At 38.9% G+C, this 261831-nt stretch overlaps 1 protein-coding gene across 10 annotated transcripts; it reads left to right on the top strand.

The window, feature by feature from the left end:
* Positions 1–73090: 73090 nt before the first annotated feature.
* Positions 73091–227975, top strand: LOC149219310 (glycosylinositol phosphorylceramide mannosyl transferase 1-like). Of its 10 annotated transcripts, none has more exons than XM_089384320.1 (6): positions 73091–73428; positions 90589–90985; positions 170334–170497; positions 170647–170730; positions 171116–171207; positions 227576–227809. In XM_089384320.1, the coding sequence occupies exons 1-5, from the start codon at positions 73238–73240 to the stop codon at positions 171204–171206; spliced, it is 927 nt and encodes a 308-aa protein (XP_089240446.1). In that variant the 5' UTR covers positions 73091–73237; the 3' UTR covers position 171207; positions 227576–227809. The 10 variants fall into 10 exon arrangements, 8 of the variants coding, with proteins under 8 accessions (XP_089240446.1, XP_089240447.1, XP_089240448.1 ...); XR_016249225.1 differs by having other exon boundaries at positions 73092–73428; positions 170334–170483; positions 170647–170717; positions 227576–227652; XR_016249226.1 differs by having other exon boundaries at positions 73092–73428; positions 170334–170483; positions 227576–227652.
* The last annotated feature ends 33856 nt before the right edge of the window (positions 227976–261831 follow it).

Raw genomic sequence — 261831 nt, 5'->3', positions numbered from 1 at the left:
TATAGACAACAAACAAAAGCCAATTCATGTCATTTGTTGTGTAAATTTTTGTTATAAATGATTTTAATACAAAATCGAAATTTTATTATTTTAACTAAGCACTTACTTAATCTTAACTTTGTGAATTCAACTATAAAAATCTCCCTACTTAAAAACTTTAACAATTTTATTTGGTTTAATATTTTTGTAATTTTGTTTTAATATTCTAAAGTAAAAATCTAAATTCAAAAGTTGAAGAAGATTTAAACTATTATAATGTCGCTTACAAAATGGAACCCTGCGAATCATAAGTTTTAATAATTAAAAAATTTCAAGATCTTTATGCATGGGCATGAGGGGAATTTTTATACTTGTGCTATCAATCACTTTTTGGTTTAATAAGTGTATAGCACAGGTACAAAGTAGCAACGCCACATATTAGACTTATTACATATTGATTTAAATCTATCTTACTCTTCGACTCATCAAGTTAGAAATTGATCCCCTCCAAGTTTCAAAAATCTAAAGCTAAAAGTTATCCGCACTAACTATATTTCACACGTTTGAATTGGTGTTTTGATTTGCATTATAAACACAACATATTTTAAGATCAAATTCATTTCAAAATTGTGTAAGGTATTTTAATAGTTGTTTTAGTGCATATATACGTACACATATATGAATTGACTTATCATACCATTTTATAGTCCCTGCGATAGGGAGGGACTATTGGAATCGATTTGTGTTGAAATTTGAGCCAATTGCAAGGACTAATAATGTCTTTAACCAAACTTTTAGTAATGCACCTTTCGTTGAGCCGTAATGCATTTTTTGCTGAGCCTACTGAACATTGAAAGTGTTCGTTGTTAACCAATCAAAGAATCAGAGGTCTTATTTGTATTTTTTTGAGGTCGAGAGGTACATAAGTTAGGTTTAAAAGGCATATGAACAAAGAATTCTTGTCATTCTTGCTAAAATTAAATGCTTAACGTTGAGTGCTCTGGTGGAGGGCAATCCAGGTCACACACAACGTCACTGAGTCTAGCCATAATATTTTGAGCTTTGAGCTCTGAGTCTGGCCACAATCTTCTGAGCCCTAGTACACGCGGCTTCCTTCCTGTTGTACTGCTACATGGCTTTATGTTTTTCTTCAAAAGTTTGTTCCACTGCTTCAGAACCACTTCTTCTGCTTCCATTCATATCCCCTTCCAGCACAATACTACTTCTGCTTCCTGCAGATACAATTCCTGCATGTACAATTCATACTCTTGCAAATAATTGATACATATACAAATACATTAGAATTAAGACAAAGGCAGAGACGAATGAAAAGAGCTATGAAGAGGGACTTGTTTCAGAAAAACTATTGGCAAAATTATTGGTAAGTGAATTATATTGCTTGCATTTTTGTATTAATGCTAATTTAGTTGAATTATATCACTTGCATGTTTGCATCAAAACTAGTTGAGTTGAACTGTATATAACAGTTTAGTTGATATATATCAAATTTGATTGATTTACAAATAGCGATACCAAAAAATTTAACTTCTTCTTAGAAAGCATATGTTATTTCTATACTTCTAAATTATTGTGGAGTTATCCTTTATTTTTAAATTTCCATACAATTTCGGTTACACTGTTTATAATTGCCATGCAATTTTGGTTACATTGTTTATTTATAATCCAAACTAGTGATTTCCTTGAAAATAATCCAATCTTGTGATTTCCTTGAAAATAATCCAATCTTGTGATTTCCTTGGCTTGGGCGTTCAGATTTCTATCTTAGTATTAATATCCATTAACTGAGTGGAAATAATTAAAGGAAACTAAAATAATTAATGTACTTGTAGTCAATCACAATTTCAGTTGCATATAAGAGAGAAGCGATATGGCAAACATAATTAAAGGAAACTAAAATAATTAAAGTAAAATAAAGTTGCAGAATTATTTTGTTGTGGCAAACATAATTAAAGGAAACTAAAATAATTAAAGTACTAATAGTCAATCACAATTTCAGTTGCAGATAAGAGATAAGTGGACATACTGACAAAGGAATTACTACTACCACAGTTCCGCTCAACTGTTGCTAAGGAACTCCCAACTTGTAGTTAACCGAGTCAAACAGACTTATCACTAAAGAAGATAAGATTAAACCTTACAAGGCATTTTTGGATAGACTTAGACCAACCTTTGATGAATATTACATTGATTCTATCTAGTTTCTGACATGACGATGCCATGGCCTCGGTCGCTTCCCCCACCCCTATTGAGATCAATAATGAACAACATGCTTTAATCATTAGGCATGTGACTGAGCCAACGACAGTTGGATCTAGCATCAAGCCGTTACATGTCTTTACCATAGAAGAAATTCTTTCCTGTCCCTTACACCCAGAGACCCTAACAAGAAATGATATGCCCAAACTCTACCAATTGAAGGAAACAAACACTAGCACACCAGAAGCTGACACAAACACAACTTTCTGTAACTAAGAAAATTCTCAGAAGCAATTAGATTTTGATCCTCTGTTGAAACTTTAGAGGTTATCCCTGTAGTTGAGAGCAAATTTTGATCCTTTGTTGAAATGATGGAGGTTATCCTTATAACTGAGAGCAAAATCATGGAAGCGACTAGATTTTGATTTGTAGTTGAAAATTTGTAGGTTGTTCGTGAAAATCAGTGTGAATACACCACCCTGCCATCAAGCCTTTTTCCGGGAGAGGATTTGTCAAATGAATTAATGTGCTCATCTACGAGGTGACAACATGCAGATTACCATGCAAAACATAATGTGGATCTATTGTCGATTTCACCAGGAGACGACCTATCAAATTCATTAATGACCTCATCTATCAGTGAGAACATGTGGATTAGCACACAAAACACAACGTGGATCTATTTTCAGCTAAGGACACTTTTGATTCCACTCACTGATCAATATTACAGGAGATTAAAAAACAATTGCATACTTTCCATTTATATATAATTTTATTTATACCTTCTTTGGTATGGGAATGTAGGTAAGAGGTGTCCATTTATTTATACCTTCTGGTATCGGAATGTGTGAACAGGGTTTCAATGTGTTCCAACACTATGTCCCTACCTTTATCAAAATCACGGTTCACAATTTTCGAGGCGTAGGGGTCATTCAGGGGGTCCATCTGGGAAAGTTTTATGCACTATACTACACGTAGGAAGGTTTGTTTTAATGTCTGAATCTTGCACGTCTTTTGGGCTAAAGCATTTTTGAGAGATGGATTCCTTCATATATATTTTTTACTCATATTGTTAAGCCTGGAATATCAATGGTGAATTACACACATTGATGCGCTTCACCAAAAATGAATTCCAAAACGTAGTTCATTTTTTACTCATATTGTTAAGCCTGGGATATCAATGGTGAATTACACACATTGATGCGCTTCACCAAAAATGAATTCCAAAACGTAGTTCAAATTTATTGTATTTGAATTTGATTTGTGCTCAAAAATCATTTATTTTGCTAGCTAACTCAGTTTCATAAGTTTATGAGCCTAATTTGCAATAACCACCAGGCATCTTGTATGAGTTAAAACACAACTTTACATCTTTTAGAGTAATTGCTAATAATTAGCACTGCTTTTGATTTCTATTGTATATACATACGTAACTGGATACTTGCATAAGGAGTTAAAACACAACTTGACATATTTTAGAGTAATTTCTACTGCTTTTACTTTATATTGTATATAAATATGTAACTATCTGGATGGTACTGCAAAATAAACGAATATTGACTAAAAAGTGTGATAACAATTATGGGTAAATTAAGTATAACCAACTTTTATAATAATTTCCTATTATATAAGCTACATATCATTCCACACACGATAATGAGCAGATTAGTTGAGTGTGAAAGTAAATGGATTGGGTTGGCCACTACTTTTGTGTAAAATCCAATAAATGCAAGCTAGGTAATTGTGGTAATGCGATTTTCAGAGCAGCAACAACTAGGGTTTGATACAAATGGATTTTAGAGGGTGAGGGAGCGGGGCTCCCTCCTATCGAAATGTATTCATGGACAAAGGGAAGGGGATACAGATGGGATTCGGGGCACATGCATATGCAGATGGTATGTCAGAGAAGATCCATGGGTCAATAGAGGTAGGTGGTAAAGGATAGAGAACGAATGAAGACAAGGGCCCAATGTAAAGCAAATAGACCAACAACAACAAAAGTCAAAAGGTTCCATAGGGTCATGTAAGCCAAAAACGACAATAATCCCATCGACATTGATCATCGATCCCGAGACCCAAGCCTTCAGAGAACGAATGAGGTCATATGTTGTCATATGCAAATTCACGGGGCTTTGGCCCATAGAAAAAGATTTGTGTGATTGGATCAAACATCACTGGAAACCGAGGGGACAAATAGAACTACATCTAGGGTCAAAAGGCTTATTGACAGTGGTATTTGCCAATATGGAAGACAGAGACCGAATTTTTTACGGTGGTCCTTATTTTTTTGCATCAACTAGTTTGTACATGCGGCCATGGATGGAGAACTTCACCCAGGGGAATGAAACCTTTACATGTGTCCCGGTTTGGGTCAAGTTGTATTCCCTTCCCCTGGACTATTGGCTTCCTAAAACTTTAAAGCTGATAAGAGATTCTTTGGGTAAATTCATTAAAATCTCATAAGCAACATTAAAAGGCAGATATACAGCATATGCAAAAATCTGTGTAGAAGTGAATGTCTCCACAGCCCTACCTGAAGCCGTCAAGCTAGAGTTCAAGGACGAATTTTTTTTACAACCGGTGTACTGTGAACAAATCCCTTTTAGATGTTGGAGGTGCCATGAGCATGGCCACCTGATAAGGGAATTCCCCTTAAGAAAAGTGGAAGAACATAGCATAGAGACAGGCCAAAAGGATGTAGAGGGCTTTGTCAAACCTACTCTGAGGGGAAGACCTAATAGAAGACAACAACAACGAAATCAGGGAAAGAAAGCTCATAGAAATAGCTTTGAAGTTATAGTAAGGGAAAACATGCAGGAACAAGGGGTGGGAGAAGAGGACAGTGCTGATAAAGAAGAAGATAGAGAGGAAGAAATGAGACAGTCGATCGGGGACAATGAGCATCAAGGAGATATCCCAAATCTATCAAAAGATTTTGAGGGAGACGCAGAAATGACCCCAAGTGAAGTAGGAACAGAGGATCCGGAATTGCAGGAGAAAATTGAGAGAGAAGGAATTGACTTCTAGGATTTGATGGAACAAACGAAGAAACAAGGAATAAAATAAATCAACGCGGATCAAATGGATAGGATCCAATATTTATACTTGATGAGAGAAGAGACAACATTACGAGGGAAAAAAATACCACATCCAAAAAAAGCAGGGGGATATCCGAAGGGGTCTCAGCTAGGTGTGAAAGCAATGAAATCTCATATAGCGCTAGTACCTCAGCAAAGCCAACGAAAAAGATGGAGAAAGTCGAACAATGTCACCCTCAAGGAGCTGGGAGTTATGTTAATAAATTCAGGTAAGATGAGAGCTCTAGGCTCGCCCTCCTTAAACCATATCTAAATCATGAAAGTTTTATCATGGAATATCAAAGGCATTAGTATCCTTAGGAAACAAAGACTGTTAAAGAGAAAGATTCAAATGGAACAACCTAATATCTTTTTTCTATAAGAGTCAAAATGCTCACTAGGAAAAATAAATGAGTTAAGTAGGAAACTAGGAATAAGGTAAGAGGTGTCCATTTATTTATACCTTTTGGTATCGGAATGTGTGAACAGGGTTTCAATGTGTTCCAGCACTATGTCCCTACCTTTATCAAAATCACAGTTCACAATTTTCGAGGCGTAGGGGTCATCCAGGGGGTCCATCTGGGAAAGTTTTATGCACTATACTACACGTAGGAAGGTTTGTTTTAATGTCTGAATCTTGCACGTCTTTTGGGCTAAAGCATTTTTGAGAGATGGATTCCTTCATATATATTTTTTACTCATATTGTTAAGCCTGGAATATCAATGGTGAATTACACACATTGATGCGCTTCACCAAAAATGAATTCCAAAACGTAGTTCAAATTTATTGTATTTGAATTTGATTTGTGCTCAAAAATAATTTATTTTGCTAGCTAACTCAGTTTCATAAGTTTATGAGCCTAATTTGCAATAACCACCAGGCATCTTGTATGAGTTAAAACACAACTTTACATCTTTTAGAGTAATTGCTAATAATTAGCACCGCTTTTAATTTCTATTGTATATACATACGTAACTGGATACTTGCATAAGGAGTTAAAACACAACTTTACATATTTTAGAGTAATTTCTACTGCTTTTAATTTATATTGTATATAAATATGTAACTATCTGGATGGTACTGCAAAATAAACGAATATTGACTAAAAAGTGTGATAATAATTAATGGGTAAATTAAGCATAACCAACTTTTATAATAATCTCCTCTTATATAAGCTACATATCATTCCACACATGATAATGAGCAGATTAGTTGAGTGTGAAAGTAAATGGATTGGGTTGGCCACTACTTTTGTGTAAAATCCAATAAACGCGAGCTAGGTAATTGTGGTAATGCGATTTTCAGAGCAGCAACAACTAGGGTTTGATACAAATGGATTTTAGAGAGGAAGGGAGCGGGGCTCCCTCCTATCGAAATGTATTCATGGACAAAGGGAAGGGGATACAGATGGGCTTCGGGGCACATGCATATGCAGATGGTATGTCAGAGAAGATCCATGTGTCAATAGAGGTAGGTGGTATAGGACAGAGAACGAATGAAGACAAGGGCCCAATGGAAAGCAAATAGACCAACAACAACAAAAGTCAAAAGGTTCCATAGGGTCATGTAAGCCAAAAACGACAATAATCCCATCGACATTGATCATCGATCCCGAGACCCAAGCCTTCAGAGAACGAATGAGGTCATATGTTGTCATATGCAAATTCATGGGGCTTTGGCCCATAGAAAAAGATTTGTGTGATTGGATCAAACATCACTGGAAACCGAGGGGACAAATAGAACTACATCTAGGGTCAAAAGGCTTATTGACAGTGGTATTTGCCAATATGGAAGACAGAGACCGAATTTTTTACGGTGGTCCTTATTTTTTTGCATCAACTAGTTTGTACATGCGGCCATGGATGGAGAACTTCACCCAGGGGAATGAAACCTTTACATGTGTCCCGGTTTGGGTCAAGTTGTATTCCCTTCCCCTGGACTATTGGCTTCCTAAAACTTTAAAGCTGATAAGAGATTCTTTGGGTAAATTCATTAAAATCTCATAAGCAACATTAAAAGGCAGATATACAGCATATGCAAAAATCTGTGTAGAAATGAATGTCCCCACAGCCCTACCTGAAGCTGTCAAGCTAGATTTCAAGGACGAATTTTTGTTACAACCGGTGTACTGTGAACAAATCCCTTTTAGATGTTGGAGGTGCCATGAGCATGGCTACCTGATAAGGGAATTACCCTTAAGAAAAATGGAAGAACATAGCATAGAGACAAGCCAAAAGGATGTAGAGGGCTTTTTCAAACCTACTCTGAGGGGAAGACCTAATAGAAGACAACAACAACGAAATCAGGGAAAGAAAGCTCATAGAAATAGCTTTGAAGTTATATAAGGGAAAACATGCAGGAACAAGGGGTGGGAGAAGAGGACAGTGCTGATAAAGAAGAAGATAGAGAGGAAGAAATGAGACAGTCGATCGGGGACAATGAGCATCAAGGAGATATCCCAAATCTATCAAAAGATTTTGAGGGAGACGCAGAAATAACCCCAAGTGAAGGAGGAACAGAGGATCCGAAATTGCAGGAGAAAATTGAGAGAGAAGGAATTGACCTCTAGGATTTGATGGAACAGACGAAGAAAAAAGGAATAAAATAAATCAACGCATATCAAATGGACAGGATCCAATATTTATACTTGATGAGAGAAGAGACAATATTACGAGGGAAAAAAATACCACATCCAAAAAAAGCAGGGGGATATCCGAAGGGGTCTCAGCTAGGTGTGAAAGCAATGAAATCTCATATAGCGCTAGTACCTCAGCAAAGCCAACGAAAAAGAGGGAGAAAGTTGAACAATGTCACCCTCAAGGAGATGGGAGTTATGTTAATAAATTCAGGTAAGATGAGAGCTCTAGGCTCACCCCCCTTAAACCATATCTAAATCATGAAAGTTTTATCACGGAATATCAAAGGCATTAGTATCCTTGGGAAACAAAGACTGTTAAAGAGAAAGATTCAAATGGAACTACCTAATATCTTTTTTCTATAAGAGTCAAAATGCTCACTAGGAAAAATAAATGAGTTAAGTAGGAAACTAGGAAGAAGGTATGACTTAGTGTAGGTGGAAGCGTAGGGCTCGGCAGGGGGATTGGCCATCTGTTGGAACCCCAAATCATTGATCCTTTTGGATTATGAAGCCAATGAATCATACCTATATGTAGAAATGCAGGTTATAGGAACCCTTGACACAATGGTGTTTACTAATATGTATGGGCCTTAAAGACTCGAGGAGAAAACCAAGTTGCTACAAGATCTAAGGAGGATAAAGAACGGGAAAGGGAACCCACCCTGGGTGGTGGGGGGATATCTCAATATGATAACTTTTCTATCAGAGAAAAAAGGTGGCCAAAGAAGAGTGGACAAAGATTCTGAAGCATTTAAGGAATTCATTGAGGAGACCAAACTTATTGATATGGAAATTGTGAATGGATGCTTCACTTGGAGTAATAAGCAGGGAAGGAAACATCAAGTGGCATCCAATCTTGACAGGTTTTTAATATCAAAAGATTTACTGATGAGAGGGGTAGATGCGGCAATAAATATCCTTCCCTGTGGGGGATCTGACCATTGGTCAGTGCTACTAATGATGTAGTTGGCGAGAACTCCCAAAAATAGGCCCTTTAGATTTGAAGCATTTTGGTTAGAGCACCCTAACTTCATGGAGAATATCAAAATATGGTGGAAGAAAAGGATCCCAGACAGAGTCTCGAATATGTACACCCTACAAGCGAGGTTAAAACACATTAAGATAAAACCAAAGCAGTGGAACAAGATGGAATTTGAAAACATCCTTCAGGTGAAAAAGGAACAGGAACAGAAAATGGAAGCACTAAAACAAAGGTTGATCTATGATGGGTACTCAAAGGGGAGAAAAGAAGAGGAAATGGAATTACTAAAGAAGTGGGAGGAGAGATGTAAACAAGAGGAAATCCTATGGAGGCAGAAATCTAGAGTGCTATGGCTCAGGGAGGGGGAGAAAAACACAAAATTCTTTCACCGATCAACAATCGAGCACAGAAACTCCAACAGAATCCTTAGAATAAAGGATGAGAGAGGGAAAACCTTTGAGGCTCACCAAGACATTGAGGAGGTCTTAGTCCAACACTTTCAAAATATAGTTGAAGAGCCCGAGGTGGAGAGAGGGGAAGACATACAAAGGATTGTGAGGCATATCCCGAAGGTGCTTACTGAGGAACAAAACAAAAACCTAAAGAGGTTAGTCTCCATGGAGGAAGTGGCTTTGAAAGTGAATGAAATGGCAAATGGGAAAGCCCCTAGACCAAATTAATTTACTATAAACTTCTTAAAAGCTTTCTAGGAAGCTAGCAAAGATTATATATGAGGTGGTGCCTGACTCCCAAGAATTAGCAACAGTTCTTAAAGCTTTGAATTCAATGTTTATAGCCCTTATCCCCAAGAAAGAACAAGAAAGTACCCCTGAAAAGTTCAGGCCTATAACACTGTGCAATGTTGTTTATAAAATCATATCCAAAGTAGTAGTTAATCAGATGAAAACAATTCTTCCATATCTCATATCAGAGGAACAATCGGGTTATGTGGAGGGAAGGCAGATCCTGAACAATATAATCCTGGCGCACGAAGTGGCCCACTTGTTGAAGACCCAAAAAAAGGTTGGTATGTTAATGCATTTAGACTTATCTAAAGCTTATGATAAGATCAACTGGAAATACATGGCAACGATGTTACAAGCATTTTCTTTTGAGTAGTACTAGATCAATTGGATCATGGCAATGGTCTCATCACCCAGTTTTTCAATTCTTCTTAATGGAGTCCCATCAAAACCGTTCTTCCTGTCCAGCGGAATTCGACAAGGGGACCCATTATCTCCATTCATGTTTATCTTAATTATGGAAGGGTTTGGGAGAACAATTGGAGTAGTTAATAGAGAAGGGGACATTATAGGACTATAGCTGCATGAAAACAAGCAAGCAACCACTCATCAACAATTTGTAGACGACACCATGCTGCATGGTGTTCCTACGCTAAAGGAGGCCCGCAATTTCAAATCATTCTGGATACCTTCATGAAGGCGTCAGGTATGGAGTTAAACTTGTCAAAGTCTATGATTTTCTTTTCAACGCTCACATTGCTATCCAGAGAAATTTTTAAGCTATCTTGGGCTTCCAAAGGAAATCCCTCCCTTCTAGGTATCTAGGAGTGCCCTTAATGGCACATGTCGGGAAGAAGTCCAACTAGTAAAAGGTTATATCCAAGATGGAAGACAGGGTCAAAAGATGGAGGGTGAGAGCATTGAATTTGTCGGGGAGATTGGTGCTAGTAAAGGCGATGCTTCAGGCTATCCTGGGATACATGCTATTTGTTCTTCATGTGCCTAAAGGAGAGCTCCAAAAGATAAAGGAGGTCCAAAGAAACTTCCTGTGGCGAGGGGCAGAGGGAAAAAGAAAATGGGAACTGGTGGCATGGAACACGATCTGTAAATCTAAGCAGGCAGGTGGCCTTGGGCTACAAGACCCTGAGATAATTAACAGAGCAAATGGAGCTAAAATGTGGTGGAAATGGTTAACAAGAGGGGAGATGCCATGGGCCAAATTTTGGAAAGTGAAATACGCCCCTGATTCTCCACTAAAAGACTCTGGTTGCCTTCTTTCTTGACTAATCTTCTCACAGCTGGAGTTCGTGGTTCTTCATCTTCTGATTCCTCTTCTATTGTAGAGTCTGATTACTCCTCCTTTAGCTCAAAGTCTATCTTCTTGGGTTCTTTTGGTAGGACTTTATGTTTAAAAACATCTTTCACCTCTCTAAACCCCACATTGCGGCTATACACAACCTTCCTTGTTTATGGGTTCCAAAGCTTATAACCTTTTAAACCATCCTTATACCCAATAAAGATGCACCTTTCAAATTTACTATCAAACTTGGTTCTTTTCTCCTTTGGAACATGTACATATGCATCACATCCAAATACCCTCAGATGTGAAAGAGAGGGTTTCTTACCAGTCCATACCTCCTGTGGAGTCTTATCCTCCAACGCTAATGAAGGTGATCTGTTGACCAGGTAACATGCAATCTCCACCGCCTCTGCCCATAATTCATGTCCCAACCCGACACCACTAACCATGCTTCTAGCCTTTTCCATCAACATATTGTTCATTCTTTCAACAACTCCATTTTGCTGAGGTGTGTATGGAGTATTATTCTCCCATGATATACCACACTTATTACAAAACTCTTCAAATTCCTTCTTGCAAAACTCTCCACCGTTTTTTTTCCTCAACACCTTTATCTTCTTCTCTGTGCGGTTTTCCACCAGAGCCTTAAGTTCTTTAAACCTGTCAACGACTTTAGATTTCTTCGTGAGGAAATATATCCGTGTATTCCTTCAGAAGTCATCTATAAATGATACATAGTACATAGACTTACCTAGTGATGGAACCGACATAGGCCCAAACACATCATTGTGCACAAGCTCTAATATCAGTTTCGCCCTCTTAGCACCAGAGGGGAAACTCACCCGATTCTGCTTCCCATATACACAATTTTCACATAAATCAAAATCCAGAGAGAAATTAGACATACCTTCTACCATACCATTACCATGAAGTATTTGAAGGCTCTTCTCTCCAATATGTCCAAGCCTTTGATGCCATAGCATCATCTTTTCTCCAGAGACCACTAGATTTTTTGCTCCACTTTCAGGAACCACAAAATTGTTGCATCCATCAATAACAGTGCTACCTTGAAGCTTGTATAGAGTTCCAATCTGAACTCCCCACATCAATACTAGTGCTCCGCAAACCATCTTGCAGGTATCTTTCTCGAACACTATTTTTACACCTGCATCATCTAACTCGTTTACATAAATAAGATTTCTGGCCAATGCAGGAATATGCAAAACACCCAGAAGTGTTCTAATCCTTCCACCTTGCAACTTCAACTTGATTTTTCCGCAACCGACTATTCTAGCCTTCCTGTCATCCCCTAAGAAGACGTCGCCACCATAATATTTATCATACTCGCAGAACCACTCCTTGTGGGGAGTGAAATGAAAGGATGAACCTGAGTCAATCAACCATGCCTCATGATCTATATGTGTACATGAAGAAGAAGCCAAGTACACATCCCCACCTTCATTTGAGGTGGTTTTCACCTCTACATAAGCAACATCATCAGATCCCTTTCCTTTTGTTGTAGCGGCTACAACCACGCTCCAAAATTTTTCCTTAGCCTGTTTTGGAGCCTCCCTACCAACCTTACACATCACTTTGTATTGCTTTGTCGAGTATTCAAGCTTTAGTGTTTTCCTCGCACAAAGGCAGCCTGTCGATCACAGTTGATCCATTCCCCTCATAGGCTGCTCACCCAGACTCGGTCCAGTTGCAGGCTAAGCAACTTCCCCTTGAAAATTGCGATTTTTGGAGGGCAAACATCCTTCCGTCCAGGAATTGCACAATCCTCTCTGACACCTGTTGGGCTCCAGGATTGCACAATCTTGTCAGCCAACCCTCCCAGCAGGATTTGCGCAATTTTTCCCAGCATCAGGCTGTTCAGCCTAGGATTTGCGCAAATCTGGGCAGCAGTCAGCTACTCTGCCCAGAAATTGCGTAAATCTCCTGGGTAGTCATCCCATCTCCCAGCCAGAAATGCACATTTTTTCTCCAATAGTCGAGCAGTCTCTTGCATGTGCAATTGAGTTGATCGTTCCCTCTGAGACTGAGCACAATAGACTTGCATGCATGGGCTTCTTCTCCTAAGGCGGCATGCAAAGGCATCCCTTGTTCCACGGATTTATGTTTAGCAGTTGGAGGTTACATGCAAGGAAAAATTTCGAAACCTCCCACCAAGTGTCCCCTCCCCTAGATTTGTGGCATGTGCGTCACAACCTTAATGTTATCAAAACTCATCAATCGGACGCTGCAGAGCTCCTCACATCAACCTTGCATCTCTGACATCTCACATCACATCTAGGAGCAGTCGGCACATTTAGCTCAACTGTTTTGGGGTAAACCTGCTTCCCATGCCTTGTGCTGCATTTTTGTCGCTTTTGTGTTTTCACTTGTGGGAGTATTGTTTGCTTGATTTCTTTGAACGCTTGTTGTCATTTACATATATACTAGCTTGTCCTAGCTCTATTCCAATTTTCGTTGCTATCTCACTGTTGTCGCATGCATGAGACTGTTTTGCATAGACGTTCGCCCAACCGGCGAACTGCCTCACCCACATGCATGTTGATATGTTTGTTGAATCTTTCATTCATGTTTTTCATGCACTGTTAATCACTTCTGCTATCACTTTGTGTTGCCATGCATTCACTGACTTGCTTTCAGTTGCCCGTCGGCCAGTCGGGTCAACCTTGGCCCGGGCTTTGCCTTCACGAAGGTTGCACTGCGCAATTTGGGAAAGGAAGGCTCACCTTTCTCTCCAGAGTTGCGCATTCCTACCCAGCACTGGCCTCCAAGACTGTTTTGCACATTTCTGGAGGACAGTGGCTGCTTTGCCCAAGAAATTGAGCAAATTTGTCCTTTAGGCTAGCGGTCCTTCCCAACTAGAATTGCGCATTATGCAATCCCAGCAATCAGCAACCAAAATGGACTGTGCATTGCGTTGTTCCAACAATCAGCCAATCTCCCAACAACCCAGACTATGCCTTGAGCAGTCTTGAAAGTCGATCTCCCGACCTCCCGGTCGAAATTGCGCAACCTTCATGATCATTTACCCAAGTATGTTGCAAGTCAGCTCTCATGTTCATTTTGGTTTTCGACTGATAGATTGCTTGATATGAGTGTTTCCATGTCTCCAGGTATTGCAGGTGTTCATTTGCCTCTCAGCAGTACAGGTACAATGGTTTCCAGAAGAGCAGAGATGAAGACACCGTTCAGAGCACGCTTGGGGATGCAGTCGATAAAGTGTCTATGAGATTGCCTACTCATGAAGACATCAAGTTGTTCGTAGACAAGGACATCAAGCAACAGAATCACAACAAGCAGTATCATGAACAACAGCTGAAGGTAGCATACCGAATGCAATGAACGCAGCGAATGCAGTGAATGCAAGAGGAAGGTTGTTGACAACACAGAGGCAGAACAAAGTTGCAAGATCAAGCAGATCCACTGATAATGAAGGCAACTTTGGAGACTCATGCTATGAGGTGACGACATGACATGAAGATCGCGCGAAGGCAGAAGATAGAACAAAGAAGGAGTTGCATGTGCTGAAGCAACAACTCAGGAAGAACATGAAGTTGCACAGACATACGAATGAGTTACAACAGGAGTAGGAATAGCAGTGGGCACAACATGCACTCACGGATGAAACTGCACCCGTACAAGCTAAGGATCCATCCCAGCAGCTGACACAAAGCAGACATGGTGAGAAGTGTTGTTGATCGCATGCAAGGGATTCAACAGCAAGCATGTCATTGTTCACATGCATGCAACCCAACCCATTCAGCACACTCACCAAGGCGAAGACAAGAAGAAAGTACAAGTGGAGCTGAACATGTCCTTCGGAAAGTTGATGCGTATGACCACCAACACACACTTGAAGATCATCACGGACACTATGCATCAGTGTGTTGCCGGTTCAACCGTACCCAAGAAAACCATGCGCATGTTAGCAGACGAGTTGGATGAAGGGGCCAAACCAATGCATCAGTTGCAACGGAGGCAAGAGTTCGCTTTAGCAAGATGTCACCATGAGGTGCATGCATACCATCACAGACGACCAAGCTTGGCATCAGCTCACCACCTTCACCATCACAAGCATGACAAAGATTTGGTCTCATCACAGTGGACCGAGTGTCAGTGATGTCTTGCAAGGCTTGCTCAAGCCATGTTGTCTCACACGAGTACATGTGCATTGTAATGTTGAGTCATGTCAAGTGTAAGTCAAGTGTCAATGGTTTGATGTAACAGTCATAGAGTAGGTGAAGAGTCATGAGGGTAGTTGAACTGTCACAAAAGGGAATGTCAAGGGTCACCCCACCCTTTGCTATAAATAGTCCCTCATAACTCATTGTATAGGCTTTTGGTTAGCCAAGCTTCTACTAAGACGTTTGAAGAAGGCTTGGACAGTATTGTAACACGCCTTGGCTTCTCCACTGCACAGAGCTAGTACATCTCTTTGGAGGAGTAGGTGAATGTCACTGTAACGTTCCGCTGTTGGGGCTAGCAGGTTTACATGGATGTATTGTATGATTGTGACTTACACTTATTTATATAATAAGAGCCAACACATTTTCATGCATATGTTGTTATTGTAGTTGGACTGCTCCGGTTGCTTTAATGATATGTGTTGTTTAACTTATGTACTTGTGTATGAATTGATTCACATGCAATTATATGAATCTTGTTGTTAATGTGTTGCATATGTTGTTAATGTTGTCATCGTCCGTGTCAACTGCTCTGTTGGACATCAGACAGACCTTTCACATGAACCATGCTAAAGCAACCGTCACACTCGTCTCAGACTTATCCGTGATTGTTGTTCGTGTTATCTTACCTTGTATGATGTGACTGCCACATCCGAGTGGACTGCTCCACCAGATGTTGTGCATGTTCTCTGTGTGGTGTGTTCCTAGCCGAGTTTGGACTGATCCCTTTCAATGTGGAACTCACCTTCACCTTCCTCTCCCTTCGAAGTGTTGGAACCTCTCATACACCTTCCTTGACTCACTGCATCAGTCACACCCTTGCTACTGACATAGTTATCTTACTTGCCTCTGTGTGACATTGCGGTCAAGGCATTGCCTTACAACCCACTATTGGGACTCCTACACCAAATGGTCTGAGGTCTAATTGGGACTTCTTACCGGGGAGATCCCCTTGACATGTTGGCAGTCCAACATCGTCAACATTTCTAGCGCTAGAAGGAGTGCCTGATGGCAAGCTGTGTCCTCTCATCCAGTTTTGAACCTTTGCATATCTTTCATGGAGTCTTGCACTCTTCTTCCCCCAAGGTGTTTTTCAAATCATGAAGATGTCTCCATATCGGGGAAGCTTTTTCGATCTCTTGTCCACTCACACGTATGATGGTGAAGGCGAAGTGGCCTGGCCTGAGCACTTATATAACTTTATTTTCATGATTTATGAGGAAGATGAGTTTTCTGACGAACAGGCCGGTTTTCTGCTTGCATACACACTTCGTGAATCTCCATTTCATTGGGTGCTCAACCTACTCACTCACACCGTGCACTCATTTCAACACTTCTGTGATCTCATTGAAAACAAGTTCTATCATTTTGATCCAGACTATCTTGACTGGAAACTGTTATAGCAACGGAGGGCTCTGCATGAATCCGTTATTGATTTTTGGCAGCACTTTCGTGACTTGCAGTTTCAAGCTTCGAAGAGCCAGATGAAATTTTCTTATCTTTGGGACCGGTTCGAGTATTGCCTTAAGAAATCGGCTCGTCCCAAGAGGAAGCTTGATATCAAGCCTCGCTCAACATTCTTCATTGATGGAACTGCGTAATCTCATGTGGGAGCAATCACTGTCTCAACTGACTGTCCACCTCCCTCTCATTCAGCATCTCCACAACTGCCCAGTGATGTAAAGGATTATGCTCACACACCTGTTCATCCTTCACACTCTCCCAAGATCACTCCACTCGATTTTCATGCAGATTTGGTTATGAGTCCTTCGAGTTCTCATATGCATTCTTTTCTTCGACCCCCGTCTTCACACTTAAGTGTTCCTCCAAATGATGTTGTCTTGTGTTCGTCCATTTTAGACTCTTCACTTGTTGTGAATGAGGAACAACCCACTGACGGAGTTGGTGTTGCACAACCAACATGCGTTGTCATTCATGAAGAGTACGAGTGGGATCTTGAGCATCAACACTCGGCGAAGGATGACCCCCTTCTGTCTGAGCCCCCTCCGTTCTTTCCTAACATTGTTGGTGAACTTGTCATCCATGATTTCGAATGTGTGTCTTCATCCACGGATACACCTGTTATCACTCCAGGAAACTCTCCTAGGTTGCAGCTCGGAGATGCTTGGTAACATATAATCTTCGATATTGTTCTCTGAACTATTGGAATGAATGATGGTTTGGATCAAGCCAGATAACCATTTCAACTATGTTTTTACCCAAGATATGCATGAACACCCTGAGCTTTCTAAGGCTTTAGACCACTAATGTTCAATAGTTTTTAGATTCAATGGATAGATGGAGAATACCAACTGTACCAACAGACATATATAAAAACATATGAATGGCCAGCTACAGGAAGTAAAATAAGCTTGCAAATCTAATTTATCAACGCAGAGATAAGATGACAGTTATTTGGCATTAGACACAGAAGAAACATGAACAACCTATTCAATTGCAAATCCAATTTATCAACGCAGAGATAAGATGCCAGTTATCTAGCATTAGACACAGAATAAATCATGAATAGACTATCCAAGTGCAAGCTTAGAAGAAAAGAGAAATGGATATTGAACATGTAACAACAAAAGAAGCTTATATTTGTTAAAATGAAGATGAGAAGCTTGAGTAGCAAAGTCTCAATAGTCTCAAAAAGTTGAACCCTTATTACATTTAACTTTTAGCCATTTATAGGTCTTTTACAATGCTCCTGAGCTCTCAGAGGCTTAGAGTGTCTTAATCTATCCTTCCTGTCTTTTCAACAACCTGATGCCATGACTAGGCATGCATGGGTTCAAGGGTTTCTTCTTTTGACAGAAGAATAATCGCATTCTAATATTTTGGCTGTGTTAACAGGGAGCTCTCTCATGCCAAAGATACTCCATGATCATTCTGTTTGTTTGGATGAGCTGCATTGTCCGCTCCATGATCGCCTCTGTTTGTTTGGATGAGCTGTGTTGTGATGTGGCCCTTGTTTTTCCCTTTTCGGTCTCTGTTTCCCGGCAATCTGTCTCTTGGACTCTGCTATGTGGTGGAATGGGTCTTCGGGCCTCTATTTTCCCTTTAAATGTTTATAATGATTGTTTTCTGTTTAATACAAAAAACGCTGCCACACTATAAAAATCTCGCCCATCTCTTTATTTCGAACTTCAAAAGTCCTTAAACATGGCCTATTGCTCTATCGGGTCTGCCCTTAGGGTCGCTATCGCATGTTGCAGACGGCCTGTCCCTGTGTATTTTCTTTGTATTCTGAGATACGTAAAAAACACTGAAAATACATAAAAAATGGCTTTAGCGGACCTGAAAATATTATAAATTTTCATTCCCGAACCCTTTCGGGTCCGGGCTTTATCGCATTGGCGCCGCTCCTTGGTTTCCTTTGTATTTCGTTAAATAACGAAAATACGCAAAATACATATGAAAATGCATTTCGGCGGATTTGAAATTGTTATATACCTAGGGGGATAATATGGGGTACAAAGGGAGGTACCCAAGGGAATAATTTAATAATGGAATGGGCCATAGTAATAAATAAGTTGGTTAACCCGTATCATGTAAGGGACCACAAGTAGTTAGTAATAATGTAATGGGCCCATGGTATTAGATAGATGGTATTGAGGGGACCGTGGTAATGAACCATGGTATTGTATGTATGAGGCCTATATAGAGGCTAGAGACTCCAGATTGAGAGGTGTCAAGGATTGTTGTATGAACAGGCATATGGCTTGTGGAGTGTTCTCCTTCCTTAAGGAGTGAATGTATGGTGTTGCCCTATCCTAAGGGTTTGATATTAATAAAGTGAAGCATTTCTATATTCAGATCTTCTTGTTCTTGGGTTTATCTCTATTATCTCATATTTTTGGATCAGATCTATAACAACTAGTATCAATTTTATTTTTTTATTTTTTTTGCAGGAACTTTCTGGGGCAGCGAGTTTTTAGATCAGATCTGTACATTTTGGGGCAAAATCTAATTGTAGATCTGGATTTTTTGTGAAAAAATATCTGATTTCAAAAAAAAAATCGGTCGAATCGGAGTCTAGATGAAGGAGATATCACTGATCTAAAAATCAGTGGTGTTGCAAACAATTTTTCGAGGCAGCGAGTTTGCGGAGCAGATCTGGACATCCTAGTGCAAGATCTACAAAATATAATTGCAGATCTAGATTCTTTGTGAAAAAATACCCAATTTCAAAAAAAAAAATCAGTCGAATCGGAGTCCGAATGAGGGAGATATCGTTGATTTAAAATCAGCTCTTTTTTTTCAGAATTTTTGGTGACGGTGGGAGAGTTGCAGCGCAGATTTGAAATTCCAGTGCCTGGATCGAGATTTCTATCACATGGGCAGATGCAGAATGGTTGTTCCATTTCCGGAAATAGGTTATAATAGGGATTTTGAGCAATATTGACTAAACTATGACAATTTCAAATTTTCACCAAGTAAGTGAATTTTTTTCCAAACCTTCATGGCTTCTAGCAAGGAATTTTTTACAGGGAATGATAAGGGTCCTACTATTGAAGAATTTATAGAATATCACAAATTGCGACGCAAACAATTTTGGGTAAGTCACCTGCTATTTAATCTAAAAAATGAAGCTGCTAAATGGTGGGACTCAGTTGCCGATTCAGTGGCGCAACTTCCTCATGAAAAACTAGAAGAACTTCTTTTAGAAAAATGGTCCCAGGCTAGAAAACAAGATAAGGGGAAACATGTGGGGTTATTTCCTACTGGTATATCCTTATTGCAGGTTCATGGATTGATTCAGAAGGAGAAAATCATTGTGTCTATAAATCCGAGTTGCAAGCAAAATCTCATAAATGTCAACTTGGCAAAAAAATTACAAGTGCCAGCAAAACACATTGAAAACACACAGGATGTGCAAGTTTATAAAGATTTGAAGCTTTCAATGGATAAGTATGTGTTGCATGGTGATTTTTATACTTCAAATATGGATAACATGGATGTTGTTTTGGGATATCCTTGGATGGAATCCGTGGGTACTATCAATATTAATGTGCAGAAAAAAATTCCTGAAGCTTTGGTATAAAAAGAAGAAAATTACATTACAGGGTATTTCCATCAATAAACGGGTAGAGTACACAGAGGCTGAAGCAGAAGATGTTCCAGGGACTGACATATCAGATGATGAGCCAGTGATGATCGACAATCAAACACAAACAGAGGCTGAAGCAGAAAAGGTTACAGGTGTTGATACATCAGATGAGGGCTCAGTGGTTGAAGTAATATTGGAAGATAAGACACCACAGCAAGCACCACAACATGCACCAAATAACAGTCAGGCTCCAGTAAAGGGTGAATTAAAGAAAAAGACACCGTGGGTTAAAACTTCAACATATCATCACCCACATCACCCCGCAAGAAAACAACCAACAAGATGGCGACCAATTAGCCATAAGGACAGCAACCCCCGCATGACGGATAGCGAGGAGCGAAGATCCACCTACTACACCTCAACACAGAAAAGCTGCCACGGTCAACTTCCATCTCAAGGGAGCGAGGCACCAGCGAGATCGAGGGTTCACCTTTCTCTTGGATGGCTAGATGCATGTGCATGGTACCAGTGGACTACTCTTTTGAGTAGATCTTATTATTTGTGTTCTTCCCATGTTTTGGGGACGAAACATGCTAAGGGGGGTGGAATGTTATATACCTAGGGGGGATAATATGGGGCACAAAGGGAGGTACCCAAGGGAATAATGTAATAATGGGATGGGCCATAGTAATAAATAAGGTGGTTAACCCGTATCATGTAAGGGACCACAAGTAGTTAGTAATAATGTAATGGGCCCATGGTATTAGATAGATGGTATTGAGGGAACCATGGTAATGACCCATGGTATTGCATGTATGAGGCCTATATAGAGGCTAGAGACTCCACATTGAGAGATGTCAAGGATTGTTGTATGAACATGCATATGGCTTGTGGAGTGTTCTCCTTCCTTAAGGAGTGAATGTATGGTGTTGCCCTACTTTAAGGGTTTGATATTAATAAATTGAAGCATTTCTATATTTAGATCTTCTTATTCTTGGGTTTATCTCTATTATCTTATATTTTTGGGTCAGATCTATAACAGAAATCTTATGAAATATTATTTAGAACCCCATCGGGTCCAGTTCATCGGGTCGCATCCATATATATGTAAAGGCCCCGCCCACTGATTATCTCCGATAGTGATCCTACGACGCGATGTGGGCCGTCGATCTGCGCGCTTGATCGACGGTCCACATTGCATCGCTGATCGCAATCGCAATTTCCCCTCTGTCTGTGCCGATACCCATCAGTTTCCTCAGCCGATTGCGACCCGCCGATCAGATCTGGACCGTTGATCGGCCAGATCGGATGACTGATGTGCATTTCTCAGTTTAAGCCTCTGATACTTGGTTTTTCATGGTTTTCTATGTGTTTTAGCCTCCCGATAGTGTTTTTTCGCCCTTCCAAGGGCTCTCCTCTTGCGCTCGTTTTGATCTTTGAATGATCCTTAAGCAAATTTCGAAGCCTTCGGTAGTATTTTGGATCCATTTTTGGGCCAAATGCCAACAAGGCTAACATTGGCTCCTTCTGGGGATGAAAGCCTCCCTGTGAGGTTTCAAGAACTACAGAACAATGTTTTTCCTGTAAAAACAAAATCAAATTTTCCTCCTAGTGTTCCATTGGGCATGGAGTCTATTTTGCAATGAAATAAAAACTAGAAAAAACATATTTACAATACCAAGGCTTTAAAGCCTTAAATGAAATAAAGTTTCAAAAATTGCCCATTGACTGGGCCATCAAAAACACCTCCCCCCTCTAAATTGTGCAGAATGAAACTATTGCTCATCTGAACTTGAGCAATGACAAGCGGTCCTGTCCCTAAGGAATCAAATTTACCTTGGTTGCCCTTCTTTTCCTTCAACACATCCCATTTGATAACCCAGTCACCAAACTGAAAATTATCCCATTTTACCTTTCTATCAAAGGTTTCTTTCTCTTGGTCAATGTGCATTTCAGCAAATTCATCAAAGACTTGTAAAAGCCTATTAATTTGCTCATCCTCTTCAAAAGATTTCCAGTTTTTGACATTGTCAGGCAGAGATGGTCTATATTTCACCTCATCTCTGTATGATTTTAGCCTTGGATGTTTTGCTTGGAAGGTTTTGTTCACATGAAAAGTTAATATAAAAGATGAATCAGTGCATTCTTGTGTGGGGGACACAAGAACTACACTTGCTCCTGCAACTTCCTTATAGCAAGCTCCATCAAAGAACATGTCCCAAATCTGTGGGCCTTCTTCCTCTGTGATCTGGAAAACTGGTTTCTTAAGCTACGTGGAGGCCAACTGAGATTCTTCAATCTGAAGGAAACAAGCTCCAAAATCAATGTCAACAGCATAGATGGGATGATTAGTGGGATTCCTTTCATCACTGATGCTATAAGCCAACTGAGCCTCTCTGTACAATCTCCTATTTTCACCTCCAAAAACTGGGACAATAGCATAGGACAGATCATTTTTCAATGTTCCACCTAATCTCTTGATCCAGCCTCTGGAAAGCAACATGCCAAACTTGGGGTGTACATCTGCTACCACAATATCCATCATCATGCTTTTCATGGGCAGTTGAGACAAAGTGATGGCTAGATCCTTGATTAATCCCAAACATTTCACTTTTCTAGAGTCAAAAGAAAACAGGTCATGATAAGGCTCGGTAATGTCAAGACCCAATTTATTCATGACAGCCTTGGGCATTAGATTATGGCTGGCTCCAGTGTCTAGAAGGCAGTTGTGAAGGATTTTATCATGAATAGTCAGAGAGGCATAGAATGATGGGGAGTTGTCTTCACAATTTTCAATCATGAGGCTGAGAATAACAGCTGGTGGGTCATCTTGCAGATTTACATAGTCAGTGGAGGCTTGGATGGCTTTAGGCTCAAGGGCCTCGAGGATGGATCTTTTGAAGGACTCATTCTTCACTAGTTCAATCAGAGGCATAGGTATTCTTAGCTTCTGAATTTGTGATTGAAAACTGAAAGGAGAAGGAGACTTGACAAGGCCCCTTACCTCGTGAGTTGGAGCTTTGAGGATGATGGGATCAACTGCCGGTTGCTTCTACTTATTAGCTTGATGTACTGCAGGGACAACAACTCTTTGAATAGGGGTTTCCTTGGCATTATTCATCTTCGACCTCAGATTATATCTTTGCTGATCTTCAGTTTGTAGAACAGCTTCACTGTCCCACTCTTGGCTGATCTGGTCATTGAATAATGACTTTTCATAGGCAGCTTTGGTCAAAAAAGGGGCACTGCCTTTGTCTTCCATACAATGGATCTCATCATCTTCTTCAAACTGCTCTTCTTCCATGACTGCATTTTGAAAAGGGGTCTTCACCCTTTTGTCTTCATTAGCATCTTTGCTTCTTTGCAGAATCTGTAACAGCTCATTAGCTCTTGTATATGGATTTGGATTTCTAGGAGCAAAGGTATTAGGAACTCTTCCTTTCCTAGAGTGCTACTCAACCTTTAATTTGAAGATTTCAAAGGCTAATGACTCTATCATCTTGGTCATTTTATCTATCTTGGGATCTGAAGATGATGAAGACTCGCCCCTTTGTCTCCTTCTATCAGTATTTCCCTTGAGCTTCTCTGCAGCCATGATGTTTGATTCTACTTCCAAGGCTGCATCCTGCATATCAGTCAAAGTAGCACATCGCCTCTCCCTTAATAGTAGGCAGAAGTCAAAATCAAAAGCACTGGCATAGGTGAGTTTAGCAGAGGTAGTGGTGGGTTTTACTTCAGCTAGTATCTTGTTGTACATGCGGTTAAACCTCTTATTAAAATCAGACAACAACTCACCATTTTCCCTCTTTAAGTTCCCAAACTCAGTGTGGTAGTAGAGGAGATCCTTCTTATCCCCCCAATGCTTTAGGAATGCATCATCTAAAGCCTCAATATCTGCTATAGATCTTGGGGTCAGTTCTCTGAACCATTTTCTAGCCTCTCCATCTAGGCTTTGGACAAAGACTCTCATCCAGACATCATCTTCACTAATGTCCAAGTTATCAGCATAGCTATAGAATGATTCAAGATGTTCTTCAGCTATAACACCTTTAGTCCCAGTGAACTTAGGCCTATATTTATGATATTCTCCAATAGGCATGGCATTCAAAGGAGTGGGCAGTACTAGAGGTCCATACCTAGCAGCTATGATTCTTTCCATTTTGGTGGGTGCTTATGGACCTGCCATAGTTGTGGTGGCTATAAGGGTACTGGAAGTCTGAATGACAGAGCGTTGAGGAGTGATTGATAGGACTAAAGGAGTATGATGGATAGGAGGTGAGGTTTCCTTTGGGCTTGCAACAAAAGGAGAACCTAAAGAATAAGGAGTTTTATGAATTTCTGATATTTTTTCTTCGTTGCTAGTATTAGAAGCTATACTCTCAACATGTATTTGTTCTATTACAGGATTTTCTTGAAGAGATATAGGAGATTGTTTAGGTTTACCTGAACCTGATGCTCCTTTCTACAGTGCCTTTTTTCTTTGATGATTTTTACAGGGTCAGGTACTGGATCAGCTTGTGGCTTCTGAGGATTTCTTTGAGTATGCCTCACAAACTGAGCCAGAACTATGAAGTGGAGTCGCCAAGAGGTTCGGCCTCTAGTAGAGTCACCAAATAGATGATTACAACCAAAAAAGTGCCCAGACTTTGTCTATCATCAAATCTGGATCTGTGTCGACTCCGAGGGAAGCTGAGCTTCTGTTTCCTCTCCCCGACAACAACGCCAATTATGTTATCACTCTAGGAAACTCTCCTAGGTTGCAGCTCAGAGATGCCTGGTAACATATAATCTTCAATATTGTTTTCTGAACTATTGGAATAAATGATGGTTTGGACCAAGCCAGATAACCATTTCAACTATGCTTTTACTCAAGACATGCATGAACACCCTCAGCTTTCTAAGGCTTTAGACCACTAATGTTCAATAGTTTGTAGATTCAATGGATAGATGGAGAATACCGACTGTACCAGCAGATGCATATATAAAAACATATGAATGGCCAGCTACAGGAAGTAAAAGAAGCTTGCAAATCTAATTTATCAATGCAGAAATAAGATGATAGTTATCTAGCATTAGACACAGAAGAAATCATGAATAGACTATCCAAGTGCAAGCTTAGAACATAAGAGAAATGGATATTGAACATATAACAACAAAAGAAGCTTATATTTGCTAGAATGAAGATGAGAAGCTTGAGTAGCAAAGTCTCAATAGTCTCCAGAAGTTGAACCCTTATTACATCTAACTTTCAGCCATTTATAGGCCTTTTACAATGCTCCTGAGCTCTCAGAGGCTCGGAGTGTCTTAATCTATCCTTCCTGTCTTTTCAACAACCTAATGCCATGACTAGGCACGCATGGGCTCGGGGGTTTCTTCTTCTGACAGAAGAATAACCGCATTCTGATATTTTGGCTACGCTGGCAGGGAGCTCTCTCGTGCCAGAGATACTCCATGATCATTCTGTTTGTTTGGATGAGCTGCATTGTCTGCTCCATGATCGCTTCTGTTTGTTTGGATGAGATGTGTTGCGCTCTGGCCCTTGTTTTTCCCTTTCCGGTCTCTGTTTCCGGCAATCTGTCTCCTAGACTCTGCTATGTTGTGGAATGGTTCCTCGGGCCTCTGTTTTCCCTTTAAATGTTTATAATGACTGTTTTCTGTTTAATACAGAAAACGTTGCAACACTGTAAAAATCCCGCCCATCTCTTTATTTTGAACTTCAAAAGTCCTTAAACATGGCTTATTCCTTTATCGGGTCCGCTCTTAGGGTCACTATCGCATGTCGCAGACGGCCTGTCCCTGTGTATTTTCTTTGTATTTTGAAATACGTAAAAAAACACTGAAAGTACATGAAAAATGGCTTTGGCGGACTTGAAAATATTATAAATTTTCATTCCCGAACCCTTTCGGGTCCGAGATTTATCACATCGGCACCGCTCCTTGGTTCCCTTTGTATTTCGTTAAATAACGAAAATATGCAAAATACATATGAAAATGCCTTTTGGCAGATTTGAAATCTTATGAAATATTATTTAGAACCCCGTCGGGTCCAGCTCATCGAGTCGCACCCATATATATGTAAAGGCCCCGCCCATTGATTATCTCCGATAGCGATCCTGTGACACGATGTGGGCCATCAAGCTGCGCGCTTGATCGACGGTCCACGTTGCATCGCTGATCACAATCGCAAGTTCCCCTCTGTCTGCACTGATACCCGTCGATTTCCTCCGCCGATTGTGACCACCGATTGCGACCCGCTAATCAGATCTGGACCATTGATCGGCCAGATCAGACGGTTGCTGTGCATTTCTCAGTTTAAGCTTCCGATACTTGGTTTTTCATGGTTTTCTATTTGTTTTAGCCTCCCGATAGTGTTTTTCCGCCCTTCAAATGGCTCTCCTATTGTGCTGGTTTTGATCTTTGAATGATCCTTAAGCAAATTTTGAAGCCTTTGGTAGTGTTTTGGATCCATTTTTGGGCCAAATGCCAACAAGGCTAACAACACCCATTGTTGATCTTTCGCAGGATACACCGTATGTTAACCCATCATCCAACAACAAAGAGGAACAATCATTCACTGGAAATCCACTTGATCTTTCATATGCTTTTTCCAGAAACACAAAGGGTGAACATCCTTCCTCCTCATCTACCCCTCTGTGTGATTCATCAAACCATGAGGATGCCGACCAACATACTGAATTTTCTGATCTTGGTTGTCATGATCTCTTCACCTCATCATTCGATCATGATGTTGATTCACTCGTTGTTAATCCATCTAAGCCACTGGTCTACGAAGATCGATTTGTCAATGAAGTCGAAAGCCAATAGACCATCGAGGCACTTCAGCCCGAGATGATGGTTATGTCAGGCCCTCGTTGTCCTGAGGTTTGTTTCGCTTCCGATCAGGAAATTGTTAAAAATCTCATGGATCTTCATCAATCATCTGTACACACTCAAGATCAATCTAACACTCAGATTTTACTTCCTCCACTCGAACTACACGATCCCATTGCTCAGGCATTGGAGGAGTCTTACATTGCAAGCACTCATGTGCGATGCAAGTTATCTTTGTTTCTTTCGTTTGCTTGCATGTCACAGTCAAGAGAGTGCTTATGCTTCAAAGTTGCACGTAGTGTCACATAGCACAATGATAAGTCCACGGATTTCCCGTCATGCACATGCACTCATTTATGTCCTGTGGGCACTTTGAATCACGAAGTGTGGTTGTCTTCATTGTTATATCTTTCTTTCTTGCTGGTTCGCACAACTAGGTTGCTCGCGGACCAAGCCTTCACCAACATGGGTCTACTAATGCGTTGGTGGCTGCATTGGAAGTATCACTTCACGTGATCAGGCCTATGTACCATCAATGTAGGAGTAGGAGTAGTGTTTCCTTTCAGTTGTTTCCTTGCATGCTTGTTTGCTTACGTGCTTTGTTTGCTTATTTGTTTGTTTGTTTGCTTGTTTGTTTACTTGCTTCGCTTTCGTTTTTTCCTCTGCTCTTGCTTTGCTTTGTTAGTTCGTTCATTTGTTTCGTTCATAGGTTATTTTTGCATGAAACCATGTATGATTCTTGAAGCGAGATGGGTAAAGTACAAGAGGGCTTGTACAACCATCACTACTTGGTTATCTGTCATCTTGCCTCTGTATCATGATCTTGTTACTTTTAGTCCATGATACGTCGAAGGAAAATATGTATTGTTCGAAGTGAACCTTGGTGTAAACATAACACTTGCGTGCTAACTAGTGTCACCTTCTCTAGTAAATTGTTTTTGGGTTAACCCTTGTCAGCTCAGTCAAGTAGAGTAAAGTGAGAGTGAAAACCTTAACAGGCACATCAAAGATACAATAAACTACTTCTATGCTGGAACAACCTCTTCTACTCTCAATAAGTTGGGATCCCTCTTCTGCCTTTGAAATGAATAAGTGTTATGCACAGTGAAAATGAAAATGAAAAAAATAAAAGGTCAAAAAATTCAAAATGAAAAATAAATAAGGTGAAAGAAGAGAAAGGCTTCCCGCGCAGGGATGTGATGCAAGTAACTCCATCAGGGTATTGACCAGGCTCGCTGGTAGTGGAGCCATGCTTGTGTTCCTATGTGGCTTCGCCCGAGTACTGTCCAGGCCTACTAGCAGTGGAGTAACACCAGAGATGAAACTAAGACTCTGACGACTATACTGCTTGTGCACCTATATACCCCTCAACCCTAATCGAAACAACTGTGTTTCCTTGGCTTGGAATGTGTGTCAATCGACCAAGAGTCTGGCAGATGCTACACCTTACATCAAGCTAGTGTGAAGCCAGGATGAGTTGAGAACTGAACAATACTTTCGGAGGTGTTAGACTTGCTTTTCACAGACAAGGTCTATGCAAAGAGTTGGTGTTCTACCAGTGTGTCACCAAGTGTTGTAGCGGCTAAAACCACCCTCCAAAATTTTGCCTTAGCCTGTTTTGGAGCCTCCCTACCAACTTTACACAACACTTTGTCTTGCGTCATCAAGTACTCAAACTTCAATGTTTTCCGCACAAAAAGGCAGCCTGTCGATCACAGTTGATCCATTTCCCTCACAGGCTACTCACCCGAACTTAGTTCAGTTGCAGGCTTAGCAACTTCCCCTTGAAAATTGCACATTTCTAGAGGGAAACCAACCTTACCTCTAGGAATTGCGCAATCCTCTCTGATAGCCTGCTCGGATCCAGGATTGTGCAATCCTGCTAGCCAACCCTCCCATCAGGATTTGCGCAAATTTTCCCAGCAGCAAGCTGTTCAGCCCAGGATTTGCGCAAATCTGGGTAGCAGTCAGTTGCTCTGCCCAAAAATTGCACAAATCTCCTGGGCAATCAGCCCAGCTCCTAGCTAGAAATGCGCATTTTTTCTCCAGTAATCGAGCAGTCTCTTGCATGTGCAGCTGAGTTGAGCGGTTCCCTCCGGGATTAAGCAAAATAGACTTGCATGCATGGGCTGCTTCTCCCAAGGCACCATGCAAAGGCATCCCTTGTTCCAGGGATCTATGTTTAGCAGTTGGAGGTTACTGTTGGAAATACTGAGAGCGGGGGTGAATCAATATATATATTTTTTTAATTGTTCTAGTGATTACCAAAAGCATCTATATATATGTATATGTATACACAGAACACAGAAATCAACAGCTGGATTAAATGATTTTATTAAAACTCAAGACAGTGCAATGAAATAAATACAATATAAGTATATATCTGACTGTGAATGGTTGCCAAGCTCCAACTTGGACTTCAGTGAGGCTCCAACCTCCAGAGCACCAACTTTGTTTTGCAGTGGTTCTGCACTTAGGAGCACCTACCCCTAATGACTTTAATCATGTTCAGTTCTGAGGCTCCAACCCAACATTGGTATAAACTGGTATGCTGCTACACTCTGTTCAGCTGAGGTTCTCTCGCTCCTACTTTCCTACATCTGCTGCCTCTACAGCCTTCGCTGCTTCTGCAGCCTCTTTTGCCTTTGCTGCTTCTGCTGCCTCTACAGCCTCCGCTGCTTCTGCAGCCTCTTTTTCCTTTGCTACTTCTACTACCTCACACTCTGGTCCTTCACCACACCAACAACACCAACAGGTCTCTGTTTTTACTATTTTATACATTCCCATGCCTTTGTCCATTCGTTTCCGCTTTCTCGCTGGATCTTTGGCTTCCTCCTCGCCTGCTTCAGCTTCCTCACCACTGGCTTTTCTGTCGCTATAGCTTCCTCTGTCTCATTGTGCTCACAGGACACGTTAATTCATAAGAGAGTGCCAAATAATCCACGGAGAACACATCTCACTGGTTACGACTATAACAGTGCTCCTTTAACAATGATTACGGGCATACCTAGAGACAGCTTTGGTTAATGGACAACCACGTCCTAATCGCAATCACTATCGCCATGAATCAGCCTCTTGAACTATCGGGAGCATTCCGTATTGTATTTCTGCCTCTAAACACCGCGTAAGCCAAAAAATTCATTTACACAGGAAACACAAGCAAAATGGCTAAAGGGCAGACTTCAATATTAATTCACCTGCAACTATTCCTGTATCGGATCCGCAGCATATGTCGCAATCGGCACTCAAGGCTTCCAGGGGTCCTTTATACATCAACCTCATGATATCGCTGATGGCCGATGGGCCGATCCTCCTATGGACGCGATATAACAATAGGGTGCTATATAATAGGACCATCGGGTCCGCATACATTATCGCAATCGCCACTTTCAGAGGTTCTCCTATAAGTCGAGCCCATGACATTTCCGATGGCTGATGGCCGATTCACCACTGGACGCGATATTATATTAAGCCAAGTTGTGATGTCGCATCGGGTCCGCAACGTTCATCGCTATCGGCGATCGCAAAGGGGCCGCTTACCACTGTATGACTTCGCTCCGAATTCCCGATGCGATAATCGCTATCGGCGATCGCAACATATCGGTAGTCGCAGTCGCAGCATATCGGCAGTCACAGTTTCGGGTCCACTCTTGCAATCGCAATCGGAGGTTTCGGGTGTGACACTTAATAGAACCCGCCAATATAATATACTGCTCTGCCTCCGATAGTGTATTTGTAATATGTATGCTTTGGCCTCCGTTTGCACCTCTGATAGTGTTAAGTGCATGTATATATGGTTTTTGCCGCCAGTGGGTAAATACATGAGTTTGAGGCATATTGCTGCTCCCGATAGTGTAATGTGCCATAGATGCCCACCGATGGCTCCTGATGACTCCCGATAACTCTGTCTGCTTCCTCTGTGGCTTTGATGGCTCTATTTGCTGTTAGTTCCTTTGGTTGCTTTGTCTGCTCCTCTTGGCTCCATTCCGTCTGCTCCTATTGGCTCCGTCTGCTTCTCGAATATTGCCATATTGACATCAATGACAATCTGTGTCCAATAATCTCCCCCTTTGTTATTGATGGCAATATTCTTCTGCTCTCTCCCCCTTTGGCATCAATGGCAAAGGAATGCATACGACTCCCCCTGTCAAACTGCTCCCCTTGTCCTGCTACATCTTTATGAATGAACTTGAGTGATGATAAAGAAATAACCCCCATCTTTTGACGCAGATGTTCGAATGCTTCTCGAGGAAGAGGTTTTGTGAAAATATAGCTATCTTCTCCTTAGTACTGATATATTCCAGGACAATGTTTTGCTTAGCCACTTGCTCACGGAGGAAATGATACTTGATTGGTATGTGTTTGGTTCTTGAGTGCATCACTGGATTTTTGTTGAGACTGATAGCACTTGTGTTGTCACAATAGATGGTAATCGGTTGATCTGTACATATGTCGACATCTTTTAGAGCTTCCTTCATCCATAGTATCTGAGTACAACAGTCTGCTGCAGCAATATACTCGGCTTCAGCTGTGGATAATGATACGGATGACTATTTTTTTACTGAGCCAGGATACCAAACAGTCTCCTAGGAAGAATGCATTTCCACTAGTACTTTTATGATCATCTATACTTCCAGCCCAATCAACATCGGTGCATGCAGTTACAGTCAGTTTTGAGTCCTTTGGGTACCAAAGACCGAAATCAGAAGTTCCCTTCAGAAATCTAATAATTCTTTTTACAACTAATAAATGGGATTGTTTGGGAGCAGATTGAAATCTTCCCACCATTCCTACTGCTTGCATTATGTCTGGTCGTGTAGCTGTTAAGTATAGAAGGGCTCCAATCATTGACCTATAATGAGTTGCATCTACTAGAGGGGAGTCATCATCTTTGCTCAATTTGCAGTTTGTGGTCATAGGTGTGCTCACGGGTGCACAGTCCTCCATTCAATATTTCTTGAGCATGTCTTTTAGATATTTGGTTTGAGATATACACAATCCTGCTCTGGTTTGAGATACTTGAATTCCAAGGAAGTGGGACAGCTCTCCTATCATTGACATCTCAAACTCTTTTGACATGCTTTGAGAAAATTCATGGCTCATTTCATCATTATTACTAGCAAAAATCAGATCATCGACATAAACAAGAGCCACTAGTAACTTACCTTGATCTATCTTTATGTATAGATTGCTTCCAGCCACTCCCTTTTTGAAGCCTTGTTGTTGTAGATAGTGATCCAGTCTTGCATACCAAGCTCTAGGAGCTTGTTTCAACCCATATAACGCCTTTTTCAACTTACAGACTAAGTCATTTCCTGCTGTTAGATCAAAACCTTTGGCTGCTCCATGTAGACTTCCTCCTTGAGTTCCCCATTTAGAAATGATGATTTCACGTCCATTTGATAGATTTTGAATCCTTTTGAGCAAGCAAATGCCAAGAACATCATGATAGCTTCCATACGGGCCATTGGTGCAAATGTCTCTTCAAAGTCAATTCCTTCAATTTGTGAATAGCCTTTGCAGACAAGTCTTGCCTGGTTTCTGATAACATGTCCTTCCTCATTCATTTTATTTTTGAACACCCATTTGGTTCCTATTATGTTTTTGTCCTTTGGACGAGGTACCAGCTCCCATGTCTTGTTCTTCTCAATTTGGGACATTTCTTCTTCCATGGCTTTTACCCAATGAGGATCCTTGCTTCTGCAAATGTTTCTGGTTCTATCATAGATAGGAGTCCAATGACTTTTCTCTTGGGTGTGATTGTTATCCTTCTTCGGGTCTGCACACCTTCATCTTTATCTCCAATGATCTGCTCTTCTAGATGATGTCTTTGGACATACTTCATCTTTGAAGGGGTATTAGGTGGTTCTCTTTCCTCTTCTTCTTCTTCTTCTTCCTCATCTATTTCTTCTTCTTTAGGTTCTTCTTCTTCAATGAGAGAGTCATCTTCATGTTCTTCAATTTCCTTTTCTGGAAGATCTTCATCAACCTTTACATCAATGCTTTCCACTATTTTCTTCAGTCGATAATTGTAGCACTTGTAAGCCTTGCTCCGTGTAGAGTATCCAAGAAATATCCCTTCATCAACCCAAGAATCAAACTTTCCGAGTGAGCCATCATTTATTTTTATGAAGCACTTGCTTCCAAAGATCTTGAAGTACTTCACCGAAGCAGGTCTTCCTTTCCATAGCTCATAAGGAGTTTTTCCACAATTTGGTCTTAATTGAATTCGATTTAATGTATAGACAGTTGTCCCTACTGCTTCTTTCGAGAATCTAGGCTATAAGTTTGCTACTAATAACATTGTTCTTGCCATTTCTTGGACTGTTCGATTTCTTCTTTCAACTACCCCATTTTGCTGAGGTGTTATGGCAGCCGAGAATTCCCTTTTAATTCCATGAATATTACAAAACTCACTAAACTTGTTTGATGTGAATTCTCCTCCTCTGTCTGTTCTGAGACACTTAATTTTTGAATCTTTTTCATTTTCTACAAGGGCTTTTAGATTCTTAAAACACTCAAAATTTTCGGATTTATACTTTATGAAATATATCCACATCATTCTAGTATAATCATCAACAAATAACACAAAGTACCTTTCTCCTTGGAGTGCTTGATTTCTAGTTGGCCCACACACATCAGCATGGATGATCTCCAAGGGCTTCGATGTAGAGAGCTCCTTTGTCTTGTGGCTGATTCTGGTCTGCTTTCCATGTTGACATGGACCACATACTGCTTGATTTGGTTTGAACAGCCTTGGGATGTCTCGTACAGCTTTGATCTTGCTGATATTGATTAGATTTTTGAAGCTTGTATGTCCAAGTCGCTTGTGCCACAGCCAACTCTCATCTGTCTGACTCAAGTAGCATTTATTTTCTTGAATCTTGTTCAGAATGTAAATGTTGTCTGGTGTTCTCACCCCTTTTGCCACAAGTTTCCCTGAGGCAAAGTTCCTTATTTCACAGTCTTTGGTGCTGAAAACAACCTTATGTCCTTGATCACAGATTTGGCTGACACTCAGGAGGTTGTGTTTGAGTCCGTCAACCAGCAGAGCATCTTGAGATTTTCCTTTTCCATTGATCAGAGTAACTGTTCCTTTTCCTGCAATTCTGCCAGATCCGCTTCCAAAGGACACATTCCCTTCCTTTTTGCTCAGTGAGACAAACTTCCTTCTGTCTCCTGTCATGTGTCTGGAGCACCCACTATCTACAAACCAATGGTTTTCATTATTTTGAGCATACAGAGCCAGGTCGCATTTGTCCATGATGGAGTTCTTGCTACTCGTCTTTCTTCCTTTGAGTGGGCAGTCTTGTTCATAGTGTCCATTATTGTAGCAGAAAGAGCAAATCAGATCAAATTTGGTCAAGGGATCATATGAATTGAAGGTTTTGATTTGTCCCTGCGTTTTGGGGGCATATGAGTTGATTATTCGGTCCTTTAGATTTGTCTTTTCACTTCTGCAAGCCATACAATGTCTGGCTTGATGACCGAAGTTTTTATAGTGAAAGCAGTGTCCAAGAAAGATGGTTTTGTACTTGTTGAAGCAACCACGATTTGAGTCGATTTCCTTCCTGGGAATTACTCCTCCCTCGTTATTTGGATTTGCAGTGGGCCCTTGGTGGAGTACAGGTTTGTATTTGCTGTAGTGTCCATGATTCGACTCCACATTCTTCTTTGGAGTTATTCTCTCTTCATTCTTGGGATCTGGGATGCACTTTTGATAACATACTTTTTCATCTTTTGGATTGCAGGAAAGTGCATCGGCATAGCTTTTCGCACTATTCTTAGTGCTTGAAGATTCTCCTTTGAAACCTATTCCAGACTTGTCATGTTGAGGTTTTTGATTTTTCATAATAGTCTCAAGTATTTGAGAGCTTTTACAGCCCTTTTTAATTTGCTCCAACTCCTTTCTCAGAGACACTATTTCGGCCTCACGTTCTTCAGAAGTCTCTTCTTTTTCTTTAAGCTTTGCTTCCAAGAAATCTTGTCTCCTTCTTATTTCCTCGTTTTCCACTTTGAGAGAAATGAGTTTGTTCCGTAGTTTTTCATTTTCTTCAATGGCGCTAATTAACAGTTCATCTACATTTCCTTCCAGCCCTGAGTCATCATCATCTGTGAGTGCCATGAATAATGTTTCTTGGCTTTCATCATGATCACTTTCCTCATCTGATTTCTTTTTGATGACCATAAACTCATCCTCATCAGACTCATCTTGCTTGGAGAAGAAGTTTTTCTTATTGAACCCTTTCTTTTTGTGTGCCATTCTTTTAGAATTTCCTTCATCATCACTATCATGTTTATGAGGACATTTTGCTGCATAATGACCTATTTTACCACATTTAAAACAAATAAGAGGATACTTGCCTTTAAGCTTAGATCCTCTCTTCAGCTTTCGTACAAATTGAGCCAATTCGGATTCCACATCTAACTCATCACTATAGTCATTCCTTTCTTTCCCCTTCTTTGACTTTGAGGCCTTGAATGCTGCATCTTTGGAGCTTGGGCCACCTTTCCTCATTTCATAAGCAGTGAGAATTCCATGGAGTTCATCCATTTTGAGGGTATCTAGATCCTTTGCTTCTTCTATAGCGCTTATTTTGGAGTCAAATCTGTCTGGAAGAGACCTTAATACCTTTTGAACAATGGTACTTTCTTCAATTTTTTCGTCCAATCCTTTCAGGGAATTTACCACTTCAGCTACTCGGAGGAGGTATGCTGCAATATCTTCTTCATCTTCCATCCTCAAACTTTCAAATTGTCTTCTGTGAGTTTGAAGCTTTGCCTTTTTTACTTTTGAGTCTCCATTGTACAAGCCAACTAGCTTCTCCCACATTTCTTTGGCAGAGGTACAGTGCATGATTTTTGTAAACTCGGAATCAGTGATTCCACTAGTGATGGAGTTCATGGCCTTTGCATTTGCGATGTAGGCTTTCCTCTTGTCTGGGTCTATTGGAAGAGTGGAAGTCGTTTGGTATTCATTTTGAACAAAATGCCAAACTTCAGGTCCAAGGGACATTAAGTAGTAGGTCATTCTTTTCTTCCAGAAACCAAAGTTAGTGCCATCGAACAAATGAGGTCTTCCTAATGCTTCGTGATTTCTCATCATGGCTGCGGATCCTTCTTCAAGCTGTTAGGCTAGTATGAAGAAGCTTGCTCTGATACCAATTGTTGGAAATACTGAGAGGGGGGGTGAATTAGTATTTCTTATTATTTTTTTTAATTGTTCTAGTGATTGCCAAAAGCATCTATAGATATGTATATGTATACACAGAACACAAAAATCAACAGCTGGAATAAATGCTTTTATTAAAACTCAAGACAGTGCAATGAAATAAATACAATATAAGTATATATCTGACTGTGAATGGTTGCCAAGCTCCAACTTGGACTTCAGTGAGGCTCCAACCTCCAGAGCACCAACTCTGTTTTGCAGTGGTTCTGCACTTAGGAGCACGTACCCCTAATGACTTTAATCCTGTTCAGTTCTGATGCTCCAACCTCTTGGGCTCCAACCCAACCTTGGTATAAATTGGTATGATGCTACACTCTGTTCAGCTGAGGTTCTCTCACTCCTACTCTCTTGCCTCTGCTGCTTTTGCTGCCTCTACAGCCTCTGCTGCTTCTGCTGCCTCTACAGCCTCCGCTGCTTCTGCAACCTCTTTTTCCTTTGCTGCTTCTACTACCTCAAACTCTCGTCCTTCACCACACCAATAGCACCAACAGGTCTCTGTTTTTACTATTTTATACATTCCCATGCCTTTGTCCATTCGTTTCCACTTTCTCGCTGGCTCTTTGGCTTCCTCCTCGCCTGCTTCAGCTTCCTCACCACTGGCTTGTCTGTCGCTGTAGCTTCCTCTGTCTCATTGTGCTCACAGGACACGTTAATTCATAAGAGAGTGCCAAATAATCCACGGAGAACACATCTTACTGGTTACGACTGTAACAACGCTCCTTTAACAATGATTACGGGCATACCTAGAGACAGCTTTGTTTAACGGACAACCACGTCCCAATCGCAATCACTATCGCCATGAATCAGCCTCCTGAACTATCGGGAGCATTCCGTAGTGTATTTCTGCCTCTAAACGCCGCGTAAGCCAAAAAATTCATTTACACAGGAAACACAGGCAAAATGGCTAAAGGGCGGACTTCAATATTAATTCACCTGCAACTATTCCTGTATCGGATCCGCAGCGTATGTCGCAATCAGCACTCAAGGCTTCCAGGGGTCCTTTATACATCAACCTCATGATATCATCGATGGCCGATGGGCCGATCCTCCTATGGACGCGATATAACAATAGGGTTCTATATAATAAGACCATCGGTTCCGCATACATTATCGCAATCGCCACTTTCAGAGGTTCTCCTATAAGTCGAGCCCATGACATTGCCGATGGCCGATTCACCACTGGACGTGATATTATATTAAGCCAAGTTGTGATGTCGCATCGGGTCCGCAACGTTCATCGCTATCGGCGACCGCAAAGGGGATGATTACCACTGTATGACTTTGCTCCGAATTCCCGATGCGATAATCGCTATCGGCGGTCGCAACATATCGGTAGTCGCAGTTGCAGCATATCGGCGGTTGCAGTTTCGGGTCCACTCTTGCAATCGCAATCGGAGGTTTCGGGTGTGACACTTAATAGAACCCGCCGATATAATATACTGCTCCGCCTCCGATAGTGTATTTGTAATATGTATGCTTTGGCCTCCGTTTGCGCCTCTGATAGTGTTAAGTGCATGTATATATGGTTTTTGCTGCCAATGGGTAAATACATGAGTTTGAGGCATATCGCCGCTCCCGATAGTGTAATGTGCCATAGATGCCCACCAATGGCTCCCGATGACTCCCGATAACTCTGTCTGCTTCCTCTGTGGCTCTAATGGCTCTGTTTGTTGTTAGTTCCTTTGATTGCTTTGTCTGCTCCTCTTGGTTCCATCTACTCCTCGAATATTGCCATATTGACATCAATGAAAATCTATGTCCAACAGTTACATGCAAGGAGCAATTCTGAAATCACCCACCAAGTGTCCCTTCCCCTAGATTCGTGGCATGCGTGTCACAACCTCGATGTTATCAAAACTCATCAACCGGACGCTGCAAAGCTCATTCCTCACATCAACCTTGCAGCTCTAACATCCCACATCACATCTAGGAGCAGTTGGCACATTCAACTCAGTTGTTTTGGGGTAAGCCTGCTTCCCATGCCTTGTGCTGCATTTCTGTCGCTTTTGCATTTTCGCTTGTGGGAGCACTATTTGCTTGATTTCTTTTAACACTTGCTGTCATTTACATATATACTAGCATGTCCTAGCTCTGTTTCAGTTTTCGTTGCTATCTCATTGTTGTCGCATGCATGAAACTGTTTTGCATGGATGTTCGCCCAACCGGCGAATTGCCTCACCCACACGCGTGTTGAATCTTTCATTCATGTTTTGCATGCACTGTTAATCACTTCTGCTATCACTTAGTGTCGCCATGCATTCACTGACTTACTTGATTTTAGTTACCCATCGGCGAGTCGGGCCAACCTTGGCCCGGCTCTGTCTTCACCAAGGCTGCATTACACAATCAGGGAAATGAAGGCTCACCTTCCTCTCCATATTTGTGCATTCCTACCCAGCACTGGCCTCTAGGACTGTTTTGCGCATTTCTGGAGGACAGTGGCTGCTTGGCCCAAGAAATTGCGCAAATTTGTCCCCAGACCAGCAGTCCTTCCCAGCTGGAATTGCGCATTGCGCAATGCCAACAATCAGCAGCCAGAGTGGACTATGCATTGCGCAATTCCAACAGTCATCTAATCTCCTAGCAGCCCAGACTGTGCCTTGAGCATTCTTGGCATTCGGTCTCCCGATCTCCTGGCCAAAATTGCGCAACCTTCATGATCATTTACCCAGGTATGTTGCAAGTCAGTTCTCATGTTCATTTTGGTTTTCGACTGACAAATTACTTGCTATGAGTGTTTCCATGTCTCCAGGTATCGCAGATGTTCATTCGCCTCTCATTAGTACAGGGAAAATGGTTTCCAGGAGAGCAGAGACGAAAACACCGTTCATAGCACTCTTAGGGATGCAGTCAATCAAGTGTCTATGATATTCCCTACTCACAAAGACCTCAAGTTGTTCGTAGACAAGGACATCAAGCAGCATCATGAACAGTAGCTGAAGGCAGAATACCGAATGCAGTGAATGCAACGAATGCAAGAGGAAGGTTGTTGACAACACAGAGGCAGAACAAAGTTCCAAGATCAAACAAATCCATTGATAATGAAGGCAACTTTGGAGACTCAGGCTATGAGGTGATGGCGCAACATGAAGATCGTGCAAAGCCAGAAGATGGAAGAAAGAAGGAGTTGCATGTGCTGAAGTAGCAACTTAGGAAGAACATGAAGCTGCACAGACAGATGAATGAGTTACAAGAGGAGCAAGAATAGCAGTGGGCGCAACATGCACTCATGGATGAAACTATGCTTGTACAAGCTAAGGATCCATCCCAACAGTTGACACAGAGCAGACATGGTGAGCAGCGTTGTTGATCGCATGCAAGGGATTCAGCAGCATGCATGTCATTGTGCACACGAATGAAACCCAACCCATTCAGCACACTCACCAAGGCGAAGAGAAGAAGCAAGTCCAACTGGAGCTGAACATGTACTTTGGAAAGTTGATGTGCATTACCACCAGCACACACTTGAAGATCAGCATGGACAATATGCATCAGTGTGTTTTCAGTTCAACTGTACCCAAGAAGACCATGCGCATGTTAGTAGACGAGTTGGATGAAGGGGCCGAACCAATGCACCGGTTGCAACGAAGGCAAGAGTTCGCTTCAGCAAGATGTCACCATGAGGTGCATGCACACCATCACGGATGACCAAGCTTGGCATCAGCTCACCACCTTCACCATCACAAGCATGTCAAAGAGTTGGTCTCATCACAATGGACCGAGTGTCAGTGATGTCTTGCAAGGCTTGCTCAAGCCATGTTGTCTCACATGAGTACATGTGCATTATAATGTTGAGTCATGTCAAGTGTAAGTCAAGTGTCAATGGTTGGATGTAATAGTCATAGAGTAGGTGAAGAGTCATGAGGGTAGTTGAACTGTCACAAAGGGGAATGTCAAGGGTCACCCCACCCTTTGCTATAAATAGTCCCTCATAACTCATTGTATAGGCTTTTGGTCAGCCAAGCTTCTACTAAGACTATTTTGAAGAAGGCTTGGACAGTATTGTAACGCACCTTGGCTTCTCCACTGCACTGAGCCAGTACATCTCTTTGGAGGAGCAAGCAGATGTGGCTATAACATTCCATTGTTCGGGCTAGCAGGTTTACATGAATGTGCTGTATGATTGTTACTTACACTTCTTTATATAATAAGAGCCAACACATTTTCATGCATGTGTTTTTATTGTAGTTGGATTGCTCCGGTTGCTTTAATGACATGTGTTGTTTAACTTATGTACTTGTGTATGAATTGATTCACATGCAATTATATAAGAATCTTGTTGTTAATGTGTTGCATATGTTGTTAATGTTTTCATCGTCTGTGTCGACTGTTATGTCGGACATCAGACAGACCTTTCACATGAACCTTTCTATAACAACCGTCACACTTGTCTCAGACTGATCTGTGAGTGTTGTTCATGTTATCTTACCTTGTATAATGTGACTGCTGCATCTGAGTGCACTGCTCCGTCGAAAGTTGTGCATGTCCTTTCTGTGGTGTGTTCCTAGTCGAGTTGGGACTAATCCCTTTCAACCTAGAACTCACCTTCACCTTCCTCTCCCTTCGAAGTGTTGGAACCTCCCATACACCTTCCTTGACTCACTACATCAGTCACAACCTTGCTACTGATAAAGTTATCTTACTTGCCTCTGTGCGATATCGCAATCAGGGCATTACCTTACGACCCACTGCTGGAACTCCTACACCAAACGGTATGAGGTCTAATTGGGACTTCTTATCGGGGAGATCCCCTTGACATGTTGGCGGGTCCAGCACCGTCAAAACCTTTCTTAGGAGCTTTAGATCTACAATCCTTCTTGAAGTGCCCTTCCTTTCTGCATCTCTAGCACACCTTCACAGGTTTTCTTGGAGATTTAGATCTCCCTCTAGATTTAGATCTCCCACTTGAGGATTTATTTTTGTTTCTGTTTTGGGACCATCCTTGTACAGACAAGGCATCACCATGGCCCTTCGTATTTTTCTGTCTCATCTCCTCTGACAGCAAGGATGAGACTATTTCATCAAACTGCAACACAGTCGCATTGCTACCTATAGCAACAACTAGACTATCCCACGAATCTGGTAGAGAACACAACAAATTGATGCACTTATCTTCATCTAAATTTTTTATATCAACAGATAACAACTGGCTTACCACAATATTAAAGGTATGCATTTGCTCTGTCACCGAGTCTCCATCCTTCATCCTCAAGTTATACAACTTTTTCTGTAGGAATAGTTTATTCACCAGAGACTTAGATTAGTACAAAGTCCCTAACTTGTCCCACAAAGCCTTCGTCGAAGCTTCCCCTGATACATTCAACAATACTGAATCTGAGATACACAATATTATTGTGCTCTTTGCCTTTCGATCCAACTTCTTCCAGTCTTCATCGGACATTGTCGTTGGTTTAGTACCCGGATCTAGCGCGATCCACTAATATTTATCCACCAACAAATCCTCCATCTTGAGTTTCCACAACTCAAAACTCTGACCATTAAATTTCTCGATCTCTATCTTTCCACTGCTCGCCATCTTTTTTGACCACAAGAATCGATCTCGTAGATATCCCGCTGAACAGTGTCTACAACGGGCCCAAGCAAAACCCTCAGCAGCAAAGGTGTCCCCTTGAAGCCAAAACAACTCTGATACCAAATGTAGGTTTTAACCCCGTACAAAAATTACCTGCATATGAATTCTAAAAATAGAAAATAAACAATTACGAGAGCATAAAACATAAAACATAAAACAAATATACACAGAGATTTTCTCCTAGATCCCAAAATCGAGACTACCAGATTGATTTTTCATTATATTCCTTTCAATTTTATAATATATATATATATATATATATATATAACCCCAATCCATTAACCCTAGATTAAAACATAACCATAGTTCCCTTGATCAGATCTACAAAAATACCATGGACAGAAAACCATCATGACCAAAACCATGTGCGAAAACCATGCACAAAACCATAGGTAGGTTCACCCACCTAATATAGGGTCCAAAACAAATTTCTACAGGGCACTTCCTCGGACCCCGTATAGGGGGGCTACCGCCCCCCTCAAACCCCCCCAACAGGGAGGGTTTCGGCCCCCCTGCGATCGCGCTGCTACGCTTGGTGCAATGAACAAGAAGAGCTATCACCCCCCCTGTTGCGCCCTGCGCAACGAACAGGGAGGGATGTCGCCCCCTGCGCATGGGGCTAGTCATGGAAAGAATATAACACACACCCAACATTCTCCCACTTGTTGTTTTCTTTCCAGAGGGGGCCACATGAGAGCTCAGTTATTGGTCCATCCCTGCAACGCCCATTGTTTCTCTACACCAAGAGAACTTCTCAAGGCTCATAGACTTTGTCAATGCATCTTCAGTATTCTTCAAGGTTACCACCTTTTCCAGCAACACCTTTTTGTCCTAGTACAGGCCATTGCATACATCAGGCTACCAACTGCACTTGCGTATGGAACACGGGACATGTCCTCTTCCTCTTCTTGTGTCTTGGGACACTGTTCAGCAGATAACTTCACACCGACAAGAATAGGAACCTTCACTGGTTTACTATCATGGATATTAAACCTCTGCAATATTGTCTCGACATACTTCCTATGGTTTAACCAAAGCTTCCTTTTTGCCCAATCTCGTTTGATTTCCATGTCCAAAATATAGTTTACAGCACCAAGATCTTTCATGTCGAATTTGGAGGATAATTGGGTCTTCAATACTTGGATAATTTCTTTGTTATTTACAATCACCAACAATCATCCACTTATAAGACCAAATAAATAACACGGTCACCAATTAATTTAAAATACACACAATGACTTTCTTTGCTTTTGGTGAAGCCATGTCCCCGTATATATGTATCAAATTTCTGATACTTACTGTTTTAACCCATACACAGACTTTTTTAATATACATACCTGTTCTTTCTTACCCTTCATTGTAAAGGCTTCATGTTGCTTCATGTAGATCTCTTCTTCCAGATCCCTATGAAGAAATGTTGTCTTCACATCCATCTGTTTTACCTCAAAATCAAAAGCAGCAACAACAGATAAAATTAATCTAATAGAAGCTACCTTCGCAACATGAGAAAAAATGTCACCAAAATCAATTCCCGACACCTGGGAATAACCTTTTGCTACCAACTGAGCTTTGTATTTCTCCACCTTTCCTTCTCCATCCATCTTCTTCTTAAACACCCATTTGTTTCCAATGGGTTTCGTTCCAGCCGATAACTCCACCAATCCCAAGCCTCATTTTTGTGTAAAGATGTCATTTCATCAACCATGGCCTCTTTCCAGAGTTTTCCATCCTCTGAATCTACTACTTCCCTGACAGTTCTGGGATCATCATTAGTAATAGATAAAGAAAAATTTGAACATAAAGCAGCTGGACTATACCTTTCTGGCTACCTTATTTCTCAAATTAATCTTCTCACAGCTAGAGTTTGTGGCTCTTCATCTTCTGATTCCTCTTCTACTGTAAATTCTGATTCCTCCTCCTTTAGCTCAAACTCTATCTTTTCAGGTTCCTTTGGTAGGACTTCATGTTTAATAACATCTTTCATCTCTCTAAACACCACATCGCGACTGTATACAACCTTCCTTGTTTCTGGGTTCCAAATCTTATAACCTTTTAAACCATCTCTATACCCAATAAAGATGCACCTTTCAGATTTAATATCCAACTTGGTTCTTTTCTCCTTTGGAACATGTACATATGCGTCACATCCAAATACCCTCAAATGTGAAAGAGAGGGTTTCTTACCAGTCCATACGTCTTGTGGAGTCTTATCGTCCAACTTTGATGAAGGTGATTTGTTGACCAAGTAACATGCAGTCTCCACCGCCTCTGCCCAGAATTCTTGTCCTAACCTGGAACCACTGAGCATGCTTCTTACCTTTTCCATCAACTTCTTATTTATTCTTCTGCAACTCCATTTTTCTGAGGTGTGTATGGAGTAGTATTTTGTCGTGCTATACCACACTTCTTACAAAACTCTTCAAATTCCTTCTTGCAAAACTCTCCACCATTATTTTTCCTCAACACCTTTATATTTTTCTTTGTCTAGTTTTCCACCAGAGCCTTAAATTCTTTAAACCTGTCAAAGACTTCAGATTTCTTCTTGAGGAAATATATCCATGTATTCCTTGAGAAGTCATCTATAAATGACACATAGTACATAGACTAACCCAGTGATGGAATGGACACAGGTCCAAACACATCACTATGCACAAGCTCTAATATTTGTTTCGCCCTCTTGACACTAGAGGGGAAACTCACCCGATTCTGCTTCCCATATACACAATTTTTACATAAATCAAAATCCAGAGATCAATTAGACATACCTTCTACCATACCATTACCATGAAGTATTCGAAGGCTCTCCTCTCCAATATGTTCAAGGCTTTGATGCCATAGCATGGTATTTTCTCCATAGACCACTAGATTTTCTGCTCCACTTTCAGGAACCACATAATTGTTGCACCCATCAATAACAGTGCTACCCTGAAGCTTGTACAGAGTTCCACTCCGAACTCCCCTCATCAATACCAGTGCTCCCCGAACCATCTTATAGGCATATTTGTCGAACATTGTTTTTACACCTGCATCATCCAACTTGCTTACATAAATCAGATTTCTGGCCAATGCAGGAATATGTAGAACACCCGGAAGTGTTCTAATCCTTCCACCTTACAACTTCAACTTGACTTTTCCGCGACCGAAAATTCTAGCCTTCTTGTCATCCCCTAAGAAGACATCACCACCATCATATTTATCATACTCGCAAAACCACTCCCTTTGTGGAGTGAAGTGAAAGTATGCACCTGAGTCAATCAACCATGTCTCATTATCTACTTGTGTACTTGAAGAAGAAGCCAAGTACACATCCCCACCTTCATCTGAGGTGGTTTTCGCCTCTGCAGAAGGAGCATCATCAGATCCCTTTCCTTTCTCGGGATATTTAGATCTACAGTCCTTTTTGAAGTGCTTTTCCTTTCCGCATTTCCAGCACACCTTTACAAATTTTCCTGGAGATTTAGATCTCCCACTCAAGGTTTTTTTTTTTCGTTTCTATTCTAAGACCGTCCTCGTACATACAAGGCATCACCATTATGGCCCTCCATATTTTTCCATCTCATCTCCTCTGATAACAAGGATGTGATTATTTCATCAAACTACAAGGCAATCACATTGCTACCTATCACAACAACCAGACTTTCCCACGAATCAGGTAGAGAACACAAGAAACTGATGCACTTATCTTCATCTGAAATTTTTATATCAACATATAACAACTCGTTTACCACAATATTAAAGGCGTTCAGCTGCTCTGTCACGAGTCTCCATCCTTCATCCTTAGGTTATACAGCTTTTTCCGTAGGAACAATTTATTCACCAGAGACTTAGATTGGTACAAAGCCCTTAACTTGTCCCACAAATCTTTTGCCGAAGCTTCCCCTGATATATTCAACAATACTGAATTTGAGATACACAACTGTATTGTGCTCTTTACCTTCCGATCCAACTTCTTCCAGTCTTCATTAAACATTGTCGTTGGTATAGTACCCAGATCTACCGTGATCCACTAATCTTTATCCACCAACAGATCCTCCATCTTGAGTTTCCACAACTCAAAACTCTGACCATTAAATTTCTCGATCTCTGTCTTTCCACTGCTCGCCATCTTTTTTCACCACAAGAATCGATCCAGCAGATCTCCCACTGAGCAGGGTGTACCACAGGCCCAAGCAAAACCCCTTAGTAGCAAAGGCGTCCCCTTGAAGCCAAAACAACTCTGATACCAAATGTAGGTTTTAACCTCGTACAAAAATTACCTGCATAGGAATTCTAAAAACAAAAAATAAACAATGGCGAGAGCATAAGAGATTAAAAAAAATATGCACAGAGATTTTCCCTTGGATTCCAAAACTGGGACTACTAAATTGATTTTTCATTATATTATTTTCAATGTTACAATACATATATATATACATGTCGAAGCATCCATAAATCCCAATCCATTAACCATGGATTAGAACAAAACCATAGTTCCCTTGATCGGATCTACAAAAATACCATGGACAGAAAACTATCATGCCCAAAACCATGTGTGAAAACCATGCACAAAACCATAGGAGGGTTCACCCACCTAATATAGGGTCCAAAAAAAATTCCCTCGAGGCGTTGCCCCGGACCTCGTAGAGGGGGGATACTGACCCCCTCAAACCCATGGACAAGGGGGGCTGCCGTGCCCGCTACTACGCCCGACACAACGAACAGGGAGGGCTATCGCCCCCCCTGCTGCGCCCGACACAATGAATAGGAAGGGATATCGCAGAAAGAATATAACACGGACCCAACAAACCTAAGGAAGGTTGGCGCCGGAGCAATCAACAGGGACTGGACAAGTAAAATCCAAAGGTTATATTTCATTGATATGGGACGAGCCACAAATAATGCAGCGGAGTTCCAATCCCTGGATCAGGGATTGGAAACGTTGTGGTAGGAAATAAAGGTGCATGTAATAGTGGAGGGCGACTTAGCTTTAGCCATCCAAGTGGCACGTAGACTGCAATGTGGCACCCCGATGAATAAAGTCATGAAGAATTGACATCTCACCCAGATAATCCAAAGGATTAAGGATCACCTGGAGGAGCTGAAAATGGTAGAGTCTAACTTAGTCAGACGCTCGACCAACGCATTGGCAGACAAAGTGGCAAACGAAGGGGTCGAGAGTACTAGGGTGATCACATAAATGACCTGGGAGAAAATTGTGGAAGGACAAATAAACGAAGATTGTCGAGCACTGGTGGTGAGAGATCTATCAATGTCAGAGAGGCAACATGATGGACACGGGGTGGGCCAAGAGGAAGGCAGTAACCCACCTAGCGAAAGGAATGTTTAATAATCTTATATGAGAGGACAAGTAGCAGCAATCAGGGAAGATCGAGGAGGTACGTGTCGTCAAGATATGAAGGACATGATGGTAGTTGATGGGAAAGGATGGAACCCACGATCACATAATCGTTTGCGGGGAGGTGGCATTTATGGGAAATTATGGTTGAAGAAGTGGAGAAGGACAAAACACAATGTGAAACAGTACTGGAATAAAACTACGACTATAATGGGCCTGAACAAACCATATGCAAAGGCGAATGAGAAGGAAGATGATTCCGTTCTCGCACGAATGTACTGCAGCCGCATTAGTAAACGAAAGTTGTCAGAAATAAATAAGGAAGGTATCCAAAGGATGGGGTGGACTGCAATGTTATGGATTGTTCCTTTATATGCTAGGGAGGGGAACTGCATGGGATGCATAGTGATAAGTTTGAACAAAACTAAGGGGAAAAACAACGAGAGAAAGCTTGTTTATCAGAGAACCGCGACAGCCAAAACAATTATGGCGAGAAATGGGTTTGGTAGGTCTGGATTGGAAGCTCAAAGTTCCACGGCTGATAAGAGAACCAAAATGGAGGATGTAGCGAAGCATGCAACACTCAACTATCATGCAACTTCCCCAGAGTGAGGCAAAGAAGTTATTGAATTCTGGGAAAATGAAGTGAGGCATCTGCGAAGGACCATCCAAGATGATAAAATCGAAGAGCAGGTTGACTAGATAATAGACACAGGGAAATCAACGAGACAGATGGATTATCAGAGAACTTTAGAGACGACATGGCACGTTAAGACTTTAGTGGGCAAGTTGCAGGCGAAAGTGGCTGAAGAGAGGATCCAGTGTCAAATGGAATACCAACTACATCTAAATGCAATCGAGCAACGACTGTGGGGGGTCGAGGAGGCACTCCAAAGGGTGGTGAACATATAACGGCCGCAAGATGATCGAATTGGAGATATGAACAAAACATTTTCAATCTACCTAAAATATATCAATAACCTAGATATTAAACTGGATCAGGGACATGGAGATCCTACCAAATTAATGAAATACAAAGTCAAAGAGGTAAATGGAGCTAGCGGTAAGCAACCGGTAATGCCGAGAGCAGGGAAAATTGTTTCAACAACTCCAACGAATAAAACTACACCTGCTTCTAGATTAGGTGTGGCAGAGGCTCCATCATTGCCCTTGGATAAATGATCATGTTTCTATGTCTAATTTTGTTATATTTTGTCGATTGATTGTGTAGGCCAAATCATAGTAATAGGACAATAGGTAGATCTGTAGGTCTAGAACAGAAAGTTAGATATTCACACAGATCTCCAGCAAGTTGTAAATGGTTAAGTAGCAGTGGAAAAGTTAATTTTTTTTATATGCCTAGGAAATACCATAGACATAAGAACCTTTGGGCAAGTTTGGCTAAGTTTTGGAACAAGGCTATATTTTAATGCAACTGATCTGGTTTCCATTCTGGCAGACCAACAAACTATGATGTAAATTTATGTTCTATCGTAATATAAGGTTTTTACTCTGGCTTATATAAAAAAAAACATATCATTCCATACACACAATGCATATAACTAAATATTATAGAAATCAATGAATAATTTTAGAAGACTTATTACAATCTTTTCTATGCAAAAAAACAAATATAGTGGAAATCAATGTGAAATTCTAAAATACAAATTTGATTGCAGTCTACTCTTACATATACCACATTTTATTACACATAACCTACATAAAATATTATAATCTTTTACGATGCAACATAGCACTTATTGGAATGTGAGATCAAATTTATTGCTTCTAATTGCTAGTCCAAGGTATTCAAAATGATTGACATTCCTTGAAATAGTAAGGAAAGCAAATTAGAATATCTGAGTTATTATGGACCAATTACAACAACCATTAACGTAACACAATTTATTTATTTTTGCAGAATTTGCATACAAACTGAAGTCATTCGTAGAGACTTACTACTTAACAACTCCCCTTGTTAAATTTAAAATTTTCCATTATTTTATTTTGTTAATGTATCACCATTATGTTATTTTACATATCTATGTGAAAAATATCTCTCATCATAATAATGTGCATTTTTCAAATTAATTATTTTATTTTTATATTATGAGTTTTTTGTTTTTTGGCAAGAGAATAGGAAATATACATAATGTAATGCAATGTCAATGCAACACGGGTTGGTTAATATTCCAAAAAGAAAAGATAATTTAGTCAATGTAATATATGAATATTAAGATACATGTTTTCGCTCCAACAAAAAAAAAAAAATAATGAAGTCAATAGGATAGGTGGATACCTTTTTTTCGTTGAGAATTTTTTTTTGGTGGGATTTTCATATTTCATAAAGTATTTAGACGAAGGGAAATTCAAAGATAATTAAGTCAATGTAATATATGGATATTAAGATACATGTTTTTGTCCAAAAAAGAAAAATAGTGAATTCAATATAATAGGTGGATACTTTTTTTTTTGAGATTTTTTTTTGGGTTTTCATATTTCATAAAGTATTTAGATGAAGGGCAATTCAAATGTGAATATTGATGATAATGAATAAGTTTGAAGAACTTAAATATTTAATGTGTTTGTTTTTTTTAGTTTGTCATCATTGAAATCTGGCAAGACAATATTTGTTAAAATTGCAATCTTGTGAATATTGATGACAATAGGTAAGTTTGAAGAACTTAAATATTTAATGTGTTTGTTCATTTTTAGTTTGTCATCATTGAAATCTTGCAAGATAATATTTGTCAAAATTGCAATTTTGGAATGAAGAAATTGTTATTTTTAATGCATAAATGGATTCAATGCTTTTGGATACCTACAATATTTGTCAAAATTGCAATTTTGGAATGATGAGATTATTATTTCTAATGCATAAATGGACTCAACACTTTTGGTACATTTATTGCAACTAGATTGTGCAATGTTAACATCCATATTGTATTGCCATTAATTCAATTCCATTCTCATTATTTTGATCCACCATGAAAGACCAATTAATAACACCTCTCTCTCTCTCTCTCTCTCTCTCTCTCTCTCTATATATATATATATATATATAAACATCAAAATATAATTTCATGAACTTAATATGTATCATCTCAAACAATAATTTTTAATTGATAATTGTTAGTATTCTTATATTGTAAAATTTGACGTCTTAATGACTATGAGCATGACTTTGATCATAAACATTTAACCTTATCTCTAACTTTGTTATGCACAAAAGCCACATGCAAGAGACTTATGAGAATAAAAAACACCCGCCTTGTAATGAAAGTAAAATGTGTCTCTTCTTAAAGGATTTAAATAGGGATTTACGCCACTTAACTGATATGGATAACATCGAAAATCTCTATCGTAATTTTACTACAACTCTCTCCACTTCCATTAGCAAATTCTCTATTGAGGTGTCATATAAAAAGAAGAAGAGCCACATGGTGACAATGTCACTGCTCTTGCTTTTTTGGACATTGCCACCACAATGGTTTTTGTTTATTGTGCAAGAAGGACATGGGCTTATTGTGAAAAACATATTTTAAAGAAATTTTAAAAAGTTCAAAGGTATTCAAAAGAATTAATAATGTTTTTAATTTTTTAATATAAAATTGATATATAATATGTATATATTAAAAATAAATATAAATTTATGTAAATTTTGTATTTATTATAAATATTTGGAAATTATTTTTTTTAAAGAGAGAGTTGTATTGTTATACTAAGCTTAATAAAAATATAAAAATAATTAATATAATATGTTAGAAGAAAAGATACGAAGTAAGATTGTGATATAGGATGAAAGTAATTACACATCCATACGAAACATATTTACATTGCAATCACACAATGCAATTTCAATGTCTATAAAAGGCACATGAACTAACATATTAATACCATTTTATAAAATATAAGTAAGATTGTGATATAGGATGAAAGTAATTACACATCCATACGAAACATATTTACATTGCAATCACACAATGCAAATTCAATGTCTATAAAAGACACATGAACTAGCATACTAATACCATTTTATAAAAGTTTATTTTTTAACAAGATATATAAATATCATTTAATGGAATTTTTTAATTATATAAATAAAATGTTCATTTTACTTATATTAACAAATAATGTTAAATACCCCCGATCGAGATGTGAGCAGGGATATCTCTATCTAATCAACCTGTAATGGGAGGTGCACGGATCCCAAGGGGCCTCTACGCCACCCTCCACATACATGAAGCACATGGAGGGGTGGCAGATTGCATGCTAGCATTCAATGGAAGGTTGGAAGGTGTTGATAATAGGAAAATGCGGCAAGCTCTGAGCCTTCCCGTCACTGAAATTGGTAATTATTATGTCTATGTTGTGTTTTGGAATTCTAGTGGAGTTGAGTAGTTCGGCAAGCCACCGAGGAAATCTGTGGTGAGCGTTCAAAGGGCTCGGGTCCTCCTGCAGTGGGTTCAAGTCGTTGGTTTCGGGTATATCTTTCACCTTTTCATATATCTCTTTATCATGGCTCGTCTTTATTGTCTGCGGGGTTCATGGAAGAAGGGATGCGCAGTGAATGGAATGGTATGGCAGAGGTCTTCCCGAGAGGGTTATGTTGTTGCTGATTTGTTTGAAGGTTGTTTGGTTTTCTATATCCCTGTGTTGGTATTCTTTGGATTTTTGCTTGCTCACATGGGCATGTTAATGATAAGGCCCATAGGCCACCCCTGGTTTCTCTAGTTATGTCAGTGGAATCTCCTTTTATGTTTTTCTTTGGTTGTATGTGGTCATGTCCCTGAATTCTTATGAACTCGAGCCGGTAATGGCAAGATTCATCATACCCTCCATTGGTCTGTGTTCTTATGGACTTTTGGTTATGAACCTTGGGACTATTCCTGTTTCAGGGACCTGGGTTGCACTAAGAGATACCGTCAATTTTTGTATAGGTCGTGGTTTTTACACTTGTTCATCCTAACAGGTTCCCCAGCTAGGTGCAAACCTTGGAAGCTCTTGGCTCCTGGGTTTTGGCTCGCTCAAGGTTGGTTTTCTGTTCTCACTCCGGTTGGTTTATGTTTGTGGTGTCGGTCCCCTGTCACAAGCACTATGGCTCGTGCTGCATATGGGAGAGGGAAGACCAGCAGGGGCTCCCGTGGTCTTTGGAAGCAGGCCATATTAAACAATTATCCCAGTACTTCTAATGGCAAAACCCGCAGACGCAAGTCCACAACTAGGAATCATAGACGAAGTAACCATTGCATATCACGCGGGCTCAACCCCGGTTCGTCGGCTTATAGCCCAGTGGGAAGAAGATTTAAATAAGCAAGCCGAGTTTCAGGATATTGATGTGGAGGAATGGAAGACCCTAGTTCCTGATCCTGGGCACTCTCGAGGTCTCACCTCTTAGTACAAACATAAATTCACTTATATTGGTTAATGAAGAGCCTTTTAGGCAAAGCCTTGGAGCACATACCCTCAAGCTCGGCCACGACATCTCAGACTTTTCTGGATTTAGCCAGGAATTTCAACAAATCAAATTCCAGCTGCTGAAGAAAAATGGTCGTCTTAGTTGTATTGAACAACACATCCCTTGCATTGCTCACTCTGAACTTCTTGGGTCAACTGCAAAGGATCTGGCCCCAGTTGGCTCAGATGATGACAAGTAATCTTGCAAACCGCCTTGTTTTGACTTTTTAGTATATGCATAAGTTTCTATCTTTTCAGTACTTTCAGTATGTTTATAGATATTTAGATGTTAGTCAATATAAAGACAATCATCTAGCATGGTTGGATAAACTTAATCTATTTTGTTTTTGGATGGCTTATCATGCTGTTAGGTAGTCAACAAATCTGGTTTCCTTCAGGGCAGTTTGAGGCCGCCTAAACATTGAACATCTGGATTTAACCTGCTTATTGTTGAATGATAATGAAAAAGAAAGGTCCTACCAAGCTTACAAAAAAAAAAAAACATTGTAAATAAAATTAATAATATTATTTTAACAAATAAGTTATTTTCCCTCAGATCCCGGTGCCCATAGGTCCATAACCACTTTCCCTAGAGAGAAATGGCGACACCCTCCACTTGACGGTTGTCATCCTCCTCACATTATAGGTGGTTGCAATGACAATTAAATTCGTCTATCCCAAGACACGCCTTCGCATGCCCGAACCTTCCCCTCACTTGTTTGCTCCCGACATTTAATTCCTCACTCCATAAACTCTCTACGTTACATTCCCCTTGTCATCCTGCTCAAATCCTAGTTCGTCAGGCTTGTCAGCTCCTCCCCTGCGACCTTTGCTTCCTCTGAGCCTTATTCCCCATCTACAACATCCCTCTACTTCACCATGAGCCAAGAAAGAGGTAGGGGACGTCACGCGAGCCGAGAAAGAGGCAAGGGGCGTCGCGCAAGCCGAGGGAGGGGAAGAGGGAACCCCTTGACAACTTTTGATGAAGAGACTATTGTTTCCCTATTAGACAATGACATCCCTCCCCATATCAGATGTTAGGTGCTTGAGGATGAAGAGGATAAAACTCAACGTGGCTAACCCATGCTTTGGGCTCTCTGTAATCTTCTGGCACGTCAGCTCAAGGAGCAAGAGAAAGTGAAGCTGAGAGCCACTGGTTGGATCGTAGAGCTCTCGAATTACCACTATCATGCCTCCTCCTCCCTCAAAATATTGGCCTGTGACCTGGACATTGGCTTCCCTCCCAATGTCTAGTCCCCTTCCTCCCCTACTCCCTCGCCTTCCAATTCTCCGCCCTTGTGCTCATAATCCCCCCCAATTCTCATGGCCCTTGCACACCACCCTTCTCTTGTTCACAAAGATGTTGAGCCAACTCCATCTATGCCCTTTACGCACACCCCAGTCCCCTCGTCCTCTCCTCCCCGTCCTAATCCCTACAGTTGCTACATCTTTGAGGAGGTCACTGGTGAGGTGGGCATTGTTTTGGTCCAACTTCCAAAGGTTGACTCCATTATAGGATCACACTAATCTCTTAGGTTTCCTGGCTCACATTAGGTTTGTCCATCATGGCCTCTCAGCTCCTTTGTTTTGGCTTGATGACAGTTGGCCCAACGTCACTCAAGTTACAGTTTGGAATTTTGACATTTTGATGACATATCTCTATTTTGTAACTCAAATTTTCACCTCTGGTTTCCCCTCCCAAGGGCAGAGGTCATTTCATGCTCTGATCTCTGGTTTGCCCGCTCAGGGGCAGAGTTTGTCGATGGGTGAGAGGCTCAGTCCTCCCATGCTCTTAAGACTGTACATTTTAAATTTTCCACTTTTTTTATAATGTAATTATTTGTGCTTACAAAAAAAGACAAATAAGTTATTTTAAATAAAATAAATAATTTTAATTTAATAAAGATTAATTTAAAAGACAAAAACATCCCAATTACCAATTTTGTTTATAAAAAAAAGAAGAGGAAGATTAATATAATAACCAAATAATTTTGAAGTTATAAAATCCTCATCAAAAACCTTATCCTCATCTCCTTAGAAAGATAAGACAGGTGGAAATCAGTGGAAATCAATGGTTGGAATCAACCTTATGTTTGGGCCTTCAAATATGCTCAGAAAAATCGGCGAAATTAATTAGAGGCTCCTCTCAATAAATCCACAAAAACCCGAAAATGGATTGGGTTGAATCCAAGGTGCCTGAGTGACCCCAAGAAATGTGTGTGGCTCTAACTTGCTAGCTAGAAATGTTGTAGAGAAGAAATTGTTATAATATTCCCCAAACAACTGCTCGAAAATTGTCCTCCAAGTCCACTAGAAATAACCACTCTAAACCTTCTTATTTCTCCTCGTTCTACCCCCACTAGTTGTTGCTCTCTATAACTGCGCAGTAGGTGGCCAGTGACCCCTATGTAGGCTCTATAATAGACAAATTTGACCCTCCAATTAGCAACACTTTTAGTCCTACAAATCTCCATGGGAAAACTCGTCCTCCTTGAGGGAAAATCTCTGCAAAATCTCCAGCCAAAACTCCATTATTTGCTAGCCACTCTCAGCCCCACGAATTTTCTTCTATGCCTTATGGGAAGCTCGCATCAGCTGAAAGAATCCTATGAAATAACTCCTCAATTGCTCGGAATCAGCGCCCCAAATTCTCTCCTAGGGTGACACTCGAAGTTCAACAAAGAGATGGAATTTCCACTTGGAAATCCCTTGTGTTCAACAACACTGGTCGACTTGGCTAAACAACTCAAGCAACTCAAGTTTAAATGTCAAATTGCCAAAATATCCCCAAAATAAGGCTTCCCTCCTCTATTTATAATTCCTGCTCTCGTTTCTCCTTGTGGGCTCCACTAGTTTGAACTCCCTCTCTTACCTCCTACTCCCTTGGCTTAGTTTTCCTAAGGGGTTTGAATTCCCCTTTGTGGGTGGCCCCACATCCCACTATTAAATTATTTTTTCCTTTTCTCTAATGTTTTGTAGCTTCTCTTCTCTGAAAATTAAGTGGGGACTCCCTCATCCCACTTTTCCTATGTTTTACATGCCAAAAATGAAAAAAGGGGAGTTTACTTAGCAAAATTATTTATTGGGGACATGCCAATCATTTTATAGAACAATGACAATGTTAAAAATATTATTACTTCAAAATTTTAGGAGAAATGGTGGGGTGATAAAGAGTTAGATGGAAATAGGAAACAAAGATATTATAAGGAGATGATCAACCCCAATCATGAAAATAAAAAATATCTGTTTGTCTTGATTAATGTTAAAAAGAAAATGAACATCACTAAAATAAGAAAAATTCTCACGAGCTGCATAGTGAAATTGAGCATTGGTCAATTCTAAAAACACCATGGGATGAAAGAGTCTACCACCTTTGTGACACAAAGAGGGTTTAAGATGAAAATCACATTCTCTTGTATTGTCCATATTATACCCACATTCAATATATTTTTCAAAATATTTGTCACACTATCAACCTTATTGACCTTTTAAGTGAACAAAACTATGATGATAATGGAATGCTTTTCTTAATGCTTTTCGAGCATAGAAATAAAATTCTATATCAGTCTTAGTGGAAGTTAATCATCATCACTCTCATTATCGTCATAAAAATAATAATAATAAACAGTAGAATAAGAATTTTAAGGAGGTGTGTAGCTTACTTCTTTTTAAATTCAAACATGTTTTCTTACATATTAATAGCTAACATAGATTCATAAGAAAACACTTATTTGTACATATCATTAAACAATATAGATTCATTTTAAATCTCGATCTATCAAATATAAAGAGGGATCAAATTCCTTAAAATGAAAATTATTTTAAATGTATTCAAATTAGTTGTAATATTAGAGAGAGAGAGAGAGAGAGCTAAATGGACATATACTATTAATATAGTATAAAAAAGTGTGCAATTAACAACAATGCTTGTGGCTTGCCAATGAGGAAACTAGGACCATAAAGATGGTGGCAAAAATACATATGTATTAGTAGTCATGAAGCCAAGTTTTACTAGGAAAACTAAAGAAATTAATGTAGTTGTATAATAGGCCTAAGAGAAGGGTTAGTACCCTTTATTTGCAAAGAAAATGACTTACAAAATCAGGCTATGCCTCGAGGTCATTAGGTGATTGAGGGCTTGCATGCATTGAATTCTATTGCTCATAATATTCATTGATTTAGATATGATTGGAGGTAGAGGGTCCATGAAGATGACTTGGATCAACATGTTGTGCCTTAGTGATCTGAAATGAGGGTTTGAAAAAAATTTCATGCTTACAAGAACCTCCCACTCCAAAGCTTAAACAAACATGATCTAGCTTATGTTGACAATTGTGGAATTATGTACTTGAAACAGGTGTATGTGTTTGTTTGTTTTCATCTGTTTAAGTGCTTTAACTTGATTTGTTTCTTCTGATATTAAACACATATATCAGACATATAATGCAGCAAATAAACATCACACATAACAACAAATTTAATAAGGAGTTCACCCTGATCTCGTGGGCTACGTCTCCGTGAGCTCTTGTCAACTTGACTTGGCTCTTTGGGATTATGGCTTGAATTCTTTTACAAGTTCCACACTCAACTCCAGAGGTTACTAAACTGAACCAATGGGCTTAGAAAACCATCTACATCCCTGTCATGGCTGTCCTCATTGTGCAAGCAAATCTAGGCTCCCTTGGACTTGATTCCTTCAGCAGGTGCATTGAGCTTCCCTGAGCTTCTTAATGGCACAAACTCCTTCAGAATGCTTCAAATGTCTCTGAAACCTCTGCTACTGTCTCCAGAACATATCTGAAATCAACAAATGACTGTTCATTTGCTCAAAACGAGCATTGCATCCCTGATCTAGGCCTTCCTCCACGGTTGGCTCTAGGCTGCCTGAAACTTCCCTTCAGCATATTGACCTTTAGAAGTCTCCAAATGCTTCTGAAAACACCTTCATTGGATTCAAAAGGTTCATTACAGTCAGGAACGACTGTTTGTTTGCTGAGAATGGATACTAGTAGCTCCTGCAACAGCCTCCAACCCCTGGTGGCCCTGAGCTCCAAAATCTCCCTGGATGAAAATCTCCTTGAAGATGGCTTCTTCAGCTTCTCTGGACTGTTCCAATGGCTTCAGAAGGCCCAAATTAGCCTAGGTAGACTCTTGTTTCACTCTCTTAGGTCGAAAATTGCCTCTTGAGTTCATTTAATCAGTCTCTCCTAGAATTACTCCACCAAATCTAGCAAACTGCAGTTATCTGGAGCTAAATTTGGCAAACTGCACCAAATTTGGAAGTCCGCCAAGCGAAACCACCGGCTGATCATAACCGTCGGCTAAAACTGCGCATGTGATAGAACTACCGGGCGACGGTTAAGGTGACCGTTTAGTTAATGTAACTACTGGCGCGAACGGTGGCATGTGACCAGGGTTATCGGGACCACTGGCGGTCTAGCCCCAACTCGTAAACAGTTAACGTTTAAATATATACCGTGACCATGTAATGCTAAGTAACAACTTGTAGTGGAGTCGGTAAATCGTTTGGTTAGCCCGCTGGAGGTCATGGGTTCGATCCTGCTTGACCCAACATAATTTTGCCACTCCAATCCAAGGCCACGTGGCGGCCGCTGGGATTGCCATGTCTCGGCTCCTGATTGGTCCACCCAAAAGAAATATTCCAAAGAATATTTTGGAGAATATTCTAGAGAATATTCCAAGGAATATTCCTCGAAATATTCTTTTTTAAATATTTCCAAAAATCAAATTATTCTTGAAAATTGCAGTTTACTGAACTTTTTCAAAATGCGATAACTCCTCCATACGGTGTCAGTTTTTTGAACCGTTCACGGCGCCGAAATCAGGAAGACGAGATCTATCCGGTTGTTCAGGTTCAACACTCTTTCGAACACTTTGAAATTTGAGCTATCATTGAAGTCCTGGATCAATATCTGATCACTCCTCCCCATTGGGAATCTTTTGGACCCCAAAAGACTGATATATTGATCTGAATAGTAGATGAGAGTACAACACCCTCTTCTTTCAGCCTCCATACACTTGCCTTGCATGGCTAGTGCCTTTAAACAAAAACACGAAGGTAGTCGACACTTCCCTTCCTGGATGTGCTTGTCCTCCTGTTAAGAACTTTCTTCCTTGAACTCATTCAAAATTTACAGAAGGTAGCTGAACATTGCTTCCAAGCCACTTCCATGAAAAAGTCACAAATGTAACCATGGCGACTTTTGTTGTTGCAAATCTTCTTCTGTAGATGATGTCGAAAGAAGAAAAAAAAAACTTGATGAAATAAATTCTTGTTTCAACAAAAGAAACAACTTTCACATCATGTGAATCATCATGTCTTTACATCTCGTTTACAAATGATCGACTATATCAAAAGTCGACAAAAATCATGCCTTTCAAACATTTGACCCTTCAAGTCAAGCATGTACAAAAAGAATTTAAACGATGCTTTTACAAAGATGAAACACTTCATCATTATCTCCCTTTTACAATCTTGGAGATCAAATCAACTTTTCCCAGTCAATATTACATTACATGCATGTTTAAAACAAAGTAATCAACCCTTCAAGTTAATCACACATACATGTTCAAAATACTAGGAAATCATCATCCCTGTGCTCATGCATATCATTCTCATGCATGCATTTCATCCTTCAACTTTCTCTTAAGTACAATCATAAGTACAAGATCCTCGATCACATGTACATGTACTTTCAAAGCTGAAATGAATATAACTTTCACTGCAATAAAGCGAGTCTCATACTCAACTTTTCCATCCTGCAACTTGCATTCCCTTAGCAAAGAAATGCATTTAATCAAAAGACATGCAACTTTAATTGGATAAGAACTCTAACCATTTCTTACCAATCCACATCAAAGGCGCTTCCTTTAACTGCACATTAACATCAACATGTGGATCATCCTGACACATATCAATGATGGAAAATTCCTTTCCATTCTTGCCATACTCTTTCTCCACTTTCTTCAACTTTCATGGAAGCATTGTTGGATTCAGAGTCCAACACCTTTCAGCAGTATGTCCTTGCTTATGGCAATAACTACAACACATGTGCATCTTCTTGACAGCATGATTTGCATTGTTCAATGGACCTTTGGCTTCTTGCCTTCTTTCCTTCAAAAGTTTCCTGTATGTGGCCATTCTTTTCCAACATCTAGAAACACTATGGTTAAACAAACCACAAAAAGAACATGCAATTATTTTCCAATGCTTATGTGGAAATCCACCATGCTTTACATGATCAAAGGAAATATGATTAAAATCAGATTTATACCTTTCCCTTTCACCTTTATTACCTTCATGAGGAGGTGATTTGAATGAAGAAGAAGCTCCCTTTGGAACACCATCAATCCCTTCAATGGTTTTAGAGCTTTCAGAACTGTCTTGTTCAAGTGCATGCTTATGAACACCTTCTTCCTGCAAAGTATGTTTCAAACTATTGCATTCCCCAAGAATACAATCTTTACAACCTTGAGGTAGAGAACCTGAAATGAAACTTCTTCTAGGAACTGTTTCAATTGCCTTCATGGCTACTCTGGAACTTTCTCCATAAGATTTCCCATAGCCAAGACCCAAATACTTAGGCCTTTCCTCAACCATTATTGGCTCAACAATACCCTGTGCATGTTTGCCCAATCCTTTTCCTTCATATCCCATTTTGGACATCAACTTGGACCCTATGCCTCTTGTATGTTTTTCAAAAGAACCAACATAAACATTCTTATAAGAATTTGAAGACAAACTAGAATTGTTTACCTCTTCTTCAAGCTGATACTTGGCTAAGGCTTCTTTGGCAACAAGGAGTTGTGTCTCCAACTCATGCATCCTTTCCAGATTCATATTTGCAATATGAAGTTGGCTTTCCATTTCCTGCATTGGTCAGAAAGCAACTGCTTCTCTTCCTTCATGGATTCAACTGCTCTCGAAGTTTAGTTCTCTTGCTTTCATCCTCATACATTTCTCTCACCATATTGATCATGATGAAAAATTCTTGCTTCAAGCCTTCATCAAAGAATATATTTTGAGGACTCACTTGTGGAATTTGTCATTATAAAAATGAACAAAAGAACTTCAAGAAAATTCAGAATCTATTAACAAATTCCTGAATCAAATGACTGCATAGTCAAACTCTTATTCAAACAACCATTTTGCATCAAAACCTCTTGTGCTTCAAGGATTGCCTTCAGGTCCTTGGGGTAAAGAGAATGCCTTCAGCCCTTCTTCCTTCTTTTCCTCTCCTGGACTTAGCTATCAGTAGCTTTCTCTTCACCTTTGCAAACTCAAACAATAGTCAGTTTACAAATAATCAAATAGTGAAATCCTTTGTACTATTTAAACACCTTTCAAGTCAAACAAGCAAATGGATTACTCTATCAATCAAGCAACCTAGGCTCTGATACCATCTGATCTAAAATGAGGGTTTGAACAACTTGTCATGCTTACAAGAACCTCCCACTCCAAATCTTAAACAAACATGATCTAGCTTATGTTGACAATTGTCGAATTATGTACTTGAAACAGGTGTATGTGTTTGTTTGTTTTCATCTATTTAAGTGTTTTAACTTGATTTGTTTCTTCTGATATTAAACACATATATCATACATATAATGCAGCAAATAAACATCACACATAACAGCAAATTTAATAAGGAGTTCACCCCGATCTCGTGGGCTACGTCTCTGTGAGCTCTTGTAGACTTGACTTGGCTCTTTGGGATTATGGCTTGAATTCTTTTACAAGTTCCACACTCAAATCTAGAGGTTACTAAACTGAACCAATGGGCTTAGAAAACCATCTACATCCCTGTCATGGCTGTCCTCATTGTGCAAGCAGATCTAGGCTCCCTTGGACTTGATTCCTTCAGCAGGTGCATTGAGCTTCCCTGAGCTTCTTAATGGAAAAAACTCCTTCAGAATGCTTCAAATGTCTCTGAAACCTCTGTTACTGTCTCCAGCACATATCTAACATCAACAAATTACTGTTCATTTTCTCAAAACGAGCACTGCATCCCTGATCTAGGCCTTCCTCCCGGGTTGGCTCTAGGCTGCTTGAAACTTCCCTTCAGCATATCGGCCTTTAGAAGTCTCCAAATGATTTTGAAAACACCTTCATTGGATTCAAAAGGTTCATTATAGTCAGGATCGACTGTTTGTTTGCTGAGAATGGATACTGGTAGCTCTTGCAACAGCGTCCAACCCTGGTGGCCCTGAGCTCCAAAATTTCCTTGGACGAAAATATCCTTGAAGATGGCTTCTTCAGCTTCTCTGGACTATTCCAATGGCTTCATAAGGCCCAAATTAGCCTAGGTAGACTCTTGTTTCACTCTCTTAGGTCGAAAATTGCCTCTTGAGTTCATTTAATCAGTCTCTCCTAGAATTACTCCACCAAATTTGGCAAACTGCAGCTAACTGCAGTTATATGGAGCTAAATTTGGCAAATTACAGCTAACTGCAGTTATATGGAGCTAAATTTGGCAAACTGCGCCAAATTTGGAAGTCTGCCAAGCGAAACCACCGGCTAACCGTAACTGTCGGCTAAAACTACGCATGTGACAGAACTACCAGGCGACGGTTAAGGTGACCGTTTAGTTAACGTAACTGCTGGCGCGAACAGTGGCATGTGACCAGGGTTATCGGGACTGCTGGCGGTCTAGCCCCAATCCGTAAACAGTTAACGTTTAAATATATACCACGACTGTGTAATGCTAAGTAACAACTTGTAGTGGAGTTGGTAAATCGTTTGGTTAGCCCGCCGGAGGTCACGGGTTCGATCCCGCCTGACCCAACATAATTTTTCCACTCCAATCCAGGGCCACGTGGCGGTCGTTGGGCTTGCTACGTTTCGGCTCCTGATTGGTTCACCCAAAAGGAATATTCCAAAGAATATTCTAGAGAATATTCCTTGGAATATTTTTTTTAATAGTTCCAAGAATCAAATTATTCCTGAAAATTGCAGTTTACTGAACTTTTTCAGAATGCGATAACTCCTCCATACGGTGTCGGTTTTCCGAACCGATCGCGGTGCCAGAATCAAGAAGACGAGATCTATCCGGTCGTTCAGGTTCGACACTCTTTCGAACACTTTGAAGTTTGAGCTATCATTGAAGTCCTAGATCAATATCTGATCACTTAGTCTTCGAGTGGTACCCAGTGATAGCTTCAACAAATTCCATTTGTAAACCTTTTGTAGAAAAAAAATATTTATTTTCTCCAGAATTTGGAGCTTGTATTGGAGGGTTGAACAAGAGTCACCTTGCTCCTCTAAAATATGAGCAATGAAGAATTTGTCTTCTGGTAGAGTTCTATGAGCCTTGCAATCTAGTTTTCTTTCATGTGAAGAAGCTAGGGTCATACATCCATTTTACAAATTTCATTGCAATTTGTTCTTAGAATACTTGTTAATGTTTCTACTAAATCTTCTATTCGTTAACCTAAACTTCATGTTTGACATCCTCAAATATGTGAAGCTCATAAGTCGTGATCACACATATTGTCTTTTTGAGCCTGAGTAGCATTTGGGGGGAGGTGGTTACAAGAGGGGTGAGGGCCAAAGGGCATAAGGGAACCTTTTGGAAGCTCCCACAACTATTAGATGCATCAAGGGTGGAAAATAAGGGTTTCATGATATGAGGTTGAGCAATAGTCTAAAGGGAGGTAGAGTAGGAGTGCTTGCAAGGATAATTGAAGGCTTTGGCATGCATAAAACAATTAAAAATCGACTTCATGATTAAAAATATGTATGCATATTTTTGCCACCATTCCTATGGTCTTGGTTTCCTCATTGATAGGCCACAATGAATGTTGTTGATTGCACACTTTTTTATACTAAAATTAATATAAACTAAAGGTGTTGGCAGGGATAATTGAAGGCATTGGAAGGCTTAAAACAAATAGAGGGCACGAGATGCCTTGAACCCATGGTATAAGAAGGAGGGTGGAGGAGGGGGGATGTATTACAAGCACAACCAAACTTGATGGGAGCACCACCCAATAGAGATGGATTAGACAAGGGGAAATAAAATCCACTTAAAGATGATCCCCAAATGAACATAGGTGGGGTGCCACTTAGGAGACTAAGTAAGAGGGTTAGGCTAGAAGGGCTAGATGACCAAGCCGAGTGGAAATAAAAGGAAGAAAAAAAGACTAAGCGACATGAAAAACTAGACCCCAAAGCTTGATTATGCTAAAAACCAAAAATAGCTTACCATGAATGGAACCATCGATGAGAGCACTAAGATCAAAATTGTAGGAACACCCACCAAACTGCGAAAGCCCCTTGAATTTTAAAAGGGAAAGACCATTTTATGATAACAAACCTCATGATGGGGAAGAGTGTAAGTCATCATAACCAAGAACAACAAAATATCATAACTAAAACCTCCTAAGTGAAGAAATGAAATCTTCTATACTCATGCTCATTAGGAGAAGGAGAAAATAACATGAAGGCTAAATCTCAAGCCTTTATCAACACGTGACAAAAGCATTAAGTGCAACATCTAACACCTTTCATCCACCACGTGACAAAAGCATTAAATGCCACATCTACACCCAATTAGTGATTTTTTAAACGAGTCGTCTTTCTTTAAGTGAGATTTTTTGGAATTTTTTCCAGTTTATTTTCCGATCTATTTTTTCTAAAATCCAATAGGGATTCATTGAAATCACAAATTTGACAAGTGAACTCTTCACAATCAATGTGCCCCAGGGGTTTTTGAGGGTGCTAAATCCATATATGCAACCAAAATACCAATTTAAACAACACAAATAAGGATTTGGCTACAATTTTTTTTTCGCCGAATTCTAGCAAGAGATCCGTTGGAAACTCCAAAAAATCACATTTAAAAACTACTTTTTTAAACTTATATATAACAATATTGTTGGAAATACTGAGAGGGGGGGGTGAATCAATATTTCTTTTTCCCACTATTGTTTTACCAGTTAAAACATATATATTCAGAACACAATATGAACAGTGAGAATAAATGCTTTTATTAATATAACTGTGCAGTAAAATAAATACAATATATAGATGGTCACAATCGGTTGCCAAGCTCCAACTTGGACTTTGGTGAGGCTCCAACCTCCAGAGCACCAACTCTATTTTCCCAAGACACCAATCTTGGACTTAAGAGCACCAACTCCCAAGGACTTCAATCCTTCCTGCTTTTGAGGCACTAACCCCAAGGACTCCAATCCAATCTCACTTCTGAGGCACCAGCCTCAAGGACTCCCATCCTTCTCACTTTTAAGGCTCCAACCCCAAGGACTCCAATCCTTCTGCTCTCAGAACTCTTCTCTGCTGAGTTCTGTCTATTTACAGCTTCACTGTAGTCTCCAAACTACAGTATCAATGACAACCATGTCTTCTTATGAATGAGTCTTCACAGCTCTGCACACTGCCCACACATAGTCTCCAATAGCCTTTTCTGCTGCTGTTGCCTCTATAACCTCCGCTGCTTTTGCAGCCTCTACAGCCTCCGCTGCTTTTACTACCTCACACTCTGGTTCTTCACCCCCACAGCAGCTCCAACAGTGTTCAACAGCCGCAACAGTGTTCACTAGCAAATTCAAACAATGCTCCACCACCTCTGCTGCTTCTGCTACCTCATACTCTGGTTTGTTTGCAACAACCATCACCCCATGTAGTCCTCTGTTTACTGTTTTATGTATACCTGTCTTTGTCCATTCGTTTCCTCTTTCTTGCTGGCTCTTCAGCTTCCTTCTCGCCTACTTCAGCTTCCTCACTTGTTGGCTTGTTTGTCGCTGTAGCTTCCTCTGTCCATTCGTTTTCACAGGACACGTTGAATCAATGAGCAAGGATCGAGTCATCCGTAGAGAACACAAGTTCAAAAACTTCTAACAGCGTTGCTTTGCCAATGATTGTGGGCATACACAGGGATGGCATTTTTTAACGGACAGCCACGTCCTTATCATAATCATAATCGCCATGATTTGGTCTCCCGCACTATCGGGACTGTTCCTCACAGTATTTTCGCCTCCACAACTAAGAATCGGAGCCACCCTTTTATCACCGCTTTTATGTCTATCGAAAGCTTTCCTCAGGCTATGTGCCTTCTATAAACCTTGGACTTACTTAGAATCAGAGCCCTCCGACGCCCTTGCGGACCCGATATGCCAATTACATCCCTTCCTAAAATGACTTCGGGTCCGGGATGTCGGGGTTATCGCGGCCTCTTGCGATGCGATAGTTCTGCAGACCCGACGGCCCTCTATACTCTGCTTCTTAATGATTTCGGGTCCGGCTTTTCGGCAGGTTCGCATCGGCAGTTTTGTAATACAAAGGGTTTGCGGACCCAACGCACCTTTAGGCTCTGTTTTATAATATTTCGGCTCCAATTATCGGCGATGTCACATATCGCTTCCCCCGATCCTTCCGACGCGATCGCTCTGATATGCCGATTGCCCATTAGATCTCTGCCGTCCATTATTCCTTCAGATCGGACGGTCAACGCTAAGTCGCATATCGCGTCCACTGCACTGTTGCTCCGTTCTTCGACAAGGAACGCGGACCCGATATGCTTTCTATTTTGCTTGATAAGAGTTTCGGCTCCGGGTCCTTCGGCGATTTCGCTGATCGCTACCTCCGAAATGATACAAGTCCTTCACGGACCCGATATGCTTTCTATTTTGCTTGATAAGAGTTTCGGCTCCGGATTTCGCTGATGCGATAAGGATTCTCTGCTCCTCTGTGATTTCTTCTGGACCGTTGATCTAGCAGATCAAACGACTCCTATGTATTCTCCCGCTTTGATGAAAGTTTGGCTTTAAACACAACTATATATATATGAAGTATTGTCTTCGATATGGCTCCTCTGCTCTGACACTCCTTCGATATGGCATATATATATGCTCTGTTCCATTTGCTCTGTTTGCTCCTGTAGCTCTGCTAACTCTGTATGCTCCATTGCTCCTCTTCTTTGGCATATATGTATGGTCTATAAGTATGGCTCTGATAGCTCCTCCGATGGCTCCTCTTGCTCCTCTAGCTCCTCCGATGGCTTTGTGTGCACCTCCTCTTTGGCATATACCGATGGCTCTATATATATTTCTCCTCTTGGCTCCTCTTGCTCCATCTGCTCCTCTCGGTCCATTTGCTCCATTTGCTCCGATATGCCTGTTTTACAGGCAGTGTTCCTCTTGCTTTGACATGGCTCTTCGATGGCTTGGTGGCTCTGTCTGCTCCTCTCGTCTCCATCTACTCCTGTTGGCTTGGCAGTGTCTTTCAAAGACCACCTCCTTGCATATATGTCTGTTTCCGCATATATATATGATATATATATGGCTCGGCTATCCTGATGGCCTTTGCTCCTGTCTCTTCATGAATCTGCTCTGCATCCCCTTGGCTTCATGTCATCCTCTAGTATCCAGAATATTGCCATATTGACATCAATGACAACCTAGTTCAACAATCTCCCCCTTTGTTATTGATGGCAATATTCTTCTTCTCTCCCCCTTTGACATCAATGGCAAAGGAGTGCTCTGGGACTCCCCCTATCAAACTGCTTCTGTTCTTCATGAATGGTAGATCTTCATGGGTCTGTGACTCCCCCTGTCATAGTGCTCTTCTTCTTCAAGATAGAAGGATTGATGCTTTATCATCTTCATGTATCAGAACTGCTTTATCATGGCTTCAACAATGCTTCAGGATGCTCTACTTTAATGCTTTCATTCAGATTGCAAATGGCCATACACAGGTGTCCAAGTCCAGGCTTTCATGCTCAATCCATATTGATATCTCCATAGGCAGAATTGAGAGACCTTCATAGTTCGAATCAAGAGAGAAACTGCTACTGAGATTGTCTTTCTTCAGATCTGAGTTTATTTGTGTCTTTGTGCTTCCCCTGAAGTTACTACCATCTAGTATTCAATCATCATTGCATTTAGACAAAAATGTGAGGAGTTGTGCCTTGTTGTTGCTATATTCCTTAAGTGATCTGTATCAGTTTCAGTCATGCTTGACTACACAACATTCTCCTTCCTGTGAGCCATCTTTTCCTTGCGTTCTTGTACATATCTCTGCAGATTCAAATATCCAATCTGTGACTGCCTTTTAAATCCAATTGCTGATCTGCATCCTTTTACAATGCTTCAGTTTGTTATATGCTGCTAGCTGCTCTTACTTCAACCTCCATTCTAGATGTATCTGTTTGTTTGAAGACTGCCTCTATTAGTGTCCATAATTTATCTGTTCTCACATTAAATTCCTGAGTTAAGACATAAACCTCTGTGATAACAGCACCATGTATGTTTGCCCTATTTCTTTAACAACAGTCCAAAGAATGGTTACAGGATCATATGCTTCAATGGAGTGCTTCTGAAACATGATAGGCTCCCCCTAACTGTATGCATCATCTCCTCTTGGCAGAGTCTTCTTATAAAATGCTTAGATTGTCAGAATTTAGGCCAATGATACATGTTGTTGGCTGAAGAACTCAAGGGACTTTCGAATTGTATTTCCTTCCTTCTCCATACTTGTGTAACTTTCTTCTTTTGCATGGTTCTAGCTTGTGTAAGAACCCATGTTAAGTTACAATCTCGTGCCATATGACCAATGTTATGACACTTGAGGCATTCTACATTGTACATGAATAAGAATTCATGGTTTCTTCTTGCAAAATTGTTTCTTGGAGGTTGTCAGAGGCTATAACATCTATCTCTATGAGATGGTTGGGGACCACAACATCTATCTTTATGATATACTTTACAGTCTTTTGCCATATGACCAAAGTTTGAACAGGAATAACAATAACCAAAAAATGAACTTTGGTACCTGGGAGATGGAGGTTTCTTTGGTGTACTTCTGAATCCTTGCTGCCTTGAGATCCTTTGATGATAACCATTGCCTCTCGCATCTTTGTCATCATCTATATTTCTTCTTGGAGCGGGTTTTCTTCTTGGAGCAGGATTTCTTCTTGGAGCAGGATTTGTTCTATTGTAGCCTTGATTTTTCTCCTTGCCTTTGCTGGAACTGGGAGCATCACTATTTCTTTCTAGCTTCTTCACATCTCTTTTGTTTGAAGCATTTTCATTCTTGTTTGAGGATTCACCTACATATCCGAGACCTGATTTATCAGATGGACATCTGTGATAGCTGAGCATGTCATCCAAGGCCTGAGAGCTCTTCATGATTTTGTTCATCCCTTAAACCTTTTTCCTGAGGAGGACAATCTCTTCTTCCAATCTTTCACACTCATTATTCTTCTTTGCAAGTTGTTCCTCAGTTTCTTCCTTGCTACGGGTAGCTTCAGCTGCTAGTATTTTAAGGGAGATGATATCTGACTTCATTTTGAAGATTTCTTCATTTTTTGCTTGACTGCACTCCATTCTCTTCTCAGCTCCTTGTGCTTGTTTCCTGGCTTCTTGTAATTGAGACTTAAGGGAGGAGACCTCTACCTTGTACTGACCAATCTCTTCTTCAAGTTTGTTCACGCTCTTGTGCCTTAGTTCAAGTTGACTTGACAAGGTATCTTCCCGCTTCTTTGCTTTATGATATTCCTTCTTAAGCTTGGCAAGCTCTTCATCCCTTTCTTGTACTTGAAGCTTGATGAGATCAACTTTCTTCCTTGTTTGATCTTGGTCACCAACTGGAGCTATCTTCTTAAGTGCCTCATTTTCTTTTTTCAAATTATTATTCTCTTCCATGACAGTCATAAGTCGAGCAAGGAGTTCTTCTACGAAGTCTTTTTCATTCTCTTCATCTTTTTGGTCTGCTACAGTCTTGATGTCATCATTCTTATTTTCAGCTTCTATGATGGGTTCTGGATTTCCTTCTAGATTTCCATTATCTTCTTGATTGATGTTCATGGTCAATGCTCCTTTTGAGTGAAGGTCATGAAGTTTGTCCCATATACCCTTTGCTGATGAACATTTTCCTAGATTATTCTTTACAGAATCAGGTAGCCCATTCAAGATTGCCTTTACTGCTTTTGCATTGTACTCCTTGGATTTTTCATCCATACTGCTATCATCAATCACAGATTTCCAGATTTCAAAGCCTTGAGTCTGTAAGAAATTCCTCATTCTTACTTCCCATATATTAAAGTTCCCATTGAGCCTTGGAGCCTCCTCAAATTCATTGTCTTCTATTTTAGTAGTAGAGGGAGACACATCCTTTGGAGGATTGGATACTTTCTTCCTTGATCTCGCCATTTGTGTTCTAAGAGTCAACCTTCAAGCTGTTAAGCTTTGAATGAAGGAACCTGCTCTGATACCAATTGTTGGAAATACTGAGAGGGGGGGTGAATCAATATTTCTTTTTCCCACTATTGTTTTACCAGTTAAAACATATATATTCAGACACAATATGAACAGCAAGAATAAATGCTTTTATTAAGATAACTGTGCAGTAAAATAAATACAATATATAGATGGTCACAATCGGTTGCCAAGCTCCAACTTGGACTGTGGTGAGGCTCCAACCTCCAGAGCACCAACTCTATTTTCCCAAGACACCAATCTTGGACTTAAGAGCACCAACTCCCAAGGACTTCAATCCTTCCTGCTTTTGAGGCACTAACCCCAAGGACTCCAATCCAATCTCACTTCTGAGGCACCAGCCTCAAGGACTCCCATCCTTCTCACTTTTAAGGCTCCAACCCCAAGGACTCCAATCCTTCTGCTCTCAGAACTCTTCTCTGCTGAGTTCTGTCTCTTTACAGCTTCACTGTAGTCTCCAAACTACAGTATCAATGACAACAATGTCTTCTTATGGATGAGTCTTCACAGCTCTGCACACTGCCCACGCATAGTCTCCAATAGCCTTTTCTGCTGCTGCTGCCTCTATAACCTCCGCTGCTTCTGCAGCCTCTACAACCTCCGCTGCTTTTACTACCTCACACTCTGGTTCTTCACCCCCACAGCAGCTCCAACAGTGTTCAACAGCCGCAACAGTGTTCACTAGCAAATTCAAACAATGCTCCACCACCTCTGCTGCTTCTGCTACCTCATATTCTGGTTTGTTTGCAACAACCATCACCCCATGTAGTCCTCTGTTTACTGTTTTATGCATACCTGTCTTTGTCCATTCGTTTCCTCTTTCTTGCTGGCTCTTCGGCTTCCTTCTCGCCTACTTCAGCTTCCTCACTTGTTGGCTTGTTTGTCACTGTAGCTTCCTCTGTCCATTCGTTTTCACAGGACACGTTGAATCAATGAGCAAGGATCGAGTCATCCATAGAGAACACAAGTTCAAAAACTTGTAACAACGCTGCTTTGCCAATGATTGTGGGCATACACAGGGATGGCATTTTTTAACGGACAACCACGTCCTTATCATAATCATAATCGCCATGATTTGGTCTCCCGCACTATCGGGACTGTTCCTCACAGTATTTTCGCCTCCACACTTAAGAATCAGAGCCACCCTTTTATCACCGCTTTTATGTCTATCGAAAGCTTTCCTTAGGTTATGTGCCTTCTATAAACCTTGGACTTACTTAGAATCAGAGCCACCTTTTTATTGGTGCTTTTAATCACCCATCGGAAGCCACCGCCCAACCGCGTGTTAACTATCGGGCTAAGCTTTAAAGCCCCACGGAAATGCACATATACAAATATATGGCCAACACTATAAAACCTCGCGGTCACATATATTTTAATACACGGGAACCCATGTAATTCTGCTCAATATGAACATTCGCGGATTTCAAATCTTATCCGCCCGCCTTTATAATTATCGGCGGGTCCGGATTTCGGCGATCCCAATTAATCCCTTAACTCCGACCTCCGACGCCCTTGCGGACCCGATATGCCGATTACATCCCTTCCTAAAATGACTTCGGGTTCGGGATGTCGGGGTTATTGCGGCCTCTTGCGATGCGATAGTTCTGCAGACCCGACGGCCCTCTATACTCTGCTTCTTAATGATTTCGGGTCCGGCTTTTCGGTAGGTTCGCATCGACAGTTTTGTAATACAAAGGGTTTGTGGACCCGACGCACCTTTAGGCTCTGTTTTATAATATTTCGGCTCCAATTATCGGCGATGTCACATATCGCTTCCCCCGATCCTTCCGACGCGATCGCTCTGATATGCCGATTGCCGATTAGATCTCCGCTGTCCATTATTCCTTCAGATCGGACGGTCAGCGCTAAGTCGCATATCGCGTCCACTGCACTGTTGCTCCGTTCTCCGACAAGGAACGCGGACCCGATATGCTTTCTATTTTGCTTGATAAGAGTTTCGGCTCCGGGTCCTTCGGCGATTTCGCTGATCGCTACCTCCGAAATGATACAAGTCCTTCGCGGACCCGATATGCTTTCTATTTTGCTTGATAAGAGTTTCGGCTCCGGATTTCGCTGATGCGATAAGGATTCTCTGCTCCTCTGCGATTTCTTCTGGACCGTTGATCTGGCAGAGCAAACGGCTCCTATGTATTCTCCTGCTTTGATGAAAGTTTGGCTTTAAACACAACTATATATATATATATGAAGTATTGTCTTCGATATGGCTCCTCTGCTCTAACACTCCTTCGATATGGCATATATATATGCTCTGTTCCATTTGCTCTGTTTGCTCCTGTAGCTCCGCTAACTCTGTCTGCTCCATTGCTCCTCTTCTTTGGCATATATGTATGGTCTATAAGTATGGCTCCAATAGCTCCTCCAATGGCTCCTCTTGCTCCTGTAGCTCCTCCGATGGCTTTGTGTGCACCTCCTCTTTGGCATATACCGATGGCTCTATATATATTGCTCCTCTTGGCTCCTCTTGCTCCATCTGCTCCTCTCGGTCCATTTGTTCCATTTGCTCCGATATGCCTGTTTTACAGGCAACGTTCCTCTTGCTTTGACATGGCTCTTCGATGGCTTGGTGGCTCTGTCTGCTCCTCTCGTCTCCATCTACTCCTCTTGGCTTGGCAGTGTCTTTCAAAGACCACCTCCTTGCATATATGTCTGTTTCAGCATATATATATGATATATATATATATATATATGGCTCGGCTATCCTAATGGCCTTTGCTCCTGTCTCTTCATGAATCTGCTCTGCATCCCCTTGGCTTCATGTCATCCTCTAGTATCCAGAATATTGCCATATTGACATCAATGACAACCTAGTTCAACAAATATAAGCATTGTGAAAAATAGTGAGAATCTTTGAAGAATCGGAAGATACACCAGCACTATTACACCATATACAACTTTTCATAAATGCCATATACAACTTTTCATAAATGCCACCATGCCCCTAACAAACTAATTACAATTTCTGTAAAGACTTGAACCCACACAACTAGGTAAACAAATTATTCACCAACCCACTATTGCAAATTTTTAATATTTTTATTTTATATATTTCTGAAGTATAGTATCTTTATCCCCCTGTATACTTACATGTATACTTACATGTTCACATGTTCAGCATGGAAAAAATACTAATAAGATAATCTGTTTAAAACACTAAAAAATCATTGAAACGTGCTTTGAAACCTGCTTGGATTGAAAACCCGATAAAAAAACCCTGGGGCATTTTAGGAAACTACACCCGCTTACCGTTTCAACGGCCAACTATAATAACAATTTTACCAACTGCTAATTCTTCTGTTTTATCCGGATAACAAGGTGCTGTCATGCGAGTTCATCACAGGAATCGATCCCTCGTCAAATGGATTCGGCAGCTGCTAACCAACATTGTCTCCTTTCAGAGAAAATTGCTCTTATTCTTCTGTATATTATTTGCGCTCATTTTAATTGTGGGCCGTGCTGGTTCCTTCATGGGATGGCACCGCCATTTCACTGAACTCAAATCCCCTGCCTCCAGGTATTTATCTACTTCAATCTAATTTCTCCATTTCTTGTCCCGGTTCTCAAGATTTCGATGCGCACCATGCCAATTGTTTTCTTCACGGGTTGTATATATTGGAGTTTGTTGTCGTGACCACCAGCCCATGGAACCCTTATCGAACTGGACCAAAGCTATCTGAATTTGGCTACAAAAATGATTTGTGAAGGTTTTTTAAGAAATGCAATCTTCAATTCAGCTCAAAAATCGAAAATTTCCAGTGACTCTTTCATTTATAGCTTGTTGGGGTTGCATTGAGCTTGCAATATAGCATGAACACATTGTCACATTTGAAGAAGTTATGTTACTGAGAACCTGTTGAAGAAGTTATGTTACTGAGAACCTGACCAGGAGACTTTCTAAACTTCTAAAACGGTGCATATTCAATTCTCTAATTTCCGTGCTGCAAGTCATGACCAGCAAGTGGATACGCAAACTATAATTATGGGTTTCTTTTTAGGGAACCTATTAGGTTCAATCTTATCGTTGTTACTGATTTTAGGAATATTCTTATGTATATGAAGTCTATTACCTGTCGATAAATTTTTTACAGCCATTACATATGTAAATTGCTTTTTCTACCTCCTTTGACGAAGTACTTCCACTCATTTTCTAATCCATTTGCCGAATCTAATATAACTCTGGCTTATTGCACACCTTGTCCTGGAAAGGATGGTATTTATCTAAAGTGATTTTTATCTCCCCTTGCAAAAACCTTCTACACCTCTTTCTAAAACCAGTTTTTGGCCTGCACACTATATTTTGTTCTTTTTTGGGTAGAAAAAGCTTTGTATAATTTTTCAAAATTTAAATCATTAATACAATAGTAATACGAAAGTGCCCCTGCCACTAAACTGGGCAGACGACCTCCGCAAAGACTACTGGACATTGATTATGTGTCCCTTTTGATAACGATGTCCAGAGTTATGCAACAAGGAACGTTTTTATTATTATTATTTATTTTAATTTATTTTTTCAATCTTTCTAATTTAGAACTTTTACAGTGTTCTATGCCACAAGGCTATCAATACTATATTATCTATTGACATGAAACAACTAAAGGAGTTCCTATGAGCCGAATGGAGCCAAAAGCTACAATACTAGAGAGCCATTACAGGAAGTTGGAGGCTGACAATTTTCCTTGCTACAGGGTCTGAGTGTGCTGAATTAGTGTATTTAGTGCTACAATTTGCACTTACTTTTACCAAGCTCAGGCTGTGGGCATCATGTTCCAAAAGCTGTACCCTTTGCTGCGGCTGCTGGGAGTCTTCAATTGCCTCCAATGCGTAGCTTCTGAAGGGCAGTGCTGAGTTATGCAACAAGGAACGTTTTTATTATTATTATTTATTTTAATTTATTTTTTCAATCTTTCTAATTTAGAACTTTTACAGTGTTCTATGCCACAAGGCTATCAATACTATATTATCTATTGACATGAAACAACTAAAGGAGTTCCTATGAGCCGAATGGAGCCAAAAGCTACAATACAAGAGAGCCATTACAGGAAGTTGGAGGCTGACAATTTTCCTTGCTACAGGGTCTGAGTGTGCTGAATTAGTGTATTTAGTGCTACAATTTGCACTTACTTTTACCAAGCTCAGGCTGTGGGCATCATGTTCCAAAAGCTGTACCCTTTGCTGCGGCTGCTGGGAGTCTTCAATTGCCTCCAATGCGTAGCTTCTGAAGGGCAGTGCTGAGTTATGCAACAAGGAACGTTTTTATTATTATTATTTATTTTAATTTATTTTTTCAATCTTTCTAATTTAGAACTTTTACAGTGTTCTATGCCACAAGGCTATCAATACTATATTATCTATTGACATGAAACAACTAAAGGAGTTCCTATGAGCCGAATGGAGCCAAAAGCTACAATACAAGAGAGCCATTACAGGAAGTTGGAGGCTGACAATTTTCCTTGCTACAGGGTCTGAGTGTGCTGAATTAGTGTATTTAGTGCTACAATTTGCACTTACTTTTACCAAGCTCAGGCTGTGGGCATCATGTTCCAAAAGCTGTACCCTTTGCTGCGGCTGCTGGGAGTCTTCAATTGCCTCCAATGCGTAGCTTCTGAAGGGCAGTGCTGATGATCCTGAGGAGAGTGCATTAAGATAACCTCCAAAACCAGAAAGCAGTTTCTTTACCTCTAGGGAAAGGGTGACTGACAAGTAGAACTTGGAAGGTTGTTGTGGGGTTGATTTGGCCCATCTATAGGGCTTCTGCTTTCGTTTCATCAGGGCTAGTGACACCTAATCTTTGAGATTATGTAAATCTTTGTAAAATATTGTAAATAGAAAATAAGGAGAATTGGAATATGAAAAGACACTGGGAGATGAAGCCCAAGAGTCTCTCCCTCCATGTATATATCTACGATCAGTATGAATGCAAAAACACAATTTGCTTTGAGGAGTTACTTCCTAGCCTGACATGTATCAGAGCACAGGTCCCATTTTAGACTAGAAACCCCTGTGTTCTGCCAATTTTCTGCTCCTATTTAGAGTTTGCTGCCTAGAGGAGCTGTGGTGTGGTGAGAATAGTCAAACAAAGGAGCATTAAAGCCGGAGGCGACCTCTCCTGCGCGAATGGTATTCCGATTTTTTCAATGACTGTGTCTGCATTCTAAATAGTGTTTTATAACTTAGCATTTAATGATATCGACCACCGGTTGGTGTGACTGTGTTGGTTGTATTTCGTTGAAGAAATGTGGTATTGATATGATTGCTCGAGGTTGCGTTGAATGTTATTGATGGTATTACTGTGTTATCGTGACTGTGTTTGATATGGCATGACTGTAACCCCGACTCCTCTCCATACATCGCATATAGTACATGGCATACCCCTCCCTCTGTGACTGTGTTGGCGTAGCTCTCTGTTGCAGCGTCACACTGCCTCCGATACCACCATACGTCGTTGCTCTGGTATATCTCCCTCCCGGTTATATATCATACCACCCATCGTGGTATTACTGTGCTGCGGTATTATTGAGTTGCGACATTGCTCCTCCCTCATCAATACTGCCGCTGCTCAAATACCATCACCTCTCCTCCGGTTGCTGCGTCCCGCATACCACCTATCGTAACACACCGGTCCATATATAGCACCGCTCCCATACCATTTCTTAACAATACTGCTCCATCGCACGGTCCATATATAACACACGGTCAAATAATACCTCCCATGGTTCATATCTCCCTCCACATACCTCAACCACTCTCCCAACTCCCAGTTATAATATATAACTCCATACCACAGGCCCTAACCTGCCTCCTACCAAATTGTCATACCACTGGTCCGCCCTCCTTGTGGCCCGGACTTGCCTACTACCAAACTCCCATTTCTTAACAATTAACGCCCGGTCAATACATTGACCCCACACAGTTATCACCTCCCCCACAATTAATACCTCCCCCATATACCACCTCTCCCATTTACCCCCTCCCCCATACACTACCTTCCCCATATAACAACTCTATCATATACTAGAAGTACATTTTTTTTTACACAATTTACCACCAGAAGGGCAATTTTTTTTACAGTATATTGCCAACAGGGTACATTTTTTACACAGTACACAAATTTTAAAATGCATTCATTGATATCTATTGTTGGAGTAGTTCTCTCTGGAAAAGAAAACTATCCTGAATGGTCAAGGAAGATAAAACACACTCATTTTCAATGAATTGTGGAAAGGAGTTTGTGTAGGAGAAGGAGATAATGAACTTGCAAAGCCCAATTTAGATAAGGAGATTGCCATTTGAGAAAATAAGAACAACAAGGACTATGCCTTGATTGCAACATCTATAAATGAAGAGTTGAGTCGCCATATTTCACCATTCTTAAATGCTTTTGAAGCCTTACAGAAGTTGAAGGAACTGTATGACTCACACTCTAAACTTGAAGTTGTCCAATTGATGATTAAATTGTTCAGTCTTGAATTGAAAAATGATGACCCTCTTGCTTTAGCATCATAAGTAAGATCCATTATGCATGATATAAAAACCACTGGTGTTGAAATAGACATTCCTCTCATAGCTTATGTCAAGGCACTATATCCCACTTATTCAAATTATCTTGAGTCATTGCAAGCAAGTGGAAACCTCAAGGAAATTACCTTTGACTCCCTTGAGAAGAAGTTTGTTGAGAGAGAGAAGGCTTTTGGGAAGAAGACAACTCCTCAGTCTTTTGAAGAAGCTGTGTGTCTTGCACATAGAGAGAAGAATCATGCACAAGATTCTTCTAGAGGAAGAGGTGGCCGAAGAGGAAGAGGAAGAAGGAATTTTAGAGGTGGGGGGGCAGACAGTTCCAAGGAGAAAAGTCTGATCTTCATTGCATACGATGCAATAGAGATGGACATGATGCATCCACATGTAAGTTGCCTTGGGACAGAATTGAGCAGGAAAGAAATGAAGGGAAAGGTAAAACCAATGACAAAGGGAAAGGTAAAGCACCCAAATCCGCTCACTATGTTGTGGCACATTGCAACATTGGAGTAACTGAAGACTTATTTAATGCTTCACTTGCTTCTTGGAAAAATGATTGGTTGCTTGATTCAGGAGCAACTTGCCACATGACTTTTAGAAGAGTTTTTTTTGAAGAATTTACTGATAATGTTGATGGAGCAGTGTACTTTGCAGACAAGTCAAAACTCAAGCCATCAGGGATTGGCACAATTAGGCTCAAACTGCCTGGTCTTCCAGACTTTTTTCTGCATGATGTTGTATATCTCCCGGAGCTGAGGAGAAATTTGTTGTCTTTGGTCCACATCCGTCAGCAAGGACACTCCATTCATATGTTTGATGGCAACGTTGAGGTAAAAAAAGCATCAGATTGCTCACTTGTCATGACGGGGATAGAAGAAGAAAGACTTTTGAAGCTGCAAGGAACCTCTGCTCATGCACAAAATTTCTCATACAGTTCTTGTTAATTTTAGGTATGTTCTATGCTTAGAGAAAATTTACTTCAATTTTCCATATTAGCTCAACATCAATTCCATATTAGCAATTACATTTAGCATGATAGTAAAATGTAGATAGAACATAAACATAAACATCAGAAGACAAGCCAAGACAAGAGGACACAAGATGTGGCGCCAGCCAGGGACAAACCCCAATGTGGGGAAACCCTTGATCAATTCTTCTTATATGTTCTTCAATAGTTCAGCAGAAAGAGAGAGAGAGCATATACATCAGAAGTCAACATTTTGACTTGTCATAATAAGAGCAGAGATCATCTCTAAGAAGATGATACATGAGGTAGCTGGACTCAGTTGAAGACATGCTGCTTCAACTGATTCTCCAAGGTGACTCCATCACCATGTTGTGCCTATCACTGTGCTGCACCATGCTGCACCATCATACCATGTCCAACATCACTAAGCTACACCATGCTGCACCATCACTATGTTCAACATCACTGAGCTACACCATGCTGCACCATCACTGAGCTACACCATGCTGCACCATCACTATGCCTAGCATCACTGAGCTACACCATGCTGCACCATACATCCTGTACCCATCGCTGCTATTGTGTGCACTATGTTGCACTATGCATCCTGTACCCATCGCTGCTACTGTGTGCACTATGCATCCTGTACCCATCGCTGCTACTGTGTGCACTATGCATCCTGTACCCATCGCTGCTACTGTGTGCACTATGCATCCTGCTGTCATATACTATGCTGTCTATAATGTTACAACATTCATCATAAGACCAAGGTGGCTAGCTATAGTGCTATGGCCTGCGGCCTAGCACATAGCAATGCCAATGTCTTCTCCTCTATGACAGCGTTAGAGTGACAACAATAGGCTTCCGTTAAGACAGCGATTGGATCTATCATTCATGATTGTGTTTCAATCAAAACAGCAGTTAGAGCATCCTTATTTAGAACAACGTTAAGGATAGCTGAAGGTGTGGCTTCTTTATCTCAGCGTTTAAGTGTGAGAGCATTCCTTCCATGACAGCGAGGGTATACCTTTCATGACTGCGTGTAGGATGAGGGTTTTTCCTTCCATGACAGCGAGGGCATTCCATGTGTAGAACACTCTTCTAAGACAACGTTTAGGTGGCATCTCCATTAGGCAACGTAGCAACTAAGTTTAGGGCATCTCCTCTCCCTTAGTCCTGCGGCTAGGGTTCCTGCCTTCATTTCCATGGTTGCGTATTTAGGGCATCTCCATAACTGCGGTTAGGGTCACCCTTGGGACAACGTATTAGACAAGGGCTGTCTTCCTTGACAGCGTAGAGGATTAGGACATATCTTCTTCACAACATGACTGCGTCCTAGATCTAGGTCATGCGTAGGGCTATCATGAGCTAGGGCATCATCTTCTAGGACTGCGTTTCTACTTAGGGATTCTTCTCTCCACTAAAACCCAAAACGAGTGGAGAAGAAGAGATCTCAAGTGAGTTGTGTCTTTGCAAGGCACTTGTATTTATACTAAAACGTGGAGCACAAGTGGGGGTAGTTTGGTTGCTGGCCGACCTTGACGAATTGTCCCATAACACAAATAAATTCATATCTCCATGAATACTTATCGGAATCGGATGATCTTTAGATCAATCCTACACCTCTCGATGAGAGGAATCCAAGAAAAATATCAGCTGCCATAAATAAGATGACCCACATGGAGTTTGGCCCTAGTTGCCAATTTTAACACTCCCTCTCAACTAGGGAGAACTCCATCTGCTGATCCATTTGCCAGACTATACTATCTCTACCATCAGTGCCCTGCACTGCTTTGCTCTGCTCTGCTCTGCTGAACCATGAAGAAGAAGAATTGATCGAGAATGTCTCGTACCATTCTCTACTGAACCGAAGTCAGTCCTATATGAAGAGAGTGTGTATGACGCAACTTTGTTTGTCAAGAAAGTTGGCAAAACAGTTGTATATCTTGTGGTGTATGTAGATGATCTTTTGATGACAGGGAACAATGAGAGCTACATTGCATCCATAAAGAAGGAATTGAGGAAAGGTTTTGAAATGACTGACTTGGGCTATGTTCACTACTATCTTGGTATTGAAGTAACTCAACATCCGAAGTTTATATTCCGCTCTCAGAAGAAGTACATTGGGGATTTGTTGAACATGTTTGGCATGGCTGAGTGTAATCCTTTGACTACTCCAATGGAACAGAACTTAAAACTCACATCCATTGAAGGAAAAGAATTTGAGGATGCAACAAAGTATAGATGGCTTGTATGAAGTCTCAAGTTTCAACTACCTTACTACTACCAGACCCGACATTTCATTTGCTATTGGTATCCTCTCCAGGTTTATGCAAAATCCTTGTGAGGGACATTGGTCTATTGCGAAAAGAGTTCTAAAGTATTTGAAGGGAACTCAAGACTTTGGACTTAAGTATACACAGGTGGGCGACTTTAGCTTGATTGGATACTCTGATTCAGACTTCGATGGAGATAAAGAAACTGGGGCATCTACTTCAGGTTATGCCATGAGTTTTGGATTAGAAGCTGTCTCCTGGAGGTCACACAAACAATCAGTTCTAGCAGATTCCACAACTGAGGCAGAATATGTGGCAACAGCTGAAGCAACAAAGGAAATTGTGTGGCTTAGGAAAATTCTAGAAGATTTGTAGGAGAAACAAGTGCATTCAACTCCTCTCATGATTGACAACACTTCTGCAATAAAATTGGCCAAGAACCCAAAGTTCCATGATCGAACAAAGCATATCAATACAAAATACCATTTGATTTGACATCATGTTGAGGCCAAGACAATTCACCTACGCCATTGTTCCACAAATGAGCAGATTGCAGACATCTTCACCAAAGCACTTGGAAGAGAAAAGTTCGAAAGATTCAGAACGATGCTTGGACTCACCAACATCCCTCCAAATTAAGGGGGGAGGGAATGTTGGCATCTAATCTTTAGGATTAGGTAAATCCTTGTAAAATATTGTAAATAGAAAATAAGGAGAATTGGAATATGAAGAGACACTGGGAGATGAAGCCCAAGAGTCTCTCCCTCCATTTATATATCTATGATCAGTATGAATGCAAAAATACAATTTGCTTTGAGGAGTTACCTCCTGACCTGGCAAGGGCCCTCAACTACCAGATTGCATTTCATGGCCTTTAACATCCACTTGTAGCCAATGCTCAAGGTCCCTTTGGTGTCCATGGAGAATCTCATTACTCTTTAAAATCATAAAGATATACACTTGTCTTTATGCCATAGGGAGTAAGCATCTTCTTTTCCTGGATAGGATGTTAGCTGTGGGTGTTTTGAGGGGATTAGCAAGCCTTGAATCTATGGGGCATAGATAAATAACGTGGGAAGGGAAGAGAAGCACTCAAATCAATAATATACATGAGTAAAAAAGAATAGTTGAATGCAATTGTAGAGGTAGGAGCCTTGGTGGAAAAAACGATGGCAAGGGTTGGGTATTATAAAGCATGGTGGTAGGGATTGAGAGTCAGGTAGAATCAGGATGCACGTCTTGTGAGAAGATTGCGGAGGCAAGTGAGGTCTAATCTCATAAGCAAACATGTGTGAGGTGTTAAGACTATGAGTTGATCGAATTTACTTGGCTTGAGTTACAAAAGGCTTTGGTAGGTTTGGCATTAAATACAGATGGGGGTGAGCATGTGCAATTATTATCAGACAATGACTAAGGCAAGGGGGCACAATTATTACCAGATAAGGACGAAAGGTGAGGTAGGTTGTCACTGTTGATGAGCCTTACTAGTTTCAAGTTGAGCTTTTTGTGTAGGGAGGGATTGTTGGGGGACACGAGGATTAGGTAGAGAAAGTGTGTCAAGTGCATGATAATTGCCATATTGGCCATTTGGTTTGCCACCTTATTGACCTTACATCACACATCTGTAAAGAAGAGAGAAGAAAAGTATTGGGATTGCATGCAAATGAGATCGAGGGAAGCTTTGATGGCCTCGTTGAGGCTATTGGTTCCAAGTTCCAACTTCCGTGGTTAGCACTAGGTGCTTCTATCAAATGGAGCGAGTCACCTTCTACCTCTAACCTTCTTATTTCCTAAGTTGCACTGAAACGGATACGGATACGGGGTTTGAAATGGATACGACAAATTTTCAAAAAATCAAGATACGATACGGCAAGGAAATGACATGCATATATATATATATATATATATATATTACCATTCATCTTTTAGAATCTAGAATCCATATCTAAAAATACATAATCATCATCATGAATTCAACATAAACAAATCATCATCATCAATTCAGCATAGACATTGTCATCATCATTAGTGATTATTATAACATTCAACATATTATCATCATCATTAGTAATGTAATAAAAAATGCTACAATCTTTGTGCCTTCAGGTCCAACTCCTTCAAAGAACATGTCATGCATGGCAGATGATATCTATCTTCCTTGCATGGAAATTAAAAGGCCCATGGGATCATTGGGATATTCTGTCAAGACCTATTTGAATATTTCAATCTTCTCAACATCAGCTTGGTCTCTTGACTATATGCAAGCAAAAGATTGGCTAGAGAAGATTTGTTATATTGGAGGGATTTATGAAATCAAGAGCAAAATCAATGACAATTAACAAAACCTTAACCAAACTGAAAATTAATCGCTCAAATAAATCTCTTTACAAAGACACTCATCAAACCTTTTGTTTGCATTTTTGAACATCTATCTTTTTCTTAGTAAGAATCCTTGATAAATATATGCAGTTCTATTGTTTCTAAAGATTTAGAAGAGACATTATGAGACTGCGTTTATAGTGAGTTTATTTGCAAATCTGATTTCTTCATTTTTATTATTTATTTATGGCTATACAAATTTTCACACTTTTTAACATTTTAAGGGTGGATTCCGATCATGATTTTCGTGGAAACGGATCCAAAAAAAATTAAATCCCTTGGAAACGTATCCAATTCCAAATCTGAAGTTTCCGAATTTTTGAAACGGCACAAAAACGTTTTTACAATGTTTCAGAAAAGAATCGTATCCGTTTCCGTATCGGAAATGGGGATCCGCATTTCCGACAAATTCTTCAGGCGTTTCCTGTAACTTAGCTTATGTCCCATGTTGTTGCTGATTTAGGTCCTGGAGGAGTCCTACCGCTTGGGCACTTTTATTCACTGCTCTTCCATATAGTGTGAGAAAGCAATGATCATCTCTTTGTCTTCATTTTTGATAACCCACCACAACCTGCAACTCCTGGCTTGTGCTTGGCAGTGTCATCAAAGTCGAGTCCGAAACACCGTGGCTTGGAATAGATTCATAAACCGGGAACTTGTGTAGGTTGCCTGTCACATCCGCCATTAGCAGTGATCACTGTTGCTTGCATTTGAAGGAGGTACCATTTTGCTAAGCTGAAGTTTCATACCTGGGAACTATTGAAGAATGTGTAACTAGGTTCGGTCTTCATAATGACATGATCTTTGTAAACAATGAAATGAAAGAAATAAAATTATTTTTGTATGCCTTGCTACATGGGTTTCATGAGCAAGAAGTTTATTTGTTAGTGGCTCCCATTGAGAGCCTTAGGATTTATTATTGAGTCAAATAGTCAATGTCATGTATGGAGAGCTCTTCTTGAGCATTTGTAAAATATATATGAGTCAACCTAGTGTCTAGAAAAGCCCTCCTAAAAGACAAGCACAATCCTCTTAATGTCGGCCTGCAAAAATAAATTAAATAGCTAAAGTAGTCATGTTGGCTTGCAAAAAGAGACACATCGGTTCACTCTATCAAGTCAGCTAAATATGGAGGGAAAACGACTATATATACCTAGCTAGGGTCTATGCAAAAGGAGAGGAATAGAACTTGGACATATCTAAAACTTTGGATAAGTACAAACCTCGGACATCACTGTAATTACAGTAAGAAAAATTACAGACTCATCCTCGTCGGTGGTGATAATCTCAGCATATATCTATGATAATGATTTCGATGCAAGGAAAACAGTCATTGTCTCGGTGTAACTATAATGATGAAGATATCAGGAATGATCACAGTCTCGGTCTACCAATACAGTGACCTCTGAAGCAGCCTTATAGTCTTGGCATACTTATGAAGAGAACGATTCTGAAGTGATACTCTCTGTCTCGACATGAATTCTGGAAGCAATCATGATCTCGCTCTCTAAATATTTCGGTATATAGATCTCGATGTCATGATGAAGATCTCAGTGAAGGAGCAACAATGGTGCAACAACAATGATTTAGTTGTTGTGATGAAGACCTCGGTGAAGGTGCAACAATGGTGTTGCAATAGCAATGAGGATTTCGGTGGTGCAGTAGTGATGGCCTCAATGATGCAACAATGATGATGATCTCAGCAGTGACAAAGAAGAGGATTGGTGTCTTGGTCTTGGAGTGGCCTAATAGGTCAAGGGTCATGGTCTTGGTATTCGTCAATTGGAATCTCTATAAGAAGAATTTTGTGCGGGTTTTCCTCTCAAAGAGTGAGAGGTTTTGGCCCTGGCAGAAAGCCAATATCTTGTGTTCTTGTCTCTTTTGATTTGGTAGCTATTTGATGAACTAAGAAGACACACTCTAATAATAACAAGTGAAGATTGTGCTAAGATGAAAAAGTTAAAAACACCTCACAAATAGTTATCATGACTAGAAGAATCTCATTAACTCTAATTGCCCTAGATTCTTCAACATGGTATCAGAGCTAAGGTGCTGAAGTCAAAGGAAGGGCAGCAAAGAGACATTCAAGGATCAAGCTTCAAGAAGGATATTGAAGAAAGTGATCAAGATCTACAAAAATCAGTCCATAATAGTAGTCCACAATAGCAATGGATTTTGTCTCCATAGTCATCATCAAAAGGCCATCAAAACCCTCATCAAGTTGTCTACAAAGCAAGGTAGCTCAAAGGACCTCAAAAACGAAGATCACATCATCTTGGAATAGGTTGAAACCCTAGAAGCAGTCTTGATCTACACTACAAAAGAAGGCAAAGCATATTGAAGGCAAGAAGGCATTGTCATCTTCAAGGTTCTAAAAACAAGCAAGGATCATCTCCTTGCCCTAGAAGAAGATCATTCGAGGAAGCAGCAAATCATCCTCATCAAAAGGAGCAACCTTTTCTATTGAGGAAAGGCTTTCTCATTTGAAAGAAGATCATTCAAGAGGAAGCTCTAATTCATCTGCTTCAACCACTTCCAACATGATCAAGGTGAAGATTTTATCTTCACATCTCAAGTAAGTATCTTTCATTTTATAATCAAGTTTGGTTAAATGACTTCGTGTTTGCAAGGAGATCTATAAATCGGTTGGGTCATCAAGATTCCTTGCATAAGAAAGGAGGATAGATATAGTCCCCGGAAGAGAAGTCATATGAAATTAGTCCTAGGTCCTCTCATCCCTATGTAGCAGGAGAGGTGACATAAAAGAGAGATATGAAATGCTAGAAGATATACTCTCTGAAATACAGTGAAGAAGGTCATATCACTTAGACCTGATTGAAGGTATCAAAGAATGAAGGAATATCTTCATAAGATCTCAATTGGGAGATGAAGATAATCATCATTGTTCTAACTGATAGGCAAGGTAACAAATGTCCATGAACAAGAAGGTTACCTCATTCAACAATTTGTGGTCTCTATGCTAGATAGAGAAAGACAAGTTGATGACAAAAGTATTGAAGGATAAAGGACTCAAACATGTGCAGAAAGGAAAGAAAAGTTTGGTCCTCAAACAAGACAGAATAGTATAGCTAAGATTATGGAAGCTCATATCACCGGATAGATGGAGGAAGCTGAAGAAAAGGCGGAGTAACATATCTCTACTATGATTGAAATGGTATCCCTCACAAAAGGGTCCTACCATAAGCTTCTGTTATAGATATGACCATGATAATTAGATGCATCGTGGCATCATGGAAACATTAGAAACAAGAGCTCGAAACATCACCATGGGAATCATGAAGGACAAAATCCATGGCAGTCAAACATGAAGGATATAGCTCTTGGGAACCTCATTGGATATTACAGGAAAGGAAGAAGTCATCCAGGACAAGGCTCATCATACAAAAGGGAGAACATCTACTAGATGGGGATATGAAAGATCCTCAAGATTCTCTGATGGAATCCTCATCGGAGGGTTCACTAATCTAGAGAAGAAGCAAGTGTTTCATCAAGAACTCCAACTTGGCAGTCAGACATGAAGGATATAGCTCTTGGGAACCTCATTGGATATTACAGGAAAGGAAGAAGTCATCTAGGACAAGGCTCATCATACAAAAAGGAGAACATCTGCCAGATGGGGATATGAAAGATCCTCAAGATTCTCTGATGGAATCCTCATCGGAGGGTTCACTAATCTAGAGAAGAAGCAAGTGTTTCATCAAGAACTCCAACTTATGGAATTCATGGGATGATGGTGTGATGACATGAGAAATGAAAGAGATCAAGGGATTGAAGATCTTTTCATCAAGGAAGCTGCTAGAAGAAGCCTAGATGACCTAAAGGTAAATGAGGTATGTATATTTGTATTTAATATTGTAATGTCATGTCGTATGGTTGTAGGTAACATGGATCATTACTTCTATCTTGAGAAGCATGATCAAGGGAAAAATGATCTTCTCCTCTAAAAGGATGCAGGGAGGCATAAAGTCACTCTAAGATGGAATCAACATAATATGTCCTCATATGAAGTATGAGGTGGTTGACTACAATTAAGAAACTCTGATTGAAAGCTCCTGGGAATGGAATGTGTGAGGAAGGAAGAGATTGTGAGATATGCAACCCTGATGAAGGCGATCAACATCCAAAAGACCAAGAAGACTTGACTAGGAAATCTCTCGGAAAGATATGAAGACTCTGATGGAAAAGATGAAGACCCTTGACAATGAATATCTTTGGGAGATGTGTCAACATGTATGCAGGATGTTGATACCTACAGGAAGATGTCATGATGAAAAGCCATCTCGTAAGGTATGATTTGATTTAATATTATGTTTTGATTTCTTGAATAATATCTGGATGAGTTCATGCAGGGCTACTCGAACAAGAGTTGTAAGTACAAGTACAACTAGCATTCATGTGGTGGATGGAAGAAGCATGATGAGAAAGAAGTAGTCATATGAAGAAGGTTCCAGATATGTACCAAGAAAGCCACTTTCCATGAAGAAAGGAATGACATGACGAACTAAGAAGGAAAGTGATCGATGGCTGATGCCCTACAAGGAAGAAGCTCAACTGAATTTCATGACATCAAGGAAAGAAGTTGATCAAGCAACTGAAGGACCCACGAAGAAGAAGCTGCTGATGAAAAAGGAGAGTCTCTTGTTAAGAGGGAGCTCTGACAGGTCCCTGATCAAGAGGGAGCTTGGATTGGGTCACCCCTGATTAAAAAGGAGTGACAATTGTGTTTTTCTATTTCATGTGTCATGCACTAGACCAGGACTAACAACTGTAAGTCTTAGTGAAGGCCATGAAGAGAAATGTAGAAACATGATGAATGTTTCTTCCCTAGTTGAGAGGGAGAGATAGACACAACATTCTTGTCTTCATTCGGGAAGAAAGAATGGAGGATTGGGTAATCATCTGGCATCCTATGCTCTTTGAGGATGTGTAGGGCATCCAAGATAAGAGTAGGCAAGAGGACCTATATTCTTTGAGGGCTAGGAACCCAAGATAATAATAGTCCTAGAAGGTCATACTCAATGAACACCCGGGTGGGTATGTACCTTGAGAGAAAATGACGAAGGTGTCTATAATCATTGGTCTCGCCAACATTGTAGCTCATGGTCTCGTGGAGAGATGGAGCTGTTAGTCAAGGCCTTGCACTGTGACAATGGTGGTTGATATGATGCTATACAGATGGGATTACCAATCTGATTCTTCTTATGAGAAATTCTTTAGATTGAGAATGACCAAGTACCATTATGAATACCTCCCTAGTTAAGAGGGAGTGTTGAAGAAAGTGTAACTAGGTTCGGTCTTCATAATGACATGATCTTTGTAAACAATGAAATGAAAGAAATAAAATTATTTTTGTATGCCTTGCTACATGGGTTTCATGAGCAAGAAGTTTATTTGTTAGTGGCTCCCATTGAGAGCCTTAGGATTTATTATTGAGTCAAAGAGTCAATGTCATGTATGGAGAGCTCTTCTTGAGCATTTGTAAAATATATATGAGTCAACCTAGTGTCTAGAAAAGCCCTCCTAAAAGACAAGCACAATCCTCTTAATGTCAGCCTGCAAAAATGAATTAAATAGCTAAAGAAGTCATGTCGGCTTGCAAAAAGAGACACATCGGTTCACTTTGTCAGGTCGGCTAAATATGGAGGGCAAACCACTATATATACCCAGCTAGGGTCTGCGCAAAAGGAGAGGAACAGAACTCAGACATATCTGAAACTTCAGATAAGTACAGACCTCGGACATCACTGTAACTTTCGGATGGGTTCAACAAGATACAATTTCGGATGCCTCTGCAATTTCGTGGATAATTACAGTGAGAAAAATTACAGACTCATCCTCCTCGGTGGTGACAATCTCAGCATATCTATGATGATGATTTCGGTGCAAGGAAAACAGTCACTGTCTTGGTGCAGCTGTAATGATGAAGATCTCAGTAATGATCACAGTCTCGGTCTACCAATACAGTGACCTCTGAAGCAGCCTTATAGTCTCGGCATACTTGTGAAGAGAAGGATTCTGAAGTGACACTCTCTGTCTCGACATGTATTCTGGAAGCAGTCATGATCTCGCTCTCTAAATATTTCAGTATATAGATCTCGATGTCATGATGAAGATCTCAGTGAAGGAGCAGCAATGGTGCAGCAACAATGATTTAGTTGTTATGATGAAGACCTCGGTGAAGGTGCAGCAATGGTGTTGCAGCAGTAATGAAGATTTCGGTGGTGCAGTAGTGATGGCCTCAATGGTGCAGCAATGATGATGATCTCAGCAGTGACAAAGAAGAGGATTGGTGTCTTGGTCTTGGAGTGGCTAAATAGGTCAAGGGTCATGGTCTTGGTATTTGTCAATTGGAATCTCTATAAGAAGAATTTTGTGCGGGTTTTCCTCTCAAAGAGTGAGAGGTTTTGGCCCTGGCAGAAAGCCAATATCTTGTGTTCTTGTCTCTTTTGATTTGGTAGCTATTTGATGAACTAAGAAGACACACTCTAATAATAACAAGTGAAGATTGTGCTAAGATGAAAAAGTTAAGAACACCTCACAACTAGTTATCATGACTAGAAGAATCTCATTAACTCTAATTGCCCTAGATCCTTCAACAGGAACTATATCTGGGCCATGGATTTTTGCTGTGTCTTTGGTTGCTTCACCTTAGGTTTTTTCCACACAGTATTTGCTTCTTGTGCCGTTCCCCTGAAAATTTGGTTATTTCTCTCCAGCCAGATCTTCCAGTAGGTAAATCACCACCTTGTTCTCCTTATGAGGTGGATGGTGTGGGAGATCATTGGTTAGTGAGGTTTTGTTAGAGCTGCTCAAAGCTAGAGGATTTGAGGCTGATGATGTGGAAGATCACTGGTTAGTGGGCTTTTGTTGGAAAATGCTACTTGAAGGTAGAGGTGGCGTCGGTCACTATGCCAAAGTTGTTCAAGAATAAGAGCCCAAGCTGGGTTGAAAAGAGGCACATGGACAACAGGTGGGATGCTGTTTCTTTTTCACTGTAGATAGCATACAATGGAGGGGCCTGCAAGTCCTACATACTATATTTTGTTGCTGACTCTTAAAGAAAATGATTTTCAAAGTAGTGGGTGGACAATTTTCATATCTTTTTTGCCAGTTGTTGTTAACTATCATCATAGATTTTTAAGTTACTGAATTCAATGAGTTTTGTCTTGTGGCACTTTAATCTTTCTTTATATTCCATCTGCATTCGAAGTATGTGTCCACTGTATTATATAAGCATTATAAATTTGCTTGGATGCTAATATCTGGAAGGCCAGGGGAAAGCATTTTAGGTTAATATCAATGCCTTCATCATGTATCCTTAATTTTATATTTTCAGTAATCCTGCCACATATTACAATATCCAGGTTAATATCACACGGTCAGTATGTATGTTTTCAATACTAGAGTTCTCGGTGTTGGGTTCTAGCTGCAGATAGTAAATCAATATATGGGTTTTTGATTAGATCATTCAAAAGGAAATAGTCACTTGTGACATCTGTCATTCTTGGCCTCCATGCAGGGGGGGGTATACAGTACTAATTAATACATGGAGGCGAAATTCAGTTCTCAAGCAATCGGTGGCACATTATGCATCTTGTAGCAGTGTTGATGCAGTACGTGTTGTGTGGAGTGATAACGATCCACCATCAGAATCTCTCAAGGCATATCTCAGGAAGACTGTGCGCTCGAAAGCAAAAAGTAATCACAAACCTGACTTTAGGTTTGACCTGAACGAGGAGGACAATCTCAACAACAGATTTAAACCAATCAAGGGCTTGAGAACAAATGCAATTTTTTCTATTGATGATGATGTTGTAGTTCCATGTTCCACCCTGGAGTTTGCATTTAGTGTGTGGCAAAGCGCTCCAGATAGCATGGTTGGGTTTGTTCCGCGCATGCATTGGGTTGATACAAAGGTATTGTATTCCCTATACTGCATTCCTTGATTAAGATGATTCCTTAGTCAGAATAGTCTTGTTATTAAAATCCAGTAAACAATAGCCATGTGTAAATTTTTTTGAGCATTAAGTTGATATTTAGTTTTTGTAAGTTGGATTCAACAGATCTATGTGATGCATAGATTGTGTAAAATTGTAAGTCTTGTCATTAATTTGCAGAATCTTCTGTGGGTCAACAATAAGCTTACTGTCTTTTTCCTCTGGGTTCAGCCATTTCTGTTGCTGCTTACTGTTTCTGTGAACTTTGTCTTCAACTTTTCTGTTTCTAGTAACAAAAGGAAGTTTGTAATCTCCTTGCATATTTATGGTTGGGGTTATCCCATCTTGATTTCTTGTTGCGTTACCCTGGATAATGATTGATTAGAATGATATTTTAATGACATTGAACAATATATGTAATACCAAATCTAACTAGAGTTCTTTAGAATGTACATTTACGCCTTTGTGTTGTAATGAGTGCAACATGGCTTTGTTCTGATAAATGCAGTCTTTGAAGCAGTTTAAGTGCTTTCAATTCACTAGGAAATTCTTTGTTTTGGTCTTTCTTTTTGAAAAAAGAGTCACATTATTTATGATCACAAATTTCAGCAGGGTATGTTAATCATGAGAACTGACTCTTCAGTCAATCTTTATAAGTTAAAGTCAAGATAAGATAATTTTATTAATGTCCATTGAATGGCCACAAAGTTGTAAAGGTACTAATAGGTACAATCTAGTGCGAATACCATGTGGGAGTCCAAGAGTGACTCCTAGATCAGTACTGAGAGTAAAAACAAAGCTGAGTATTTAGTGAGGAACTCGCTATTCGACAACAAACAATAAAGAGTATAGAGTATGGATACCATGATACAGTAAGAGGAACTGAGATTGGTGATCTCAAGGCTCGTATGAGGGCTAAAGAAAATGTTAGATCCTGCAAGTTTGGATGAACAAGGGCCTCAAAGGCTTGGGTGGTGGCGGGACCTTGGTCTGGGCTTGCTGTTATAGTCATCACTCATCGTGAAAGAGCTGATGTTGCGATGGATGATATAATGAGGGGACAGACCAAGGCTAAGGGGACTTAATTGTAGTATGCTCCTTGGGGGGGTGATCAAATGAGGAATCCTCACTCTTCTACCATCCAAGGTCGAGGGAAAGAAATTCTTGATAGAGGCTTGGGCACGTGATTGAAGCTAGGGGGTAGTCTGGTGATTGGGTATACTTCAACTCTAGGTCCGTTTTTGGGTTTCCTGATGTGTGATTTATAACATCAATTCTTGACACGCCTTGAAGATGTAGGCTGGTCACTTGGAGGGGGTAGTTATGAAGAAACTTAAAACTTAAAAGGACCTAAGGCGTCACTACTTTAGGATCTGAAATATCCTGGACATTTCCCTGTTGCTTGTTGTGTCAATTAGGTGGAGTAACCTAGAAGTAAGAAATGATCCTTCTAGAAGACTTAGGTTGAGGTGAGGTTTGCAAAGATTGAGATTTGTATACGGGAACTTCTCTCATGAAGAGATCAAGACACTTCCAAACTTCCGTTGGGGCATCTAAAGAAAGTGAAGGGGAGCCTCTTGATTCCCAATAAAGGCAATGGTAATGACCACAAACCTCATAATAGAAAGAGCATTTGAAAATTAGATGCATCTTTATGTTTGGCTTCTAGAGGTGGCAAAGCTAGCAAGTCCTATTATGGTACAATATGTGGTGGTTGGTGTCCATCCAAAGTTTGCCGTCCTAAGAGTGTGCATCCTATGTCTCCATGTGTATAGGGTGTGGGTGATGAGGCCATCCTACAACTCTAGGAAATGCTCCAAGTAACAAGGCATCTTCGGGCTAACGTTCTCTGGTGGTGTGATCTTGGTGACTTAGATGTACACCTTATATATATATCCTCACAGATGGCTTGATTTAGATCCTATTTAGATGGTAAGTGGCACCTTGGCTTGTTGAAAGAGTATTTGAAAGGGGGTAGAGGGTCTCCAGAGATGGCCACAAACTAAAGAAACTGTGACACCTCTACACACCACACCGAGCATGACCAAATGTGTAAGTGGAGGCGATGGCTTCAAAAGAGCAAAGTGTTGGTTAGGGATACCTATCTCTCTTGGATGTTGAGTTCTTGAAAATTTGAACTCTGTGTAGGGAAGAGACTAAACAAAAGATGATTTCAATGTGAAAAGGATGTGCCGTAAACTTTTGCTGAACAATGGGTTGGGGAAGCGTGCTCTTGCATTGGATGATGCACTTGAGAAGGGTCTAGGCTCTTCAGTCTTGATCTTGTTGGTTTGTAGAAAACTTGGACTTTAAATATTTTAGGGTTGTAAGCCTGATGATCGAATCTAGGGGGTGAAACTTGGATGAGATTTTCTGAAACTGGAGAGCAAGGCCTTAGGCAACCATACCCCTTGCTGAACCATGGCTACATGACCTTACACTTGCTGAACCAAGGCCCCACAAACTGAATCCTAAAAAAGATGTAAGTCATTGTAAATGTTGATCTCTTGCCCTTAGAGGTAGAACTGGAAGTGTTACCTTCTAGGTTCTCACTGTAGGTGCAAAAGTCCCTAATCAACATTGTGAAACCCTAAGGGCAACTTAGGCAAGCTATCCATTGTCACCTTATTAGCCTTTCCTTTCTCACTTTAGATTACGTGAATGCTAGCCTATTGGGGGTTTACCTATGGTTAATTAATGTCAATGTGTGTACTATGAAATGGGAGCAAGAAAGAGCTTGGCAACAAAAAACAAATGAGAGTATTTTTGGGATTTTGTATTTTGGGTTGGTGGATGAAAGGGAAGATCAATGACTTTATTTGCTTGGATTATGGGATCATGCATGTAACTTGAGAGGGTGGTTCTTATGAAAGATCAAGGGCTATAAATAGCCATGATGACGTGCCCTATAGCAACCCTAATTTGGTTGCTAGATTCATGAGTTTTATGGTGGAAAGGGTTTATCTAAGATCCACTACTCATGAAGGGTGGCTGCTACCAAAGATTATCTACAGATACAATGATTTAATTAGATCTCTGATCAAGTGCATAATGTTTTACTCTTGAAGGGAAATAAATTCTTGATAGAGGTTTGGGCACATGATTGAAGCTAGTGGCTAGTCTGGTGATTGGGTATACTTCAACTCTAGGTCCGTTTGTGGGTTTCCTGATGTGTGATTTATAACATTAATTCTTGACAGGCCTTGAAGATGTAGGCTGGTCACTTGGAGGGGGAGGTTGTGAAGAAACTTAAAAGGACCTAAGGCCTCACTACTTTAGGATTTGAAATATCCTGGACTTTTACCTGTTGCTTGTTGTGTCAATTAGGTGGAGTAACCTAGAAGTAAGAAATGATCCTTCTAGAAGACTTAGGTTGAGGTGAGGTTTGCAAAGATTGAGATTTGTAGACGAGAACTTCTCTCATGAAGAGATCAAGACACTTCCAAACTTCCATTGGGGCATATAAAGAAAGTGGAAGGGGAATGCCTCTTGGCAATGGTAATGACCACAAACCTCATCAGAGAAAGAGCATTTAAAAATGAGATGCATCTTTATGTTTGGCTTCTGGAGGTGGCAAAGCTAGCAAGTCATATTAGGGTACAATATGTGGTGGTTGGTTTCCATCCAAAGTTAGCCGTCCTAAGAGTGTGCATCCTATGTCTCCATGTGTATAGGGTGTGGGTGATGAGGCCATCCTACAACTCTAGGAAATACTCCAAGTAACAAGCCATCTTCAGGCTAACGTGCTCTGGTGGTGTGATCTTGGTGACTTAGACATACACCCTATATATATATATCCTCATAGATGGCCTGATCTAGATCCTATTTAGATGGTAAGTGGTGCCTTGGCTTGTTGAAAGAGTATTTGAAAGGGGGTAGAGGGTCTCCAGAGATGGCCACAAACTAAAGAAATTGCGACACCTCTACACACGACACCGAGCATGTCCAAATGTGTAAGTGGAGGCGATGGCTTCAAAAGAGCAAAGCACTGGTTAGGGATACCTATCTCTCTTGGATGTTGAGTTCTTGAAAATTTGAACTCTGTGTAGGGAAGAGACTAGACAAAAGATGATTTCAATATGAAAAGGATGTGCCCTAAACTTTCGCTGAACAATGGGTTGGGGAAGCGTGCTCTTGCATTGGATGATGCGGCCTAGGCTCTTTAGTCTTGATCTTGTTGGTTTGTAGAAAACTTGGACTTTAAATATTTAATACATATAGGGTTTTAAGCCTTATGATCGAATCTAGGGGGTGCAACTTGGATGAGATTTTCTAAAACTAGAGAACAAGGCAGCCATACCCCTTGCTGAACCATGGCTAGCGGACCTTACAATTGCTGAACCAAGGCCCCACAAACTGAATCCTGAAATAGATGTAAGTCATTGTAAATGTTGATCTCTTGCTCTCAAAGGTAGAATTGGAAGTGTTAACTTCTAGGTTCTCACTATAGGTGCAAAAGTCCCTAAGCAACATTGTGAAACCCTAAGGGCAACTTAGGCAAGCTATCCATTGTCACCTTAGTAGCCTTTCCTTTCTCACTTTAGATTACGTGAATGCTAGCCTATTGGGGGTTTACCTATGGTTAATTAATGTCAATGTGTGTACTATGAAATGGGAGCAAGAAAGAGCTTGGCAATAAAAAACAAATGAGAGTATTTTTGGGATTTTGTATTTTGGGTTGGTGGATGAAAGGGAAGATCAATGACTTTATTTGCTTGATTATGGGATCATGCATGTAACTTGAGAGGGTGGTTCTTATGAAAGATCAAGGGCTATAAATAGCCATGATGACGTGCCCTATAGCAACCCTAATTTGGTTGCTAGATTCATGAGTTTTATGGTGGAAAGTGTTTATCTAAGATCCACTACTCATGAAGGGTGGCTGCTACCAAAGATTATCTACAGATTCAATGATTTAATTAGATCTCTGATCAAGTGCATAATGTTTTACTCTTGAAGGGAAATAAATTCTTGATAGAGGCTTGGGCACATGATTGAAGCTAGGGGCTAGTCTGGTGATTGGGTATACTTCAACTCTAGGTCCGTTTGTGGGTTTCCTGATGTGTGATTTATAACATTAATTCTTGACAGGCCTTGAAGATGTAGGCTGGTCACTTGGAGGGGGAGGTTGTGAAGAAACTTAAAAGGACCTAAGGCCTCACTACTTTAGGATTTGAAATATCCTGGACTTTTACCTATTGCTTGTTGTGTCAATTAGGTGGAGTAACCTAGAAGTAAGAAATGATCCTTCTAGAAGACTTAGGTTGAGGTGAGGTTTGCAAAGATTGAGATTTGTAGACGAGAACTTCTCTCATGAAGAGATCAAGACACTTCCAAACTTCCATTGGGGCATATAAAGAAAGTGGAAGGGGAATGCCTCTTGGCAATGGTAATGACCACAAACCTCATCAGAGAAAGAGCATTTAAAAATGAGATGCATCTTTATGTTTGGCTTCTGGAGGTGGCAAAGCTAGCAAGTCATATTAGGGTACAATATGTGGTGGTTGGTTTCCATCCAAAGTTAGCTGTCCTAAGAGTGTGAATCCTATGTCTCCATGTGTATAGGGTGTGGGTGATGAGGCCATCCTACAACTCTAGGAAATACTCCAAGTAACAAGCCATCTTCAGGCTAACGTGCTCTGGTGGTGTGATCTTGGTGACTTAGACATACACCCTATATATATATCCTCATAGATGGCCTGATCTAGATCCTATTTAGATGGTAAGTGGTGCCCTGGCTTGTTGAAAGAGTATTTGAAAAGGGGTAGAGGGTCTCCAGAGATGGCCACAAACTAAAGAAATTGCGACACCTCTACACACGACACCGAGCATGTCCAAATGTGTAAGTGGAGGCGATGGCTTCAAAAGAGCAAAGCACTGGTTAGGGATACCTATCTCTCTTGGATGTTGAGTTCTTGAAAATTTGAACTCTGTGTAGGGAAGAGACTAGACAAAAGATGATTTCAATATGAAAAGGATGTGCCCTAAACTTTCGCTGAACAATGGGTTGGGGAAGCGTGCTCTTGCATTGGATGATGCGGCCTAGGCTCTTTAGTCTTGATCTTGTTGGTTTATAGAAAACTTGGACTTTAAATATTTAATACATATAGGGTTTTAAGCCTTATGATCAAATCTAGGGGTGCAACTTGGATGAGATTTTCTAAAACTGGAGAACAAGGCAACCATACCCCTTGCTGAACCATGGCTACCGGACCTTATAATTGCTGAACCAAGGCCCCACAAACTGAATCCTGAAATAGATGTAAGTCGTTGTAAATGTTGATCTCTTGCTCTCAAAGGTAGAATTGGAAGTGTTACCTTCTAGGTTCTCACTATAGGTGCAAAAGTCCCTAAGCAACATTGTGAAACCCCAAGGGCAACTTAGGGACCTTAGTAGACTTTCCTTTCTCACTTTAGATTACATAAATGCTAGCCTATTGGGGGCTTACCTATGGTTAATTAATCTCAATATGTGTACTATGAAATGGGAGCAAGAAAGAGCTTGGCAACAGAAAACAATGAGAGTATTGTTGAGATTTTGTATTTTGGGGTGGTGGATGGAAGGGAAGTGTTATCACCTGCCGCCTACTCCTACCTACAAGTTAATGAGAAAAGCCTTCAACCCCACAAGGTGTGGTTGGTGGCAGAGGAGAGAACTCAGAGAAGGGACTGTCAAACTAATCCTGACTCTATCCGTTTGAGCTATCTCCTAGGTTAGCTAAGGGGGGTGGTCCCTAATGAAAAGTTAAGTTAAAAGATGTGAGTTTCTAGGAGAGTGTTATAGTGAAAATGGATTACTTTTAAGGATTTATGAGCAAATATGATGTGAGCAACTTGAAATAACAATGCCAATCATTAACATGAGAAAAACCATAAAACCAGTGCCTTATAAGGAATTTGCTCAATAATTTAAAGATATATTTGCTCAAAGTAAAATGCAATGCTCTCAAAAGAGAAAGCAAAGTAACCCTTAAATGTAAACAAGAATTGTTAGCACAAGATATGTAAGATACAAAATGCTTTTGAGATAATCAACTTTATGAATCAAAACATGTGAAACATTTCTTGCCAAAACCCAAAAATTAGTTATTAACTTGGAAATGTAAAAGAAACCAAGTTATCAATATGCAATTAGACTTGAAGCATGAAAATAAAACACTTGTTTGAAAGGATTACAATACTTTCTTTTGGAATAGACTTTGCATATGAAAACTCAAATCATCAAGAGAAAAGTAAAGTAAATGTAATGGAAAGTGCCCTTGGTTAATTTTATCAATTATCTCTACAACAAGATTACAATTTAACTCTTCAAACCTCACCCTCGCCCAAAGACATGGATCTCACAGTGAGGAGTTAGTAGAGGAGTAGAGGGTCCCTAAGATGTCTATTTCAACCAACTTATCTTGGAGGTAAAATTTTAATGAGGCTTGGGGCCTTCTTATACTAAAATACATAGATGAGTGAAAATTGTGTTAATTCTCCAAATTAAACTAATGCTACATGCAAATGCTTCAAAGAGAAATAATTTGCAAAACTTGAGAGGCTATAATGAAAATAAGCTCATATGTGTTTGTACCATTGAATGGAAAATAAGCAAGTAAAATGGAATAGATTGCTTTGAGTTACAATTGTTTCAAATAAATGATAATGCTCCAATAGTTTTCATGACATATAACATAAATTGACCAAGTAGTGAAGCATATACTTGAAAATATTATGAAACAATTAAACTTGCCAAAGTATGAAGTGTTTACACATAAGATAAGATTTGCTCAAGTTTACAATTTAGAAGCTTATGCATGTGAAAATTTAAATACAAGATTAGGAAAAATTGCACATGGAGTGAAATATGTTGATTTTAAGTATGTACAAAATGAAATTAAGTGCTAGAAAGCTAAGAAAAACTAGAAGCAAAATTAGTCCACCCACAAGAATCCCTCCTCTAAATGAGGAAGGGGGATGCCATGGGAAAAATCCCAAGCTCTCTCCATATATATATATTTATTTATTTTATTTTTTATTTTTATGTTTTATTAACGCTTAAAGCGGGTAAAAATGCCTCTAAGAGGGCTGCCCACAATATGAGAGAGATCTTTACAAAGATAAGAATCTAACAAAGTTAGACTCTCTCCCAAAAATATAACAACAACAAACTTGAAGATGGAAAAAACTCTCCAAAAGAGATTCACAAGGCTCAAAAGTCCCACGACCTAGATGAGTTTGCAACTCTCTCCCAAGTGCTTACGACCTCCCTAAAAATAAGTTTTTGGATAGCGTGAGGGGGTCCTGCATCAACACGAGTGAGTAGTTTCCCAAAGCTTCTCCTCAAGCTTCTTGCTGCTTAATGCTCAAGCCTATGAGCTGCAAAATAAAAACTAATTGTCAGTATGAAATTAGGAAAAAGAAACCAAAACTAAACTACAATTTAATATACAAAATACTAGCTCAAGTAATGAGAGTGAATCCCCATACTTGCCTAGCTTTGGAAATGACTCTTGAATAGGAGATATAACTTTGAAAGAACTAGAATCAAAGAAGTATTTTAAATTTAAATAGATAATCAAGTAGCTATAGAGTAAGAAAACTCCATTTTGCTCTTCGTTGGATGGAAGGCTTGGAGCGAAAAAGTGGCTGAGTCTTGGATCGTTGTGACTTTAGGAGTGAGTTGATCTAATTGAGATTTCTCCCACTTTCACATGGATTCCTGCACACGATACAAAAGATCTTTTCCTGCACACGATACAAAAGATCTTTCCTACACACTTGAACACGTATTAGTTTGCACAATATTAGAGCAATATAATGAATAAAATAAACCAAACATTCATTCTAAAATGAATTGGCAAAGCTTATCCCTAGAATACTACTTTAAATCAATGATATGTGCAAGATAGCTTGCACACATCAATCCAAGCAAGATGACAAGTATAAACTAATATTAATTCAATATGCAAAAGAAATTAATCACAATAGCAATAGTATGAAATGACATCACCTCATAACACCAAGAGAACACCATCTAGATAGCCCCAAAATCTTGATTATATTAAGAAAGTATGCAAGTACAAAATGAGAGAGTTTCCTCAAGTCCAATAGCTCATAACATGATACAATATGAGAGCCCATAACCTCATTATATAGAAAGTTGGGCGCAAATTCCAAGGAAGAATCCATGTGAGAACTGAACTTGGAGCAAATCCCAAGGAAAGATAAGTCAAGTTCGATGTGGAGAAGATAGAGACATCAAAGCAAAATCGAATTCCATATGTGCACCTCAAGGGAAATCGAATTCCGTATATGGCATAGTAAACATATCCATGAGTGAACCAAAGTAATGAGATAACTCCAGTCAAACCAAATCAAACTTGAACCAAGTGCTGCCACTTTAGATGATGATCCCAAAGATGCTCTGCGCAGATCCCTAGGAATTGCGTGATTTCCTCAGGTGAAACTCGTAATCCTCCATGTGAAGTGCTAAGTATAGAAGCAACTCGAGCTAACAGTGAGAGAAGGCCCCATGGATTTTTTAGTCTAAATATTCCGTAGAATATTCCTTCAGTACATGAGTTCCTCTAATAAATTCGGTTTTCCACATGTGCAACTGCTGCTTTATTTCTGAGAAATTCGATTTTATGAAATAATGGTATATTTATGATGTAGTGTGCTCAGTCATCTTTCACATGTCCATTGACTCAACTCTTTGACTTAGGATAATTTCCAAGTCATTTCCACGTCATTCTGTCACATGGAATAATTTATTTATCTCTATTTTATTTAATTCTAGCCTAATTAAATGCCACAATTTCCATTAAATTTAGGAAATATGGGTTTTGAGGGTCCAAAACACGTTATTAACCCTCCTCAAAGTGTGTCATAGTAGAAAGTTGAGGGTGAGAGGTGTAATTTTTATTAGTCATACCCGATACAACTTCTCTAGACTATACTTATTACAATTTAAACACAATTTTATTTGCAATTTTTGACTTGTGGGAAATCTAAAAAAATAAAAAATGACTACCTAGACCGAAGCAAATTCCACGAAATTTTGTGTGTGATCTAGTATGGTTATAGACATTGACTCTAGACATTAAGATGTGTTAGGGGCTCAACCTTCAAACCGTCACCCCGACTTTGGGGTAAAAAGTGAGTGAAAAAACCCAAAAAATTATCCGCCTCTGAAAAAGAACTGATAATTAACCAAATAACAAAAACACTCCAAGGTGTACTCGTTTGCTGATCAAGTCCCAACATCTTAGGCCAGTTATAGACTCAAAACTCATCATTACTAATATCACTTATTACAATTCTTCGCAGGGTGTTGAATCTGGGTACAAGAAAGATGATGAGAAGATAGAAGTAGAGTTAAAATTTTTTATTCACTGATGATATCTGATGGTACAAATGTCTTCTGAATCATCGTTGGGCATGGAGTCTTTCATATAATCATCAAGTGTCATCCCAGTGGTCAACATTTAGCTCCATATGGGGATGCATGTTAGATATGAAGTGATAGTGTGCAAGAACCTGGAATCTACATCCACTGACAAAAGACATATATTAGTAGTATCCATTCAAAATATCATCAAATGAAATAAAGTACAGAAATGAATAAATGGAAATTTATTCTAAGAGCATAAATGACAATTTCTTCATGAAATTAAACAAAAATGACAAGGGATAAGGTTAGAAATATGATACAAAAAGATGCCCCATGGCATTAGATGTCTTCGATGAAATCCATCTTGAGAACCTGCCTACTCACAGGCAAGTCCATATGTTCTTTCTTTGATGTGCCTTGTCCAATTTTGACTATCTTGGGACTATGACTTGCCCCAATGTTAACCTATTTGTGGCCATCAGATATACCAAACCTCTTCCTTTTCCTTTTCCAACTATTGATGTGTTGAGGCTTGATCTTGCTCAAAACTGGTGGTTCATTTTTTATATCTTTTTTTTTTTCTTTTCTTCTTGGTTAGTTGCAATGGTGATGATGATGCAATTATTGTCAATCCTACTACTTTGTCTTGAAAATGCTCTGATGGAAGATTTGAAGTACCCAAGCTATTTGACCTATGCCTAATTCCTTCGTTTCGAATCTGTTCTGTTAGGGAGGGAAGAAAATTTGTCAACACTGCATCACTTCTTGTCTGATATGATCTATAGATAATCTCATTGTTGGGTTTCCTTGAATCCTCAACATGATATCTTTTCTCTAACTCCCGATCAAGTCTGACAAAGGTATTATCAGGCACGGGGATGGTGGCATATGATGAAGGCTACCACCTAGATCTGATGCCCATTTTCTTGATAGGAGCATTCCCCATGAATCAGGAACATCTATCACAACAATATCCATTGTCATTATTCTATCTGGGTATGCAGCTAGGAAAACCTGTAAATCTTTAATTATCCGACATACTTCAATTATTTTAGAATCCAATGAACATATGTTGTGATAGGGCCTAGATACCCTTAAATTCAGTTGCTCCATGACTTTCTTGGTCATGACATTTGATGAAGCCCCTGAATCAAGCATGCAATTGTGTAAAAGATGATCATTCACTATCAAAGAAACATAAAATGGTAGATGATCTTCATTCCCCACATAACAGTTCATACTTTTCAATACAATTTCCTCGCCTTCTGGTTCATCATTAGGCTTTTCTTCCCTTTGAGTAACTTCAATGGCACTTAGTAACTTGGTCCTTTGAGATGGTATCTTTAAAATTTTTGTCGCTGGAATAGAAACCTTTGCATGGTTATTTCTGTGATTATTCCGGTCTTGGATATCCCTTCTCTGATAAGTCATCTCTTTGTGTTTCTCCATAGCAAGAATTTGTTCGGATGTAGGTTTTTCCCAAAAAATCTTAGTGACTTCGTCAAAATTTGCAATCATATTGTCAACCCCAAGATTATTAGGCCTATGGTCAATCTCTTGATTTCTTTCAATGGTGTATATTTGATCTTCCATGGAGAACATATTGATTTGACCACTTGTTCCTACATGTTCATCTCCCAACATGCTACCTTCCATAATTCTCTTTACATATGGGCATGTGGCCTCTTCATGGAACTCATTACATGGCCTACAAAAAGGGGGAATCTAATCTACCATGTTGGTGGATTCCAATGGATTTGGAGGCCTATAATCTTGTTGAGGGCCTTTATTCTTTTTCCATCTATAATTTCCTCTATTTGGGAATCTCCCACCTTGATTTCTCTCCATGGCCACTAATCAATTTTGGATAGCATTCATTTGGCTAGTGTGATTTGCCTCCATACTCTTGATGAGTTGGGTTAACTCCCTAATAGGATCATGTGTAGTCCCTTCTTTGGCTTTGCCTTTAGAATCATTTGGTTTTGATGGCCCTCTAGTGAAACTAGGAAGTTCAGACTTTCCTGATTGCTTTCTAGCCTTTTCCATTTTTAAGGCTTCAGTTTGAGTTACACCTAAATTCACAGGCTCCTTCCTCCTCAACTCATAAGCAGTGTCAACACCAAAAGCATCCAGATATGAGCATAAAATAAAGTCATTAGAAATTTTAGCAGTAGCAGACATGCTTTTTACTAATCCATTGAATCTCTTGTTAAACTCCTCCATGGTTTCATTCTCATTTTTCTTCATATTGCTAATGGCTTTGATCAAATGCCTATTTTCCTTCTTCTCTCCAAACCTATCTAAAAATGTAGTTAGAATGGCTTGTAAAGAGTTATATGAGTTAGCAAGTTGCTCAGTGAGCCAATCAAGAGCATCCTCTTCTAAAGATAAGACAAAGAGTCTCATATTCACATCCTCATAATTAACAGTGTTACACCATTTAAAGATACAAAAATTAAAGTTTTTCACATGTGATGTAGCACTAATGGCATTGTTACCTTGAAAGGAAGACAACTTTTCAATAGCCTTGTCAGGGATATTGTGAGGATAGCCATTTATGTTAGTGAAGTCACAAGGAGAAAAAAGATCATTCATGATGTTATGCTCTACTTGTTCTTGAAAAAGCAAATGAATATCATAAATAGCCTCTTGCCCAAGACTAGCAAGAGCTCTAGTATGAGAAAGTCTATTCAACTTCTTTCTAAAAAGTTAAAACCCTTTCAGGATCAGGAGAGGGGCTAACTAGACCACTTGAATTTCTCCTAGTAGAGACTCTTGCGAAATTTGGATGGAGTGGAGTCGCCACTTGAGTAAGAATCTAGATATAAAGTTCAAAAATGATAAAACCAAAAGTTTAGTCGATTTCCCAGGTACAACAAAGCTTGTCCCCGACAACGGCGCCGAAAATGTTATCACCTGCCGCATACACCTACCTACAAGTTAATGAGAAAAACCTTCAACCCCACAAGCTTTGGTTGGTGGCAAGGAACTTAGAGAAAGCACTGTCAAACTACTCTTGACTCTCTCTGTTTGAGCTATCTCCCAGGTTAGATAAGGGGGGTGGTCCCTAATGAAAAGTTAAGTTAAAGGATATGAGTTTTTGGGAGAGTGTTATAGTGAAAATGAATTAATTTTAAGGATTTATGAGCAAATATGATGTGAGCAACTTGAAATAACAATGCCAATCATTAACATGTGAAAAACCATAAAACCAGTGTCTTATAAGGAATTTGCTCAACAATTTAAAGATATATTTGCTCAAAATAAAATGCAATGCTCTCAAAAGAGAAAGCAAAGTAACTCTAAAATGTAAACAAGAATTGTTAGCAAAATATATGTAAGATACAAAATGCTTGTGAGATAATCAACTTTATGAATCAAAACATGTAAAACGTATCTTGCCAAAACCCAAAAATTAGTAATTAACTTGGAAATGTAAAAGAAAGGAAGTGTTAAACCAAGGCATCAATATGCAATTAGACTTGAAGCATGAAAATAAAACACTTGTTTGAAAGAATTACAATGCTTGCTTTTGGAATAGACTTTGCATATGAAAACTCAAACCATCAAGAGATAAGTAAAGTAAATGTAATGGAAAGTGCTCTTGGTTAATTTGATCAATTATCTCTACAACAAGATTACAATTTAATTCTTCAATCCTCAGACCTCACCCTTGCCCAAAGATATGGATCTCACAATGAGGAGTCAGTAGAGGAGTAGAGAGTCGCTAAGATGTCTACTTCAAGCAACTTATTTTGGAGGTAAAATTTTAATGAGGCTTGGGGCCTTCCTATACTAAAATGCCTAGATGAAATGCAAATTGTGTTAATTCCCCAAATTAAGCTAATGCTACATGCAAATGTTTCAAAGAGAAATAGTTTGCAAAACTTGAGAAGCTAGAATGAAAATAAGCTCATATGTGTTTGCACCATTGAATGGAAAATAAGCAAGTAAAATGGAATAGATTGCTTTAAGCTACAATTGTTTCAAATAAATGATAGTGCTCCAATAGTTTTCATGACATGTAGCATAAATTGACCAAGTAGTGAAGAATATACTTGAAGAAATTATGAAACAATTAAACTTGTGAAAGTATGAAGTGTTTACACATAAGATAAGATTTGCTCAAGTTTACAATTTAGAAGCTTATGCATGTGAGAATTTAAATACAAGATTAGGAAAAATTGTATGTGGAGTGAAATGTGTTGATTTTAAGTATGCATAAAATGAAATTAAGTGCTAGAAAGCTAAGAAAAACTAGAAGCAAAATTAGTCTACCCAGAAGAATCCTTCCTCTAAATGAGGAAGGGGGATGCCATGGGAAAAATCCTAAGCTCCCTCCAATTTTTTTATTTTTATGTTTTATTAGCGCTTAAAGCAGGTAAAAATGCCTCTAAGAAGGCTGCCCACAATAAAGAGAGATCTTTACAAAGATAGGAATCTAACAAAGTTAGACTCTCTCCAAAAAATATAACAACAAAAAACTTGAAGATGGAAAAAACTCTCTAAAAGAGATTCACAAGGCTCAAAAGGTCCACGGCCTAGATGAGTTTGCAACTCTCTTCCGAGTGCTTACGGCCTCCCTAGAAATCAGTCTTTGGATAGCATGAGGGAGTCCTGCATAAACACGAGTGAGTAGTTTCCCAAAGCTTCTCCTCAATCTCCTTGCTGCCCACTGCTCAAGCCTATGGGCTGCAAAACACAAAACCAATTTTCAATGTGAAATTAGGAAAAAAAACCAAAACTAAACTATAATTTAATATACAAAATACTAGCTCAAGTAATGGGAGTGAACCCCCATACTTGCCTAGCTTTGGAAATGACTCTTGAATAGGAGATATAACTTTGAAAGAACTAGAATCAAAGAAGAATTTTAAATTTAAATAGATGATCAAGTAGCTATAGAGTAAGAAAACCCCATTTTGCTCTTTGTTGGATGGAAGATTTGGAGCAAAAAAATGGCTGAGTCTTTGATCGTTGTGACTCTAGGAGTGAGTTGATCTAATTGAGATTTCTCCCACTTCCAGATGGATTTCTGCACACAATACAAAAGATCTTTCTTACACACTTGAACACGTATTAGTTTGTACAAGATTAGAGCAATATAATGAATAAGATAAACCAAACATTCCTGTTTATGAGAGATTTTTCGGCGTAAATCACAAGAAATTTCATTTTTCGACGCGTTTCGAACCAATTAGTGTGGTTCATCGTCAGGACAAGTTGAAGAGTCAGATCTAGATTACAAGTTAAATAGTCAGAGCAGAACATCCAATGGTAACTAACGAACGACTATATTTGACTAGGAAACGACTACAATGACTAACTAACGACTATATTTGACTGGAAACGGCTAGTTGGACGGGATCCAAGAAAAAAGGGGGGGGATAACATATTTATTTATTATTATTATTATTATTTAATTTTTTAATTTTTTGGGAGTTAATATTAAGGATTTAAATAATTAATCAAATAATAGGGGTTAAAGTATTAATGAATTAAAAGACGATTTAACTATTAAATAATTATTATAAATATACATCTATATCTTATTATAAATTTACATATACTAATAAACTTCTAGAATTTCTAAATATTTAGATGTACTTATATGTTAAATTGTTCAATTATTTTAATTATAAATTAATTATAGATTAATAAAAAGTGGGGGGGGGGGGGGGGCTAAAAGACAAAAGGGAGGGGGGCGGAGGGGATAAAAGAAATATATATAAAGGAGTCAACTATTAAATAATTATTATAAATATACATATATATCTTATTATTGAAATAAATTTATGTACACGAATAAATATTTAGATATATTTATATGTTAAGTTGCTCGATTATTATAATTATAAATTTATCAAAGACATAAGATTGATTTTAATATTAAAGTCATTCTTATCCTATTATTGCTTAAGTCATAATTAATAATAGCATAACCAAATGTTACTATATGAACAAAGGCAAAGGAGAGAAGGTTACGGGATAATAAGGGGAAAGAAACAAAAAAGAAAACTAGAACCAGCTGTAAAAAGAGGGATGGGAGGAAGCAACTAGGAGGTGAGGGCTGGGACCCAACAACTACTGATCTTCCAGCCGTCCTCTCTATTGAGATTGCTCGGCCTTTTTTCAATCTCAAGGGCTTCCCTAAATTTACGGTGATGGAACTGCGACACTCTAGCGATAACATTGGCTTCCTCAATACAAACATGATGATTGGTTTTCTCCGCATGTTCTGCTAAAGCGGACGACTTGGTTCTCCTATGTTTAAGGTTAGCTGCATGCTCACTAATCCTTTGATTAATGGAGCGACCAATCTCACCAATGTAGGGGGTTCCACAGGAACAAAGAATAATATATACCCCCTTCATGTCCTTAGGGTCGATAGGATCCTTCAAAGATCTGAGGGACTTACAAATGGTGTTAAGAGGTCTAAAGGTTGAGGGGACATTATGTTTCATAAGAATCCTTGCAATCTTATTAGTGGTCCCTTGCACAAACGGAAGCTGGACACCAAGGACTCGCTCTTTTGGTTTTCTCTTGGTTAACGCATTCTTGGCAGCTTTGAGGAAAGCTCTCTGACCCATGTGTCTACTATAACCAAACATTTCTCTTAAAATGAGTTGGCAAGCTTTTCCCTAGAATACTACTCTAAATCAATGATATGTGCAAGATAGCATGCACACATCAATCCAAGCAAGATGGCAAGTATAAACTAATATTAATTCAATATGTAAAAGAAATTAAACACAATAGCAATAACATGAAAGGACATCACCTCATAACGCCAAAAGAACACCAGCGAGATAGCCCCAAAGTTTTGATTATATTAAGAAAGTATGCAAGTACAAAATCGCAGAGTTTCCTCAAGCCCAATAGATCATAACATGATAAATATGATATAACCTCATTATATAGAGAGTTGGGAGCCCAAGGAAGAATGCATGTGAGAACTGAACTTGGAGCAAATCCCAAGGAAAGATAAGTCAAGTTCGATGTGGAGAAGATAGAGACACCAAAGCAAAATCGAATTCCATATGTGCACCTCAAGGGAAATCGAATTCCATATATGGCATAATAAACATATCCATGAGTGAACTAAAGCAATGAGATAACTCCAGTCAAACCAAATCAAACTAAAACCAATTGCCGCCACTTCAAATGATGATCCCAAAGATGCTCGGCGCAGATCCCTAGGAACAACATGATTTCCTCAAGTGAAACTCGTAATCCTCCATGTGAAGTGCTAAGTGTAGAAGCAACTCGAGCTAATAGTGAGAGGAGGCCCCACGAAATCTTCTGTCTAAATATTTCGTAGAATATTCCTTCAGTACATGAGTTCCTCTAATAAATTCGATTTTCCAAATGTGCAACTGCTGCTTTATTTATGGGAAATTCGATTTTATGAAATAATGGTATATTTATGATGTAGTGCGCTCAGTCATTTTCCACATGTCCGTTGACTCAACTCTTTGACTTAGGATAATTTCCAAGTCATTTCCATGTCATTCTGTCACATGGAATAATTTATTTATCCCTAGTTTATTTAATTCTAGCCTAATTAAATGCCACAATTTCCACTAAATGTAGGAAATGTGGGTTTTGAAGGTCCAAAACACATTATTATGTTGAAGAATCTAGGGCATGGAGAATTAGTGAGATTCTTCTTGACATGATAACAATTTGTGAAGTGTTTTTACAATTTATCTTAGCTTGATCTTCTTTTCATTATTAGTGTGTGTTTACTTCATCAAACTGCTACCAAAAACAAGGAGACAAGAACATAAGATATTTGGCTTTCTGTCAGGGCCAAAGCTTCTCCCTCTTGGCGAGGAAAACCCGCACAAAATTCTTCTTATAGAGATTCCAATTGACGCATACCAAGACCATGACCCTTGACCTGCTATGCCACTCCAAGACCAAGACACCAATCCCTTTCTCTGTCACTGCTGAGATCATCATCATCATTGCTGTGTTAAGACTGCTCCTTCAGCTAGGTCACTGCTGCACCATGATTGCTCCATTGAGATCTTCATCACTGCTGCAACCTTCCTCGAGATTATAACCTTCAATAACGAGGTTATAACTGGGATAAGATCATGACTGTTCCTTAATGTAAGTCGATATAAGGTGTGTAACTATTGGATCCTTCTATTATCATTGTGTTGAGACCATGATGATCCTTGTCACTCCTCATTATGCTGAAACTGTAATCCTTGTCACTTCTCCTCATTATGCCGACATTGCTACAGAGATACTATTCAGATCCTCTTCCTCATTAGTACGCCGAGACTGTAGCAGTTCTTAGAGAGTATGCCGAGGTTGCTTAGAGATAGATCCGAACCCTTTTACTTGTTACAATCATGCCGAGACTGTATCACTATGACCCTTCTCCTCACAACCATGCCTGGACTATGACTGTGTTTGAGGTAGTGGCCATCAAGTATGTGACTGCGTATGGAATGAGTGCCAAGACTGTGATAGTCACAGTCATTACTGTTCCTTCTCATTATGCCGAGACTACAGAGATATATATGCGAGGGCTTCACTGTCATTATCACCAAGACTGCAGCTTACTGTGCCATCCGAAGTGCAGGGGTATGTCCTCCTGTAGTGTGGATCTCTGCTCCTATTACCCATCTGAAATTTTAGAGAGAAATGCGAGTTCTTTCTTTGCCTTTTTGCGGATACCTTTACGGGGTATTTATAGTGGTTTGTCTCCATATTTGAGTCGACTTCAACAAGTGAACTGATATGTCCTTTTATTGAGCCGACGTGATTGCCATTTAGCTATTTAATTCAATTTTTGAGGCCGACATGATGTTCTCCTTATTGTTTTACTTGCAAACTTCTTTGTGCTTGTAGCTAGAGGATTGTGCTTGGTCTTGGAGGGCTGCTCTAGGCTTGAATACATTTTACATAGTCTCATGAAGAACTTCTTCATACATGACATGACTCTTTGACATTATGACAAATCCTAAAGACATCAAGAAGAAGTCTTTGACCTATGACACTTCTTGCTCATGAAACCCATGCAGCAAGGCATACAAAAAATAAATTTATTCTCTTTTATTACATCATTTACATTAGTCATAATTACATGTCATTATGAAGACCGAACCTAGTTACACTTTTCTTCAACACTCCCTCTTAACTAGGGAGGTATTCATAATGGTACTTGGTCATTCTTAATCTGAAGAACTTCTCATAAGAAGAATCGGATTTGCAATCCATCTGTTATAGCATCATTTCAACCAACATTGTTTTCATTTAGCAAGGCCTTGACTAACAACTCTATCTCTCACTTAGATTAGAGCACAATGTTGGCGAGACCAATGACTGATAGACACACATCATCATTGTCTCTCTTACGGTCATACCCACCCATGTGTTCACTGAGTATGCCCTACTAGGACTATTCTCATCTTGGGTTCTCAGCTCTCAAGAATATCGATCCTCTTGCCCGCTCTTGTCTTGGATGCCCTACCACATCCTCAAAGAGTGTCGGATGCCAGATGATTACACAATCCTCCATTCTTTCTTCCAAACCGAAGACAAGAATCTCGTGTCTAACTCTCCCTCTTAACCAGGGATGAGTTCCAAGTTTCTCTTCACTCAGAAACTTACTTGAGTTCCTTTACTCATAGGAACCTCCCAGAGCTCCCTCTTAAACAGGGACTCTATCATCAATACTTTATAGGATCTTCTAGTTGACTGATGATCCAAGACCTCGATGTCATCAATTTCTTCATATGTAGGGTTCAACCATCGATCACTTTTCTTCATCATGTCATTCCTTCTTTCCCGGAAAGTATCCTCTTTGGCTTTACATCTGGGGCTTCCTTCATAGGGCCATCTATCTTCACTTTTCCTTCAACGGTGATTGCTCCAGATCACAAGGTACATAGTTGTGACATACTTCACAACTCTCCTTACCTTGGCCCTACACACATACCCAAACTTTCTCCAAGAGGTCATAAACCAAAAACAAATCACATATTACCTTTTTGGCGATGGCCTTTTCTAGTGACATGTTCTTTTTGGTATCAACACCCTCCATTCATGTTGACACATCTCCCTGTTGTCGCACAAAGTGTCTAGGCACCGCGACAACGCTCAGGGCAAGGGCTGTCACTCTAATCCCTGCCCACTCCGTTTTGGCTATCTCCTAGACAAGCTAAGGGGGGTAGTCCCTAAAGGGTGGATGATGAAGGGAAACTTGTTGGGAGCCAACAAGTTCTAGGAGATGCACTTAGGATTATCTTAGTAGCTTGACTTAAATTAGATGCAAGTGTGATTAATTGAGCAATGCTTAGGCTATTCAATCAGATTGGACTACTTAGATTTAATGTTATGAGACCAGTGCCTTCAATTCAATGCTTAAAGAAACTAACTTGCAAAATAAATGGTTTATCAAGTCAGAAGATAACAAGTGCTGCTTAATGAGAATGAGTTAGAGAATGCAAATGCAAGCTGAGTTAGGCTGAAGATGCAAAAGATAAGTTGCAGATGTAAGAGTGTCTTTATCAGTGAAATGCTGCAACTATACTCTTCATGAGATACTAGAGTTATAAAAATGCAATGGTGCAGGTTAAATGTGAGATTGTGTTCCAACACTAAACCACCTGTAAGCAATTAAAGAAGTATTTTACTTAATGAAACCAGTGATACTAAATCAGCCAACTGTGCCTATTAAGAATTATATGAGCGCAAGTTAAACTTTCAGTTATTGTAAGCACATTGACTGAAATTGCTAATAGTGGTTTGATGAGAAATGTAACAAGACCAAGATTTGAAATCTGATATAGACTTCAGAGATAGAAGAATCTGATCTTACAGTCACTATATATCAGCTCAAACTTCTGTAAACAATTATATCAGACCTCTGTTGATGAAGCTCAATCCACAAAGAGTGCTAAAAAGTGAGAACTGCTAGCTATTTTCTTCTATGGATATATTACCACTTCATGCCATTCTAGACCTCTGAAATCAATTATAGCAGACTTGGCTTCACTTAGAAAATTAACAAATCAGTCCTCAAAATTATGAGAAGTGCCAAAGGTCACAAAAAAGAAAAAAGGATGCAATTAATTTCCCAATATTCTGATCTTTGATGTATAATTTTCAAATGCTGCAAACATGATACAATGAGCTCCCAATGAGGATGCCCAGACCTTCAATATGCTACTGCCAACAATGAGACAAACTTGACGTAAGCAAGATCAGTGACCCAAAAGATAATACGAAAAGGGCAAGAATCAGATTATGGGATTCTAATAACTGCTATATGACAAATTTTTAGCGTTTATTTTGTGTTATTTATTTCTGATTGCTGCACTTCAGATCTGAGTGCTTATGACAGTTTGTAATAGACCACGGCGAGGAGGAATTTAATGTTGAACCATCAGCCAGAGGTACTCAAACTAGGGGAATGCGTATCACTACAAAAAAAAACAATGGAAACCTTGTAAGCCCGTAGATAATTTTGAATGGAGCTAGGATCTCTGAGGTTGGATATTCAGTGAAGCTATTACAACGAAGCAATCTTCAGGCTTTGAAGGATTCTTGCTCTAGGTGAAAAGACAGGCGTCTAGACCCACAGCTAGACATAAAATATCTCCAAAACAAGGTCTTTTCCGATCTTGCAACTACAACCAAATGCCAGATCTGTTTTAATTTAAAAGCAACAAATTTCAGACCTTAAACAATGATAAAAACCTTCTAAGATGATGGGCATAAGCCTGCAAACAAAAGCAAGGGTTAGCCTTTATACAAGTCCCAACCAAGTGATAAAAATCCTCAGGAATTTATAAATTGGGCTTGCCAAACAACAAGGGTAAGATGAAGGCTTCAAACCCATGTGACTCCAAAATTTGCCACGAAACTTTTATGCCCAGATAATTTCGAATTTGGAGAGAAAAACCTCCCTGAAACCCTAAAAAATTCATAGCTAAGCCTATGGCTGGGTTTCTTTGGGTCAGATGGATCCAAATAATCCTACAACCAGTTACCAAGAGCTTTTAAAAAAATGAAACCTGAGCCACAGATCTGTAAGTACGGCCTCTAGAACATGATTTTTCGTTAATGTACAGAGGCACAAGAGTGTAAAAGAAAATCCCCTCGGTCTCTTTCGAATGGCTGGACTACCTACTTGAAATTGATAAATGATACTTGCACTCCTGCCCAAAAACCCCCAAAAGAGATCCTTATGCTTTCAGTACCTGCGAGAAAAAATGAAAGGAGATAGATGATAGATGATACGTACAAATATGTGCACAAGGAAGGTTGAAGTTTAAAACATATATATACAAAATTTTAAATCTTTACAAATATCAAAATAAAATATTTACCAAAAAAAAAGAAAAAAAAAAAGAAAAGAACTATATACAAGAAGGAATAATGTAATGAGTTAGTGAAATAATGTAAAGTGAAAGGTTAGCATATACAGGTTCAAATTAGAAAATCTTTTTTGAAGTTTTGAATGTGGGACAAAAAAAAAGAACTTTAAAAAATTAAAAGTTAAATCTAACTAAAAGAAATTTAAATTATAAAATTAAATTTTAAACAATTTTGAAATCCTAAAGTTATTTAAAAAATAGATTAAAAAAAAATATTTACAAACTATTAGATCTATACAATAATAAAACTAAAACCCAGAGAAACCTAGATATACAAAAAATAAATAAAACCCCAAGAACCCAAGTCAAAAAAACCCAAAAAACTTTACAGATCTATACACAGGAATGGCAGATCTATTAGATCTAGGGAGTGTGAGTCCAACTCCGCTCCCAGATCTGATAATCTGAGGCTCTCAACAGCCAAATCTATCGATTTAGCACTGAAAAAATTAAATTTTTTGAATTTTAGAGGAGGTACTGAGCTCAAAACCCTTCATGCATCACCCATAAAAAATATCTTATGATAAGCCCAGGATCAAATTAAGCTGGGCTCTTCAGAAAACACGGATCGGGAGTTGGCTGGTTCAACCGAGAACTTCCCCGAACGCCCGATGATCTAAAAAATCAAGACTTTCCTGCAAAACTCAATTCAACCATCAACATAGAGCGAGAAAACGATAATAAAATTCAGATAAATAGAGATACTTGCTATTATATTCAAAACTTAAATTATCATTCAAACCCCAGCGACTGAGCAAGATACCTGTACTCAAATCACTCTTCAGAAAGCTATTATCAATGGCTAAAAAGAAATCTATGCATGAAAATGACACATCTTACAGTATTTCCACGAAGAGTAACACCAGCAGAAATTAACCCCAAGTCTTTCTTTATTGCTCATAAAAAGATTACAAGAGAGCTTTTCTCTTAGTACACGATCCAGAGATCGGATGATTTGACTGACAAATGACTTCCTATTTAAAGATAAATCCTCCAACGGCTAGTTCAAGCGATCCTCGTCAAAGCAATCTCGACCGTTGATGAGGATTAAAATTTCTTTTAATCTCATTCGTCGATAAAATAAGAAATTCGAATTTTTCAATTAAATGAATTTTAATTAATTCAAAAATTAAATTTTTGAATTAATTTCCTCAAAATTTTGACTTTGACTTAACCCCAGGGACCAAAGGCTTAAAATTTAGCAAAATAATTAATTTACCTTAGTCCCTGGACCTCTTAAAATTTAATTTTTAAGGACCGACGAATTTGCCTATGGAGAATTTAAATTTCCCTAGGACCTAGAATTAATCAAATTTCTGGCTTAGGATTTTAATTAATTTTGACCAGAAAATTTAATTAATCAACCTATGAGGGGATAAATTATTTTTCCAACCCTCGAGACATTTTACATCATGATTTCACATTTTTTACATTTCAAGGGAGAAAACCCATTTGCAAAAGACCCTCACAGACTACCCAATTTTGCGACACAAATATAATCCAACAGACCAAGCAATTTGTAATAAAATAACTTAACCAAATGGTTAGGATTATTCCCAAATCACTTTTACGTAGACTCAATCTAGAACACTAGGACTCCCTTAAGATCCCAGTGACAAAATCCATTCCGGATTTGGGGTAACACTGAAGGAAAACTCTGCCGACCATCCGAGAATGGATCGGTGAGACAAAAAACCTCCCGGAATGTATATCGTCACCAGAAAAGTAGATTTACCTAGGTAATTACATACACGACACAGATCTGCTGAGATTATTTACATTATACACATGCAGAATGGTTTTACATTATAACATGATCCTCAGGCTAATAATGATATCTGGATGGCAGGAACACATCGATCAGGCACTACCCCTTTTGCTAAAAAAGGGGGTGTACTGCTATGGGTCGTTGACATGTAGTGGTCAACATCTGGCTCTACCTGGGGACACGTTGCTGCACTGGAGGAATGTGAAAATCCAGAATCTGCATCCACGCAACACACAACAAAACATAAGTAGCGTCCATCCAAAAATCATCATATAACGTTAAGCACATGAAATATATAAGCTCTTCATTTATTAACTAGTCTAACAACATGAAAAACCAAATCTAACTACAAAACTGAAATAATAGGGCATAAGGTTAGAAATACAATACAAAGATGCCCCATGGCATCAGATGTGTTCAATATAGTGCATACTGAGCGTTTGCCTGCTTTCAGGAAAATCCGCCGGTTGTTTCTCAGATGTGCCATGTCCAATTCTGCATACGGTAGGACTTTTTACTATCCGAAAATCAGTTGCTCGTGGCCATCATATGCATCAAATCGCTTTCTCATTCTCTTTCTCTTGTGCTTTTTCTTTGTGGGTCTCCCAAAGGTATCTGTTGTCGAGGGTCTTGATCTTTTCAGACTTCCATCAGAGTTTTCATATCTTTCTGGGAGATTTCCTAGTCAAATCTTCTTGATCCTTTGGATGTTGATTGCCTTCATTATGGTTGCATATTTTACGATCTCTTCCATCCTCACACCTTCCATTCCTAGGAGCTTTCAATCAGAGTTTCTTTAATTGTAGTCAACCACCTCATAGGACATATTATGTTGATTTCATCTAGAGAGACTTATGTCTTCCTGCATCCTTTCAGAGGAGGAGATCCTTTTTCTCTTGATCATGCTTGATCCATGTTACCTGCAACCATATGACACGACATTACAATATTAAACACAAGCATACATACCTCATTTTTACCTTTAGATTATATAGGCTTCTTCCAGCAACTTCCTTGATTGAAAAGATCTTCAATCCCTTGATCTGCTTCATTTCTCACACCATCATCTCATGAATTCCATAAGTTGGATTTCTTGATGAACCACTTGCTACCTCTCTAGATTAGTGAATCCTCCGTTGAGGTTTCCATCAGAGAATCTTGGGGATCTTGCATATCCCCATCTGGCAAATGTTTCCCTTTTTACTTGATGTATGATGAGCCTTGTCCTGGATGACTTCTTCCTTTCCTTTAATAACCAATGATGTTCCCAAGAGCTATATCCTTCATGTTCGACTACCATGGATCTTGTCCTTCATGATTCCCATGGTGATATCATGAGCTCTTGATTCTAATGCTGCCATGATGCATCTTATTATCATGATCATATCTCCAAAAGATTTGGAGCTTATGATAGGACCCTTTTGTGAGGGACACCATCTCACTCATAGTAGAGGTCTGTTACTCCCTCTTTCCTTGGCCCTTTTCTTCAGCTTCCTCCATCCTTCCGACGATATGAGCTTCTTTCCATAATCTTCCCATAGCATTGAATCTTAGCTACACTATTCTGTCTTGTTTGAGGACCAAACTTCCCTTTCCTTTCTGCATATGTTTAAGTCCTTTAACCTTCAACACTTTTGTCCACAACTTGTCCTTTTTCCATCTTGCATAGATACCACAAGTTGTTAAATGAGGAAACTTCCTTGTCCCAAGGACACTTGCCATCTTGCTTATTAAGAACATAGATGATTATCTTCTTATCATCTTTCTCAGATCCCCAATTGAGATCTCATGAAGATATTTCTTCATTCTTTGATACCTTCTTCACTGCATTTCATGTATCTCTTTTATGTCTCCTTTCTTGCTACATAGGAAGGAGAGAACCTTAAGAGTTCTTATGAATTCAAAGGAGACCTTGATATGTTCACTGACTTCTCTTCTCCATAAGGATTGTGACAATCCTTCTTATTTCATGCAAGAACCTTTGATAACCCATCTAACCTATAGATCTTCTTGCAATCATGAAGTCATTTCACCAAAAATGATTAATGAAAATACTTACTTGAGATGTGAAGATGAAATCTTCACCTTGATCATGTTGGCAGTAGTTGGAGCAGATGTATTGATGCTTCCTCCGACTGAGATCCTTGATAGGAAGATTGCCTTCTTTGCCTTCGAGCTATCTTGATTTATATATCCAACAAACTGCTAATATAATTGGGCTACATAAGGAACCTTGTAGTATGCAACATCGACTTGAGGTTGGTTGCCATGATGTATAGAGACCCATCAATTAGTGTTATTATGGCTGTGTCAACGAACACCTTCATTTTACATTGAGTACTGTCCATACAAACTATGACTGAGGTGTAGTGAGACCCATTACTGAGCACTATGTTGTAGATGATCTGCTTCTATATGCCCTTGAGTATGTATCATCAAGCTTTCGGGAATCCAAGTTGTTAAGACTGTTCTCTTTATAGAAAGGATTCAATCACTGGTATGTTGAGATCATGCCATTGTGAGATGATTGAGATTACTATAGACCGAGACTGTGGGTAGTTGCAGATTGTTGTTGTAGATTGATTCCTTAGTGTAGATCTTGATCCCTTTCTTTTGATAACCTTCAACTTGCTTGAAATTTGATTTTTGAATGTCTCTTTTCTGCCCTTCCTTTGACTTTTGAACCTGGCTCTGATACCATGTTGAAGAATCTAGGGCATGGAGAATTAGTGAGATTCTTCTTGACATGATAACAATTTGTGAAGTGTTTTTACAATTTATCTTAGCTTGATCTTCTTTTCATTATTAGTGTGTGTTTACTTCATCAAACTGCTACCAAAAACAAAGAGACAAGAACACAAGATATTTGGCTTTCTGCCAGGGCCAAAGCCTCTCCCTCTTGGAGAGGAAAACCCGCACAAAATTATTCTTATAGAGATTCCAATTGACGAATACCAAGACCATGACCCTTGACCTGCTATGCCACTCCAAGACCAAGACACCAATCCCTTTCTCTGTCACTGCTGAGATCATCATCATTGCTGTGTTAAGACTGCTCCTTCAGCTAGGTCACTGCTGCACCATGACTACTCCATTGAGATCTTCATCACTGCTGCAACCTTCATCGAGATTATAACCTTCAATAACGAGGTTATGACTGTGATAGGATCATGACTGTTCCTTAATGTAAGTCGATATAAGGTGTGTTACTATTGGATCCTTCTATTATCATTATGTTGAGACCATGATGATCCTTGTCACTCCTCATTATGCTGAAACTGTAATCCTTGTCACTGCTCCTCATTATGCCGAGACTGCTACAGAGATACCATTCAGATCCTCTTCATCATTAGTATGCCGAGACTGTAGCAGTGCTTAGAGAGTATGCCGAGGTTGCTTAGAGACAGATCCGAACCCTTTTACTTGTTACAATCATGTCGAGACTGTATCACTATGACCCTTCTCCTCACAACGATGCCTGGAATGTGACTGTGTTTGAGGTAGTGGCCATCAAGTATGTGACTGCGTATGGAATGAATGTCGAGACTGTGATAGTCACAGTCATTACTGTTCCTTCTCATTATGTTGAGACTACAGAGATATATATGTGAGGGCTTCACTGTCATTATCACCAAGACTGCAGCTTACTGTGCCATCCAAAGTGCAGGGGTATGTCCTCCTGTAGTGCGGATCTCTGCTCCTATTACCCATTCGAAATTTCAGAGAGAAATGCGAGTTCTTTCTCTGCCTTTTTGCGGATACCTTGATGGGGTATTTATAGTGGTTTGTCTCCATATTTGAGCCGACTTCAACAAGTGAACCGACATGTCCTTTTATTGAGCCGACGTGATTGCCATTTAGCTATTTAATTCAATTTTTGAGGCCGACATGATGTTCTCCTTATTTTTTTACTTGCAGACTTCTTTGTGCTTGTAGCTGGAGGATTGTGCTTGGTCTTGGCGGGCTGCTCTAGGCTTGAATACATTTTACATAGGCTCATGAAGAGCTTCTTCATACATGACATGACTCTTTGACATTATGACAAATCCTAAAGACATCAAGAAGAAGTCTTTGACCTATGACACTTCTTGCTCATGAAACCCATGCAACAAGGCATACAAAAAATAAATTTATTCTCTTTTGTTACATCATTTACATTAGTCATAATTACATGTCATTATGAAGACCGAACCTAGTTACACTTTTCTTCAACATATTAACCCCCCTCAAAGTGTGTCATAGTAGAAAGTTGAGGGTGAGAGGTGTAATTTTTGTTACTCATACCTCATACAACTTCTCTAGACTACACTTATTACAATTTAAATGCAATTTTATTTGCAATTTTTGACCTTCGGGAAATCTAAAAAATTAAAAAATGACTACCTAGACCTAAGCAAATTCCACGAATTTTTTTGTGTGATCTAGTATGGTTATATTCATCCACTCTAGACACTAATATGTGTTAGGGGCTCAACCTTCAAACCATCACCCCGACTTTGGGGTAAAAAGTGAGTGAAAAAACCCAGAAAACTATCTGTCTCTGAAAAAGAAGGGATAATTAAACAGATAAAAAAACACTCCAAGATGTACTCGTTTGCTGATCGAGTCCCAACATCCTAGGTCTTTACAGACTCGAAACTCATTATTACTAGTATCACTTATTACAATTCCCCACAGGGTGTGGAATCTGGGTACAAGAAAGATGATGAGAAGATAGATGTAGAGTTAAAAAACTCTGTTGACTAATGATATCTGATGGTACAAGTGTCCTTTGGATCATCCTTGGGCATGGAGTCTTTCATATATTCATTAGGTGCCATCCCAGTGGTCAACAGGGAGATCAATGACTTTATTTTCTTGGATTATGGGATCATGCATGTAACTCGAGAGGGTGGTTCTTATGAAAGATCAGGGGCTATAAATAGCCATGATGACATGCCGTATAGCAACCCTAATTTGGTTGCTAGATTCACGAGTTTTCTGGTGGAAAGGGTCTATCTAAGATCCACTACTCATGAAGGGTGGCTGCCACCAAAGATTATCTGCAAATGCAATGATTTAATTAGATCTCTGATCAAGTGCATAATGTTTTACTCTTGAAGGTAAGCAACACAAAAGGGCCAATAAAAGCTAGTCTCAGTCTCTCTTGCATTAATAGCTTCTTCTATAGCATTAATTCCTTCTCTCCTGTAGGAATTCCATGAGATGCCATTTTTAGAGATTACACCTCAACCTTGACATTTCTCAGATCTCTTTCTTGGAAACTTTCTGTGTTAGGGCTGAATGTGAAATATAAATTTACAGCAGCTAATACTTCACTCCCCTCAACCAAATTCACAAGCCAGCCCAAGAAATTAAATACCAATCAAGTGTACTTCAATGCTAAAATGTTTCAGCACTTAGGGCACACTTCTCAAACAAATTACAGATCCAAAAATGACATTATATCAGTAAATCTGCTTCTTTATCTTATATATATTTGGTATGACACTTAACAAATTCTACTCAATGTCATGTCAAAATGCATAACCAGCACTAAAATCTCTTCAATCATTGTGATAACATACGCTGAAAATCAAATTGCATGCATGCAAAATTTGGACAGCTGGAACACTTCATATAGGAGATAACATGAAGTACAAGTACATACCACAACTTAATACAAAGCTGGTACAACTCAAACTCTCCAACCCTAGCTAGGGGAACCATAATAAAACCCCAGCCTCGAACTCCTATCTAGGAATCACTCTCCATCAAAGCTGGTCACTCCACCAAATATCCTCAACAAGCTAGCCTACCAACTAGCAAGTCCTCTTTGGCACCTTCACTTACATCACATAAGTGAACGAGATAGTCTCCCTCTTTCTTCTCCACATCAAGCACTCCAAGTAGCACTAGGGTTTCCAAATTCCACAAAATTCTAGTCTTATTCTCTCACAAGAGCTACAAGATCAAGTGCTTCTTTGTTCCTCTAAGGTTTCTCCCAAACCCTAGATTCCTTGTCTCCTTAGGGAAAAACCCTAACCCTCCCTTGGAAGAACATCTCAACATAACTACATGCATGCAAGTGACTAGTTTAAGATGGCAGTTGAAATCAAATAGGTAAGCAAATGTCATATGCCAGACCTAAGTTTCAAGATTTGTTTCCATACTAGATTTTAGGACGGTGATGATTAGAGGATGATTCATGGATAAATGCAATGATCTTGTACTTTTCACTTACCAAATCCACATGTCATTATGAGGACTATGGTCAACAAATCTTATAACCTAAAAAATCATATCTAAGCATCTTAAAAGTGAAAAGTACTAACCGCAAATAGCAATTTTTTGCTCATTTATTGTGAAATCTTTGTTCAATTCTAACTCAATAAATAATTAATGTAAAGTTTTCTTTCTAAAATAATGTATGTGTGTATGAATTTTCTTTCACAATTACAAAATTCTTCACTTTAGGCATTTGTCGAAACACTAAAATTTCAAACTAGCTGTACCTAGACCTTGTATATGAATTATCCCCTTGCTATGGCACCCAAATGTTATGTACCTTAGATCTGAAATTGCTATCACATACAAGATATATGATAATGAGATAGAAATTCTTCACACTTTATTAATATCAAAAACCCTTAAGGTAGAAAAGCACCTTACAATTGATCCTTTTATGGAAGGAATTCACTCTTGCTCACTTGCCTCTTGGAGGGGGCAACCTCCTAATAAGCTAAACTCCAATTACAATACTGTTCCACGATTCATATGGAGGACTCCATCTTTATTTATAGCTAACAAGAGAACCCTAACCATAACAACCCTTTAACTACCTAGTTGACCTTCTTTAATGAGGCCCCATTATATATATTTAGTACTTACTACCATCATGAGTCTTCTTTAATAAAAGCATAGTGAACCTAGTCCACTTTACATTGAATGGCCTCCACTATTATTACTATACTATGGGCCTTTTTGGCCCCCCCATTAGACAAGATCCCAACATTCCACCCCCCCAGAAAATCGTTCCCCTCAACACTTGTTTTGAGGAGGTACAGCCATAAACTAGGGTCCCATGGATGAGTGTTGGCCGCAATGTTGAAGTAAGTTAGAGAATTAGGTGTTGATATTTGTAGCGTCAGGAGGTATTCCTGCATGCGAAAAGGCCTTCCAAGCCGACCAAAGAAAATTACAAAAATGAAAAATGAAAATAATTATTTGAGGCTTCATGTAGGCCTCAAATGTTAGGTCGACCCCACATATGAATGGTGTGACCCTTGGTCAAAGTCCACCCCATTTGTCTAGTATAAATACATGCGAGACTCCTCCACTCTGATCAATTTGGACATCACATTCTTTCTAATTTGCTTCGTTTGATTGAGATTTTGGCTATTTTTGACCAAGAGTTTGGCAAAGTTTGACTGCAGGAAGAAGGCTGAAATTGACCGTATGAAGAGATTGTTCAACCATAGGTTGACCACAAGTTTGACTGCAGGAAGTCAAACGTAGACCCTTTAACCGCAGGGAACAGGTTTGAATTTGACTATAGGAGACAAGTTGACGGGGATGAAAAGTTGACTAGAATTGACCAATTTTGAAGGCTTGACCAATGTTGACTAAGTTGGGATTTTGACTAGGTTTGACTGGTGAATAGACTTGGATTTTCTCATATATTTCTATAATATTCTTGGAATTGTAAATATTGCTGAAGAACAATTTCTCCTTAGATGAAAAGTTGCTGGGTTTTTCCCAAGGATGGGTTTTCCTAGGGTAATTTTCTTGTTTCTATTATGCATGGATGTCTCTTTATGATCCTACTATTTTTCATTGCATTACTGTCAAGATTTTATGTGTATAATTGCTTAATAATATGTGACATAAGATAACTTGATTGGAAATCATTGGAAAGTAATTATTAGATCAAAAGATCAGTTTCCACTGTGCATTATTGTAGAAAATTCAACATTAGGGTCCCATGTACAAGTGCTAGCACTAAGTTGAAACAATTGAATATGCTCTACCTTATACCTGGGTCCCATGTATGAATGCTAACTGCCATGCTAAAGTAGCCAATGTCCCATGTGCAAGTACTAATTGTAATATTAAAGTAATCCAAAGAGCTATCCCATAAACTCAATTGCCAGGTTCAAGAGCTCATGTTTACTCCCCATTGTATACATCTGAGCTCAATACCTACCTGATAATGGTGCTCTAAATGCTAAACACAATCATGTGTATCCAAATATATAGATCCATCCATATCCAAAAAATCGTCCACATAGCACACTACTATGGGATAATAGGCAAGTTGAAAACTAGTAGTCATAGACCCATAACTGTTGAAGAATCTAGGGCAATGCATAATTAAATTGTTTCTTCATTACATGATAACAATTTGTGAAGTGTTTATACAATTAATCTTAGCTTGATGTTCCATTCATTATTAGTGTGAGTGTTTACTTCATCAAACTGCTATAAAAAACAAAAGAGACAAGAACCCAAATATTTGGCTTATTGCCAGGGCCAAAACCTCTCCCTCTTGGAGAGGAAAACCCACACAAAATTCTTCTTATAGAGATTTCATTGATGAATACCAAGACCATGACCCTTGACACAATCTGCCTCTCCAAGACCAAGACATCAATCCTCCTCCTCGAGCACTGCTGAGATCATCATGATTACTGTTGCTATACTTAGGTTACTGCTGCACCTTCACTTGCTGCTCCTTCACTTGAGCTCTTCATTAAGATCACCATTACTGTAGTACTGAGATCTTTACATCAGATCCATCGAGATCATTTACCAAGACAACTGAGATATGAGAGTTATATCGAGATCAAACTCATGATCCTATAACTATCATAAGACTGTGTATCACAAAGATCATTCCTTAATATCAATACATACAGTGATCATATACTGTGTCTATCTTGTACATTAACATTATTATGGATCTGACTGGGAGAATGCCGAGATGGTATATGAACTGATCTTTTATATAGTGATGCCGAGAATGTAGCCCTACTTCACAGCTGATCATTATGTTGAGACTACTGCAGGGATACCATCTTAATTCACTTCATCAATGATATGCCGAGACTGTGGTTGTGCCTGGAAAGAATGCCGAGGTTACTAGAGGCAGATCCAAACCCTTATTCGAGGTTGCTTCTGAGATTGAATACCCTTCACTGTAATACCGAGGTTATCATGACTATGCCGAAAATGTGTCTAGCCCAGAACTCATACTGCGTCCTCATCCGAAGTCTTCTCTGCTCCATTCATCCGAGTTTTAGCTTGACTATGCCTTCAACTTCACAGGTATGTCGAGAATGTTGTCACAGGACTTAAGATAATGCCGAGACTATTATGCGTCCTCATCTTAAGCCCTTTCTGCGCCATACGTTTGATATTGACACATGACTACACCTACAGGTATGCCGAGATCCTCCATCCTCCATCTACATCTTCTTCAAATCACAGGTATGCCGAGAGGAGATTAACCTAGGTTCTGCTGCTCCTTATACCCATCCGAGGAGGCAGTTGAACCTTAGATCTATCCTTCCTTAATGCGGATCTTCTGTTCCTCAATCACCCGAAAATTCAGAGACAAATTGCGAGTTCACTTGTGTAATTTGCGCTGACCCTTCGTGGGTATTTATAGTAGTTTGTCCATATATGCAAGCCGACATGAAGGGGTGAAACGACATGTCTATTCTTGAGCCGACGTGACTGTCATTTATCTATTTAATTCAATTTCAAGCTGACATGAAGAATTCCTTCTCCTTTTCACTTGCAGACTTCTTGGAGGATTATGCTTGGTCTTTGGAGGGCTTCTTTACAACTTTGAGGACTTGTTTACATTTACATAAACTCATGAAGAGTTTCTATACACATGACATGACTCTTTGACATATAAATAAATCCTAAAGACATCAAGAAGAAGTCTTTCACCTAGTGACACTTCTTGCTCATGAAACCCATGTAGCAAGGCATACAAAAATATTTTATTTCCTTTTATTACAGCGTTTACAAAGATCATGTCATTATGAAGACCGAACCTAGTTACACCTTCTTCAACACTCCCTCTTAACTAGGGAGGTATTCATAACGGTACTTGGTCATTCTCAATTTGATGAATTTCTCATAAGAATCGGATTTGCAATCCATCTGTTATAGCATCATTTCAACCAACATTGTTTCATATAGCAAGGCCTTGACTAACATCTCTATCTCTCACTTAGATCAGAGCACACAATGTTGGCAAGACCAATGACTGATAGATACACATCATCATTGTCTCCCTTAGGGTCATACCCACTCGGGTGTTCTCTTAGTATGCCCTACTAGGACTATTCTCATCTTGGGTTCCCAACCCTCAAGAATATCGGTCCTCTTGCCCACTCTTGTCTTGGATGCCCTACCACATCCTCAAAGAGTGTCGGATGCCAAATGATTACACAATCCTCCATTCTTTCTTCCAAACTGAAGATAAGAATGTTGTGTCTAACTCTCCCTCTTAACCAGGGACGAGTTCCAAGTTTCTCTTCACTTAGAAACTTGCTCGAGTTCCTTTACTCATAGGAACCTCCCAAAGCTCCCTCTTACCCAGGGACTCTATCATCAGTGCTTTATAGGGTCTTCTAGTTGACTGATGATCCAAGACTTCGATGTCATCAATTTCTTCATATGTAGGGTTCAACCATCCATCACTTTCCTTCGTCATGTCATTCCTTCTTTCCTAGAAAGTATCCTCCTTGGCTTTGCATTTGGGGCTTCCTTCATAAGGCCATCTATCTTCACCTTTTCTTCAACGGTGATTTACAAGGTACATAGTTGTGACATCCTTCACAACTCTCCTTACCTTGGCCCTGCACACATACCCAGAATTTTCCAAGAGGTCAGACACCAAAAACAAATCACATGTTACCTTTTGGTGATGGCTTTCTATCAATGACATCTTCTTGTAGGCATCAACATCCTGCATACGTGTTGACATATCTCCCAACGATATCTGTTGTCAAGGGTCTTCATCTTTTCAAACTTCTATCAAAGTCTTCACATCTTTCCAGGAGATTTCCTGGTCAAGTCTTCCTGATCTTCTGGATGTTGATTGCCTTCATCCAGGTTGCATACTTCACGATCTCTTCCATCCTCACATCTTTCATTCCTAGGAGCTCTCAGAGTTCTTCAATTGTAGTCAACTACCTCATACTTTATATGAGGACATATTATGTTGATTTCATCTAATGTGACTTAAGTCTTTCAGCATCCTTTCAGAGGAGGAGATCTTCTTTCTCTTTTGATTATGCTTGATCCATTTTACCTGCAACCATATATCATGACATTATAATAACAAATACAAATACAAATACAAACATACATACCTCATTTTCCCTTCAGGCTTCTTTCAACAACTTTCCTGATTGAACGGATCTTCAATCCCTTGATCTGCTTCATCATGTTATCAGTCCTTCATCTCATGATTTCCATAAGTTGGAATTCCTGATGAAGCACTTACTGCCTTGAGATCCTCCGCTGAGATTTCTATCAGTGATTCTTTAGGATCTAGTACATCCCCATCCGACAAATGTTTCCTTTGTCTTGGATGACTTCTTCCTTTCCTTTAATGTACAATGAGATTCCCAAGAGCTATATCCTTTATGATTCCTATGAGCTCTTGTTTTTCATGATGCCACGATGCATCTTTTGTTAATTTTAGGTGTGTTCTATGCTTAGAGCAATTTATTTCAATTTTCACAGTTAACTCAATATCTTTTCCAGATTAGCAATCACATCAACATTAAAGTAAACTGCAGATAGAACATAAACATAAATCGTAGAAGACAAGCCAAGACAAGAGGACACAAGATGTGGCGCTAGCCAGGGACAAACCCCAATGTGGGGAAACCCTTGATCAATTCTTCTTATATGTTCTTCAATAGTTCAACAGAGAGAGAGAGAGAGATAGTACATATACAACAAAAGCCAACACTTTGACTTATCTAAATAAGAGCATAGATAATCTCTAAGTAGATGATACATGAGGTAGCTGAACTTAGTTGAAGACACACTGCTTCAACTGATTCTCCCAGGTGACTCCATCACCATGCTGCACCTATCATTGTGCTGCTCCTCATCATCATGCTCCATGCTGCACTCATCATCACTATGCTGGACCTCATAACCATGCTGCACACATCATATTGCTGCACCTTATGCTGCCACTGCTGTCCCATGTGGCATACTGCTGTTCCACTATTAGTGACATTGCCATTCCATGTTTGGCATACTACTGTCCCATTTGCTATGCTCCAACAAGCACCATTGCCTAGCTGTCCCATTTGGCATGTTGTACCTTGTTGCTGTCCTAATGAGTTTGCAACACTATGATTGCTGCTGTCCCATTGTTAGTCATGGCTGCTCCTATGATTGCTTGCTGTCCCATCGTTAGTCATGGCTGCTCCTATGATTGCTGGTTGTCCCATTGACCTACATCAACCCAACAATCATGCCCAAAACATACCTTGAACATCGCTGCCTCCTCATGTTGCTATTCTGGGCATATGGCAACCCCTAACACTTCCATGCTGACCTGTTTAGGAGTGACTAGGCTTGTGGCCTGCCACAGACCTTAGCTGCACACACACCAAGCACCTAAGATGCATGCTACAACTCACTGTGCTGGGGTCTGTTTGGTTGCAACAAACTAGGCCTGGTTAGGGCACACAACAGTCCTTAACCAACCTTCTTTTTGTGCCCAAAAACACTCCCAAGAGTTGCGGCTATCGTTCTTTGAGGGGTCGAGGGTGGTTGCTTCAATTCTAGGCTGCCCCTAGCCCTTGTCTACCCTTCGGCTTGCCTGTAATTTACTGCGGCACCCTACAACAAGACTGTGTAGGGTTGCGGCTGCCTTTCCATGGATCTGCACCCTTCCAAAGTGCCCTCAAAACTGTCCTATGGTTGCGGCTCTTCCAGCAAGGGAACTCGGCCCCTTCTGCAACACTTCGGACCCCTGAAATAGATCCAAAACAGTCCTCCTTTTACACACTGTCCCTGCTTCTTCTTGTTGCGGCTACCATAGGGAATTATCCTCCTTCAACGAGCTCTCTTCCTCCACAAATGGATGCGTAGAGCTGTCATAGGCTAGGGCTTGCTAGGACTGCGGCTAGGGTTGCTAAGACCTCCTCCATAGCTGCATAGATCCTCCTACTTAGGACTGCTTTAGGGCATCCTCCTTAGGACTGCGTTAAGGCTTGTAGAAACTGCGTCTAGGGCTTCATACTAGGGCTCCTTTACCTTCTGCATTTAGGTCTTCCTCTCTTAGATTTCTCTTCCACTAAAACCCAGAACAAGTGGAGAGAAATCAAGAGTGAAGTGTGTGTAAAATGACTCTCAAGTCATCTCTTTTTATACTAAAACGTTGAGCACATGTGGGGTTTATTTGGTTGCTGGCTAAATTTGATGAATTGCCTATTAACACAAATAAATTCATAACTCCATGAATACTTATCAGAATCGGATGATCTTTAGATCAATCCTACACCTCTCAATGAGAGGGATCCAAGAAAAATATCAGCTGCGATAAATAAGATGAACCACATGGAGTTTGGCCCTAGTTGCCAATTTTAACAATCTTCTTACTGTGATCATATCTGTAAGGACTTCTGATAGGATCCTTTTAAGAGTGATGCCATCTCACTCATACTGGAGATCTATTACTCCCTCTTCCATTTAGCTTCCTCTATCCTTCAGATGATATGAACCCTTTTCCATAATCTTTTCATATTGCTGTTCTGTCTTGTTAACCTTTCCTTTGCATATAGTTGAGTCCTTTCAACTTACCTTTCTCTATCTGGCATAGAGATCATAAACTGTTGATTGAGGTGACCTTCTTGTTCATAGACATTTGTCACCTTGCTTATCAATGATGATTATCTATTCATCATTTTCTCAGATCTCTCAATTGAGATCTCATGAAGATATTTCTTCATTCTTTGGCACCTTCTGCACTGTATTTCAGAGAGTATATGTATTCTTCTCATGTCTCCTTTCTTACTTTATAGAACATTAAGAGTTCTCATGACTTCAAAGGAGACCTTGATGTAATGACTTCTGTAAGGATAATGACAATCCTTCTCATTCCATGCAAGACCCTTGATGACCCATTCAATATATATAGGTCTTCTTGCATCCATGAAGTCATAAACCAAATTTGATTATATATAAAAAAAGATACTTACTTGATTGTGAAGATGAGATCTTCACCTTGATCATGTTGGCTGTTGTTGAGGTAGATGTATTGATGCTTTTTTCAACAATAACAAGCTATTGACTTCCCTACATTATGTTCAGTACACAAGGTGGAGTAGAGTCTTCAAATAGAAGATGAAAGTAGTTGTTGTCCCAAAACTTATAGCTATTGTTGTACCAACCATCCCAATCATCTTCTAAATCATACCAAGCATATCTTTTTCAGTTATGTTCTTCCTTGATGAAAGGGTTTGTGGTCTCAATAATATATGTCTCCTTTGATAATAGATATAACAATTGTCGCTTTCACCTCTTGGCATACCGTAGATAGATACTGGAGAACATTTTCCACCAACATTTGTTCGTCCCATGGCATTTTCCACCACATTAGCATTCTTCATGTTTGTTAGGGTTTTGAGAGTAGAATTTTACAAAGCATCGTAGTGCACTTAATATTGATTGGAAGCATAACATATAATATATCAAATCAAAGCCCTAAAAATCTTCTTTCCAATGGTGTTGGTCAGTAGCAATTTGAATACTTTGTCAAAAGATATCTATTCTGCAATCCACAGAGCCATCGTTGAAAAACCCTAAAATAACTAATTTTAAATCAATGATAGTGTCACTTGCCAAATTTCGATTCAATTTTTTTTTTTTCTTTCTCTAAGAGGGACTCATAGCTATAGTTGGTTTTGTTTATTTTTTCATAGAAAGCTTCAAGAATTGATCAAAGTGTTGTGGCTCTTTTTTTCTTCTTTAAAAATCTGCAAAATAGGAGAAATAATTCTTCTTTTGGCCCAAGAAAGAGCTCTAAGACCACTTTTTATGTACCTTAGATTTGAAATTGCTATCAAATACAAGATATCCAATAATAATATATATATATAAATTCTACTCACTTGATTAATATCAAGGTCCCTTACGATAGGGCAACACCTTACAATTGATCCTTTTATGGAAGGAACCCACTATTGTTCACTTGCCTCTTCAAAGGGGCAACCTCATAATGAGCTGAGCTCCAAGTACAATACTCTTTTACGCATAATTCATAAGGAGGACTCCATCATAATTTATAGCTAACAAGCGAACCCTAATCATAACAACCTCCTAAGTACCTAGTGAATGTTCTTTAATGAGGCCCAATTACATAAATTCAATACTAACTACCATAGTGGGTCTTATTTAATAATAACAAGCATCATGGACCTAGTCGGCCTTACATTGAATGGTCATCATTGTTATTACTCTACTATTGTCCTTTTAGCCCTCCATTGCATCCCTAGGGAGGATCCCAATGCTAGGTTTCTCACAACTTTGTTGTAATTTAATGTAGGTGCAAGATAATCATGTTGTGTAATCTTTGGAACCACTCTTATGAAGTGTCCTTTGAGCAAAGACTAAGGGTGACAACCATTATGGCCTTTTTGTATTGAAAAGAATGATGCTTTCACATCTATCTCTATATCGTATGGTTGATTCTCAACCCTTCTCTCATGGTTGTGTTATGGTCAACGAGTGAAGCACATGTTAGTATTCTTTTCCCATGCGTAAACTATGATACTTATCTTTGAGTCGAGAGGCTCATTCTACGACCCAGTATGAGGGGGGTGTGTAAGTTTGTTCATTCGTCTGTTCGTCCATCCCCTTTAAAATAAAAATAAAAAATAAAAATTATGTTCTAAATAGAAAAGTAATGTCAGCTATAAAAAAAAATGAATAGAAGTAAAAAAATGTACGAGTAAGATGTTTAAATCTTATACTTTTCATAAATATTTCAACAAGAGATTTTAATAAACTATTTGAAGATCTATGTTAAATAATTTATGTCGATATCAACTTCATATATATCTATATATAGAAAAAATTGTTAAAATAAAACATTTGATGTTGTATATAAAAAAATATTCAATGTGGGTTATCAATAAAATACTTTAATAAGAATTAATATTGACATATACTTAAAAATATATTAATAATAAATAACCATTTTAATTGGCGTGATAAAATGTCTCGATGTACATGTGATGTAAAATATTTTGATGTAAATTACCTATATATTATATATCTTTTAAATTTTTTTATGTATATATCATGAAAAAAATTAAGTTTTTATGGTCAAAACGTTTATTCGGTCTTATATATACTCTATTTAGTATTCAAAAATAAAATTTTAAACAATGAAAAATAACACATTGTAGTTTGCACTTAAAATAAGTTTGCACGTGACGAAATTTGATCCCTCTCGGCTCATGTTAGATCCACACTTAAGATGGATGTACGAAATTGTTCTTACAACATATACTAGCTTTCATTGCAAAGTCCTTAGGATGTGAAGGTGTTTCTTGTACCTAGGACAGGTATGAAAATGCCCCTTTTTGTTTGGGATGTCCCCTAGCATGTTACAAGATGTCCCCAAAATTAGTTACAAGATGTCCCCAAAATTAGGGACATCTCTTGTAATAGGGGACATCCCCCAAAAATACCAACAAAAATAAAAAAATTCATGGTTTTGTTTGGAGGTGAAAAGGGTATCTACAAGTAAAACCCTAAACTTGTTTAATTATGCACTTTTTGTCTTGTTTTTCCAAAAGCACCACATGCAACAAGATGTGTTGTCCATCATGAAGTTATCTTTTGCTTGCATGTGTGCAAAAAGGGCACAACAAAGAATGGTTACCATCACAAAGAAATCAAGACGAGACAACTACCATGGTCAATCAATTAGAAAGAGTGATGAACTTTGTACGACTATACAATGGAAAAAAGAAGTTGATAGGGATTCCTTAAACAAGTTCTTGAATGTTGCCATGGCCAGTTTTTTTTCTACGACACTGGAGAATCTAGGTTAGGGTCTTAGAATCTCTAACACAACCAACTCAAATGCCACAACAAACTACTTTGCACTACAGAATAAATACAACAGTAAATCAACTAGTGCACAAATAGACAACTCTTTACAATTTTTCAACAACCCAACTTCGTTATATTAAAAAATGGTAATACAACTGTCTAGGGCCCCCATACTAGGGATCATGGCCCTCCTACTATCACTGATACAAGAATACAAACTAGGGTTCGGTGTCAACAACTATGACAATCAATCTATCCTGAACAAGATACCAACTGACCTATTAGCTAATGTAGTGCACCATCACAACTCCACTTGGTCGTACCCTGAACACATATGCTGGTCCTTCTGCTCCCAATTTGCAGCAACACCAATCTGCCTCTATCAATGAATCCTGCTCCTTTAGGTCACTGAACACGACTCACCAATCTGCCCTCTAGCTGATCATTAGTCCATCAACGAATCAACACATAGGGTCTTGTTGTGAGTTGTTCACAACTCCGTTGTTGAACAACTCCTAGACTGGCCATTGCTGCTCCTCGGCGCTTAGGGACTTCTTCCCTCTATTGCCTTCCTGTGCTGCTCCAATGAAGACAAACTTAAGGCATGGAGGGTTGCCCTCTATCACTGCAAGATGTCCTTCTCTTCAGCAAACTTGGGCTTAATGATTGGTCCACTTGGCTGCCTTCTTTTGCCCTTCAAAGAGTCAACCCTTAACCTCCAAATCACTGCCTCTCCTAGCAGATCTAAAGTCCTTCTCAGGTCTGCACTTAGGGCACCTTGAACACCTACTTGTTGCCCTCCAAACAACCATAAGATGCCCAAACAACTTTTGTCCAAACTAGGACAACCATCCACTAGCAACAAAACAACTTGAAACACCAATCAACATACCTTTTCACTCAATTCTGGGCCTGTGTATACTGCTGTAGGATCTCTCCCTGGTTAGGGCTTTTAACAGTCCTTGTTAGCCCTACTCTCCTGCTCCAAAAATCCCTTCTCAAGCTGCGGTCCTCCTCCCTTGTCAAGCTCCTTCCATATGCTGGCCTCTTGCACTGATATGGCATCTGTTTTATACCTTTTGACCTCTCCAAATAGAGACTACAGGACCCTCGACCCTTTTTCCCAAACTGTACAGAACTGTAGTCTAATTTCAAAGGCTTGTCCCACCAATAAACTCACACAAAAGATGCGCAAACTGATCCTCTCCTACTCGACCCTGCTCCTAATCCACTCAGCCCTCAAGACAGTCACAAGAAATCACCAAAACAGTCCTTCTCACCTTCTCTTGAGTTCCTTCTGATTTGCGACCACTTCAAAGGTGTATTCCTTATGTTTCGTTGCACTTGGATGTGAGGAATGAGGTTTGTCCTCCCTCCTTTTTATACCTTTCCTTAGGCTAATGTCCAACCCTTTCAAAGGGTCTCCTCAAGTGAAGCCGACTTGATTTTCTAGGACAATTGGCCCACACAAACATATAAAATTTAATATCTCACAAAACGATATCTTTTACATGTTACAACTCGCACAATAGGGTCTTATATAAATGATAAAGACTCTTTTGACTTAAGAAAAATATCCTTGACTTGACAAACCCTGGGAGCATGAAATGCATGCTTGATCTAGTTGACCAATACAAATAGAGCATGAAACCCATGCTTGAAAATAATAATTTTCTTTCTTATTTTGCTTGTAACATAAGATATATATAATGACATGAGTACAATGACAATTATAAAGACCGAAGGTAGTTACATTTTCGAACACTCCCTCTTAACTAGGGAGGTATTCATAATTGTACAACCGGTACAAGGATATTCTCAAACTGAAGATTTCTCATAAGAAGAGTCAGATTGGAAAGTGATCTTTAAGCACCAACATCATAACCAACATTGTCAACATAGTAAGGCCTTAACTTGACAAATTCTATTTATATTAGAGCATAATGCTGAGAGGCTTTATGTGAGACACCACACTACCTCTTCAAGGTACATACCCCATCTAGATGTTCACTAGGTATGTCCTTTTAGGACTATTCTTATCTTGGATTCCCAATCCTCAAAGAATAATGGTCCTCTTTGACCACTCTTGTCTTGGATACCTGTCCAATCCTCAAAGAGTGTCGGTCAACTAGATTACTTCCTATCTTGGATTCTATATCCTTAAGGAGTAGCAATCTCATATGCTTATCCAATCCTTCCATCCACCATTCTCCCTCCATGGCCTTCACTTAGACGTACAACTGTTAGTCTTGGCCTAGTGCATGACACATGAAGAGGAGAATATAATGTCTAACATCACTCCCTCTCAACCTAGAGAGGATATCGTCATTCCCTCTTGATTTGGAAATAGATCCTTGCTCCTTCTCAATATTTAAGGAGACTTCTTACTCCCTCTTAAGCATAGAGGAGATTCTCTTGTGTCCTTTCAATTGGGAAGCTTTCTAGTGTATCTTGATCAATATATCAGCTACTAGTCCTTCATGGAGATCTTCAAGCAGCTACATGGCTCCTCCTCTTCTTTGTATCTTCATGAAATTGATCTTTGAATGTAATGGAACCAACTGTGACAGGATTTGGGCCATCAACATTTCATATCACTATCCTCTTATCATCAACGGAGGCATCAATCAAAGTAGAGTTTAGTCATAACTCTCTTTAGACATGAAAGTGATTTCCATCGTCATATGAACATCGGGTTATCCGTTTGCACTGCTACCTCTTAATCCCAAGATGGTGTAAACATTCTGGCCATACAATCCTTCAAGGATTACCAAAAACTATCCACTCAATCCATATGTTCTTTGAATTGAGTCCAAAACCAACAGTTGAACTTGCGTCAACTGCCATTATGCATATTTGCGATATTCTTTCGGGTAGCAAGACTATATGTTGATCAAATAAACAATATGAAAATATTAATATCAAAATTACCTTATCATGATGGCCCTTTCATCAAAGTATTTGCTTACTTGTATCCTTTGAGATCAACATCCTTTTGCATGGTCCATCTTCATATTGTACAAGAATCCTTCTCCATGCATTCACTTTTAATCAAGGTGCCCATGGATCGAACTTGATTAGCAAGCTACAATATCTTCCTTGGAGTTGTCATTATTAACTCTCTTTCTTTCTTCCGAAGACCATACTTGATGTTGAACAATATTATTGTGTTTATGCCATGCTATCTTGTGGGAGAGTCTTGATCTTTAGTCATTCCAAAGCATATCAAACTTATTTTAAGCATCAAGTAACCATATGGAAGACTTACCAGCACATTCTTATAACTACTCTTTCTTGTAAGATTCCTGTAGATATGAACTCTACCTTTTAGAGAAGAGTTACTTAAGAAACATCATACCTTTTTTTCCATACAACCATCTAGCCATCCCTTCCTTGAATGAGCTTACTTCCATCCTTATCAAAGATGAGGTTTCCTTTCTTAGGAGGAGAAAGACTTCTTTCAAACCACCATTTGATCATCTACATGCCTTCATCCTTCAAGGCTATTGATTCCATACATGCTTCTTTCAAGAACCTTCCTATATGATGGGTCTTATTGGATCCTGATGATCCCTCTTTGCAAGATGACTACCTCGAACATTCTGCTAGAAAATGCTTGGATGAACAATAATATGCAATATGATCCCAATCTTCTCATTCTTTTAAGTTAAATGATTTCTTACCAAAGCAACTTGATCATGTAGACTTTGATTTTTCTACTATCATATGCTTCTTTCTACGATGCCATGCTTTACAAAAATCAAGACTCTTCTAGATAATGCAACAATGCATGCTACTCTACTTTCTATTTAATAAAAGAAAGACAAATTGCGTAATGAACCTAATAGAGTTGGAACTTCCTTCAATAGTAAGGATCCTTGGGATCTTCTCCTTTGCAACAAAACTGTAGCTTGTTGTACTTTGTAATATAAAATACACAATGTATTGTAAATAATATTTTTATTAATAAGATGAATAAACAAAGATGATTGAATATTACAATGAGGGCTCGCTTATATACCTAGGCAGGTGCCCCTTCATGACTGGGCATGTCTTTCTAGACATGCCTTTTCATTTAACTAATGACTATTAAAATAGTCACTACTTTGATTATTTATTATTTACATTTATTTACATTTATTTTTATTTATTCAGAAGCTTTGTTCTCAAGGCTTTATTGTTTGTAATTTTCTCCATGTTGCATAAGTCATTTTGGCATGTCGATTTCCTTCTTTGCGAACCCACTTTTATTATTATTATTATTTAATATTATATATATTTATTTATTATATATAATTTAAGTCATTTTCTTTTGAAGTAACTTTATAAAAATTATTATAAAGCAACTTTATAATTTTAATAAAGTAACTTTAATAATTTTCATAAAGTACTTTATACTTTATTAAAATTATTAAGAGTTGTGTCTGTATAGTGAATTTGACTCGTGCGGTCGTGTTCAAACCTATGCGTCCATTGATTGTTCAATATGGTATTGCGTGGTCATTGGAAGGGAAAACTGCAACAGAGCAGATGACAAATTACCACTAACATGTCCATCTCCTGAAACATTAACTGACAGTGTTTGTATATATCGCTGTGCTAAATCTCCAAGATTATGTTTAGCGAGGTCCATCAGATGTCCAAAATTTGCAACAAGAATATCAACACCCCTTTCGAAGTCTCGCAATTGTTGGCGAATTGGTGCACCCCCATAAGAAACCACCACCTTGACATTGTTGATTTCTGGTAGCATCGGATGTGCTCTAAGCCTCAAAATTTGTAGGGAGGCTTGGACACATGTATTTCACAATACCCAGAAATCGTTTTGGGAAATTCCACTCGGAGACGGTTTTATTAAAATAATTAATTATTTTAATGGAGGCCTAAGTCTAAACATAGAAAATTAAAATAATTAAAGGGTATATTAATCAAACTATGGGTGAAACTTCTAGAAGAAGACGAGGATCAAGCCAAAATGATCTGAGCCATTGATTAGAATCTAATTTGGGCTGTTGGTTCTCAACGAGAAGATTATAAGAGGAGGCTTGATGGGTATTTGGATAACACATCGAGTAAGAGATCAAAGATCGAATTTTTGAGGAGAGCAGCGCAACAGTGGCCAAAGAGAGATTCGAAGTGATTTCTTGCAGTGAGGGGCATGGATAGTATCTAGAGGGAAGTTTTCCTGGACTGGAGAGTACAAGGCAAAGAGGGTAGAGAGACATCCAGAGAAGCTGACGCAGGGCCACGCAGAGCTATGCTGTGGTAGCGTAGAGCTTCAGAGGGAGATCGAAATTCTGTTGAGGAAGTCGAGTTCCAGAGCCAGAAGCCAGGGTGTGAGACCAGGAGGCCTAAGAGCTGAAGTTTCCAGCCAACAGAGGATCATAAGTAGGTACAACGCAGTCCCAACTGCAGTGACGCAGTGACTGCATGGGAGTGACACAGAACTGTTGATCCAGGTGGATATTAGTGGCCACCCGCCTATTCCACTTGGACCCCACCATTGTTTCTTTCAGTTTTTCAGTTTCCTTATTTGTAGCACAATTTACTATTTTTGGTAGTTTTTCGGGTCCTGAACTTTCGGAGCCGTTTCGAGGCCCTAAACAACGTTTTTGGGGAAAACCGGGAGCAACATGGGTCGTTGACCAATGTTTCTCACTCAAAAGTTGTAGTCCTCGCATAGATCTTTCTAACGAAGTATTGTGCGCATCAAACGAAGATCGTATGCCAAAGTTACGACCCCGGGAAGTTGATGTACCAATTTACCCAAACGGGCCCATAGTTTGGTGCTTCATCTCCTAGGGTTAGGTTTTTGGATGTTTAGGGTTTTCCATTGTTTCTCAACAATAAATAGGCCTTCGAGCCTCATTGGAACCCAGTTCAGAGGCATGTAGCGCCACATCTCTTCTCAGAGATAAGCTACCATCGCCTAAGCTAGTCTTATTTCCATTCTGTTTGTAAGCATATTTCAGTATTTGATATTAATGAAATGAAGTGTTATTTCTACTGCATCTTTGTATTTATGGTTATATCTGTAATTTGTTGCGTTCCTGTTTAAATCCGGATCAGTGGTATCAGAGCGGTCTGCTCTTTCTCTGTTTTTCTTTGCATGTCCCCAACGAGGTCGGGATATAAGGAGTTAGGGCTTGAACTGGTCGAACCTTTGCAAGACCAGCCTCGCAAATCTGACGAACTCCCATGGCGGATGAAAAGAAAGACGAGGGGGCAGGAGATCCTATCAAAATCTTGCTCGAAGAAGCCCTCGAGCGACAAAGGAACGCGATGATGGACAAATTTGCCCAGATCCTTCAGCGGCTACCCAAGGGCGACGCATCTACTTCCGACAGCTACTCTGGAAGTGCCACACCCTTTAAGGTACAAGTTAACTTTGACATTCCCATATTTGAGGGTCAGATAGATGCAGACGCTGTAGATAAATGGTTAAATTTGCTAGAAGGATATTTTTCCGTTCATGATTTTTCCAGCCGGGAAAAGATCACTTTTGCACTTCTCAAAGCAGCCCCCCACATCAAGGACTGGTGGGAAACCTACTGTGAGTAGAAGGATGAAAGTACAAACTCACTGTTTTCAGCCGCACCCACTTGGAACTCGTTCCGGGATGCCATCAAGGAGCAGTACTACCCTGTCAGGAGCTATGAGGATAAATACATAAAGTGGACAACACTGCGACAAGGAAGGGACCAAGATGTGCCAGAGTTTACCAATGTTTTTCATACCCTTCACACGAAGTTGGGTATCAAGGATTCTGAGAAGCATTTGGTTCTCAAGTACCGCGACTGTTTGCACAGGTACATCCAGGACAAGATGGAATTCCTGGACATCTCCTCACTCGGCACGGCATATCAATATGCGGTCAAGATCAAGCAAAAGTTTAAACAGAAGAAGCGAGACTTTGGATCTGCGAATCCGAAGCAAGGGAAAGGTGCCCCCAAACCGCAGAACAAAGGAAAAAGCCAAGGCAGGGCGGTCGAGGACAACCCGCCAAAGGCGCAAGCAAAGAATAACGTCGCGAAGCCGAAGAAGGACACGGAAAAGTGGTGTGAGTTCCATAAGAGCTCCACTCACAACACAAGTGAGTGTCGGGCCAAGCAGTCATTGGTGGCCGAGCTAAAGGCTTCGGAATCAGATGCATGTTCCGACTCTGAATCAGAACCCGACAAGGGGAATGACAAAGGGAAGCAGATTATCAATGCAGAGCCAAACGCCATCATTGCCACCATGAAGATCCAGAAGGAGGAACCCGAAGATCCAGAGGAGGAGCGCCTCTTCCACTCCCAGATGTGGGTAAAGGGTTCCCTGCTACAGTTCATTGTCGACAGTGGGAGCCAAAAGAACCTTATTTCGACAGAGGTCGTGAAGCGGCTGGGCTTATTGACTACAGCACATCCACAACCGTACACCATCGTGTGGCTTTACCAAGGATGGGATCTTTGCGTGAGCTAGCAGTGCCACCTTCCATACAACATCAAGCCCTTCACAGATGAGGTATTATGTGACGTTGCTCCCCTTGATGTTTGTGATGTATTATTAGGCCAACCATACTTATGGAAGTGACATGCTGTGTATGAGTCAAGGCCTCGTGCTATTATTGTTACTTTGGGAAATAAGTTGTACAAGATACTGGAGGTAGCACTGCCTACCGCCATCTCTTTGGTTACTGCAAAACAATGCAGTAAGCTCATTTCCAAAACCGGGAAATTTGTTTTCCTGATGATATGCCCTCAGGGAAAGAAGAAGATGGTGGCCACGACCTCCAGACAGGGCCCCTCCGCACGACAACAACAGATGGACAAGGTTGTGGAGGAGTACGAGGACATCTTCACCTCCCCCACAAGGGTGCCTTTGCATTGTCAGGTCAAGCACTCCATCGATTTGACCCCAGGTGCGCCGTTGCCCAATGGACCAATCTATCGGTGCTCCATTCTGGAGAACGACGAAATCAAGAGGCAGATTCAGGAGCTGCTGCAGAAAGGTCACATCCGTCCGAGTTCATCGCCCTGTGGGAGCCCGATCGTGTTGGTACAGAAGAAGGATGGGACTTGGAGACTCTGTATTGACTACCGGGCACTGAACAAGATCACTGTTCGGAATAGGTACTCGATCCCACGGATTGATGACCTTTTGGACCAACTGAAGGGGGCAAAATATTTCAACAAGATCGACTTGAAGTCCAGCTATCACCAGGTACCAATCGAACCCTTCGATGTGTGGAAGACTGCCTTCAAAGCCAAGGAGGGCCTTTTCGAATGGTTGGTTATGCCTTTTGGGTTGACGAATGCTCCTGCAACCTTCATGAGGTTGATGGATGACATCTTGCAGCCATTCACCAACTCATTTGTAGTGGTATACTTGGATGACATCTTAAACTTCAACCAAAGCTGGGAAGAGCACCTCCACCACATCTGACAGGTTCTCCAAACACTGCGGCAACACAAGCTGTGTGCCAATTTGGAGAAATGCACTTTTGGCATGACCCAGGTTCAATATCTGGGATACATTATTGATGAACGAGGGGTGCATGTGGATCCAACCAAGATCCAAATCATTCGAGATTGGCCAGCCCCAACCACTCTAACAGAGCTCCGTAGCTTTCTGGGTCTTATTAATTTCTATCGCAGGTTCGTGTTGGGATTCTCTCATATCACTTGACCCTTGAGTCAAGTCACCAAGGGAGGAGCAAAAGCAAAATTCTTTTGGTCTGAATCTCAACAGAAGGCATTCGTAGAGTTGAAACATCGCCTCTGCTCTGCACCAGTGCTCACTTTACTAGACCTGCAACAGCCATTTGAAATCGAGACCGATGCCTCTGACTATGCTATTGGGGCAGTCCTTAGTCAATAGGGGCATCCAGTGGCATATCACAGTGAGATACTTTCAAACATAGTCCAGAAGTATCCCACTTATGACAAAGAGATGTATTCCATTGTGCAAGCTTGCCGACAATGGAAGCATTACATTTTGGGGAAGGAAACGGTCATCCACACAGACCACCGACCCCTGCAGTTCATACATACGCAAGGGAAGTTATAGAATGATCGCCATCAAAAGTGGTCCACATACCTGCAGCAGTTCCATTTGAATATCAAGTATAAGAAGGGTAGCACCAATAATGTTGCAGATTGCCTCAACCGACCACCGATCATGGCGTTAACCACTGTGCTCAACTCTTGTGGGCACAAGACTTTTGATTGGCCACTTCTCTACAAAAGCGACCCAGAGTTCGGCCACACATACCAGATGCTCTTGGAGGGTCAGCAAGTTCCATATTTTCACCTCCAGGATGCCTTGCTATGCCACCTGGGACACCTTTGTGTTCCTTCAAGTGAGCGAGCCAAGATGATTTGGGAAGCACACTATAGTCGGGCCGCTGGGCATTTCGGGGTCGAGAAAACAGTGGCAGTACTGCAGAAGTATTTCTACTGGCCGAATCTTCGACAGGATGTCGGGAAGTACATCAGATCCTGCACTGCCTGCGCCATTGCCAAACCGACCATCAAGAAGCAAGGCCTCTATACTCCGCTGCCTACCCCTAGTCGACCTTGGGAATCCATCTCCATGGATTACATGTCGGGCCTTCCTTCTACTAAGCATGGCAACGACTGTGTTTTTGTGGTCGTCGACAGATTCTCGAAGATGGCCATTCTGGCGGCCTGCAAGAAGAATATCACAACAGAAGCCACTGCTAAACTCTTCTTTGAACGAGTGTGGGTACACTTTGGGATCCCACAGTCTATCATCTCAGATCGGGACAACAGGTTCCTTAGTACATTTTGGTCCAGTCTCTGGTCGATGCTGGACACCAAGCTCACTAAGTCCACAACTTTCCATCCCCAAACTGATGGCCAGACAGAGGTCATCAACAGGATGATCGTACACATTCTGCGCATGTACAACTCAAAGCATCCACACACATGGGATGAGAGCCTTCCCTATGTCCAGCACAACTATAACCGGGTTCTCCACAGCTCGACTGGCCACAACCTTTTTTAGGTGGGCTTGCGATTCCAACCACTATGTCCCATTGATGTGGCCATACTATTTGCATCTACTCGGGCAGATTTTGCTCATATCCAGTCGGAAGCCGATAAGGCAAACAACTTCATTGAGCACATCCAACATATCCCCTAGCAGGTCCATGACATTCTAGAGAAATCAAATGCCAAGTACAAGCAACGACATGATCAACACCGAGTGCCACACAAGTTTCAAGTGGGCGACAAAGTCTGGTTGCATTTGCAAAAGGAACGCGTTACCGGAGCCTATCGGAAACTCAGACCACTTCGATATGGTCCTTACACCTTTACCAAGGCTGTGGGCAAAAATGCATTTGAGCTCAGCATTCCCCCTTTCCTTGGCCTGCACCCAGTGTTCAATGTGGATCACCTTCGACCATACTTCCCACCATTGCTGGACACATCAGACATTGCAGAACAACTCACACTTACAGAGTTAAATCCAGATTGCATGGAGCAAGCCACAATCGATCGGATCATGGACACGCAAATCAAGAACACTCGACAGCGAAGGATCCAACTATATCGAATTGTCAAAGCAAGCCAACTCCTTCACCAGGGGAAGTGGTTCACCAGGGACCAAATTCAGCAGAAGTTTCCTCATCTCATGGAGGAACTCAACGCAATGGGGACCATTGCTTCCTAAGGGGGGATCCAGGTGGATATTGGTGGCCACCCGCCTATTCCATTTGGACCCCCACCATTGTTTCTTTTAGTTTTTCAGTTTACTTATTTGTAGCACAATTTACTATTTTTGGTAGTTTTTTGGGTCTTGAACTTTCGGAGCCGTTTTGAGGCCCTAAATGACGTTTTTTTGGGAAAACCGGGAGCAACATGGCTCGTTGACCAATGTTTCTCACTCAAAAGTTGTAGTCCTCGGATAAATCTTTCTAACGAGGTATTGTGCGTGTCAAACGGAGATCGTCTGCCAAAGTTACGACCTCGAGAAGTTGATGTACCAATTTACCCAAACGGGGCCCATACTTTGGCGCTTCATCTCTTAGGGTTAGGTTTTTGGATGTTTAGGATTTTCCATTGTTTCTCAACAATAAATAGGCCTTCGAGCCTCATTGCAACCCAGTTCAAACATGTAGCTGCCACATCTCTTCTCAGAGATAAGCTACCATCGCCCAAGCTAGTCTTATTTCCATTCTATTTGTAAGCATATTTCAATTTTTGGTATTAATGAAATGAAGTGTTGTTTCTACTGCATCTTTGTATTTATGGTTATATCTGTAATTTGTTGCGTTCCTGTTTAAATCCGGATCAACTGTGCAGAGGCAGGGCAAAGGCTTATCTCCAGTGCAAATCAATGCCGGTTCTTCCAGTGACAGGGTGAGATAATTTCACTATTATTTTTGCCTAGTTTCTCTCTGTATCGGATAGCCAGTTGGGCATCCAACGAATTGTACTCAGATTTACTACTGCTTAATAATACAAACCCTCAACTGCTGCACCGGTTTTCCCACACTAGGTTTTTCTGGGGACATTTGTCCAAAAATAACTGTGTAGATGTGTGTGATGATTATTTCTCTCTTGTGCTGTATTTAGTTTCCGCAATTTTTTATTTGTGTAGGCTGCAATGTATTTAATTCGATATTTGCCGTAGCACACAGTAAGTAAATTGTTTAATCGAATTAACAATTAGAAGAATTAACATCAGTTGTTGCAGTAGGAATTGGGTAACCGATTTTTCACATGGTATCAGAGCACAGATCGTGAGCAGAAGAGCTCAAAAGCAGAAAGGAAGAGGAGATCAAAATTACTGCAGAGGAAGCAATTCAGAACCCCAAAGGCAATGCAATTCATGAGCCAAGGAGGTCGAAGTTTTGAGGAGAATTCGATTTCTCTGAGCGAGTTGACAGAGAAATTCGATCTCCAGAGGCAGAAGTGAGCAACGTATTTTTCATTGCAGAGCAGATCTTCAGCTGGGACGCAGATATTTTGCAGCAGTTGCTCGTAGAATAGCATCATTGGGGGACAAGAAGACACACTTGAGGGAATTTCTTCCTCAGACAATTCCTAGCTAGGGAATTCGATTTCTCCAGTGCTGAGCAACAACGGAGAGGAGTTGATCTACTAACTCCAGCAGGGAGTGCGTAGGCCAGCCCAGCAACAATGCAGAGGAAAGAGGAGGCAGTGCGACATTTCATTGGCAGAGATGGCAGCTCATGGGTTGCGAGATCAGGATCGGTTAGAGGGTGCATCCAACTACGTGATCTGGAAGGCAAGGATCTCATGCATTCTGGATGAGCACGATCTCAAACCTATGTCGACAACGTGGTAGTTGTACGCACGAATCTAGATCCGCTCAAGTATGTCGACAATGTGGTAGTTGTACATGCAGATCTAGATCCGCTCAAGAATTACAAGGCTGAGATGGCGAAGGCGAAGAGGTTGATCCTCGATGGAGTGAGGGATCATGTAATGTGTCACATTACCGGCAAGGATATTGCTCGACAGATGTGGGAAGCTTTGGCCACGCTATACGAAGGATCCTTCGAGCAACAGAAGATGAGATCCACACAGATGCAGAAGGGGGAACACATTGATTCGTTCCTAACGAAGCTTCAGGAGATCCGAGACTCGTTGGTAGCTGTGGGGTCAACACCTCAGCCTATCGAGATGGTGAGGCTGGCCCTGAATTCAGTCTCAGAAGAATGGCAAGTGTTTGTCTAGAGTATCTTGGGTAGAGAGAGATTGCCGGATTGGGAAGGAATGTGGGCCGCTCTTCAGCAGGAAGAGATGAGGAGAGATTTAGTCAAGTGCAAACTTGATAATAGTAGCAACAACAGTGAGATGAAGCCCAAGGAGGAGGAAGAGAATGCAACCCTTGCATCTAAGGGGCAGCAGGAGCAGTGAAGAAAGAAGAAGGATGTCTCGAAGATCAAGTGCTCCCGGTGTGGTGAATTTGGTCACTACGCTACATAGTGTCCTCTCAAGAAGAAGGACAAGGACAAGAAGCATGATCCGGAGGCTGCATTTGCAAAGATCGAGGAGGAGAAGTTTTCTATGATTGCTCAATACCTCTAGGGGAGAGGTGGGGTGATCTAGAACTGTAGGTCGAAAGAACTATAGATGGGCAGGATCCTTGAGGAGTCCACCTCTCAAATCAATACCTTGCTACGGGATCCCAGATCAGAAGTAGCAGGATGGACCATTGTCAGTTGGTGCAGAGGAGTGCTAGAGTGACAGTTGCAGTGGCTAGGAACACCAGAGACTAAGCAACGCATAACAAAGTTGGCAACAGTGCAGTTGGCACAGTGCAGAGTCAACAACAATGTAGAGGCTTCAGAGGATCAACGCAGAGACTAGCAACAGTTAGAACTCCAACAACAAATGCATCATGCTATACACTTGTTCAGTAATTTTGGATGCTTTTCCATTGCTGATGCAGTAGCAGCAGCAGTTGGAGAAGGTTGCAGTGCAGATGTAGTGTTGGCAGTGGCAGTGCTAGGAGCAGCATAGATGCAGAACTTATGAGGGTTGCAGTGTTGGTAGTGGCAGTGTCAGTAGCAGTACAAATGCAACATTTGTGTAGAAGTTGGTGGGAAGTGATGTCAGACATCAACACCGCAGAGGGAGATGTTTCAGAGTCAGAGTGATGCTTCAATAGGTTGCATTACTAGAGCACATTCCTCGCTAAGAGGGAGTGTTGATTTCTGGTAGCATCGGATGTGCTTTAAGCCTCAAAATTTGCAGGGAGGCTTGGACACATGTATTCCACAATACCCAGAAATCATTTTGGGAAATTCCACCTGGTGATAGTTTTATTAAAATAATTAATTAGGAGGCCTTAGTCTAAACTTAGGAAATTAAAATAATTAAAGGGTATTAATCAAACTATGGGTGAAACTTCTAGAAAAAGATGAGGATCAAGCCAAAATGATCTGAGCCATTGATTAGAATCTAATCTGGGCCATTGGTTTTCAACGAGAAGATTATAAGAGGAGGCTTGATGGGCATTTGGAAAACACATAAAGTAAGAGATCAGAGATCAAATTTATGAAGAGAGCAGCACAATAGTTGCCAAAGAGAGATTCGAAGTGATTTCTTGCAGTGAGGGGCAGTGATAGTATCTAGAGGGAAGTTTTCCTAGATCGAAGAGTACAAGGCAGAGAGACGTCAAGAGAAGTTGACGTAGGGCCACGTAGAGCTATGCTGTGGCAGCGCAGAGGTTCAGAGGGAGATCGAAATTCTGTTGAGGAAGTTGAGTTCTAGAGCCAGAAGCTGGGGTGTGAGACCGGGAGGCCTGAGAGCTGAAGTTTCCAGCCAACAGAGGATCAGAAGGAGGTGCAGCGCAGTCCCAACTATAGTGACGTAGTGATTGCGTGGGAGTGATGCACAATTGCGCAAAGGCAATGCAGAGGCTCATCTCCAGTGCAGATCAGTGCCGGTTCTTCCAGTGACAGGGTGAGATCATCTCACTATTATTTTTGCCCAGTTTCTCTCTGTATCGGATAGCCAGTTGGGCATCCAACAAATTGTACTCAGATTTATTATTGCTTAATAATACAAACCCTTAGTTGCTGCACCGGTTTTCCCACACTAGGTTTTTCCGAGGACATTTGTCCAAAAGTAACTGCGTAGATGTCTGTGATGATTATTTCTCTCCTGTGCTGTATTTAGTTTCCGCAATTTTTTATTTGTGTAGGTTGCAATGTATTTAATTTGATATTTGCCATAGCACGCAACAAGTAAATTGTTTAATCGAATTAACAATTAAAAGAATTAACATCAGTTACTGCAGTAGGGATCGGGTAACTGATTTTTCATAGACACCAGTTTGATAAGAAAGCTTTTTAGCTTTTGTGTGTATTTGACATGATAATTCTCTTGTTGGAGAAAGAATAAGTGCCAACGACAATGCTGTCCGTACCCCATGGAGACACTAGGGAATTTGACCCTTCATAATTGCTGCAATTATAGGGAAACAAAACACTACAATTTTCCCGCAACCCATCTGCACCCATGCCATGATATCCCGTCCTGCAAGAGAAATCGGAATAACATACCACTATAGAGGAGCCAACTTGACAAACTTGCACCTCTTGATATTCCTATTAAGTGCCTCTCCCAAGTTTATTTCTTGAAATGTAGTTACAGAAGGCGAAACATTGTTACCTTTACTGTCAACAGGGATATCATCATAAGCATCAAAATTTATGGGCGTCGTGTTTTCTTGTTCCACCAAAACACCTAGAACGGATCCATTATCAAAAGGATTTATTTGTCATTCCTTCTTGTCCATACACTTCATTTTGGTATATAAATAGATTTCATCTTTCCCTGAAGGGTCAGGGAGTTTGAACGGATGGAATTGTCTAGTGTGTGCACTTTTCCGATATTGTATTTGCCCCCATCCAGTATTAGGGTCATCCATTGTGTAAATAACCTCGTTGGAAATCCCAACTTCTCTACTAGAACTCAACAACACTATTAGTCGATCCCAGACTATTTCCTTCGAAATTCAAGAAGCAGAACTGTGCACGAGTTCTAGACCTGGTGTAGGAGTATCTTCGAAAGCCTGGAAACCCCAATCGGAGTTACTACTATTCCCCACAGTCATGATGTAGCAAAAGGGATGCGACAGGTCAACCCATGTCCACAAGATCACTTTTTGTCAAATTGCTTCCATAAGGGGTTCCTCCCGAGCTTCTTCGAATTTTAATCATTTGTAAGGAACAATTAACACCCATCATCTCAATTCATGGAGAGGTGACAACCTCTGGTCTTGAGTGACGCGGTCCACAAATTTGGAGTAACTCTGATTTGGAAACCTTTCGATCACACAGAACAGAACACTGCATTGTTTCGACGATGAGGATGTTGAGTCAGCCCAATTTCGGAGTATATTTTCTATAGTTCCCGGTTTGGCATTGGGAATGGAGGATCGCTGATGAGTGTGAAAATATGGAATAATTCGATTCCTTATAAGATCGCCGTTCATGAAGTTGAAATGTTTGATGGTTGTTGAGTTGGCACCAATTTCTCTAAATCTTGGAGGTAGGACATTAGGAATTTCTATTGACTCGTAGTCATCATCTTTTGCATAGTGGATGTTGTCGACTATCATGTTATTACACATAATTTTATTCCCACAACATTTATCCTTCACCTTAACTTCACCAACTGCACCAAAAACTTCTTTTAAATCTTCTTCATCAGATTCTTTGTCAAGGCCACCTATAAAAAATTCAAATTGCTTTTGTTTCTTTCCATCCTTTAAGGGGTTAGACATGTCATTAATTTCACGTTTGTCATCTTTGTCAGCTTCAACAGTCTCCTGGCTAGCAAGCTCATCTTTATCTTTAAGATCATCTTCACTCTCATCATAATTTGAAATTGACATAACCTTTTCCTGATCTTTTGTAGAATGTAGTGATTCTTCATGAATAATTTCAGTAGATTCATTTTTTTCCTCCTTGTTTTCATCTTCAGCTATCATATTTTTCTCTGTCAAAACACTTGGCTCAAACTCATCCTCTTTGACAATAATGTCAACTTCTATTGTAGGTGCTAAATCCGATGTTTGAAAAGCCTTTAGGGATTCTGTAAATAATTTTTTAATTGCTATAATGATTCTTGAATTTCACTTAACAACTCAATTTTAGATTTATAGTTTCGTTTAATTCCTCAAAATATGTCTCCATGATTTCAGGTCTAAGCTTGATGGGCAAATTGTGTAGCGGATAACGTGCAAAGGGTCGAATGGCTCTGATACCACTGTAGCAACAAAACTGTAGCTTGTTGTACTTTGTAATGTAAAATACACAATGTATTGTAAATAATATTTTTATTAATAAGATGAATGAACAAGGATGATTAAATGTTACAATTATGGCCCACTTATTTACCTAGGCAGGCACCCCTTCATGACTGGGCATGTCTTTTTAGACATGCCTTTTCATTTAACTAATGACTATTAAAATAATCACTAATTTGATTATTTATTATTTACATTTATTTTATTTTATATGAATTATATTCATAACATTCTTCTTGTTTGGACAATCTCTTAAAATATCCGTACTCATTGCATCCAAAGCATTGAATCTTGGACATATCTGGTTTTTCTTTGGACTTTCCAAACTTCCCTTTCTTCTTCTTCTTGGATTTTACAATAAAGGCTTGAGACTTCTCATTTGATTCGGTGTCATCCATTGCCTTTATCCTAGTTTTCTTCCAAGATACATTGAGCCCATAACTCATCAAAAGGAGTAGTATCCTTCTTGAGTAGACACTAGTTGCAAAACTGCTCTAATCAGGTGGCAAAGCATTTAATACACAAGTAGTCATTTCTGAAGAGGGCATGAATAGTTAAAAGATTTCTTTGCTTGAGAATTGCTTGTGATACACTTTTACTTCTTCGCTTATATTCTTTTCTTCTTGTGTTACTATTATGTTCTTTTCATCAAGACAATTACCAATATGCACAATAAAAGACAAGTGACACAGTATGTAGGCTTGTAAGCCAGGGCCAAAACCTCTCATCTCTTGAGAGGAAAACCCGATCAAATTTTTTCTTCTAGATCTTCAATTGGCGAGTACCAAGACCATGAAACAGACCCTTGACTCTAGTATCCTTCCAAGAACCTTGTCACTAACCTTGATGCTCTACCTCTTCCCTTCCTTGACTTTCTTCTTGATCTCAAACTACTTTCCTCGGCTCCTTCTAGAGAAAGTCGGTCTCTATTCTTCACACTTCTCCTCGGCTTCCTCTAGAGAATCTTGGTCTCTAGGCTTTCACTGATCTTCTCTAGAGAAACTCTGTCTCTAGATCTCTATCTCAGTCACCCATAAGAATCCTTCCTTTGCTGCCCCAGAAGAAAACTCTCCTTCTCTAGCCTAAAAGAAACCTCTCCTTCGTTTGCCCAGAAGAATATCTCCTTCGCTGTCCTAGAAGAATATCTCCTTTGCTAATCCAAAAGAACCCTTCTTTGCTGCCCCAAAAGAATCTCTTTCACTGCCCCAGAAGAAACTCTTTCGCTGCCCCAGAAGAATCCTCTTTCGCTGCCCCTTCTTCGCACTTCTCTTGATCGAATGCAAGTCGAGTTGCTTGCCTTCAAGTGAGGCCGAGTTAGGCTATATATACACTTCTTCTCATGTCCTTTAGGCCAACATGATCTCAAGAGTTAGGCCGACTTCTTCTAGCATGTTCTTCCATCGTTGTAGGCCGACTTGAAGAGGATAAGTGACAAGGTCTTGGAGGATACTTTACATAGACAAATTTGACCTTTTACAAAGTGTAACATGACTTCATTACATGACAATGACTAACATTTTATGACTAGATGACAAATAAATCCTAAAGACTCTCAATGGGAGTCTTGAATCAAAAATAAAATCTCTTGCTCATGAAACCCATGAAACAAGTCAATACAATAATTTTATTTTTCTTCTTTACATCTTATTACATAAAATCATAATTACATGTCATTATGAAGACCGAACCTAGTTACACTTTTCAGTAAGATCTTCATAAGATAAGTGGCCATGTCTTCATCCTTTGACTTCCTTATTCTATATAGTTGATTCCTCAAGGATATCTTTTGACATGATGTGCTTATAGAGTACAATTTCACCAACTTATGATACATAGCTTTGGATGTCGTCAAAGCAACAACAAAGGGAATAAGATGATCTTTTATGGATTCATTAATGATCCTTTGTGCCTTCACTTCTCCCTTCTTATATTTTGCTAACTCTTGAGTCTTCTCTTTGTCTGGTACAGTAACTTCACCAAGAACATATTCCATGACTTCATTTTCTGGGCACCAAGTCAATCCTCTTCTTCCATGCTAGGAAGTTTGCTGATCCAACGAGCTTGTTGTTTTCCTTGCAAAATGTAGCCATATGATCTGTAAATTTAGACATAGAAGACAATATGATACTTACTTGTCAACCAAAAGTCCTCCTTCTTGATGATGTCTTCTGCTATCTTGATGCTTTCAAGACCTTCAAAGAGACTTCAAAGATGCCCTAGCATGATGACTTCTAGGATGCCTTCAATAATAGTGTCTTTAAATAGCTCAGAGAGTGGATGATGATCCCAAGCTTCTTTGATGAGCCTTCCAAGAGAGAGAAATCAATATTCTTTCTCAAGATAGAGAAACCTTCCTTCAAGATGTTCCTCCAAAAGCAAAAATCCTTTAAGAGAAATAGATGTACTTCTTTAGACAATGAGGCCTTCACTGAGAGATTGATATAGTATTCTTTCTTCCTTCAGTGAAAGCTCTGTTGTCGCGCAAACTGACACGACAACGCTCAGACCAGGGGCTGTCACTCTGATCCCTGGTCTCTCCGTTTAAGCCTGTCTCCCACGGCTAAGGGGGGTAGACCCTGAGGAAAGATGAAGGCCAACTGCCAGACAGTTGGGCCAGGAGACGAGAAGCACTAAATGACTTTGACGAATTGAGCAGACCAGTGCCTTATAAGGTCTAAATGATTACCAGTTAGATGATCTAAGAACATAAGCCACAGACAACAATCATTTATTATCAGACAAAGAGAGCGATGCTTTAAATGTCTATTAAACCACAAGGCTCCTCAAATGACAATATCCGGCAAACCAAGAGAGATAAATTGCTTGAAATAACAGTGAAACCAGATATCCAATTCGTATTCAGACCACAGCACGAAAGATACGCGATGATGAACAACTGAAGGAGGTAACAGTAATTCTCCACACACAAAAAAGAAAATTTTTTGTTTAATTTTTTTTATTTTTTTTTTTGTATTTTTTTTTTTATAAAACAACGAACCTATATAAAAAGAAAAAAAACTTTAAACTAAACTAAAACAAAAATCTAATACAATGCTAAATCTAAACAATTAAACATTTTTAATTTTTTTTTTTTTTTTTTTTTTTTGAACCCCAAAGTCTTTTTATTAATCAGAAATCAGTTTACAAGAAGAGCTTTCAGTACAGACTCACAGTTCAGATGAAACTGAAAATGACCTCCTAAGACCCTACATAAAGGAAATGATCCCAACGGCTAGTTTTGGGTGATCCACAAAAATATTATTATTTTATTGCTTAGGGTTTTTGCTTTATGCTTTTTTTATTTTTTATTATTTTTTATTTTTCAAATTTGTTTTTTTAAAAAAAATTTTAAAATTTTTTAAAATTTAAAAAAAAAAAAAAAAAAAAATTATTTATTTATTTATTTATTTTTTTTTTTTTTTTTATTATGTATATGAATTTATTATTTTTATTCATTAAAAAAAATTTTAAATTTATTTTAAGACGGATCATCAAACCCAGCCGTTGGAATCATCACCTAGCACCTAGGACCTAGGACTCATGAGGGGATTTACAACATTTTCAACCCTCAAGACACATTTCATCATGATTTTTTACAATTTACATCTCAAAGGGATGAATCCACTTTAACATAGACCCTCATAGACCACCCAGATCTGCGACACAACTATAATCTAGCAGAGTAACACGCTAGGATTCTCCTAAAGTCCTAATCACGAAATGCATCCCGGCTTTGGGGTTGGGTTTGAAGGAAAACTCTGCCGATCCATGGATCGGTGAGACTAAAAACCTCCCGGGACGCAGATCGTCATTAGAAAGTTAGGTCCACCTAGGCAACTTTACATACATGACTCTGATCTGCTTAGATTATTTACATTTCAAACATGCAGACTGGGTTTACAACAAAAATGATCAAGCTGTTGATGACTGTAGGCTGGCACGGACATGTCGCTCAGGAGCTATCCTTCTCTGCCAACAGGAAGGAGGTGTACTGCATGGGTAGTTGACCAGTAGTGGTCAACATCTGGCTCTACTTGGGGACACGTTGCTGCACTGGTAGGAATGTGAGAATCCAGAATCTGCATCCATACAACACACAAAATAAAAATAAGTAGCGTCCATTCCCAAATCATCATATGCATTAAGTACAGGAAAATAAAAGCTCTTCATTTATTGACTAACTAATAACATGAAAAGTAAATCTAATCCTAAAAACAGAAATAAAATGCTGAAAAGACAAGGAGTAGGGATAGAAATACAATACAAAAGATGCCCCATGGCATCAGATATCATCTCTGAAGAACAGCTTGAGCATTTGGCCGTTCGCTGGTAGATGAAGTGGTTCACCATCCAATCTGCTCAAGTGGAATGAGTTTGGTCCAGCTATGTCTCTAATGATGTACGGTCCCAACCACAAGCTGTCAAACTTTTTATGCTTTCCTGGTTTTTCATTTTTGCGATCCCAAAGTAAAACCATATCTCCAACCTGCAAAGATCTAGATCTAGAGCATTTATCAAAGCTTTTCTTAATATTAGATTGATTTTTGCATATATTTTCAAAAGCTGTCCGACGTGTCTCATCTAATTCCACAATCTGATCTATCCTGTTTTGAACAACATCTTTATCAGTGGAAAAATTTTGGAGGAGCTGATAGGCTGGCAATTTTAGGTGCACAGGTAAGGTAACATCCAAGCCATAAACCAATTCAAAGGGAGATTTACCAGTAGACTTCTTCTTAGTGATTCTGTCTGCCCACAAAGCATACTTGATTTTGCTGTCCCAAGACTTCTTGTTATCTCCTACTATTTTCTTGATAATGGTTATGAGATTTTTATTACTTGATTCAGCCAAACCATTACCCTGAGGATAGTAATTCGACGAATGAGATAAGACAATGCCATATTTGAAACAAAAAGATGTAAACTCTGAAGAACTGAAAGCCTTGGCATTGTCAGTAGTGATCTTAGCGGGGACACCAAATCTAGTAATGATGTTATTCTCAATGAAATTCATAATCACCTTTTCAGTGGCATTCTTAGCAGGAATGGCTTCTACCCATTTAGTGAAGTAATCAGTAGCAGTCAAAATCCAAGAGTAGCCATTGCTAGAATTTTCATGGAACTTCCCTATGAAGTCCAGACCCCAATGCTGAAAAGGTGCCTCTACAATAACAGGCTGTAGAGGAAGGGCAGCAAGCTTCTGTTTCCCAGTGAACAGTTGACAGGCTTGACACGATCTAACAAACTTGTGCACATCAGAAAAAATCGAAGGCCAGTAATAGCCAGCTCTCAGGATTTTGTGGGCAGTAGTTCTAGCGGCATAATGACCACCACAAAATCCTGAATGAAATTCGGAGATTAATCTTTTGGACTCAACATCGTCAACACACCTAAGCACTATGCCCTCTGGATTTCTCCATCCAAGGCCATCCTTCATAAGGCAGTACTTAGTGGCTTTTAGTCTAAGAGCCCTTCTTCTATGAGCGACTAAGTGGTTAGGACAAGCAAGATTTGTTAAGTAGTAAACTATGTCCTGATACCATTCATGCTCAGCTAACCTTCTTAACTCTGGTGAAGATAGATCGTCAAGGCAGAACAAACCAAGAGTCTTTTCATTACTTTCAGCTAACATTTGAGCTAAACCTTGGCCTTTGATCAGCTTAGTGGGTCTAATCTCTAAATCATACTCCTGTATCTTAGTAACCCACCTAGCACGAGTCCCTAAGCAATCAGTTTGAGTTAATATGTCTTTAACAGCAGAATGTGGGACGAAAGCGATGATCTTAGAATAACCCACATAAGTTTTAAAATGCTTAAGAGACTTGACTAGGGCATAGGCCTGCTTTTCCATGGTATTGTACTTCAATTCGGAATTTTGAAGTGCTCTACTCATGAAAGCGATAGGCTGCTCGTGACCCTCTCTATTCTTTTGAAGTAAGACACCGGCAATGGTATCCTCAGAAGCGAAAGAAAAAATCATGAAATCTTTGGAGTAATCAGGACTAACAAGGACCGGAGCCTTCGCGATAGCAGACTTGATTTCTTGGAAAGCCCTTTTGCCCTCTTCTTGCCAGACAAATTTCACATCCTTCTTCAGAAGACTTTGAATGGGCTTAGCTATTTCCGCATAATTCGGGATAAATCTTCTAATAAAATTTATCTTTCCAAGGAAAGACTGAAGGGACTTGAGGTTGTGCGGGAGAGGAATCTTTTGAATTGCTTCAACACATTCAGGATCGACCTTGACTCCCTCCTTAGAAATGATATGACCCAGAAGTTTCCCTTCAGTTACCCCAAAGACAGATTTAGCCGGATTCAAAGAGATTCCATATTCTCTGCATCTATCGAAAACTTTCCTAAGATGATCTATATGGCTGATACCATCTTTAGAGAAAACAGTAAGATCGTCTTGGTAAATTTCGATAATTTTCCCGATTAATCCTTTGAAGGCATAATCCATGGCCCTCTGGAAAGTAGCCCCAGCGTTTGTTAACCCAAATGGCATTCTGATGTATTCAAAAGTGCCCCATGGTGTTGTGAACGTGGTCTTGTGTCGATCTTCCTTTTTAACCCAAACTTGATTATACCCCGAAAAACCGTCTAGTAATGACATCATCCCAGACCCAGTTACTCTTTGCAACAACGTTTCCATTTTTGGCAAAGGGTAATTATCCTTTTTGCACGCTAGATTAAGGTTTCTAAAATCGACACAAAGTCTTATTGTACCATTCTTCTTCCTGACAATCACCAAATTCGAACACCATGTCGAATGCCTAGTTTGAGCGATGATTCCTGCTGCAAGCATCTTCGCAAGTTCTTTTTGGACCAGGGGGGCTAACTTAGGATTAATCTGCCTAAGTTTCTGCCGAAAAGGTTTAGCATTTTCGTCCTTTAAGGGAATAGTATGCTCCATAATATCTTCCCTGTAGCCCTTCAACTCATCATAGGAAAAAGCCAAAACATCTCGATATTCATGAAGTAAACCAATTAACTTTTTCCTTTCCTCCAGACTAGTACCTTTACCGATTTTAACCATTTTCGGACTTTCAAAAGTACCAATGTTAACTTCAAGGTACTCGCCTGGGTCCAACTTGTCTTCTTCTCTCAGCTTCGTGGCATCATGCCGATCAAAATATTGCTCTAAGGCAACTACATTTCTGGGAGTGGGATTTATGATATGTCCTTGATCTAAAGACCCATCCTCGCCAGAAACTAGCCGGAAATCCTCAAACTCGTCTAAACTATTGAGAAAACGAACGACTTGCTTTTCATCATTAAAAACTTGCCAATGCTCTGAGTTGTCTGGGACAGATGGTCTGAATATTATCTCCATTTTAATTTTATCGTTGATTAACTCATCAGACAACTGGAAAGTGCTAGCAGCTACGGCAAGTTCATCTGCCGAACTATTTAGCTCTCTAGGAATTGCTTCAAGGTTAAGGGCATCGAAGTGCTCCATAGTATCCCACACAGCATTTCGATAGTTTCTTAATCTCTGATTTCTACATGTGAATTTGTTCTTAAGCTGCATGATAACCAGATCGGAATCCCCCTTTATGTTAAGCAATTTAATCTTCAAAGCTTTGGCCAATTCAAGGCCCAACAATATGGCTTCATACTCAGCGACATTGTTGGTTGCTTCAAATTCTAGACGATAGGCAAACTTGAATACGTGACCAAGGGGAGACTTAAGCACAATCCCAGCACCCTTACCATGACTAGAGAACGCACCATCGAAATACATATACCAGACTTCATCCTTAAGATCTTTAATCTCATCATCGGGAGGAATTATGAAATTGGACATGATAGCATAGTTCCCGATGTCAGATTTTTCTTTAATTATCTCGTTATGAGGCTTTTTAGGATTTTCAACATGAAATTTCCTCTCAGGCTCTCTATTCAGTCTAACAAAACCGTCACCGCTAGGAGAAGGAATCATAGCATATGACCAATTCATCTGAATGCTTCCCCCTAGATCAGAGGCCCACTTCCTAGATAACAGCATACCCCAAGCATCAGGTACATCAACGACAACAATATCCATAACAACCATGATGTCTGGGTAGACCGAAAGATGAACTTGCAAATCCTTGATTAAACCATGTACCTCGATCTTCTTAGAATCCATGGCGCATATATTATAGTAGGGTCTGGAAACTCTTAAGTTAAGCTGTTCCATAACCCTTTTAGTCATAACACAAGCAGATGCGCCTGAATCCAACATGCAGTTATTCAATTTATACCCATTGACTAATAAGGTGATAAAGAAGGGTTGATGATCCTTGTTATCAGCATCTACGCTTTGCAGATAAATAGGAGCATCATGATAGTCAACCTCACGAATCTTCTGTTGAGAAGCGTTGACTTGAGGACCCTGAATTGCTTTTAGTAATTTGTCTCTTTGGGAAGGGATCTTAGCGATCTCAGAGACAGGAACCCAGATTTTAGCATTATTAAACCAACTCCCCAAATCGACATCTATTCCCGAATTTATACCAGGGTTTAAAGTTCGAGGAGGAATTTGATTCCCGCTCTGATCCTTATCCCTTCTCTGGTATGTCAAACCCTTATCTCTAGCAATTTCCAGAATTTTCTCAGGAGAAGGTTTCTCACCATATAACCTAGCCAAAATGTCATCTTCGTCTTCAAGGTTATTTATGCTAAAAGCGGATTGAGGATTCACAACATCATAGCTCCTTTCCTTAACCTCTATCCAATCATTCATGGGCAAAGGGAACTTGCTCCCTACTACGTTTATTTGCTCACCTGTCCCAAGCATTCCATTATCGAGAAGTCTTCTGATAATGGGACAAGAGGACTCTTCGTGAAAATCAGCACAAGCACGACAGTAGGGAGGAGCATCATCCACCAGATTGGTAAGCGGATTAGGGGGCCTCTGCTCACTAGTTTGACCCTTTCTTTGCCAGTTACTATTTCTGTTATTATTATTTCGAGGCTGAAAATTTTGCGGTTGCGCTCTTTCCATTTGAATTAACCTATTCTGCAAAGTGTTTATCTCCTTGTTATGATTAATTTCCATGGTTTCAATTTTCTGAAGCAATTTGAGAACAAGTTCATTTTCAGGCTCTTGGGCTGCTTTTCCCTTAGTTTCCTTCAGTTTTGTAGCAGCCCTGTCGTAACCTGGGATTTCAGACTTCCCAGAAGCTGCCTTGTCCTTCTCAAGTTCTACAGCTAAGGTTTGGCAAGCTCGATAATCAGTAAGTTTAGCACGCCTTAACTCATAAGATGGCTCAGGACCAAAGGCATCAATATAAAAATCTTGGAGAGTTTTATCTGAAGGTTTATAATCTTGAGGTAGTTCTTTAATAATGCTATTAAACCTTCTATTAAATTCCTCAACAGTTTCGTCTTCTCTCTTTCTCATCAGAGTAAGAGCTCTTACAAGATGTCGTCCCTCTCTTTTATCTCCATATTTTTCTCTAAATGAATTAATGATTGATTGTAAAGAGTCAAAAGAATTAGGAGGTTTTTCTGTAAACCAGTCATGAGCATCACCTCCTAGAGTCAAGATAAAAAGGGTCATCCTGACATCCTCATGATCAAAATCAGGAGATCTAGCGTACTTAGCCATCCATATGTTGAAATCTCGCAAATGGGAATTAACAGTAATGGCATTATCTCCATGAAAGCTAGGCAATTTGTCTATCCCAACAGATGGAATATCATTGGGGGCTCCAGGAATGTTAGAGAAATCACAAGGACCCAACAGACTCATGGTGTTGCGCCTAACTTGACCCCTAAAGAGCAGATGAACGTCAGAAAGGGCTTCTTGTCCAAGATTTGTAAGGAGTGCACGAGAAGCGAGTTTGTGTGATCGCACCCTGTAAACCTTTTCAGGATCCGGAGTGGGGTTGCACAGACTGCCTGGATGTCTTCTAGTGTACACTCTCGCAGATAATAATGGAAGTGGAGTCGCCACTTGAACAAGAAGTTAAGCACAGCAGAGCTTGAAAAACAAGGACCAAGGACAGAAAAACTCTATCCCCGGCAACGGCGCCAAAAAATGTTGTCGCGCAAACTGACACGACAACGCTCAGACCAGGGGCTGTCACTCTGATCCCTGGTCTCTCCGTTTAAGCCTGTCTCCCACGGCTAAGGGGGGTAGACCCTGAGGAAAGATGAAGGCCAACTGCCAGACAGTTGGGCCAGGAGACGAGAAGCACTAAATGACTTTGACGAATTGAGCAGACCAGTGCCTTATAAGGTCTAAATGATTACCAGTTAGATGATCTAAGAACATAAGCCACAGACAGCAATCATTTATTATCAGACAAAGAGAGCGATGCTTTAAATGTCTATTAAACCACAAGGCTCCTCAAATGACAATATCCGGCAAACCAAGAGAGATAAATTGCTTGAAATAACAGTGAAACCAGATATCCAATTCGTATTCAGACCACAGCACGAAAGATACGCGATGATGAACAACTGAAGGAGGTAACAGTAATTCTCCACACACAAAAAAGAAAATTTTTTGTTTAATTTTTTTTATTTTTTTTTTTGTATTTTTTTTTTTTTTTAAATTTTTTTTTTTATAAAACAACGAACCTATATAAAAAGAAAAAAAACTTTAAACTAAACTAAAACAAAAATCTAATACAATGCTAAATCTAAACAATTAAACATTTTTAATTTTTTTTTTTTTTTTTAAATTTTTTTTTTTTTTTTTTTTTTTTTTTTTGAACCCCAAAGTCTTTTTATTAATCAGAAATCAGTTTACAAGAAGAGCTTTCAGTACAGACTCACAGTTCAGATGAAACTGAAAATGACCTCCTAAGACCCTACATAAAGGAAATGATCCCAACGGTTAGTTTTGGGTGATCCACAAAAATATTATTATTTTATTGCTTAGGGTTTTTGCTTTATGCTTTTTTTATTTTTTATTATTTTTTATTTTTCAAATTTGTTTTTTTAAAAAAAATTTTAAAATTTTTTAAAATTTAAAAAAAAAAAAAAAAAAAATTATTTATTTATTTATTTATTTTTTTTTATTTTTTATTTTTTATTTTTTTATTATGTACATGAATTTATTATTTTTATTCATTAAAAAAAATTTTAAATTTATTTTAAGACGGATCATCAAACCCAGCCGTTGGAATCATCACCTAGCACCTAGGACCTAGGACTCATGAGGGGATTTACAACATTTTCAACCCTCAAGACACATTTCATCATGATTTTTTACAATTTACATCTCAAAGGGATGAATCCACTTTAACATAGACCCTCATAGACCACCCAGATCTGCGACACAACTATAATCTAGCAGAGTAACACGCTAGGATTCTCCTAAAGTCCTAATCACGAAATGCATCCCGGCTTTGGGGTTGGGTTTGAAGGAAAACTCTGCCGATCCATGGATCGGTGAGACTAAAAACCTCCCGGGACGCAGATCGTCATTAGAAAGTTAGGTCCACCTAGGCAACTTTACATACATGACTCTGATCTGCTTAGATTATTTACATTTCAAACATGCAGACTGGGTTTACAACAAAAATGATCAAGCTGTTGATGACTGTAGGCTGGCACGGACATGTCGCTCAGGAGCTATCCTTCTCTGCCAACAGGAAGGAGGTGTACTGCATGGGTAGTTGACCAGTAGTGGTCAACAAGCTCAATCCTTCTTAAGATGATGAGGTCTTCTTCCTTATGCCCTTCCTTGTATTCTTAGTAAATGATCCCCTTTCGATAGATAACCGTCTCTTATGTCAACAAGATGATCTCCAAGCGCCCTCTCTTCTTCACCTTAGCTCTAATACCATGTTGGAGAATCTAGTAGGGAAACTATTAAAACGAATTCTACTTAACCTTAATAATTGCGTGTGAACTTTAGTTATCTTCTTATGTTTCTTTATTAGATCTTTTCATCAAACAATTATCAAGAGCAAAAACAATAAAGACAATAGACACAAGAATTAGGCTCCAAGCCAGGGCAAAACCCCTCCAAGGGGAAAACCTAGAAGGAATTTCTTCTCTTCTTATAGAATCTGATTCAAATGAGAAAACCAAGACCCAAACTCCTAAACCAAGTCCTTCTCCAAGCACCAAGTTAACCCTCCAAGAATCTCTTTCAAACAAGGCAAGGTTCGATCAAGTCAACAAAGGTCAAACTTCTTCCAATCTCCTCCAATTCAGAACTTCGACCTTCTACTTCAGATCTGCAACTTTGGCCTCTAGTAACAGCAAAAACCCTAGCCTTCTTGCATGTGTCATCCTTCCAAGAGATCTTCCTTCAAGCAAATCAAGGTCTCCAAAGTCTACGAAAGTCAAACTTGATCAAATAAGAGTCTCGGCTCTCTACCCAAGTTTGCAACTTGCGTTGCAACTTTTCGGTCTTGCAATTTGCCTAGAAAACCCTTATTTTCGCATGTGTGAGTAGATCTGGTCCAAATTTGAGGTCTTCCAACTTCGCTCTATACTTGTCCTTCTTCCCTTGTCTTTTTCTCTAGAAATTCTTCTTGTTCCACTGCAGATCGAACTTGTTATGATTGCAGATTGAATGTGTCTCAAATGAGGTCGAAATTGCTTGTATATATATATGCCTTTCATGAGGTCGAATAACCTCTTCTAGGCCGACTTGTTGCTGGTAGGGCCGACTTGTGCTTGGAGGCTCATATTGACTTTCTAGACTCAAAACAATATCTTTTACATGTTACAACTTGCCCAATAGGGTCTTATACAAATGATAAAGACTCTTTTGACTCAAGAAAAATATTCTTTTGACTTGACAAACCCTAGGAGTATTTAATGCATGCTTGACCTAGTTGACCAATACAAATAGAGCATGAAACCATGCTTGAAAATATTTTTTTTTTCTTCTTTTGCTTGTAACATAAGATATATATATATATAATGACATGAGTACAATTACAGTTATGAAGACCGAAACTAGTTACATTTTCCAACAAATCTAACCAAATTTCTCCATGATGAACCACTAAAACAACCTCAATTGATGTGATCAAAGACACAAAAGAAAGCAAGTGCAAGAAACAACTCGTTTAGACACCTCACACCCACCAGTGGTGATGGTCAACAATACCATAAGGAAAGTGCCGAAAAGTATTTGCATCCATAGCAATGCCCTTGTAACCATCAAGCGCCCCATCAATGACATATTGCAAGCTAAGTTACCGGATCCACAGGGGGCAAGTGATGGAACTGCAGATCCCCGAATTTGAAACGGATCCGGATAACGATCTGCTTGGATTCGCTAGGGAAACGGTTCCAAATGTGACGAAACCACACTTACCTTGATTGGAGGCATATTATTAGGATTGGCGCCGGATATGGTGGATTTGGAGGCGGATCCGAGCAACAAACTCCATGGTTCGTGTGAATCCTCAGTTAACACTTCAGTTTTAATGTTCAACCCTATTAGTTAACAGTTCAACTACTCCAGTTTGACTTTAGTTATTTTTCGTTTAACGCAAAAATTATGGTGTTTTGGCACTCTTCCTGTATTATAAAACTTGATGGTATGGGTCCAAATCGTGTTACTGCTCTGTTGCTCAGCGCTGGTCGAGGGTCAAAATATTGCTCAGCGTCGGTACTGGTCTGTTCTTGAGACACTGCTCGAGGGCGAAATAACGCTGCTAATCCACTGGTGGTTGTTCAAAATCAGCCACTGAGACGTTGCTCAGGCGTCGCATTTGTGGTCGGGGCTACTGGGCATTTGTTCGTGGTCGTGGTGCGATCATTCGTTCGTGGTCCTATTTGTGCAAGTGGTCGTAGGAGCGGTCTTGCAGGTGGTCGCCGTTACAGGGATGCAAGTATATACTATATGGTTTTCGTTTTGTTTTTTTATATATATAAATTTTATATTGTTAAGTTTTATATGCCACTTCGTTTTTTCTTAATAAATTTTTCGTAATTATGTTTAATAAATTTTATATGGTAACTCAATGTTGCGAACATCGCGATTTTATTGTGATGTTTTGAAAAAATCACGAGTTTTTCAAGCCAATGATTTTATTGGCCGATGTTATTGGCGATTTCTTCGACTTCATAAAATCACGAAAAAATCGCGATTTGATCTTTAAAAATCGTGGGGGCAGAAAATAGTGAATTTTTGAAGCCAAATTTGGTTTTTTTTGCTATTTTGCAGACAGAGGGCAAGAGTGAGAGCTAAGGAGGAGGAGAAATCTACGAGGGCAAAAGAGGAGAAAAGTGAAGGAATTTAGCATCCCAAGCAAAAAAAATTCAAGTTTGGACCAAGTTTCTTCAGCAGAGCATGGTTTTCAGGTATGGGCATCAAATTTGGCCCTATTTTTTTGTTTTTTTCTTGTTTTTCCTTGGGTTTCTATCACCCATTTATTTTCCATGATTTTTGTTTGGATTTGAGTGTGTTTTTTTTTCATTTTTGTTGCATTTAGTGGAGGTTTTTTTGGTCAAAAATGCAAAATCTTGATTGTTAGTTCTATTTGTTTAATTTCTTCTTTTGCCCTATTTTTTTCCATCATTTTTGCTTGGGTTTGAATGTGTATTTTTTGCCATTATTGTTGCATTGAGTTGAGGTTTTTTTTTTGGTCAAAAATTTAAAATGTTGTGTGTAAATTTTAATTTCATTTGTTTAACTTGCATTTCTTCTTGTGCGTTAGGTTCAAACTTCAAACTTCAATCTTACATTAAAACTCAAGATTCAACAAAGTTACAAACATGTTAAGGAAATTGGATCGTCTGTGGGAATTTGGTGAACCTGATGGAGGGTTTGACACATCAAATTTGACTTGGAAGTTCTATGGGCATCATATGACAGGGGGGTATACAGATTGAAGTATTACCTTGCACAAGTCCCTGGACATGAGGTAAGGCATTGCTCAAATACAAATCAAAAAATCATCTGAAGAGCCCTCAAATCATTAGAAGAAATAGAGACAACCAAATTGTCCAAGGCAGCTCTGAAGAGTCAAATAACATGGAGTAGAGTGTCAGGATTGGGAGGTGACCGTGAGAGTGGTACTAGTTCTACTTCGCCATCAACATCTACACCCAACCTTGTAGCTACCTCATCATTTTTTATTCCTAGAACCACCCCTGGTGCACCACCATCTATCTCGTCAGTTATTAAAAAAAGGGAGAAGGAAGATACTGACAAGTTGTTGGGCAAGTTTCTTCTTTGGGGTGATATTCCTTTCAGCGTTGCCAGGAACAATCCATTTTTCCAGTCCGCGGTTGATGCTATTGCTATTGTTGGCCGAGGGTACAAAGTCCCTTCATATGATGACTTTAGAGGACACATTCTTCAAAATGAAAAGGTTGACTGCACTAAGAGATTGGAGGAGTTTAGGGAATCATGGGTACACACAGGATGCACTGTGATGTCAGATGGTTGGACCAATCAAAAGTGTAGAAGCCTTATTAACTTCTTGGTTAATTGTCCCAAGGGGACAATGTTTATGAAATCTGTTGATGCATCTGCACATATCAAAGATGGACGATTATTATGTGATTTTTTGGATGTGTTCATTCAGGGGGTGGGTCCAAAACATGTTGTCCAAGTCATAACAAACAATGTTGCAAATTATGTTGCTGCTGGAAAAATTCTTATGGAGAGGCATCCTAACTTATTTTGGACACTTTGTGTTGCACACTGCCTTGATTTGATGTTGGGGAACATAGGAAAAATTCCTTTTGTCAAGGATATTGTTGAATCATGAAAAAGCATTACAAAATTAATTTATAATCATGCATCTGTGCTTCATTTGATGAGAACATTCACCAACAACAAAGAGTTGGTGCACCCTGCCATTACACGGTTTGCCACCAGTTTCATATCTCTTCAATCCATCTTGAATTCTATGTGTGATGTGAAGATAATGTTTCTTTTAGAGGAGTGGTGTGCTTTGGCATATAGTCGCAAACCAGAGGGAGAGGCCATATGTAGGTTAGTTTCATACTAGGAAAGCTTCTGGGTGAGAGTGCAGGAGGTGTGTAGCATTATTGAACCTTTGGTAAAGGTTCTTCGATTAGTTGATGGAGACAAGCTTGCAATGGGCTACTTGTATGAGGCCATGGATAAGGCCAAAGAATCCATTCAGAGCTACTACGATGATAAGGGGGATGAGGGGTTTGAGAAAAAACTACTCCTATGGGAAGTGATCGATGAGCAATGGAACAATACACTCCATCGTCCCATTCATGCTGCAGGTATCTGCTTGAACTCCGCATTTTCTTACTCCTATGGTTTCTTATTTGATGTTGAGGTCATGGATGGATTCTTCACTTGTGTTCAGAGGATAGTGCCATTTCCAGTAGAACGTACAAAAATCTCCAAAGAAATGGAGATATACAGGATCGCAGGTGGCACATTTAGCTTTGACATAGCTATTGTGGATAGGAAGACTAAAATGCCATGTAAGCTTTAGTTTGTTTCAAATTTCGTTATCTCTTCAAGTTCATACTTTGCTTCAACTTTCAAATTTCATTTCTTTTCTTATGTTTATCTTCTTTGTTGTAGATGCATGGTGGAGAAACTATGGTGGCAGAGTACCCAATCTCCGAAGGCTTGCCATTCGAGTGCTCAGCCAAACATGTAGCTCCTCGAGATGCAAGCACAACTAGAGTGATTTTAAAAAATACATACCAAGAAACGCAACAGGTTAAAAATTAAAATATTTCAAATTTCCAATTAATTTTTTTAATTCATTGAATAATATTTTTTTATAATTATTAATTTATTATTTATAATTTTGAATAATTTATGACCCTTGTACAGGTTGGAGTCCCAGCGACTTAATGACATGGTCAACGTCTACTACAATCTTCGATTGTGGGTGAGACACCTTGAGAGGACACCCAATGTGGAGGCCATCTCATTAGATGGGATTGACACCACTGTTGCATGGAGGGTTGAGGCCGAGAGGCCTATCATGGAGTCGGCCCCTGATTGGTTAGAGAAGGAGGTAGTGGTGGAGGAGGAGGAGGAGGAGGAGGAGGAACAACAGGAGTAGGAGGTGACACTGCCTACCCCTGTCACCAGTAGAGGACATGGTCTACCTCCTATAGCTCCTAGTTCTTCAGCTTCTAGAGCACAACAAAGTCCACTACCATCCCCACCGCCTTCTTCATCTAGAGGAAAAGCTGTTACATTTTCTCGCAAGAGGGGCAGAGGTAGGCAGAATTGTTACATTGTATATGACATTATGATTCATGATATGAGATGCATTATTATATTTTTTGTTGATATTTTGAGGCTGAGTTGGGACTCAGGACTTAGTATTCAGGACATGATTCACTGTTATGTGTGATGTAGCACTAGACATGATATTACACATCTTATATATTAGTTCTCTTTTCATATTTATGTGTCAATGCATTTATTTTATGTTGTGGATGCTTTAGATATTAAAAAAATTGTATTTGCTGATTTTTTTCCTGATTTTAAAGATTTTTCCAATTTCGGACCCTCGCCGATTTAATCCCGATCGCGATGTTCGCAACATTATAACTAACCATATTTAATAAATTTATTTGGTTTGCATTAAATAAATTTATATGGTTATATAGTTTGCGTTTAATAAATTTATATTGTTTGTGTTTAATAAATTTTATATGGTTTGCGTTTGGTTTTATTTATTTATTTATATTTTTAATAAGTAAATAAATATATGTCAATATGGTTTGCATTTAATATATTTAATATGATTTGCGTTTCATTGTCTTTTATTAATATAAATTTCATATGTTTTTTTTAATATAAATTTATATGGTTTACTTTTAATAAATTTTATATGGTTTATGTTTTGTTTTTTTTGTTTTATATATAAAATTTATATGGTTTATGTTTGTTAGGTTTTATATGGTTTACATTTTGTTTTCTTTGGTTATATATATATATATATATATACACACACACACAAAATTTAGAAATTTATTTTTTATTTATTTTTATTTTATAAAATAACAATTAAATTTTTTGTTTTGATACTTATAATTTATATTTGATTATAAATGCAGTGTGATAAACATGGAACAATCACGACATGAATCGAGACAAATGTCAATAAAGATCCAAGATCTCGTTTATGGCAGTATGTGGAAATTCTTGGCAAAAACTCTAGTGGTGGTTCGTACTGATGGAGATGTAGTGAATGCAATAGCATTCAAAATGGGTTATACACTAGAGTGAAGGCCCATCTCACTGGGCAAACTAAAACAGGTGTGTTGGTATGCACAGGTCCAAATGGCCAACCTGAGACAAGTTTAAGTTTTGCAAAACTTAAGTTTTATGCATCTTTGCAAGATGTCGCTGATAGGAGATTCACTAAGGGAAACAACCTATGCAAGCTTCCACAAGGACCACAACCAAGTCTCCATTACCATCTACAATAGTTGTCACAATTAATAAAAGACCTACTCTAGGACCTCTTAAAGCAACATTCAATATCCAGGGCAGAGAAGTTGCAGATGAGCATGTTGCTCGTTGCATCTATGCAAATCGGCTAGCATTCAATTTGGTGCGCTCTGCTTATTGGCAAAAAATGATTAAAGCAGTTAATGGAGCACCAAAAGGATACAATAGCCTTGACTATGAAAAAATACACACCACTTTGTTAACATCAGAAAAACAATTTGTGGATAGACAATTACAATCAATCCGTGATGCGTGGGAAGAAACATGAGTGATCATCATTTTTGATGGATGGAGAGACCAAAGAAATCACCCTAATTAAGGTTATCGCAATATGCCCCCAAGGAGCAATGTTTTTGAAGGCCATTGATTGTAGTGGAGTGGAAAAAGATGCAACGTTCATCTCCATAATTCTTATTGATGCAATAGAAAGTGTGGGGCCACAAAATGTTGTCCAAGTTATCACAGACAATGCAAAGGTTTGTAGAGCTGCGGGTCTGATTGTGGAGGGTCAATATGATCACATCTTCTGGACTCCATGTGCAGTGCATTCGTTAAACCTTATGCTTGCCAAGATTGGTGAGATTGAGTGGATCAATGAAATATATGTAGCATCAAACGAGATCCAAATATTTATCACCAATCATTCGATGTCCCAAGCCATATATCGGAGTTTTGCAAAGTTGGAGCTACTAAAGGTACTCAATTTTTAATTAGTGTTATGCATTATGAGTTCTTAATTTTAATTTTAATTTATTTTATTTTTGATTTGAGATTTGACTTATGAAAACACATGTAGGTTGTTGAAACTCGTTTTGCTTCCCACACTTTAGTCATAAAGAGGCTTGTGGAGGTTAGACTAACATTACAGGCTATGGTCATTGACCCTCTTTGGGAATCATGGAGGACTTCAACCTCTGATAAAGGACAAAGAATAAAGTCTATTATTCTTGATGATGCATGGTGGGACAAGGTCCACTACCTTTTGCAGTTCATAGGACCAATCCTAAACATGATTAGGGCATTTGATAGAGATATGCCTTGCTTGGGTGAAGTCTATGAAAACGTAGATAGTATGTTGGAGAGGATACGAGAAATTATCAGAGCAAGTGAACGTGACCCCTTTAAAATATTTTACAATGAAGTGAAAGACATAGTTACAAAAAGGTAGAACAAAATGACCACGCCATTACACCTTTTGGCGTATGCATTACACCCCAAATATTATAATTCTAAAATATTGTCTTTGCCTGGTAGAGCAACTCCAAACAAAGATTCCGAAGTGGTACAAGGATATAAGACAACTTTGAGAAAAATCTATAGGGAAACGGGAATTGCAAAGGAAGTACGTGAGAATTTGGAGCATTTATACAATCCACTAGGATCTTTTCAGATTCTCTAGCCATGGATGATCAGAGGCATATGGATCCTATTACTTGGTGGGGCTTCCATTGTGGGGACAACACTTATCTCTCAACTCTAGCCACGAGGTTGTTATCACAGGTTGCTAGTTCCTCATCAGCTGAGAGGAACTAGAGTACATATGGCTTCATCCATTTGGTGAAGCGAAACCCACTGGGAGCAACAAAGGTTGAGGATCTTGTATATGTTCATTCCAACCTTCGCCTTCTATCACATTCTAGTCCAGAGTATAAGAAAGGTCCAAGTAGGATGTGGGATGTGGAACTTGAGATATCTGACTTAAACATGACATTGAATGCCATGAATCACCTTAATCTACTTGAGGATGCTACACAACCAATTCCTACTTCTGCAACAACTTTTGACATTCTTGGTGCACCATTGTCTATTCACGATGTAGAGTTGCAATATGCAGATGATGATGATGTAGACCCATTTCAGGATTTGTAGACAGACCTACTTTATATTATCATATTAATAAAGTGATCATTGATGAAACACTCTTTTTGTATGAGACAAGATGCATCATTTCAGTGTTTAGATTCATTTATTATCTAATAATTTTAGTTTTAATGTTGTGATTCATGAATGGTTTTGATTTTGAACATCAAATATGTTTTCTAAAATTTAAAAAATATTATCATATATTTTTGTACTTGACGTATCCTTGCTGTATCTGGATCTTGGCTTTTCAAAAATCCAATGGACCCGTTTCTGTATCCAGATTCGGATCCGTATCCGTATGTGTATCCTGGTAACTTAGCTTGCAAGTCTTTGTCATGTGTGACAAAATCCACAAGTGAATCTGAGTTGTGATGAAAATCACAGATATCATGATGACAATCATGAGTGAAAGACCTCATACAATGTGAGAGGTAACATATTCAAACTGCAGTTTTACTTTTCTTTTTAATTGAATGTATTGGAAGTTTGAACTAAACGTCATTTGATTCTCAAGTGGGTACTGTAGATTTGCTTTCCTGTTCTGTGGTGTAATACCGGTTTCTCCCATGTATGCCTGAGAATTGCTTGTGCAGTTTCATCAATTAAGGTTGTCTTGGATTTTCTTTTCATGTCCTTTATTTCTACAGAACACTGATGCTATACGTTATAACTATGGTGGCTGGTGGTCTGTTTGGTGGATGGGGACATATAGCATGGTGCTTTCCAAAGCAGCCTTTTTTCATCAAAAGTATTTGGAAATGTATACTTATCACATGCCAGCATCAATTCAAGAATATGTAAGCAGGGAAAGGTTTGTCCAGTGAACTAGCCTACTTAAATGTGGGTTTTTCAAATAAGAATTTGGATTTTCAGTGAAGTAACATATATCAAACTTTTATTTTGTGGAAGTTTAGATATTCAGAAGTTATACTTTTCTTTATTTGCTTCCACATGATGCAGGGATTGCGAAGATATTGCAATGTCTTTCCTTGTTGCAAATGCAACTGGAGCTCCTCCTGTTTGGGTTAAAGGTGACATAAACATGTAACTTTGTTTGCACATTATGATTGTTGTTTGTGTATATTGTCACACTGATTAAATGTGTTGCACTTGCAATGTTTCATCCTCTCCTTTTAGAAAAATGCGAATAGGGGAAATTGAGCTTCTAACATGTATTTTATGTTAAAATTTTCTGATCATGGTAAGCAGGTGTAACAAACATGATGTATGTATAAACTACTTAATAATAATAGAAAATCACTAAGTTTCAAAGCCCTTCTTATTGTGACCCTTCAATGTGTATATATACTGGCACATAGATTGTTGTAAGGGTGTCCAATTTTTATTGGTTATATTTATTTGATCATATGGATTTCAGTTCTGTTCTTATGTTGGGTATTTTCAGTGAATGAACATTTTTTCATTACAGTGGAATCAGAGTGGGTTTCAATCCCCATTGGATGGGTGCCAGAATCTCTGTAAGGAGGCAACAGCTTAGGCTGGATGCCAAACCGTTGTGAGGTATCAATAAATTTCACCATGGACTTCCACTTCATTTCTGTCCACTCCTTTGTGTCTGCCTTCAGCATATTCCATTCCCCAATTCTGCTGACATTTATAATTTATGCTCAGTCCACTATCATACACCAAACTAAAAGACATAAACTAGAAAAGAAATTGAGTGATCCATCTTAAGTTGCATCATATGGAGAAAGGGGTACGGGTTTCGGAAACAAGTACATGCTGAAAATGTGACCCTCTATTAACTTCCACTTCATTTCCATCCACTTCTCTCCACATAATCTGTTCCACAATTCTGTTACCTTTTATAATTTCTGCTCAGTCCACTATCATACATCAATACAACAAGAGACAGGAGAAAAAAATCATGAATGGTCCACTATAAGTTGCACGGTATGGAGAAACAGGTACGAGTTTCCGAAATGTGCGTTACCTCCTAATCTTGCATCTAAGTGGAAAAAGTCCAATCCAGGGATGCAATCTTGTGGTAGATATTAGCAGAGGTACTGCTGTCACCTTAATACAATCTCCTCTTCACATTTGGTTGGCTCTTTAGAGGACAAGGGGGGTATCCCTTAAACTATGTAATGAGTGTGATTTCCTAGGAAAGCCATTCTTAATGATGATTAAAAATGAGATGCAAAGATTTATTTAAGTGAGAAGGAATCAAATCCAACACGAGATATTAGTTTTGAAAATAAAAGATTCAGTGCTTGAAGATGTGATTCTTTGTTCAAGTCAATTTTAACCTTAATGAACCCAAGCTTGCATCAACTAGTCCCAATTCAGATATAAAGCAATTAACAATTATTTGGATCCAAGTTCAAATCTGGTTTTATGTTATTAATGAGGGAAATTTCTAGATTTGAAAAAGGTGAAAACCTCTTGTTCAACCTTTTCAATTGATACAAGATTAAGATCAAAGGGTTAAGTTACAAATCTGATTTGTATTAAGCAAAGATTAAATTCCAGATTTTCTACAATGAACATTAACCAAAGTAAAAGATAAATACTTGAAGCACAAATTTGATGTAGATCACAAACCTTGAAATAATTTTAAATTGTGATTAAACAAACAAGTGTAAGATAAATACTTGAACCACAAACCTTGGAATAATTCCAAATTGTGATTAAAGAAACAAGTGCAAGATATGATTTTATCTATGCTAAAGCAACTAGACTGATTATGGCATCTTTTTTTCAAGGAAGAAAATATAATTCTCATTCAAGAAGAATAAAACTTATAATCAAAAGGTGCCCATGCCACTCAAGGTCACTTCTTTTAACCCTTGAGTAAGGGTCAAGCTTGTAAAATTGAATAGTGGAGAAGGTGTACCTAACTTTCTATCCAACCAAGCTTATGTTTGGAGATAAATTTCAAGAATGCAAATCTAATTTCTAAAATGCAAATGAAGATGCAGATGTTTCAATGAGATACAATGATTTCAATATGTTTAAACAGAGATACTAATCCACAATGTATTGATAAGCACTTAGAGCAAGATTATCTTAATCAATGAAGCAACAATAATGATAATTCAATGAAACAAGAGATGGCAATCAGATGACAATTAGCTTAACAACTCAAGTGCCTTTAGTTGAAGTGTTTCTTAAGATGATCTTCACTTATCTTAGACAGTAAAAACAAGTAGAGATTTATAATGATAACACAATTTAAAGATGGTAGATCTGTTGAAATATGTAACTAGGTTCAGTCTTCATAATGTCTTATGTATTCTTGATTTTATGTATTTGATGTAAAGAGAAAGAAATATTTATTATTATTATTTTTATAACATGGGTTTCATGCTCAAGGTCAATTTATTTATAGGTCAAAAACCCATTGTGTGCTCCTAGGGTTTGTCATAGAGTCAAGAAGTCATTAGAGTCTTTGTCATATGTGAAAGGCCCCATTGGGCATTTTGTAACAAGTCAAAAGAATTTATTCGAGTTAAAATTGTGTCAGAAGACCCTCCAAGATCAAGTCGTCCTACAAGAGAACAAGTCGGCCTCATAAAGGCAATTCATACCCTTTGGAAGCCTGTATATAAGTGCATTTGACCTCATTTGAAGAAGACATTCGAGACATGTGAAAATTTCATCTATTGTAGTAATTGGAAATTATTCTCCTAACTGTAATTTTAATTACATAGTTTATTTGCTACGACAAACAATGAATAAAATCACAACTGCAATTTTCACCATAAAAATTATATGGAAAATAAAATGCTAGAAGCTGATAAATTTTTGCGCACACATAAAAATTAACATAGTTATTTTTGGACAAATGGCCCCGGAAAAACCCAACTTGGGAAAACCGATGTAGCAGTACGAGGGTTTATTTTATTATGCAATAACTAAAATCTGAGTACAATAATTTCGATGCTCTTATTGCAATCCAATCTGAGAGAAATACTGGCAAAATTATTGTGAGAATTTTTCTCACCCCACAACTGATTTCTGTCCCCGGAACTGCCTCGCTAGCCGCATACAATCCCTTTTGCGTCAATTTTTGCATAGAGCTTGTGCAAATCCCACTGCAGATGCTCTGAGCTTGACTCTGGAATTGACTCACTGTCTCATGTGACCAAAATCCTGGCCTCTGGCTGCTGAATCACTGGCTCCTCTAGCTAGATCGAACTGACTCTTGCCGTGTCTGCGTAATCCTTGCGCATACCCTCTGGAAATTTCGCACTCCCTCTCATTGCCTCTTACGTAACTGGAAGACTTCCTTTGGAAATGCTGTTGACTTCCTCTGCCCCCTACTACTCACCCTTTGAGTCAATCTTCTTTGCTAAATCTCTGCTACTGAGAAAATCAAAATGCTTGGGCAACTGAGTATTTGCATTGGTGTATTCTCCATCTACCTGTTGACGACTTCTTTTAATCTTCTGTTGGAACACCAACGACTAAGATTAGGACTTAATCAAGGGCCCAAATTAATTCCCTGTTGATCTGTGTGAGTTTCTAGATGATTCACACCTTATCTCAATTAATACTGATTAATTAACCATATTCCCCCAGCTTAGACTTAGGAAATATTTAAAAATCGGCTAATAATCTAATTGAGATACTTCTAGGTGGAATTTCTTGAAACGATTTTTGGGTTATGGAGAACTCGTGTTTTAGCCTCTCCACAAAGTTTCGAGAATAGAACACTTCCAATGCTACAGAAACTAACACTCCCTCTTAGCGAGGAAGGTGTTCAGTGTTGCACCACTGTTGCTACAACACCATGTCTCTGTATCATCCCTTTGTCACGCTCTGATATCTGGCAATTGCCCACCAACCACTGCGCAATTCTTATGCTGCATCTGTGCTGCTATTGACACTGCTGTACTGCTGCCAACTCTGCATTTGCACTGCAGCTCCCTCTCATCTGTTGCTGCTGCAACTGCAACTGATAATCATCCAAAAATAATCTGTCCCTGCTACTGAAATGGGTTCTCCACCATACCCATCTATTCTCTGAAATAGACAAACTTATCTCTCCCTAGAGCTTTCGTGAGTATATATGCAACCTGCTCTTCTATAGGAACATATTGTAGCTGGACCACTCTGTGTTGCACACAATCCCTGATGAAATGACACTGAATATCTATGTGTTTCGACTTCTCGTGAAACACTGGATTCTCAGAGAGCTTGATGCAACTCTGATTATCACAGTAGACACTTGCCGCCTCCATCCTCTGCCTGAACACGCTGACCAACAGCTTCCAAAGCCATATATCTTCCCACGTAGTTGTGCTTGCTACCATATACTCTGCGTCTGCAGAGCTCAGTGCTATTGACTTCTGCTTCCTGCTACACCAAGAAACCATCCCTGATCCAACACTAAAGCAGTACCTAGAGGTACTTTTCTTGTCCACTGAACTACCTGCCCAATCTACATTTGTGAACCCACATTGTCTGACGTCATCCCCTCGGATGTATCTCAACCCATACTCAATTGTGTCGTGCACATACATCAAAATATGCTTTGATGCTGCCCAATTTATCCTTTTCGGTTCTACCATACTGGCTGAAGGTATTGACTACGAAGCAAATATCTGGCCTGATATTGACCAAATTCATGAGAGAATCGATAAGCTGTCTATACAAGGTGGGGACGACATCCTTGTCATCTGATGTATTTATATTCTTGCAGTTGGTGATCATGGGTGTAGACATGGGTCTACAATCCTACATTCTGAACCTCTTCAGAATATCTGTAGCGTATCTTCCTTGCCCAAGGAAGATCTCCTCGTCCTTTTGCCACACTTCCAATCCTAGGAAATAATACATCAACCCCAAATCCTTCATAACAAACTCTGTTGCCAGGTTCCCCTTGTAGTCCTCTATGAGTCTTAATGATCCTCTCAAGAAGAGATCATCCACATACAATACTAGGATAAGTGGCTCACCCTCTACCATCAAGTAGTAAAGGTTGGGATCTGCGTCACTCTTGACAAATCCCATTTGTTGCAAGTAGCTGTCAATTCGACCATACCATGCCCTGGGAGCCTGCTTGAGTCCGTATAGAGCTTTCTTCAGTCTACACACATGAGTGCACCTCTCATGAGTCTCAAATCCTTTTGGATGTTCTATGTACACCTCTTCCTCTATCACCCTATTCAAGAATGTTGTTTTGACGTCCATTTGGTGAATTTGCCATCCTATCTGAGTTGCTAGGGATATAACTGATCAAATATAGGTGTATCTGGAAACTAGGGCGAAGGTCTCCTCATAATCTATCCCTTCTTTTTGTGCATACCCCTTTGCCACAAACCTACCCTGATACTTGTTTTATGCCACAGCTCATTCAATTCCTTCCCAATGCTATCATCACTGCTTATTAGTGCGATTTGGGAGTCGAGTTGCAACCTGTACAATTTGTTGCTTCGAACTCCAATCTGTCTTACCCTCTTCCAGCTCGAGTGTTTGACAAACACTTTCTTCCCTATGAAGTGGATATCATATCCCTCATCCTGTAACTGGGATACTGAAATCAAGTTCATACGTAATCCTGGCACATGCAACACATCTGTATCGCTGGTACTTGTTCCTTACTCCCTATGAAAATCGATGGTACCTTTCCCTACTAGAGTACTCTTCGTTCTGTTTCCCATCGTAATTGGGAAGTCCATCTGCTCCTTGTAGCTAGAGAAATATTCTCTAACCCCTGTCATGTGAGATGATTCTCCACTATCTATATACCAGACACCTTGTGAAGCTGAGCCTGATAAGAAAGCAAATTCGTCCTCTAACCTGGAAGACAAATCTGAAGCCCCTTGAACGCCAATTTTGTCCATGGTCATACTGAAGAATTTACTAAAGACAATTTTGTTTGTTATTCCTCTTCCACTTGATACTGATTTTTCTGTAGCAACTGTTTCAAAATCCTCTACACCCAATCACAGATGCTGCTCAACAAAAACAAATCTGAGTTGCTGCTGCTCCCTATGCCTGCTGGAATCACTATTCTAGGAAATTCAAAATTTTATGCCACCTGCAACTGAAAATCAAAATTTTCTTAGCAATTCGCATTGCCTGGCTAAGCATTGCGTAGCCTCTGAAAATCTTGGCTTGCTGCTCCGTCTGAATAGCGAAATTTTCTTTTGCCTCTGAGCTTCCCTCTCTGATCAATTACGCTCTGATAATATGTGAAAATTTCATCTATTGCAGTAACTAGAAATTATTCTCCTAATTGTAATTTTAATTGCACAGTTTAGTTGCTACGACAAACAATGAATAAGATCACAACAACAATTTTCACCATAAAAATTCTGCGGAAAATAAAATGCTGGAAGCTGAGAAATTCTAGCGCACACATAAAAAATAACACAATTATTTTTGGACAAATGCCCTTGAAAAAACCCAACTTGGGAAAACCAGTGCAATAGTATGAGGGTTTATTTTATTATGCAACAGCGAAAATCTGAGTACAATAATTTGGATGCTCTGTTGGCAATCTAATCTGAGAGAAATATTGGCAAAATTATGATGAGAATTTTTTCTCACACCACAGCTGATTTCTGTCCCCGAAGCTGCCTCCCCAGCCAAACATAATCCCTTCTGCGTCTATTTCTGCGTAGAGCTTCCACAAATCCTACTGCAGATGCATCTGGAAACCCATAAAACCTTTAGGTCTGACTCTGTTTGGCTCTAGAACTGACTCACTATCTCGTTTGACCAAATCCTGGCCTCCGACTGCTGAATCACTAGCTCCTCCATCTAGATCGAACTGACTATTGTTGTGCCTGCGTAATCCTTGCGCAGACCCTTTGGAAATTTCGCACTCCCTCTCACTGCCTCTTTCGAAATTGGAAGACTTTCTTCGAAAATGCTACTGACCTCCTCTGCAACCTGCTACTCACCCTCTAAGTCAATCTTCTCTTCTGAATCTCTGCTACTGAGAAAATTGAACTGCCTGGGCAACTGAGTATCTGCACTGGTGTATTCTCCATCTACCCATCGACTTCTTCTTATAATCTTCTGTTGGAACTCCAATGACCAAGATTAGAACTTAATCAAGGGCCCAAATTAATTCCCTATCGATCCATGTGAGTTTCTAGATGATTCACACCTTATTTCGATTAATACTGATTAATTAACCATATTCCCTAAGTTTAGACTTAGGAAATATTTAAAAATCGGCTAATAATTTAATTGAGACACTTCTAGGTGGAATTTCTAAAAACGATTGATGGGTTATGGGGAACTCATGTGTTTTGGCCTCTCCACAAAGTTTCGAGACTAGAACACCTTTGATGCTACAAATCTAACACTCCCTCTTAGCGAGGAAGGTGTTCTAGTGCTGCACCAATGCTGCTACAACACCATGTCTCTGTATCATTCCTCTGTCACGCTGCTGATGTTTGGCCATTGCCCACCAACCACTGCGCAATTCTGATGCTGCATCCATGTGGAACGAACAAAGTTCGTTCTCCAAGTTAAATACTCTAGAAGACTTGGAATATGTAGATCTCCATTGAGATACAAGAATATATATTAAAATGTATGAATGAGAATGATGATACAATTGAGAGTGAGGGTCCTGTATATATAGCCAGGTAAGTACCCTTTCACGAATGGTCATGTCTGTAGAGACATGCCTCTTCACTACTAATTATTAGTTAATTAATCATTGTTTATGTCTATTATTATTTATATTATTTTTACTATATTTATATATATTTTTTTCATAACACCGTGCTGCTGCTGACACTGTTGTACTGCTGCCAACTCTACAATTGCAATTGCAACTCACTCTCATCTGTTGCTGCTACAATTGCAATTGCAACTAATAATCATCCAAAAATAATTTGTCCCTGCTACTGAAACAGGTTCTCCACCATACCCATCTGTTATCTGAAATAGACAAACTTAGCTTTCCCTAGAGATTTTGTGAGTATATATGCAACCTTCTCTTCTGTAGGAACATACTGTCGCTGGACCGCTCCGTGCTGCACACAATCTTTGATGAAATGACATTGAGTATCTGTGTGTTTCAACCTATTGTGAAACACTGGATTCTAAAAGAGGTTGATGCAACTCTGATTATCATAGTAGACAATTATCGCCTCCATCCTGTGCCTGAACAAGTTGACTAGTAGCTTTTGAAGCCATATAGCTTTGCATGTAGCCGTGCTTGTTGCCATATACTCTGTTTTTGTAGAGCTCAGTGCTACTGACTTCTGCTTCCTTTTACACCAAGAAACCATCCCTGATCCAACACTGAATCAATACCCAAAGGTACTTTTCTTGTCCACTGAACTGCCTGCCCAATGTGCATCTGTGAACCCACATTGTCTGATGTCACCCCCTTGGTTATAACTCAACCCATCTCGACTGTCCCACGCACATACCTCAAAATATACCTCGCTGCTGCCCAATGTATTCTTTTTGGTTTTACCATAAATTGATAGAGGGTATTGACTATGAAGCAAATATCTCTTCTAGTGTTGACCAGATACATGAGAGAACCGATAAGCTGTTTATACAAGGTGGGGTTGAAACTTGACATCCTTGTCATCTGATGCATCTATCTTCTTCAAATCAGTGATCATGGGCGTAGACATGGGTCTACAATCCTGCATTCTGAACCTCTTCAGAATATCTGTAGTGTATTTTCCCTGCCCAAGGAAGATCTCCTCGTCCTTCTGCCATACTTCCAATCCTAGGAAATAGTGCATCAACCCCAAACCCTTCATATCAAACTCTGCTGCCGGGTTCCTCTTGCAGTCCTCTATGAGCCCTGATGATCCTGCCAAGAAGAGATCATTCACATACAATACTAGGTTAAGTGGTTCACCCTCTACCATCAAGTAGTAAAGGTTGGGATCTGCGTCACTCTTGACGAATCCCATCTGCTGCAAGTAGCTGTCAATCCGACCATACCATGCGCTGGGAGCCTGCTTGAGCCCTTATAGATATTTCTTCAGTCTACACACGAGTGTGCCTCTAATGAGTCTCAAATCCTTCTGGTTGTTCTATGTACACCTCTTCCTCTATCACCTTGTTCAAGAATGTTGTTTTGACTTCTATCTGAGCTGCTAGGGATATAACTGACTGAATAGAGGTGTATTTGGCAACTGGGGCGAAGGTCTCCTCATAATCTATCCCTTCTTTCTGTGCATACCCCTTTTCCATGAACCTAGCCTTGTACTTCTCCACACTTCCATCTGCAACATACTTGATCTTTTAGATCCACCTAGAACCTACAATTGACCTGTCCTCAGGCCTCAACACCACCTCTCAAACATCGTTTGTCATAATAGAGCTTTATTCTTCTACCATGGCATCTACCCACACCTGATGCTGTGCGGCTTCCTGAAAGATGGAAGGTTCTGCAACTTGAGCTACCAATGCTTGATATCTGTTAGGTTGGCTGCGCTCTCTCTTGTTCTTTCTTGGAGCTCCAATAAACTCTTTTACATCTCTTATTTTTTGACAACCCTCTTTGCTTGTTCGACCACTAGTGGTGGGAGGTTCAACCAACTCCTCCTCATCCTGCCTCCACTGCTTCGTCTCCTGAGATCTCACTGGATTCCCTGCTCCTAAGGAAATGCTAGTGCTGGTTATTGTACTGGATCCTTGTGACTTTACCACTGGTGGTCCCACTGGCTGCCCCTGTGGCTGCCCCTGCTGCTGGACCATTGATGCTTCAGCTGGCTGATTTAGATCGCCTGTAGGCATTTTCACGAGATCTCCTGAAAGCTCGATCTTCCATGAACTTTACGTCCCATCTCACTACAATATTCCTATTGCTAGGAATGTAGATCCTCTATGCCTTGGAGGTTTCGCTATACCCAACGAGAAATCCCTTCTCTGCAGTTTGATCCAATTTGGTGCTATTTTCATCTGGCACATGGCAATAAGCAACACTGCCAAAAATCCTGAAGTGACGAACTTCTGGTTTCTTCCCTATGAAGACCCCTTCTGGCGTTTTTTTCCCTAATGTTCTATGAGAAGTCCTGTTTTGAATGTATACTGTTGTGTTACATGCCTCTGCCCATAGAAACCTAGGCAAATCTTGGTCATATAACATTTCTTTTGTAGCCCCAAATATGGTTCTGTTTTTTCGCCTCACTATTCCATTCTGCTGTGGATTGTAAGGAGTTGTCCATTCTCTTTTGATGTCTTCCTTCGCACAAAAATCTGTGAAGTCTTTATTAATATACTCTCCACCATTATCTAAGCGAAGTACCTTAATCTTCGTCCCCGTCGCATTCTCCACGAGAGCCTTAAACTCCCTGAAACGATCGAAGACCTCGTCCTTGGTCTTAAAGAAGTAGGGAATGGTCATCAATAAAGGTGACGAAGTATTCGGCACCACAGAGAGCTCTAGTGTACATCGGGCCACAAATATCTGAATGTATAAGTCCTAACACACCATTTGCTTTGTTGTCACTTCTTGGGAATATTGCCTTAGCATACTTCCCAATAACACATCCTCTGCACACATCATCGTGTTCTGTGCCAAGTTCTGAAACCCCTGTTATTGTCTCCCTAAGCATCCTGAGAGCTCTAGTGTACATCGGGCCACAAATATCTGAATATATAAGTCCTAACACACCATTTGCTTTGTTGTCACTTCTTAGGAATATTGCCTTAGCATACTTCCCAATAACACATCCTCTGCACACATCATCGTGTTCTGTGCCAAGTTCTGAAACCCCTGTTATTGTCTCCCTAAGCATCCTAAGTGCTCCATGGTGTATATGTCCCATTCTTCTATGCCACAACTCATTCATTTTTTTCCCACTGCTATCATCACTGCCTATTAGTGACATTGGAGAGTCGAGCTGCAACCTGTACAATCTGTTGCTTCGAATTCCAATCTGTCTTACCCTCTTCTAACTCAAGTGTTTGACAAACACTTTCTTCCCTACGAAGTGGATATCATATCGCTCATCCTGTAACTGGGATACTGAAATCAAGTTGATACCTAATCTTGGCACATGTAGTACATCTGTAGTGCTGGTACTTGCTCCGTTTTGTTTCCCATCGTAATTTGGAATTCCATCTACTCCTTGTAGCTAGAAAAATATTCTCTAACCCCTGTCATGTATGCTAATGCTCCACTGTCTATATACCAGACACCCTGTGAAGCTGAGCTTGATAAGCAAGCAAATTCGTCCTTTAACCTGGAAAACAAATCTGAAGCCCCCTAAATGTCAATTCTATCCATGGTCATACTAAAGAATTTACTAAAGACAATTCTGTGTGTTATTCGTATTCCACTTGATATTGATTTTGCTCTAGCAACTGTTTCAAAATCCTCTGCGCCCAATCAATGTGTCAGATCAGCAGGTAACTCCTCAAATCAAATCATGAAATTCATTCAGGCTGTTCATTATTATATACAGGAGGGAGAGACTGTTCATTTCATCTCCTGGTGACTCTTCATCTTTTCTATTATTTATTTACATTAATTACAATTGTTCACCCAATCCCTATGATTAGGTGTCAACATTCCCCTCTTAATCTGAAGGGATGTTGGTGAGTCCAAGCATCGTTCTGAATCTTTCAAGCTTTTCTCTTCCAAGCGCTTTGGTGAAGATGTTTGCAATTTGCTCATTTGTGGAACAATGGCGGAGATGGATTGTTTTGGCCTCAACATGATGTCGAATCAGATGATATTTAGTATTGATGTGTTTCGTTCGATCATGGAACTTTGGGTTCTTGGCCAACTTTATTGCCGAGGTATTGTTAATCATGAGTGGAGTCGATTGTACTTGTTTTACCTGCAAATCTTCAAGAATTTTCCTGAGCCACACAATTTCTTTTGTTGCCTCAGCTGCTACCACATATTTTGCCTTTGTTGTGGAATCTGCTGCAACTGATTGTTTGCGTGATCTCCAGGAGACAGCGCCTGATCCAAGACTCATAGCATAACCTGAAGTAGATATCTCAGTTTCTTTGTCTCCATCGAAGTCTGAATCAGATTATCCAATCAAATTGAAGTCGCCCACCTGTGTATACTTGATTCCAAGGCCTTGAGTTCCCTTCAAGTACTTTAGAACTCTTTTTGCAGCAGACCAATGTCCCTCACAAGGCTTTTGCATAAATCTGGAGAGGATTCCAACAAACAACGAAATGCCTAGTCTGGTAGTAGTTAGGTAGTTGAGACTTCCTACAAGCTGTCTATACTTTGTTGCATCTTCAAATTCTTTTCCTTCAATGGATGTGAGCTTTAAGTTTTGTTCCATTGGAGTAGTCAGAGGATTGCATTCAGTCATGCCAAACCTGTTCAACAGATCTCCAATGTACTTCTTTTGAGAAATGAATATGGACTTCGGATGTTGAGTTACTTCATTACCAAGATAGTAAGGAACATAGCCCAAATCAGTCATTTCAAAACCTTTCTTCAATTCCTTCTTTATGGATGCAATGTAGCTTTCATTGTTCCCTGTCATCAAAAGATCATCTACATATACCACAAGATATACAACTGTTTTGCCAACTTTGTTGACAAACAAAGTTGCATCATCAAGATCATAATGTTTGAAATTGAGTTTTAGAAGATGCTTAGTCAGTTTTTCATACCAGGCTCATGGTGCTTGTTTGAGGCCATACACGGATTTCACAAGTTTGCATACTTTATGTTCATGTCCTTTCACAGCAAATCCTTCAGGTTGGGAGATAAAAACATTCTCTTTTAGATCTCCATTCAAGAAAGCAATTTTTACATCCATTTGATGGACTTTCCAACTGTTCTGAGCTGCTAGGGCAAAGAATGTCTAGATGGTAGCCCATGTTGCTGTGGGGGCAAAAGTCTCCTCATAATCGACCCCTTCCTTCTGTGCAAAACCTTTTGCCACAAGCCTAGCTTTGTGCTTGTCAAGTGAGCCATCAGCTTTATACTTGTTCTTGTAGACCCACTTGCAGCCAATTGGTTTGGTTCCTAATGGAGGATCAACCAGTTTCCAAGTGCCATTCTTTATCAGGGCATCATACTCCTTTTGCATCGCTTCTTTCCATTCATCATGAGAAGCAGCTTCTTTGAATGAAGTTGGTTCAAAATCTGTAGACAAATTCAATTCACAATCATAAGAAATATCCATATCAATAGGGGCATCAGAGTCATCTACATCACCTCCATTTTGCCGGTTTGAATTTCTAGTTCCTGTCTTTCCAACCTCATCAGGATGAACACTTTCAAGTGTCTTTGTCAGCCACTTTGGGGGACCTTTCTCAGATGGTCCAGGCTGCTCTGTTGATTGAGTTGGGACTGAATCAAGATTGAGTCTCCCAATTCTATCAATCACATCACTTAAAGTATAATCTGTTGTTGGAGTTTCATGTGGGGGAGAGAGTGCTTCAGAAAAAGATTCCACAGGTTGATCTAGTATAGGAATTTCCCCCTTCAAGATGTGGAATCTGATTATCAAATTCTTGAAATGATTTTGCATTTGCGAATCTACCCAAGCGATCAAGTTGCCGCTCAACAACATTGTCAATTTTGGATGATTCAAGAAAGATTACATCTCTAGATACAACAAACTTTTTATTGACTTCATCATAGAGACGATATGCTTTGGAGGTGTTTGAATACCCCAGGTAGATACACTTACGATTTCTTGCACCAAGTTTGTTTCTATGTACCTTTGGTATCAAGGCATAACAGGTGGAACCAAAGACCCTGAGATGCTTTACTGAAGGAATGTGCCCCTACCACATTTCATAAGGAGTCTTGTTTCTGATAGCATTAGATGGACATCTATTCTTTATATATACAGCACATAGAATTGCATCAACCCAAAACATCAATTTTACATTTTTGAAAAACATCATGGAGCGCACCATATTTAAGATTGTCCTATTCTTTTTTTCAGCTACACCGTTCTGTTGGGGATTATAAGGCACAGTGGTTTGATGTTTGATCCCATGTTGGCGAATATAGTTTTCAAATTCATTTGAAGTGTATTCTTTTCCATTATCAGTGCGAATAGAGCCAATATGAGATTGTGCATCATTTTCAATTCATGTATGAAAGTTCTTGAATGTTTGAAAAACATCAGATTTTGTTCTTCAATAAATAAATCCAACACATTCTGGTGTAGTCATCAATAAATGTCATCATATATTTATTTCCATTTGCAGAAGGAACATGCATTGGACCACATAAATCTGAATGAATGAGTTCAAGTTTTCTATGTTCTCTTGAATGTGAGTCATGAAAACACTGTTTGCTATGCTTTCCTAGAATGCAAGCATCACATTCCTAGGAATTGTAGGCAAACCAGTAACACCATTTTTCTTCAACAAGTGGAGGCTGTCATAGTTCAAGTGTTCAAATCTAGCATGCCATAATAAACTTGATGGAAGTGTACCTTCTTCATAATGAGAATTGTATGAGAAATGTTGTGCACGAGCAAAGGTACCCTACAGCTTGAGAAGCCTTTCTTCTTTTATCCCTGTCATGACAAGTGAGTGGTCAGATGCTTTTCTCACCTCAAGCTTGCCATCAAACATATGAATGGAGTGACCTTGCTGGCAGATGTGGACCAAGGACAACAAGTTTCTCCTCAGCTGTGGGAGATATAGAACATGATGCAGAAGAAAGTCTGGAAGACCAGGCAATTTAAGCCTGATTGTGCCAAGCCTTGATGGCTTGAGTTTTGATTGGTCTGCAAAGTATACTGCTCCATCAACATTGTCAGTAAATTCTTCAAAAAAATCTTTTCTATGAGTCATGTGGCAAGTTGCTCCTGAATCAAGCAACCAATCATTTTTCCAAGAAGCAAGTGAAGCATTAAATAAGTCTTCATTTACTCCAATATTACAGTGTGCCACAACATAATGAGCAGATTCAGGTGCTTTACCTTTGTCTGTGTCATTAGTTTTACCTTTGGGTTGGTTTCTTTGCTGCTCAATTTTGTCCCAAGGTAACTTGCATGTGGAGGCATCATGTGATCCATTTCTTTTGCAGTGTATGCAGTGCAAATCTGACTTTTCTCCTTGAGAGTGTCTGCCCCCCCTGCCTCTGAAATATCTTCCTCTTCCTCTTCGACCACCTCTTCCTCTGGAAGAATCTTGAGCAAGATTCTTTTCTCTTTGAGCAAGACACACAGCCTCTTCAGAAGATTCAGGGGCTGTCTTCTTTCCAAAAGCTTTCTCTCTTTCAGCAATTTTTTTCACAAGAGAGTCAAAGGTAATATCTTTGAGATTTCCATTTGCTTGCAATGACTCAAGATAATTGGAGTAAGTAGGATAAATTGCCTTGAGAAAAGCGATCAGAGGAATATCCAATTCAACCTTAGTGGCTTTGATATCATGCATTATAGATTTTACTTCGGATGCAAGAGCAAGAGGATCATTATTTTGTAATTCAAGAGTGAAGAGTTTAATCATGAGTTGAACAACTTCAAGTGCAGAGTGTGAGTCATAGAGTTCCTTCAGTTTTTGTAAGGCTTCGAAAGCATTTGAAAATGGCGAAATATGACGACTCACCTCTTCACTTACTGATGCTGCAATCAATGCATAGGCCTTGCTGTTCTTATTTTCCCAAATGGCGAACTCCTTGTCTGAGGTAGGCTGTTCTGGCTCTTTGTCTCCATCTCCAACACACACTCCTTTCCACAACTCATTGAAAATGAGGGTGTGTTTTATCTTCCGGGACCACTCAGGATAGTTCTCCTTGCCAGTGAGAACTACTCCAACAATAGATATAATTGAATGCATTGTAAAATCTGTGTGCTGTAAAAAATACTTCTGCTGGCAAAAAATGCGTTTTTTGATGTAAAAAAAAATTGCACTGTAGTAGCAATATTCTGAATTCTTATGAAAATCAAGAAACAAGCTACAAATAGAGGGGTTTCTAAGGCTTCTTTTGGAAAATAACAGGATCGAATAATATCGGATTTCACAATGAATAATATCAGACAACCAAGTTCCAATCCATTTGGAGCAAAACCAACATTTAGGCAGACCAACGCTGCAACAAATACTAATCCATTTATCCCGAGGCCTTTTGGGAACACGACATGGATCACAACCTTTAAAACATTCACACCATATATCAAAATGCAGTCAATACATATCTGCCTTTTCAACCATGGGAAACGCACATAATTCAATACGACACTTCATATAATTCAAGATCGTACAACACTCACCAAAGGCAGGAGAATGCGCTATAAAAAAAACATACGACCCTTCACACTATCAACACTTCTCAGATGTCAAGAACTTCCAGACATTGCTGATTACATAGTTGTTGGAATTCAAACAATTTATTTGTAGCGCAGATTGGCAGTTCAATGTTTGGCGGCACAACAACTGGTGTTTTTGGAGCCACACAGACTCCCTTGCCACTAGCTTCTTCCGTTCAAGCAAAAGGCACCTTTAATTGTTACACACAGGTGGGAGTAAAACTAAAAACGTGCTCCACAAATACCCCAAAGTAGCTGCGAATGGGACCGGTAATGTTTTTTTTGGTTCTTTTACCGCATATGGGAGCGAGGACTCCACACTCACCGCATCTCCACCAGACTGCGTACGGGAACGAGGTTTAGGGGAGAGGCCGAGGGGCCGAGGTCGATACCAGGTGGGAGGGTACTATGATACCACTACGTTTCCAGCGATACCACTGAGCATGATTCAATGAGATACCACCAAGCCAGTGGATGGTCGGAGGGCCGACTATTCAAGGGAATATAAAATGCATATGACAGTGTATGGAAGGTGGGCATAGGCCTCAGGAGCATGGCAGAGGTGTGAGTTGTGCAAAATAGGTAGAACATAGGTAGGAAACTGATACCAGGAGTTACATAGAAGCTAATTTTGGGAGCTGGCTCTAATACCATGCCAGACCAAGAGGTAACTCCTCAAATCAAATCATGAAATTCATTCAGGCTGTTCATTATTATATACAGGAGGGAGAGACTGTTCATTTCATCTCCCGGTGACTCTTCATCTTTTCTATTATTTATTTACATTAATTACAGTTGTTCACCCAATCCCTATGATTAGGTGTCAACACAAGGAATCTGCTCAATGAAAAAAAATCTAAGCTGCTGCTGCTCCCTCTCCCTGTTGGAATTACTATTCTAGGAAATTCAAATTTTTTTGCCACTTACAACTGAAAATCGATTTTTTCCCAGCAATTCGCACTGCCTGGCTAGGCACTGCGCCGCCCCTAAAAATATCGGCCTGCTGCTCCCTCTAAATAGCGAAATTTTCTTCTTTCACCTCTAAGTTTCCCTGTCTGATCAATTACGCTCTGATATCATGTGAAAATTTCATCTATTGCAGCAATTGGAAATTATTCTCCTAACTGTAATTTTAATTAGACAGTTTATTTGCTACGACAAACAATGAATAAAATCACAATTGCATTTATCACCATAAAAATTCTGCGGAAAATAAAATGCTGGAAGTTGAGAAATTCTAGCACACATAAAAATTAACAAAGTTATTTTTGGACAAATGTCCCCTAAAAAACGCAACTTGGGAAAACCAGTGCAACGGTATGAGGGTTTATTTTATTATGCAACAACTAAAATCTGAGTACAATAATTTGGATGCTCTGCTGGCAATCCAATATGAGAAAAATAATGGCAAAATTATTGTGAGAATTTGTTCTCACACCACAACTGATTTTTATCCTCGGAACTGCCTCCCCAACCACACAATCCCTTATGCGTAGAGCTTGCGTAGATCCTGTTGCAGATATCTTTGGAAACCTCTGAAACCCTTAGCTCTGACTTTGTGTGGCTCTGGAACCGATTCATTGTCTCGTCTAACCAAAATCCTAGCCTTCGGCTGCTGAATCACTAGCTCCTCCAGCTAGATTGAACTGACTACTGCTGTGCCTGTGTAATCCTTGCGTAGACCCTCTGGGAATTTCGCACTCCCTCTGACTACCTCTTCCAAAACTAGAAGACTTCCTCCGGAAATGCTGCTAACCTCCTCTTCCATATGCTACTCACCCTCTAAGTCAATCTTCTCTGCTGAATCTTTGCTACTGAGAAAATCCCATTGCCTGGGCAATTGAGTATCTACACTGGTGTATTCTCCATCTACCCATCGACTTCTTCTTATAATCTCTGTTGGAACACCAACAACCAAGGCTAGAACTTAATCAAGGGCCTAGATTAAATCCTTGTCGATCCATGTGAGTTTGTAGATGATTTGTGAGTTTGTATATGATTCACATCTTATCTCAATTAATACTGATTAATCAACCATATTTTCTAAGTTTAGACTCAGGGAATATTTAAAAATCGGCTAATAATGTAATTGAGACACTTTTAGGTGGAATTTCCAAAAACTATTTCTGGGTTATGGAGAACTCGTGTTTTAGCTTCTGCACAATGTTTCGAGACTAGAACACCTCTGATGCTACAAAAACTAACAAGACATTCGATCAAGCAAGAGAAGTTTGATCAAAAGGGCAAGCAAAGTTCAAGGAAGAAGCTGGAATCAAAGTTTTTGGTCTCTCTCTCTCTATCTCACTCATGCGAAGGAGAACTAAGGTTTCTAAAGCTGCAAAGTCGAAGTTTTGAAGTTGCAAGGTCGAAGTTCTGAAGTTGCAAAGTCGAAGTTGTGACGCTGCTAGATCGAAGTTGTGAAGTTGCTAGGTCGAAATTGTGAAGCTGCTAAAGTCGAAGTTGCAGGAGAAGCTGCTAAGTCGAAGTTGCAGAAGAAACTATTAGGTCAAAGTTACAGAATAAGCTTGTTAGAAAATGTAACTATGTTTGTTCTTCATTAATGTACTTGAGTCATTATGTAATGTACTTGTGAAAAGAATAAAGAAAATAATTTTTATTATTGTAAAAATGACTTAGTAAAGCATGGGTTTCATGCTTGGGTCATCATTATATTAGTCAAAGTCCAGATTGTGGACTCCTCGGATTAATATTGAGTTTATAGAGTCATTATACATTCAAAGAGACCCTTCTTGGGCTTTTGAATCATGTAAAAAGGTTTTGTATTGAGTCAAATATGAATTATGTACCCTCCACATCAAGTCGGCCTAAGGACCCTAATTCGACCCACAAGAAGCCTATATATACAAGGAGGTCGAAGTCATTTGGAGCATCAACTCTCAAGCAAGTTCGATATCTAAAGAGGAGCTGGAGAAGTGCGAAGTCTGTTGCCGGGAGGTCGAAAGAAGTGCGAGTTTGGGGAAGTCTATAGAGAGGAAGAAAATCGAGATTTTGGTGCCTCTCTCTCTGTTTCGTGGCCTGGATTGGGAGATCGAAGTCTCCTAAGATTTCGCTATTGCCAGAAGCTGCTGCCTAGTCGAAGTTGTTGGAAGTGGTCGAAGATCTGGGAGGCTGACGTGGTGTGGAGGGAAAGTCTGGTCTTAGTCTAGGGTAAAGAATCTCAATGAATACTATTGAAAGGAAGAATTATCTTGACCGAGTTTTCTCCTAGAGGGGGTTTTGCCCTGGCATGTGCCTATATCTTGTGTCTCTTGTTTTGTGATCTTCATACACACATAACATGGTAATTGCTTGATGAAAGATAAGATAATAAAGAAGTAAAAGAAGCCAACACACTCACAAGTAATTATCAAGAAAGGAGAATCAAACCCTAATATAATTACTTTGATTTTCCAACACAGTATCAAAGCTAAGGTCATGAAGAGTCGAAGATCACTTTGTTGGCATGGATTCTCCCTCTATGGTGAACTACATAAGAATGGGTTACAATATTGCTGGAAGCTGGATCAAGAAATTCATCTTCTACTTGTTCAACAAGGTCAAGAGTCAAGGATTCTTGGCTGCGCTTACAGGATCTCTTACTGATGAAAATGCATGGATCATTGATCCAAAATGGATTTTGGATAGACCCCTGAGTCTTAGTGTTCCTCATTGAGGAAAATGAAAGTCCAAGGAAGTTCTTGGAACTAGCCCCATTGCAGAGATCGTCTCATTCTGAATCTACTGCAACTTGAATGGGCAAAAACTCACCTAGGACGCAGAAGTTATCCCAAAAAGACGCTGCCCTTTTTCCTTTGGAAAAAGAGGCAAAATCCCTTAAAAAGGGATCCTAAAAACCCTCTAAATCTTCAAGTCTTTTAAAAATCCAAAAATCCATCGCAAAAGGAGAAGTTTTAGACTTATCGGAAGGCAAATGAAACATGAGAAAACAATGAAAATTGAGCCTATTGGAGGTCAACAGAGCAATGAACAGGAGCCGTCGGATTTGGCCGATCAACGGTCCAGATCCGATCGGCAAATCGCATTGCATGAGGCAAAGAGGACTTAAGGTTGGGCGGAAGGCACCCCCAATCAGCGACCTCTGATGATCGGATCGGCGGGTCGGATCGGAGGAAGGCACATGTGATATAGCATAGGGATCGGGCCGAGTGATATGCCGATCGCCGATATCGGTGGATTGCAATCGACGATGCCACGAGGCAAAGGCAGGACCCCGCGATACATGCGACTTGCGATATATATATATATATATATATATATATATACGGACTCGACGGGGCGATAAACGACATTTGATATATTTTGAAGTCCGTTAAAAGGGCAATTTTATGTGTATTTTGCATATTTCGTTTAATAAACGAAAAGCGAAGGAATGAGCCGAACCGATGAAACCGGACTCGAAAGGGTTCCGAAATGCAAATGCATATTATTTTAAAATCCGCCATAAGGCCATTTTCCGGATTTTTAATGTTTTAATGTATTTTATAAATACAAAGGGAAAGCCAGGGAACGGGCAACAAATTAAAGATTTTTGTGATGAGATAATCATCATAGATGATCATGCTGAAGTAGGAGATATTATCTCTCGCGTGGAACCTTGCGACTTGCGATAGTGATTAAGGGCGGACCCGATAATGTTATAAAGCAAAATTAAGGACTTTTGAAGTCCGATGAACAATGATTTGGCTATTTTTCCTGTGTTTTACAACGTTCTATGTGTAAACAAGGAACGACTGTTTCTGGGGGATTTCAAGCGCCGATAAACTCTCCCGTTGTGGAACAGGTGGCCACCATCCCTGAGGGCGTTTAGCAATGATTGCTAACGCTCAGAGAGGGGATTTGAGCGGACCAAAATAGGAAGACAGAGAGCCTGAGAGGGAAAATGAACCAACAATGCCAATTTGGCTTAAAAAGCCACAGAATGACAGAGACAGGGATTGTTGATTGTTGGTTGTTGAGGTTGTTGTTGGGGCTTTTGTTGCTAAAACCGAGAGTAAGCCAAGCCGAAGCAGGAAGCTAAGGCAAAAGAGGCAGCGCAAAAGAAAAAAGGCAGCCAAGGGAGTCACTTAGAAGTCAAGTGAAAAGCCAAGAGGGCTGTAAACTAATAGAGAGCAGAAACGAGCCAGAGCAAAAGAGCTAGAGTTAGAGCCAAGAGCTGGAACCAAGAGCCAAGAGCCAGAGCTTCAAGAGCCAGGGGATAAAATGGTGTCTGAACACACTGTTTTTGTGTAGAACAGCAGGAGTTGGGCCAAGAGCTTGTAAAAATGACTTATACCATAATCCCAGAGAGCCTAGTTGAGTTGACTAGAGCTCACAGAGACGTAGCCCAAGAGTTGTGGGTGAACTCCTAATTAAATTGCTGTCTTATGTGTTGGTTTTTACTGCTGCATTCTTTACTGTCATATGTATTTGTATATCAGTTCAAGCACATTTACATATCAACACAAACAACAGATTTCAAAGCATATAATCAGTTTAAAACAAACCTAAGCATACACCCATATTTTCAAGCACATATTTATTTCCGCATTGGTTAATCATTTAGACTTGGGAAAATTTAAAGCTTTGGAAGTGGGAGAGGTTCTTGTAAGTTAGACAAGAAGCCTAAGTGCCCCATTTTCAGATTAGGTGGGATCAGAGCTTAAGTTTGGTTAACCACACCTTTAAGAAGGTTATATTAGAATGCTTGATTGACAAAGCAAAGACTGTTTGTCTGAAAGGTGTTTGAACAACAAGAGGCTGATTGTATGCTTGTTTTGCAGACTGACTATTTTCTGAGTTTGCAGAGGTAAAGGGAAAGCTATTGATAGCTCAGTCCAGGGAGGACAAGAAGGAAGAAGGGCTGAAAGCATTCTTCTATCCCAGAGGACCTCAAGGCAATCCTTAAAGCGTAAGAGGTTTGTTGCAAAAGGTTGCTGAAATAAGCTCTTTATTAATCTTGTTTGAAGTTCTTTGTTCATTGGCATAATGACAACTTCTACAAGTGTATCCTCAAATTCCCTTGGCATCACAAGACTCTTTGATGAGGACATAAAGCAATACTTGTTCATTATGATGGGCAAGGTGAGAGAAATGTATGAGGATGGATGGAAGAGCAACATACTTAGAAAGCAGTTGAATTCCATGAAGGAAGAGAAGCAGATGCTTTCTGACAAACTGCAGGAAATGGAGAGGCAACTTCATATTGCAAATATGAACCTAAAAAGGATGCATGAGTTGGAGTCACAGCTCTTTGTTGCCCAAGAAGCCTTAGTCAAGTATCAGCTTGAAGAAGAGGTAAGTCATTCCAGTTTGTCTTCAAATTCTTCTGAGAATGCTTGTATTGGTTCTTTTGAAAAACATACTAGAGGCATAGGTTCCAAGCTAATGTCCAAGATGGGCTATGAAGGAAAGGGCTTGGGAAAGCATGCACAAGGTATTGTTGAACCAATAATGGTTGAAGGAAGACCTAAGTATTTGGGTCTTGGCTATGGACAGTCTTATGGAGAGAGTTCCAAAGCTGCCATGAAGGCCATTGAAACAGCACCAAGAAAGAGTTGCATTGCAGAGTGTGAAGATTGTATTCAAGAGGAATGCAATAGCTTGAAACATCATTTGCAGGATGCAGGTGTTCAGAAACACACACTTGAACCAGAGAGTTGTGGAAACTCTAACAACCTTGAAGAGATTGATGATGTTCCAAAGGGAGCTACTTCTTCACTCAATTCACCTCCTCATGAAGGCAATAAAGGTGAAAGAGCCAGGTATAAATCTGGTTCTAAGTATCTTCCTTTTGATTTTGCGAAGCATGGTAAATTTCCACATAAGCATGGGAAAAGAATTGCATGTTCTTTTTGTGGTTTGGATAACCATCATGTTTCTAGATGTTGGAAGAGAATGGCCACATATAGGAAACTTTTGAAGGAAAAAAAAGCAAAGAGCCAAAGGTCCATTGGACAAGGCAAATCATGCTGTCAAGAGGATGCACATGTGTTGCACTTACTGCCATAAGCAAGGGCATCTTGCTAAAAGGTGTTGGACTCTGAATCTAGCAATGCTTCCGCCAAAGCTGAAGAAAGTGGAAAGAGAAGATGGTAGAAATGGAAATGAAGTTTCCATGGATGATGTGCTTCAAATTGATTCACAAGTTGATGCTGATGTGCAGACAAAGGAAAGACCTTTGAACTGGATTGGTAAGAAATGGTTAGAGTTCTTTTCCATTTGAGGATTGCATGTCTATTGATGCATCTATTTGCATTTATTTGTTGATGAGATGCAAGTTGCAGGTCTACCAAGATGGTGAATGGAAAAAGGTTCAGTAGGAGACTCACTTTGTTGCTGCAACATTAGATTTCATTTCAGCTTCAAAAAGTACGGTGTACTTAAGTGAAAGTTGAAGGATGAAATGCATGCATGAGCATGAGATGCATGAACACAGGGATGTTGATGCTTTCCTTGTATTTGAACATGTGTGTGTAATTAACTTGAAGGGTTGATTGCTTTGATATGAACATGCATGTAATATTGACTTGAGAAAAGTCGATTTAGTCTCCAAGATGGAGATAGTGATGAAATGTTCATCTTTTGGAAAGAGTCCTAATGGTCCTTTTCTACATGCTTGACTGGAAGGGTCATTTGTTTTAAAGGCATGTTTTGCGGGCTTGTTGTCTAGTCCATCATTTGTATGCAGATGTAAGACAGGGAGGTGTTCGCAAGATGTGAAATCTGTTCTTTTGTTGGAGCAGGAGTTTAGGCCATCCAATTGTTGTTGTCTGTATTTTTGTTGTTGTTAACAATTGTTGTTGACAACTTGTCAAACAGGTACAAATGAAAGTTTTGTGGAGCAGATGTACTTCACATTTCTTTGAGCCACCTTGGATCAATGATCAACGCAGAAAAGCTCAAACTACCTTCTATAACCATTTCAGCAGGAGTTATGCAGAAGGGCAAGGAGGAAGACAGTCCTTCCCAAGAAAACCAGCCCATCCAAGAAGGGAAGTGGTCAGAAACTTTGGTTCAGAGGCACTATGCAAAGGCAAGTGTAGGGAGGCTAAAAGAAGAGGGCGAGTCACTCTCCTTTACTGTTTAGATCAGTATTTCAGTCTTTTGGAGACCAAAAGTTCTTTTAGTGGGAAGGCGTGATCCAAAATGGATTTTGGATAGACCCCTGAGTCTAAGTGTTCTTCACTGAGGAAAATGAAAGTCCAAGGAAGTTCCTGGAACTAGCCCCATTATTGAGATCGTCTCATTCTGAATCTATTGCAACTTGAATGGGCAAAAACTGACTTAGGATGCAGAAGTTATCCCAAAAAGAAGCTGCCCTTTTCCCTTTGGAAAAAGAAGCAAAATCCCTTAAAAAGGGATCCTAAAAACCCTCTAAATCTTCAAGTCTTCTAAAAATCCAAAAATCCATCGCAAAAGGAGAAGTTTTAGACTTATCGGATAACACTATCGGGAGGCAAAAAAACATGAGAAAACAACGAAAATCGAGCCTATCGGAGGTCAATAGAGCAATGAACAGGAGTTGTCGGATCTGGCCGATCAATGGTCCAGATCCAATCCAAAAATCGCATCGCATGAGGCAAAGAGGAGGACTTAAGGTCGGGCAAAAGGCACCCCCGATCAACGACCTCTGATGATCGGATCGGCGGGTCGGATCGGAGGAAGGCACATGTGATATAACATAGGGATCAGGCCGAGCGATATGCCGATCACCGATATCAGCGGATCACAATCGGCGATGCCACGAGGCAAAGGCGGGACCCTGTGATACACGTGACTTGCGATATATATATATATATATATATATATATATATATATATACCCGACGGGGCGATAAACGACATTTGATATAGTTTGAAGTCCGTTAAAAAGGTAGTTTTATGTGTATTTCGCATATTTCGTTTAATAAACAAAAAGCAAAGGAATGCGCTGAACCGATGAAACCGGACCCGAAAGGGTTCCGAAATGCAAATGCATATTATTTTAAAATCCGCCATAAGGCCATTTTCCGGATTTTTAATGTTTTAATGTATTTTATAAATACAAAGGGAAAGCCACAGAACGGGCAATTGGGACTTGCGACAACGATTAAGGGTGGAGCTGATAATGTTATAATGCGGAATTAAGGACTTCTGAAGTTCGATGAACAGTGATTTGGCGATTTTTCCCGTGTTTTACAGCGTTCTCTGTGTAAACAGGGCACGACTGTTTCTGGGGGATTTCAAGCGCCGATACACTCTCTCGTTGTGGAACAGGTGGCCACCATCCCTAAGGGCATTTAGCAATGATTGCTAACCCTCAGAGAGGGGATTTGAGCGGACCAAAACAGGAAGACGGAGAGCCCGAGAGGGAAAATGAACCAACAACGCCGATTTGGCTTAAAAAGCCACAAAATGGCAGAGACAGGGATTGTTGATTGTTGGTTGCTGAGATTGTTGTTGGGGTTTTTTTTGCTAAAACCGAGAGTAAGCCAAGTCGAAGCAAGAAGCTAAGGCAAAAGAGGCAGCACAAAAGCAAAAAGGCAGCCAAGGGAGTCACTTGGAAGTCAAGTGAAAAGCCAAGAGGGCTGTAAACTAATAGAGAGCAGAAAGGAGCTAGAGCAAAAGAGCCAGAGTCAAAGCCAAGAGCCGGAACCAAGAGCCAAGAGCCAGAGCTTCAAGAGCCAGGGGATAAAATGGTGTTTGAACCCACTGTTTCTGTGTAGAACAACAGGAGTTGGGCCAAGAGCTTGTAAAAAGGACTTATACCATAATCCCAGAGAGCCTAGTTGAGTTGACTAGAGCTCACAGAGACGTAGCCCAAGAGTTGTGGGTGAACTCCTAATTAAATTGCTGTCTTATGTGTTGGTTTTTACCGCTGCATTCTTTACTATCATATGTATTTGTATATCAGTTCAAGCACATTTACATATCAGCACAAACAACAGATTTCAAAGCATATAATCAGTTTAACACAAACCTATGCATACAACCATATTTTCAAGAACATATTTATTTCCGCATTTGTTAATCATTTAGACTTGGGAAAATTTAAAGCTTTGGAAGTGGGAGAGGTTCTTGTAAGTTAGACAAGAAGCCTGAGTGCCCCATTTTCAGATCAATCATTGATAGTTGATAGTGGAGCATCAAGACACATGATAGGTGAAAGAAAGCAACTTCATACACTATCAAAGGAGCCATCTTCTCATGCTGTGGAATTGGGTGACAACAAAAGTTATGCTGTTAGATGCCTGGGATCAACATCGTTGTAGTTGGATAATGGATCGAAGCTGCATCTCAACAACATTCTCTATGTTCCAGGTTTGAAAAAGAATTTTCTTTCTATTTATTGTTTCGAAGATAAAGGGGAAAGAGTTGCTTTTGTTGATGGAAAAGTATTGGTTTGGGTAAAAGACTCTAGCATTGATAAAGCTAGGGTTATTGGAGTTCGTGAAGGAAGTCTTTATCGAGTTATTACACCACCTCCTCAAGCTTTGGTTCATATGGAAATAAGTCCCATTAAGCTATGGCATAGGAGGTATGGTCATCTACATTACAAGGTCATCCCTACTCTTAGTCAACTGGTTCATGGTATTCCTAATATGAAGTTAGATCATGAAGGTGTGTGCAAGGGATGCTCTTTGGGGAAACATACTAGAAAGCCATTTCATAACAGTGAAACTAGGTCTAAAGAAATATTAGACCTCATCCATTCCGATGTGTGTGGGCCCATGTTTGACAAATCACTTGGAGGTCATCTTTACTATGTGACATTCATTGATGACCATTCTAGGAAGACATGGCTCTACCTACTCAAAACTAAAGATGAAGTATTTGATAAGTTCAAGGAGTTAAGGCCTGAAGTGGAAATCCTAATCGAAAGAAAGATAAAATCTCTGAGGTTTGACAATGGTGGGGACTACAATTCTAAATAGTTGATTGCATATTGTAAGAAAGCATGTATTAAGAGGGAGCTCATTGTTCCCTACTATCCCGAACAAAATGGATTGGCCGAAAGGAAGAATAGGTCAATTGAAGAAGGCATTCGAACTATGCTCCTTGATCAAGATCTACCGAAGTTCTTATGGGGAGAAGTAGCGATGACTGTCGTATACATTCAAAATAGAAGTCCTCATAAGAGTCTTGATAATACTACACCCGAAGAAGTATTCACAGGGAAGAAGCCGAGTGTGGATCACCTCCGAATCTTTGGAAGTCCAGCATATATCCATGTTTCGAAAGACAAGCGAAAGAAGTTGGACTCGACAAGTATCAAGGGAATATTTGTTGGTTATAGTCTTTCCTCAAAAGCATATAGAATCTACATAAAGGAAGGAAGACACATTGAAGTAAGCAGGGATGTCATATTCGATGAAAATCAAGCTTACAAGAAATCAAAGGATATTCCTATTGATTCTGATGACGAAGAAGTTCCCGTATTTGAAGAAGAAGTTCATCATGAAAACTCTACTACAAATATCGAAGAAGGAGGACCAAGTGAGCCTATTCAATCGATGGTTATCCCAACCACAAGGAAGAGGCCAAATTGGTTGAAAGCTACATTAGAAGATGCTGAAGGACATGAAGCTGCGAAAGGTTCCTTCAGGGAAAGTAAGAAACCAAAGAGATATTCTGGCTATGCTGCATATATGACAAAGTTAATTGAAGCCGAACCATCTACATTCAAGGAAGCTGAGCATGAAGAGGTTTGGAAGAAAGTTATGCAAGAAGAATATATATCCACCATGAAGAATGGGGTTTGGGAGATCATTCCTAGACCTAGTGACGAATCGGTTGTCACATCGAAGTGGATCTATAAGATCAAACATGATGTTGATGGAAGTATAGATAAGTACAAAGCCCGATTCGTTGCAAGGGGTTTCTCTCAAAAGGAAGGCATTGACTATGAACAAACCTTTGTATCTACAACAAGGTACATTACCATTAGATCATTGGTTTCATTCGCTGCTACAATGGGGTGGAATATCCATCAAACGGATGTTAAGACTGCATTTCTGAATGGGACCATTGATAAGGAAGTGTACATCGGACAACTTGAGAGCTTTGAAGTGAATAGCAGGGACTATCATGTTTGCAGACATAAGAAAGCCCTATATGGTTTGAGGCAAGCACCTAGGGCATGGTATGCTAGGATGGATGCATATCTACTGAGAATTGGGTTCGTGAAGAGTTCTGTTGATTCGATTCTCTACATCAAGGCCGTGAATAATGAGGCCGTCATTATTCTACTATATGTGGATGATTTATTCATCACAGGTGTAGAGCGAAGAATTCAAGAATGCAAGAAGATGTTGGCAGCTGAATTTGAAATGAAGGATCTAGGATTGATGCACTATTACCTAGGTCTAGAAGTATGGCAGAGACATGGGGAGATATATTTGGGGCAAGGAAAGTACATCATCAAGTTATTGCAGAAATTTGGGATGATGGATTCCAAGCCAATGACTACTCCTATGATCACCAACCTTAAGAAGTTGAGGAACTCTGACTCTAGTCTCGTGGATCCTACCTCATATCGACAGTTGGTGGGTTCCTTGATGTATATGGTAAATACTAGGCCAGATATATGTTTTGCAGTGAACATTCTTAGTCAGTTTCAGTTGGAGCCTCGTCATGATCACTGGATAGCTGCCAAACATATATTGAGGTATCTTCGTGGCACTATACATCACTGCCTAAAGTATGATAGTAAGGAAGTCAAGTTAATTGGCTTCACAGAATTTGATTGGGGTGGCAGTGAGACCGATGGAAGGAGCACTATTGGGGGATGCTTTAGTTTGGGAGCTACTATGATCTCATGGATGAGTAGGAAGCAAGATCCAGTTGCATTGAGTAGTGCCGAGGCAGAATATGACAAATTTGTTCGAGAAGTCTCTGGGTCCTACTGTGATTAATTGTGACAATCAAAGTTGTATCAAGATGTCTAGAGATCCCGTGTTTCATTCGAGGACGAAACATATCAATAATAAGTTCCACTTTATTAGGAACTTGGTGCAGGATGGGATTGTGAAGTTGGAGTATGTCTCGACAGATGAACATGTAGCAGACATACTGACAAAGGCTCTTCCTAATAAGAAGTTTGAATATCTAAGGAACCTGCTTGGTTTGGTAGATATTGCTGATTGTATTGATGATAAGAAAGTGGAAGAGATTTGTTGAGGCTTTGCGAGTGAAGCATTGCCTAGGGAGACATCTGGCCGACACTTTGTGTTGATGTCTAAGTCCCGAAGTTGAAAAGGTGGTGTTGATTATTAAGCTTTGTTTTGGATACAACCCTGTATGTTTGGGTTGGTGGTTAGCAAGTAAGTGTTATGAATATAATTCATATAGAAATAATAATAAATTTAAATATAAATATAATAACAAATAATAAGTTATTAACTAATGATTAGTTAGTTAGTAATGAAAAGGCATGTCTTAGAGACATCACTGTTCGTTGAAGGGCACCTTGCCTAGGGTATATAAGCAGGCCCTCATTCTCAATTGTAATCATCTTATATCAATTCTTTTATACAATATACAATTTACAATTACTGTCCTACGATGGATGTCTTTGTCTTCGAAGTATTTTAAATATTTTCGCTGTGTATATGACTTTTGGTCGTTACATTGGTATCAGAGCCATGTTTGATCCCGACTTTTGGCCATCAAACTTCGTCAACATTGTTGTCGTCAAAATTCAAGCGTTTTGCTACAAACTCAAAGGTTCTCCATTCTACAAGTTTCGCTACTAGGCCTTTGGCCATATAAAAAAAAAAAAAAATATCTATCTATATATATTAAAAAAAATATTTGCAAAAGTTATATATAAAAAAAAGATAAAAAATATATAAAAGAACCTATATATATATATATATATATATATACCTGCAACAGCGGCGCCATCCGACAGGTGCAACTACAGAACGCAGGCGACACTCCTTCTTTTCCGTTGTGGCCTAGACCACCAATTGGCAATGACACACCACCACCTCTTCTGTCGTTCACAACCCCCACTTGACCTCATCGTCTTGCCTCTGCCTCCGCACTCTGTATAGAGTGAACTACCTGCACGCACCTTTCTCTGTGTCCGTACTTACAACACACACCTCAACCACCACACTCACCAACGAACTGCCTTAATAGTTTGAGCTTTTCCTTGCTCTTTATTGATTCGTCCGCACGTTCTGCTATAACCACCGACACCTCCCAACAACCCCGGTCCGCAGCGGTCAACAGCGCTGTCGTCGACAGTTCGGGCGTTGCCTTGTCCGCAGTGATCAACCCGCTGCTATTCCTTGTCCCCGTTGAGCTCGACGTAAAATCTTTGCCGGTTGGGTACCCCCATACGTCACGTCTCCTCGTTTATCGATCCGTACGATTTGGTGTGTATAAAGGTTGTAGATATATTACAAGACACCCTAAGTAATATATAATCAGCCCAATAAACATTACATTAGAGTTATTTTATATATTAGATTAATATAACTTAATTAATTAAAATTATTTAATTATTATTAAAAAATTATATTATTATTATTAAAAATAAAAAATAAAAAAATTAAAAGGGATATTTTTTTAAGGTCAAATAAGGTTTCCGAGGTTTTATTTCAAATTAAAAGAGGAAGAGAGATTTAAAGGTATTCAAAAACATAAAGTAAAAAAAAAAATAGAAAAAGGAAGGAAAATAAAATAAAATAAAATCTAGAAGTAGAAATTCTAAAAAAAAGGGTCATAATTAAAAAAAAGAGAAGGAAGGAAGAACACATCAGTGTCGCTAACGAAAAATTATCAGCAAGCAAAAAATGAGCCTAATTCGAAAATGATGAAGGAAGGACGATTTTGCTATAAAGGTCTATCAGTTATGGATCACAGGTTAATTACATTAAAAGGAAGTATCTAAGGAAAAGAAATTAATATCGCTATCAGCACAAGCAACGATAAAAATTACATCAACATTAATTTGGCAAATCAACTATTAATTCTAGAGCCAAGCATTGGTGAAAGGAAAAATATTTTTGACCAAAAAGAGTATAAAATTAGTGATTTACAAGTGACAGTAGATCATTATGAGTACATATCTCAATTTCATGTTGTAACTATGAATAATAGAAAGATTGACATCATTCTCGGTCAACCTTGGTTTAAGGATTTGGGTACATTCATGTTAAACATAGAGAAACAAATTTTGACGTTTCCTTGTAAGGGGAAGATGGTCACATTTCGAGACATAACAAGTAAATCAAAATCAATAACACCTTCGTTAGAAGACTTTAAAGATATTTCAGGATTGATGTGTCAAGATAATAAAAAAATATATCAAAGAAGCAAAAAGAGCTTGATGAAGTCATCTGCACTAAAGACAAAGAAATTTCGCGCCTTAGAGATCACAATGAAAAACTATTTGAACAAGTCAAGAAAGATAAAGCCACAAAGAAGGAACTCAAGAAACGTTTATTGGAACAAGAAGAAGAAAATTTACGTTTAAAGAGTCTTAACCAAACATTATTAGAACAAATCAAAAGTTTAAAAGATGACGAGGCTACTAAGAATAAAGTTAACGATTCAAAAAATGATGAACTTGTACATCTAAGGATTCATAACCAAACCCTATTTACACAAATAGAAAAACTTAAAAATGACAAGAAATCACTAAATGACAAGTTAGAACAACTTCAAAGTGAAGTACTGAAGTTGTCGGTCGTTTCAGTGCAAGTTGAAGATAAAGGGATAAATATTGATCCAGTCAATATCACAAGTAAGGAAGAAGAGGAATCTAGAGAAGTTAAAACATATGCAGAAGTTGCAGTTCAAACGATGGACATTCCAAATGATGATTCAGTTGCCAACTCAATAACAACAATGCGTGAAGAAAATCAAGAATCAATTACTAATATGATAAGGGAAAGCCAAACCAAAGGAGCTATGTATCGACATCCGAATCACAAGAGCAGACTTTCCAATCAAGCCACGTACCAGTATCACTCAGAAAATAAACGACAAATTTATGTTCCTAGGAATACTGAAGTTTGTAGAATCCAGTGATGATAACTATTCACCACACATCTTCAAAGATCAGAAGATTTCCTAGAAGATTAATCTAGGATGGTCTGATCCGTTCTCAGTACGATAATTTTGTCTATCGCTCAGAGTATCATATCGTCTTGTATCAACGAAGATGAAAGTTTAGAGATGAGAAGATGTTCTTAGTAAGCTTTGAGGACAAAGCTTCTTGAAGGGAGAGGCAATGTTATGAATATAATTCATATAGAAATAATAATAATAATAAATATAAATATAAATATAATAATAAATAATAAATAATTAGTTAATGGTTAGTTAGTTAGTAATGAAAAGGCATGTCTTAGAGACATGATCAGTCATGGAAGGGCACTTGCCTAGGGTATAGAAACAGAGCCTCATTCTCAATTGTAATCATCTTATATCAATTCTTTTATACAATATACAATTTATAATTACTGTCCTACGATAAATGTCTTTGTCTTCGAAGTATTTTAAATATTCCGTTGCATATAAAACTTTTGGTCGTTACAGTAAGCCTAATGGTACCTAGAGGGGCAGAAAGCTTGAGTCCACCTTAGTCCCGCTTGGATAGATTGCCTTGATTAGGAATCTAGTCCATGGTATTGTGGTGCCTAAATTGTTGAGTGACTGGTTGGATAGATTGCCCTAGTCAAGAACCTAGTCCATGGCATTGTAGTGCCTAAAAATTCTTCATCGTTCATATAGTTTGATATCTTCCATTGGATTTGTACATTCTGAATACCTCCCTAGTTAAGAGGGAGTGTTAGAAAATGTAACTATGTTCGGTCTTCATTAATGTACTTGAGTCATTATGTAATGTACTTGTCAAAAGAATAAAGAAAATAATTTTTATTATTGTAACAATGACTTATTAAAAGCATGGGTTTCATGCTTGGGTCATCATTATATTAGTCAAAGTCCCGATTGTAGACTCCTACGATTAATATTGAGTTTATAGAGTCATTATACATTCAAAGAGACCCTTCTTGGGTTTTTGAATCATGTAAAAAGGTTTTGTATTGAGTCAAATATGAATTATGTACCCTCCACATCAAGTCGGCCTAAGAGAGATCAAGTCAGCCCAAGGACCCTAATTCAACCCACAAGAAGCCTATATATACAAGGAGGTCGAAGTCATTTGGAGCATCAACTCTCAAGCAAGTTCGATATCTCAAGAGGAGTTGGAGAAGTGCGAAGTCTGTTGTCGGGAGGTTGAAAGAAGTGCGAGTTTGGGGAAGTCTATAGAGAGGAAGAAAATTGAGATTTTGGTGCCTTCTCTCTCTGTTTCGTGGTCTGGATTGGGAGATCAAAGTCTCCTAAGATTTCGCTGTTGCCGGAAGCTGTTGCCTAGTTGAAGTTGCTGGAAGGGGTCGAAGATCTGGGAGGCTGACTTGGTGTGGAGGGAAAGTCTGGTCTTGGTCTAGGGTAAAGAGTCTCAAAGAATACTATTGAAAGGAAGAATTATCTTGACTGGGTTTTCCCCTCGAGGGGGTTTTTGTCCTGGCATGTGCCTATATCCTATGTCTCTTGTTTTGTGATCTTCATACACACATAATATGGTTATTGCTTGATGAAAGATACGATAATAAAGAAGTAAAAGAAGCCAACACACTCACAAATAATTATCAAGAGGGGAGAATCAAACCCTAATATAATTACTTTGATTTTCCAACAAAGCTAGGGGTCAAAGGTAGAAGCAGATGGGGATGAAAATTGCAGTAGTAGCTGGAAGGCCATAAATCTGTTGCTGGAAGCTGTTTTGACTTTGAAGGAAAGCTCATCAAGAAGGAAGGTTGACTTGGTCTTGGAGGGGTCTCTATCTAGGGTCTAAAGGTCTTGGAATTTGTCATTTGAAGATTCTATAAGAAGATACGAATTCTCGTGGGTTTTCCTCTCTAGGAGAGGTTTTCGCCCTAGCTAGCAGCCTATATCCTGTATCCATTTGTGTTATTGATCTTCATGGTTTGGTAGTTGTTTGATGATAAGAACACTATAATAATCAAGAGAAGAAGAAGCTAATTATAAATACTACAAGTTGAAGTAAATAACATCACAAGCAGTGATCAAAGTAAAGAGAAATCACCTTAATCTAGTTGTCATAGATTTCTCAACATGGTATCAGAGCCAAGGTGACAAGGAAAGGTAGCTTGAAGATCACTCAATTGAAAAAGGATACAAAAGGGCCGAATACAAAAGAAGAGCATCAAGGAGGACTAGTCATAACATCACAAAGACCCTATCATCTTGAAGAAAGAAATCTTGGAAGAAGAAAGGGAGACCTCAAGGACCCTACCTTCATCTTAAAAGAAGGAATCTACACATTTGAAGCATCTTGGGATGTCTCTCACATTCTACATCCAAAGGAAGTAAGAAGAACACTTCATCATAATCTCCCTCACGCTGAAGAAAGGATTACATCTCAAGCACCTTTGAAGAAGAACATCTCTCCTTATATTGATGAAGAAGCATTGTCATTCTTGAAGAAGGAAGATCATCATCAAGAAAGGCATCTAGTGGAAGACATCATCATCAAAGAAGCATCCTCATTGTCAAGTAAGTACTTTATATTTCTTGTCTCAATCTACAAACCAAATGACTACTTTCTGCAAGGAGAACAATAAACTTGTTGGGACATCAAACTACCTTTCATGAAAGAAGAAAATAGATTTGATCCTCATAGAAAATGAAGTTATTGAATATGTTAAGGGCTCAATCACCAAACCTTCACAAGAACAATCTCAAGCATTATCAAAGTATATGAAAGGAGAAGTAAGGGCTCAAAGGATCCTCATTGAATCAATCAAGGATTCTCTCATTCCCTATGTAGCAAAATTGAAGACATCAAAAGAAATCTATGACAAGTTGGTGGAATTGTTCTCCATAAGTATTGCGGGGGAAATAATATCTTCAAGAACCGAACTATACAAAGATGAAAGTATCAAAAGAAGAAGGGGTAGCGTCATATCTCATGAAGTTATCTCAAATAAGAGATCAACTACAAGAGCTAGTAGAAACAATGTCAGATCCAGAGATGACCACTCTTGTACTCGATGCATTACTAGATGAATGGGGCAATTTTGTATCAAGCATCTATGGAAAGAAGGAAGCCACTCCATTCAGTGATTTGTGGTCATTATGTAAGATTGAAGAAACTAAATTAAATGCAAAGAATGATGTTGGATCAAATGAACAAACACAAGCATATGCAACTATGACAAGGAAGAAAGGGAAATTTGGAAAGTTTGAACCTCGAAAGAAATATCAAAAGAAAATTGGCATGTCTAAGATTCAATGCTATGGATGTAATGAATATGGGCACTTCAAGAGGAATTGCCCTAAACTCAAGAAGGGCAACAAGAAAAGAAAGGAAAGAAGTGAAGCCCATGTGACCGAAGAAGTAGATGAACCAGAAGATAAGAAGTCAAAGAAGAAAGAAGTGAAACACCTCTACTATTGAAGGTCTCACATACATTTAGTTCACTTTCAGTTTATAGAATATAACAAGTCATGGTAGGAAGCATTACAGTCATGATAAGATATAGTATAGCAATATTGAGATGATACCATAGAAGCATGAAAGGATAGCCAAAGTAGCAGTTTGAATGGTTAAAAGAAGTCATTTAGCAAGATAGAAACCCTCACACATTTGGACATTCATCACTCACATTTCTTCTCTCTTTTCATCAGATTGGTTTGTACAGCTCTTGGGAAGCCTCTTTTTCTCTCACACGTGCAGCTAAGAGGACAATTTTTCTAGGCAGAATTACAGGTAGAATTTCAGACTTTAGGAACAGGTTTGACCAGTGTTGACCAAGGTGCATTTGATTGAGTTTGACTTCGGTTTTTGGGTCAAAATTTCGTTTTTCTCAAGCTGCATTGTTGGGCACAAAAATCGAGGAATTCTGGGTTGGTTGACCTGCGTTGACTTCAGATTTGACTGCAAAAAATTACAACAGTCTTCTCTCTCCTTTGACCGAGTTTGACCGAGCTATTTTGGGCTGAATTTATCCTTCTGATCAGGTTGAGTTCGACCAAGGAAGACCGAGTTGTGACCAAGGAAGACCGAGCTGCTTCAAGGAAGAATTGTTGTGGTTTTGACCAACATTGACTTTCTGGTCAAGGCTGAAGTTTGACTGCAGAATTTGACAGGGCTGATTTGACTTTGTATTGGGCTAGTCTATTTGAATTTTGTACTCTCTCTCTGCTGAACCATTGAATAATAATTAGATGATTTGATCAAAGGGTTTTACCCACATTGGGGTTTTTCCCTTGCATCCACCAAATCTGGTGTCCTCTTGTCTTGTCTTGTCTTCTGCATTTGTTTTTATGTTCTATCTGCATTTACTGTCAATGTGATTACTGGTTAATGTGATTGCTAAGGAACATTGAAGTAAATTGTGCTAAGCATAGAGCATACCATTGTTATCTAAAATTAACATGGTATCAGAGCCCAGGTGAAGACAAAACCCAAGCAGGAGTGAGAAAAGAAATCACTAAGGGAAGCTATTGGACAAGAATTTGGATCTAGCCTCATACTTCAAATCCGAGGACAAGAATTTGGAGCTTGTCCTCATACTTCAAATCCGAGGACAAGCTTAAGGACAAATCCAACTATCATGCATGGAAGATGTCTCTGGATTTGATTTTGGAAGAGAATGATGCTATGGACTATGTCAAAGGAAGAGTGGTGGAGCCTCCTTCAAATGCACTTGTTGCTGCAAAAACAAAGTACAAAAAAGGTGAAGTCAAAGCTAAGAAAATTATTGTAGATTCCATTCACAAGCCTTTGGTTGCCTATATTTTTGATTTGGAAACATCTAAGGAGATGTATGACAAGCTGGTTGGGATGTTCAAAGTAAACAATGCAAATCAAGTCCTCTTTCTCAAGAACAAGTTGAAAGACATCAAGATGGATAGAGGAGAGTCCATTCAATCCTACTTCATGAGGATTACCAAAATCAAGAATGATCTCCTATCTATTGGAGAAGTTGTTGGTGACAGGGAGCTCACTCTTATTGCACTTGGAGGTCTTACAAGAGAATGGGATGTGTTTAACACCACCATCCTCAACAATGACAAGATTCTGGGTTTTGATGAATTATTGGCTAGATGCACTCAAGAAGAAATAAGGATGATGGAAAGAGATAAGCCCTCAAATGGAAATAATCCTACTGCTTTCTTCGCTCATGCTAAAAGGAAGAACAATGCTAGTCCAAGAAGACAAGGTCAAGGGTTTAAGCCAAGATTCAAAGAAGGAAGAAAAGGAAGATGCTTCAATTGCAACAACTTTGGCCACTTTGCTAGAGAGTGTCCTCACAAAAAGGATACTCTAGGAATGATGACAACAACAATTACAACAATTACAAAGGCAATGGAAATCAAAGGAACAACAAGTTCAACAAAGGAAAGAGGAATGCTCTCGCTGCTTGATATGGAAATGGTTGTCCTCCCAAAAGATCGAGAAACTCCAGGTATGGGGAAACTAATGTTGTAGATAAGCAAAAGGAATTTTATCTTATTTCTGCCCTTACAATTGCCTCTCCTCTGAATACATTGGATCATTGGTTGATTGGTAGTGGTTCCTCAAGGCACTTCACTGAGTACAAGGAGTCCCTCTCAAACTTTCTTGAAAAGAAGACAAACTTGGAGATCATACTTGGGGACAATGCCACCTACCCTGTGAAAGGGATTGGGACTGTCATTCTTCACTTAAATTAAGGTCAAACCCTTCATCTACAAGAAGTATTGTATGTACCTGATTTGAAAAAGAACTTGGTGTCTATTTCTGTGATGGAAGATAAACGCTTCAAGGTAACATTCATTGATAGGAAGGTACATGTTTGGCAAAGGAACCTGAAAGATGCATTTACACTTGGATTTAGGGTTGAAGGTCTTTATCAAGTTGGAGGAAGTCCTTTGGGAGCTATGACTTGTGATACTTCTCTTCAATTTGAGTTATGGCACCGAAGATTTGCTCACCTTCATTACAAAGCCTTACTTGATGTAAGGAAGATGGTCACAGGTATGCCCAAATTCAACATAGATCATGAAGGAGTTTGTCAGGGTTGTGTAGTTGGAAAACATACAAGGGGACTATTCCCTTCAAGCGAAAGTCAAACTACTGATATTCTTTAATTGGTCAATTCTAATGTATCGGGTATGTTGCCCGTAACATCTTTAGGAGGATACTTGTACCATGCAATTTTTGTGGATGACTTCTCTTGCAAAACATGGATCTATTTCTTAAAGAAGAAGGACGAAGTGTTCAAATGGTTCCACTCTTTCAAATCCTTGGTCGAAAATCAAACAGGGAAGAAGGTCAAAATATTGAGGACCGATAATGGAATCAACTGAGTCATATGAATTCAATGACTATTGTAGAGAAGTTGGCATTAAGAGGGAGACCACTACCACATATACTCCTGAGAAAAATGGTGTTGCAAAAAGGAAGAATCGAACAATCATAAAAGCTACCTGTGCTATGCTTCATGACCAAGGCCTACCAAAGTTCTTATGGGGAGAAGCTGCCAACGCCGCTGTATATGTTCAAAATAGATGCCCGCATCAAGCATTGGACTTCAAGACACCCGAATAAGTTTTCACCGATAAGAACCCTGATGTTTCTTGTTTTAGAATTTTTGGTTGTCTCGTATATTTTCATGTGTCTAAAGAGAAAAGAAACAAGATAGATTCATTTGGGAAGATTTGTGGGCTACAATGAAACTTCAAAGGCATATAGAATCTATGTGCCTGGTCAAAGAGAAGTGGAAATAAGTCATGATGTCACCTTCGATAAAGATTCTTCCCTTGGGAAAGTTAGAGATCTTCCTATCCTTAGGAAGGACAATGATGATGATGCAGGAAAGAAGGATGAATCTCTGACAGATGATTCGATGCCCGATGTTGAAGGGCCGATGGATCCCATTGATCCACCTCCTGGTGAGCCCTCTACCTCAAGGAAAAGACCTTTGTGGCTCAAAGATACTCTCGAAGATGCTGAAAGACATGTTGCACCAAGGGGGACATTTCGTGAAAGCAAGAAGTCGAACCAAGGGTACTTAGCTGCTATGAGTACCATTGTTCAATTTGAGCCATGTACGTTCGAAGAAGCCGTGAAGCACCAAGTATGGAAGGATGCGATGAATGAGGAATATGAATTGATCATGAAGAATGATGTCTGGGATGTGGTTCCTAGACCCAAGGACAAGTCAGTGGTCACTTCAAAATGGCTTTACAAAATCAAACATGGAGTTGATGGGAGTGCTGAAAAGTTCAAGGCCAGGTTCGTTGCTTGAGGCTTCTCTCAAAAGGAAGGAGTGGACTATGATGAGATATTTGCACCGGTTGCCCGATACACCACTATCTGATCCATCATTGCTCTTGCTGCCTCTCAAGGATGGAGCCTACACCAAATGGATGTCAAAATTGCTTTCTTGCATGGCTTGCTTAAGGAGGAAGTCTATGTAGAGCAACCTGAGGTCTTCGAAGTTCAAGACCAAAAGACACATGTATGTAGGTTGAAGAAAGCCCTCTATGGGTTGAAGCAAGCCCCTGGGGCTTGGTATGTGAGGATTGATAGCTATCTTATGAAGCCGGGTTTTACAAGGAGTGACGCTGACTTGAACCTATACTTCAAGATTGAAAAGGATAGGCCTCTCATTCTGGTTCTTTATGTGGATGATATTTTTCTGATAGGCACAGACCCTCTCATTTATCAATGCAAGAGGGAGTTGGCTTTCGAATTCGAGATAAAGGACCTAGGTTTGATGCACTACTTCCTAAGCTTGGAGGTCTGGCAAAATCCAATTGAGATCTTCCTTTCTCAAAGAAAATACATTGTGAAGCTAATCGAGAGATGTGGGATGGTGGAATGCAAGTCTGTGTCTACTATAATGAAACTCAACTTCAAGAAGCTATGTGGAAGTGTTGCTTGGCTTTCATTGGCAAATCCTTCTGAGTATCGACAACTTGTGGGGGCCCTGATGTTCTTGGTAAACTCCCATCTAGACATATGCTTCGCTATGAATACATTGAGTCAATTTATGGTCGAGCCTCATCACATACATTGGATTGCTGCCAAGAATCTCTTGAGATATCTCTGTGGCACAATCAACTATGGTTTGAGATACATTGCCGGGAATTTGAGGCTACATGGATATACTGATGTTGACTGGGTTGGTAGTGTGGTGGATCGTAAGAGCACGTCTGGGTGTTGCTTCTCTTTGGGGTCTGCTTCAATATCTTGGATGAGCAGGAAGCATAAATCAGTTGCTTTAAGCACCACCGAGGCCGAATACATTGTTGCTAGTATGGCCTATTGTGAAGCTGTTTGGTTGAGGAAGCTCTTCAGTGAGCTATTTGAGCACGTGTTGGATACCATCGTGATCTTTTGTGACAACCAGAGTGGGATTCACCTTTCAGAGAATCCCGTGTTCCACGACTGCTCCAAGCACATTGATATCAGGTACCACTTTATTTAGGATATGGTACATCGGGGAGAAATAAGGCTCTAACACATCAGGACGAATGAGTAGGTTGCAAACATTCTCACGAAGCCCTTAGGAAAGGTCAAATTCTTAGCCTTCCTAGTGAGATTTGGAGTTGTGGAAAGACCCTCTTATGAGGGTCCCGCATGAGTTGGACACTGAGCTCTAGGAGCTCCTGGGGGCTTGGGGTACTTCTTGGAGCTATGAGCGACTATAGGGTGAGTGGTTCACCTTCCCCTAATGGTGTGCTATGTATAGAGTGAGTGGTTTACCTTCCCCTGTGATACCCCATGATGGTTGACATGTGTGTAGGGTGAGTGGTTCACCTCCCCCTACGATTGCAGACACATGTATGTAGGGTGAGTTGTTAACCTTCCCCTACGATTGACATATACATAGGATGAGCGGTTCACCTTCTCCTATGGCATATGAGCAGGATGAGTGGTTCATCTTCTCCTGTCGATGCCCGAGCATACATCCTACCCATGGAGTCCAGGACTCATGGGAAGTACCTCTCAACTGGCCAATGAGTTGGGAAAAGTGGTTAGGGACTATAACACTACCGATGGACGCATCGTGTATTTCCGTACTCCCTATGACTAGGATGCATGTTGTTCAACAAATTGATCTGGGATCATTTGAGGTTCTACCTCTGTACTGACTTTTGTCAGTGGAGAGTGGTAAGGTCTTCTGACTCACTCTCGATCACTTCTTCTTCATTATTACTTCATGGTTCAGCAGAGCAGAACAAAGATGACAAAGATGGTACATGATGATCAGATGGCATGATGATGACAGATGGATTAGCAGGTGGAATTCTCCCTAGTTGAGAGGGAGTGTTAAAATTGGCAACTAGAGCCAAATTCCACCTTGGGACAACTCATTTGATGGCGATGATGGTTGCATTGGATTCCTCTTTTCGAGAGGTCCAAGATTGATATAAAGATGATCTCATTCAGACAAGCAGAAGTGTGATTTTGAATTTATGACCACACGTGCAAATTGTTCAGGTCGACCTCAACTAAATGTAGGCTCAAGAAGCCCAATGGATGTGTCTCTTCACCCACATCAAAGTGTATAAATAGAAGAGACCTCACACCTCATTCGGACATCCATCACTCACACATTTCTTCTCTCCCTTCATCAGATTGGTTCGTACAGCGCTTGGGAAGCCTCTTTCTCTCTCACACGTGCGATTAGGAGGACAATTTTTTTGGGTAGAATTATAGGCCGAATTTCAGACTTCATGAACAAGTTTGATCAGTGTTGACCAAGGTGCATTTGATTGAGTTTGACTTCAGTTTTTGGGTCAAAAATTCGTTTTTCTCAGGCCGCATTATTGTGCACAAAAATCGAGGAATTCTGGGCTGGTTGACTTGTATTGACTTCAAGTTTGGCTGTTGTTTGAACGCAAAAAATTACAACAGTGTTCTCTCCTTTGACCGAGTTTGACCGAGTTGTTTTGGGCTGAATTTATCCTTCTGATCAGATTGAGTTTGACCAAGGAAGACTGAGCTGCTTCAAGGAAGAATTGCTGTTGTTTTGACCAGCGTTGACTTTTTGGTTAGGGTTGAAGTTTGACTGCATTTGACTGCAGAATTTGACAGGGCTGATTTGACTTTGTATTGGGCTAGTCTATTTGACTTTTGTACTCTCTCTCTGTTGAACTATTGAATAATAATAAGAAGATTTGATCAAAGGGTTTTCCCCACATTGGGGTTTTTCCGTGGCATTTGCCAAATTTGGTGTCCTCTTGTCTTGGCTTGTCTTCTGCATTTGTTTTTATTTTCTATCTGCATTTACTGTCAATGTGATTAATGGTTAACGTGATTGCTACTGGATATTGTTATTGGGCTGCTAAGGAACATTGAAGTAAATTGTGCTAAGCATAGAACATACCATTGTTATCTAAAATGAACACTTCCTCATAGCTGTCCTCCAAAAATTTGGTTTTGCCTCTGACTTTATTGACCTTATAAAAGCTTGTATCGAAGGGCCTTGGATTGTCCCATTTATTAATGGAAGACAAGGGAAAATTTTTCAAAGCTCCAGGGGCCTCAGGCGAGGCTACCCTATTTCTCCCTTTCTCTATATTATAATGGTTGATTCACTAAGCAGGAAATTAGAGCACAACAGGCAGTGTGGTCTTATCACTGGGATCCAATTCAACAGAGGAGTTAAGAGTATGAATCATTCTCAATTTGCCGATGATACCTTGTTCATGGGTGGAGCCTCTTGCATTGTTGCTAGAAGATTTAAAGTCATTTTGGATCAATTTTTGGAGGCCTCAAGAGGCCTCCAAAATAATGCAAAGAGTAGTATATTTGGATGGAATTCCCCATTTAGAACTCTTCAGCGTATCTCACAAATTTTTGGTATCCCCTTCAAATCAAATTGGTCTCACTTCAAACATTTAGGCTTGCCAATCTCAAAAGATGTCATGAAGGCCGAGGTCTGGTGTGGTACAATAGACAAAAAATAAGAAAATGCAAAATTGGGGAATGCAATGAATCAATTTGGCTGGGAGAATAACTCTGATTAAATCAATCCTTTCATCCCTCCCTTTATATCAATTCACAGTTATTCAAGCTCCTGCTGGAATCCAAAAGCAAATCGAATTAATCATAAGAAATTTTTTATGGCAGGGAGGCAAAACAGAGACTAAGAAATTTAGTTTGGTCAGTTGGAAACAAGTCACTGCCCCCTATGAGAAGGGAGGAACTTCTATTCGACTCCCTAAAATGATGAATATTGCTTTGGGAGCAAAACTTATATGGAGGCTTATCTCAGGTGAGACTTCTTGGTGGAAACAAGTGCTTGAGCTCAAATATATCAACTCTTCTTGACAACATCTTCTCTCTTCACAGCTACCCTCCAGACCATAGTTTTAAAAAACGGCCGTTTCGGAACGGCAACTGCCGAGTTGGTCCGTTCCATTGCCCTCCGGAGTGACTCGGTACAAAAAACGGCTCGGTTGGCCGAGTCAGCCATGACTCGGCCGAGTCAACTCGGCCGTTTCCCATACTGACTCGGCCGAGTCACAAACAACAGCCCGTAACCCACTAAAACAGTGATTTAACATTATTTTAATGAAATTTTAAGGGGTTTGCTGATTGGTTTGGACTTCAAGGTGTTTTATGAATTAGCTAAATGTTATTTGGGGTCCATTTCCCCCTCCCAAACCCTATTTAACACACTCAAATGCTCTCTATTATTGATATGCTATTCAAATTTCATGGTAATGTTAAATTCTTAAAGTAAAAGTGACATTCTCCTTAATCTTCATTTTCATCCTTTTACTTAAATTTTTAACATTACCATGAAATGACTCAGGATGTTTGAGAGTGGTTTCGGCCTCATTGGATTTCATATGGAGAAAGTAGAATTTTAGATTTCATTCAAAATCCAGCAGACTTATTAGTTTTTCAGGATTTCAGGATTGGAGGATTGCAATGTTTCTATTGAATTTTGTCATGTATTAGGGTATGGAGCTCGTATTTAATCAAGAACACCAATCCCTCTATGTACCTTGATGTTAGTGACATTGGTTGTCGAACTCCTCTGGGATTCGCTCCCAAACCAGGAGCTTCTAAAAATGTCGCTCTCGCTCCCGTTTTCGCTCCTACTCCCAAGTAACACAAAGAAGAGAAACCATTTGGATCAAAAACGGTTAAATGATCTAGTTTATGTCCAATACAAACTCCGGCTCAGACGAAACCATTTGCTGAACAAAAGACCTGATTCAGATCCCATTGTGTTGGAAGACATTGATCCAACATCAGATTGGGTAGTGGAGAGTCGTCCAACAGAGTTTGATCCTGATGAGGATCTTAATTTAGATTTAGATATTGAGACATCAGTTGAACTTGAACATGCTGTTTAGTTGAATGCAGATCCCAATCCACCAGCCTCAGTCTCACAGCCAGCAAGGACTCCAGTTGTAGGTGCTTCCTCTGCTCAGCCACGACAGAAGCGCAGTCGCATATCTACTCTATCTCAGCTTGCATCTGCTGCAGTTGCACAACCTGCTAGTGGTACCACTTCTACATCTGCAGTTGGAGATGATGATGATGATGAGGAGCCATGGGGCCCCCTGTCTGACTCTGATGATGATCCAGAGATTGATCGACATGATCTTGGCTCCTCTGGCAGTAGCTACTAGCCATTAGCTGTAGTACTAGTACTGGAGTCTGGTCACAGTTTACTTTTGTTGTAGAGGCCATTTCTAGCCTCCTTGGTTATGTGTTTTTGGTTTTGAGTCTTTGGTCATGTATGACAGTTGACTATGTATTACCATTGGGTACCATTTTGATATAATGGATTGGTTCATGAGCCTACTTTGATCATATGTTGTCTTCCATCTATATTATAATGCTGTGTGTTTGGAAGCATGAATGAAAATCTTTAAAATTATGTTTAAAATCTTTAAAATTATGTTTTTTTATAAAAAAAATAAATATTTAATGTATTTTTTACAACGACCGAGTCATTGAAATCGAGTCGGCCGAGTCATTATCGTTTCGGAGTCGGAGTCGGAGTCGATCCTCGGCCGAGTCTGAGTCGGAGTTTTAAAACTATGCTCCAGACCTTGTTCATAGATATGGAAACTTTGCAAAAAAGCCGCCATTAATCAAAGCTAACACCCCCAGAATCCTCGGGGGAGGGCATGACATAAATATATGGAATGATAACATCATGGGAAATCCCTCTCTCTATGAACTTCAAGGTATTCTCCCTCTCAAGACTTGGATGAAAAGTAGAGGTATCTTAACTCTCGATCAAATTTCCTCTTGGAATCAACATGATAATTCTTGGGATGGTTGGAATCCCCCGACATTTCCCCTCGAGCTTCTTCAACAATGGAATCTTCTTCTCCACCATCTAAAGGGAGCAACCCCAATTAGCTTTAGACAACAAGATAAATTTAAATGGAATCCAACAGGTGGTGAATATTCAGTTAAGTCTGGGTATGGAAAACTTCAAGAAGACCATCAACAACCTGATTGGCCTCTCTAGAAATTAGTATGGAAAACTGAGAGCCTCCCCAAAATCAAAGTTTTTATATGGACCATGCTTAAGGGGAAAATTCTTACAGCATATAATCTTAGAAATAGAGGTATTCAAGGTCCCTCCATCTGTCCCCTATGCTCTAAAGCAGAGGAAATCATTCATCATCTATTTATCACTTGTAAATTCTCTGCTAAATGTTGGCAAACCCTAGTCAACCCTCTTGATGTCCATATCAACTCCAGGCTTAGCTTAACATGTTCTTATTCCTTTAAAAATAAGAACATGCTGAAGAGATTCTGGACCTGCCTTCCTTCCTTCTTATGCTGACAAATCTAGTTAGCAAGAAACAAGTACATCTTTCAAAGTATAAGGCCTGAATCTCGAAAAATCTTGGCCAAAACCTGGAGCCTTTCAATGGAATTCATCCTATCAAAAGGGACAAAAAAATGGATGACAAGCTACTTCAACAGGAAGAAAGACTCTGGCTCAAATTCGTTCTGGATCGTCTGCCAAGTTTGGTTTGCCTTCCTAGAATAACTCCCCTCAGATCTGATAAATGGAAGGTTCGATTGAAAGAGCGGGATTTCTCAACTTGGTTAAAAACTCTCAAGAGGCCCTGTCTTTTCTTTGATGGCGCCTCCAAATCAAATCCTGGTTCTGCAGGAGCTGGAGGTATTATAATTGATCATTTGGGATCAAATTCTATTACATTTTAGTGGGGTTTGTGATGAAAAATGTGTAACTAGGTTCGGTCTTCGTAAGTATGAGTCTTTTCTTTGATGGCGTCTCCAAATCAAATCCTGGTTTGCTGGAGTTATTATAATTGATCATTTGGGATCAAATTTTGTTACATTTTAGTGGGGTTTGTGTTGAAAAATGTGTAACTAGGTTCAGTTTTCGTAAGTATGAAATGTATTCTTGTAAAATGAAAAGAAACTATTATTATTGGAGCATGGGTTTCATGCTTAAGTTCTTTTATTTTATAGGTCAAGCACCCATTGAGTGCTTCTAGGGTTTGTCTTAGGTCTAAGAGTCATTGTCATATATTGAAGACCCTAATGGGCACATTGTATCTTGTAAAGAAAAAATATTTTTGTCTTTAAAGTGTCGAAATGTCGTTCAAGATCAAGTAGGCCTAGAAGCTGTCAAGTCGGCCTAATTGAAGAGCCATGTCTACCCCTTGAAGAGGCCTATACAAAGAGAGGAACTCGTCCTCCAAAGAATCACTCACTCATCTCTCATTCTATGCGAAGAAGAGGACAAAGAAGAGGTCGAAAAAGAAGGACAAAGAAAGTCGAAGTGTTTGGGCTAGTTCTCTCTCCCACGTGCTAGATAAAGCTAGGGTTTCTGCGCAAGGGTTGCTTCTAGTTCGATCTTGGAAGGAAGAGAGGAAAGAAGGCAAGCGAAGGTCACTAAGGGTATCTCTCTAGCCCTAAGTCACAAGGAAAGGAAAGCGAAGGGAAGAAGAGGCTCTAAGAAGAAGATCGAAGTCTTCAAGTGTGGCAGCAGCAGTTGCAGCAGTTGCCGGGCAGACAAAATTTCGGATCTGCAATAGGAGGTCGAAGTTCTTGCAGCAGGAGGCCGAGTTGGTGGTTGATCTTGATCTTGGAGGGTATTTGTCTGAGTCACAAGGTCTTGGTATTCTTCAATTGAAGGATCTATAAGAAGAGAAGAGATTTAAGGGTTTTCCCCTTAAGAGGAGGGGTTTTGGCCCTGGCTTGCAGCCTATATACTGTGTCACTGTTCTTATTGTTTTGGTAGTTGTTTGATGTATCTCACATTATAATAACAAGGAACAAAGCTAATAAGGAAAAAGGTAACACAAACAGTTATCAAGTTAAAGAGAATTAACATATTCATTGCCCTATTGAATTCTCAACAGTTTGGGTCTCTAATCAAATAATAGGGCGGAGGCCTATGGTTTCTTGTTGGGATAACAGATTCTTAGCAATGGAAATTATATGAATCCAATCATATTTGGTGACTCTGCTATTCTTATCCAACAAATGCTCAAGAATACGAAACCCAAGAATGCTGATCTAGCCCAAATAGTTTCCAGATTTCAACATTATATGAAAAATCTTGGAGAGGTCACATTCTTCCATGTTCTCAGAGAAAACAACAAAATAGCCGATGATCTTGCAATTAAATCTTGCATCAGGCCACACGGAGAGGTCAAAATTAACCAGGAAATCTATCTAAAATCCATACCATAATCTCTCATCCTTTCACATGCACAATTGGACCTCAGAAAAATCTAAAATCAGTCCCCTCCTTTCTAAAGCATGTCGTTGTCATAATCTCAATGAAATCTCTCTCAGTCAAAGCTCCTTCTCCCAAGTTGATAAGAGACCCTCCTTGTTTTCGCTTCCCTCATCTTTTATGCAAGTCGATTTCCAATGTGTGGAGATTCGCTGGGCTCACTGGTTCCTCTTCGGGCCATTCCTCTCTTTATATCCTCTCTGCTTCCCTCATCACACTGCGGTTCTCTCTGTCTCTAATCACCTCGAAGCTTTGTGCTTTCTCCTTCCTCCTCCCTGCAGCGGGTTCCCTTCCTCTTCTCTTCGTTGCAATTCTGCGGGCCTTCCCATTTCTTCCCCTCGTTTCCCTGCAACGCCCTCTCTCCTCTATCTTCTCTTCATTTCTCTGAATTTACCAAGCCCCTGATCCTCATTCTATGGATCCGAATCAATGTTGTCCTCACTGCAAATCTATCAAAGTTGTGCTGGAACAAATCAGGTTTTTGCACAACCAATGGAAGGAACGATGCCAATCTGAAATTGGTTTTCTTAACTATCAATGCACCAAGCACAAAAAATCCATTGATAAACTTAACGATCGTTGCACTCATATCGAGCATGCCCTACAGTCTCTGCAAGAAATGGTGGGAAAGAAGTCCGGGGAGAACTCAAACTCAATGGATCGTTGCAGTGGGTTCTAGCAGAATGAGGAAAAATCGATCAACAAAGAATGAAAGGAAGAGACAACTCCATAACTTATCAAAATTTGTTTCTCTCACAACCATAATGCACCTCCTATATCTGTTTTTTGAATCTCTCCTTAGTTAGTCATGAATAGAAAATGTACTCTTCTACTTCAGCAGTATGTTAGAATTTACAAACCAAGTGTAGTAGGAAAGTTAGGAATTTTCGAGCTTCATGTAAAAGCAGGAAACAACAGATCAAGGAATTTTGTCCAACCTTCCTTCTTGATCTGCTCAAATATTTTGTATCTCGGAGTTTATCTCCCCCCCTTTTTCAAATGAATATATCATAACCGACTTTGTTAAAAAAAAAGACTAAACAAAAATTTAATATAACTAATACAAATATAAATAGAATGTTTATTTATTATTAGGTAAACAGACAAGAAGATTATTATTAGTATTAGTATTATTTAAGGGGGTTTGATTTAATATCATATGGCTAATATCAAATATATCATATTGGAAATCCATCTAATATAAATATAATTTTTGTTGAATGTTTTTATGTGGTAAAAGGTCAAGCATATTGTTTTTAGATTTATTAATTATAATGTGGTTAAAATATTTTTATTTTTATTTTATGAATTTGAGTATTATTTATTATCATATGTTTAATATTTAGAATATAAAGTTAATATTATGATACTAAATATATCATATTAATATATTTAAAATTGAATTAGAATATCTATATGTTAATATATCTTATTAGTAATATGGTTAATAGATTATTATTAAAGAAAAAAATTTGGATGATAGGGAACAAAGAGAGGGAGGGGGGTGTTACTTTATATTAGGTGACATTTTGTTTTAATACATTTATTTATTTATAGTAAATATTAATTTATTTATTGGATCATTTATAAATTTTTTAAGCAAAAATGTTTGGTATATATATATATATGGTTAAAAAACAAAAAGAGAGGGTGGAGGGGGTGGGAACTAGCCCCCTTAGCTTTTAGGAGAGAGCTTAAACAAAGTGAGTAGGGAATAGGTGACAACCCTTGCTTTGAGTGTTGTGCCATAAAGATTACATCTTGTGGGGTTGGAAACTTTTCCCACAATTAGGTGTACATTTTAGGTGACAACAAGCCTCATTGGCCATCATCTCGCATTCAACAAGGCTAATCGCCATTGTGCTTTGATTGGGTGATCCTTGTCAGTGTTCAACTTCAACACATTATTCACATCAGTAGGTTGTGGTCGTACCTTAGGGCCCATTGGCCTCATTGGTGAGTTCCTTCATGCATGGCAGGTGTTTTCCTCCTTGACATTTGACAAGGTGGCTCTCCCATGTGTCGACTTCAACACATTTTCTACTAGGAGTAGTTTACATGATAGTTAGGATGTGGGTCACAGTTGTGGATGGGCAGGTATGGGCAATACCTCCTTTCAGTGGATCCACTGAGGAATGATACATATTTGACTCCATTGCCCATAGGACAGGCACAATGGTTTATAGATTTCCATTTACAGATGCAAGTGTAGATATCTTGAGATTCTTGGTATACCTAAGGGGAATCCCATCCATTTGAGTTGTCATTGTTAACCCCTAGATTTGCCCCTTTGCAAACTAGAGGGTTAAGAGCCAACTTTATGAAGCTAGTGTTCAGAGCTTACTTAATAGAGACAACTTTTATGAGTCAAAGGTGCTCCCCAAAGAGTTCAGATACAGGGTGATTCAGTGATATAATTCCAGTTTTAGAGTCAGAGATAGGGTTGTGGGGGAGTGACACCCCCCCCCCCCCCCTTCAAATCGCTCCTGGAGCGCGCTCCTGCAAAAAAAATTCGCTACCTGGTTTTTTCACAAAATTTTTGTCACTAAGATATTCCAAACACATTTTTTTTCAAAGAAACAAGAGTTTTTGAGTAGGGCAATGTAATATTCAAGCTTATGTCTCTAATATTGATATGCAATTCATGGTAATGTTAAATTCTTAAAGTAAATGTGACATGCTCCTTTATCTTTCATTTTTATCCTTTTACTTAAATTTCAACATTACTATGAAATGACTCAAGATGTTTGAGAGTGGTTTCGACCTCATTGGATTTCATATGGAGAAAATATAATTTTAGATCTCACTCAAAATCCAGCAGACTTTTCAATTTTTCAAAATTTCAGGATTGGGGGGATTGCAATGTTTCCATTGGATTTTGTCATGTACTAGGGTATGAGACTCGTATTTAATCAAGAGCACCAAAGCCTATATGTACCTTGATGTTTGTGACATTGGTTGTCGAACTCATCTATTATGACCCTACTAAAAATGTACCCATCACTCAAACAAAATCTTGACTTGGCATGCTACATTTTTTCTATCTCATGTTAAGTGCTTAGAGGGTGATATTAATGACAAAGATCCCAAGATAGGCAATGATTTTGATGATATGTAGCTATTTGTTGTAGCATGATTTTTTGGATGCTAGAGGCCATCTAGAGCCTATTTGTTGATGTCTTTTCGGTTCAAAGATGGATTGCACTTGATGCTATTTTGGTTATGTGCACCCTTACATGCTATATAAATGAGAACTTGTAACTTGTGGACGTGGTTGATGAAGATTATAACTTCTAGATGATTGATGTTATATGGTTTATTCCATGTTTTTATGCTTTTTATATCTAATTCATCATTCTACATGCTTTTGTTGATATATATGCGATCAAAATATATATTATATAAAAATTCGCTCCCAATTTGCTCCCAACCCAGGAGCTTTTGAAAATGTTGTTCCCACTCCCCACTCCCAAGTAACCTTGGTCAGAGACATTGAATAAGTCTTCTCGTCAGTCTTGGAGAGGATTACTATTTTTAGCAATTCCCTACAGTTTAGGAGGCAGAGTTTGGAGGTCCTCATGACAGTTATAATCACATATTTGGAGTCCTTGCGAGCTCATGAATCGAATGAGCCTTTTTTGGGTGACTTTCTATTTTTAGCAGTTCCAATTCAGATTCTCACATGTCAATTCTGAGTACATATTCAGACTCCTTGCAGAAAGTAGAGTCCAATGATCATAATTTCTTTGACATGCAATTTTTTTCTATTTTTAGCCGTCAGCCATGCAGAATGACACATGCATCCATTAGAGTGACATATGGCATCTTCAGCTGATGACGTGGCAGATTCAAGTGGTGACACAGCGGCTTAGGGAGTGACAAGTATCATTAAGATCAAGGCACATGCATGAGAGAGACATGCGCATGCATGGGTTGGAGTGATGTGGCACATGCTAGAGTTAACTAGGTGTGTATTTGAGTCAACTAGACACATTCATGAGTCAATTGAAGACAACTGGGATACATGGATGAGTCCTGGAGTGATGTAGCGCATGGAGGAGTTAATGACATGCATTTTTGAGCCAACTGGACTCATGAAGTTAAGGAGTCATATGAGTTAGTTTGTTTGAGTTAACTAGGTGCATGCCTAAGTTAATTGGAAGGCTACTTGAGTGCATTAGGGAATTAACTAGGACACCTTCTAGTCGACTAGAGTGGGGATGAATCACCTCAATTCTTCATCAGTCAACTAAGAGCATCTCCACTTAAGAGGAATGCATGGCCACTTCACCTCAGTCCATCAAAGCGCATCTCTAGTGAACTAAGGTGCATGAGGGATGAGTGCACTTAGACAAAGTGCATGCTTTACTTTCACCACACTCCATGTAAACTAAAGCACATGGCCACTTCACTACCCTTAGCTATCAATAGTAAATACAAATGAGCTAAGTAGAATTCTTGCATGGCCAATGTGCACTAGAAAAATTGATAAAAGGAGGAAGGTGCATGAGATTGAGGGTTGAATTTTCTTTTGCAGCAACACATCCCTTTCATTTGTCCTCTTCTCTTCTAGCTTCTTGTATTCTGTACAGGGAATATCACTGGATTAGTTTTGTATGTCTCTATGGTGCAATCAACCTTCTGACTAATGCAAAATAAAGTTTGAATATGCTATTCGCTAGGTCTTGGAGCTTGTTGTTACATTGTTTGTTCTTTGTGCAGCAACCTAGAAGTTCATTTAGGCCTTTATTTTGTAGTATTTACCATTTGAAGCACTTTTCTATCTTTTCCTTTCTTATCATTCTTAATCTATTGAAAACACAGGATTTCCATCAAATTATTTCAACAGTTTTGTCATCATATCTTTGGTTGCTTGATTACATGCCAAAGAGACCCTTAGTGTGTTGGTTTTACAAGTTTGCATGCAGATCTACACGGTAATTTCAGCGCATTAGCCGCTAGGGAACCCCAACCCCCCCCCCCCCCAAAAAAAAAAAAAAAAAATCAGGTTAGAAAAGTACTGGCCCAAATAGAGAGGAGATTAGCTGGTGACAAGTTGGGAAAATGTCCTATATGTTGACATTGATTTCTCACTGCAGATTATGAGTCTTTCAAATTTCTTGTAGTGTATATTTTTGTGAAAACAATGTCCTACTTCACTTGATAGTTGTTCACACTTGGAGGGGTTTATGTGGAGGAGATTTAGTGTTTGGATGGAGCACTCCTCTCTTGGGTACAATTTGCAAGGTTGACATGGTTATTTTATGATTGATGGAGAGGTTGGCATAATTTTTCTTGTGCACATGGTTTGGGGACATCAATTGATGGTATTGGGAAAGAACAAATGGTTTTGGCGTGGACATTGATGAGGTCTAACCAATTTTATCCCTCCTTTCCACGGCACACTTCACATGGAAATATTTTATTATTTGTTGGGTGGTTGAGGTAGTTACATGGCATGATTTTCTAGGGCACACCTCTCATAGATGCTTTCTCATCTTTATTGCATGGATATTTCAGCTACGCTTGTCATCTTTTGACCTCTATTGAAGAGTGTCATCACCTCTTTGACTTGGCACATATATTATTTTATTTTAGGTGGTTATGGAGGATATCACTGAGGGGCTTGCAGCATAATTGGAGGTCCACACAAGGCAAATTGCATGCTCTTCGTTGGTCTAATTTCGATTATTGGAGAATTATCGAGGACATAGTTGTGGAGATGGTCCACTTGCTATTTTTGAAGTTGACCACTTCCTTTCTCATGTAGGGCTCCGTCTAGTTGGAACCTTGCACATTCATCCATGGGATTCATAAATGTGGATTGGTTACATGCATTTTGTGGACCACTTGCTATTTTTGGATGTTAGTTATGGAGCATTCTCCTAGGAGAATTATTTTATTGTTTTACTTTCTTGCACCCCAGAGGGTGCACTTTGTGAGCTTTTCTAGGTGGATTCTTCAGCACATCCTCCTAGGTTGAAGATTAGTTAATTATATTTTGCATGCGTCCATCTTGGAGGGTGAATTGTATTTGGACCTTTCACATGTTGACCGAGTTACATTCCTATTCTTAGTTGTTCACCCTATCTTGGAGACTATCATGTAATCTCTTTCCTATTTTTGGCTGAGGGCAAGTTCTCCTTGAGAGGGTTGTGGCCACATATTGTGACATGTTCAATCATGGATTAAGGAGAGATCTAACTACTCCAATTTTATATTATTTCTTTGACTTGTCATGGATTAGTTAGCAAATAACATTTGTTTATTGTATGAGAGAAGGGACTCCCTATATAAAGGAGCTTTCTCTCCGTTCTAATGGTTGTTGGGACTTTGGGGGATTAAGGAGCTCTCCTCTTGGACTTCATTTGTGCATCATATGCTTGGAAATTGGAGGGTTAGATGGATAATATCACTTTTATGATTTAAGTGAGGATTTCATTGTGCATGATATTTTCATATGCTGTTTTTTGTAGTAGGAGATACTTGTAGCATGTTATAAATTCCTTGTATTGAACTATGTGCTAATTGGATAGAGCAATGTGAGATTTATCCCTCTTATTGCAATTGTTGTCATGTTAACCTCTCATATAATAAAACCAATTTTTGCTAGATTAACATGACTTCATTTTCATAATAATGCTTAAGAATGGCACCCTTAGCCCTCTAAGGTAGTTGTCTGCTATAAATTTCAGCAAGCTAGGGCTGATTTGTGACTGTGGGTAGCCTTCCTGAATTGTACAAGACTAGCCCCTTGGTGCTTGGGACTTTGCATCATATGAGGATGCTAGATTTTGTTGTAACAAGAAGCACATTTTCTAGTAGTCAGATTTCATAGCCTTGATGCACCTTATCTCTTTTTATATACAAGGTACCCCAATGAAGAAATGCATATGGATAAAACAACACTTGGATCTGTTACAAATGACTATTAAATGTGCTGAGTGATTGGCCACTTTAATGATAAGGTAAGGAAAGATGAATCTGTAATATTCAACATTAGAGAAAATAAATGAAGATAAAGCCACCAATTATTGCTTGGGTACCATTTAAGTTAACAAGATTATAATCATATATTGTCCAATTTATTCTTAAGACCGAATGTGACTTGCAGATTGTCATGGTCATAGCAATAAATATTCTAACAAAAGTGCTTACTAATGAGATGGCAATGCTAGCTAAGCATCATGCAATAAAGGTCTTACATATTGAACATGTCCCTTACACAAGAAGGTGCTGACTTTTCTCTAAAGGAGATTAATTTGGGTGCCTTAGTAGGTCAATGTTGTCAACTGGAATCTCAGATTTTTCTTTTTCCCATGAAGGTGGAAGAAATGATATGAAACTAGTATCTGGTAGTTGGCAAAGAACATAAAAGCTCAGTTTTTTAATTAATGCAAAACAATGTATAATATGTGGTTAGCACATAACCTGCGAAAATATTTTCAAGCTTCATCTTACACAGCTGTTCTTTTTATTTATTTCTAGATCATATCTAAGTAATCCAGTTCTAATATAAACTTACTACTTGTTTTAATCTACAGAAACTCAGAGACAACATTCCTAGATAGCTGTTAGATTATACCTTGTACACCTATTTTGTTTGTGAATTGGCTGTTATTGCCCTTTGTCCAAGTCTTGTCCACATGTTTGCTGCAAAGGATTTAGAATGAGCTCTCAATCATTTAAGTTTGACCCTTGCCTTGTGTGGGAGTGATCACATTTAACCACCAGGCCAGTGTGAAGAAACTATATTTTATGCTCTCTGCGAACCACCTTAGGGTGGTCTAACTTGATTTCTTCAAATCCAAGTACGAAAGACTGTATATTATTATACTGATGTTGGATAGAGCACTATATTCCTACCCGAATTACGTATCTTTAAAGAAACATCAGCACCTTCTTGCTTTCCGAAAAAAATAAATGGGAAACATCAATTTCATCAATGCGGAGAAACTATTGTGTACCAATACCCAACATGTTGGTGGCATCACTAAAAATGCATTTTAATACAATTTTAAATCAATTTTGATGATGATGCTTACCATCCCTAAGACCAAAAAGGACTATTTAGCAAATAAAGGGAATTAGACTAAATATTATTTAGAAAGTCATTTATATATTTAAACACGGTGGAAATGAAAGTACCTAGCTCATTAAAATTTCACAAGCAAGGAAGTCTTGAAGACTAAGTCGTGAAACTGGGTAAAGTTGTCTTGTATTATTAGATATAGGGAAATTAAAAGGAAATGGTATTCATCCTCAACCTCCTTTATTTCACAAATTTCACAGATCCATTCATCCCAAGGTGTTTTCGGGTTACTCCAACAACGAATTTCACTATGGAATTCCTGATTTTGGCAATGATCATTTTGTTATTTAATCATGTACATGCCCACAGGCTGCTGGGATATGTTCAGACAATACTTAGGAGATTACCATCAAGCCAGTGTACAAAAGCACTATATGGATCTCACTCCTATAGTTCTATTCTTTTTATTTGTTGCTTCTTTATAATTATTCTAAGTAATGCTGTCCTAACATAGCTTCCAGAGATCCAAGAGTAAATTCCTAAAATCTTTCATGAAAACACCTGGAATGCATCGGTGCCATTGTAGCACATTTTAATATATTCTTTACATTTCCCTTTAGCTTGTTTTAGCCCATTTTCACGCCGATGAAATAGCATCCAGCATGTCATCCCAGTTTTATGTGGTTCACCCAGATTGTTGAGCGTTTTGTGATTTCGTTGTTTGCTTGAATGATCAATTTGGAACTTCTTTTTGCTGTCTCAAAGTTTCCCATGTACCAAATTAGAGGAACTGTTACAAAATACATTTATTTGTTCTTTTTGTAATCTTTTTGATCTGGTAAAAAAAGACAATGGATTAGTTCAGATTTGGGACAATTGCAACAGTAATTTCATCTTAATACTTACATTCTTTGCAGGCAAATTATTTGAAATTGGTTCAGGCGGCATTAGTAGCTTGAAAGGACACAGTCAGCGGAGAAATAAATGTCTCAATGACTTTGTTTCTCTATATGGTTATATGCCATTGGTTGCCAGTAATTTTAACGCTGTTAATGCTCAATATGAATGGTTTTGGTAGTCTTCTTCAATTTCTTATTGTATTCTTGTTATGATCAGATTTTGTGGGCATTTCGTTTATGCCAGGTATTGAAGTATATTACCTGCCTTGATAAAACATCACTGTTCTTTCTGTACCATTGGACTTGAACGAACTTTTAATTTTTCCCGGTTCTTTTGGTGTAGTTCAACCCTATTTTAAAGATAATCAAGTACTGTTACTTTATGGAAGATAAATTTTGAAGGGTTCATTTGTTGTTACACCTTTTGTTTAGGTTGGAGACAACCTATGTATTTAATCATGTTGAGACTTCATGTTTTGGAAATTCAGTTTCACTCCATATTTTCAGCGTCAGTTTGAATGGTGGGGACTCATTAAACTGTCTAATTATCTCAATACAAATGTATTTGTGCTAAATAGGGTAAAAAGGGTGGTTCCTGTTGTATGCCTATATTGGTCTCTCATTTTGTTGTCAAAGTGGTTAATGAGAAGATGCATAGGGAGCATCTGCTTTGAGGATACGTTTGAACCGTTATGTGGCACAAGCAGGATATTTTACATATTACAGGCAATACCTATGACACCCTTTAAATGAAATGGATAATGATGGGATTGTAAGGAAAGTGCTTGATTTTCTATTCTTGAAGCGAAAGTTCTCGTACCTTAAATTGTATTGCAATGATCTTCTTATTGGAAAGCCTTTTGTCAAGTTGATGTTGAATCTTGACGGTTCAAATATAGTTTGCTAGAGGCAGGCATCCAAATGTGATAAATTTTTTATTGGAAAGTCTTTTGTCAAGTTTAATCAGGAGGGTTCAAATATAGTTTGCCAGAGGCAGCACCCAAATCTGATTTCAAGGCATTTTTCTTAAACAGTTTAATTTGATGCGTTGTTTCTCTTTTGAGCGAAATACAAAAACAAGGAATTGCAATAAGCTTCTTATTGGAAAGCCTTTTGTCAAGTTTATGTTGAATCTTGACGGTTCAAATATAGTTTGCTAGAGGCAGGTATCCAAATCTGATTTCAAGGCATTTGTCTTAAACAGTTTGATATGATGTGTTGTTTCTCTTTTGAGTGAAGTACAAAAACAAGGCCAATAGACTATCTTTTGGGGAAAGACTTTTTCGTTTGCTTGACAATTTCACTTGGTATGTGAGCTAAATATTCTAAGGAACCCTGTAAAAATAATGAACTGGTTTAAGGAAAACATGGTTAGAAAGTAGTGCATTCCATTATCATTTGGGTATTTACATTTCTAATAACTCACACTTTGGCGGAGTAATATTCAAGTTTCATAAAGGATAGACAACTCTCAATAATTCCAATTCATTTTTTCTTGATCGGTTGGAGGAACATCCAGATGCATTGTATTTTATAATAATTTTAATAATATTTTGATGATAATAAAGTCTTGGAAAATTACAACATCTTAAAAAATCAAATAGAGGAACAAAGATAATTACTTACTAAGAAAAAATGGCGTTTCATGGGTCACCTCTTCTAGTACAAGTGATATTCCCTTTTCCTTCAATGCAAGTTGTGTTACTATCGGTGTTGTTTTTATGTTTGGTTGAAAGCAGCATTTAGCTCACAAGAACATTTGATTAGGTGCAATGCAAGGCTCTAACACAATCTGTCCCAACAAAATGTTTAGTTCAATGCAGTTCATCATGAAAACATTTGAATTAATACGAAATGATACCCACTAAACTAAATTTTAGATTAAAGTTTTTAACTATGGCTTGTCACTGGGTGGCGATACTATTGAAAATGCAGCCACTTTGTAGTGCAAGTTCACTTGATACAAAATAGGTTACCTTTGCTTTAGGCTAAGTAATCTTGATATATAGAAAATCAGAAAAAAAAAACCTCTATTGCGAAGTAGGAAATGAATCTTCAAAGCCAAACAACTCATTATGTAGTTCGGCAAAAAATGGCAAACAATACATCATTGTGGGGTGGAACTCCTACAATCAATAGAAATGTGAAAAGTGGCATAAATCCATCCACAATGGGGTGGAACTCCTACAATCAATAGAAATGTGAAAAGTGGCATAAATCCATCCACAATGGGGTGGAACTCCCACACAACAAAAAGAAAAAGATAGAGCATGCCAAACAATTATGGAGGTAAAAGTCGTAAAAAAAAAAATGCAAAACAAATTACCCATTTGTGATGTATAAACATTGACATGATCAACAAAACAAGGATTTTGAATATGTGGACTTTGAATTTGTAAGCTTGTTAGGGAGAAACACTAATAACACTCAAATAACAAAAAGATCAAACATGTATTTTTAGAAAGAAACATTTGGAATGTATAAATACAACATATTCACATTTTGCAAGGTGACAAACTTAAGAGTAGAATGCAGAACAATGCTAACTACAAACAAGTATAGAGCCAAGTTTACATAGTCAAATTCTAAATATTGGAGAGAGCATGAAGTGAGACCATTTGAGGTTCATTAATAAGAATTTATAAATTGTATTCCACTCTTTTAATATCTCTTCTTTGGATGATGGGGTTAAATATCTAGTTTTGTGTCTAAAGCCTAATGCTTATAGGTTCAAAGAGTCGAATTGGATTTTATGAAAAGGATGAAAGCAGAGTTACCAATTAGTGTTATAAATTATTATAAAGGGGAGGAAGATTGGCCTTTTTCAAATTAGTCTTGGAAGAAAATCCAATAACGAGGAATATTTTTAGCATATGTTCCTAAAGGTATGTTGCAAAAATAAGGAAGAAATGTTCCAATACTATGAGAGTAAAAAGAGAAAGAGAGGGATCACATTGATAAAATGGAAGAAGTTATCCAAACCAAAGGAATTTGGAGGCTTGGAGTTAAATGATATTAATAATTTATGACAGACTTCTGTAGCAAAAAGTTTGTGAAGATTAATGAACAATGAAGGATTGTGGGAAAAATTATGTAAGGTATAGCATCCTCTATCAATGAAGGATTAGATTAAAAACCCAATTTATTCCTTTATCAAAGACCTCGATACAATGAAGAATCTAATCAAATATATTCCTTCATTAGGAAATTGGTTGGCATGCAATATAGGGAAAGGGTATAGAGTGAGAATTGGGGAGGATCCATGGATGGATTTTTTTGAAATTATAGGATGTTAAATGCTCTAATTAACTCTCATGTGAGATGCAATGTTCATTCTATTTTTGTTAGGGTCCTAAGCCACATTCGAAATTATTATACTAGTTACAGTCAAGTTGGCCTAATGTGTAGGATACATCTTGTTCCTTTATCTTCTATTTAGAAATCATGAAGATTAATTTGAATAGGTATCTCATATTACACATTTGGATATCTTGTAATTGGAGGTTGCCCCCAAGGGGTTTTTTATTCACTCACTCGTTCTAAGTATGGAATTACTAAAACTAGTGTTAATTGATGCCTAATCTCAAATAAAAGAAGAATTAGAAACTAGATCCAAAATTTTATAGACCCTACCAGAGCCTTCACAAGACTGGAAGTGTCTTGTGAGTTATATTTTCCTCCAAGCATTCATAAGGTTTTCCATGTCTCATACCTAAAAAAAGTTGTTGGGAAAACTATTTTAGTTTAAAAGTATATGGAGGAAAAATCTATCTTAAAACAAAAGGAGTTATAGATTGATGATATTTTTCTCTTTAAGATGGAAACATTGAAAATGACCTAATCAAGTGGAAGAATATTCCTCCAAAAGAAGATACATCGGAACATAAAAAGTTCATGAAGAAATACCTTTAGTTACAAGCTTTGAGGACAAATATTCTAAAGGGATGACTATATTAAGGCCCTAACCCAAATTCATTATTATTGTATTATTTATAGTCGGATTCACTGAGTGTGTAGGATATATCATCTTCCCTACTTAAAAATCAATGAGATCCATTTGAATAGGCATCTCATTTATGGATTTAGATATCATGTGATTAGAGGTTGCCTCCTTGAAGTGACTTATGATTCACTTATTGAATTCTATGTGTGTCATTATTGAAATTGGTGTTAATTGATATTTATTGGGTTATTTGGTACATAACAATTGTAGAGACAATAAATATGAAGCCTTCATCAATCTAGAGTTGGAATTCTCTAGTTGCTTTAGAACTTAAAGGAGAGGAGATTGAAGAATGGAACTAATTTGTATGTGGTCTAAAAGAAAGATTTATTAGACTAAGAGAGGGAGAGTATGTAAACTTACAGTCAAAAAACAAGGCCTCAAGATAGGTTTTAACCCTGCATAGATAATACTTGCAAACAAATTCTCAATCAAAACATAAAATATTTAATGGCAAACACACACATTAACATAGAGATTTTATCCTGGAAACTCAAAATCCGGAAAACCAACATGATTTTTTTTCCACATACATTCTTTACAATGTTTACAATGCTATATGCAGATGCCATGGATTATAATACAACCATAGTTCCTTTGACCAAATCTACAAAACAATGGGGAAAACTATCATGTGCCCGAAAACCATAAAAAAACAAAAATCACATGCCAAAAACTACCAAAAAATTGGACCCAAACCCCCCCAAAAAAAATCAGAGCATGTTGTGCATATATGTCATACAACAAATATAACACATCCTCAACATTCTCCCACTTGTTGTTTTCTTTGCATACAAGGGGCTACAAAAGTACAAAGTCAACAATCCAAAGTAGTTATGCGTGTTGTTTCTCTACACCAAGAGAACTTCTCAGTGTTCATAGATTTTGTTAATGCATCTAAAACATTTTTCAAATTGTCCACCTTTACGAACAACACTTTATTGTCTTCAATCATATCCCTCACAAAGTGATATTGAACATCAATATGGTTTTTCTTCGAATGATAATATGGGTTTTTCACCAAGAAAATTGCACTGCTACAACAAAACAAACAATTTGCGTCATATTTTAGTGCATTTTTTTTTCCAGTTGGAATGAAAAACCTGGCACTAAATCTGGTGCTATTTTACATTTTTTAAAGCATCCTCTTTTGCACTAGATTTTGCATCCTCTTTTACGTTAGATTTTGCATAAGATTTTGCACCATGTTTCATGTCTAAGTTTAGACTACTTTTTGCATCTAGTTTTGCACCATATTTTACAACAGGTTTTCCTTCCAATTTTGCACCAGGATTTGCATCTGGTTTTAAGATAGGTTTTTCTTCTAGTTTTGCACCATTTTTTGCAACTATTTTGGCATCATTTTTTGCTTCCAATTTGGCGCCATCATTTGCATCGATTTTTACACCATCTTTTGCATGTGATTTAGCGTCTTTGTTTACATCCAGTTTGTGCCAGATTTTTCATCTAGTCTTATGCCAGTTTTCACTTCTAATTTTGTAGCTACTTTTGCATCTAGATTTGCGTGAATTTTATGTCTATTTTTGCACCTTTGTTTGCATCTAATTTTTCACTATATGTTGAATCTGATTTAGCACCAAATTTTGCATCCATTTTTGTGCCCATTTTTGCATCTTGTTTTGCACAATTTTTTGCATCCACTTGTGTGTTTAATTTGTCTCCCTTTTTTTCATCCCATTTTGCACCATATTTTGCATCATTTGTTGCATCTAATTTTGCATCGTTTTTAACACTTTTGAGCGTCCAAATTTGCATCTTATGTTAAGCCATGTGTTGCATCCACCTTTGCATCCCATTTTGTGTTTAATGTTACATTCAATTTTGAGCCATTTTTTACGTCCACTTTTGCATCACTTTTTGCACCTCATTTTGCATCTCAATTTCCATCCAATTTAGTGCCATTATTATGCCCATTTTTGCACCATTTTTTAATGTCCAATTTCACACCACCTTTGACATCCAATTTTGCATCATTTTTGGTGTTTATTTGCATTTTTTTGGAATTCAAATTTGCATCATTTTTTCTACCTCATTTTGTGTCCACATTTGCATCTCATTTTGTGCCTAGTTTTGAATCTAAATTTGCATCTAGTTATGCATCATTTTTGGCATCCAATATGGCATCCTTGGTTTCACCCTTTTTTAAGCCCCATTTTGCATCTTGTTTCATGTATTTTCTTACATTTTTTTTTCTTCCTTTCTTGAGCCCAATTTTGCATCCCAATTTTATACCATTATTTGCATCCTCATTTGGCATCTAAATTTGCATCTCTTTTTACTTATTTTTAGCAGCCAACTTGGCATCCCCTTTAGCATCTAATTTTACATCTAGTCACTCTGTCCCTTTTGCATCTATTTTGGAAACCATTTTTGTGTCCTTATTTGTGCCTAGTTTTGTATCCTTTTGTATGCTCTGTTTTGTTCCCTTCCTTGTATCTAGTGTTGCACCATTTTTTACTTCTAGTTTAAAACCCTTTTTGTGTCCTTGTTTTCATCTTGTTTTGATGCCTATCTTAACATCATATTCTACTCCCAATTTTGCAACCATGGTTACATCCACATTTGGCTTCTTATTTAGAGTGTGCTTTTCTTTCCATTTATGATCCATTTACGGGTTCATTTTACTAATTTCAATTACATAGTGAAATATATTAATGTTTCTAAATATCATTAAGGAATATATCACAATTCAATTTGATAACATAGCGTTTGTAAAGAAATTTAAGGGACACTGACAACCATCAAAAAATAGCAGTATCATCATATATAAGAATTATCATCAAGTCATTGACAATTTTCAATATACATATATGATTACCAAATCAACACCTACCACGAATATCATTATTCCAAGGTAAATTCACAACGTCCATCCAAAATAGTAATATTATCGTACATAATGATTCTCCATAAAAAACCATTGACAATTTTCAACACATATATAAAGTAACAAGATAATACTAATAATATCATCATCATCTTTAATCAAAACAACTAAAATTCAAATGTGTGATATTACCAGATCAAAATATTTCATGAATATCATTATTGTAAGATAAATTCACATTCTCTACAATTTCCTGCAAATTTTCTACAAATCTACCTCTGAGATCTATGTAAAAAATCTGACTGTAGATTAACTCGATAATGCAATATACCAAAGCAAAATACTATAATCTACTTCTACTATCAAACTTGCGGAAGTTTAAAGATCGAGCTAAATCAGAGCTGAACACATATAACCATAAGAAGAAGAATCAATACACATGAAACACAGAAACCCCACTATCTGTATTATCATACAAGGTGGAAATACATCAAGATTATACAAAGCCTTAGCTCTCACAGCTAGCCAGCTCTCAGTACAATCCTCCTAGATGCTCACAGGCAAACAAAGCTTCTCACAAAGCTTCTCCGCTGCCCTCCAAGCCTCCTATTTCCTTGTGCAGTTTCTCTGGGTGATCCTCCTGTTACCAAGTGTAACACTGATCTCACACCCTGTAAAACTGCGCAATCCTCAAGGAACCTTACCTTCACTGCATGGATGAGTTTCCTTTATAGGAAAACACATGCAATTGATAGTAACCTATCCTTGACATTTAGCTCAACTGGGTCTTTTTCAAAATAGACATGCTTGAGTTTCTGATGAGAGAATCTTCAGTTATCTGGAGTACACTTGTTGAGTGCATGCATGCATCAACTGACTGATAACTCACAATTAGTTCCTCAAACAGTTTGGAATTAATTTAACTGGACTTAACTCAGTAAATTGAGCTAACTAATTACAACCCAAATATAACTCAATCTTATCTCCCTAATTAAGGGATAATCTCCTTAATTTAAGGGATAATTGTTGCATGAATTTAGAAAGACTTCTAACTTGAATTTCTCCAACTAATTAATCGATAATGAATTAATTAATTATTTTCAAGCAATTGGTGAGACTAAATTTGAATTTTAATTCAAGGACAAATTAAAATTGGAATATTCTGGATTCTATTTTTATCATTTCTTGTTGCTATTTTCAACACTCCCTCTCAACAAGAAAGGAATTCAACTTGATCCCGATCCTGAACCTTTGGAATGTTCTGCATGCAACACTTCTCTCAAGTGTTGTTTCTCTAGCAATCTCCACAAACAAAAAAAAAAAACATCCAACCTGAATCAGTATGATGCATCTGTCATCAAAGTCTCTGACTGCTATTGCCTCTGTCAACTGAAAACTCTGCGCTTCTGCTGACTCAACCTTTCTGCACTGTTGTCAATCCTTCTCTGTGCTCTTCAGTATCTGACTGCTCTAGCCTCTGTCACTTTGATCTCTGACTGCATCAATCCCACTGATTCCTCCCGCTACTATGTACTTTGGGCTCCCGTAGCAAGGTACAATCCATGAGATAAAACCTCTCAATGGACCCTGCCCAATTTCAGCCTTCTTGAGACTATCACTTCACATCGCCCCACCTCACACCTGGAGGTATGGCTGCATGTGATCCCTCTGCTGACTCTAATTGTGGCTCCTCCACAATTGTCTGAGACTTCTTCTGGGACTGCATGTTGAGAGGTAATTTACTCTCCCTCTCAACCACCAAGTCTCTAACATTTGCCTTGCTCCTCAAGGCTTTGCATGCATCTTGAACCTCAAGAGCATACAGGTTCTTAACTCATGAACCGATCTGTTTCACTTGTCTCGTGGTGATGTGTCTAAGGAAAACCTTTCCCTTACTAAAGACAACATCGTAGCCTTTGTCCTCCAACATCGCGACCAATACCAAGTTCTTCTTCAGTCCAGGCACATACTTCACATCTGTCAAGGTGATAAAAGCTCCATGCTCCCTCTGAAAAGCAACCATGCCCACTCTTGAAACACTAAACCTTTCATCGTCACCCATCTCTATGCGCATCTTGAGGTCTTTCTCCTCTAAGGCACTGAATAAATTTTTATCGCCGGTCATGTGGAATGAGGCTCCATGTCAATATACCAGACACAACCCATCATTGATGACACCATGCATGCGATGAGGGTAAATTCCATTTCGAACTGAGAGGCTAATGCCTCACCTTCCGATCCTTCCGAGGATCCCTTCTTGGACTTCTTCGATGGGAAATTAGTCGCATAATGTCCCATCTCAATATATATATATATATATATATATATATATATATATATATATATATTCATTTAAAGTATGATATGAATTCGATTTTCACCTGCAACCCCGAACTTCAAACTTTGAATTCTCTTCTCTGTATACTGTTCACAGCTCCGATAAACTTGGCTCCGATACCATGTAGAATTTCCTGCAAATTCTCTACAAATCTACCTCTGAGATCTATGTAGAAAATCTGACTGTAGATTAACTCGATAATGCAATATACCAAAGCAAAATACTATAATCTACTTCTACTATCAAACTTGCGGAAGCTTAAAGATCGAGCTGAATCAGAGCTGAACACATATAACCATAAGAAGAAGAATCAATACACATGAAACACAAAAAATACTTAGGGGAAAGCCTCAGCTAAAAACCCCACTATCTGTATTATCATACAAGGTGGAAATACATCAAGATTATACAAAGCCTTAGCTCTCACAACTAGCCAGCTCTCAGTACAATCCTCCTGGATGCTTACATGCAAACAAAGCTTCTCCTCTGCCCTCCAAGCCTCCTATTTCCTTGCGCAGTTTCTCTGGGTGATCCTCCTGTTACCAAGTGTAACACTGATCACTCACATTAATCTCACACCCTGTAAAACTGCGCAATCCTCAAGGAACCTTACCTTGACTACATGGATGAGTTTACTTTATAGGAAAACACATGCAACTGATAGTAACCTGTCCTTGACATTTAGCTCAACTGGGTCTTTCTCAGAATAGACATGCATGAGTTTCTGATGAGAGAATCTTCAGTTATCTGGAGTACACTTGTTGAGTGCATGCATGCATCAACTAACTGATAACTCACAATTAGTTCCTCAAACAGTTTGGAACTAATTTAACTGGACTTAACTTAGTAAACTGAGCTAACTAATTACAACTTAAATATAACTCAATCTTATCTCCTTAATTAAGGGATAATCTCCTTAATTTAAGGGATAACTGTTGCATGACTTCATAAAGACTTCTAACTTGAATTTCTCCAACTAATTAATCCATAATGAATTAATTAATTATTTTCAAGCAGTTGGTGAGACTAAATTCAAAGTTTAATTCAAAGACAAATTAAAATTGGAATATTCTGGATTCTATTTTTATCATTTCTTGTTGCTATTTTCAACAAAATTCACAATGTCCATCCAAAAATAGTAATATCATCGTACATAATGATTCTCCATAACAAAACATTGACAATTTTCAACATGTATATAAAGTAACAAGATAATACGAATAATATCATCATCATCTTTAATCAAATCAACTAAAATTCAAATGTGTGATATTACCAAATCAAAATCTTTCATGAATATCATTATTCTAAGATAAATTCACAACAGTCATCCAAAGATAGTAAAATCATCATACATAATAATTCTCCATCAAAATAATGTTGATAATTTTCAATATATACATAAAGTAACAAGTTAATAATGATAATATCATCATCATCTTTAATCAAATCAACTAAAATTCAATGTACGTACCAAATCAAAATGTTTCATAGATATCATTTTTCCAAGGTAAATTCACAACGTCCATCTAAAATAGGAAATTCATCATACACAATAATTATTCATCAAAAAAATGTTGACAATTTTCAACATATACATAAACTAACAAGATAGTACAAATAGTATCATCTTTATTTAAATCAACTAAAAGTCAAATGTTTGAATACTATATTAAAAAATCCCAACTAAATATAAAAAACAATGCATGACTAGCTAGCACCACCAAGACCGTAGTCAAGATCATCCTCATGATCATCATCTTGACCATCCTAACCTTTCTCATCCACATCATTATCACCAACGCCATCTCCATCCTCATCATCATCGTCTCCTATATCTAATGTATGCTCAACATACTCTGGATCATCATCTTTGCAATCATTACCTATATCATTCTAGGAAAAATCAATATTACATGTTAGTATTAATTCCATAGCACAATGCATACTTTTGTTACAATTCTAAATTCTAACCATAAAATGAGGTAGGATATAATAACATGTAATAGTATCAGAAAAAAATAAATGAAAATAGGGTCTAATATATATTGGAGATCCGATTAAGATTGCATTTGTAATTCACATTAAGTAGTAGAAGCAATTTTTAATGCATATGAAGTAGGTACCCAATTGTTCTTCATATTCTATTGTGAATGTATCTTATGATGTTCATGCACCATTGGTAAATTAAGAGTTATTGGAAGCTTTAGTTCAAATTACAATTGTATTTCGGATTAGCAATAGAAAACAATTTAACAAAAGAAGAATGTGACATGAAAAAGTAAATTGTTTTTTTTTTTATGAAAAATAAGTCACATACAATATGAATGTCACATGAAATATTGAATTTTTTTAATGCATGTACTTTTCACTATGATATAAAGGATCCTAATGTTCGTTCAAGAATAAATTCTAGCAAATAATGACTTCATTATATCCATTGTCACACTAAATTCATCATACCTATTGACAATAATGATTCCATTTTATTTGTTTTAAACTACTTAAATTATAATGTAAACAAGTAAAATATTGATTTCAAATTAGCTCTAAATCCAATTGATTTTGAACTTCCTAAACCATAATTTTTTTAAAATAGTTTTATATTGTTATGAGTTTAACACTAAATACAATGTATGTAGTGATATAAGCGAGGGGCTTTCAACCAGAGTAGGTTTAGGTGGAGTGAAGGGTAAGGTAAGGTGGGAGTTCTACAATAAGGTGGGCATTCTACAAAACTTGCTTTGGAAGGAAAAATATCCCTTGTCAACTAGTGGTGGTCGCGATTTAAAAGCATGGAAACATATTTTGAAAGGTGCCAACAAGAATTAATAATGCTCAAGTTCATTACCTCTGGAGAGAAGGTTCATATTGTATCTTAGATTATTGAGGTCTAGTTGAGAATTGTTTTAGTTGTAATTTTTAGCATTGTAATTTTTAGCAAGACAGAATCCATCCAATTAGAAATCCCGCCATAGAAGAGTTTGACAAAAGCACATTCTATGAACATGTTTCAGTAAAGGCAACCTACCTTTCATACCCCAAAGAGGGACAATCATCTAATGGCAATTTATTGAAGGTATGATTGCACAATTGATAGCAATTTGTTGGGTCTATTTGATTAGTGTTGCGACAAATCAACTTCCAACAGTCATTGTCAAGAATTAAATATTCTTTTAGCTACTTGTTTAAATGCATTAAATGGAGGTCGATTTAGAGCACCCTTTGATGGTGGATAGAGAGCATAGTGACCACAAAAAATCTATAATCATCTCCAAATTTATGATCAACAATTTGTTTCTTGTAGCAAGGTCTCCTCAAGAACTAATGGCAACAATGGTAATTGGGCGCACAAGGTTCTACGCATATACAGAAGGCTTGTGGTATAACAACAATTTGTGTCAAATTTGGAGCAGATATGGCCCTTTCTTAGACCTACACCCATAACCACTCAAATCAATAACATGTTAGTGACAAGAAGTATATCAATTGGGCTAAAACGCAACTAACAAATATGCAAGTGTTAGTCCTTTCTTCTTAGCAGTATTACATCATTTAAGCCATTATTTAGATATCAGTTCTGAATATTATGATCTAGTAGATAGACTCGACTGAAGATCACACCAACAAGTTAAATAGGAATGTGAAAGTCGTGGTTTGTTTCTATATTGGATGAAGCACCTGAGAAACTATCATTCCATAATCTAGTAAGGGATCAAGTCACCCAATTTGTGAATCCGCTTGAGCAGTGAGTCGACCATTCTAGGGGGTCTATCAAGTGTGATGGACATGGCCGGGGCATTATAGAAACAATCACAAGTTCATATGAAGATTCACCCTAAAATGTATTTGATTCTTTCCATTGCATCCATAGGTTGCCATATTTGAGTTGTAGTCTCTTAATATCATTGCATCATTTCCAAAGTCGTAGGTCATAATTCACAAGCTTAAAAGTGGTTGGACGTAAAATATATCTGCATGGTAAAATAATCATGGCTCGAGGAAGAAGTAAAATTTTAGTTAAGTGTTGTCATTTGAAGAGTTGCATGGATGACTTATTTGGAATACATGGGGCATAAACTAATGATATTTGACCACACTTTCTTAACCTTGTGTTAGAAAAAAATCACTCGACAACCTAGTGATGCAAGGTTAATCGACTGCCTAGCATTAATAACTAGGGGCCTTGTCCCCAATGTCACCTCAGGATAGGGCTCTGCTATTTAGGATTCTTAGAACAATGGGCTAGACTAGCCACATGAAGCTACCCAATCTACAATCTAACCGTCAAGACTTGTTAAGGTAGTAGGGATGAAACTATAGACCCTTTTACCAGCTGAAGCTTAGCTACGCCTTATGAACAATCTTAGATCAATTGGGAAACCACACAGGATTAAGATTGGGAAACTAAGACCAGTGCCTATGGATAAAGAGTCAAATCTACTATAAGTCAATAGAAGAGTTAGATAGAAGTTCATGGATTCTAAAGGAAATAGTAGAAGAGACTAGGAAGGGATTCAAGCTAAAGGAAACGCTACGAGAAAATGGATTTCAATAAATCAAGGGTATTTTAAATCCACAACCAAAATTGGTAGTAGGGTAAAATATAAAGGTCATGATAGATTATTACCTTGATTATTACTAGGATTAATCAAATTTCTTTAAATATTTCCTCAGGTTTCAAATAATTAACCAGTTAAGAAAATCAAACTGTAGGTTGATTACTACCTGAATTAGGAAGAACTCGAGAGGAAAGCAGAAAGAGAACTAAACCAAAAAATAATATACACACCTGAAAGAGCGAAAGAGCGTACCTGGTAATAATCGCTAGTTGAAGAGGAGTTGCAAGCTGATGCAAAATTCCGATGGCTTAAATTGATATTTCTTCTTCATCCAGATTTGTTACTTCTCCCAAAATCACCCCAAGTTTACCAATATTAATGTGTAAAGATGATCCAAATTAAATCAACAATGAATCGAAGATGAAATCGAAAAGAAATGATATACAATAGCTTAAATACATGTAACAATCAAAATCCAAAAAGGGTTCAACCCAAATATAAATTTTTATGTTGTTTTCATCAAAACCCTCTCTAGCAAAATCGCCCTAGGCTAAGTGGTTATGTTTGAAAGTGAAATTATTGAATATGAAGTGGAAGTAAGGGTAGAAATACAAGCATTTTACCTTAGAATACTCTAAGTATCACAAAGAACAAAACTCGGATAATAGATTTGATAAAGCCCTTGTCAAACTTGAGATCTGACAACTTACCCGAACCCCCAAATCGCCACTTGCAAGATTAGCCACAAAACTTACAAATCAGATCTGAAAACTAAGCTAATAAACTATTATAAACTCAAAAAAGTGATCTATGTACAAATATACAACAAAACCCATAATGAAACCAACTCAAGAAAAGATAGAAAAGATAGATCAACGCCTTAGAATTCAGCCTCTTCGAGGGGGCAACCTCCTTTACATTACATAAATGAACAATTCTTGGATCATACAAATGACAAAACCTCCTTTCTATATATAGGAGTCTAAGGAGTCACAATATAATCCAGCCGACCTAACAATAATAATATAAAGCCACAAAAATAACAATAGAGGGATTCTATGGGGCACAGAAATAATAATATGGGGGTAATAGGGGCACAACAATATAAATAAGGGGTATAACTACAATAGTAATGGGGCAATCACTAGTATTATAGGGACCCAACATGCCCCTCTCCTTCAAAAAAGTGTTGTCCTCAACACTTGAGTAGTTCTGGATACTTCTGCATAAAATTCTCATCCTCCCATGTGGAATCTTCAGCGGATAAGTTCTTCCACTTGATAAGATACTCTGAAATTGATCGATTTCGTAGCTGTCGAGTTCTTGTTTCTGTGACTGCTTCCGGTTCCAATATAAATTTTCCTTCCTCGTCAAGTTCTGGCAATATTGTTTGAACTGGGAGCTTGTCGCCTATAACCTTCTTTAAACATGAAACATGGAAAACTGGGTGCAATCGAGAAGCTGCAGGAAGCTCCAATTTGTATGCCATAGTACCAATCTTTTCCAACACCTTGTACGGACCATAATACTTTGGTGATAATTTATTATCCTTCTTAGCTTGCTTTAGGGACATTTGCTTATATGGTTGTAGCCGTAGGAATACCCAATCACCTACATCAAAACTTCTTTCACTGCGATGTTGATCTGCCTGTTGTTTCATTCTATTTTGTGCCAACACGAGGTTATCCTTTAAGAGTTGGAGGACTTGTTGTTGATGTTCGATGTGATGTTCCACTGCTTGAACCTTAGAATTTTCTCTTAAATATGATGTGATTGATGGTGGTTGGTACCCATAAAGTGCCATAAATGGGGTCATTTTTGTTGCTGTATGGAAGGAAGTGTTATACCACCATTCAGCCAGAGGCAACCATTTGACCCATTGTGTATGTTTATCAGATACAAAGCAACGAAGATATCCTTCCAAACATTTGTTTACTATCTCAGTTTGCCCATCAGATTGAGGATGATAAGATGAGCTATGAGCTAACTGAGTACCAAGACAAGAAAATAATTCTGTCCAAAAATTTCCAGTGAAAATGGGATCTCTGTCACTTACAATAATCTTTGGGTTTCCATGTAGCTTTTGAACTGTTTCCATAAATGCAGTAGAAACTGTACTGGCTTTAAATGGATGTGATAATGCACAAAAGTGTGCATACTTGGTAAGTCTGTCAACTACCACCATGATGACACTCTTTCCCTCAGACTTGGGTAAACCTGTGATAAAATCCATTGAAACCTCCTCCCAACGTTGGCTTGGAATGGATAAAGGTTGTAATAGACCCGGTGTCTTAATTGTTTCAACTTTATTTTGTTGGCAAACCAAACATTCCGCCACAAACTTTTGAATATCTGATTTAAGGCCATCCCAAAAAAATTCCTTCTTAACCCTGTGGTAAGTTTTTAAAAATCCTGAGTGCCCTCCTAAGGGAGAAGTGTGCAATTCCATAAGAATCTTTTGTTTTAGCTGGGAATTCTTACAGAGGTATAAGCGATCTTTGTACCATAACGAATCATTTTTCCAGCTAAATGTATCAGAAGTACTGGAATCTTGTTGTAGCTTTCGAATAAGTGCCCACACTTCTTCGTCATTCTTCCATTCCTCCTTTGCTTCGTTTATCCAATCTGGTTGGATAATAGAAATGGCACACAACAATGCTTCCACATCCTCATCCTTTCTTGAGAGTGCATCTGCCACCACATTTTGCTTCCCTTTTTTGTAGATGATTTCAAAGTCATAACCCAACATCTTTGTGACCCACTTTTGTTGCTCTTCAGAGGATAATCTTTGTTCTAAAAAGTATTTAAGGCTATCATGATCCGTTTTTACCTTGAAGTGTCTTCCCATTAGGTAGGGTCGCCATTTCTTAAGTGCATGGAGTATTGCCAACATTTCCTTCTCATAAATAGCTTTGCTTAAAAACTTTCCCTTGATTGGACGACTTTCAAAAGCAATGGGTCTTTCATCTTGCATTAGAACAACACCAATTCCATTTCCTGAAGCATCACATTCCACAATAAAGGTTTTTGTGAAGTCCGGTGTAGCTAAGACCGGTGCTTGGCACATTGCCTCTTTAAGATGTTTAAAGGCCTTTGTTGCTTCCGGAGTCCATGAAAATGAATCTTTCTTCAATAATGTTGTTAGAGGTGCTGCTATTCTCCCATAATTCTTAACAAACTTGCGATAATACCCTGTCAACCCAAGAAATCCTCGCAGATGCTTTATGGATGTGGGGATTTTCCATTCCTTAATGGCTTTAATTTTGCTAGGGTCTACCTTAACTCCTTCATGAGATACAATATGACCCAAATATTCCACCTCCTGGACTCCAAAGAAACATTTGGATCTTTTTGCATATAATTGTTTCTCCTCCAATAGTTGTAGCACCTTGTCAACATGTTCAACATGATCCTTCCAAGACTTGCTGTAGATTAGTATATCATCAAAAAATACTAACACAAATTTTCTAAGGAATGGTTTGAAAATTGAATTCATCAAACCTTGAAATGTTGAAGGTGCATTGGTAAGGCCAAAAGGCATGACCAAAAATTCATAATGACCCTCATGAGTTCTAAATGCCGTTTTCGGAATGTCTTCAATCTTCATTCTGATTTGATGATATCCCGAACGAAGATCCAACTTGGTGAAGTAAATTGATCCATGCAATTCATCCAGTAATTCATCAATGACAGGAATGGGAAACTTATCTTTAATAGTGAGCTTGTTGAGCTCCCTATAATCTGGACACATGCGCCATGATCCATCCTTCTTGTGCACCAATACTACTGGAGCTGAGAAAGAACTTTGACTCGGTTGAATTATACCAGCCTCTAGCATTTCTGCAACCATACGTTCAATTTCACTTTTTTGGACATATGGATATCTGTACGGCCTGATGTTTGGAGGAACACTTCCTGGAATCAGATGAATAGCATGATCATGATCACGCATAGGTGGGAGACCTTTGGGAGTCTCAAATACCTTGGAATGATTGTCCAGGACTTTTTGGAGATCTGGAGAAATAGATGATTCCAATGTGGAAACATCTAGCGAACATAATTGTGCAATTACACCTCTTTGCTCCTTTTTTAGAAGCTTTGTCATGCCATTAGAGCTGATTATCTTTCCTGGTTTCCCTGCAATACCCCTTAATTCAACTTCCTTTCCTTCCACAGAAAATTTCATGAAAAGTTCTTGAAAATTAAAAGCTATTGTACCCAAGGATTGTAGCCATTGGACTCCTAGTACAACATCAGCACCTCCCATTGGAATGGAAAGCATTGGGCTAGTCAATACATATTCTCCCATGGATAGCTTGATATTATGGCACTTTCCAGAACAATTTATTGTTCCTCCATTTGCAATCATCACTTGACACTCTGGTGCTGGATATAGGAAGCAATTCAATTCTTTTGCTACCCTACAATGAATAAAATTGTGGGTGCTTCCTGAATCAATCAACACTATTACCTTTTTCTTCTTGATTTGTCCTTCTATCTTGATGGTTTGAGGAGTGGTAATTCCCGCCAATGCATTACAAGATATGGTCGGATTTATTTGTTCTTCATCTAGGCTTTGTTCCTGGAATATATTCTCTTCTTTTGACCTTTCTTGCTCCTTTTCTTCTTCCTCTTCACAATCTATGTAGAATAATTTCTTCTCAGCACACTTATGACCTTTTGTGTATTTGCTATCACAATTGTAACAAAGCCCTTTTGCTCTTTTTTCTTCCAATTGTTGTGGTGTCAACCTTGTAGGTTGTGGAAGACTATGGGCAACAACACTTCCGTCTTTATAGTTGTGAATGGTATGCTTCCTAGTTGCCATAATTTTGCTTTCCATTTTTCTTGCTAACCTGAATGCCTTCTCTAATGAATCAGGTTCCCAAAGGCGCACATCATGTTGGATATTATCCTTTAAAGACCCTATGAACACATCAATCCTATGCTCCTCTGGAATATCTTTTACCCTTATGTTCAATTTTTGGAACTCCTCAATGTGCTCCATTATTGAACCCTTTTGTTTGAGACTTATCAATTGGCTAAAAAAAGTGTTGCTTTTTGTATCCTCATAATGTGCTATCAATTCTTCCGTAAAAATTGCCCAAGTGATAAATTGTTTACGAGAACAAAGCCATTGATACCATACAAACTGATTTGGTTCCAAATATAAAGTTGCCATACGTACCTTTTGTGTGTTTTGCACATTATTGAGATCGAAGAATTGCTCCATCTGTAATATCCATGTGGCGGGATCCTTGCCATCAAACTTCCTCATATCGATTTTTGGAATGTGGTGATTCTTCGATCCAACATTAGCGTCTATGGAATCATGATTAACATTTCTTTTGTTCTCATCATGAGTTTCCTTTACTACCTTTTCACCATTAGTAAGTATTTCTTGTAGAAAATTAGTCAAATCTGTCTTCAAATCTGTCATGCTTGTCTTCAAATCTATCTTCAAATTGTCCATCTTAGCTTCCATGCCATTCATCTTAGCTTCCATGCCATTTATCTTAGCATATGTTAACTTTTGTGAGCGTGACATTTGTTGCACTTGTTCTTGTAATTTTGATATATCATGTAGCATTTCTTCCTCTTCTTCATGAGTCATGCTAGAGCTTTCAGGTTCCTTACTAGGTGTTTGCATTTTCTTTCCTCTGGGCATCAGTTACCGATAATAATGCTCTACTATGCCCTTTGAATTCCTTCAAAATAAATTTTCAAACCAAGCTTAAGCAAAAATTTAAAAAAAAATCTACACACCTTTTTTCACTTTGTAGGAGCTCGATATTGCCTCTGATGTATCTCTGTACTTTCCAGTCATCTAGTTCTGAACTTGTGACCTGTAGTAGCTCTCTGTGTCCTCTTTCCAATGCCACAAGTCTGACCCAAATTGGATTCTCCAAGAAAGAGTTATGCGAAATCTCCCACAATGACTTGATTATAGACTAGTTCAGTAGAGCTAACTTGTACGACGTGCCGCGAGTCACTGTTTCGTCCTTTTGATCTAAAAAACACCCACAAGAAACTAAAGTCCGTCCTCTTTCTGTACATTTTTATGAAATTTCAATCCGATCCTCAGAGAGAAAGTTATGACGATTTTCCCCAGGTAACCTGTTTTGAATGTAATTTAGGAGTCTGCAAAATGAACAACTTACTCAGATCATATCTCCGAAAATATCACGCAAAAAGCTCTGAAATTCGGACCCAAGGTTCAGCGTCAATTATTCTCAAATGGGTTTTTTTTGCGACTTCTGAAACGTCACAGAAAAAAAGTTATAGCGAAAATGCCACGATGACCTGTTTGGAGTAGCGAAACCCTAGAATCCAAAGCTCTGATACCAAATGTTATGAAACCAGCTCAAGAAAAGATAGAAAAGATAGATCAACGCCTTAGAATTCAGCCTCTTCGAGGGGGCAACCTCCTTTACATTACATAAATGAACAATTCTTGGATCATACAAATGACAAAACCTCCTTTCTATATATAGGAGTCTAAGGAGTCACAATATAATCCAGCTGACCTAACAATAATAATATAAAGCCACAAAAATAACAATATAGGGATTCTATGGGGCACAGAAATAATAATATGGGGGTAATAGGGGCACAAAAATATAAATAAGGGGTATAACTACAATAGTAATGGGGTAATCACTAGTATTAAAGGGACCCAACAGTTTACCAATATTAATGTGTAAAGATGATCCAAATTAAATCAACAATGAATCGAAGATGAAATCGAAAAGAAATGATATACAATAGCTTAAATACATGTAACAATCAAAATCCAAAAAGGGTTCAACCCAAATATAAATTTTTATGTTGTTTTCATCAAAACCCTCTCTAGCAAAATCGCCCTAGGCTAAGTGGTTATGTCTGAAAGTGAAATTATTGAATATGAAGTGGAAGTAAGGGTAGAAATACAAGCATTTTACCTTAGAATACTCTAAGTATCACAAAGAACAAAACTCGGATAATAGATTTGATAAAGCCCTTGTCAAACTTGAGATCTGACAACTTACCCGAACCCCCAAATCGCCACTTGCAAGATTAGCCACAAAACTTACAAATCAGATCTGAAAACTAAGCTAATAAACTATTATAAACTCAAAAAAGTGATCTATGTACAAATATACAACAAAACCCATAATGATTCTAGCTAGATATAGCAATTTGGAAGATATGGCGCTAGGTTTCCTTTCTGAAGCAAAGGTTTGATGTTGAGAAAGTGATAAATGATTGTTTTTGCCACAAGATGCACCAAGATGTCATTGATACACCTACAAAGACAAATCTTTTCCACGTGGATGCAAGAGATTGATTAGCACATTATGTATTTCTGCCAATGAGTTAATCTTTTGCATATTAAATACAAGAATACTTTCAAACAAACAAAGCTCTAAGATATTTTGTGAATCCAATTAGCTATTGAAATAATATGTGAAGACAAAAATTACAAATTCAATAGATAAGAAAAATTATCCCAGCCAATCAACACATTGCATGGAGAAATAAATTTGTTATTTGCCGACAAAAATTCATTTTGGTACAATCTAGAGACCTAATGAGAGGGGTATAGGTCTATATATAACAATAAGAATCCTCTAGACTCAACCTATAACTCATGGTTTATGCTACCTATCTGATGGTCAATGTAACCATCTATAACAATCAAGAGGCATGAGGGAGGGGAAATCACCCCTCCTCCTTAGCGCGAGACAATAAAACATGTTTGGTTCCAAAACATATCCCTAAGGAACAAATAACTCATAACATGAGTGAAGAACATGCTAGGGGGTGATAAATACATAAGACTCTAGTGAGAAGGAGGCACTAGAACTACTACAAAAAAGACTTTTAGGGGGGTCAGTATCCACCTCCAAAATTGGAATGGGGGGGGAGGGTTAGCATTACTGGTAGTTTTAGGAACCCCCACTCAGAAAAAAGTATTGCCTCTAAAAATTCAAGCCTTTCAAGGGCGTTTTTTAAGAGATATGAACCACCCCCAAAAGTGGCTTTTGGGGGGAAGTTGCAAACCACCTCCAAAAAACCACTTTTGGGGGCATTTTTTAACACCCCCCCTAAAAAAAAGAATTGCCTCTAAAATTCAAGTCTTTTAGGGTGGTTTTTGAAGAGATATGAACCACCCACAAAAGTGACTTTTAGGGGTGGTTCCAACCCCCCTCATAGCAACCTATAGGGACGATTTACAACCCCCATTGTAGAAACTTAAAAGGGTGGTTTAGAACCCCCCTCAAAGTGTCTTTTGGGGGAAGTTAAGAACCCTTGTAGCAACTTACGAGGGTAATTTAGAAATCCCCTCATAGGAACCTTGGGGGCATTCAAAGCCCCATCATAGAAAGTTTTGGGGGCGTTAGGAGCCCCCTTTATAGAAACTTATGAGGGGGTTTTAGAACCCCCTTGTAGCAACATTTTGGGGCATTAGGAGCCCCCTTCATACCAAATTACAAGGGGGATTTATAACCCCCCTTGTAGCAACTTAGAAGGGGGGTTTAGAACCCCCCTCATACCAACTTTTGGGTGCATCAGGAGCCCCCCTCGTACTATATTTTGGGGGCATTAAGAACCCCCCTCGTACCAACTTACAAGGGGGTTTTAGAATTCCTTAGATCTAGTACATCCTTAAATATCTATGTGGCCAAATAATTCTCTGCCAAGTGTTGAATCTATGATCAATTAAATTCTATCCACAACTCAAGTCTCAACAAAAGGCTTTCCTCTTACAACTTTGTACTATCTAGAAATCAGTGATAAGAACCAAAAAGACCACATTTGATTGGTTCCTCATTCTTGGGGGCTTAGATCTTGATAAGAGACTAATTGACTATGAAATTCCTAAGTTTAAGTATCCTTTATGCAATTGGCCTGAAAACCTTAAAGATCTCTTCTAATAATATCCATATGTCAAGGCTTCCATCAGATTGTTTCCACCAAATTCTATGGTCAAGTGGTGAATTCCTCATTGCCTCCATTTCCTAGAAAGTCACCCTCGCGTGCGTTAAAAATTCCTCTAGTTGTTGAGTTTTGCACAACATGGCATTGGGAAGCTAGACAAAATAGACGTGTTTTTCCTCACTTGGAAGAAAACAAAGGATGTTATGTTTAATGAAGCACAAACTGTAAATAATTTCTCCTAGTATGACAACTTGTTAATTCATGCTGATCTATATAGGAACATAATTGTGAAGGTGCAAAAAATAGAGTGGGATATGACAAAATTCTACTAGTGATTAAAGTATTGGGGGCTTCCCCTTACACCATGAGCAAAGAGTCACTTTTGAGTCGGCCAAGGGTTTGTTGTAGGGTTTGAGGAGCTACAACATCAAGGTTTTGATAGTTGTTGGTGCGAATAAGCCAACTAGGTAAGTAGCTAGGGTTTGTTTGTATTTTTCAGTGGCAAAAGGACTGCCACTAGTTTGGGCCGAAAAGGCTTAGAGGACAAAACCTCAACCCTAGGATTTGGTCGAACGATTAAACTTGTATTTTGGCATTTATACAATGATATAAAGGGCCATTACCCTGGTATGAGAGCCCTATGATTTTTCTTATTAATGGATAAATAAGAAACAAGTTTGAGCATCAAACTTTGTGTATTGCATATTGATCTGGTTGTTGGTGTAATTTCCATTGTGAAAAATTTTTAAGTTAGGAATTTTAGTGTGTTTTATGTCATTTAGCTAAAAGCATAGACCAAACTTGGGGTGCGTGGATTTCTAACAAATTTGAAAGGAATTAAGGTATAAATCCAAGAGATAATTGATCATACTTCACGTGGAACTAAATAATTGGTCAAGAAGTGAACCTAGTTGACATTGTCAACTTTAATTAGCAGACTTTAAAGAGACTTGGGGTCTATACAAGGAGAAATTGTATTCACTAGAAAACAATTTTTGGTAGCTTAGGAGGTTGGAGGCTAAGGAACATATAGAAAAAATTCAATTGCTTGGAAGGATTAAGTGAAGATTGGCCACAAATCCTTCTTAAAGCTCAAGTGGAACTTTGTGATAGCTCAGAGGAGCTCATGGGAGGTCTGCAAACTTGAATGGATTTCATCAAAGTCTTCTGGAGGTACAATGAGTCCCTAAGCATGCAAATAGAGATAATACAACTTAATTTTGCAAACATATATTGTTAGATCCCTGTTGAGGTATTTTGTGGTAAAAGCAAAAGGCCTATACACTTGGTAATGTAAGAAGGACATTATTTTTTTTGTATGAGCATGAAGAAACAGAGTTACTAAGCCTACAAGGTAAGACAATATTGAGTTGGATGAAGACACAACTATTGAATGTGTCCATCAAGGCAGATATAACTTTATATTTATGGTTGAGTGAAAAATGTTAACAATTATACCTGCTTTTGATTGTAGTACTTATTGTTTATTTATGCTAGAAGTAATAATCCAATACTTTTATGTACCATTCTGTCATGACATAAGAGGCTAAGATATTATTGATAGTTATTTAAATTCTTTGAAGTGTGCATGTGTAATGGATATTGCACTCATGTCATTTATTTCGTTACTTTGCTAGACATTCTGAGAGGCACTTTGTATCTCCCATGTTTCCAATTGGCATCAAATTACATCAAGTCGTATCGTAGAACTGCTACCATGTGTTATGTTGTGCACTCTATGCTTGCAAGCCTTCAAGTTTCTATATTTATTTAGTAACTTGGTGGCATTTCCATCACAAATACCAAAGAGATAGCCTCTTCAGTTAATCTTGCTCAATTCCCTACAAGGCAGGTTATAATGGGCTCAAGTTCACAAAGCTTTCCTTTGGGGAATTGAGAAAAGGAACAAGGTTTCCATATAATTAAGTTACAAGTGTAGTATATGTCTCTTCCCAAAAATATTTGACTGCTTTAGCTTTATTATTATGATTAATGAGTCCTTGCAATATGTATCTGTTGGATTATCAAATCCTTGGAAAATCTTAAATGGATATCTTCATCTCTTATTCCATGTTGTTATATCTGTGTATATATACACCTAGATGGAAAGGCTTGGAACATGATTATTTTTCAACCACCACTCTCTTTAGAAATCCATTTTGTCCTTGACATGAAGGGAAAATCTTAAATGGATATCTTCATCTCTTACTCCATGTTGTGATATGTGTGTATATATAAACACTTAGATGGAAAGGCTTGGAACATGATTATTTTTCAACCATCACTCTCTTTATCAATCCATTTTGTCCTTGACATGAAGCCTCTTGGGAAAAGTTGATCATCAATCTCCACAGTCCTAACATTTAGAAAATGACTAGAATAGATTGAGCATAAAATAAAGTTCAATCTCTCTAATATTTATAGTGCATTGTTAGCCAAATTCCAAGGATCATACTTGACAACCATCTCCACGAGCTAAGCACAGTTCCTTCAAAATATTGGTGTAGAGAGTGGGTCTAGCATGTATCCTAGCCAGTAGAAAGATAGTCCTTGGAAGTTGCTTCTACACTTCTAAACCAATATGTCACTGACAGAGTTGAAAATTTTTGAACGTTATCAAATATGCATTTATGTAGCAAGTGAGATCTAAATGGTTATGGAAAGCTCTACTAGAGCCTAAAATATGCCTTTTTAGCTTGGCCTCTACTATAAGAAGTCTAAACACCACACCATGCTTCTCTAAGTTGGGACTACCTCTGCTCGTGTTGTGGCAAGAAGATATCCATTACACATTTTATTTGTGGTGCCAAGGCAATGCTTTTATGGGATTGGATCCTTGAATTCTCTACCTCTACTATCATATACTAATTCAATTGGGTTTAAGAACTACTTGGCGATTTGCGCGGTTGGTTTACTCTTTCTTTTAAAAAAAAATGCTTTCATTATGAAAATAAAGAAAGTACATCATCATGTTCGGCTTACACGGTTGGTATACTTTACCAATTTTAAAAGAGAAAGGAAAATCCTTGAAGCATAAGTATCATTTTTTATAAATAATAATCTATTTTCACTAAATTCATCATCAGTTTTGTTTTATCTTACATTGTCATCCATGTTATTACTGCCAATTTTGATGCACAAATTAAAACTAGGAAAAATATGTTCAAAGCGAACTTGACCATTTCAAGAGCCTATAATACATTAGGGTGATGATCTATACATAAGTAGTAGAATACCATAAGATCTACCATCTTTTGATGAAAGGAGGAGGTCTAGGAGAAAAACAAGGATAAAAAAAGATAACAAAGGCCACAGAAAGACCAAACCATCCTTCCATCATGGATAAGCATTCCACTATTGCTTGGCTCAATTCCCACACAAGAGAAAATAAAGAACATAAAGAAGACCCTGCTTCCAACCATGGTTGCGGCCAGAAAGATGATGATGATGATGATCCTACTAAGGTTGTTGTTGTGACTTAGTCCTTTATGACTCTACTCTTCAAGATAGAAAATTGGTTTAGGTTTTTAAGTTATTTTTAGCCTCTCTCCATATGTCCTCTTATAGCTTATGTTCTAAGTTCTAACAGTAGCTGTTGCAGTAGTGCATCCATCCCACCCTATGTTTTTTATACTATATAGATTTTAAATTTTAATCAACTAGATCATATTTGGAAGAAAAACAAATAATAAATTATAATAGTAAAATACATAGAACATGCCCTTCTTTTGAGTTTAAAATTCCATACATTAGGTTCCTTTTATGCAATCTTGAAATCCATGAGGTAACAAAACCTTCAGGATCCAGGTTCTGTCTTCAATGAGGTCCATTGATACAATGATGTTTGCAACTACACAAAAATTAGATGATGAAAACACTGAATTGAATACATTTTGAGGATATAGAAAGAAAAACCAATACCCTTATGAATTTCCATAGGAAATACCAAGTTTTGAGGGGTGGTGGGAAAGGGTTTGACATGCTCAACAAAAATATTATTGTTAGAAGATGGAAAATTTCCTAAGGAAAATTCCATTTCCATGATATGTCCTGAAGTTGGGGACAGGAAGACATCTGCAAAAGAGGAGGAAGATGTTGGAGGAGTAGAAGCTTCAAACACTAAGATCATGCTACAACTATCACTAACATTGGCATTAATACTAGCACTGCTTTGAAGTCCTTCAAAATATCTTGGAGTGGGTGGTTTGTAGATGGGCAAAACCTCCTCTAGCATCTTCAATTGTTTGCAAGATATTAAGAGAACAACTTAACACTAATATTAGAAGGAGTGAAACTAAGATACCTAAGACATTTCAGTTTTTTGAAGGACATAATTTTATGGAAAAAGAAGATATTGTTTGAGCCAAGAATAGATATTTAATCTAGGAATTTTATAGGCTAAGCAAAGACTTTCCTGAGTTGAGACTTGTTTTTAGTACTGAGAAGATTTGATACTATGGAATCCAAAAAAGAGATATTTTTTTCTATTCCTGAGCATTTTCATTCTTGTAGAGCATAGGGTCCATTTTCTGTTGTTAGCCCAACAATTACAAGAAAGAAAAGCCAAGAGTCCCACTTCAGAATTTTCTAGGCTAAGCAAAGACTTTCCTTAGATGAGTCTTGTTTTTAGTACTGAATAGATTTTAAACTTTGGAATCCCAACAAGAGATATTTTTTTCTATTCCTGAACTTTTCCGTTTTGTAGATCATGGGGTCCATTTTCTGTTGCTAGCCCAACAATTACAGGAAAGAAAAGCTAAGAGACCCACTTCAAAAATTTATTGTTGTGAAGGGGAAGATTGCAGAGGGTTGTAACCAATCATGGGGTCAATTTTACGTTGCTAGCACAGGAAATGGAGAAAATCAAAGCCAATTTGATGCCACAATAATGGCTTTGCAAATAAAGTAGTAAGGAATACAATAGACTAAAAACCAGGATCAAAGCCCATCTTTGTAGAATCTTCAATGATGAAGCAATGATGCATTCAAAATTTCAAACTAGTGGGTTCAACTAATGTTCTCCAAGCCATCATGGAAAATGTCAAGATTTTCACATGCATTTATCCATTGCTACCTCAACAAATATAAGGAGGAGCATAACAAGACATGGAAAGTAGAACCAGAGTACTTAATTTGGACAAGGACATGTCCTTGAATGAATTTTTCAGCTTATATTTGTAGAAAACATAAATAACATAGGTTTCACCAGTGTTATTCTCTATATTTGGATCTAATTCCACTTATTTTACAACATTGAACAAGATACAATATTAACAATGTGGAAATTCAATTCCAATTTGTGACAACGAAGATGTTCAAGATGCAAGACACCTTAGGCACTCCATGTTAATAAATTTAAAGAAAGTCCCACTAAAATCCAAGAACAACATAAACTCTTATTTATACGGCAAAAGTAGTCATGCCTAACTGTTTCATATTCTACCTCAATTATTGGAATTTCTTCACAACCCATATTTCCTAGATAATATTTTTCAAAAAAATGACTAAAACTATAAGTTATGAAATTTCATGTTAATTCCCACTAATTGGAAATCATGAAAGCATGATGGTCTTAAATGGATGAATAAACATCATGAAGTGCCCAAGGCTACAAAAGAGGATCAAGACCTGATTGTGGCAAAATTCAACTACAACAAATTTAGACCTGAGTGCAGATTTCTTCAATCACCTCCATGGTGTGAACAATACAAGACTGTGAGCTCATTTCTCAAATGATAAGGAATATGCTATATTAAAATAAAGTTTTTCAAAGGGAAAAATGTGGTGCCACCTAGAAGAATAACAAATGAAGAATATTTATTTCAAAAATTCAATGGTGATCTGAATATTAAAATACTATGAACAATCTACCATGACAGACTGTTAAGTGCACATTTCAGACTGCATAAGGCTACTTAAAATTTTTAGAAATTAGCTTACCTAGAAAAGTTCTTCTATAAATACTCAAAGAACTGCCAATCAACCAGTTCCATGATGGCCAACGTGTTCAACATACTTCATAATTTACCACCAGTGAAGATAATTATTGAGCATAGCATTGGCTGCATGACATCTGTCATTGATAGGGTGTACTGAAAGGGGATCCAGAATCATATTAAATTATAAATTTCTTTAGAAAAGTGTCAACTTTAAAATAACTAATATTTTTTATATTTCCTTAATCCAAGCCATACATTCCATCATAACATATAGTTAACTTTGCATTGAGAAAGAAAATTATAAGATTCACTACCTAATGAAGCTATGGCTTATAACTTGCCCTTTTAAATCACTGAGAGCTATGTGGGGGAGAGGCACGATCTTGAAAGCAAGCACTGCCAAAATAACTAAATCTTATCCGTACTCAACATACAAGGCCATGTGGTAGAAAGGTGTTGTCGCAAAAGTTTAGAATAGGCAGGTAAGACTGTAGCACAAAAAATAAGTAGCGAGATATGGTCTAAACTGAAACCAGACATACCCTTGTTGATATGCTAAAGATTTATGTTGGTGTAATCACACCTCTCAAAGCCATGAGTGTACCTCCTTGAAAACTCAAGTTACATACAACTCTACAGCTACACCAAAAAACACAGAAATTGGCCCAAGGAGAGTGTGGTTAAACCTCCCATGACTAGCATTATGGTGCCCATCACAAGAAACTACACTGTTTCAACAAAAAACACACAGAGCCATTGAGTTGTGCTGTAAAAAGAAGGAGCCATGGGTCAGGAGATGGGGCTCTATGATCCTTATCCATTTAGCTGAACCTGCAAGCGGCACACCCTCCCCATATTTGTTGTCCTCAGAGGTACCAAATGGGGCCACACTTTATTCAAAGGCCAAAGGCCCAAAAGTAAAATGTTGCAAGCCAATGGGGATCAATTTATTGATGAGGTTGACATACTATTAAATCATTTGTTGGGGGTCTATTCTGATTGTGGTGTGTCCCACCTAAATTTCATGTCTCAACAAGAAATAAGGATAGATTCAAGTTCCAAGTGATTTTGGTGGAACAAGTACTTCTTAAACCTAGCATGGTGGCACATATGTTTAAAGTAAGTCGATGATGTGTGTCAATATGGTGCAAGGCCTAGTCTTGGGGTGTGTTTATTGAAATAATTGTTGAATAAAAAGCACAACACTCCACAGAAGCACCCATGTGATACATTGGAGGTGCCTGAACTTGCATTTCAACAACGCTGCAACCTCTTTTCTCCAATACACCATCAACATGTTGTTCTCATGTTGGAAAAATTCTACCTTACACATTTCCCTCTTGGAACTTTGACCATCATCCCTTTTGAATTTCAGTGGTATCAATCAACCTTGTCACCCACCAAGGAAGATTTGAACCAATTGATATTCCTCAAGCTGATCATACTATAAGGATTCTTACCCTGTTCAGATAATGTATCAAACATCCAAAATGAAAATACAAGGATGACTCAATCTCTTCATGTTCTTCCATGGTAAGGGTCCTTTTTTGGACCTTAGTGAACCAAACATATAACACACATTGGAGTTGAGCACTTTTTCTTCTTGCAGCTGAAGTTTATATCAATCTAAACCTTCCTTAAGAAAGTCCAACTTCCCTTTCAAATCAATTCTAATTAAGGGGTGGGTTACTCGTCTCTCTCATCGAACATTTAAGGTGTTGAAACTTCAAGATGAGTAGATGATGATGTTTTTGTGTCCTGGATGAGTATTTTAGTTTTTTTACAATCCAACCTTTTCTCAGTACACTTTTGTAGTTATTGTTTAACTATTTCCATTTAAGTTGATTTTCCTCACATAATAAAGTTCCTGCAAGTAAACCACAATCAAGTTCCTATGGTTTTCTATAAACATAATCAGGATGTAACAAAAATGTATAATTCAGTGGAATAAGTGCTTTGTGGAAAAATAGAACCATTGCATAAGCATAATCATATTTTTGTTTTAGTTGGGATCCTCCCTGAGGGTGTAATAGTGGCCTATGTTCCCATTAGATATGCAAATAGGATAAGTATGGTGACCATTTAATGTAATGTGATCCAGGTCTATAATCTTAATTGTTATTAAATAAGTCCCATTAGGTAGTTAGAATTAAATAAATGTAATGTAGCATCGTTAAAGAAGGCCAACTAGGTATTTAACATTTTGTGGCTGTAAATAATGAGAATAAAGCCCTCCTTCTATGATCATGTATTAAAGAATAGCTCATTCAAAGGATTCAACCTCAAAGTGACAAGTGAACAAGGGTCGATCCTTCCATAAAATGATCCCTATAAGGTGTTTCCCTCCCTAAAGTTTATATTAATATATTACACATTGAATTATTTCCTGCCCATTATTGTACATCTTTTGTGTGATTGCAATTTCAGGGCTAGGATACGCTACTAGTGGTATCAGAGTACTTTCCAAGGCACAATCGGGAAAAATATTTCTACCTGGTTTTTTGCAGACTTGAGCCATGACAAAGATATCAGTTTCTAAGTGTTCTCTTGCATAATTACACAAACCAACAACATATATGTATTCTCCTCACAAAAATACATGATTTCAAGGGAAAAAAATGCCCAAACTGGAGGTTGAATGAAGGAAGTATTACAATTTGTAATTTGCTCCCTTTTATGGTTTTCAGTGATGGACTTATATATCGCATAACATATATCTTTGATAAATCCCTCATATTGTAGCCGTACCAACATGACTTGACAAAATTTTCAGGGCTTCAATTTGGTAGAATATACTTTGAATCAATATTGACCATGCTATATCCCTTTACAATTTTCTTCTGCCACACCCTAGTGGAACCAGGAAATGGCCTTCATGGAAGTTTTTGCAATATGGAAATTGTGTGTGAGGCACGAACATGTAAATACAGGTGCCACCAATGGCTATCTCGCTAGTGATTAGGATAAATGGGTCTTAGGTCATGCGCTAGTGGAATATTTTCCTCACATGACACAAAATGATAATGATTTATGTGAACCAACACTTAGATAGAAACCTTGGGTCTTCACGCCAAAATTTATCAAGGTAAACAAAAACCATGAAAAGGATGTTATTGATACAAAAGATATATGGAGGATAGTTTTGATGAGGTGTATTTGTGAAGAATGTATACGACTCCTGGCCTTATGTGATGCCCAAGTGTCCAAGTTTTTCAAATATGGGTTTAATGAATCACTCTAGAATATAACCTAGGGAAGCATTATGCTACATTTGTTTTCTAGGAATGCAAGAACAATGTGGATATAGTATATTGATGTAAAAACATAATTAATACCAGTTGAGGACACGAACAGGGTGTTTGGTCTGTTATTCTTCATTTCCCATATGTTTACAATGAGTTTAAAACACAGTGTGGAATGTGTTCCATTCTCTTTTAAAGAAACTACATGATAAGGAAAGCTTCTATCATTATTTGAGATCAAATTTTACATTCTACAGAGTGCCTTTGGGAAAGATGAACAAGAAATTGTTAATACATTTTATCCTTTAAGTGTGAACCTTGAAAGAGTGGTTCAAACGCTTTGGGGAACTTGAGCTATCTTGATCTCTTTTTCAAAGCAGGTGTTTTATATACTGATGCTCTATCACACAGAATTAATGGCAATTAATGCACTAAAAAATCAGGAACTCTTGACAAAAGATTAACCAATGAAAATGGGTGCAAGATTTAGATGATTCTGAGAAGGCATCATGACAAGAAAAATCCACAGTTATTGATAGAGTTTTTAGCAAACTCACTCACAAATACATGAAAGGGGTTTGCATCAACCCATCTCCTTTTATATATGCACTTAATTATATCATTGGGCTTTAAGAACTCAGATTCATGTGGATGTCGGTCATGATAAAGATTCCTTCATACAAGCATTATACCATAATGTGTCCCTGTTTTGGATAATGAATAAACACATAGCATAAAGGAGACCATGTTTTTAAGGTAATGAGACTCTAGGGTGTTCACATGCTCCTGGGATGAGCACACATCCCCAAGTTGGAGCCAAATGTTGTCACCTCAAATCATATGCTCAACAAAATCACAAAATGTATGTATCTGATAACCCTAAAGATCATCAATTGTTAATGCAAGGTTGGCTAAAAAAAAAGAGAAACAAATGGTTTCAAATCATAGGCTAGGCTAGGAAAAGTGTTGATTGCATAAAGGATCAGGATGTTATTAGAATAATGCTCAACATTATGCAAACATTTTCTAGATGGGATTGGAATCTATTTTGTGGGTGGTGATATGCTTGATGTCATGTTGAAAGTCTTATATGTTGTAGTATGTCACCATGGTGTCTATGATAATGATTTTATATCCTTAGTTGTGGAATACATGGACTGTGGCTCTCTTGAAAATGTCATTGAGCAAGAAAAGAAAGTATCTTTGAACCCTATCTTGTTGTTGTCTGTAAAAAAGTTGTTGAAGGTTTGGTGTATTTGCACCATGAATGACATACAATTCACAGGGAAATTAAACCATCAAATTTATTAGTGAATCATCAAGTGTAAGAAAATATCACAAAAATTGGTGTTTATGCAATATTTGCAAACTCTATGGAATAATGTGACAAATTTGTTGGCACCTATAAATATATGGAACCAGAATGTATTAGTAGAAATGTATATGGGTATAACAATGATACCTGGAGATTAAGACCTATTATATTAGAGTGTGAAATAGGCCACCACCTTCTGCTCCACCAGATCAATTTTCTCCAGAATTTTGTAGATTGATACTCTGATGGTATTATAGAAGAGCACCCAACAAAATGAAGACACTCGATACCAAAAGGGGGTACTAGTAGAGTGCAATTTAAGACCTGTTTTAGAATCCAAAACTGATGTTAGTAAAACCCAAAACTAATGTTGGCAAGAATGTTTTGGGTTATACATATATACACCTAAGAATACAGGTTTAAAGTATGTCAACTGAAATACATGTAACGACCAGGGCCAACACCTGTCTAGACTAAACTTGGTTAATTTCATTTGTATTTGCTTAGAAGGAAGATGGTTATCCTATCACTGAGGTAAAGGAGGAACTCATGGATTGAATGCCCAGACAAGGAGGCTCTACTTGGGTTCATAAAGTCGGTGCATATGACAAAATGAGGTGGCAAAGTTTTTTGTAATTATATAGCAGAGTAGTTTAATTCACAAACTAGATGCCCATTTTTCATTTGGATATCTTATTTAGTGTATCCACCTCCATTTGTATTGCTAATATGCCATTAGCCTTGGACCAACAAAATTTCAGAGTTTTGGTTCAGTAGAGGGGCATTGGCATCATTTGAAAGGTGGAATGTAATGATAAAGTAGTTCAGGTATAGGTTAAGGGTATTATTTGGGCCAGCTTGAGGTAGTTTCACTTAAATAAATTTTGACCTGGACACCAGGAATATAGAACGAGTGAAGGATCCTCGCATACCTGGTTGTGGTTTGTGTTAATTATGAGAAATCGATATATTTTGAGGCTTGGCCTTTCTACTAGCTAGTTTAATAAAGACACCTGGATTGTGAATAAGAAGTTTAACCAGGAATTCAAGTTGTGTGGCCTCAAACAATGCTCACTTGTTGAGGGATGATCATAATACTTTGTAA

Source organism: Pinus tabuliformis, chromosome Q (genome assembly GCF_031772625.1).
Source record: "Pinus tabuliformis cultivar Carrire ecotype Pingquan chromosome Q, CPIR1, whole genome shotgun sequence".
NCBI classification, from domain to species: Eukaryota; Viridiplantae; Streptophyta; class Pinopsida; order Pinales; family Pinaceae; genus Pinus; species Pinus tabuliformis.
Note: the sequence above shows the minus strand (reverse complement) of the source record. Positions and strands in the feature narration are given on the sequence as shown.

Coding starts and splice junctions, on each gene's coding strand:
- LOC149219310 (XM_089384319.1), top strand. CDS start 73,238: ATGCGAGTTCATCACAGGAATCGATCCCTCGTCAAATGGATTCGGCAG. Junction 73,429..90,588: donor CTCAAATCCCCTGCCTCCAG/GTATTTATCTAC, acceptor GCCTCCATGCAG/GGGGGGGTATACAGTACTAA. Junction 170,498..170,646: donor GAATATGTAAGCAGGGAAAG/GTTTGTCCAGTG, acceptor CACATGATGCAG/GGATTGCGAAGATATTGCAA.